This window comes from Perognathus longimembris, chromosome 8 (genome assembly GCF_023159225.1).
Source record: "Perognathus longimembris pacificus isolate PPM17 chromosome 8, ASM2315922v1, whole genome shotgun sequence".
Lineage (NCBI taxonomy): Eukaryota > Metazoa > Chordata > Mammalia > Rodentia > Heteromyidae > Perognathus > Perognathus longimembris.
The window spans coordinates 2,735,889-3,015,075 of record NC_063168.1 but is presented as its reverse complement, the minus strand read 5'-3'; the positions used below and the strand labels follow the sequence as shown (position 1 = coordinate 3,015,075).

The following is a 279,187-nucleotide window of genomic DNA, read 5'->3' as shown; positions in this document are numbered from 1 at the left end:
CGGCTAGTACTGAACACGGGGTGCTCGGTTCTTCTGAGAACCGCTGAGAGAGCCAGGGTGCGCCGGTGGCCTCCGGCGGCGTGTTTCTTGGGGCGGGGGGGGGGGGCGGGAATGGCGGGCGGCCGGCCGTCCATCGCGCGTGCGCGTGCGCGCCCCGGGCCTAGGCGCACCCTTGCTCGCTCTTGTGGAGTATAAAAAAAAAAAGATGCATCGAGGGCTGAGAATATGGCCTAGGGGTAGAGTGCTCGCCTCCTATACAGGAAGCCCTGGGTTCGAATCCACATAGAAAAAGCCAGTGGTAGAGTGCTAGCCTTGAGCAAGGAAAAAAAAAAAAAGAGCCAGGGACAGTGCCCAGGCCCTAAGTCCAAGCCCCAGGACTGGCCAAAATAACAATAATATTAATGCCTTGGAAATTAACAATTGCTCTGAATACATCTCCAAATAGAACTCAATACAATTTTATAATTTCCTGTATAAATGTCTTGCATCTCTTGTGCATGAGACCTCGTATTCTATGTGAATCAGGAACCTTTTCCCCCCGTGCATCTCATGTTGGTAAAGGAAGTGACTACGATAAATAATGCTGAACATGGTTGTGCTGGCAGCGTTAGTGTGGCCTTGTTGGTGTTCTTTTGGGTAAATGGCCAGGAGTGGGATTGCTGGGTCATAGGGAAGCTCTATGGTGAGTCTTTTGAGGAACCTCCACACTGCTTTCCAAAGTGGTTGAACAAGTTTACACTCCCACCAACAGTAAAATAGAATTCCCTTTTTGGCCACATCCATGCCAGCATTTCTTGTTAGTCTTCTTGATATTGGCTATTCCAACTGAGGTAAGGTGGAATTTCTAGAATGCACCTATAAATCTACAAGTAAGCACTCTGGATGGTTAAAGAAAAATACACTGGGGCATGATAAATTACACAGGTCTCTAGGCATTTACACACAGTGAGACCAAAGGAGGATATTCTTAGGAGAAGAACACAAAGTACAATATCTATGCGTCTGATCATTTAAAATATTTATTAAAGTGAACAGGAAATAGAAATGAGAGGTCTTTTTTCTTTGTTGCTGTTTTCTCTTTTTGTCTTGTTCATTTATCTGTCTTTGGGAGGAGAAGAGGCACAGAAATGGAAGTACAAAGGGTGAACAGTGATGCTCACTGGACACTGTTGAAAGTGAACTATACAACTTGTGAGTAGAATAGGAAGGAAAAACTGGAAGAGAGTGAGGGAAGGGGTGACATTCTTAAAAACAGATGTACTTGGGCTTAGTGGTAGAGTGCTTGCCTAGCATGCATGAAGCCCTGGGTTTGAAAAAGCTGGAAGTAGCACTGTGGCTCAAGTGGTACAGTGCTAGCCTTGAGCACAGAGAGGCTCAGAGACAAAGCCCAGGCCCTGAGTTCAAGCCCCAGGATTGGCAAAGAAAAAAAAACAAATGTACTCTTTACCTGACTTATGTAACTATAACTCTTTTTACATCCCCTTTATAATAAAAATATGAAAAAGAAATAATGAATAAAATGGCATATCACATGATTGATATGAAGGAAGTTATAGTTTTATAAAGGTAGACAAAATTTATGATTTAGAGAACTAAAATAGATATTAATGAAAATTTGAATATGTACCAAGCATCCAAGTATAATATGTTTACTAGTGCAGTTATGTTATCATACCTGTGATATTACAAAAATGAACATTATTTACTTCATCTTAGCCAAAAACTAGCACAGAAGTTGAAGGTGATTTTGAATCAAGAATGTGTATGTGGGCCAGTCCTGGGACTTAAACTCAGGGCCTAAGTGCTATCATTGAGCTTTTTCACTCAAGGCTAGCACTCTATCCCTTAAGCCACAGGGATTTGGTAGTTAGTGGGGTAAGGATCTAATAGACATTTCAGCCCTGGCTGGCTTCAGATCGTCAGATCTTGGCCTCCTGTGTGGCTAGGATTATAGTAGCTGAGCCACTGGTGCCTACATAGCTCAGATTACAGGTGTGAGCCACTGACAACTTGTTTTGAGACAGTCTTGTAAGTAACTTGGAATCGAATTTGTAATCTCCCTCTTCAACCTCCGAAGTAGCTAGAAATCCAAGGAGCTTAGAATCAAAAGCCAGGCCACTTGGCTTGTTTTGAATGAATTTCTTGCCAGACCTACTGACAGGAAATCTTATTTTGTATACACGTAGGCAAAGAGCGGGAAAATGCAGTGAATGCCAATATCTAAGTAGCCATAATTTTTTTTTTTTTTTTTTTTGCCAGTCCTTCGGCTTGAACTCAAGGCTTGAGCACTGTCCCTGGCTTCTTTTTGCTCAAAGCTAGCACTCTGTCACTTGAAACACAGCGCCACTTCTGGCTTTTTCTATATGTGTGGTGCTGGGGCATCAAACCCAGGGCTTCATGTATGCAAGGCAAGCACTTTACCAAGCCACATTCCCAGCCCACCATAATTCTTAAGACTGAAATTTCAATAAAAATGAGTAGGAAGCTCTGTGCATCTATATTCCTAGCATGTGAGTTGCCAACATATTAAAACCATCTGAGTCAAGATGTTTGAAAACAGTTTGGGCAACATAGCATAAAAACCAAAAATAAGCTAAGCAAATGAAAAAAGCAAAATAAAGTGGTACAATGGACAGCAAATAAAAAAATGCTAAAGAATCCTATTGTAACCATATTTATATGAATATTTTACAGTAAGTTGTAGATAGATACTATTCATTCTAGCTAGGTATTAATATGACCAGAAGCACTAAAAATTCTTTTAAAATATTGTGAAAATTTCATTCTCAAACAATAGCTTCATCTTCAATTTGAGGACTGTATCACCAGGAAGGTTTAAAAAATAACCCCTAATCCTAGTCACACAGCTTCATTATTAATAACATCTTTGGCTCTCTTCATATTCTGTTCCAAATCACCTATCTTCTCTTGAGAATGTCTTTCATCTCTGAGTCTTTGCCTATTTTCTCCAACCTCATTTTTATTTTTTCTTCATCCTTCCAGTTTCCATCAAACTTTTTTCTAGAATACCTGCTTACTCTTAGCCCAGTCATCCCTCCTCTCTTACTATTTCCCTGTTTACCTACTTTGAACAAGAAAATGGAAACGTGAATATTATTCTTTGAACACCACTAAATTTGAAATACTAAACTAGAAATGTTAGTATGAGGAGACTGTTACAGATGAAGTGTCTGTGTATACAGTTTTCTACCTCATCTGAATTGCTTTCTCAGTTTGTTTACAGTGGACACTGATAAGGTCTATGACTTCATTTTATAGACACATGCCCTTTAAAACTCAATATTAGAAAAGAAAGGAATTAGTGATGGCCCAGTCCTTTATCCTCATGGAGCAGATGAAGCAACAGATTTTGTGAGAGGGTAAACCATCTGGTAAATTTGCATAACTAGTAAATATCACAACCAAAATGAAACTTAAGTCTCCAGATTTCTAATTCTATACTTGCCCTCATTCAAAAGCAGTTTTGATTCTACTACTAGATGTAGGAAGTGGGGGAATCTAATGGAAAAAAAATCTTAAAAATTTCTCTCCTTACCTGACATGGTGAGAGAAGAAAGGTAACATCAGTTGGAGATAGTAGAGGATGTGTGGGTAGCTGAAGCTACAGAGCCGCATGTATCAGAGTAGAAGCACACTGGCCACTGGTCACTTGTGATGATCCAAGTTTGTTGATGGGCAACTCTATGGAAACCTAAAAATTCTACTAAACGGTGATTGGTTTGTGGAAGAATGATGTCATAATTACAGCAGTGAATGGTGTGAAGTAGCCAATCCCATGTTGAGCACATCACCTCAGCGTTGCTTACCAACATCCATTCATAGAGTTAATTGTAATTTGCCCATTATATTTCACATGCCAATAGATTTTTTGTTGTTGTTAGATTTGGGGGGAGAGGGGTCAGTTGTGGGACTTGAACTCAAAGCCTGGGTGCTGTCCCTGAGCCTTTTTTCTTTTTTTTTCTCCAGACTAGTGCTCTACCATTTTGAGCCACAGCTCCACTTCTGGTTTTCTAGTAGTTAAAGAATCTCAAAGACTTTCCTGCCCATGATCCTAAGATCTCAGCTTCCTGAGTAGCCAGGATTATAGGCATGGACCACCAGCATCTGGCCAGTAGTTAATATTTTAATTACACATTGCATGTACCGTTAATGTGCTTGATTAATGGAAGCATTCCTGCTTTGTGAACTGATAAATATCAACCAGTAGCTCTCAACTGGAGATTATCCCCCCTCCCTGGCAAAGCAGAGGACATTTGATAATGTATGGAGATATTTTTGTTTCCTTCAACCGGGAAGCAGATGCTACTGACATCTAGCCGCAGAGGTGGATGCTACTAAACATCCTAACTGCAATGCACAACTCCATTAGAAGGAATTGTCCGGCCCCAAAGGACAGTATTGCTGGAGGAGGATACTCTTATTTTAAATCAGAAGAGTCCAATGTTGAGGAGATAGAACATAAAGAATTTTATGGGCATCCTTGGGGATAACATGGAGAGAATTGACTTCCATTTGTACTCTGAATTTCCAGAGCTACAGATCCTGGCTATGGAAGAAATAGCATTGTATATTAATGATTATGTATGTGGAATTTTTGGGTCATATAATTCATGTTTAGGTCATCTAATTGTATTTTATTTAGTAGAAGAGAAGTTTTGAAGCCCATGCCTCATGCTTTCTAGGCAGGTATTCTACCTCTTGAGCCACACACCTCAGACCTCTGGTTTAGATGTGTTTTCCCAGAGACTGCTTTAGACCACATTCCTCTGTATATGCCTGTCTAATCCTCTTAATTTGTGGTGTAAACCACCATACTCAGCCTTGTGCAGCTGAAAGTCTTTCCCACTTTAATCCCTGCCTCCTGAGGAGGTAGGATTACAGGCATAAGCCCTTAAACCTGGTACTGCTTTGTAATTATGAGGAATATAATTTACCTATTGCTGTAGAGAAAATAATCCCAAAACTTTATATAAAAAAATAACTATTGACCTTGTATTCTATGTGAGTCAGGAACTGGGCAATTTCCCAGTGCATCTCATGAGGCTGGAGTCAAAATGTCTTCAGGGAAATGCTTCCCAGTTACCCCACTCACATAGCTAGCTGTCCACAGGTTTGAGAAGCATTTCTGGACACTGTCTGGCTTCTCCCCAGACACATGAGTCAGGAGAGTAAGCAGAAAGGGCAATAGTCTTTGTTCTGCACCATCACTTTAGCCACATTGTATTTGTTACATGTGAGAACTTTTGTAGGGAGAAATGTTCAAGAATTAGTAAACACACTTTATATCCCCACACTTTTTTCCATTTTTAAGTTTTATGTGTTGTGTAAATATGTGTGTGTGCATGCACACATGTACACCTGGGTGCTGTCCCTGAGCCTGTTTTAATTTTTGCTCAGGACTAACTTCACTGGATATAAGAGTCCCATTGACTTTCCTGTTAGGGCTGGCTTCAAACCATGATCCTCAGATGTCAGCCTCCTGCATAGCTAGGATTGTAGAGGTGAATCACTGGCGCCTGGCTGTATTCTTTTGTATTTCTAGGAAATCTACTTGATTTTACCCCTAGTTCTTCAGTTACGTTTTATGGCTACCTGTTTTTTTAAATCAATTACATATTGCTGCATAATAAACTAACTCTTCTCGTCTCGTGCACTTTAGGAGCTACAGGTTATGGTGCAGATGTGGCAAACCTCGAGAAGAATGCCATGACCAACTGAAGAACCTGAGCAGCCGGTGCATCTCCATATCGTAGCTTGGGCCTGACCGGGCTCTGAAGCTTCCTGGAATAACTGCAGAAAATGTCAATGTGAAGAGTGTGAGCAAAATGCAGTCTAAAATAATGAAGGTAGCCAGAGAGACTTCATTTGACCAGAGGTTAGTTAAAGTTAGAACGCTTTAGCCATTGTGACACAAAGGAAATGTATTGAAGTGTGGCCAGTGTGTTTTGTGCTCCTGAAACATGGTTAATGTGTGTGTCCCTCCTAAGTGAGAGTAGCCACTTCTGAGAAATAAGGCCCATTCCCAACAGGTGTGTGCTTAAGACCGTAAACCTGCCCCTGTGACCAAGTACACAAGTGCAGAGATTCCAGAAGGGTCAATAACTCCTTTGGGCAGTGAAACTCTCATAATGACCAAGTAATCAAGAAATTGTCAATAACTTCTTTGGGCAGTGAAACTCATAATAATCAGTAATCAAGAAATAACAGGAAATACCTGAAGTTCCAGATGTCCCCTCAAGGATGACTCGGGCAACACCCTTGCCACCCAGATCATTTACTAAACCAATCATTTTGAACCCCATAAGCTAGCCAATCACCTTCACCAGGCCCGTTCCTGCCATTGATTATGCCAATCATTCTTAAGAATTATAACTTTCCCGCGATATGAAATGATTTCTGCGAGTTGCTATGCTGTTTTATGATTTTCCCATGGAGTGATAGGATTTGCTGTGTGATGATGTGACACATGGAATGTTCCCCCCAACCCTATAAAAACCCTGTTAACTGAAGGGTCGGGGCTCTCGATTCAGACCCGCTGTGTCGGTGACGATCGTGAGCCCAAGCTCAAGCTTACAATAAAGACTCTCCTGTGATTACATCGGCTTTCGGCTCCTTGGTGGTCTTTGGGGACCCCAAAATCTGGGCATACACAACCAATCCCGGAGATGCCCCACTTCCAGTTTTTCTCTTTTTGATGCTTCTTTCCATTAACCTAGTTTCCTTTTGTGTTTATCTTTTGCTCTATTTTGGAGTTTTTTTTAATATCAAAAGTATCTATGATAATAATTGTGGTTGTATAATACTTTCCTTTAAAACAGAGAGATTTTAGTCTTCCTCTCTGAAATTTTCTCTTTAATGTTTGGTGTTATGGGGTTTGAGGGAAGAGATTCCACATCCCCACTCAGAGTCCATCACTCACAGACAGTCTCAAGTAAAAAGATGGATTTATTGGGGAAGCAAAAAGCGGACTGACCGGCCAGGGATGCAGCACAGACTCAGGAGCTGAAACCACAACAGTAAAAAGTGGGCTGACCAGCCAGGGATACAGTGCAGACTCGGGGGCTGACACTGTGACCCCGAGCGGCCTTCAAGTTGGGGTTATAAAGGCAAACACCACATGGTCAAGACTGGCCACACACAGGTGGCCAATGAGGTTACAACACTTACAGAAAAACCACAATCATGCTAGGTCACACGCAGGTGACCAGCCAATGGAGTTAGAACCTGCCACCTAGTATCTGTTTGAACCAACCTATCATTCTAGTTAGAATTGGCGCTCGGATTTGGAGGGGCTCACACAATGCATGGGGGCGGGGTACTATTGTTAACCTTGAACAGTCCACATTGCAGGTGGTGAAGCAGTTTCTTATCACAGCAAGGGGGACCTTCCCTGGATTCCGAGCAGACAGACAGGGCATGGCCCTCAACCCTGAAGCTCAAGGGCGGGGAGATCTTAGTGAAGATGGAGTCAGCTTCTGCTCTCTAACTCCCCTCAACATTTGGTAACGACTCAGGTACAAAAGAAGGTGATTGTTTATGTCATAAACACCGGGAAAAGTAGAAATTCCCTGGGAAAGACTTTGTCTGGCTTCAAATCATTTCTTTCACTTGTTAGCAAGATGTCCAGGATTCATACCAAGAACCAGAGAATCCCTCTAGTTATAAAAGCAAATCTAGTTCTCCATTATCATCCCAACAAGTAGGTTGAGCCTTTCTACTATTCCCTGCTTATTCACTCAAACAGGAAGAGCTTCCTGTCAAACGAGATCCATTATCCTGTCTTCTTAAATTCTCTACTGGGAACACCAATTTACCCTCAATTTCATCCCTCCTTAAAGAAATTATCCCAAGAAAGGTCAAATCCACCCCTTTCAAAAGTAGCCTCTGGGGCTGGGAGTAGGGCCTAGTGGCAAGAGAGCCTTCGTATACATGAAGCCCTGGGTTCAATTCCCCAGTACCACATATATGGAAAACGGCCAGAAATGGCGCTGTGGCTCAAGTGGCAGAGTGAAAGGAAGCCAAGGACAGTGCTCAGACCAAGGCCCAGGACTGGCAAAAAAAAAAAAAAAAAAAAAAAGTAGCCTCTCCAACCGGATGTGCCTCGTCCCCCTTCTGAAATGTTTTTAGTATTTAGGACCTTTCAAGTGAACTTTCCTGCCTCCCGCATATTTATGTATTCACTTTTCTGTGACATTGCTTGTCCACGCTTCAGTTTACTCCTAGGAAAAGCGTGGATGGTCGTTGTATACCAGACACCTAGGTGGGCCTCAAACCAGCTCTCAGTCAATCGGGCTAGGAGTCTTGTATTTAGCTGTGCACCACGTCTGATTGCCACTACCAGGATGGTCTGCAATAGGACTGGGTTTTTAAAGGCAAAAGTCACAATCACCGCATGCAGGCGATAGCAAGCAGACCTACAGAAGCAGAATTGGTTGTTAGTGATCACAAATAGCGTTTCCAGTAAGAAGATGCAAATGAAGCAATGTGCCACGTAAGCAAACAAAATCTCCTTTCTTTGTTTAATTCTCGGTTCTGGGAGTAACTGGTGTTTACTGAGGACATGCGAAGGGAATAGCTGCAGTGGGGCTTGATCGCTCCCCTTCCTTTCTTTTCCAGGGCGGCGCCGGAGGAAGCTGCGGGCAAGGCCGCCTCCGCGGAGGCGCCTGCGCAGTGGGCGGCGGCCGGCGCGGGCGGCGGCGCGCATGCGCGGGGCGGAGCCTGCGGCCCCGGGCGTGCGCGGCGCGGGCTCCTGTGCCGGGCTTCGGGTGGGCGGCTGCTCGGCGGACCGGCCGCGTTTCCGAGGCATGGATTTTGAAAACCTTTTCTCAAAACCCCCCAACCCGGCCCTCGGAAAAAGAACGGACTCTGACGAGAGGTGACCCCCCCACTCCTTCCATCCTCCGAAGGCGGCGTGTGGCGTGCGCGGCGCGCGGGGAGAGGTCGTGCGGCGGTGGGGGGGGGGGGCCCGGGCCGGGCAGCACCGCCGTGGGGCGGGCCGGGGCGGGGGGGGGGGAGCGGCTCCGGCCCCCCCCCCCCGGGCCCTCCTGAGGGTCTCCCGGGAGCCCGCGCGGACGGGGCCGGGGGCGGGGGGCGGGGGGCTGCGGTTTCCAGGCTTCCCCGGACACGTGCAGCTTCCCCGCACGGTGAAGGACGCGTCGGGAGAACCCGGCTCCGGGACGCGAGGGTCGGGGGACTCCGGGGAGCGGGGTCAAGCCGCGGACACCGCGTCCGCTCACTCTGCCCTTCCCCTCGGGAGGGCGTGCGAGCCAGCCTGCCTTGAGGTCCTGACCGCCAGCTTTGCCTCGTGCGCCCCTCCTGCTCCCCAGCCTGGAACCTTGACCGACATCCTGGGCCCTTTCATTTCCTTCATCCCAGATTTGCCTTCCCTTTTAGAAAACACCTTAGGAACTACGATTACCTTAACGCAGGCTGCCATCTGAGTTTTACCGTGGGCCTGATCTAGCCCTCACAGCCTTAGGGACAAATAACGTTACCCTCATCCGACAGATGAGAAAATGGAGACACAGGTCAAATGACTTTCCCGTGTGGTATGCTGTAAGGGGCAGGGATTAAGTTGTCTGCATACCATGACTTCAGGATCCATATTTTATCACAAAGCTTCTAACACTATTGCTAATGTTGAAAGGAAATATACACTGATTTCTTGTAGATAATAGGATCACTTAAGAAAAATAGGAGAAACCGGTCTATATTCTTTTCAAAAGCATAAGAAATTGAGCAAGGCGGGTCTAAACAAAAAATTGAAGAACTGTCGTCAAGACTCAGGTGTTGAACTAGCCCCTCAATTCAGTCTCCAGTACTTTCAGGAAAAGAAAGGAGCCGCCGGTTTGAAAAGACACTTGAAATTTTGCCCAAAGACAGGTGCATGGTTATTGTTTTTCTCCTAGTAATTGTGTGATGAGAATACGTCTTACTGATTCATTTAAAAATTTTTATTGAGCAGCTGCTGCACAAAGAGACATTGTAGGCCCTCAGACCAAAAAAAAAAAAAGCAATAATTCTGGTGTGCATGAAATGTGTTTTATTCCAAAGCTGATGATACCTATATAGTGATAAATGGCACTATAAGGATAAATGCCTGGAGGAAATGAAAGTAGATAAGGACTTAAGAAATAGGATAGCAGGAAGGGGATAGGTTTTTGTGTGTGTGCTAACGCTGAAGCTTGTACCCAGGGCCTCCTGTGCTTGCTTAGGTTTTTTTGCTGAAGGCTTTTGCTTTTCCGTTGAGCCTAGTGAGTGTAGACATTTTAAAGAAGATAGCAGAGGAAAAGCCTCCCTGGTGACTGGTAGGTAACATTCAGTCAGAACCTGTGGGACTTGGACATCTAGGTCTGGAGGGAGTGCTTTGCATAAAGGTCCCTGAGGGATGTAATTGTGTTGGGGAACAAAGTATCCAGTGTGACACCTGGAAAGGAGTGGAAGTAGTGGACTCTGAGGCCCGACAATCTCTGGGGAGGAGCAGTCATGGGGGAGCATGGAGCAGCCAGAAGGACCTTGGTTTGTACTCTTGAGTAAGACTGAGGGTCTTGAAGGGTGTTTGGCAGGGAGTGACATTACTTGACTTAACATTGTAGCAGCATCCCTTTTGAGGGTAGAATGTAGGGGGAAGGAGAACAAGAGCAGCTGGGATCATTTAGTAACAAGAAGCATTCGAATATGGGTATTTTTCGAAGGGTCAGTATCCGCTTGAGTATCCTTATAAGGATAGAGTTTGCTGTTTAAGATAGGATCCTGTTTCATAGAGATGGAGCTCAGTGTTGGACTTGTAATTTTGTCTAATGGATGCCCAGGTGAATATGTTGAATAGGAAATTGGCTTGATTTTATTTTAAAGGGAAGGATATGGATTAGAGACTTGGATGTTGAAGCTAAGTGCATGTAGATGATAGTAGAAGCTATGGGGTGAATCGAACCCAGGGCTTCATGTATGCGAGGCAAGCACTCTTGCCACTAGGCCATATTCCCAGCCTGAGCCTTTCACTCTTGCTTGGCTTTTTCAGTCAAGGCTGGCCTACTAATGCTTGAGTTACACATCCACTTCTGGGTTTTTGCTGGTTAATAGGAGATAAGAGCCTCATGGCCTCTTCCCTGAACTGGCTTTGAACAGAAAGCCTCAGAGCTCAGCTTTCTGGGCAGCTAGAATTATAGATGTGAGCCACCAGCACCAGCTCAAGTGTGTTTGGATTTGGAATTTCATTGAGAACACATTAAAGCCAAATCCAAGCAATGAATCTTAATGCTATGGTGTGAACCCTTTTCAGATTGGAGAAAGCTTTTTGTATTATGTAATGTTTTCTTTTTCTGCAGAACCAGCAATGGAAAAGATGACACCAAAGTTAAAGAAACACAAGGAGGAAAAGTCAAATGGAAAGTAAAACTGAAGTCTGAGAAAATTCCTAGAAAAGTAAGCTTAACTTAGCATATTGGAAAAACAGCTACAAATGGATGTGGGAAGTTTGCGAGGGTCCCATTTGTGTCAGTCAGCATTTCCAATCTTGTTACTTGTGTCAGGGATTCTTGGTCACATTTTTGAAAAGATTTATCATTGTCATTGAATGTGAACTGTTTTTAGTAATTGACTTTAGTTTGATTCTTCCCTATATCAGATGGATATTGTACCATTGTTTAAATGGGTTGATTTTCTTCTTTATTGTGTGTCTGTCCTGGGACTTGAACTCAGGACCTGGGTGCTGTCCCTGAACTTTTGTACTCAAGGCTAGCATTTTACCACTTGAGCCACAGAAATAAGAGTCACTGACTTTTCTGTCTAGACTGGCTTTGAACAGCAGTCCTCAGATCTCAGGCTCCTTAGTAGCTAGAATTACAGATGTAAACTACCAGTGCCAGGCGATTTTCCCTATTTTTTAATGTAATTTTTTTGGTAGTTATTGGTATTTGAACTTGGGGCCTTCTAGACAGGTACTTTACCACTTGACCCACACACTTTCTGCTTTATTTGGTGTTGGCTTTTTTGTTGGTTTGTTTGGGGTGGGGGGGTTGATGTCTGTCTTGGGACTTGAACTCAGAGCCTGAGTACTATCCCTGAGCCTCTTTAGCTCAGGGCTACCACTCTCCCGTTTGAACCACAGCTTCATTTCCAGATTTTTTTTGTAGTTTATAGTGGAATTAAGAGTCTCCTAGACTTTGCTGTGTGGACTGACTTTGAGGTGTGAGCCACTGATACCTGGCTTTATTATTAAGTGGTTGTGCAAAGAGGTTAAAATCATGTCAGCTTATGAAAACAATGCATCTTAATCAATGTCAACCCTTCTAGCATTGTTCACTGCCCCCCCACCTTTACCTTGAAGTTATGTAGTTGTTTTTACATAATATATGTTGAATATAATGACTATATTTACTCACTCCCCCTACCCTCTTTTTTTCTTTGCTTTACTTAGGGGTCAGATAGAATCATGAGAGTTTTTACACAGGTCTGGCTTCTGTCCTTGATCTTCAGGCTTCTGAGTCCTTTCAACCTATGCCTCCCACCTAGTTGTGATCATAGGTATGCACAACCACATATACCTTATTTGTTGAGATGAGTTGTTCATAACTTTTTGCCCAGGCTGGCTTTAAATTGCAGTCCTCCTAAGCACTACTTGCTAAGCAGCTGGACCTACATGTGTGGCCACAACCTGGACTATTGTCCCTACTTTTGAAATGGATGGGAGACTGTTTCAGAGCCTCTAGGGCTGGGGACTTGGCTCAAGTGGTAGAATGCTTGCCTAGCTCACAGGACTGAGTTCAAAACACAGTTTTTACCCGCTTCCCCCCCCAAAAAAAAACAAAACAAAAAACATATAAAATTCTTTCCCTTGATATTCTGGTAAGGGTTATTTATTTATTTATTTTGGCTAGTCCTGGAGCTTGAATGCTGGGCCTGGGCACTGTGGCTCAGCCTCTTTGTGCTCAAAGCTACTGCTCTACCACTTGAGTCACAGTGCCACTCTGGCTGCTTCTGAGTGGCTTATTGGAGATAAGAGTCTCATGGACTTTCCTTCCCCTGGCTGGCTTCAAACCATGATCCTCAGATCTCAGCCTCCTAAGCAGCTAGAATTACAGGCGTGAGCCACTGGCCCCCAGCTCCATGAAGATTTTTAAGGGCTTTTGCTTCCTAAGTTAACCAGATTTAAAGCTTAATATCTGCACTAGTTTGGGAGGAATACCATAGCCACGTATCACCAGATGGTGCTTGGCTGTGGCCAAAGGAAATAGTTATCCTGGGGTTCTGCAGGCTGGAACTAGAAGTTCAGTCTGAAAACAAGGTATTGCAGGGTTGGTTCTGAGGTCTGTGAGGAGAAATCTGTTTCAGGCCCCTGCCTGGCTTCTGGTAGATTGCTGGCAGTCTGCTCATTCCATGGCTTACGAAAGTATGACCCCGCCCTCTGCCTGGATATTCTCATTGCATTCTCCCACTGCGCCTGGATCTGTGCTTTAAAACCCTCTTTTTATAAAGACACTGGCTACAGTGGATTAGGGCCCGCCTGATCTTCCAGATCAGATCGCGGTTTGAGGTGCTGGGGGGCTAGAATCTTGGGAGGACTCAGTTTACCCTACAGAACCACTCTCTGCTTCTCTCTTGCCTCCTTTTAATAGATACTTTTTAATTTGTGAATTTTAACATGCTACAGAAGAATGGGTTCGTGTAATCAGTGAAACTTTTAAAGACATAACAGGCTTTATAGCAACATCCGGGACACATAATGTAGCAAGAGCAGCATCTTACCTCCTGGGGAAGCCTCTCAGCTACCCAGGTAAAGAACTTTTGCTTTTGGGGAGTGTGTGGCTGCCATAGTCAAGAGCTGAGGTTAACAGAGAAACTGTACCCTTGGTTTTCCACAATTTGAGGTGGGGGGCCTCATAGTGGTTTTGGAGGGTTGGGTTTTGTTGTTGTTGATGTTTTGCTTTTACTTAAGGCCTCATGCTTACTAGACTGGCAGGATACCATTGAGCTACACTTTCACATATACTCTTCATCGACCTAGGAGAGGAGCTAGTGGATCTTAAGAGTGTGTGTGAGCAGCTTTACCTCTTAGAATACCTAGCTGTATTCCAACTTCTGTGACAGTATATGCACAGAAATAAACAAAATCATAAAGTAGGGCTGGAAATGTGGCCTAGTGGTAGGGTGCTTGCCTCCTATACATGAAGCCCTGGGTTCAATTCTTCAGCACCACATATACAGAAAACAGCCAGAGGTGGCACTGTGTCTCAAGTGGCAGAGTACTAGCCTTGAGCAAAAGGAAGCCAGGGACAGTGCTCAGACCCTGAGTCCAAGACCCAGGCAAAAAAAAAATTTAAAAAAAATCATAAAGGAGTTTCTTTTCCTTTTTCTTTGTTGGTTGTGGGGTGTAGCAGTGTTTTGGTTGTTTTGTTTTTCTTTGGTTTTGGTTTTTGTGGGTTTGTTTGCGGTTCTTTACTAGGTTTGAACTTCATCCTTAGTGCTCTACCATTTCAACCTTGCACACAGCCCTGTTACCAATTTGTTTTTTCACATAAGGTCTTGTGTATTTTCCTCGGGTCCACCAGCCTCCTACCAATAACATTGGTAGCTGGTGTTTCAGGCCTGCAGCTGGCTTGTTTATTGAGATGGGCTTTAGCTGTCTTTTTGCCTGGACTGTCCTCCTTCCACGATCCTCCTTATTACTGCCTCCCGGGTAGCTGGATTTAGGTGTGAGCCATTTTTGTCTAGCCATATTTTGTAATACAGATTTACTAAAGAAAATAGGTGAGACTCTTCTCTGTGGGAGGACCATTTGTTTAATTAAAGTTCAAAGTTACCATACTGTCATCAAAAAAATGACTGTAAAGATTCATCTGTTGCCAGGCGCCAGTGGCGCATGTCTATAATCCAAAGCACTCAGAAGGTTGAGATCTGAAGATTGCGGTTCAAAGCCAGCCTGGGAAGGAAAATCTGTGAACCTCTTTATCTCCAATTAAGCACCAAAAAGCAGGAAGTGGAGCTACTGTGGATCAAGTAGTAGAGTGTTAGCTTTGAGCAAACAAAAGCTCAGGGACAGCTTCCAGGCCCCTAAGCTCAAGCTCCAGGACTGGCGGGCGTGCGCACACACACGTTCATCTGTTACACTGCTGGGTAACAAAATCTTCATTCTTTCAACTCTGAAGATGTCTTTTTCACTATGGATAGGCACTGCAAATGCTGCTATCAGTTTACCAGTGTCTGATTTTAATTAAGCATTTTCTTTGGTAGGCATTTGTGTAATTTTATTGGATTGTTGTTTTGGTATGGCAGATGTTCAGCTCTATGGACTTTGGCACTTTCCTTTGCCCTTGCCATAGTCTAAAAGAGCACTGCTGGAAGGTGGAAAACGTATCTGCTGCAAATGAGGATGGGAGCAGACATCCCACTCCGGTTTTAATTTTGATTGGCACAGTGATATTGAGCAGTTTTGCTCACCCAAGAGCCAGGGTGAACAATCAAAATAATTTGCTTTAAAAAAAAAATGTTGGCCAGGGATTTTCCCAGTTTCCTCATGTCTGACCATCTATTCTTGCCAAAAGGCTGTCTTAACTTTGTTTTCCTTGGACAAATTTCTCCAACCAAACATAGTTTGACTAACTCAACATTGATTTTCCTTGGCCATCAAATGGGCCACTGAGAAACTGAATTTAGGCCTGGGATGATGGCATATTTGTAATTCCAGCATTCTCATAGCCGAGGCAGGATTGTGAATTCAAAGCCAGCCATCCTGAGCTAAAAGCAACATCCAATGTTAAAAATAAAACAATTTGATTGTAGCCTCATCTTTGACTTTTTTAAGAAAGAAAATCTGCTATGCAGTTACATGCTTTAAATCTCATTTATCTATTACTTTATTGCATCTTGGAAATAATGAATATATATGTATATATGTGTGTGTATACATATGTGTGTTTATAAATATACATATGTGTGTTGATACTGGGACTTGAACTCAGGGCCTTGTGCTCTTGGCTTTTTTTGCTCATGGCTGTAGTTGCACTACTTGAGTCACACCTCCAGTTTGGCTAGTTAATTTTGCTAGTTAATTGGAGACAGAGTCTCTCTCCCAGACTTTCTGCCCAGGTTGGCTTTGGGCCATGATCCTCCAGGTATGAGCTGCCAGTACCAGGGGTATATTTCACTTTTTGACACTACTGCATTATTACATAACAACTGCAACACTTTGCCTTCTAACTCAGCAACAGAGTCTCCCATGCTTCACTATGGGGGACTTAGTACCCACATGAGAAGCCTTAGCAACCAGGCGTTTCCTTCAGTTCCTTTCCTTAATAGCCGCCTCTTTTTTTCCTCCAGGACAGTTTCTAGTTGATTTTGTCCTGGTATCAAGGGAGAATTTGTCATAATAAATTTGTCTGTTTTTGTAGCATTTTAATTTGTCCTTTGTAGTTCCATTTCTCAGACTCCTAATCCAGCTTCCAGAGCCTAACTTCTTTTTTTCGTCAAACACTGTGACTGATGAGTACACTTCATGCCCTATACACCACACACACACACACACACACACACACACACACACATCTATGCATACCTTTATTGCTGTGGAATGTTAGGAAGCCATACAGTACCTCAGCAAACCATCTTCAGTCAAACAAAAAAAAATTGCTTTATTTAGACTCATTCACAAAAAGCTACAAGTATGTATGACACCACTGTACCCTTCACCCAATGTCAGAAATGATTGATTCTTCTCTATAACTAGGTGATTTTAAATAATCCTTTTTGATATTGAAATTTTAATTTTGGCTTAGTTTAAGCACTTTGGAAACTCTGCGGCATCACCAAAGACTTTACAACATATAAAATCAAGAAGTAAGGACTATGATTCCTACAGTGACAATGACATATGTATTGAGGAACAGGAAGATAACTTTGCCAAAGAACTTCAGCAATATATACAAGCTAAGGAAATGGCAAATGCTGCTCCAGCTGTGCCATCTCCTGAAGAATCGATGAAGAAAGAGGGAGCAAAAGATCCGCAGCAGGGTAAGTGCCAAACTGTTGTGCAATTTAGAGTTTATCCAGAGAAACAATCACAGTGGTCCATGTTTAGGGGCCTTTTCTCCTGCACTTTGTCTAAACATAAGAACAAGGTTTCTAGGGAGCATTATACCAACATGGAGCTTCCTTGGTGATAGACCACACCCGAGACCTAATCATTTGCCGGAGAACCTGAGGGGGGAAACTTAGCAGAGGCCATAGCTAGAATACCTTAATTCCTGGCCCATGCATATATGAAGGATGAGATGTGTCTTTTTGCATTGTTGTCTAAAAATTTAAAAGAATTGATTAGAAAGATACATGTATACGAGGCAAGCATCTTGCCACTAGGCCATCTTCCCAGCCCAAGGGATTTGAAATCTTGATGCTTTTCACTCATTGTCTGGTGCTCTACCACGTGGGCCAGGCATACAGCTCCTCCAGGTTTGTCTTATATTCAAGATACATCTATTGATAAACTTAACCTATGTAAGAGATTTTCAGTGAAAAATCTAGCCAATGTCAGAGATCATTTTAGACATTTGAAATTTTTTCTCTTGTGCTATGGCAATTCCTAACTAGATCCATTATGCTGTGATCACTTTAAGAGGTTCCGGCTTATGGCTTGCAAAATTAATTTTTTAAAATTATCTTGTTTGTATCTCTCCTGACAATTCTTTTAAAAAAAGAAAAAAGGAATTAGCAATTTAGGATGTGTTATAACTGTGTTTAGTGTCCCCTACAGAACTTACAAAAAAGGAAAATTAGTATTTATACCAGTTATTCTCCACTGAACTGTAGAAACCCTTTTTCTGGGTAATTACAATGTGTATGTACTTCTTAAAATTAAACTGATACATTTGAGTGACTAAAAATTAACTTTGTTGTTTTTAGCTGCTAAACAAAAAAATAAAAATCTTAAAGCTCTTCATAAGAACAACAAACAGAAGAAAATGAAGCGCAAATGGCCAAGCACTGGAAACAAAGGATCAGATGCCTTACCGAAGAACAGGGGCCCGGCCAAGGAGGTAACCAGCGCGCGCTGTGCTTGTAGGATGCCTTAGGGATTCTGACCTCGATAATGCTAACTCCTATGATGAGGGCCAAACATCCCCCTAACCACAGGTTATGTGTCGGTGGAGCTCCTCTTGCCATTAGTAGACTCGAGGTAGCCTCTCCTCTTGCCATTAGTAGACTCGAGGTAGCCTCTCCTCTTGCCATTAGTAGACTCGAGGTAGCCTTCCTTGTTGCCTTTGCAACCTTTTCCCCTCTCACACATTAGCTGCCCCTGCCTATTTGTGGCCTTAAAGTTTTCCCTATTGTCCCTGAATGCAGCTAACAAGCCCCTTAAATTTTGAATGTTCTGCTGATGATTATGGAACAGTGGGAAACCAAAGCTAAAATAGCCCTGGAGAGCTTTCAAAAGACACAGTCTTAGAGTTTACACTATGGAAGTCCCTCTTCTGTTGATTTGACTCCTTCTGAAAATTGAAGTTGACTTTCTGAGCATTGGCCTTACCACATCTTCCAACCTCACTTCTGGTAGTTTGATTTTGCTTTGTAGAAATTCTTCTTTGGTATGCATATGTGCTCAGGATAGGACAATAAACGACTCCTGGACTCTTGCTTTTCTGGGGGCTTTTAAGTTGGGTGAAAAGCTTTTGCTTAGACTTGATCAAAGGGCACAAAAAGGAGCAGGACACTAGAAATTCCAAGTATTAGCTGGGCATGATGATATGTGCTTTATGGTCCCTGCTCCTAACGAAGCTGAAGTTCAGTATCAGACTAGATCCCATTGAGATCCTATCAGAAACAAAACAACAAAACATGAAAGGTTGAAACACATTTATGTAACATATCCCTGCGTCACTATTTTACAAATGAGAAATTTAAAGCCCTGGGGTTTAGGGGACTGCCATGGTCACCTAGAGCCAAACAGGGCTTGATTTGTCATCCTAACTGCTGCTCAGTGTTACATTGATTTAGGATTATGCAACCAAAGCTGACAGCCTTTCTACCAGAAGAACATTCTCAAGGTATATGTTGAACTTTAATACCAATCACAGCTAAAGGTTTAAACAGAGACATTTATAAGACATTTTGATGACATAACTGAACATTTTTGCAAATCTAGTTACAACAGAGGCTGCTTAGTTAGCTCTCTTAATTGCACATACCTTATCCCTAAAATCATATTTACTGATTGATACATGAAAGTTGTAAGCTTTACCATAGTTTAACACATTAAACATGGTTGTTTTTGCTGGGTACCAGTGACTCAAACCTGTAATCCTAGCTACTAAGAAGACTGAGATCCGAGGATTGCAGTTCGAAACCAGCCTGGGTTGGAAAGTCTTCGAGAATCTTATCTCCAATTAACCACCAAAAAACCAGAGTGGCGCTGTGGCTCAAGTGGTAGAATACTATCCTTGAGCAAAAGATGCTCAGGGATAGTACCTAGGCCGAGTTCAATCTCTAGGACCATCACACACACACAAAAGTAGTTGTTTCAGAAGGGCTAAATGTATTTTCAAGTTCCCTTTCTACTAAAAAGCGAATATAATATATAGTGTTATATTATTTATAATGTGTTTATACCTTTACCACCATCTCTAAGGGTATATTTCTAATATGAGCCAGCGAGGTACCTCCACCCACACCCGTGAGTATCTCATTGAAACTGTAGATTTTTCACCACTTTTTTGATCTCGTTCCCAGCATTGTCTCTAGGCTTCACTTGGGTTTTATTTTTACTTTGTCATTCATTTTTGTTTTATTTTATTTATTTATTTTATTTTTTGTGCCAGTCCGGGCGTTTGAACTTGGCCTGAGCACTGTCCCTGGCTTCTTTTTGCTCAAGGCTAGCACTCTGCCACTTGAGCCACAGCGCCACTTCTGACCGTTTTCTATATATGTGGTGCTTGGGAATCGAACCCAGGGCTTCAGGTATACAAGGCAAGCACTCTTGACACTAGGCCATATTCCCAGCCCCTCATTTTTACTAAATAAGGGCCAAGTGTAATAATACTCAAGTTTCACACCCACAAATATTGAAAAATGGAATGCTGCTGAAACTAATAAAATACTATAAAAACTGATGTACAAAAGTCTTTCACCTGAAGTCCATTTTAGAAGATTCATCTTTTTTTCCCTTTGAGATCCAGTCTGGCTATGTGGCCTAGATAGCTTCATGCTTGCAATTCTGCCTCCATCTCTGGAGTGCTGGGATTACAAGGATTACACCCCTACTAGAAGAGGTACTATTTAATGTTTTACCGTAGCTAAGATAAGTTTGTACAACAGAATAATATATCTGACTTGGTAATTTTCCTACTTGTTTCTTTGTTGAAGGATGGAGAACCTCAAGAGAAGCAGCAGCGTATAAGAATGAGTCAGGAATTCATCAACCAGCACACAGTGGAACGTCAGGGAAAACAGATTTGCAAATATTTCCTCGAAAGGAAATGTATTAAGGTATAAAACCATGAGCAAATATATGCCTAATCTTTACAACAAAAATGTATTAGAACAAACTGCTGTTTCCATTGGATACTCTCAAATCATACTGACAGGTTTTTAAGTTTTTCCTCCTGGAAAAGATTCAGCTGACCACTTGTGAAATACTATTTTTTGTTTTGCAAAGTATATAATTTTTTAAAAATTCTTTCCATAAAAAAATATGTAAGACTGGGCTGGGAATGTGCCTTAGTGGTAGAGTGCCTAGCATGCATGAAGCCCTGGGTTCGATTCCTCAGCACCACATATATAGAAAAGGCCAGAAGTGGCGCTGTGGCTCAAGTGGCAGAGTGCTAGCCTTGAGCAAAAGGAAGCGAGGGACAGTGCTCAGGCCCTGAGTCCAAGCCCCGGGACTGGCAAAAAGAAAAAAGAAAGAAAATTTTAAATAGCTTTGGGTCATGTTGCCTACAAGCTCATTGATGAAGAATTAGACCATATTGCTTCTAAGATTCTTTCTGGAATAATTTGCTTACATAGAGTTTAGTAGGAATTAAATTGTAAAGACATAACTGAGAAGTAATCATTTTCTTTGTTCTTTCTTATGGCCCAGGGAGACCAGTGTAAATTTGATCATAATGCAGAGATAGAGAAGAAAAAGGAAATGTGTAAGTTTTACGTACAAGGATATTGTACCAGAGGTGAAAACTGCCTGTATTTGCATAATATCCTTTATCACAAGATACAATGCTTTTTATAAACATTTAAGTGAACATTTTAAAGATTCAAAGTTTTTAATAAAGGCAGAATTTTAGCTGTAACAAATTATGTTGGCTAGGTCCAAACTTAAGTGATTAATTATACATAGGTTTGTTGTTTTTTTCTCACAAGAAACAAAATGCAGAGCTTTTAGAAAAATTTCAAATAAATATCCCTTCTTTGTAGTAGATTCATGAATCCTTGTGCAGTCCAGAAAGATGTCCAAGTTTTGTTGTGACATTGGTTAATTGATTCTCTGTTCATAAGCTGCTTCATAGAACAGGCAGAGATTACGTAGTTTAGAAGTACTTTTTCTGTGTGTTCCATACTATCTAGTGGTTGTTCCTTAATAGAATAGTCTTAGTTACATAGTGCAAATCTTACAGAACACTATAAAAATGTGGAACATAGTCATTTTAGGGCAGTAGCGCCTTTGGTCACCACAGAATTATTTAGTCACTGAACACAAAGAATCCCAAATGCCAGGTTGTAGCCTTTTTATAAAAAACAAAATCAAGATGTATATGCTTTAAGCAAACAAATGCATAAAGAATCCAGATTTAAGACATAGTGACACACTGATGTTGATTTACCCCACTTTAAAAGAATGCTGTAAAATAATCCCATTTCTCAATGTATTTAAAACACCTCTCTCTCTAAAGAGATAGATATCAGTGAAGCATAATTATAGTTCTCCATTGTGAGAATGGCTCTGAAGGAGATAAGTGTCATGTGATGGTAGATAAGCTTGATTTATCTTTCTAAAGTTAGACTTTTTTCCTATAACACAATTAGTAATTTATTGTCTCATGTTTTACATAGGGAATTCAGTTATTTCTATTAACAGGAAAGATCTTTATATGGGAAAAATAAAATTACTAACTTAATAGCTATTTTAGTAGAATTAAAATTGTTCTCTTCCTTAACATCTGTGCTACATGAATACCCTTGCAAGTTTTACCATACAGGTGCAAAATGTTATCAAGGAGAATATTGTAAATTTTCCCATGCTCCATTGACTGCTGAAACACAAGAGTTATTAGCTAAAGTGAGTACAATTGTAATACTCTGTTCCTCTCTTTCACATATGATTATGCTTGAACTAATGATGAGAATTGAAAAGATACTGTATACCTTAAGGAGAACATCTCAGAGGTTACTACTATATGATAACCTCAAATTTTTCTTTAGTTCGAAAATTATTTTTGAATACTTTTTATAGCCAAAAGGAAGACCTAACAGACATTGGTGGTGCAAATTGGAATGTTCTTAAAATCTTCAGTGTAGGGGCTGGGAATGTGGCCGAGTGGTAAAGTGCTTGCTTGTATACATGAAGCCCTGGGTTTGATTCCTCAGCACCACATTACATATAGAAAAAGATGGAAGTGGCACTGTGGCTCAAGTGGTAGAATGCTAGCCTTGAGCAAAGAGAAGCCAGGGACAGTGCTCAGGCCCTGAGTTCAAGCCCCAGGACTGGCCAAAAACAAAATCTTCAGTATAATTAGCAATTTTAACAGCTAAGCTGAATAGAAAGGCAAAGGAATAAAAAAACAGCAGTGTTGTAATTACTCTTGAGAGGACAAGTCATGGGTCAGTAAACATTTGAGAGTTACCTCAAAAGTAACTCAAATATTTCTTTTTTTGCCAGTCCTGGGGCTTGAACTCAGGGCTTGGGGGCTGTCCCTGAGCCTCTTTGTGATTAAGGCTAGCACTCTACCACCGGAGTCATGGCACCACTTCTAGCTTTTTCTAAGTAGTTTATTGGAGATAAGAGTCTCACATACTGTTCTGCCCAGGTTGGCTTTGAACCGTGATCCTCAGATCTCAGCCTCCTGAGTAGCTGGGATCATAGGCGTGAGCCACTGGCGCCCAACTCAAATAGTACTTTCAAAGTGTGTTCCTCAAATATTCTTTTGATCTATAAGGAAAGATTGTTGAAATATTTTATAGTCAATTATGTATTGACTATAGAAAGTATAGGCAAAATTATGTTCTTTCAGGCAGGGAATGTGGCTTAGTGGTAGAGTGCTTGCCTAGCACACATGAAGTTCTGGTTCGATTCCTTGGTGCCATGTAACCATCAAATTAATAAGCTAACAGGAAAAATAACCATTAAAAATTAGGTAAGTGAGTTGGAGGTAGTCTCTTCAAACCTAATGACTCAGAAGGCTGAGTATCACCATTCAAAGCCAGCCCAGGCAGGAAAGTCTATGGGACTTTTATCTCCAACTAACTAGCAAAAAGCCAGGGTAGAGCTTAGCTTAAGTGGTAGAGCAAAAAGAAGCCCAGGCCCAGCACTCAGGCCCTGAGTTTAAGCCCCAGGACTGTCACATGTGTGCACACACACATACACAAATTAAATAAAAATATATACAAAAATGAAATTTCATTTTTTGGTGCCAGACCTGGGGCTTAACCTCAGGGCCTGGGCACTGCCCCTGAGCTTCTTTTTGCTTAAGGCTAGCAATCTAGCACTTGAACCACAGCTCCTTCCCATTTTTTGGTAGTTTATTGGAGATAAGAGTCGCACAGACTTTCCTGCCCAGGCCATCTTGGAACTGTGGTCCGCAGATGTCTGTCCATCTCCTCAGGAGCTAGCATCACAGGTGTGAGCCACCGATGCCCAGCTAAAACCTTGTAAAGCCAGCAGTACAGTTATGTGAAAATGTAAGAACATTGTAATTTACACAATTAGTCACTTATGCATGAAAATAATTATGTGACTTTTTTCCATATCAGGTTTTGGATACTGAAAAGAAGTCAGACAAATAGACAAGAAAGGTAAAAGTAGAATATACCAAATTTCTTTTTATGTTTTCTACAACATCTAAGTTATTATAAATATGTCCCCTGGTGTAAGTTTGCTTCAGTTATTTAGAAGATCCAGGAGGAAAATTGCCATATCATTTTGGGGGGGGGGTGCGTGCGTGTGTGGGTGTGTGTGTGCGTGCGCATGCACCTGTATGCACTTGTCACTGGGGCTTGGGTGTGTGCGTGTGTGCGCATGCACCTGTATGCACTTGTCACTGTTGGGTGTGTGCGTGTGTTCGCATGCACCTGTATGCACTTGTCACTGGGGCTTGGGTGTGTGCGTGCGTGCGCATGCACCTGTATGCACTTGTCACTGGGGCTTGAGCACTGGACCTCACTCCTTGCTTAGCTTTTTTGCTCAAAGTTGATGCCTTACTACTTGAGCCACACCTCTGCTCTCAGCTTTTTACTGGTTAGTTGCAGATAGGACTGTGTTGCATTTGGCTGTCTAGGTTAGCTTCAAACCTCAATCCTCAGATCTCAGTCTCTTGAGTAGCTAAGGTTACAGCTATGAGCCACTGCTGCCTAGCTTGTCATATCATTTGAAGGTAATTTTTTTTATAAAGAATTTTAAGTTCCCACTCCTTCGAACTATATAGAATTCCTCTTCCATACTTGCAATATTCTGTTTGTAAATACTTTATTCCTTTTTAAACCAATTAGTGGATGTAAAAATGAGGTCTCATAGCTTTATTGTGTGAAGTACAGCATCTCTTCTTAGGCTTACTGACTTTTTCCACTTCATTTTTATTGAAATACTCGTTCATGTCTTTGCTCAAGTTTCAGTTGCCCTGATTTTTTCCTTTCTTTTTGTCCTGTTCTTGGAGCTTGAACTCAGGGCCTGGCACTGTCCCTTAGCTTTTTTGCTCAAGGCTGGCGCTCTGCCACTTGAGCCATATATCGGTTTCTAGCCTTTTGGTGGTTAACTGGAGATGGGAGTCTCATGGATTTTCCTGCCCTGGCTGGCTTCAAACCCAGTCCTCAGATTTTACCCTCCTGAGTAGCTAGGATTATAAGCATGAGCCACTGGCACCTTAGTCTGATTGTCTTTTACATATTACCGATAAATTTGTGAGGATTATGTGGCAGGTCTTCTATTTCCTGTGTTTTGTTGTCACTTTTTTGACTTATCACTGAACAGAATTACTAATTTTAAAGTCATTTTGGTTGGATTTGTGTCTTCGATGTGTCATGAAGACAGAGACTAGATTTTTTTTTTAAATTTGGGGGGGTGGTTGTCATACTTTATTGATTGATTGATTGTCATTCGTGGGGTTTGAATTCAGAGCCCGGACACTGTTCCTGAGGTCTTTTGCTCAAGGCTGGCACTCTACCACTTTGAGCCACAGCCCTACTTGTGGTTTTCTGATGGTTTACTAGGAATAAGAATCTCACTGCCAGGCTCTTGTAGTCTCATACCTGTAATCCGAGCTACTCGGGCTGGGATCTGAGGACCACGGTTTGAAGCCAGCCCAGGCAGAAAAGTCCCCAGGAGACTTATCTCCAGTTACTCATCCAAAACCCAGAAGTGAAGCAAAAGAGCTCCGGGATAGTTCCCGGACCCTGGGTTCAAGCCCCACAACCACCAAAGGAAAGTCTCACAGACTTTTTTTGCCCTGACTAGCTTTGAGCTGTGATCCTCAAATCTCAACCCTCCTGAGTAGGTAGTAATACAGACATGAGCCACCAGTGCCCAGATATACATATTTATTTTAACCCATTGGAAATTGTATCAGCTAATTGTTGCCACAATAATGGTGCTTAGCAAACAATATAAACTCAGTAGTAAATACTGTAAAGAATTTATGCTTATGCATGTGAGAGTTGGCCAGGCTGGGCTGGGCTGGATTGACTCTGCTTCATGTGGCAGTCCTGGAACGGCTCTGTCTCCTGTCGGTCACACTTTCTTCATGGGACCACGCGGCTAGCTGGCCAGGTCATGCTCTTCTCATGGCCCTGGTAGAAGCTCAAGAAGCCAAAGCTCTGTGGATCACATTCACTCAGAACCACTGGCCAGAATAAGTCACCGGGCAAAGCCCACAGCCAAGGAGAACCTGGGCATTCCGCCTGCCATTCTCAGTGCTTTAGAACTTACCCGGCAGCAAATCACCTTGTGGAAGGAAGGAGACAGAAAATAGATCTGCTGGACTTAGGCTCAGAGCCCAGTCCGCGCCGGCTGAAAACCACTCTAAGCATGGAGGCAGCTCCACAGACCGAGCAGTCTGCTTGCCACACAAGGCAGGGCCACAAACCTTAGGGCCCAAGCTCTCCATTTGGGCCACAGACAGTTCCTCTGGTCAGTATCCGACTCTGCACAAGTGCTTCTGTTGGCTCTCCTACCCACACGTCCTGGGAAAGGGCTCTGAGTTTCCCTGACCTAACAGTCGTTCCCTGCTTTCAGATCTCCGTGGCAGTGCAGTCTCCAACAGTAAGCCCCCCTCTGAAGATGCACCCTGTTGCTGGACACCAGTCACTCACACCTGTAATCATAGCTCTTCATTCAGGAGGCTGAGACCTGAAGATCGAGGTTCTAAGCCAGCCTGGGCAGGAATGTGCACAAGACTCTTCATCTCCAGTTGACCATCAAAAAGCTGGAAGTAGAGTTGTGGCTCAAATGGTAAACTGCTAGTCTTGAGCGAGAAAGCTAAGGTAGAGCACCGAGGACCTGAGCTTCAAGCCCCAAGATAGCACAAAAAAATACAAAATACACCCGGCGATCACTCTTCTTGCTATGGAGAGTGAACAAATGGATTTCTTCTCTGATGTGCTGGTCCAGTGTACAGAAAGAGTCACTCCCACACCCCTGGGTGTAAGCCTTGCCTCGCTGTCTGTCTGTTGTCGCCAGGACCACCAGGCTTGTCCTGTGGCTGGGGCTTCGGTTTTCCCACACCCCCCAACTCCCAGATTGCTGGGGCTAGCGCTGTGGACGGACCGGCTCCAGCTTTCCTCGGCATTGCCTTCTCTGTCTCTGTGTGACTCTGCAGCTCTACTCACCTCTTCTGTGATTACCAGTATTCTTCCTGTGTGGAATGTAGTCTCCCCTTTGTGACCCTGATGCCCTCATTCACAGTAACACTAGGAAGCTTCATTTTCCCCCCACCGTCATAAGACCAGAAGCTAGACAGGTATTTCCATACTGCACCCAGTGTTTAGTACAGATCAGATCAAATCCAATGTCCTTTATTCCCTGTGCACCCCCCCCCATACATACATAAACACACGTGCACACATATCTGTATCTACATACACACACTCTCAGCCCCAGCATACTGATAACACACACACACACACACACAGACACACAGATTCTCTTCTTAATCTCTAGTCATACAGTTCTACTTTCAGGGTGACAATCTGTTAGCTTCCACATCTGAAAGGAACATAATATTTATCTTTTTGTACCTGGTTTGTTTCCCTTGAAGGAATACATTTATTATATTTATATGTTGTCTGTAGTTTTTGTTCCTTTTTTGTTCTTGTCCAGTAATTCTGTATATTTCCAGTGAAGTATATGCTTTCTTGTTATAGTAGTCCTTTTTATATGGCTTTTGGTTTTTATTTTTCTTTATCACTTTTTTTTTTTTTTTGGCCAGTGCTGGGCCTTGGACTGAGCACTGTCCCTGGCTTCTTTTTGCTCAAGGCTAGCACTCTACCACTTGAGCCACAGCGCCACTTTTGGCCGTTTTCTATATATGTGGTGCTGGGGAATCAAACCCAGGGTTTCATGTATACGAGGCAAGCACTCTTGCCACTAGGCCATATTCCCAGCCCTCTTTATCACTTTTAAAGTGAACGCTTTTCATTTTTTGTTCCGTTCTAGTGTTAGGTTTTGAATTTCAATCTAAGCTATTCATTCATTTTCCCAAAGATTATTTTATTCATTTTGGGGTTTTTCTCTTTTTGGTGGTGCTGAGGCTTGAACTCATAGTCCTGGCTTTCTAACTAGCTGCTCAGTTGAACCGTGCCTCCGGCCTGTTTTTCCTAGATGGCATTTCTTCTGTTTACCTTCCTGTAGACCTGGGGTGGCGGTGTATACACCCAGCTAGTGATTAAAATGAGGTCTCATGGACTTTCTTGCCCAGTCTGGCCTAACTATGATCTTAGCAGTCTCCACTTCCTGAGTGGTAAGAATTATAGGCATGAGGCACTGCACTGGCTATCATTTTGAACTTTTATTATTTTTCTTCTACATTGTTTAGAGATAGGGACGGGGGATAGGAGTACATTTGTACATGTTGGTAATTTTCACAAGCTAATGTGTTTTTTCTCTATTTTCTTTTGTAGTTTTGTATGGATGAAGAGGGCCTGTGCCTGTTGGAGACTGTTTGAGACGGGTGATTTTGACTAGATGACAAGATTCAAAGCACCTTCATCTCATTGTGGTGGTGCAAAGGGCGGGTCTGGGCTCACTTGAGGAGCTTGGTCTTCACTGGGACGTCCCAGCTACAGGGACAGGAGAGGAGCAGAAATGGCAGATTGGCTGGCTAAAGGGAAATGTTGTGGTAAGAAACCACAAGTCTCTTCTGATGGAGATGTCTCAAAATAGGAAGCAAAGTTAGTCTGCATAAGGAGGGGTAAAGAGTCGAATGCGGATTGGAGATGGAAAACGTACAGGAGGATATTGGGGTAATATAAAAATAGGACTCTACGTGTCATTAAGCACTTTTTTACATGTGTTTTTAATGATGGTTCACAATTCCATTTGTGGTTAAAATATCCCAATTTTTTTGAAATCCGTTTCCCTGTGAGCATTTGTTTCCAGTTTCTTACTATTATAAATAAAGTGGAGTAAGATTTTTCACTGTATTCCTAAACTTGATTTTCTAACTGTTTTGTTAAAATAGATGAATATTTATCATCATTGGTTTATTAACTAGTCATATTGTACACTGACATGCAGGTTTCACTGCTTGATAATGTCCTTAAATACGCCAATATATGTTTACAACATTTCCCAAGTATAAATAGTGAAAATTCTAAGTGCGAGTGTGTGCACACGCGTGCGCAGATGGACTCATGGGATACATCCTTGTTGTTTTTATGTCTGGCTTGTCCAGGAGCTCGGTGGGTCACTAAGGCAGTGACTCGGCCAGCAAAGTTGACATGACTTGGCAGGAAGCTCCTGGTTCATTTGTATTTGGGCCCTTCACTCTTAGCTCTAAAATTTTAAACTACTACCAGATGCTGGTGGCTCACACTGAAATCCTAGCTACTCAGGAGGCTGCGATCTGATGATCGTGGTGTGAAGCCAGCCTGGGCAGGAAAGTCTGCGAGACTCCTATCTCCAACTAGCCACTCAGAAAAGCTGGCAGCAGAGCTGTGGCTCCAGCGGTGGCGAGCTGCTCTCGAGTAAAAGAGCTCAGGGTCAGCACCCAGGCCCCAGGAAAGATACACACAAAAAATAAATCTTAAACTACCTTCTTACAGGATTCAGTAGATGTCATCTTAACTGTTTTCACAATTCTTAAATTTAAATGCACGCTCTTCCATCTTTATCATGTGCAAAAATATTTCAAATATATTTTCCTGAATGTGCCACTTGGCAGGAGTGTTTGTTACATAATAATATAAGCTGGACTTTAAGCTTGGATTTCCTGAACTAATTTGTGATCTAGACCCCTGTCTGCTGCAACAATTTCAATCACCAAGGTAAAACTAACCAAGATGTGTCCTCACCAAAGCCACCAAGGCCTGCCTTCCCCAGAGTACTGGGAGCGAGTCCAGCCCGAAGTCCCCAAGTCCCCACTTTTGTGGCCTTCAGGGGACATCACAGCAAGTGAAGGGCTGCATGGTACCATTCCCAGGCCCACCGTGGTCAGCTTTGCCCGGAGGACCAGCATGCACGCATGATCTACATTTCCTTGCCCTCTTAGACAAACAGAAAGGGTAAATGATATATAATCTAATTAAAAATGAATCATGAGACAAATGGGCAGTTCCACAGAAATTCCTCCAAACCCCTCCATCCCCATATCTGACAGGACAGCATCGCCCACAAGAGCAGGGCTGCATTTGGTTTTGTGTAATGCTGATAGGGGACGATCATCAGGTCATTTCTAAGTGTCCCTCTCTCCATCTGTTTGCCACACTTACCTCATGACAGAAAAACTGCTCCTGAGCAGTGAGACCGATGGAAAAAAGCTAAGAATTAAAGCAGAAGCCACTTTTTAAAATGGCCAGTTCTAGGACTCACCAGGCCCCTACGCTGTGCTCATTGAGACCATGACCACCACGAACCATCTGCACATACACTCTCCTGATAGCCCCTCATCCACAGCCAAGATTCTAAGACAACCATTCCCTTCCAGAACTGTCCATCACATACTTGTCACAGGAGAATGGAGAGTGGTTTCCCTCAGCTTTCCAGTTTCCACACAAAATCAGTGGTTTGCTCTAGATCACCCCCAGATGACTCCCCCATCTTTCTCCCCCCCCCCCCCATGGGAGGTGATAGGCTTGCTCCTCCTCACGGCCCTTCATCCCCAGCACGAGGGAAGAGCCCAGCCAGGCCCTGGGACTCACTGGGGATTCTGCACCTAGGCCTCCCACCCATTCCCTCCTTTGGACACGGAAGGCGGAAGGCGTGTTTTAGTAAGACCTTAAAAAAGCAAAAAGCAAGTTTGTAGATCCTTATTTTATTGATAGGCTTCAGCTGAACTTACGGGAGCATAAAAATTTCACAAGCAGCTTTTTGACCATGTCTCCCAAAAAAGGACCGGGAGAAACCTTCCTAAGAAGCACCTGCTGATTGGGTTCATCACTAAACATGACACTTCCTCGGGCTCCATCTCACAGAAGAGAAAAGACTTGAAAGAATGTGGGGGGCAGTCTCAGCAGTAGACATACTTGAACACAAACATCCTCGGCCCTTGCCCCCCCTTCTCAGCTCCAGGAAGACATTGCCCGTTTGGGTCACGTGAAAGACATCGCCCCTTGGTTCTCCCATCAGAACACCATGGAATCGAGAACGGCCGGACCGTTTCCCTCAGGTGCCCGTGGGAAGATAGGCTTACGGATCTCTATGTGGCCGAGACAGATGGAGACCAGTGGAGCAATCTCAGTCATTGCCTCTGCATTTTCTCTTACCCCAGGATGCCCAACCCGGGTGAGAAAGCCAGCTTTGCCCAGCTAGAGGGCGCTGGGCTGTCCCATTCTTGGGGAAGCCAGTGGACAGGAAGCAGCAGCAGCTTTCATTTCTAAGGTTAACATGCCAGGTCCTGTTTGTGAAACTGGATATCTCAAAAGGAAAGTCATAGCTGGGCACTGGTGGCTCACCCCTGTAATCCTAGCTACTCAAGAGGCTGAGATCTGAGGATCACAGTTCGAAGCCGGCCCAAGCAGAAAAGTTGGTGAAACTTATCTCCAGTAAGCTACTCAGAAAAAGCTGGAAGTAGCACTGTGGTTCAAGTGGCAGGGTGCTTTGTGCCTTGAGCACAAAGAGGCTCAGGGACAGCGCCCAGGCCCTGAGTTCAAGCCCCAGGACCAGCAAAAACAAAAGGTGGGGGGAGGGGGAGTCCTTCAGGTGAAATGTATGCTTGCACAGTGGGTCTGTCTGGGGCTCAGGGGCTCCTGTGGGGCAGGGGTTTCGGCACACTGGCTGGAGCAGAGGCAAGATGGAGGCAGTCAGACTTGGAGCAACTGAAGGGGGGACTTTGATGGTGGCTAGCGTTGGAGCTCCCAAATTGTGTGTGTGTCTGCACATGCAAGCGTGTGCGTGCTATTACTATTGTTTTTATGGAGAAACGAAGGCGGAGAAGATTGTGTAACCACGGGGGTGCTGGTAGTCAATGCAGGTGCTCTTTCTTTGGGGGGTGAGCACGCTCTGTGATGGTAGCACCCCAGTAGTTAGCGGGCAACCCCTTCAATGTGGTGCCCGTCCAGATGGTTCCAACCCCATTAGGAATTAGAGTCTGGTGGAGAGGCTTTCAGAATGTCTGCCTTACCAAACAAAAGCCCAGCGTTCGCTGAGTGCTGGTGGCTCACACCCGAGGATCAAGGTTCAAAGCCAGCCTGGGCAGGAAAGCCTGAGACGCTTATCTCCGATTAACCACCAGAACTCCAGAAGTGGAGTTGTGGCTCATGTGGCAGACCACTAACTTTGAGTGAAAAGCTGAAGAACAGCACAAAGGTCCTGAGTTCAAGCCCCAATGTCAGCGCACACACACCTACACACACCACACACCGGACAAGCACAGCTTAGCAGTTGCTGATTGTGTGTCCCCAAGGTTACACAGGGCACATACATGTATGGAAATGGCCAAGTATCACATGGAGCTGTTAACCCATGGTTCCCACAGGCTGTTCTTCACTCAGTGACTCCTCGAAGAAAGATCTAGTGTTTTCACACTCATATGACTACACTCTTCAATGACATGGACATTTTTTGCTGCTTCTAAACCGCTTCAATCCAAAAGACAATTTAAGTGACTTACATAGTCAATTCTCTCCAACTGAACGCCATCACACGGGCTCCTAGGATGTCTTTTTTGGGGAGAAAATGGGTGTGTTTTGTGCAGGTTGCAGCATTCCAACCTTTGAAAAGCCAACGACTGCTGCTTGGGTGCTGTGGTCCTGGGTGCGAGGCCCCCCCCCCCCCCCGGAGTACTGGAAGAGCAGGGTGGCGCATGCAAAGTGCCTGGGGTTGACGGTGCATCTATTCTGAGAACCTGAGAAAACGGGCGCGCCCATCTCCCCCCTCGACCCTCTCCCCAGGCTGTGTGACAAAGGAATAGGACCGTCCTCGTGGAAGCGGGGCTTTCCTTCCTGCAGAGGAAGGTTCAGAGGGCGCCCGGCGCGGGCCCCGCACTCATGCTCCAGATTCCTTCACGTTGGATTTCGTGTGTGTGTGTCTGTGTGTGTGTGTGTGTGTGTGTCTGTGTGTGTCTGTGTGTGTGGCTGTGTGTCTGTGTGTCTGTGTGTGTGTGTGGCTTGAACTCAGCCCTGGCTGTTTTCACTGCAGGCTGGTGCTCTAACACTTAAACCAGAGCTCCACCTCGGACTTTTCATTAGAAATAAGAGTCTGGTGGACTTTCCTGCCTGGGCTGGCTGCGAACCGTGACCCTCAGCTCTCAGCCTCCTGAGTAGCTGGGATTACAGGTGTGCGCCCCCGGGGCCGGGCTTCCTTTGGTTCTTGCTATTCCGGGTCCTTAGGCCTCTGGCTGGGGATTCGTGAAGACCCGCATCGGATGTCCCCCGTGGGCCGGTGCGTTGCCACCTGCTGACTCTGTATGGAAACGCTGGGGGCACCGTGGAGGGAGCCGCGGCAGGCAGGACGTCCCAGGCCACAGTGCCACCCGGGGGCTGCGTGGCCTGGAGTCGGGCCTTCTGCCAGTAACTGGGGTCACCCCAAAGGAGCCAGCACTAAGCGGACGCCTTAGGGCGCCAAGGGCAGCGGAGGGGGCCCGGGAGGAAGGGCGCGTGTCCGTCCCTGCCTGGGGGGGGCCCTGGGCTCAAGTCACCCTCCAGCAGGGACAGCAAACCAGCCCAACCTGGGCCTGGTGTTCACAGCCGCCCCCCTTTGGGGGGGCTCCCCTGTCCACGTCCCTTTGGGGGGACACACCTCACTGCTGGGCCCGTGGAGCCGGAAGCTGGGGGTGCAGGGAAAATGGACTTCGTGGTCCACCCGGTACTTGCTTCCAAACTTTCTGCCGACCGATGGGGCACTGAGAGCCAGGCAGGAAACTGGGGGGACCGAAGGGGGGCTAAGGTCTCTTCTGGGGCGGGGGCGCTGCAGGGCAGGCCTGCTGCCACCAGAGGGGCCTTCGGAACACACTCATCCCGCTGTCGCGGTCTTGGGGCGGGGTGGGGGCGGCGCCTGGTTCAGGGACAGCGGCCAGGCCCTGAGTTCAAGGCCCAGGACTGGCAAACAAAAACAGCAACAGAAGGGGGAAGAGAAAGAGGAAGGCGAGGAGGCGGCTGAGCGTGGCCGTTGGGGTTTTCAGCAGGGAAGCGGCCTGGGCAGAGGGCCGGCTCCGGAAAGAAGGGGTCCCCACGCCGCCGCCCGAGAACTCCCCTCCGCACCCCCACCTTGACCCTGCCAGAGGGTGGACAGCGGGGGCCCGGGGAGGGGACCGCCCCGCCCGCTCGCTACAGGGCGGCAGCCCCGGACTCGCGGGGAGGACAGACGGTGCGATGGACCGGTGCCCAGGGCGGCGAGGCCCCGCGCGCACCGCAGTGGGGGAGCCCGCACCCCGCGCGCACCGCAGTGGGGGAGCCCGCACCCCGCGCGCGCCGCAGTGGGGGAGCCCGCACCCCGCGCGCACCGCAGTGGGGGAGCCCGCACCCCGCGCGCGCCGCAGTGGGGGGGCCCGGACCCCGAGCGCGCCGCAGTGGGGGAGCCCGCACCCCGCGCGCGCCGCAGTGGGGGAGCCCGCACCGCAAGCGCACCGCAGTGGAAGAGCCCGCACCCCGCGCGCGCCGCAGTGGGGGGGCCCAGGCTGTTGTCGGGGTCGCAGGCACACGGCTTCCGTCCTTTCTTTTGGGCGGGGGAGCCGGCTCTGGGGCGCGGCCCGTCCTTCCCCCCCCAGGTCTCGGGGTGGGTGCGGGCGGCCTTTCTGCTGCTCTGCAGCTTCCCGGGGCGTCCCGGGTCGAATCCATGGAAACCCCGGGTCTCCCTCAGCCTCATCAAGGCCCCCCCCCCGGGATCGAGCCTCCCCGCAGGGCCTCCCCGGGTCCCGCCGGCCGGCCGCTCCCGCTGCGGGGAAGCTCCAGGGCCGAGCGCGTGAGGAAGGCCCCCCCCCCCCAGCCTGCGCGGCGCCCCCGCTCCTTCCCCGCGGTCAGAGCCGCAGCCCCGGCACCGTGGACTCCCCCCGCGTTTGCTGAGCGCCTCGCTCACTCACGCCTCCTCTCAGCGACCTAACGACGGCCCTGGGACTTGTCGTAACTGGTAGAACACCCCACACGAAGGCAACGGTTCGAAAGGGTTTGGGGGCGTTCGTTCGGAGCGTGTTACCTGCACCCGGGAGCTCAGTGCGATTCTCCCACCCCTGCCCGTGATGCACTGATGGATCCCACCCCCGTGTCCTCTTCCTCATCCTGCTTGTAACTTTAATAGGTTTCATTATTCCACGTTCACGCCTACATCGTATTCACTCCCTCTTGTCTTCTCTCCTCCCACAGGTGCTCAGCTCCCACAGCCCAGCTTTTCTTTGTTGTTGTTGCCAGTCCTGGGCCTTGGACTCAGGGCCTGAGCACTGAGCCTGGCTTCTTCCCGCTCAAGGCTAGCACTCCACCACTTGAACCACAGCGCCACTTCTGGCTTTCTCTACATATGTGGTGCCGAGGAATCGAACCCAGGGCTTCATGCATGCAAGGCATGTGCTCTATTATTTGAGCAACAGCTTGACTTCTGGCTTTTGGGTAGTTAATTGGAGATGAGTTTTGGGGTTTTCCTACGCAGGCTGCCTCAAGCCACGATCCTCGGATCTCAGCCTCCAGAGTAGCTAGGATTGCAGGTGTGAGCACCGGTACCCAGCGCTCTCTCCTCTTAGTATAATTCTCGGATATACATATGTGAATGCCCAAACTTTCCTTTTCAAAAAATACAAGACAGAATCTATGGAATATTTTATTTTCAGTACTTCCAGTAGTGGTGAAACAAAACAGATACTGTTGCCATCTCCCTGGATTCCATTCTACCCGAGGAGATCTCCATAAGCAGATCAATAAGCAAGAGCCACAGTTATAATCTTCTACATAGAGACCAGAGTGTGGAGGCTGAGAGGGAAGAACAGCCGCACGCAAGGACGGTAGGAGGAAACCAGAGCGGAGTCTACCTGGTCGGCTGTGCAGAGCCCGAGCCCAGGGCCCTGGCACAAGCTAGGCACAGCTCCGCCCCCAGCCACGCCCCCAACACTTACACACTTTCAGATTTAGAATGCTTACTGTGTTGTTTGTTTTATACAGTCTTTCTTTCATATCCGAGTTTGTCTCACGACATCTGGTAAGTAAAGCGCACTGACAGCGTTTCCTAAAGGCAAGAGTGATGGGCAGTTGACATCAGAACTCTTTGGAGACGTTACATTACTTTGGCACCACCTGCTGGATGAGTTTTTGAAGTTTTCTGTACATAAACTTTCATCACAGCCTTTTATTCTCAGAAACAACTCTGAGGAAATATTATCAACACATTTGCATCTAAATTCAGCATTAGGCCAACCTATATATTACTAGGAATTCAGCTATGAACAATTACAATTACCTAAGGGCAATTTGCCTTAGACAGTTCACTGCCTTTTAACACAAACCAATGAATGGATCTTTGTGTGTACTTGAGTTGCAGAGTCGGTCTCAGCCGACCCTCTCTGAAGCCTAGCCAATACTTTCACTGTTTGTTTTCTTTTAAAACAGTGGGGCTTGAAGTTGGAGCTGGGTGCTGTCCCTGAGCTCTTTTGCTCAAGGCTGGTGCTCAGCTGCTTGGAGTCAGAGCAGCACTTCCAGCTTTTGCATGGTTAATTGGAGGTGAGAGTCTCCCAGGCTGGCTCTCCCAGGCTGGCTTGGAACCACCACCTCAGATCTCAGCCTCCTGAGTAGCCAGGATTCCATGGGAGCTTCCGGTGCCCAGCCAACTTCACTTTTTTTGGCTCCACATTTTGTTCTGGTTATGTCTCTTCTACGTCCCTTCTCCGTTGCTCAAGCTGGCCTTGCATTCCTCCGGCAGCCCAGGCTGGCTTTGAATGGAAAGGTCCTCTTGCCTTGGCAGGAGGCTAGGATAACAGACGTGCACTACCACACCCATGTGCATTTCCCAAGATGAGCTGCAAACACACTTGTTAAAATTTCCCATCCTGCCATCTGCTGGAGTCTATTTCCACGATAGATTTTATTATTAAGAATCAATCACCCCAAACTTCAGAAAGCATTTTACTAAAAGTACACCATTTTCAAACAGAAATCCTTCGAGCTGCTGTGTCCTGTATTCAACGAAACTTCCAATTTATAATTTAATCCTTTCAAATAAAAAAATACAACTTTTTAACCCCTAAGTGTCCACCTCAAATAAGTGATATTTTGCTGATTCTAAATTAGTTTCTTAATGCAGTATTTAGTTCCTGAATCGTAATCTAGTTTCTTAAAAATCTTGTTCTGTCGCATATGTACATTTCATTGTTCAGACGTGAACTTAATCTACTAAACTTCCCTCTTACACTAGGTATAAGGCCTGGTGCTTCATATTGCCTTCCTGCATGCGGATCATGAGACACAGTGCTGGAATGAGCCAAAAACTAGTACAGGGTCCCCTGTCTTGTGTCATGGATAACTAGGGCAACAGACACAAACCTCTTCCAAAAAGGATATAAAAATTAACCTTATATGTATTTTTATATTTTCAGACTCAATGGTATAACAGTGAGAACATGATGTGCTACAATACAGAGGGGAAAGTCAGAACTACCAGACAGCAAAGATGTAAAAAATTATTTCCTTTGTAGAATCAGTATAGGGACATTCTATAACCTCAGGCTATTTTGTTCTTATTTCTCACAATAAAGCAACTTGACTAGCCTCTGTTCAGGGGTGCAGAGCCTTTTTCCTCAAGGACCATTTGGCATAGGATTCCTATGGTGCTCTGCAAGAACGCCTGGACTGAGTGAACTCTGAACCTTGCCTTGTCAGGGCCACCCCCACTGGTTTTGAAGGCCTTCTGTGGCCCATGGACTGAATGTTTCCCATTCCAGCTGAAGTGTAAATCCGCATTTAAAGACTCATCAAATTCCACCACGAAAGGTTCTTCCGAAGCCCGTAGCGTGAGTAATTAACAGAAGAACTCCTGAGTGTCTTGTCCAGTGGTGTGTGGTTGCTCAGACCCTTTCATCGCTGGACAGACCCATCTGGTCGCTTCCTAGAGCCAGCTGCTCATGTCAGCCGCGGCGAGGCGCTGACTGCCGGGCCGGGGACTCCAGGCGGAGGAGCTGGGTGCCCGGCAGCGGGCCTGGGAGGACAGGGCGCGTGCGGGCCTCTGCGGGCGCCTCCCCTCCTCCTTGCGCGCAGGGGCGAGGCAGGCCCTTGTAAGGATACTCAGCTCAGGTCATCAAACAGCAGGAGCCGAGTGACAGGCCTGTCACCAGAGCCACAGACGCAGCAATCCCCTTCTAAAAGGCGTCGGAGGAGGCGTGCTCTGGATGAGAGGGCAGCCTGCACCTCAGTCCATGGCCCCCGCTGCTGCGATTCCACAGGGGCGGTAACCCCTTATCACTCCAGCCATGGGCTCCCCAGTCCCAGCCACTCACACACAGCACCCAGGGGCTGCTGGCTATGCACTCTGCATTTTAGTATTCAACTCGACTTGTGAACTGGGGCCAATCGTCTCAAACTAGGGTAAAGTATTAGATAAAAACATTCATAAGACAAGCCTGGGTTGTCCATGCCTATCACCCTAGCACTTGGGAGGCAGACAGGAGGCCTGTGAGTTCAAAGCCAGACTGGGCTACATAAGGAGACTGTCTCCAAGCTAAATCAAACAGACAAGGCTTCCTGACGCCTGACGCCTGGCTCCAAGGCAGGATGCCTGCCCTTCCCCAAAGGTCAGGTCCTGACTCGGCATCTGCAAGCCTCCTGCAAGAGACACTGCCAGTAAACAAGGCAAAGCCAAGCCAAGCCAACAAATAAAACGCCCTCTTCTTTACTAACCTATCTGAAATGAAATTATTCAGAAAGCAGGAAAGAAAAAAGAAAAACACTGTTTTGTGGCTTCAGAATAAAAATAATTAATACAGTATTAACCTTTGTTAGGATGCTCATGTTTTTACAATCAAAGTTCTCTGACGTTCTTCTCAATTCTTCACAGAAAAGCCATCCACCAGTCTGCCTTTCACTACTAGTCTACATGTCTGCCAGCCCTGTATCTTTGGTCATGGAAGCAGCAAAACATTCACATTTTCATCGTGCTACATTCACCTGCCTTTCAAGTCTATGACAGTACATTTTTAAAGAAAGAGCTTGAAACAAATCTCAAACCATACAATACAAATGGTGTAACAAAGCCAGGTGTCCAACAGCTGAAGATGAACTGATGACACGTTAACTATGAAATCCTTTGCAGTTAAATTACACTTTTATTCTGATGTAGAAACAGTTAAGGTAATGTAAACAACACAGTGCTTTCCAGGAGGCTCTGGGGGCGTGGGGGGCGGCTCTCCAGGGTGGGAAGTGCTCTGGGGGCCCGCCCCACTGCCCTCACAGACTCGGGAGGGAGCAGCGCAGGGCCTCAATCCCTGAGCTCAGGGAAGATCCGACCCCAGGACTTCATGGGCATGGTGACAGCTCCAAACAAGAGCATTGTGCAGACCAAAAAAAAATTTTTTAAAGGCAAAATGAAACACAGAAAAACCATGCCTATCGTCCAAAATCAGTTTAGCATAAAAGTCAAAATTATCATTGCGTCTAGTGACTATAAATCCACAAGATGGAGACACCGATACAGTACACCTCAAAGATACCACACTGTCTATCTCAAAAATGAGAAGAAAATAGGAGTGTTTCTATAATTTTTAAAAATCTGAAACAGTCGTATTTTCCAGAGAAAAGAGAACCCAAATCCACACAGCCGTCACTGCCGCCTCGCAGGTGTTTGTGCACATCTCAGTGTATAGTACTCTTCTCAGATTATTTCCAAATCCAGACAGTTTTTGAAGAAATTAAGCTGACACTTAAAAGTTGGCTTTATGATGACAGTCACAAAACCCTCCCACTTGAATTCTTCAGTTTAATAAACAGCCTTCCAAGATAACAAACACAGTGAGAACTTATTATGCTATATCACAACAAAGCTCTCTTTCAGTCTTGATGAAATGTGATCCTTCACCATTAATGGCGTTTCAATTACACAGGTTCTAATCACATTATCTTTTCTGAAGAGAACATTTTTTCAGCTATTTCAGACCTGGTCATAATTTCCTGGAAGGAAAGGGAAAGCATTTGTGTCAAGATGTTGATGATGTACCCAACGCTAACAAAATCATCTGCTTTCACAAAAACCACAAATTAATTTTTTCAAATAGCTACAGTTAGGAGAAAGTATCAGATGCAGAAACGAAAAACCATACAATACACCCTCTCTATTAACGCAATCCATCATCTGCTGAGGTTTGAGAACGATCCATTTCTGCTACCTGGAAAACACGGCAAGTTCTGGTTCTTCAGGGAGAGGCAGAAACTGAGCTAAAATGACCTCTCAGGCTTAACTTGTAGAGAGTTTGGTCTCATCTCACTGAATTAATGAGTTTTTAAAATTATTTATCAAATGAAGATTTTAAACAACCCTTTAGAGCTAATTTTGTAGCACATGAACCTACAGAAGCATCTATCTCGAAGCTGTGGAGCATTTTCTTTTTCTTTTTTGGCCAGTCCTGGGCCTTGGACTCAGGGCCTGAGCACTGTCCCTGGCTTCTTTTTGCTCAAGGTTAGCACTCTGCCACTGGAGCCACAGCGCCACTTCTGGCCATTTTCTATATATGTGATGCTGGGGAATTGAACCCAGGGCTTCATGTACGGGAGGCAAGCACTCTTGCCACCAGGCCATATTCCCAGCCCGAGTATTGTCTTCTTAAACCTGCTCATTCTGCTGTGTTTAAATTAGGACCAGATGCAAAACTTGTTTCCCTCATCTTTCACACCGAGCCCAGCTCTCCTAGCCCGCTACAGTCACCAAGGCCCTGCAGCACGGCTACTGCTGCCCACCTCCCTCTCTCCTCTTCATTACATGAGCTAATAATGCTCACGCTTTCATTCCTTCATTCCTACACTCCACCTTGTCTGGACGTCCAGCTGACCTACAACTAACCTTGCTTTCACAAACTAGCCGAAATCCATATCCTATAAACAGATTTCTTCAGTATATCCAGTGGATCCATTTACTAAGCTAATAAAATATCAGAGTAACAGAGACTAAGCTGCCACATTAAAATAGTCTTTTCCCAGGCTCTGGTGGCTCATGCCTGTCATCCTAGCTACTCAGGAGGTTGAGATCTGAGGATCCTGGTTTGAAGCCAGCCCAGGCAGGAAATCCATGAGCCTCTCATCTCCAGTGAACCACCAGAAAAACTGGAAGGGGCGCTGTGGCTCAAAATGAGAGGAGGAGTGCTAACTTTGAACAAAAAAGTTCAGGGACAGCACCCAGGCCCTGAGTTCAAGCCCCATGACCAACCAACCAAACAAATAAATTCTCTTATCCTATATGTGAAATCTTAGAAAAATCATATAACTAAAATCTCAGAAAAGTTCCTTTCTTTCACACCAACAAGCATTTATCTTGCTTCTGTTTGAAATAAATAGTTGATATACAAATTGATATACAAATCCTTTACCCTTTACCATAACACAGCAATTATTAGCATCCTTCTGATTATTTAAAATTTTTTCAATATTTCTTTCTGAAATGTGTACTTTTGAAAATACAAATAACAATCCTAAGTAAAGAAGTAAAAGCGTGTTACCTCATCTGAATCCACTAATACCGGAAGGGCCCTAAAAGAGAAAGAGGAGAGTGCTTTCAGAGCAACGCCATGGGTCTGCGCAGCTGCGCACTTGGCCCTCCCGCCTCCCTCCCTCCACCCGCGGGGCCGAGGGGAGGGGCCGCCCAGGTGCCGGCAGACAGACTCCTCACCCTCCTCCCGGCAGCCCTACGCTAACAACAACCCAAATGGGGTCCAGCGGTGGAATAACTACACAATTAAATGAGTGCTTGAGGGATAAGGCTTTGAAACCCGATAGGACCTACAGTTCAAAGATGTTAAGTGTCAGCAGGACTTTGGGAGGGGAGCTCCCTACCTGGGAAGGAAACAAGGAGGTGTAGGGTGTTACTATTATCCTATTCATTTTTCAATTTAGGCGTGACATATCTCTTTAGGATGTGTGCACTCTCTAGAATGTGTGTTCCTTTAGAAGATGTTAGAAATAAACCGAAATATTTAATTTTTCAAAACTGAAACAAGATCAATTCAAGATCAGCAATCATAGAGCCTAATATCTTGAGGAGTATCAGTGATTAATAACATACAATGTCCATAATAGAAAATTAAAACAACAACAAAAGGATCTTGAAAACCGTAGGGGAGAACAGGCTGAAGTTTGATCGAGATCTGAGATTAACACGGAGTGAGTTTTGAAAACCACACGACAAAAGGCATATTATCCCTTTAAACCATGGCCTGAAGTTTATACTTTAATTTTTAGTTTTTGCCAGTCCTGGGCCTTGGACTCGGGGCCTGAGCACTGTCCCTGGCTTCTTTTTGCTCAAGGCTAGCACTCTGCCACTTGAGCCACAGCGCCACTTCTGGCCACTTTCTGTATATGTGGTGCTGGGCTTCATGTATAGGAAGCAAGCGCTCTTGCCGCTAGGCCATATTCCCAGCCCAAGTTTATACTTTAAAAGAGGATATTTACACATCTGTAAATGAAGAGGGAATATTTTCTTCCACCCATTTCAAATCTTCATCCTGTAGAAATATTCGTATTTAGCATTTGCTTAATATCATCTAAATGTGCATTTCTTAACAGAATGTGAAACCTAAGTATTTAAATTCAAATGCATGATATCTTTTAGTTGCTACACATATTTTAAAAAAATTGGAACATACACCATACAGAAATTATACCAGTGTTTTGGTAACTTTACAAACCAGAAACTGATTTCAAATTTTTGTACTGCTTGGCTTTATCATTTCTTGTTTTTTGTTTTTTTTTTTTGTCCTGAGAAAACTACAGTAAAAATATAGTTAAGAAATAGTAAGATGCTGTCTTGTATTAATTGTTTTTGTTGTTTCTTTACACTACTACTGGCATGTTCAAGTTTCTTTCTTTTTTCTTCAGTCTTGGTGTTTGAATGCAGGGCCTACTTGAGCCATCATCTCTTTTAGCATTAGGCATTATTTTGCTATCCTTAGCCTCGGATCTTCCCACTTAGAATTTTTTCAAATAAAGATTATTCCCATTCAATGTTTACAAATACTAAACCTTAAGTTACCTTAGAGAGAGAACCCAAGTCTAAACAATGAAACCCACAGGCACTTTCTGCACATGGACTGGAGATAATCCTAAGAATTTTGTGAAATTTTGCACTTGAGATGTTACGCTAGTGCTTCATTCAACAGCTTGGGACGCCACGTGTCCAGACTAGGGAAACACAGGTCACCTATGGCTCTACCACCAGGTAACTGAAACCATAATCATGGTTGTTTGTTTTTTAATTTTAGTTATCATAAAACAAGGCAAAGAACACATTTTACAGAATTATTACCCCAAATAAAAATTAAGCTGGGCACCAGTGGCTCAGGCCTGTAATCCCAGCTACTCACGAGGCTGAGATCTGAGGATCACAGTTCAAAGCCAGCCCAGGAAAAAAACCAAAAAACTTTCCATGATATTCTTATCTCCAATTAACCACTGTGGCTCAAAGTGGCAGAGCGTTAGCTTTGAGCCAAATAGCTTAGGGACAGCGCCCAGGCGCTGAGTTCAAGCCTAACCACCACCACCACCACCATCAACAACAAAAATTAACATGGTTGGTGATTATCAAGTTCAACAGAAACTGCTTCAGACAACATTTATCCAATCAGAACTTGAACAAATTTCTACATAGTACTATTTATAGCATACACAACTGTAAGGCAGAAGAGTATAATAAAACTGTTCAGATATTTTATTTTGCTTTATCTTCATTATCACCACTTTTTTGCACAATAACATCCATAAAATATTTAAAAACTCATCCTTATCCTGTTATTGTATCATTTTTTCAGGCTACTTTAGTTAAATTTTAAAAAAAAAGCTCTTGATTTTGGTAACTGAATAGTTACCAATAACAAACATTAAAAATGGCTTTAAAAACCACTTTACCACACTAAGAAGTTAAACTAGTATTGTCATGTTGCAACAGGTTATTTTATACCAAGCAACATAAAACAAAACAAAACTCAATAAAGATTCTCCTGACAACTGATAACACGCCACTTCTACTACAGATTTTTGATGTATAAAGACTAAAATTATATTAGAAAACCAAGTACTCACAAAGTTTTCAGAAGTAGGCTTAGCTGTTCCATTGGAAACAGTTTTTGAGGCTCTTAATTTTATTCCTTCAGCTATAATGAGAAACATTATAGTTACAAAATGGTATGGTTCTAACCTATTATAACCCATTAAGAAACATACTTCTTTTTTCAACAGAAAAGTAAACAGTGGTGACTTTTGGCCAGGGGGCTGGCTTTAATATATCTGGAAATGCAGAAAAAGCAGAAAAAGTAAAGAGGTTTTAATAAATTTGATACATAACAAACTGTACATATGTATGGGGTAAAGTATACTGTGCAGTACATGCCTATAATGAATTGATCAAACCAGGTTATGTATCATCTAAAACTACCACTTCCTTGTGTTAGGAACATCCAAAATCCTCTATTTTGAAATTTCTAATAAATTATTAACTAAAATTATATACAAGTACAATCTTGGCGGGGAGGAAAGCAGTAACTATTTCACCATTAGGGACAGTTCTAGCTGGGGAGTTTTCTCATAGCATTCTATGGTTTGCTGAGTTGTTTTCTATATGCATCTACTGGTCATTCTTTTTGAATATGCTGAACCACACTGATAACACTGATTCTCAAACAGTTATAACAGGTTTGTGGCCTTGGGATAAATTCCTCTTGATGATGATAGTCCTTCCATATTTTGCTGTCTTATTTTCTAATATATTAAAAGGATTTCTATGCTTCCATTCATTAATGACATCAGTCTATTCTTGTAATGTCTTTATGAGATTTTGGCATCTAAGAGGTACTGCCCTTATGAATGGGAAGTATGTGTCTCCTTGTCTACTACATCCAATTGCAATTTACTAACCAACTTGTTCATGATATCACCTTACATGCCCCTTTACACTGTAGTATTGTCCCATTACTTCCAATATTAGAAATCTGTCTTTTGGTACTTGTATTGTTTTTATTTCTCGCTTAGGCTATGTAGTAGCAAATGTATTCTTACTAATCCTGTAAAGAACTGCTTTTGACTCTATATTCATTTCTCTACTTTTCTATTTTGTTTCAACATTTAACTCCATAATTTATTTCCTTTTATTTAAATACTTTAATCTCCCTTTTAAAAAAGTTAACGTGAGGGCTGGGGATGTGGCCTAGTGGCTAGAGTGCTTGCCTTGTGTACATGAGGCCCTGGGTTCGATTCCCCAGCACCACATATACAGAAAACGGCCAGAAGTGGCGCTGTGGCTCAAGTGGCAGAGTGCTAGCCTTGAGGAAAAAAGAAGCCAGGGACAGGGCTCAGGCCCTGAGTCCAAGCCCCAGGACTGGCCAAAAAAAAAAGTTAACGTGAATATATATGTGTATACAAATTTACATATTTATATGCTAATTTTATATGCTTCAAATGGTGGTTTATTTTTTTCATTTTTTCAATATCTTGTTTATACTACCAACACAAAGAAAGTCTATACAATACAATTCACCCCATTATTACTGGAAGCCAGAACTTTAATATAGTCCATTTTAATAATTATGAATAAGCTTTCCAGATTTCTTTTTTTAAATAAGGTCAGAAAAACATAATTGCAGGGGGCTGAGGATGTGGCTTAGTGGTAGAGTGCTTGCCCAGCATGCATGAAGCCCTGGGTTCGACTCCTCAGCACCATATAGATGGAAAACGGCCAGAAGTGGCGCTGTGGCTCAAGTGGCAGAGTGCTATCCTTGAGCAAAAAGAGGCCAGGGACAGTGCTCAGGACCTGAGTCCATGCTGTAGGACTACCAAAAAACAAAACAAAACAAAACAAAAAAAACAACTTGCAGGTGAGACTCAGATGAAAAAAGGTTAAAAGAAAGGATTGACTACACAACCATTTTTGCTGCATGGGTAGGCCTAAACACAAGTTCATGGTATTTTAGATAAGTGACAGTACCAAAACAAATTATGAAGGGCTGGGAATATGGCTTAGTGGCAGAGCGCTTGCCTTGTATACATGAAGCCCTGGGTTCAATTCCTCAGCACCACAGATATAGAAAAAGCCAGAAGTGGTACTGTGGCTCAAGTGGCAGAGTGCTAGCCTTGGGCAGAAAGAAGCCAGGGACAGTGCTCAGACCCTGAGTCCAAGTCCCAGGACTGGCAAAAAAAAAAAAAAAAAATTTGGGCTGGGGATATGGCCTAGTGGCAAGAGTGCTTGCCTCGTATACAAATTATGAAAAATAATATATAACAAAGAGAAGCCAAAGTAAAAGGCAAAATGTAACAGAAAAAAATACCCTCGGGCTGGGAATATGGCCTAGTGGTAGAGTGCTCGCCTCTTATACATGAAGCCCTGGGTTTGATTCCTCAGCATCACATATATAGAAATAAGCCGGAAGTGGCGCTGTGGCTCAAGTGGTAGAGTGCTAGCCTTGAGCAAAAAGAAGCCAGGGACAGTGCTCAGGCCCTGAGTCCACACCCCAGGACTGGCAACAAAAACAAAACAAATAAACAAAAATCAAATAAAAAAAAAAGAAAAAAATACCCTCAAAATCAAAGTTACATACTGATGTTGCCTTAACAATTGCTTACTTAGACTATTACAGTAACATTAACAAAAATGAGAAAATGTGAAACAGAAGTTAAAAGAATGAAAAAGAATACATCCTAGCAACTCAGAAGACTGAGATCCAAAAGGTAGAAGTTCCAAGCTGGGTCAGGAAGAAAAATCTGGGAGACTCTGTCCCTACAATCACTAGCGAAAAGTTGAGCAGGGCTCAGTGGTAAAGTGCTGGCATGAAGCCCCGAGCTCAAACACCAGTACCAGCAGCAACAACGAAGATTGAAAATAAAAACAGCAACATCACTACAATTAGAAATGCTCTGGGAATGACCAGGGAAGCATAAAAACAATTCAAAGACCAAGAAGAAACCCAGCAATCACCACTAGGAAGATGAACATTCCAGGCTCTAAACTCAGCACAACTCAGGCCAAGCTGTGGAAGAGCAGGTATCTGCATTGGTACTCCAAGAGCAAACGAGTAACCAGGGCTCAAGCTACAGTGTCATCTCAAAATGTTAACCATTAACTGGTCTTGTTATTAGTATCTACCATAATAAATGTTTCTATAGGTTAAAAAATCTTTAAGTATACATATATATATATATATATATTTTTTTTTTTTTGCCAGTTCTGGGGCTTGAACTCAGGGCCTGAGCACTGTCCCTGGCCTCTTTTTACTCAAGGCTAGCATTCTACCTCCTGAGCCACAGAGCCTCTTCCAGCCTTTTTTGTGTAGGTGGTGCTGAGGAATCAAACCCAGGGCTTCACGCATGCTAGGCAAGCACTCTATTGCTAAGCCACATTCCCAGCCCCTTTAAATATTTTTGAAAAGACTTCAAATGACATATGTGACCATGTATCATAGATAAACATGCAATTTTGCAATTACAGTATGTACAATACTTAATTAAAAAATACCACTCACTTAAATTTTCAGATGTTACCATGAATTCTTCAACTTCATCATCAGAATCATCTATTAAGGGCATGAAGGCATATCTATACAAAAACAAGGAGTAGGCTCACTTAGTGTGAGTGAACACCCCTCCCCAGCTTTCAGTCGGTATCTAAGATAGTCGTTATCTATGTTTTAAAGATCTACATTTTTAAATGTTTCTTTATAAATTAAAGTAATAAAATACATGTTACTCTCAAGTTAGCTACAATTACTATGAAGGAAACAGATGCTCTGAAACCCTGCTGCTAATAGCAAAACCAGTTAAAACCTGTCTAAGAAACAAGTCTGCGATATACAGCCTTCAGCAAGGAACTTCCTCCTGGACTTCTTCCTCCAAGACACTGCCCACCATGTTTTAGCTTTCCCTCTCACAGGTGTTAATCTGATTGGTGAAAATAAAACCCACTAATGGAGCTACTTCTGCTAGGTGATAAGATTCCCACACCTTCCTCTCTGAGTGTTAGTAGACATAACCTCTATTAAAGGTCTTTTTGAATATCTATTCATATTTTTTTGTCAGTCATTGGCTTTGAACTCAAGAGCCTGGGCACTGTCCCCGAGTTCTTCTTGCTCAAGGCTAGTGCTCTACCACTTTGAGCCACAATGCCATTTCTGGTTTTTGGTGGTTAACTGGAGATAGAAGTCTCATACAGGCCTTCCTGCCCTGGCTGGCTTTGAATTGTGATTTTTAATTATCTGTTAATTTTATGAGTGTCTTTGCTTTACAAGCCAAGACAGATGTCCATTTACAACAATAGGCACACTCCTCTTAGGTAGTGCTGTACAGCCTTTAGAAGCCCTGCAGTACACTGAGTGGCACTGGCTCACACTGTAATCCTAGCTATTCAGGAGGATGAGATCTAGAGGATCTCAGGCTAAGCCAGGCCGGTCAGAAAAGCCTGAGAGCCATCATCACAGTAACTAGCAGAAAGCTGGGCTGAGGGCAGAGCCCCCTCAGAGGCTGAATGACAGCTGAGCAAGCAAGCCACTCAAACATGAGGATCTGAGTTTAAAAAGCAGCTACCGGCAGAACAGAAAAAAAATATTGCAGTGCCAGGAAGAGTCTACTCCATTTACTTTTCTTATTTTGGAGATACTGAAGTTTGAACTCAGTGCATTGTACTTGCTCCACAACCCTTTTGTCTTAGTTTTTTAATAAGGTCTTGCATTTTGGATTTCAGATTTTTGGATTAGGGATGCTTAACCAGTAAAGTGCAAAATCTAAACAATTCCCAGCAGAAAGCATTTCTATGCCAAGCATTTTGGATAAAGGATGTTAACCAAAGTGGCCTGCGGAGTATACTGTGTTATACTTTCTCACTAACCCCAGAACATGCATTCTTTCACAGCCTGATCTTATTCTACTCCTACTCCTGTCTTAAAGACTTGACCTAGTCTTGATCCCTTTCCCACCTTCCCCAAACTGCTTTATGCACCTCTTACCTCTTGCCTTGCTTTTGTTTTGACTTTTTACTTGCCTACATACTGCTTAAAGGTAAAAATACTTCCTAGCAGTTTCTATGAAGGTGTTTTAGACACCATAGAAAGTGGTCAACAAATGCCTGCCAACTTCAATTCCCAATGTTAATTAAATACCTTTGATTATTTGCTGATGGCCTCCACAAAAACATTATTACAATAAGTATAAGTGAAAAAAGGAAGCTCCAAAATGCATCATCAACCCAGAGCTCCATCCAATCCTAAAGGATAAATTAAACATGAAAAGTTAATTTTCAGGCAGACATACTGATTTCCTATTCAAACAGTAAATAATGCCGAACACTAATGACATTTCCTAACCAAATAAAGAAGTCTGAATTACTCAAAATATTTTAAAAGATCTGTTTATATCATATACATTCTCTTCCATAAGATTTTAGGGTTACGTTCAAAGCACCTACACTTCAGGAAGAAATTTTGACAAGTGATTCCAAGCCAGAATGCTCTCCTGAAAGACTTGAATGCTCCTCCCAATTCATCCCAGGTGAAGACCATTCAGCATTCATTCAGGAAGCCTATAGAAAGCTAGCTACATCACTCTTAAAGTGTCTTTGTTTTCAGATTGCTGCACACTATCTTGAAGATATAAAGGTAAAACCTTTACAAGAAACTAATAGAAAGACTTAGGAAACTTTTAAAAGATATACTTAGAATTTCAAGTTGAGAATACAAACATAAGAAAAGGGGAGGAAAGAAATTCCAGAAGGCTCAGCCTCCTTTTTCACTCAACTGTTCTAAACACAGGCGCAGCTCAGGACTGTGATTACATGTGTAGAACCAGTGACAATCTGACTTCTCAAGGAACTCCAGGAGAGGATTTTCCTGTTCTAAGTTCCAGAATGTTTGCTCTCCCTCCTGGAGAACTGGGGTCACTTGCCATCGGAGACGTGGCAGACTTTGTAAAGGGTTAGTCCTGTTTGGTAGAGTTTTGCTTAGCATGAGCAAAGGTTCTGGTCCTATCTCTGGCAAGGAAAGAAAAAAAATATTTAAAGGAGGGAGGAAAAAGAAAAATCACCTAACCCTCTAGTGGGGGGTAGGGGAAAGCTCTTCTCCTCCTCTCCTTCAGCAGGCTGCAGACCAAATACCAGGGATGCTAGGCAGGTGCTCTGCCTCTGAGCTATTACCCCTTCCACTCCCTCTTAAACTGTGGAAGAAGAGAATTCCTTTTCAAAATGTAAGAAAACAGGTTGAGGAAAAAGGCATGGTAGGAGATGGAGATTTAGTATGACCTTTTTCAGATGCATTTAAAAGAAACAAGGTTTGATTACTCTATACAAACTAATTCAAAGAAAAGGGAGAATTTCTACTAAAATTGCATTAAATAGAAAATTCCACAAAATGAAATGGTGTAATTAAAAATGACAAGTGTTTGAATAGGAAGCTTTACTTACAGACTGGCATTTTGCAATTCTAAACGTCTTAGTTGTCCACACCATAAATACTATAGAGGCTGAAACACACATACAGAATTACCTTTAAAAGAACATGCAACACTAAAATAATTGTTAGATTAAGAAAAGGAAATATCTTACCAAGCACAGCAAATATAAGTGTATTAGTAAAGTGTCTATACAATGAAAACTTCACTGTGTTCTTTCTTAGCCTGAGAGTCTTCATAGTCTGTGCCAAACTTATGAAAATGTGAAAAAGTGTTAAGGAAAAACATTTTCAATGATAATGAACAGTTTATAAAAACAGAAAAGGTCTCCTAATATATTTCCAGAGTTATTAATCACAACTATACCTCCTTAAATTTTATTATTTTTTTTGCCAGTCCTGGGGCTTGGACTCAGGGCCTGAGCACTGTCCCTGGCTGCTTTTTTGCTCAAGGCTAGCACTCTGCCACTTGAGCCACAGCGCCACTTCTGGCCATTTTCTATATATGTGGTGCTGAGGAATCGAACCCCATGCTTCATGCATGCTAGACAAGCACTCTACCACTAGGCCACATTCCCAGCCCCTACCTCCTTAAATTTTAAGCTAATAAAAACACAAAATGTTATTCTAATACTGCATAACCATGATACTCACATGACACAGAATTTGCTTTATAATTCATTTTTTTTCCTGAAATAAATGGACAAAGTTCAAGGGAAAGCAATGTAAACAAGAAGACCTGTAGAGGGTTCCTTGGAAGGCGAGCTCCTGCAGCCCAGGGCCCAGATCGCGTCCTCAAAGCTGAGCTCCTCCACTCAGCCCCTCCTCTTGGGTCGCAGGGCCACAGGCCTCTGCCCCGCGCTTCTAGTGCTTTGCTACTTTCCTTACTTCCTTTTTTCCTTCTCTCTCCTCTCTTTTTCTTATTTCTGTCTTCCTCTCTTTCTTTTAGGCTATTCTTGTGTTATTTTATAAATGGTTATATAATTAAAAGTCACTTTATCTATTAATTCCACTTTATATAAAAAACTGAAACATGTCAAATAAAACAAACCTAAACCTAAGCTGGGGAGAGACTTTATTAGGAAGACTGTTGTAGTGGGGAGAAGATTCCTGCAATAGAGCAACACTAGAGCTGTAAGATCTTCAAGTCTCAAAAGTCAGCAGAGAGAACAACAGAGGAGGCGAGCAGCAGCAGGACCGGGGAGTGGGGGGCATGACTGGACACCATCGGGTCCTTCCTTGAGATCTGGGGCTCCCACGAGAGGCCCACAGGGAAGGCCACAGCTCAGGGCTTTGGGAAGGAGAAGGACTGAAGTTTGGTGGTCAGCTCTTGTCCAGACTGTGCAGTGGAGATGCGGAGTTCAATTACTCACTTATGAGCGAGAACGAGGGGGATTCTGCGGGCCTGAGGGTCTGGCCTTGGCAGAGGTAAGCCAGGGACTATCTTGGAGTCTGACCCACATCTTGTGAGGAAAGGCATTTCTCAAAACTCAAGTGGGGGCAGGGTGGTGAAGGGGACTAGCACTCCCATCCCTGTTTTCTGGGAGCATGGGGCTCAGGTGAAAGTCAACATGGCCACGATGAGGAAGCAGAGAGGCTTTGTGTGAAGCGTGTCCTCAGCTAAGCTGTGAAGCAGGGGTCAGGGCGATAGATGGCTGTCCTTCCATGCAACTCCTCTTCTGAAGCAGGCTAGCGGGATCTGCTTAGGAAGCAGACACTCACAACAGCAGAGCTGAGCAGAAGAATCCAAGGGGCCTATTTATGTCCACTTTAAATTCTAAATACCACATTCATCGTAAGACTATTTCTGGCTGGGCACTGGTGACTTGCAGCCGTAAGCCTTGCTACCTAGGAGGCTAGACTTGAAGATCATGGTTTGAAGCCAGCCAGGAAAATCCTCTTATTTCTCATTGACCACCAAACAGTTGGAAGTGGAACTGTGGCTCAAGTGGTAGAGCACCAGCCTTGAGAAAAAAGCTAACGGGTGGTGCCCAGGCACTGAGTTCAAAACCTACTAGTAGTACACAGTAAAGAGTGGCACATACATAATAAAAAGAAAACCCACACAAAAAACCAATCTTCATTTCCATACTAAAACTACACCAAAACTGCGTTTCAGTCTTTCTAAAGACCATTAAGTAACAAAGGAAGTCCATTTCTAAAGTAATTTAACCCAACCAATTAAGGCTACTATTGGAACTTAGCATTCAAATTTGTTTGTGTGTGTGCAAGTACTGGGGCATGAACTCAGGGCCCTGGGCACTATCCCTGAGCTTTTTTTTGCTCCACCATTTGAGCCATATCTCTATTTCCAGCTTTTTTTGGTTGCCAATTGGAGATAAGAGTCTCACGGAATTTCTTCCCTAGCTGACTTCAATCTGCCGGCCTTGGCTCTAAGTGTCCTGAGTAGCTAGGACTTAGAGGTGTGAACCACTCATGCCTGGCTCTTTCCTCGTGGTTGTTTTGTCTCGTTTCTTGTAAAGGTCTTCCTAGTAACCCAGTCCTCCTGCTTCAGCTTCCCCAAGTGCTGGAATTACAGGCATTAATCACTATGTCTGGCCAAAAAATATTTGTTTTAAGAAATAAAAACATCAAAAGCACCTTGGAAACTGCTTAAGCTTTTGCTTGTGAAACACGTACAAAGTTAGGTGGTGTTTAGGTCATTCCGCGCCCCGCCCCCCCTCGGAAAGCATGAGGAAAGCTTGGCTTTATCCCAGGGCTGAGGTGAGCAGAGTGGCGGGAACTGCTGCAGTAGGAAAGGATATCCACCAGCACAAGCCAGAGTCAAGGAGAGACAGGGGGAGGCTGGCCAGGAGAACAAGGTCAGAGTCATTCGCCTGCAGCAAAACAGCAAGACAAATTAAAAAGAAAAAAGGACAGAAACCAACAAATAAGCAGGAAGGGAGGGGCACAGGACAAACACTGTAGCTTCTGAATGTTCCAGGCGAGTTTTTTTTTTTTTCTAATGCTGTAGAGTTATTTTTACAGGAATGGCTATACTTAAATACCAAGTTCATCAAAGTCAGAGAAGGTGGGGTCATTATGAAATCATGTTCTGGAACGTCCATAACCTGCATTCTGTTCTAACCAAGTTACACTTGCTCGCTCTGTGATTTCTCCGTTTTCACTAGTGCCACCCATGAGTCAATGAGTCATTGAGGCCCCTGGAGGTCCCTGGAGGCCCTAGTTGCCCTCCCCCACTCCACCTCCTGCCAGCATGCCTGGGCCACCCCGCCTCCACAGAGCTGCTCTGCCCCTGCCTCCCCGCCCCCTCTGGCCTGAGGCAGGACCACCTTTCTGAGCACTGGCCACGGCTGGCCGCCCTCTCTCCATCTCCCCACCCCTTCTCTGCCACTTGGGCAGTTTCTGGCTCGTCCAGCTCCCTTAAGCAGCTGCTCCTCCCAGGCTGGCTTTTCTCCCCACCAGGCCCCACTCTGGCCTCGTCTACGTGTTCTCCAGTCATTTCAGTGACAACCTCCCTCCCGACCTTCATCAACCCTTCCAATCCTCTTGCAAACCAAGGCTTTCATCTCCAACGCCCCTTTTCACAAAAGTGCCCTAGGGTGTCCAAATCTGGTCCATTCTAGCCTCTCCTCCAAATCCATGGCTGAAGAATGGCAGAGCTGCTCCTCGAAATCCCAACGGAGGTGCCATTTCCAACAAGTCTAGCAATTACACGTTCCTCATTTCCCCTACACCATCTCTGACCCCTCCCTCTTTTTTAGACCAGTGCAGATGAGTCCTTACTAGACTTCTTGCCTCTAATCTCTTTTTCAAGTCATCTTCTCCTAACATGCTACTCACCTGAAGCCTCATTTCTTTTCTATGCTCTCCATTGAGCGGGGACTTGAAACCCCTAAGCGTGTTATTTTGCTTTCCCTGTGGCCCTCACATACCATGATTCTCCCACCTGCAAAGCTGTCTGGGAATTCTGTCACCACCCATCTAGAGTTTCATGCTTCCAACTCTCTTTCCCCTCAAATCTTCACAGAATGCCTTTCTCCCAATTATCTCCTTAGTAAACTCCTATTTGTCCTACCTGTCTCATTTTTTTTTTTTTTTTTTGACTCAGGGCCTGAGCACTGTCCCTGGCTTCTTTTTGCTCAAGGCTAGCACTCTGCCACTTGAGCCACAGCGCCACTTCTGGCCTTTTCTATATATGTGGTGCTGGGGAATTGAACCCAGGGTTTCATGTATACGAGGCAAGCACTCTTGCCACTAGGCCATATTCCCACCCCCTACCTATCTCAATTTAAATGTTGCTACCTCTGTGAAATCTTTCTTGATTTTTATGTCAGAATTATTGTCTCTCTTCCCTCTACTTACACATCACCATTCTATATTTCATTCTATCATTATTATAAATTTAAAAGAATCCGATTTTCATGATACAAATAACTAAATATATGTATTTTTGGCTAGTCCTGGGCCTTGGACTCAGGGCCTGAGCACTGTCCGTGGCTTCTTTTTTTTTTTGCTCAAGGCTAGCACTCTGCCACTTGAGTCACAGCACCACTTCTGGCCATTTTCTATATATGTGGTGCTGGGGAATCGAACCCAGGGCTTCATATATACGAGGCAAACACTCTTGCCACTAGGCCATATTCCCAGCCCACAAATAACTATTTTTGAAGGACAGAGTAAAGGATATGAACCATACAAAAACGGAGTCAATAACTGCTAAAATAATGTCTCCCAAAACAACAGCTAAGTGTTTAGAACCCTGAAAAATAAAATTGGGGGAAAAAATCTGAATTTGTAAGTTCAATTACAGCATAGCAATTATGATCTCACGAAGAAAAACAATTTAGCTTATTTCATTACTTTTTAAGATTTCATTTCTTAAGAGATTTGTTTAGAACACACAATTTCACTGTTTTTGCAACAGGAAATGTTTAACTTGCTCCAACTTAATGTTAAGCTAAACTACTACGTATATCACAGTGTAAAACTATTGTAGATTGTCCAATAAAAAGCATTATGCCTCTCATCTCACTTGGGCCAACCTTTCAATCTCATCCCTCTTCATACCACACCTAAAGCCAAGGCTAGTACTTAAAGGGACTCCTGGCCTCCCCTGGACTGACTGTGAAGACATACACACTAAAAACAAAGCAAAAAAGCAAAATAAGGGAAGGAGGCTCTCTGGAAGGATAGAAACTATAAATTAGGTATTTACTCTGACAGTGATATTTAAAACATTCATAATGTGTGTGCTACATTTATATGGGGGCATTTATCCTTTCCATTTTCTTTCCAACAAAGATTTCTTAGGAAATATGTGTGTGTGTGTGTGTGTGTGTGTGTGTGTGTGTGTGTGTGTGTGTTTGGTTCTTCATTTTATAAAGGTAAAAATAAATATGCTCAAAGATTAAAAGACCAGGTTCACAATACACACAATGAAGAAAGTATCAAGGACAATTGAAAGAGGTTTGATTTTCAGCATTACTAAATAAATGTCCTGCTTTAAGGGTCAGATGAAGGAATGTGAAATAAAATCATATGGTAGCACACAGATTAGCCATCTTACTTATACATCTAATCCAAAAGTTTTTTTGGTAAAATGACAAGGATCTTTGAATCAACATACAATAGGTTTGGGTTGTTTTTTTTTTTAAACTGAACTCAAGGCCTAACACTTACCAGGGAAACACTACCAAATGAGCCATGACCCCAATTGTTTTTGCTTTCTTAGTTTGTTTTTCAATAGGTTCTTGTGTTTCTTTTACCCATGCTGCCTAGGATTTTGATCCTCCTACCTCCGCCTAACACCTCCGAAGAGCTGGGATTACAGATAGATGTATACTACCATCCCCAGCTATAGAAAGCTTCTTAATCTTTCCATCCTCAGCCACTTATTAAGAAAATCTAAAGCTAGGAATCTAGGAGTCTTCATTAACAATAACTATTAGCGCGTCTCTAGAGAGTAAAACGCTGCTACTCATATGACCAGATCTTCTGCACCTGAATGCTACTTGCTGAGTCCTCTAATAGTAGTCTTCAGAACTCCCCAAATAGCAAGTACACAAGAAGCCAGAGTGGTCAAATGTAATCATTATATGCCTGAAGGATATGATTAGCTTTTAACCTTTTTAAACTTTCTGTTTATGCTTTTAAATCCAGGATTAAGAAAGGAATGCATAGACCGTAAGGACAGAGGCAACATTCTTTACAAAGAGTAATATACACATTTCTGAATGGAGCTAATCCTGGGACAATATTAGTATATCCTTAACAATCAGTCATTTCATTTTAGGAATACTCTGTCTAGCCTTTTCCTTCAGGAAGTACATAAAAAAAGAAACATCATAGAATAAGGCTCATATCAGGTTTTTTCCCCTAAATTTTTATCTTTAAAGTATCATTCTAAGAGCTATTAAAGTAAAACCACTTTCACACCAGTAACAAAAAGGGATGGTAGAGGAGTTAATATGGTTTTTACCCCAACGACTCTCATTACACCTTCGATAGCTGCAAAGATCAAGTAAAGCAGTCCCAGTCCAATCACTCGGTGCATGACGGTTCCTAAACGTGGCCTGGGGAGAATCAAAGCAAATGGACAAGATAAAGCGTGATCCACTAATAAGCAAAAAAAAAAAAAAAAAAAAAAGGCAACATCTCCCAAGCCAAAGAAGGCACTGTGGAATCAAAGCAGCGCACTCATGCCTCTGGGGTTCTCCACAGGAGTCAGCAAACAGGCCCGGGAGCACCAGGTCTTCCACTAGGACCCAAACCTATACAGACGCCTGGGAAGAAAAATATCTGAGACCACAAAGGTCTTGACTGAAGCTCAGGCCATATAATGAACACGACAAGTAGGATTTGTTTATCTTATTTTTGGCAGAACTGGAGCTTGGAGTTGGGCCTCTGTGCTTGCGAGGCAGGCACTCCTATCACTGTCACCTGAGCTACGCCCCAGCCGTTCTGGATTCAGTCCAGGCGTCATAAAACTTTTCCTCAGGCCTTGAATCTTGATACTCCTGATCTCTACCTCCTGAGTAGCTGGGATGATAGGCATGAAATACTACACCCAGCCTAAAATAACACTTTTTACTTTTTTTTTGTGTGTGTGTGCCAGTCCTGGGTCTTGAACTCAGATTCTGGGTGCTGTCCCTGAGCATTTGTGCTCAAAGATAGCCCTCTACCATTTGAGCCACAGGACCACTTCTGGCTTTTTTGGTAGTTAATTGGAGATAAGAGTCTCATGGACTTTCTTGCCTGTGCTGGTTTCAAACTGTGATCCTCAGATCTCAGCTTCCTGAGTAACTAGGATTACAGGTGTGAGCCACCGGCACCAGACCACATTTCTGGCTCTTAAAATATGCGTTTGTATATGCAAATGTACACAAATGTATTAACTAAAGTATGGTATTTGCAGAGGAGAATTCAACAAAATGCACACCAGGAAACTGAGAAGGTCAGGGGCAGGGGGTGTAGACAAATAAAGATGATAAGGCCCTGGAGTGCAAATCACAATGTGGAAGTCTGAGGCTTCAGGCAGTGGCGCTCCAAGCTTGGGGCTCAGAAGATAAAGAGGGCCTAGCAGAGACTGGGAAGGAGCAGCCAGGGGTGTGAGAGCATAATGTGAAGTGAACCGGCAACAAGCAAAGCCAGGTGCCATGACGGGAGCTGCCAACAGGGCACTCAGGGCCACACAACCAGGAGAGGGGAGGGCATGGTGACCTGCCAAAGCAGTCTCGACGGAGCTCACTGAAGTAGAGCAAGAACAGGAATGCTGCACGGGGGAAGAGAAATGAGGCAGGCATGGAGAAAGGGATGTATGAAGCTCAGGGAGGGCTCTGCTCCTATAGACAATAGAAAGAGCAGCAGGCTGGCAGAATGGCCACCAGAAAGTAAAACTCCTGTTGCAGAAGCTTCCTGCAACTGGTTCCAAACCAGCTGCTGTGTGAGTAGGAAGGGAAGTTTGGTGAGAAGTGGTAAACTAAAGCCCTCTGGAGTATGGAAGAGTGAGAAAATACACTGGCAAGGGATGCCAGGGGAGCAGCCCAAAGATCCAAGATCCACCCGAAGATCAAGGCCATGGATTTTGAGAGAGGCCAGGCAGTGTGGGGCAGGGTTCCCAGGCAAACTCTCCTTCCACAGGTAAGCCCAAGGTGGATAAAAAGCTGACTTATCAAGACTGAGTGTATATGATTAGCTTTTAACCTTTTTAAATTTTCTGTTTAAGCACTATGCCAGACTACTTGGTGGTCTTCTTGACAAACACTAGAGGCCACGCCGGGGTGATAAACAACTGAGGTTGACCTAGCAGGGAAAAGAAACAGGAAACAGAGGAGGATAGATGAAAGCAGATGATCTAACGCTGCAATTATGAAAGCACACAACTGTGCGTCAGGAGCTGAGAGGTGAAGGGTGCAGGCAGGGGAGGTGGGGAAGGGAGATGGGACCAGCCACACAGACCCACAGAGTGCTGAGGACAGAGACGGCGACAGGACGCTCCAGTGGGGAATGTGGATGATTGCAATGCCTCAGAGCCATCGTGTCTGCAGGTTTCCGGGGCTGGAAACCACAGGTTTGTTTTTGCCAGTCCTGGGCCTTGGACTCAGGGCCTGAGCACTGTCCCAGGCTTCTTTTTGCTCAAGGCTAGCACTCTGCCACTTGAGCCACAGCGCCACCTCTGGCCTTTTTTTTTTTTTTAAATATATGTGGTGCTGAGGAATCGAACCCAGGGCTTCATGTATATGAGGCAAGCACTCTAACACTAGGCCATATTCCCAGCCCAAATTACAAGTTTCTAGTGAAGAAGGAGAGTGGTCTGAAAAGAACAAAGAGGATAAGGACCACAAGTTGTCACACCTTCGTGTCCAGTGAGTCACAAGCAGGTGTTAGTGGGAAACCTTGCTGATAGGGTATTTAATCACTCACCATAACGCTCATTGCAATTAAAAATATTCAGCTGTTCTGTCTAAAAACCAAAAATGGTTTGAACTTCAAGAATCATTTTAGATTTTTCCATTGTTCTTTTTTTTTTGGCCAGTCCTGGGCCTTGGACTCCAGGCCTAAGCACTGTCCCTGGCTTCTTCCCGCTCAAGGCTAGCACTCCGCCACTTGAGCCACAGCGCCGCTTCTGGCCGTTTTCTGTATATGTGGTGCTGGGGAATCGAACCTAGGGCCTCGTGTATCCGAGGCAGGCACTCTTGCCACTAGGCTATATCCCCAGCCCTTTTCCATTGTTCTTAAAGTTGACTTTATCTAACTATAAAGTGATTAAAACTCAAATTCAAAGTATTTAAGATAATGTAAAATATTAAAACCTATTAGGCATTTGTATTATGACATTAAGAATTTTCAAATTTCATGGAAGTCATAATGCAGACCTACTGGATCACTAAACCAGAGGAGACGTGGTTATCTTTCCAACGCACCAATACTTACTTCACAATTCCATAACCCAAGCTCACAATGATCACAAGGAGACGCGCCAGTGTCCTTTTAACTGCCGATATCAACTCCGCAAATATCAGTAAACCTTGGGCTGAGGGGGAGAAAAAGAAGATCATTTACCGTGTGCACATATGGAGATCTTCCAACCCATGTGAATTACGTACGACTACATTCTGAGCCCAGAACGTTGGCTGCTATATTAGATTTAAAAGTCATCAAATCCAATTGATGTTTAAAACCTCATTAAACTCATGCTCCTTGAAGAATTTACTCCAAATTTGACCAGGTGTGCTAGGGAAAGCTTTGTCCTAACAACTTAAAACCTGCAGCCCTGAGCACCTTTGTTTTTATCCTTCGCCTTCGTGGCAAGCAGAACTGCATCCCTCTTCTTGCTCTGTTCATTTGAAAGCCCTCACGTCCTCTGCAGGTCTCCTTTCTCTGGAAGCCTCTGCTACCTATTCATTTAAAATGCACACATTCGGGCTGGGAACGTGGCCTAGCGGTAGAGTGCTTGCCTCACATGCATGAAGCCCTGGGTTTGATTCCTCAGCACCACATATATAGGAAAAACCAGAAGTGGCGCTGTGGCTCAAGTAAGTGGCAGAGTGCTAGCCTTGAGTGAAAAGACGTCAGGGATGGTGCTCGGGCCGAGTCCAAGCCTCAGGACTGGCAAAAAATAAAAAATAAAAATAAAATGCACACATCTGTGGTAAGGAGCTTACCTAGCTTGGGTGAGGCCTTAGGTATAAACAAACAAAAAAAATTTGCTATGTTCCTGTCATGTAGTTATAAAAGTAAAAGAGACACTTTGATCCCGCTCTGTGTGGGTCTTGTACTCTGGTTAGGCCAAGTAAGAATTTAGTGTGGTTAAGAGAGGGGTGTCATAAAGTAATCCCAGGACTAGGAGGAAGACTACCTGAATCCACAATGGAAAGGAAAAAGCTAGTCGTGAAAAACTTACTGAAAGTGACACAGAAGTCAGGACTGAAGGCCAAACTGAAGCTAACTATTTGGGGAAAGAAAAGGGCAAAGCAAATGCAATGGCGGCCCGTGCAAGAACACGGAGAAAGGCTTACTTCAGCACAAGTACATACATCGTAAGCCATGCGGTTTGTTATATCTGCAGTAAAGAGTGATGTCAGGTGTCAAGACAAGAGGTAGGGAATGTGGGGGCTGTTCTGATGTAATACTAAACAAAAGAATAAGAGAGGGATTAGTAAACTACTGCCCAGGAACTAATTCTGGCCCTGTATCTATTTTATAAATAAAGTTTATTGAAACCTAAACATGCCTATTTGTTTACCCATTGTCTGTGGCTGCTTTTATACCACAATGCAAAGCTGAGTAGTTAGTTACAACAGATAACACATGGCTTTCAAAGTAAAAAGTATTTATTATATGACCTTTATAGAAAAAGGTTGCTGGAATAAAACGGCTGACGTTTTCTAAGACGGTCCTACCTAAAATGGCTTAGAGAAAATAAGACTAAGAGTGGGGAAAAGGCCTTGGAAGTGATTTCAAAAACCCAGGCCAGAGATCTTCAGAGCACTAGCAGTGATGGAGAGAAACAGGAGATAGACACTGGATCAAAACCAGCTGTGGCTGAAGTGCTAGCGTCTCCACGGCATGTCTATGCTACAGGCTCGTTTTCTGTTATGTTTCCTCTTCTACTAAACTTTACTATCATCTTTACTTAAAAAAAAAAAAGCTGTGAATTTACCTACTGCTTTCATTTCATGTGCTTTTCAGGTCTTGTCTGCAAGAAACCCTAAGTCTGACAAATGACAAAGGGGACGGAAAGAAGGTAGCAAGAAAGTTTAGTGGCAGGGCTACCCCGCGACAGGAATATCTGAGAGCAGACGGTTTAGGGTAGGTCGAGCAACAGGGAAGAAAGAATACACTCCACGTGCCTCACTGAGGAAGCAGTTGGAAAATGCAGGTGATTGTAGATATATGGATCTGTTATCTCGGATAAGAGTTTAGGAGGAAATCAAAGGTGAGTTCTCCCAAGGAGTGCAGAATGTAAGATGAAGAAGGCACTATGTTCTTAAGTCCCTCCACGAGCTCCTGGGTCTTGAATGCACGTACCTCTGCTGAAGTAACACGCGTGTCATCTTTCTGGTACAGCCTAACCCCAACGACTGCTCCTTCGGTAATTTAAGATTTCAGGAGCCACTGGAGGCAAACATCCTATTATCACCTAGGTTGAGTTTTTCTGCCGTCAGCTTCTACCTTTGAATCCTTTCTCAAACTTTACCATTAGTATTCCTGCAATTTGCATTTCAACCCTAAATTCAAGATCATGATTCCCAACCCCCCCCCAAATTTCACCAATCTCTCTGTAACCCACTATGTATCTTCAGGTTAGAAAATTCTGTTTTTTAAAATGATTCTTGTCTAGGCAATTATGTATCTTTAACTCCTGACAGTTTCGCATCATCTACAACATTGAAGAGAAAGTTCTCCACACATATAGGCACATAAGAAATGAAAAAACCAGCAGGCTCACAAGAAGAAAATGGCAACAGGGTCTAAAATCTGTGAGAAAAACCCCATAATTCTTTCTAACCCAACAGTTCTCAACTTTAGATGCACATTAAAATTACTTGGGACACTTCTAATCTGGCCCAATTGCTAGGCAAGTCCTAGTCTGAATCTCTGACAATAATAATGTGTTATAAGTTTTTTTGGAGAAGGTAACAAGTTGGATAAGAAATGTACTCACTACCTTACATATGAAACTGTAACCCCTCTTTACTTTACTTTGACAATAAAGAAAAAAAGTGTTTTTGTTTTGTTTGTTTTTTGGTGCAGGTTCTGTCCCTAAGCTTTTTTGCTCAAGGCTAGTGCTATACCACTCTGAGTCACAGCTTCATTATTGGCTTTTTTTTTTTTAAGCTAACTGGAGCTAAGGAGTCTCATGGACTTTCCTGCTTGGGCTAGCTTTGAACCTCAATCCTCTGATATTGGCCTCCTGAGCAACTAGGATTTACAGGTATGACCCACCAGAACCTGGCATGTGTTAAAATTCTTCAAGGAATGCTAATATGCATGCAATCAGGGACAAAGAACCACTGCTCCAGACCAGTGAAATCCAAAAGAACTTTCTGTGATGATGGACATAACCCTACCTTGTACTAAGATCATTTGCAACTGGCCCCTTGGGTATATTCTGAAGCATATCCAACTCTTTAAATCTACCCCCTTCAGTGGTAGAAATGAGCCTCTGGTTCTCTGGCCTTTTGCAATCTACCGTCTAGTAGATGTGTGGAGCACAGCTCTGTAGTCCTCCCTGCATGACCAGTGGGGGTGCATCTTCTGGACACACCAAGTTCTTACAGGACTACAAGGAGGCTCGAGAGCACATGAAGACTAGGAATACTCCACCTGGGTGCTACTGATTTTACTTTCTGGGGCTAAATCATCTTCCTTCTCTATTTTAGCAAAGAAGGGGGAAAGGAAATAAGATTGGAAGAAGAAAGGAGACCTGTTCAAGGGACTGGCCATACCAGAAGTATCCCTATCCAGAACTTTTTGTTTCTGAACCTTAGAGAAGGCAATTTTTTTTTTTTCTGGGAAGAAAAGTGAAGGGTACATTATAAGAAGGAAAACAGAAAATGAAGAAACATTTGCTAGTCGCAATGGGTCCTATTGTGATACTTTCTTCTTAGACTATTACATCTAATTGAACATTTTGGAGACAAAACTTACTTGACAATCCAGTGCTGTTGATGTTTTGGTATTCTGTATAAAAAATTGCTTTTTCAAGCATTCCTAGGAAAATAACTGCTGCAATCCAAAACTGGATCCTTAATATATCTTTCCAGTAACAGGCAGACCACGTCAACCAGAGCACACCATATAATATATAAACAATACACATCACCATGTAAAACTGTAGGAAGAGAAACAATTCTAGTCAGTTAAATCTTCTGATCATTTGAAAAAGTTGGCATTTCTACATGTAAGTATCCAGTCCTTCATTTCCCAGTCACTCTAGAACCAGATACAGAGGGTATCAAAGCATGAGATGTGGAGGGATTAGTACTACCCAGTGAAGGACTGACTCTCCCCTCTTGGCCCAATCTTCTCATGCATCTAAAGATGGAGTATGAAGGATTGACCCCACCCTATTATCCTAGGTGCATACAAAGTCAGGCAAAACCCCAGGTATGGGCAAGTGGAAGTGCTTGACATACAGGCAGGGCAATCTGACCCAAGCCTGGCTGTCAGCATTCCACTGTGGGCCTAACTGAATGTCCCTGCCCCCCCCCCCCCCAGACCTAGCAGCTTTTTCGATAGCCAGTTTCCTTGCTCAGACCCCATAAAAACCTAACTCCAGCCCCACCTCCTTGGACAACCTCCAGTCCCATGGGAAAGTGGCCACACCTTGCTGCTGTGCCTCAATAAACAGTCCTACTCTGTTGATACTGAGTCCGGCCTTTTCCTTTCTACTCCATTTTCCTAACACCCAGCTCTTCACAATTTTTAAATTTCCTATTTAGTGCACAAAGTTCATTATTTTAAAAAAGGGGAAAGTATAAAACATACTCACAATCATTAGAGGCCAATCTGATGCAGAGATATATCCATGCGGTCCCATCATAGAAAGAGAAACTAGTGACATCAACAGTAAGGAACAGAGAAGAAACACAGCGAATTAAGAATTAATAATTAGTTCTTCCTAAGTCTTTAAGTATAAGCTTATTTTCCAAAAAGCTTCACTGATACAAACTGTGCCACTAAATACTGAATTTTTACCTGCACACAGCTTACCAAGATACCTTCACTTTTACACATGCTGCTATGAAAAACTGTGTCTAATACAAATGCAAAGTACTGCTGATTACCAGGATAGACCTCAGAATGGTCACCTTACTGACTCCCTGATCTCTCGGAGGACCTTATCTTCATAAATGACACGGGACAGGTATAAAGCACAAGCATATGGTTTGAAATTTGTATCAGAAGGCAAACACAGTGCAGGAGAAGCAAGGCTTGCTAATAACAGCTCCTTACTAACTAGTGGGAACTTAAAATTGCCTGCTGGTATTTGGGGGAAAAGTGCTCTGTAGCAGAGCACTTGTCTAGTATACGAGACGCCCTAAGTTTGATCCTTAGCACCACAAAAAAGAAGTTAGGCCTTTTGGGGAGCCCCCCATAAATGTGCTAATGCCTCACTAGAGGGTTAGACAAAATCAGATTAGGCTGTTTTGAGCTCTTTCACTTCCCACCATTAGGACCCAGCACGTGTCCCGTTTCGCTCTTCCAGCCTTCTGCAAAGTAAGCATAGAGAAACAGACATGGCACCTCTATGACGCAGTACACCCACCAGAACAGTGAGGAAACACATGTGAGTTCTTCATTACACAGCATTATGTAGTCAGGAATGGCAGCTCACAACAGTCTAAGACAGCTAGGTAACCAACAGGGTGATGGCAAGGACTCTGCTGAAGGCTTACTTCATACTCCTGAGCAGCCAGCACCAGCAACTTCCCTTTGTGAGCCCCGCAGCACACTGGCTCCAGGCCTCCTCTGTAGCAATGGCTGTTTACCCCACTAATTTCTGCCCCGGAGTCCCCTAAGAGGCCTAAGCTCGTCCTCAAAGGCAAAGCATCGTTTTTACTTCTATGGCCACAGCGGCTGAATCGGAGCAATAAGGCAAATAGCCAGAATGGTCACAGATTGTTTACAGCTTCTGTTGGCCCAGCGGACACCTACTCTGAAAAACATCAGCCAAAGCCATTCTGGAATCTATGTAAGCATTCCACTCTTTAAAAGTGCTTATGGAGCTGCTCTTGTAGACACTATGGAACTAAGGCTTAATGAGGCACAGCGACAGAGCTGCACAGACCGGAAGCCACAGCTGAGAGACATGCTACTTGACTCCGAGGCTACAAACACATACTTTCAAATAACAAACTTCTAAATCCCCTGAGGACCAAGAAGATAATCTACTTCACATACAAGTAAGACGTGGCCTACCCATTTCTACATGTTAGCAAAATGAGAATTTTTATGTTCTACCACAAGATGCCTGGCTGTCAGACTCTTATCTCCACTAAACTACCCCAAAAAAGCTGGAAGTGGAGCTGTGGCTTAAATGGTAGAACGCTGGCCTTGAGCAAAACATCCAGGCCCTGAGTTCCCGCCCCAGGTTTGGCAAAAGAAAGAAAGAAATATGAGCATTTAGGTAAGCATAAAGCTTTAAGTCCTCAAAATAAATGTACAACAGAAATCATTTTTTTAAGACGTGCTTTTAACAGATGATAAAGAATTCAGATCAATGATAAAAAACACAGAACACAGAAAATGCAGACTATAAGCAACATGCATGCAGTTTAGCCATACCATTCAGATTCCAGCTGGCAGTTGTTTGGTCCGTTTTAATAGAAACAATAAAGATATGAAAGCCATCCCTCTGTGTCTTGGCTATAACATCCTAAAACGAGGGGGAAAATCCTGTTATTTTAAATAAACTGCTATATAAGATCTAGTCACACATTCTTCTGAGGCAGTACTGAGGTGTAAACTCAGTCTTGTGCTTGATAGGCAAGCATTTTACTACTTGAGTCACACTTCCAATCCTGCTCACCATATTTTAGAGCAATTTTTAGTAATTGTTTTTTTTTTTTTTTGGCCAGTCCTGGGCTTGAACTCAGGGCCTGAGCACTGTCCCTAGCTTCTTTTTGCTCAAGGCTAGCACTCTGCCACTTGAGCCACAGCGCTCCTTCTGGCCATTTTCTGTATATGTGGTGCTGAGGAATCGAACCCAGGGCCTCATGTATATGAGGCAAGCACTCTTGCCACTAGGCCATATTCCCAGCCCTGGTTTTTTTTTTTTTTTTTTTTTTGTATATGTGTGTGTGTGTCAGTCCTGGGGTTTGATCTCCAGGTGTGGGCAGTGTCCCTACACTTCTTTTGCTCCAGGCCTCGACTCTTACCATTTGAGCTGCAGCTCCACTTCTGGCTTTTTGGTGGGTAAATAGAGATAAGAATGGCACAGACTTGCCTGCCTAGGCTGGCTTTGAACTGTGATCCTCAGACCTCAGCCTCTCGAGTAGCTAGGATTACAGGAGTGAGCCACTGGCGCCCACCTTTGGGTTACTTACAAAAAACACAAACAGTAAAAACAGACAAAAGGAAGGGTGGGCAATGGAAGGACAGACACTGCTTTCATCCTACCAAATTCAAAGGGGCAGAGGAAAAAGGTTCTCACTCTTTGTGTTCCTCACCTCTTACACACCTCCACTTCTCCCTATGTTACTATTATATGTTTTGTTTACTATATTATCACGATTCCTATATCTTATCCTAACAATATAAAACATTCCATTTTATTTAAATGTTTTCTAAAAATTGAGCTGAGGGCTGGGTGTTGATGATGCACGCCTATGATCCTAGCCACTCAGGAGGCTAAGATCACAGTTCAAAGCCAGCCCAGGCAGAAGAAAAGTCCATGAGACTCTTATTTCCAAGTAACCACAGAAAGCTGAAAGTGGAACTGTGGCTCAAGCAGTAGAATGCTAGCCTTGAGCATAAAAGAAAAACTCAGGGATAGTGCCTAATCCCTGAGTTCAAGCCCCAGTACTAGCCAAAAAAGGGGGACCAAATTGAGCTGAGGAAGGGGGAAATTTGATAAAATTGTCAGAAATGCACGAGCCTGGGAATAGCTACTTAGAGGAGGCTAGGCAGGAGGATCTTAAGTTCAAGGCTAGGCTGAGCAACATAGCAAGACCCTATCTCTAAAATAAAATAAACAAAATAAAATAAAGCCAGCCCAAGCAGGAAAGTCTGAGACCCTTATCTCCAATTAACCACCAAAAAAACTGAGAGTGGCGCTGTGGCTCAAAGTGGTAGAGCACTAGCTCACCAGGCCAAGTGCAAGCCCCATGACCAACCAAAAAAAGAAAAGAAAAAGCAAACATCAAGGTCTCCTAAATCTGATTGCAGGCTTTAAACTGGTAGACATAATGCCTAACCCTTCTGACCTCCTACCTCAATCTTCTGACTTTCAGTAATCTCTCAGAATAGCACATACTCCCTCTTCCATTGTGTTACATTCACTGGCTCTATCCTTATATCCTTAATGATAATAGCTGCCCATTGGTATGATGTCTTTTTTTTTTGGCCAGTCCTGGGCCTTGGACTCAGGGCCTGGGCACTGTCCCTGGCTTCTTTTTGCTCAAGGCTAGCACTCTGCCACTTGAGCCACAGCGCCACTTCTGGCCGATTTCTGTATATGTGGTGCTGGGGAATCGAACCCAGGGCCTCATGTATACGAGGCAAGCTCTCTTGCCACTAGGCCATATCCCCAGCCCCCTGGTATGATGTCTTGCACAGAGAACTGGAATTTTTTTTTTCAAGGAAAGAAAGGCTGCAATAATGCTATTCAGTATACCAGTATACACCATGTAGAAAATGAACTATGTAACTTATGGACAGGGATGGAAAGGGGAAACTGGGAGAAAGCAAAAGAAGGAGTGGAATTGTCCAAAAAAAGATATGTACTCATTACCCGACTTATGAAATGGTAACCCCTCTGTACCTTAACACTAATAAAACAATATTATATAGACTCTATAAGAAGGCATAATATTTTAAATAGTATGCTTAATAGCCCTATCATTATCCAAGTATCTGTTCACCATTTTTTTTTTGCCAGTCCTGGGGCTTGAACTCAGGGCCTGAGCACTGTCCCTGGCTCCTTTTTGCCCAAGGCCAGCACTCTGCCACTTGAGCTACAGTGCCACTTCCAGCCTTTTCTGTTTATGTGGTGCTGAGGAATCAAACCCAGGGCTTCATCCATGCTAAGTAAACACTCTACCACTAAGTCACATTCCCAGCCCACCAATTTATTGTTTAATCTTACTAAAACTCACATTTAATTTAAATACAAATAAAATAGCTTACCATTGATCCTTCCTGGTTTGAAACATTTCTGACACTCATTAGTTCTTTATTCTGGAAAAAAAAAGTTATATTGCTTATTTCAATGGGGGAAATAGTTTTAATAAGAATACACTTACAAACTAAAGATTTGAAAGTTATAAAAATCAGAATACAACCATCCTTGTACTCTGATCAAGAGTAAGAAAATTCTACTTTATACAAATGACTTCCTGAACAGGTGCTGGTGGCGCATGCCTGTAACCCTAGCTACTCAGAAGGCTGAGACCTGAGAATCACAGTTCAAAGCCAGCCTAGGCAGCAAAGTCCGTGAAACTCTCATCTCCGATAAACTACTCAGAAAATGCTGTGATTCAAGTGGTAGAACGCTAGCCTTGAGCATAAAGAAGCAGGGCTGGGAATATGACCTAGTGGTAAAGTGCTCGCCTCATATACATGAAGCCCTGGGTTTGATTCCTCAGCACCACATATATAGAAAAAGGCCAGAAGTGGTGCTGTGGCTCAAGTGGTAGAGTGCTAGCCTTGAGCAAAAAGAAGCTCAGGGATGGTGTCCAGGCCTGAGTTCAAGACCCAGGGCTGGCAACAACAAAAAATAAACAAATAAAACCCAATTACTTCCTAACAGTGTGATTACTATTAGACAATGTTACTGTTGAGCTGAAAGTGTTAGAAATCAAAAAGGGCTCTAGTTGTTAAAATGTTTTGTACTCGATCTGGGTCAACAGAGGTGTCCTGAGTTACTGAAAACTCACCAAGGTATATACTTATATGTAGTGTTCTTATCTCCAATTAACCACCAAAAAAAGAGAGTGGTGCTGCGGCTCAAAGTGGTAGAGCACTAGCCTTGAGGGAAAAAGCTGAGGGACAGTACTTATACTTCTATACAAATCATATTGGAAGCCAGGCAGCAGTGGTTCACATCTGTAATCCTAGATACTATGGAGGCTGAGATCTGAGGATTGTGGTTCAAAGCCAACCCAGATTTTCCCACAGGAAAGTCTGTGAGACTCTTATCTCCAATTAACCACCAAAAAGCCAGAAACAGAGCCATGGCTCAAGCAGTAGAGTGCTAGCCTTGAGTACAAAAGCTCAAGGACAGCACCCACACCCAGAGTGCAAGCCACAGGACTAGCAAATTTAAAAAAAAAAATCATTTTGGAATGTCCAGAAGAACAAGTGTAAGTTAATGACCATAACTTCCCTACAGCCAGGCGCTGATGCTCATGCCTGTAATCCTAGCTACTCAGGAGGCTGAGATCAGAGGATCACGGTTCAAAGCCAGTTCAGCAGGAGATTCTTATCTCCAATTAGCCACCAGGAAACCAGAAATGGCGCTGTGGTTCAAGTGATAAAGCACTAGCCTTGAGCTGAAGAGCACAGGGGCAGTGTGCAGACCCAGAGTTCAAGCCCCGACAAAAAAACCGACAACAAAAAAAAAAACAACCAACTTCACTACCAGGGCTGACTGCATATAACATTTCTAACCTAACATGCATTTTCAGAGAATGTTCAGGGTGTTAACTGCTGCTGAGAAGTAAGGACCTTATGTAAGAGTAACCCATCAGTGACCTTGACTAGGGCTGGTGCAACATGATGATAAGGACTAAGGTTTTAGCACAGAAAAAAAAAAAAAAAAGAGAAAAATTGGAGATAGCCGATCATAAAGATACTTGCAAGGGTATTTCAATAAAGAGGTGCAAACCAGTGGAACAGGGTGTCAATATTTTACTTACTATAATATATACTACACACAAAAACTAAAGCTAGGGGGCTGGGGATATAGCCTAGTGGCAAGAGTGCCTGCCTCGGTATACCCGAGGCCCTAGGTTCGATTCCCCAGCACCACATATACAGAAAATGGCCAGAAGCGGCGCTGTGGCTCAAGTGGCAGAGTGCTAGCCTTGAGCGGGAAGAAGCCAGGGACAGTGCTCAGGCCCTGAGTCCAAGGCCCAGGACTGGCCAAAAAAAAAAAAAAAAAAAACTAAAGCTAGGAATTAACAACCAGGCGCCTTTCTTTATCAAAGTAAGATTAAGCACTATTTAAGTTCAGATTTGTATTTACTGTGAATACTTTTTTTTTTTGGTGGCTGTGGAATTGAACCTAGGGCCTTCTACTCACCATGTGGGCACTCGACAGCTTGAGCCACACTCCTAGCTAGTCCTTTTGCTTTCATTTTGAGAAAGCATCTCACTCTATTTCCCCAAGGGCTGGCCTTTCGAGTTCAAGGTCATCCTGCCTCTGCTACCTGAGCATACGGGGTTACAGACAGGTGCTACTATGCGCAGCATGAATAAGCTCCATTTTAACATACAAAGACAGATACTCACATGTAACGAGGGAAACACTTGCAAATCACTGTTGCAATCTAAGTTTTCATTTTTTGTTGTCCAACAGTCAATGTTCTTGAAATAACTACACAAGTCTTCATCAAAATGCAGTTCATGTTTTTGGGACATCTCCTGCCCAAGGCAAAATTCTATGTTTTAATTTATTTCCACACCTCTTTTCCTAGAAGGTAAATAAAACTTAATATCTAACAAATACCAAGAGTTAATTCAGGACATACAGTGGAATAAACATGGCCTCCTTAACTATTTGTGCTGGGAGAACTGGGCAGCCACATGCAGAAAACTAAAAGAGGACCCCAACTTGTCACCTATACACTATTATCAACTAAAAACGGATTAAAGACCTTAAGGTCAGATCTGAAACTCTGAAAGTACTGCAGGACAGAGTAGGAGAGACACTAGAACTTATAGGAACAGGCAGGAACTTCCTGAACAGAGTCCCAGGGGCACAGCAGATTGGAGGGAGACTCGACAAATGGGACTACATTAAAATAAAAAGTTTCTGCACAGCTAAAGACATTGCTACTAGAAAGACAGCCAACCAATTAGGGAAAGATATTTACCAGCAGGGCAATAGACAAAGGCCTAATATCCATCATATACAGAAAGCCGAAGAGACTAATGCCTCCCAAACCTAATAAACCAATCACTTATTGGGCAAAGGAACTAAATAGACACTTCTTAGGAGAAGAAATAAAAATGGCAAAGAAACACATGAGAAAATGCTCACCCTCCCTGGCTGTAAAGGAAATGCAAATAAAAACAACCCTGAGATACCACCTTACCCTAGTTAGAATGGCCTATACTCTGAACTCAGGCAATGAAAAATGCTGGTGAGGATGTGGAGAAAGAGGAACCCTACTGCACTGCTGGTGGGAGTGTGAACTAGTACAACCACTAGGGAAAGCAGTCTGGAGGTTCCTCAAAAAACTAAACATAGACATACCATACGACCCAGCCATACCGCTCCTAGGCATCCACCCTGAGCAACAGGATCCAGGATACAACAAGGACACCTGTACTTCCATGTTCATGGCTGCACTGTTCACAATAGCCAAGATATGGAAACAACACAGGTGTCCCACCACAGAAGAATGGATCAAAAAAATGCAGTACCTATATACAATGGAATTCTCCTCAGCCATCAGAAAGGATAAAATTATGACATTTGCAGGGAAATGGATAGAACTCCAACAAATCATGCTGAGAGAGGCCAAGAACAGAGACAAATGGCATATGGTCTCTCTGATATGAGGTGTTAGAATTAAAATGCAAAGAGATAGAAAAAAGTAAACAGGTCTCAAGATGCCAAAATACAGTAAAAAGAAGACACAGAATGAGTGGAAAGTGCATTAAAATAATAACAATAATAATGACAACAGTAATATAGCAGAGGGGACCATCACTACATTGGACACAGGTGAAAGTGAACTAAGAAACTCATGGGTGGGAATGGGAAGGAAGGAATGAGTGAAGGAGGGAACAGATGTTGCTAAACAAAAAGAACATAATGTACATATCATCTGAAATGGAGGAAACGATTTTATTGTTAAAGTTCATAGACTTCATAAGCTACATAGAGTAGAATGATAATTTTCATCATTGTCAAAGTTAAAATGTGTACTGTGAAACATATGTAGTAACTTAAACCCAATAAAATATTTTTTTAAAAAGAGTTAATTCAGATTGGAATACTTGAAAATAAGTAGTAAAATAACAAAGAGAAAAAAAAATTGAATGCAATTCTAAGTACAACCGAAGCAATCATAACATTCTAGCCATTGTACTGGGTTAAAGTACAGTAATATCACACAGGCATAACCTCAGGAAAAGCCAAAGAAGTGACTGACACCCCACCACAGCCAGCCCTGGTGGAACATACCTGCAATCCCAGCACTTGGGTGGCTGAGGCTGGAGGATCTCAAGTGTAAGACCAGACTGGGCTACCGTAAAACTACACCTTAACAAACAAGTAATAACAAAGATACCACTGCAAAGGACTAGTTCCCAGAAAAATACCAACAGATCGTGTGCTACTTTATCCTATATTAGGGAGATTTTACAAAGAAAGCAAATGTACTTAATCATAAAGAATGACAAGCTTCACACTCAGGCAGCCAAGTGGCTAGTCCATGAGCACAGGAAAAATGGTTACACACCAACAACATGAGGCTCCTTACTTCCCAGAAGAGAAGCAAGCTCCTAATAGCAGCAACTTAAGTTGGCTCTCACAGACCAGAGGATAGGATGAACTCAATACACAAGTATAGCAGTCAATTGTAACATATATTGTAAAGGAAACATACCTATCCATATTGATGATTGACAGATAAGAGTTTGAAAAGTGAGAGCTCATCCATGTAGTACAATATCACTACGTGCAAAATATATATGTATACAGTTAGAAAATTGTCATTTAGTAACCACGCCAGGAACAAATGATTTATCAAGCAAGAATCATGAAAGGATGCAAAAACAAACAGATGAATGTTTTGACTAAAAAAAACACCAAAAAACAAAAAAAACCCTCATCTTTAGGGGTTCCAAAGTCTTCCACAGGCAGGTGCTGGCGGCTCACTTCTTTAATTCTAGTTACTCAGGGGGCTGAGAGCTGAGGACTGAGGTTTGAAGCCAGTCCAGGCAGTAAAGTCTGATAGATTCTTATCTCCAATTAACCACCAAAAAGCAGGAAGTGGAGCTGTGCCTCAAGTGGTAGAGTGCTAGCCTTGAGCAAAAGAGCTTCGGGGCAGCACCCAGGCCCCGAGTTCAAGCCCTAGGACCAGTACATGCAACACATTGGCAAACACAAACACACACACATACAACCCACAAGTTGTCAGTAACAAAAGAAAGCACTAGCTTGATAGTAAAACAAAACTGGCAGATATCTCCTTACTCAACTGATCAAATTAACACTGCCCAAAACGGGACAAAACACTATTCTGTGCAATTCCGCTATGTAACTTGAATCTGATTGTAAGAATACCTCAAAAATGCTCAAATTAAGAGACACTACAAAATAAGTGGTTTATATGCTCTGAAATTATCAATGTCATAAAAGAAGAATAATTACACCAGGTTATCAACAGCTAAAACCAAAAATAAGTCAATTTATGTGACTCTAGATTAAGTCCTGTATCAGAAAACAAACTCTGCTCTAAAAGATATTATTGAGAAACTGATGACATGTTAATAAGGTCTGCATTTAAGATTAAACTTCTTCAGTCGGTAACTATAGAACATAGCAGCATTGAAGTATTTAATGTGAAGGAACAAAATACCTAGGGGAAAAGTTTAAGAAAAAAAAAGAAGCAATATTCAAAGAAAACGGCACCTACTCCAAAGGAAAATAGTAATAAAATATGAGAACTCATGCATATTCAGCATGGAAGCTGAAAATCATGAAACAGTTCTGAGTATCACACGAAATCATCAGAGAACATCTCTGCTGAGCGACACATGGAACCTAGTGCCAACCAGGAGGAGAGAGGCAGGATTCCGAGCCAAGGGGGAGAGAGCTTTCATTCTTCTCTTCTCTCACGCTCCTTCTGCCCATCCCTTTTCTTCTCCCACCTCTCCTTGTCCTCACTACAGTTCTAGATTCCTTATAACTAATTTTCTGAATGAAAAAACTTAAAATTCCTTCTTAAATTGATTTATATTTCTATATAATCCACAATTACCAATGGCTCTTAAATGGCTAATTTGCACACTAATATTTTTTAAAGATTATTACAAGGAAACTACAATGATTACAAGTTTTATATTCTTTAAGTCTCCAAATTAACCTAAAGCACTTCTATTTCTTGCCTTTCTACCTGATGAGTATGACATTTTTATTTTCCTTCAAAGGTGTGCATATAATGAAGATTTGCATTTTACTTACTTCCAGCTCAGGATATTCATTGTGACAGGTATGATATTTCAAATGCCACTCTATGGTAAACTTCACAGGCCCAGAACAACTGAATGACTTTACTGTTTAGAAAAAGGAAGTTTCATTTATATTAATAATATACATAGTCTAATATAAACTGAAGGATTTAGGAACATATTTAAAATAGGCTACTTTAATGTGACAATGAGTAAAACAACCTAACTTCCCCCCCAAAATCACTACAAAATGAGACAGATAAATTCACTTAAATTATTATAGCTGACCAAAAGTTGCTATATTACTATTCATTTTTAAGTCCAATGTTGGAATCAATCAAGTAGCTTGATATGCAAATAACAGCTATGTCAATCTAACTACTGCTCTTCCTCATTCAAAATGTACTCCATGAGCCCCAAGCTGTGAGGCAGAAAGTGATAATTAGTAAACATGAACAATTCCTTCCCACCGCCTAAGAGGTATTGGGAAAGGAAGGGCTCTCCTATAAGCGCGTTCCATAGATTAAGGGGTTGAGATAGAGCATAAAGAGAGTACTGAGCAGGGCTCTTCATGTAGTCTAAGAGAATACGAAGGACCGTTAAAGGCAGGCTAGCTGGAGGAGGAAAAAGCAAGGGTCAGCCAAGGTAGAGAGAAGAGCCAGGCTACGTGTGCGCATGGCACGAGTATGGCCACCTGAAGATAATTCAATATGGTTACAACACTGACTGGGGGAAAGAGAAGAGTTAAAAATGAAGAAGAGTGCTAGAGAAATGCATGGGGGGGGGTTCTGTTTTGTTATGGAATTTGGCCTTCGTTTATCATGAAGTAGCACCAAATGTTTCATGTTCTAGGTGACTTGATTACACAGTCTGAAAGGTTGTTTGTTTTGCCAGTCCCGGGGCTTGATCTCAGGGCCTGGGCTCTGTCCCTGAGCTTCTTTTGCTCAAGGCTAGCACTCTACCACTTGAGCCACAGCGCCGCTCCTGGCTTTTTCTGTGTATGTGGTACTGAGGAATCAAACCAGGGCTTCGCGCATGCTAGGCAAGCATTCTACCATTAAGCCACATTCCCAGCCCTGAAAAGGACTTAATACTGGAGTTCAAATCTCAGTATTGGATGGAAAAAGTGTAAAAAGAAAAAGGTCAAGTCTAAAAGCTAGAAAGTTCTGTTAAAATATCCTTAAACATGGCAGCTGTCTTCCACAGAGCAAGTGACCAGGGATGGAGTAACGGAGAGATAGAACAACTTCTATAATGTATGCTCAGAAGGGATAGAACACTACCTCTGCCAGTCTACTGATTACTGAGACGAACTCCTGATAGCCATGAGTACCAGAAGGCAAGGATCATTAAGAGTTATCTTAGAGGCTAGTTACCTTACAGAGGGTACCCAAACTGTGCCCATAGAGGAAGAGGCTAAGGCTGGTAGAATTCTAGGGTTTCAATCTCTTGGGTAACTACATGGAGATGGAAGAAATGGAAGCTACACTGAGAAAGAGTATGAGAAAGCCATGTAGGAGGCCCCTCAAAAATCTGGCTGAAAATCATCTGCTTATGCATAAGAAAAAGTCCAATAATTCTCACAGCTCATAGTTTCCAATAGTTTTGAGTTTTTGAGTCAGTGGAGGTTCCATCCAATACATTAACCATTCAGGGAAGACGTAGAAAGATCACAGCGCTGTACTAAAAGCTACTCTAGATAAAAGGATTAAATTCACCCACAAGAAACTGTTCAAATGAGGTTGAAAATGAACTATAATATCATCTAGCAATATCAAGTGATCTAACATATGTGCAAATGGAGCCCCAAAAGCAAAAGATGAAAGTGGGGATAAAGTGCTTAAGTCTAAGATAGGAATTAAGAATGAGACTTCTTTCCCCCCAGTGGTTTGAGCACCCACTGTTAATAACACTTTTGAGTTTGTTTCTGCACCTAGTAGTCTGTTTCATTGTTCTACTTGTCTATTCCTAGGCCAGAACCACACTCATGATTCTACAGCTTTATTTAAGTTTTAAAATCAGATAGAAAAGCCCTTTGATCTTATTCTTTTTCAAAACTGTTTTAGGTTCTTCGTATTTTCATAAAGTATCAACATTAACGACTTGACTGAACAGCAAAAGATCACCTAAAACATAATGCCTCACCCTCCAAAACAGCACGAACGTGGACACATATCCAAGGGCAATTTTTAGCTTTGGTGACACTAAGACCTGGTCCTGCGGAGATGGGTTCTTAGTTGCACCTCCTCCCCACACTACCAATGTAGAGTTATAGACTACAATGCCCGTTTACTCCGTTATAATGAAGAGTAACTAGAGGGTGGATGTGTAATGATGCAGTAACTCTCCCTCCTGCTTGCCTTCCTGGAAGCCCAATGGTAGTGGGAAGGCTGCTCAGCGAGCAGAGCACAGCACCAGCACGGGGACACGCCTCCTCCAGGCCTTCCTTTCCAGCGACACATCATAACCAAGCATGATCCAAGAAGACCTCTCTCGAGTCCTACTGGACACAGCCAGTTGTTGCCTGACTAAACCTCAGATATGTTATGCTCCTGCTCTTAAAGCCATTCAGAGTAAAGAATACTGCCCCATTTTTGCTCTCAGGCATGATGCAATGATTTTGTAACTTCAAGTTTTGTGTTTTAGTAGCCTGCATTGCTTTTGTTTTTTCCCATATAACTGGCTGTCCATCCTAGGCAGAGGTTCTTTTGAAGCTTTTAAAACATGAATTCATCAGAGCACACATGCCAAAATAGTCCTCACCCACCCAGGACTTCAATTTCCTCTTAACACGATGACCTATGAAATCACAGAGCATCTCTAAAGTACCCCTGCTTTCTAGCTGTGGGCTGTCAACTTCCTCTAGGGAAAACCCTGCTGATGGTAGAATCACCCTCAACCAATGACCAGAGCACGATGAGCAAGGGAAAAAGAATGGCTCTGGGTCCTAGGGAGGTCAGTTTGCTTTACCTACTGAAGACTGGTCCTTGGGCTTTAATACTGGCTACCAACCTTCCTAGTCAAGATACTAGAAACAACAATTACATCCAGTAAATGTATTTTTTTTTTTTTTTTGCCAGTCCTGGGGCTTGGGACTCAGGCCCCTGGCTTCTTTTTGTTCAAGCCTTGCACTCTACCTCTTGAGCCACAGCACCACTTCTGGCTTTTTCTGTGTATGTGGTGCTAAGGAATCGAACCCAGGGCTTCATGCATGCTAGGTAAGCACTCTACCGCTAAGCCACATTCCTAGTCCAGTAAATGTAATTTTTAATGCTAATTCACTGGTAACCTGTACATCTGTATTTACAGAGAAAAGACATCACCAAACAAGTATTTTCACTTTACATTTTTTTGGTGTGTGGTACTGGGATTTGAAGTCAGGGCCTTACATTTGCTAGGGAGATAGTCTATCATTTGAGCCACACCCTTTAATAAGCTCTAAAACTATAACTAAAATGCTAACGTCTAGAAATTTTTACTTTATACTATATTATGTACACCTGGCAAGTTTTCAAAACCATAAAAGTTTTTTTTAGGGCTGGGGATATGGCCTAGTGGCAAGGGCGCTTGCCTAGTATACTTGATTCCCCAGCACCACATATACAGAAAATGGCCAGAAGTGGCGCTGTGACTCAAGTGGCAGAGTGCTAGCCTTGAGCAAAAAGAAGCCAGGGACAGTGCTCAGGCCCTGACTCCAAGGCCCAGGACTGGCAAAAAAAAAAAAAGTATTTTTTTTTAATCACAACCATGACATTATATTCCACACATTCACAAAAGAAACTTTACCTAGTTTTAAAGTCTAGGTCTTAAAGTTGAATTTCACAGAAATTTTTACTAAAGCCTACTTTACTAAACATTAATTATAATTTTTAAAGAGTGATTCATATTACATTTCCTGAATTAGATTAGAAAAATTTGTTCTTGTACATAACATCTTGACTGAAACAAGACTAAAATGTTAGCGTCACTTTAAAATAAAGCACTTAGCTTACTGTATACTACAATGTTACATCACTTTACACTAATGTATCTGTTTACAATATGTATCAATGTTGTAGCTTAGTATATTATTATACTTACCAGAAAACTTGATCTCAGTAGAGTTAAACATAGTTTTCCTAAATATCAAAGGTCCTGATTTCTGAAATGAAAAATATATAAAGGTCTTGTTAATTTTTTTTCTCTATGGCTTGAGTAGTTTCTTTCACTAAATTCAGAACTTTAACCCTTGCACTCCGATTAAATAGCTGTTGAAATGCAGAGGTGTGGCTCAAGTGCTGAAGCACCCATCTATCCCTAGAAACCCTCCCCACACCCAAGAGGGGATCCAACTGTATAGTTCAGTTGCTTAAAATCCTGCCCAACGTGTTTACTCCTTGCAGTTGATGGGTGAGGATCATAAGTGCCTCTGCCGTAAGTGGTCTCGAGCAGGGTTGGTGGCACAAGGGACGAGCTGCTACCCTCGGAGTAAGTGCTGCTCAGACACAACATGAGCTCTGTGCAATTGCAGGCTGCTCAGTTGGTACCAACAACGTACTTACGTCTGATAAAATACTACATCTCTCTCCAAACTCTTATAACCTACCTCTGTAACGAAAACGCACAAACAAGACCCTATACCATCAAGGCCTTCTTGCCTCTCCAGCAATGTTGTTTCAAGTCTAAAATGCATTATACTCCTTCCTTCTCCTAGGATCTTCCTGGTCAACCTGAAAACTTATTCAAAAATTTCTCTTACACTTTTTCTTCACCTGAATATCTTCTTATCCTACCAAGCCTGGCCCATAAGCTCCTTCCTGGGTAAGTATGTAGTTCAATAATAGAGCACCTGCTTAGTATGTACAAGGCCCTCAACTCAATCCCCAACCAATCCTACTCCACTGTTAAATGAGCAAGTAATTAAAAACAACAACAAAAACCTAACATATCAGGCTGTTCTTTGTTGGGAATCTCATCCTTTTCTCCAACACAGTTTCAACACTAACATTAAAGCCCTGAGACCAACTGCCTAAAATATGTCTGTCCACTGCTGACCTGTCAGAAACCAGATACATTCCTCTCTGATCCTCACCAATTCTTCCCAGTCTACCTAAAGCGGAAGCTATCTAGTTGTCTAGTCATGGCTCCTTCCCCTCTATTACCCAGCCCCAACCAAGCATACTTTATCTCATAAACACTTCCCAAATATAGCCTTTCCTCTCTGCCTCCATTGTCATAATTCAGCTCTTCAACATTGCTTAGACTTCTGCGATATGTTAACTGGTACATATCTAGTACTCCTGCCTTCACACTTCAGCCTGTAATTTTCCCTTAGACAGCAGCCAAAGTGATTAGCAATTATGTTTAAAACTTCTCTCTCAATGGCTGGCTCTCTCATTCTCACCTCTAAATACTACTGGTGGTCTGAGGGCCTAATACAACCAATAAATGGGGTATGTTGGCTCAAGGGGGATGTTATTGCTTGGTGCTAGTGATTGAACAGTGCTCTGTACATATTAAGCAAACACTCTTACCTGAGTGACATACAACCTTAGCCCCAGTGGCATTTCTTAAAGTTCTGAGTTGTCATAATTTTAAAACAATGGTGTTCCCACTCTGCCCTATAATATCCACAAAGTGAAGCCACGTGTCAGTTATCCACTTCAAGAGTCACGAATCTGTAGTCTGAACCCATCTTCATTCAGATCATGGTCTGCCTTGACCATGCAAATGCTGGACTTTGAGACTCCTGGTCTCAGGCTCAAGTTGGAGCTCAGGTATGGAAAACTCTATGCCTCTAGCATCTGCATTTCACTCAGCAGAAGCACCACAAATTTCTCACACTGCTGCTGATCTCACCCTCTCCGTTTTGTTGTTACTCCGTGTGGCTTGAACTCAGGGTCTGAGCCCTGTCCTCAAGCTTTTGAGCTCAAGGCTAGTGCTCTACCTCCAGGCAGGAATCTACAGAGAACAGTGTGAAGTGGCAAATTTGGTGCACCTATAATATCCCAAGTATGCTGCCATGTATAACCCTATCCACTCATGAATCTGTTGTCTTTACTACTCTAGAGTTTCTTGAGTAAAAGGGAGCTGTGTCTAACATTTATCTTTGCAAGAGCAATGACCAGTCTAGTCATTGAGCATGACGTGGTACTCAAAAGTGTTTGTGGACTTTATAGCCAGAAGAACCATTTCTTCATCCGGCTGCAGTATGAAGGAAAGCGCTACTTTCTTCCTGTTCTGATGAAGGGGGTGTGGAGGGGGAAGGAAGGAGGGGGTGTTAGCACAACATTAACCTACTCATTGCAATGAAAGTTTTCATAGACCACCGCTGCCCACAGTCACACAGGAATAAAGTTCACCTGATTACATGATGGGGGGGGCACATTTCTCTTCCTCACGCAGGGAGGAAGACTTTAAATTGTGATCATGCAAAGTACACTTGGCAAGGACCTTTCCAGGTCAGGCTCAAGTAGCAGTCTTCACGTGGCTAATTCTCCTCCGGTATCTTATCGTCCGTACTGAGTACGGACAAACAGCAAGGAAACCAGCGGTGCGGTTCCCCAGGCTTAGCTTTTCTACCGTTCCGAGGCATCCAAGAAATAAATGGCAGCCGTGGGTGTGGACGATGCACGGGGGGGGGGGGGGGGCGCCGGTGCTGCCGGAGCTTCTCGTGGGTCTTAGCGTTGTTATTATTATTATCGTTACGCTTTGGTCTGGGGAGAGAAATGCTACCTTGGGAGCTCGGGCTTCACTTCGGAAGGGCCCTGGGGGCGAGTGGTGGGGACCCCGAGGCTGCCTGCGGCCGCTTCCCGGGCCCGGACGGCCCGCCCCGCACGGGGTCCCCCGCCTCGCACGCCCGCCTCCCCGCGCCCCAACCCGGAGGGAGGCCGGGGAGACGCCCGCCCGAGGAGGAAGGGGGCCGGGGGGAGCCGCGGCCCGAGCGGTCCCGTCCGCGGCCCGGGGGCGGCGTCCCGGCGGGCCCGAGCACCCACCCCACCGCTCGCGGCGCACCCCGCGCGCCGGGGACCCCGCGACGCGTCCCGCCTCGGCCCCCCGCCCCCACTCACGTCGGTGACAGACGCGGTCCAGAGCCCGAGCTCGGGGACGGCGTCCACAGCCGCGGGGGCCCCGCACAGGAGGCCCAGGGTGACCCACCACAGCGGGGGCCCGGCGGAGAGCAGGCGGCGGCGGCGCGGCGCAGCCCAGGCCCCGGCCCCGGCGCGGCGGGCGGCGGCCATCTTGATGCGGAAGCCGCACCTGGCGCTCCGGGCGCCGACCACGCCCCTGCACCTGCGTGGCCACGCCCCCGGAGGGAGGGCCCACGGCGGGACAGCGCGCGTCCGGGAAGCGGGCCTCCGGCCGGAGCCTGCGGGGCGGCGCAGTGCGGGCCTGGGCCGCAGGCTGGGACGCGGAAGTGAGCTTCGGGACCCGGACTCGGCGAGGAGCGAGAGGGGGCGGGGCGGGGCGGGGAAGGAGGACGGCCGGGGAAAGGAGGGGAGAGCTACGGGTAGGAGGCGTGGTCTGCGTGAGGGGCGTGGCCAGGCGTGAGCCTAGTCTGGTGGTGGGCCTTATGGGTAGTGGGTGGAGCCACGCGTGGAGGCGGAGCTTAGTGGGCCGAGTGGGCGGGGTGGGAGTGTAAAGGTGGAGCCGAGCGGAGGCGGAGCCTAGCGGCCGAGGGGCGGAGCCTGTCTGACAGAGAGGCCGGGGCGTGGAGGCAGAGCCTAGTGGGGCCCAGGGGCCGGGGCGTGGAGGCGGAGCCTATCTGACAGAGGGGCGTGTTGTGGAGGCGGAGCCTAGCGGGCCCTGGGGGGCGGGGCGTAGAGGCGGAGCCTAGCGGCCGGGTCGTGGTGGTGGAGCCTATCTGACAGAGGGGCGTGGCGTGGAGGCGGAGCCTAGCGAGGGCAAGGGGGCGGGTCGTGGAGGCAGAGCCTAGCGGGCCCGTGGGGCCGCGGCGTGGCGGGGAAGTCTAGTGGGCGGGAACCCGGGACGGGGATGGGCCCACCTAGCCGGGCCGGCAGGGCTCGGGCGGGCCCGTGTGGAGGCGGAGCCTGCCCGGGGCGCCGAGCCCGAGTCCCCCGCGCTGTCGGCACCCGCCCGTCTCCACTCGGTACCGGAGGAAGCAGCCCAGCTCTCCTCGAGTCGTGGGAAGTGCCCGGGAAGTGTTTGGAGGACGGGGTCGCCTACACGCGAGCCTTGTGCTGCGAGCCTTTTTCTGATCGTTTCCAGAACAGCCCCACGGCCCGAGGGCCTCGTGGAGCTGGGCAGGGCTGAGGCCGGGCCTCTCCGTGCAGGTGGCGAGTCAGGTAGGTGGCAGAAGACGACCACCGCGGGAATGCCCAGGACGTGAGGGGTAAACGTGGAGGTGTGCCAGCTAAGAAGGCACAATCCGTGCCCAGGAGTGCAGAAAGAAAAGACCTCGCAGGCTGGGGGCGGGGGTTGATGGGAGGTGGGAGTTGCAGACGGTGGCAGAGCGACGTGAAGGAGACCATGCTTTAGTCTGATGGAATTAGAGAGGTAAACATGTTTTTGGAGCAAGAAGGATGAGATGACTAGAAGTAAGATGATCTTGGGGTCATATTGGAACTGTAGGTAAGCACTGGGATGACCAGTTAATCACACACACACACACACACACACACACACACACACACACACACACACAATAACATAAAAATGAAGTCTTAGCTGGGTGCTGGTAGCCCATGCCTCTAATCCTAGCTATTCGGGAGACTCAGATCTAAGGATCACCATTTGAATCCAGCAAGGGCAGGAAAGTCCGTCAGATTCTTGTCTCCAATTAGCCACCAAAAAGCTGGAAATGGGATTGTGGCTCAGGTGGTACAGCACCAGTATTGAGTGGGGAGCGAATGGACAGTGCCCAGCCCCTCCTCTTTTGCAGCAAAACAGAGGGGACTGAAAAAAACATTGTGTAAGAGAAGTAAGCCAGGTACAGAACTATAAATACTATGTGTTCTCCAATGTAGAAGCTTAGAAAAGGCTTTCTTATAAAAGCAGAATAGTAGGACTGGGGGCTAGGAAATATAAGGGAAATGAACAGAAAGGGAAGTTGGATAATGAGTTATAAAAAAACAAACAAACAAGGGAAAAAAAATCCTAGGAAAACCAGGTACCAGTGGCTCATGCCTATAATCCTAGCTACTCAGGAGTCTGAGATCTAACTACCAAGGTTCAAAGCCAGCTCAGGCAGGAAAGTCTGCGAGATTCTTATCTCCAACTAACTACCAGAAAACAGGAAGTGGCTCTGTGGCTCTTAAGTGGTAAAGACCACCACCTCCAAGCACTGATTTCAAGCCCCATGATGGACCCAAAACAAAAACATACAGCGAAACTAGGAGGGTGCCCACCATGTGGGAAGACATGGGTTTGATCCTTATCACTTGAAAACACAAAACAAAAGCCTTCCAACACAAAAATATAGGTATTATGTATTGAATATAATTTTTGTGGGTATGCCGGTCCTGATACTTGAACTCAGGACGTGGGCCCTCTCCCCGAGCTTTTGTGCTCAAGGTTTGCACTCTACCACTTAAGATACAGCTCCATTTGCAATTTTTTGGTTCTTAATTGGAGGCAAGAATCTCATGCACTTTCCTGCCTGGGCTGGCTCTGAACCGTGGTCCTCAGATCTCAGCCTCCTGAGTAGTTATGATTATAGGCGTGAGCCTATAATAGCATACAGCCAGCATACAGCTCAACTGTAATTTTTGAAAGATTATTACAGTAATTTTCATAGCCAGTTAACAGTAGCCTAATACTTATGACTTAAAAGAAATTAAGAGACCGAGCTTGCATCACATCCCTGTACTCTCACTTGGGAGGCAGGAAAATCCAAAGTTTGAGGACAGAGTGGACTTCATCGTAAGACATTTCCCAAAAAAAGAAAAAGGAAGAACAAGAAGAAACGAATGAGGAAGAGGAGCTGGGGAAAAAGAAGAAGAAAGAGAGACAGAGATCAACAAGAAAATTATTTAAGCAACAAAAGACTTAGAAGAGTTGGGAGAGGGGGCTGGGAATGTGGCCTAGTGGCAAGAGTGCTCACCTTGTATACATGAAGCCCTGGGTTCAATTCCCCAGCAACACATATACAGCAAACGGCCAGAAGTGGCACTGTGACTCAAGCAGCATAGTGCTAGCCTTGAGCAAAAAGAAGCCAGGGACAGTGCTCAGGCCCTGAGTCCAAGCCCCAGGACTGGCCAAAAAAAAAAAAAGGTTCAAAGGAGCTATACATTTTGACTTATTATTTATGCTGGTCCTGGTACTTGAATTCCGGACCTGGCACTGTCCCCAAACATTTGCACCCAAGGATAGTACTCTATGACTTGAACCACAGATCCACTTCTGGCTTTTATTTTCCAGTCGTTAATTGGAGCTAAGAGTCTCATGGGACTTCATGCTTGGGCTGGCTTGATCCTTGCCTCCGGAGTACCCAGGATTACAGGCAGGAGCCGCTGTTGCCCAGTTTGACTTATTATTTTTACTTTGTGTTATGTGAGAAAATTGTGAATGATTATTATATAAATCACCTTTTCCATGTACTTCTAGTGGCTTTCATTTAACTTCTTTCTTTGAAATCGTCTCTGATTTTAATCCGTTTGATCTTGAGGTTTATAAACCTGAAGATTGTACTTTTTATATTTTTCTTTATATAGAGCTTATAATTACATGTCATACAAAGATTTTTCCTGTTGTCTTACTGGTTCTAATGTTCTTTATAAAGAATCCTTGTTTAGAGAGCCCATCAGAATTCCAGAGTACTGTTTCTAGCCATGGGAGTTTTGTTACCAGCAGATGGCACTAGCAGAGTGATGATATTTTCTATGCTATACATCTTCCCTGACAGTCTTTTAAACCCCGTTTTCAGCTACTAACTTCAATTAGACTTGCTATATGTAACTCTAATTACTTTGAAGTAAAAGAGCTTATTTTTGGAAGCACTAGGTTCATAGCAAAATCGAGGGGAGATACAGAGGACTCCCGTTATTCCCCGTGTCTCCCCCACAACCTTCTGCCACTAAGTTCCCCACACTCCAGTGAGTAATTAAAACGTAAATTATTTCAGAAAACCATGCTTATCTTACTGAGCATTGGGTATTGCACAGTTATACAGATTCCCACCAGTACACTCAACAAGTCTGTCACACTTAGGGTTTTATTTTTTTTTAATTATTCTATGATAACCTCATCTCAGAGAAAGATTAGAACATCCCTCAGTGAAGCACATCAAGCCTCAGCTGCTACCTCCCTGTCCAAAACATAGCTTGGAAAAGAAGATCTGTGCCACGCGGTTCCTGCCGTGACGCTACGCGGTTCCTGCCGTGACTCTACGCGGTTCCTGCCGTGACTCTCCAGGGCCACACAGCCCAGGATGGCTCCTGAAATGTGGGGGTGGGCATGCTCCATTGGTAATTTGTTCTGATTTTCAAAACAAAGCAAAAACCCGTAGAGATTTCTTTCTCTTGGATTCTCCTTGAAGCAGTCATTAAAATCATGATTTGAGTGGAAATAGTTATTTGGGAAGGATAAAATGTGCCAGTAGGGTAGCAGTATGGAACAAATTATGTCTTCCCCACACACATATACACACACCATTTTTGGTGGTTAAGAGTCTCACAGACTTTCCAGCCCATGCTGGCTTCGAACCAAGATCCTCATATCTCAGCCTCCTGCGTAGTTAGGAATAGAGGCGTGAGCCACCAACACCTGGCTAAAATGTTTATTTTGAAGCCCTGCCTCTCAGTATTTCAAATGTGACTTCGTTGGAGGAAGAAAATTAAGGAAAGATGGCCCGCATGATTGGTAGTGTCCTTAGCAAAGATGAAGCTTACAACACAGGTGTGTGTGGATAGGAGCCAAGCCAGCCACCAGCCAGAGATGGCAAAAGAAACCAACCCTGTCAACTGCTCGATTTTGGATTTAGGGCGTATCGGCCTGAGAGAGGACACATTTCTGTTGTGGAAGCGCTCAGTCTTGTAATACGTTGTTTTGGCAGTCCCAGCAAGCGAATCCAGGCAGTGCACAAATGTGACAGGGGACCGAGATGCGCAGTTAGAGAGCCGTTGGCGTGGCGGCTCCCACTGTAGGCAAGTGACATGGAGTCCCTCCCAGAACCTTAAGAAGCATGTGGGACAGGACCCAGAGTTGCTTCTTACCAGGGATGGGGAGCGGGGAGGTTCATATGGAGATGGTTCCTGCCTCACTGTGGCTAGATCCAATGACTTTTCCCTTTATGCTGCTGCTAAGGCAATAGGGATTGAATTTGAACCACACCTGGAGTGCGCATTTTTATCTTTTCCCAGGCTAGGGATAGGTAATAGTGTACTCTGTGGTGAGGATGGGCAGCTTGAAGTCAGTAACAAGAACATGAGAGAAACAGCTGATACACCGTGCCAAGCTGTTCTCTAGGTTAAGTACATCAAAGCCATTTTTATTTGATGCCACTACTGGGGCTTGAATCCGAGGTCTGGGCACTGTCTCTTTTTGCTCAAGGCTAGTGCTCTACCTCTTGAGCTATATAGCTCCACTTCTGGCCTTCTGGTAATTCATTGGAGATAAGGATCTCATGGACTTTCTTGCCTAGGCTGGCTTTGAACTACAATCCTCAGATTTCAGCTAGGATTATGAGTGGGAACCACCAGCACCCAGCAAAAGGCATTTTAAAACCACAGTCTTGCTGTGTATTTCTGGTCGGGAATTTACTATGTAGCCCTGGCTGCCTGGAAACTTGTGATCCTGCTTCTTGCTCCCCCAGCTCCAGGATTACAAGTATGCATCACTTGGGACTTTCAATATGCATGGTTCATCGAGACAACCTCATCAAACGTCCAAGATCAGATAGCTGTGCTCACACCCATTGTTCTGTGGATGGAGGGCTATCCCTGAGGGGGGTTAGGACCAGGCTATAATCCAGGGCAAGGTGGCTCTTCTACACTGAGATTTGACATCTCTCAGGATGTGTGCAGGCCATGACAACTGACAGGGACCCCTGCTTTGAAACAATGTAAGCAGAATAGAGAAGTCGGTTGAGATAAACAAGACTGGTCAGGGTTGATTTTTTTTTCCCTCCGGTCAGGGGTCTTGAACTCAGGGCCTCGGTGCTGTCCTTGAGCTTTTTACTCAAGGTTAGCATTCTACTAGTTTGAGCCACAGACCTACTTCCAGTTTTCTGGGAGTTAATTGGAGCTAAGACTCTTACAGATTTTCCTGCCCTGGCTGGCTTCGAAAGGCAATCCTTAGATCTCAGCCTCGGGAGAAGCTAGGATTACAGGCCAAAGACGCTCTGCCAGTTGATCCATTTTTTTTTTTTTTCTTTTAAAGTCTAGAGGTAGATACCTCGGCACAACGCTTGGATACCTGGATACAACTCTTCTGCACCTTTATAAGGTTGAATTTTCCCTAATAAGGAGGCTGTAACATGCATTAGAGACTTTTACTAGATGGAGTAACAGACCAAACTTATCCTCTTCCTAAAACTACAATAATAAATCCTACCGAAAATACATGAAACAGTTATATAGGGGTTTTGGTGTTGTTTTATAGGATGCTGGACTTCAGGTAATGAAACATAGTTATCAAGATGGAATTTTATCTATCCATCCATCCATCCATCCATCTATCCATCCATCTATCCATCCATCCATCCATCCATTTATTGCCAGTTCTGGGGCTTGAACTCAGGGCCTGAGCGCTGTGTCTGAGTTCCTTTAGGCTCAAGGCTAGTGCTCTACCACTTAAACCCCAGTTCCACTTCCCAGTTTCTGGCGGTTCATTGCAGATAAGAGTCTCACACACTTTCCTGCCCGGGCTGGCTTTGAACCGCCTCAGATCCTCAGATCTCAGCCTCTGAGTAGCTAGGATCACACGTGTGAACCGGCATCCGGCTAATCTTTTTTCATACTCTTATCCATCCCTGGCTAAACAAGAAGCTTAGTGAAGGCCAGGCTTATTTAAGGACTTCTTGAACTTGGAATACATCCTGCAAGTCACGAGCATATCCATCAGCAAACTGGAAAGCTTACTGGCACAAGGTGTTTTAAGTTCAATGCCTGACCAATCACTGCCTCAGTACGCTAACCCACGGCTGCCTTGTTGAAAGCAGGCTTAAAAATAAAAACAAATAGATTTTGTTTTGGGTTTTTTTTTGCCAGTCCTAGGGCTTGAACTCAGGGCCTGAGCACTGTCCCTGGCTTCTTTTTGCTCAAGGCTAGCATTCACTTGAGCCACAGCGCCACTTCTGGCTTTTTTTCTATATATGTGGTGCTGAGGAATCGAACCCAGGGCTTCGTGTATATGAGGCGAGCACTTTACCACCAGGCCGTATTCCCAGCCCAAAATAAATAGATTTTTAAAACATAATTTAAAAAATACAACCTACAGAATTAACCCAGGCAAAGCAATTACAACCACCTCTGGAAGAAGGGAATATTAGAATCAAGAGTGTCTATAATATCTGACCATAAATATCCAGTTTCAACAAAAGTATGAAACGCATGGAAATAAGAAAATGACCCTATACACAGGAAAAATGTAGTTAACAGCAACTGCCCTGCAGAGTTTGAGATGCTAGACTTACAAAATACTTTACTATTAAAACAAAAAGTACAATAACTAAAATTTAAAAATCCACTATGGGAGCTCGATTGGCAGATGTGAACTGGCTGAAGAAAATAAATCAGCAAACTTGATGGTAGATCAGTACAGGTAATCTCTTCTGAAGTAGAGAAAGGAAAAGAATCAGAAAGCTGCACATTTTCTACAGGAGAAACTGGCTGTTAAACCTTTAGCTGGGTGTTGATAGCTCATGCTTGTAATCCTAGTGACTTAGGAGGCTGAGATCTGAGGATCACAGTTCAAAAAGCCAACTGGGCAGAAAAGTCCATGAGACTCTTATTTTCAGTTAACCACCAGAAAACGAAGTGGCACTGTGGCTCAAAGTGGTAGAGTATTAGCCTTAAGCGAAAGAACTGAGGGCCAGTACCAAGGTCCCAGTTCAAGCCCCACAACCACCATCACCACCACCATCACCAAACAAATAAGAACCAAACCTGTAGCGAATGTGAAGGCAAAGCATCAGCCTGAATTTCCTTGCACTGCTAAGACTCTTCATTGGTATAACGGAATTTGGTTTGCAAACCCAAACCCTGGCTCTTTAAGGAAGCCGATGCCTGCAAACCTGCAGGGAGTCAAAGCTGGTTTCAGGGAAGGCAACTGACGACGGCTCCAGACTTTAAGCAGCCTCTGCAGGCTCGGCTGGTCTGCCTCCCGGTGACCCTGGCAGAGACTAACAAAATGTACAAGTCGTGTACTTGAGAAGGCAGTGACTTCCTGGAAGCCATCTGTTCTCCCCTCTGGACTGTTACTCCAGACTGCAGCGTCGAGATCACGACGCTTTGCCAGACCCCAGTGCCTGGAACAGAGCTTTCCTCGCTGAGTATTTGTGAGTGGGAGAGTTCACCCTGTGCCCTCATGACTGCTACTTGAAAATATTCTATTCATCAGAATGGTGGTCGTACAGCCTCAATAATTAAAATGATCACCTTCTACAGGGATAGGAAGGGCTAATCCATATTCTCAAGTTTTTCTTTCAAATATAAAAAATGGGATAGTAGATAAAATATAATAAAAATATACTATACACGAAAATATTTGAATAACGGGTTACATTTCTAAGAATCACTACGCTTAAATTTCAATAATTAAACAATTATGCTTTTTAAGAAATTATGCTTGTTGTGGGCACTGATGGCTCACACCTGTCTTCCTAGCTACTCAGGAAGCTGAGATCTGAGGATCACGGTTCAAAGCCAGCCTGGGCAAGAAAGGCGTGAGGTTCTTATCTCCAGTTAGCCACCAGAAAACCAGAGGTGGCACTCTGGTACAAAGTGGTAGAACACTAACCTTGAGCAAAAAAAAAAGATCAGGGACAGCTCCTGGGGCCCCGAGTTCAAGCCTCACAACTGACAGAAAAGAAAAAAAAAGAAAAAAGCTTATTAAGAATGCTTGTTAAGCAGTGGTAGTTCTGCTGCTATCCTCACTTAAGAGAGGAAAATGAGATGAACACATAGGAACATTGTGTTACTAAAATGTTCATTCAAGGGCTGGGGATATGGCCTAGTGGCAAGAGTGCCTGCTTCATATACATGAAGCCCTGGGTTCGATTCCCCAGCACCACATATACAGAAAATGGCCAGAAGTGGCGCTGTGACTCAAGTGGCAGAGTGCTAGCCTTGAGCAAAAAGAAGCCAGGGACAGTGCTCAGGCCCTGAGTCCAAGGCCCAGGACTGGCAAAAAAAATAAATAAATAAATAAATAAAAATGTTCATTCAAGACAACAAAACTTCCCGTTTGCCCATGTATCACCCGAAGTAACTACCCATCTTTAGAGAAGTCGAAGTGCTGTTGCGGCTGGTTTGCCTGGGGGTTCGGGTATTTTCCCGTTGACTCAGCAGGAGTTCCAGCCACTGACCGCAGCGGTTACGGTGGGTGCTGACATTCATGCATGAAGACTAGTCTGGCCAGAATTAGCCTGGGCTGGAAGCTTAGAAATGGTGGTTTGACCTGTTTCCTGGGTAGGGAACTTCTGCTTGGTCTAATGGCCATGGAGACAGACGGAGCCTCCCCTGGGCAGGGGGCACACGGAGCCACCACCACGGATCCCAGGAGGAGCCAGCTGCTCGGGAGCTGAGATAGGAGGATCACAGCTCAGACAAGCCCTGAACTGTGCTCGCGATCTTTGTGACTCTTTATCTCCAGTTAATCAGCAAAGAGACAGAAGTGGAGGAGTGGTTCAAGTGGCAGAGTTTCCTCTGTGATCAAAAAAGCTTGGTGAGGGCTGGGAATATGGCCTAGTGGCAAGAGTGCTTGCCTCGTATACATGAAGCCCTGGGTTCGATTCCCCAGCACCACATATACAGAAAATGGCCAGAAGTGGCTCTGTGACTCAAGTGGCAGAGTGCTAGCCTTGAGCAAAAAGAAGCCAGGGACAGTGCTCAGGCCCTGACTCCAAGGCCCAGGACTGGCCAAAAACAAAACAAAAGCTTGGTGAGAGTACGGGGCCCTGAGTTCAAGCCCCAACCATGTGTGCGCATGTACATCTCAGCCTCTCTTTGGTTTTTGGAGGGAGTATTATTTTGGAGGGAGGGGAGAACACAATCAAGAGAAAATAGGTTTGCACTGTGTCAAGAACGGCAAGTCCCTCTAAGTGTGATGTTCTTTCAAAGGCCTTGCTGTAGTCCTCTGCACGGGAGGCTTCAGAAGGGGTGCTGTCTTCACTCTGTCCTTAGGAAAAGCCAAGGAACCCCAGCGATGCCTGGGGATCCAGCCCCTGCCGCGGGCTGTACCGCTTAGCTCCTGCGCGGTCCGCTTTGACTCGTTCCAAGGAGATGCTCTGGCTCCTGCGTGTCCCCTCACTCTGCCAGGAAAGCAAGAAAGCAAAAAAGAGAAGCAAATCGCCCCTCAGGCCAACCTAGCTTGGGCCGGTGGGTCACGAGTATGTCTGGTCTTTGTGTATTTCCTTGTCCTCTTGACCTCTCCAACCCTAGTCCCAGTTTAGCTGAAGACAATGCTGATTTGTTTCTTCCTGTTTGTTCTCATCCACGTTTCCCCCCACGGAAGCCACTTTTTATAAAAGTAATTTGAGTTCACACAACAGAACTCGGGAAAGGCTGTTTCTAGTATAGTGGCACAAGAGTCTGCCAAGGATTGGATGGTCTCAAAGTTAGTTCTTTCCAAACTTCGGAACATTCAAATAGGGTTAAGAGCACTGTGGGTGCGGGGCTGTCCGTGACAGTTCAAGGTGCTGGGCCAGGAACCTGCTTCCCACAGAGCTGGGACTACAGGCACAGGCTACCACATCCGGCAAGTTTGTTAAATTCTTTTTTTTTTTTTTTTTTTGGCCGTCCTGGGCCTTGGACTCAGGGCCTGAGCCCTGTCCCTGGCTTCTTTTTGCTCAAGGCTAGCACTCTGCCACTTGAGCCACAGCACCACTTCTGGCCGTTTTCTGTATATGTGGTGCTGGGGAATCGAACCCAGGGCTTCAAGTATACGAGGCAAGCGCTCTTGCCACTAGGCCATATCCCCAGCCCCAAGTTCGTTAAATTCCTCACTGTTACTACCAACAAGAAATTCTGTACAAGGAGGTGACAAAAAGATTTTGCTGATTTTTTTTAATATAACCATTCAAAAATGTTGAGCGATGTCTTTATAAGATGTATCAGTACCTTTTCTTCTTTTTGTCCTTTCACTTATAAAATGTATTTTTTTTTAAACACCAATGCCAACTCTCTCCAGACCCTCAGGGACCTTTTAAGTGAAATGTTCCCCAGCTCTTCCTCCAACATGGGCCATTTGCCACCCAAGGGCAGCCTGACCTTGGGTCAGAATCCCCCAACTGTCAGCTAAACAACCCTTTTTCTCTCGAATAAATTAATTTCCACGGGCATTTTGTTGTTGTAGTGTGGAGCTGACAAGGCCAGTTCCCATATCATAGCCTTCATCACGTTTTCAATTCAAGCCCTACCCTTCTGTACGCTGGGGCCATCGGCAAAGCCGCTCAGTGGCTGCAAGCCTGGGTTCCCGGCACCGCGGCCAGCTACGCTTGTGGGCAGATCAAGGAGGACAGCCCACACGCAGTGTGTGGCACGTGGCAATGCTCACCGAGCAGCGGCCATGTTGAGTAGGAGAGCCAGGGTAGGAACGCTAGAGCCGGAGCCCCGTCCTGGCCTCGCACACCTTCTGTGACTGGCATTTCCCAAACAGAAACGTGTGCCACCCGCCAAAACCTCCTTGGCAGCTTATGTGACATCCTTCCAACCAGATGAGGTTCTTTAGTCCTTTGTTCTTTCTGATTCTTCTATCTATGGACTCTTTCCCCTGTCTTTCAACAGCTAGCGCAGGCATGGTAGGAACACGCCCTGCGAGGACTAGCCCCTGAGGGAACCCTTTGCAAATGTCCTCGGCTGCTGGTGGCCAGTCGTTCCAAACGTGAAGGAAGGTCACCACACGCTTCCTCATTCGTGTTTTATTAGGAACGTGTAGCAAATCGTTAACCAGTCATAAAACCTGAAACATCAACAAATCATTCTTATCACACCCGTGATTCATGTGGGCACATGACATTTCTCATGAAGACCAGAGGTGAAGTCAAATATGGTATTTCATTTTACAAGTCTTTTACATTTAATAGTGGCACAGGAGAAAAGGACTTCCAAAATAAGCAACTTTGTACACAGGTTAGCACTGAAGAATAACTGAAGCTTAAACTGCAAGATCTGCAAGAAAATAGGACATAAAATAAGTAGTCTTATTAAAATAAAACATGCTTGACTCCATCATATACATATATATTTTTCTCCTTAAATAAATATATATTATATATTTCTATTTCTTGCGGTGCTAGGGATGGAACGCGGGGGCATGAAGCTTGGGTTCTACCGCCGAGCCACACCCTTAGCCCTATGAGGTGTTGCTTTTGTTTTCTGAGACAGGTTCTGGCTATGTCGCTCAAGCTGGCTTGGAACTTGCGATCCTCCGGCCAGACCCTCCTGAGTACTAGGGCTGCAGCGATCGACGGGCCACGACTCCCTGCTTCCTCTTACGCATATTTCTGAAGCAGAACGTACTTGACAGCATTCATCTGGTGGTCTGGATCACGGAGTTGACTTGGTAAAAAAAACACACAGCAAAACAAACAAACAAATACCAGGCACACGAGGCACAACTGGAGTGTCCTCCAACAAGAGAGTTCACTTGGTGGTTGGTTTTGCCATGTTGCCACTCAACTCGATGACAGGCAGACGTTTCTCACAGGGGGACTTCCACGTCTTCTGAGGAGTCATCCGCAAACGAGAACGTGTCCGCCGCCACCACCGAGCTGCCCAGGGGCAGCGTGCTGCTGTGTGACCAGGAAACCCCATTCCTGCCCAGCCTGTCCTGGGCTGGGAGCGCCGGCTCCGCCCACTCCTCAGCGCCCCCGTCCAGGATGTACCTTTCCTCCGGAGCGTGGCTCTCGTGCACCTCGGCGGTGACCACGCTGACGGCCCCCCGCGGCGCGCAGGCCGCGATGATGGAGTGAGGGTCGATGTCCATGTCCAGGGGGGCCAGCGCCGGGCCCTCGGCGGGGGCCTCCTCGCTCTCTCGAGGCTGGGTGTTGATGTAGATGATGGACGCCTGGTCCTCCGCGTCGGGCAGGCTCTCCAGGAGCTTTTCCAGCTGGAGCCTCAGCACAGAGAAGGTGGGTCTGTCCAGGGGATCGGTGCTCCAGCAAGAGTACATGATCTCGTACCTGAGGGCGAGAGATCACTGACTATGCCTTTTTTCTACAATGGCAATGTTGAGCAGGTGCTACAAAGGGCTCACAAAAGCCAAAAATACTTATGGTTTGGCATTGTAAAAAGGTTTCCAATCTCTATTCTCTATCATCAAACTGGGTTGCTACTAAGAGAGCTGAGTTAGAGGGAGCCCTAGAGATAGCTAGGGCTAAGACTACCAGGAGCAGGGGTAGTACAGGAGGGGCGTCGGATTCAGACTGGGCAGGTCTGCTAAGTTCTATACAGGACAACCTTCTCTTCTTGGTGGTAAATTAATTCCCAGTGTTCAAGGTCATTAAGAACTACAATGGAGATATATTTAAAGGCACATCATGTTAAAACAGAAAGAACAGTCAGAAACAGAGTTATACTATCTGACTCTCTGCTGTGTGGAGAAATTGGTATTAATGTCACTGGATAAGAAAATGTCATGACCTAGGTGCTGGTGACTCACATCTGTAATCCTAGATACACAGGAAGCTGAGATCTGAGGACAGTGGTTCGAAACCGGCCAGGGCAGTAAAGTCTGTGATACTCATCTCCATTTAACTACAAAAACAAAAAACCCAGAAATGGAGCTGTGATTCAAGTGGTAAAGTGCTAATCTTGAGGGAAAAAAAAATCTCAGACACAGTGCCCAGGCCAAGAGTTCAAGCCCCAGGACTGGCACACACACATAAGAAGGAAAGCAGGCAGGCAGGCAGGCAGGCAGGCAGGCAGGAAGACGGCATGAGCTGTGCACTGGTGGCTCACGCCTGTAATCCTGGCTACTCAGAAGGCTGAGATCTAAGGACTGTAGTTCAAAGAAGGAAAGTCTATGAGACTCTAATCTCCAATTAGTCACCCAAAGCAGCTGGAAGCGGCGCTGTGGCTCAAGGGGTTGAGCACCAGCCTTGAGCAAAAACAGCTAAGGGACAGTGCCCAGGCCCTGAGTTCAAACACCAGGATTGACATATACATAGAAAAAAAAAAAAAGGCCTCAATTGAAGTTGTCTCATGTCAACAGTAGGTTGCAGGTGTTGTTAGGAACCTAATTGTGCAATCCCCATCCTGACATTTAATCACACCCTCGCGATCCTAATTTTGCAAATGTATGTTACTTTGTGTACAACACACAGATTTCATGCGTGTAGAGACATAATATTTTCCATTTCTCCTGCGTTGCGTTGATCAGCACTCAGAGGTGCCTCAGCAGGACAGCGGCTCAAGGAGCGCCATGTCTGTGCGAGAAGGCACCTAGGACGCAGCTCTGCGGCTGGAGTACGATTCCCTGTGCCACAGGCCTCAGCCTCAGCCTCAGGCGCTCCTTCTACTGTCCCTGTCTTAACCCCACTGAACTGACTTGAGTAGAAAACTTGATAGGAAACATTTGTGTCTATTTTTGAGGCTTTCTCAGTATAAATTAGTTTGCATGGCATCGTGTTTTCTACAGAGCCTTGATTGTTGGCAGTCTGAAATGAGCTTTGGAAATTCAGTCTTGAAGATCATAATATCCTTCTCATCACTCCATCAAGAGCTGTCTATCCACTTGCATTTGTTTCAAGCTGTACAAGGCGTTCAATATCTTTCTTCATAATGAATAGTGAACTTCTCTTTGAAATTTATTTTCCTTTTACACTCAGTAATATAGGAAATATATAAAAATATGAGTATGACTTTTAAAGATCTGATGAGTTGCTGGCAATACAGTTCAGTAGCGGAGTACTTGCGTAGTATACATAAGTCCTGCTTGATCCCCACCTCCATCCCCCTAACCCCAACACACACACACACACACACACGCCCCATCCAAACAAGATAAGCATGCACTGTGTGTAACCTATCTGCGCAAAAGGGTTATTTTATAATAGTGGACTGAGATGATCAACAAGGGGTCCTGCACCCTGTAAGTAACAGGAAGTTGGGATGACCATTACATTTTATGGATAGAAAAAATATATAGATTCAGGAGTTGCCATTTTAATGGACAGTTTTGTTATTCTATTGAAATGTTTATGAAAGATATAGCCATACAGATTGTCAGAAGCAGAGGGATAGAAGGAGAAGGGGGAATATCAGATGGGATCGGGGGTTTAGTTACCTGCGATGGAAAGAGTTCTGGCAGTGCTGAGTGCTACCAAACTGTCTATCAGTGGTCACGGTCAGAAGTTTGATGTTACGTGTATTTTATCACAACTTTAAAAAAATGTGATCAGATCCATGTACCAAATACTTAGATTTATGGATTTACCCATAGTTTGTAGGCCCCTGGTTTGTTCTGCCTCTGAGGCTGGTGGAGTACAGCTGTTGAAGTCGACTTCCAGAACGGCTGCCCGCCCTCCATTAGCTGTGCACCTGTCTTTGCTGTGAGAAGGCAGGATTTGGTCCAAGTAGCAATGCTGCTGGGTCCACTGGGCCTGGGCTAGGCTCCTCATAGTCAGGGCCAGCCTGCCATTATTCTATAACAAGACCATAAATCTATCTATCTATCTATCTACCTGCCATCCATTTGCAGTGCTGGGGATCGAACCCAGGGCCTTGTGCATACGAAGCATGCACTCTTCCTCTGAGCTGTGCTCAGATGGCAGTTTTAGAGGCACAGGGAGGATGACGGATCCGCACTGAACCTGCTCACTCACTGGTTTGCCAGGAAGCCACTGCGATGAGGGAGTGGGAGGGGACAACCCCAGGCCCCTCCCAGCCCTGGCTTTCTGTGGTCTACCAGCATCAGAGATGGAAGCAAAAGAGGAGGGACATCTGCAGCCTGAGGGGGCCCCAGGGCCGAGAGCAGGCTAACTCTGGTGTTGCATTGGTTCACTGAGTAAGAGCCAGGACGGTGCACTGTGGTGGCCAGCTGGTGGGAAGGGTCTGAGGCTGCGGTGAACTCAGCGGGGAAACTTCCCAGGGGTTGACAGAGGCATCAGCCAATGACATCTGGTCCCTCTGAGTGGCAGGCTGGGACAGCAGGGCACAAAGGACTCTAGGATTAATATTATATTATATACCATTGCACAAAAATAACAGCAGCTAAATACAGGAGTAAATTCATTTTAGCTCTGCTGAAGCAGCAGTCCTAAATGAGAAGAAGCTCAGGGTACTGATCGTTTTTGAAATCCCTTAGCAATGGTAGCGCAGAAATCTCTGTGGGCGACCTTGCTGTCACCAGCGTCCAGATGTAAGAGCAGACCCAGGAAGAAGGCCTGGCTGCCCAGCCCGCCGGCCCCAGCTGGGTCTGCAAACCCCGGGCCCAGAGCCAGCACGACTGTGAGGGCGACGGTGGTCTGCGTGGCCGGCCACACGGCAGGGCTGACTCTGCCGCCTTTTCCTGTTCTCAGAAGTCACTGACTCAGAACCCTTTCCCCTCTAGAACCCACAATGAGACACAGCCCAGACTCTGGGGAGACCCACGTTAATCACAGCAAAGGCCGGCTGGGGTGGCACCTGGGGAAAGCTCGTGAAGCTCTGCTCCTTCCATGTGGCTGGGCGGAGAGGCTGCCTTCTCCTCAGAAGCCATCATTTCATTAGCACAGCCCTCTAGAAAATGACCGTGAAACCCCCAGAGCTAATTCAATTTAGGATTTCAAGACGTGGTGATGGGATTTACAGGGATTGTTTCTGTTTGACAGTAGACGTCTTCAGCCACAATAACAACCGCTATCAAGCAGGGGACGACTTGGATCAAAAGCAGATTTGTGTTTGGCCTTTGGAGCTGGGAGGCTGCGTAGAAACGGATCTGGGCCCTTTCCGCGAGGGGAGGTGGTGTGGATGTAGCTTGGGACCGCCCCGAGGCTCTGCCGCCAGTGCTCCTGTGTGGTGCTCCCTTGGCTGAGCCGGCACAGGCTGCAGAATCCTGCAGTGTTCTTGCTATGTGTGGCAAGAATGCCGCCCCCGCCCCCCACCCCCGGGGCTGGGAATGTGGCTAAGCGGTAGAGCGCTTGCCTGGCGTGTCTGAAGACCTGGGTTCGATTCCTCAGTACCACATAGGCAGGAAAGGCCAGAGGTGGCGCTGTGGCTCAAGTGGTAGAGTGCTAGCCTTGAGCAAAAAGGAGCTCAGGGACAGTGCTCAGGCCCTGAGTTCAAGCCCCGAGAAGACTGGGGGAAAAAGTGCCCCTCTCCAAGCCCATGATGTAGGAGGAGGCACTGTGAAGAAGGCTCACAGATTCAAGCTACAGACAGCCTCACACAGACATCGTACTGAAAAGGATGGCCCGGGGAGCTCAGCGTGAAATGATGCTCGTGTACTCAGTGCTACCGCGTGAGCGTTCCCGCGTGCCTCCTACTGAACCAGTGTGTGCCAGGCACACACGCAGTGGACCCTCACGATAGCTCGCTGAAGAACGTGGGGTCAGTGGTGTTTCTGTGGCTGGTAATACGAAGCATAGAGAGAGGCTAAGCTACGCGAGGCCGGCCAGGAGGCAGAGTCTGAGCTCTCCTTCCCTAAAGCCCAGGACACTTTGCCCCAGAGCCTGGCACCGAGGACAGAGAGGGACCGACTGAGACAGAACGTGTAGGGTGGTAGGGGCTGGGAACACTCACACCTAGCTGAGCACCGTCTCCCAAGGAGCATTTTAGGACCTGCATTTCTAGGTCTACTTTGTACCAACAGCACGTGCCCGTGGCTAAGGCTTACGGAATTGCACCGTGAGAATAGCTTGTCTCCCAAGCGGGCCAGGCACAAATGGCTCGTGTCCGTGATCCTACCTACTCACGAGGCTAAGATCTGAGGATCCTGGTTCAAAGCCAGCCTAGGCAGACAGACAAATCCAAAAGAGTATTACCTCCAATTAACCAGTTAAAAAAACCAGAAGTGGAGGTATGGCTCAAGTGGTGGAGCAGCAGCCTTGTGTGGAATTGCTAGGAGAGAACATGAGGCTCTGAGTTCAAGAGCCAGTACTGGCGCACACGCGCACGCACACACACGCGCCGCATTCTGGGGACCGGCCTGATTGCAAAGTCAGCGACGCAGACTCCTGTGTGTCCTGATGAAGGACAGCAATGTGACGGATGTGTTTGAAGTGTGACGTAGGAAGAGAAGGATACGTAGACCTGAAGAGGGCAGACGACGATTCCAGTCCCTCCTATACAATGGTATTCACCGGTAGAACATACCTCCAGAGCGGCTTATGGCGTGGGGAACGGGCCCCCCTGCCTCGCCCTGGCAGTGCCCATCGATGGGACTAGGACATTCTCAGTGGAGATGTGCGTACGCTGCCTCTGACGTCCCGAAGCGCGGCGGGCCTGAGCTAACGGGACATCCCCTCCAAGGCCGCCCCTCCCTAACTGCCCCCTGCGAAGCCCAGGGACCCGGGACCCCCACTCACAGTTCATCCAGGCAGTCCTCGGGCTGCCTCAGCCTGTGGCCGTGCAGAAGGTAGTCATACATCTCGTGGTTCTGGACTCCCGGGTAGGGGGTCATTCCCCGTGTCGCGATTTCCCACATGGTCACGCCAAATGCCCACTGCGGACAAAGCAAAGCGCATCAGGAGGCAAGCCTGCCCACGGAAACTGAATGGGCTTGTTCATCGGCAAATGTCATTTCCTTAAAGCCCTGACGGCTGTACACAAAGATGGCAATTATGTCTGAGCCCTACGACTCTCCCAACACGGCAACGATGCGGGGTTGCAGTGTCACAGCTCCCCATTTCTACGCAAGCTCTTCTGGGAAACGTAAGGGCAGTTAAGGCCTCAGCTCCCATCTGCCCTGCTCACGTTCTTTGTGGGGGGGGGGGGCAGTGGCGCTCAGGTCACGGGTCTGATGACACAGCACCTTCTGTATGGTGGATGGGTTCCAAAGGGCCCCTAGATGAACTCATTCAGCTTCACGTGAGGCTGAAAGACCCGAGCTGTGGGCAGTAAGTCCTAGGCAAACACAGCTTCTGAATGTCAGGACGCTTCGCCAGAATGAATGCATTGTTCTGTCTGAACCCAAGGAGGTTGCACGAAATGAAACAGAAGTCTGAGCCGAAGAAAATGTCTCGTGACACCAGCCTGCCTTTCCTCCTTCCGTTTTCCCTCCCTCCCTCCCTTTCCTTCCTTCCTTCCCTCTTTCCTTCCTTCCTCCCTTCCTTCTTCTTTCTTCTTTCCCGCTTCTCTCTTTTTTTTCTATCCTTCCCCTTCCCTGTCTCTCTTCCCATTCTTCCCTTCCTTCCTCTCATTCTCTCCCTCTTCCAACATTAACCCATTTTTGTGTGTGTGTGTGTGTGTGTGTGTGTGTGTGTGTGTGTGTGCGCGTGTTTTAGCATGGGGCCTTTTGCTTGCTGGCCAGGTGCTCTACAACTTGCACCAGACCCTCAGCCCTTCCTGCTTTGTTTTTCTGGGCTGAACCTCACCCTTTTTGCCCAGGGTGACCTGGACCCACGACCCTTCCACTAAAGTTTCCACTGTTAGAAGGATCCCAGGTACACACCACCAACTTACCTTTTTTTTTGTGGGGGGGGAAGGGATGAAGATCTCATTAATTCTTTTGCCTGGACTAGTTCTAAACTATAATTCTCACAATCTCAGCCTCCCTTAGTAGCTAGAATTACAAGTGTGAGCCATCACATCTGACTTCTGTTTCCCTTCTTTCCCTCCTTCTCTCTCTTTATCTCCCTTCTCTGTTTTTGTGGCATTGGGAATGGAACTCGGGGGGGCCTTGCATGCGTTACTAAGCTTTCCACCACCAAGCCACACCCCACCCAGCCCCTCAGTTATCCTCACAGGGTGTCCTCACCCTCATCTCTGCACTGGGGAACCCGAGTCAAAGCTGTGTACACACCACATCACTTTTGCTGGTGTAGACCCGGTCTGCAAGGCTCTCTAGGGCGATCCACTTCACGGGCATCTTAGCAATGCGGCCTTGGCGGTAGTAATCGCCACTGTAAATCTTCTTGGAGAGGCCAAAGTCTGCCACGCAGACAGTCATGTCGTCTCGCAACCTGTGCAGAGAGAGTGCGCGTCCTCACCCAGACCTGACGTGGCTGGAAGCATTCCTGATGACCCAGCAAAGAGGCCAGTGCCACTGGGGACGAAGTCACTGCTAGGTGTGGAGCTGGCCCAGCTCGGGCACCAGACAGGAGACACAGGAGGGGGAGGGGAGGGAGGGAGCAGGGCAGGAACACAGGGAGGAGCCGCTCCCCCTGGGCTGGGCTGCAAGTGTGGGGCCCTGTGGACTAGGGGAGTCCTCGGGGAGGCAGGCAAGAGGCCCGGGAGAGGTGAGAAGAGCCACAGTGTGTGCGAGAGAGGCTGGACTCTGCTAAGATGACGAGGTGGAAACTGGGGGAAGTAATGGAGAAACGGAGCGCACAATTGCATTTCCATCACAACTTACTAAAATAGACAAGAAGAAGGAAGGAAACACGGGGGAGGGAGAGGGGCGAGGAGGAGAAAGAGGGAGAATGGGAGACGGGCAACTTACCTCTGCCTCAGATTCCCCCCTCCCCCTCCCCCACTCCCTCCCCTCCTCCTCCTTTTATTTTTTTTTAAGCGGGACTATGCGAGATCAGACTTGGGGCCGTGCATTTGCTAGGCAGACAAGCTCCTACTTGAGCCACTCAAGTCCTTTTTGCTTGAATGTAATTTTTTTCAGGCTGGCACTGACCGCAACCTCCTAGTTCTACTTCCCACTCAGCTCAGGCGTCGGGTGTGGGCCGTCAACCCCTGCTTTGGATTGCTTGAGATGGGACTGCACTGCTAAGTTTTTGCCTGGGTTGAACTTGAGCGTGAGTCCTCCCGAGTAGCTAGGATTACAGGTGTGAGGAGCGAGGATCACCCTGACTGTGTCTGACTGTGTCTGGTTATGGTTTTTGGAAGTTGGTAGCAGATGACGGCTCTGCTAAAGCACGCTGGGTGGGGGGGGAGGGTGGGGGGTGAAGTCAAGTCCAGAGTTTTCATATAATGAGCCCTCGCGGGCCATGAAAGGAAAGGCTCCGCGCAGGCCAGACACAACACGCCATTAGGAAGATAAAGGGATAAACATCTATGACGGTCATTAAAGCGATGTGAGCCACTGCCCACCTTTGTCAGGTCGTGTGATTCCCGAGTACCAGCAGCTGACCCACAGCCTCCCTCGGTCCAAAGCTAGCTGGTGGCGCCGGGAAGGGCTCAGAGGCGGTGCAAGGTGAACTATTTCTTATGGTAAGCGCTGCCTGCCCAGGGCTTTGGAGGCCGAGCAGCACCTCGGAAGCAGAGAGCCCAGCGGAAAGCCACACTGAATGGGGACCGCGGAGATCTCCTCACGGGTCACACAAGGGAGGCCCACGCCCCGCGGACACCCGGCATCTTACATGCAGTTCCGAGCAGCTAAATCCCGGTGGAGGAAATTCCTGTTGCTCAGGTACTCCATCCCCAGGGCAATGTCCACCATGAACTTGAGTAACGTCTGCAGAGGAACGGGCTGGGGCGGAGGAGGAGACAAGAAGAGAGAGATCCTTTAGAGGGGAGACCGGCCTGCTATTCCTACCTGCGGTGAAGGCCTGGTGTGGTTCGCTAACCAGGGATGGCATTACTCACCCAACATGGCCTTTCATTTCCAAATAGAGTGTGTATGTGTGCGTGTGTGTGTGTGTGTGTGTGTGTGTGTGTGTAGCAGGGCTGGAGTACTTGTGTACTCAGAGCCTCATGCTCGTGTTTTTTTTTAGCTCACAGCTGGTGCTCTACCACTTGAACCACACTATTGGGACAGGCCAGGTTTTCTGATGATTAGGAGATGGAGTCTCTTGAACTTTTCTTCCTGGGCTGGCTTCCAACCATGATCCTTAGATCTCAGGCTCCTGGGTAGCTAGGATGACAGGCGTGAACCCCTGGTACCTGGCACTGATCTTTGACAAAGGTACAAGAGCAATCCAAAGGACTGAAGCCAGGCTCTTCACAAAAGATGAAAACTCCCTACTTCAGTAAACCTTGGAATAAACCTCGCGCTTTGTACAAAAAAATTAACTCAAATATAACATGTGAAACCATACAATTTTTAGAAGAAAGCACAGAAGAAATGCCTTTTTACTAGGGGTTAGGCAAAAAGTTCTCAGGGCGGTAAAAGCAGGATTTGTGAAGGAAAAAAATGGTAACAGGTGCTTCTTTAATTAATTCAGTGCTGGTACCGGAGTCTGAACTCAGAGCCTTGCACTCTTTCTTGGCTTTTTCGCTCAAGGCTGAAGCTCGGCTACTTGAGTCACATCTCCACTTCTAGAAATAGGTAGAAACCTTCACTTCTACAAACACCAGAGACCTGCAGTTGACATTAGCCAAGGAGACAGAAAAGTGTCTGTGGCAGACAATGTCCAGGTATACGTTGAGAAGGGTAGTTCCTTCACAGGATTTTTTCTTTTTTTCTGGTCCTAGGCTTTGAACTCTGGGCACTATCACTAAGCTCCTTTTGCTCAAGGTTAGCACTCTTCCACTTGAGCTATAGCACCATTTTGGGTGATTAACTGGAGAGAAGAGTCTCTCAGACTTTCCTTTCCTGCTTGGGCTGGCTTTGAACCACTTAGTCCACAGATCTCAGCCTTCTGAGTTGCTAGGATTACAGGTGTGAGCTACTGGAGCCTGGTGACTGGTGCTTTTCTTTGGGGGAGGGGGTCAGTCCTGTGGCTTGAACTTAGGGCCTGGGCACTGTCCCTGGCTTCCTTTTGCTCAAGGCTAGCACTCTACACAGCGCCACTTCCAGCTTTTTCTATATATGTGATGTTGAGGAATCGAACCCAGGGCTTCATGCATGCTAGGCAAGCTCTCTACCACTAGGCCATATTCCCAGTCCCATGACTGGTGCTTTTTTTTTTTTTTTTTGCCAGTCCTGGGCCTTGGACTCAGGGCCTGAGCACTGTCCCTGGCTTCTTCCCGCTCAAGGCTAGCACTCCGCCACTTGAGCCACAGCGCCGCTTCTGGCCGTTTTCTGTATATATGGTGCTGGGGAATCGAACCTAGGGCCTCGTGTATCCAAGGCAGGCACTCTTGCCACTAGGCCATATCCCCAGCCCCTGACTGGTGCTTTTTAGGAGCAGTGACCTAGGGCAGTGTTGGCCTGGATTAACTTCTATCATAAAGCAGGGTGACTACTGATAGAGGCCAGCTGCACCCCCTCTCCCCACGGCGTCCTGCAGGAGATGGGTGGCTGGGGTCAGCATTCTTTGTGGACACAGCTCACGGCACCTGCTCATGGTCCGTGCAGCTATCCACTGGAAACCAACCAGGCAGGTGCTACAGGTTTCCTTTTAGATAAAGAAGGAAGCCCCCTTGCAATGTCTCCATCTATTACGGTTGCAAACACTACACCCAGTGAAATCAGTGCTAGAATCTCACCACACAGAGAACGAGCCTTTAAACCCCCAGTCCCAAACTATCTAAATGGTCTGCAACTGCTCCAACAGCAACCTCCCAGCTTCTCGAGGCTTTGCCTGCCCCACAGGGGGACCACACAGAGGGAGATCACACGAACGTCTAGAGGAACCAAGTGTACACCCTCACGGCTCCCTGTGTTTAACTTCAACTCATCTTCACAGCGTAAAGCTATCCCAAGATATTCACCCAAAACAGACACACTTCTTCAACCGAGAGACGCACGACACGAAGGACCGTGTGGAAGTGACTTTAGGAGAGTTCCCTTCCATGTCGCCGGCCCCACGAGTGCACTCGCAGGGGTACATGGCCAGTAGTGACGGGAGACCCAGGCTGGGGGCCTGGACCCTTTGGGTCCCAACTCAGTGAGGCTTCGGCCACCAGACAGTGACCAAGCCAGCTTCTTCTCACCGTGATGTGGGAATAATAACAGCCACAGGCAGGCCCGGGGTGAGGCAGAAGCCAGAGCTCAGCCTCTGAATGCACAGTGTGCAGTAAAAGGCCATTGGCCTTTCCTCCTCCTCCTCCTACCCCCCACCCCCTCCTCCCCCTCCCCTCGGATGCCGGAGCCGGTGGATGGCTCCATAAGGCCCTGGGAAGGGTGAAGTTAAATTTTGAGGCCCAACAACGATTGTTACCTTTGGTCCTGTCTCCAATCTGGAATAGAGTAAGTAGGTGTGCAAGTCCCCGTACTTCATGAAGGGCAAAATCACCATGGGCTTCGGGATGCCCTGAGAGCCCATTTCTATACACACGCCTGAAACGAAAACCAGAAGCATTTACAAAGAGCCCTTGTTGTGTGTGACCAAATATGCCCTGGGGGCCCAGCGGCTAAATTGAAACCATGTGCTACCAGGTTAATAGTTTAAAAAAGCACACACACACACACACACACACACACACACACACACAGCGTTCTAGAATATCCAACGCACACAGCCTCTACTTCATGACCTTTTGTTTTTCTTTTCGGATTGGGACCAGACTGTACCTGCGAGATTTCTAGCCGGCTAGGAACGGAGTGTAAGTGAAGGGGAGTGACCTCATTAGAATTTGAGGTCACTGGTTCTTGGGACTGCTAAATACTTAATCATATGATGAAGTCTCTCGCAACAAGGTACTTAAAACGATTTTTAAAAAATACTTGAGCACCTACCGCGAAAGCCACGTCCTAAATTCTATGTTACACAAGGGAGAAGTGGCAGTATCATTCATCCTGGGGTTCTAGAGGTGCGGCCTGTCACCTGACCCTCAGCTTGCAAAGCACAGTCATTTTGCTAAGCAATTACAAAGTACAGTTGTCCTCACAGTCTGGCTACAGCCAATAGCTGCGAATATCTAGAGGCTGTTTTGTTTTTAGTGTAATATTGTATCCAAATATTACTTTTCAGATCTCTTTGTGGTGTTAATCATACAAAACTGGGAAAGAGCCCAACATTTTTTTTATCCAAATTTGTGCCAGGTCAGAAAATGAAAAAAAAAAAAGAGTTGGACTATTTTCAGCTCCCACTCTTGTCTGTTAAAATGGTGTTCTTTACACCACCCACTGCGACCTCTTCTTCATTTCTTTTGTGTTCTTTATCTAACATGGCGTCAAAGCCATGCCCATTAAATTGTCAGTGCACTACAATGATAAACCAGTACTTTCAAATAGGTAGCTATATTATTTCTCAAAGATTATTTGGGGGGGGGGGCGGGCTGGGAATATGGCCTAATGATAGAGAGTTCGCCTTGTATACATGAAGTCCTGGGTTCGATTCCTCAGCACCACATATACAGAAAAAGCCAGAAGTGGGTCAAGTGGTAGAGTGCTAGCCTTGAGCAAAAAGAAGCCAGGAGCAGTGCTCAGGCCCTGAGTTCAAGGCCCAGGACTAGCAAAAAAAAAAAATCACTTAAGGGTTCATTTAAATCATCTTTGAGAAATAATGTGTGAAAGATGTCAACTTTATAGATGTATCCCACTGGTGTCTGACTGATAAATGACCTTAAACCAATCAAACTTATCACATGACCAGCTCTGGCATCTTGCCTTGGAGTCACTGGTAGCTAACTTCATTTCCAGTCCTGTGGATTTCCCAGGATACTCGAACCATCCTGGAGCTCACCTCAGTCCAAAGAAACACAAACTCATTTTTATTATCAGTTTCAGAAAACAGAGCCTTAAGAGGCCAGTCAGGGTAGTCCATGCCTGTAAGTCCAGGAAGTACAGGGAGGAGGAACTTGGTCTAAGGCCAGTCTGGACAAAACAAACAAACAAAAAGCAAGCACAAAGGCCTCTCAGGAAAAAAAAAAAAAAGCAAAGAATTCAAGTAATAGAGTGTTGGCTTAACAAGTATAAGGCCCCTAAATTTAATTTTTTTTTTTCCCATCCTGTGGTTTAAACTCAGGGCCTGGACACTGTCCCTGAGCTTTGTGTTCAAAGGTAGCACTCTACCACTTGAGCCACAGCCCCACTTCTGGCTTTTTGATGGCTAATTGGAGATAGAAGTCTCACAGACTTTCCTGCCCAAGCTAGCTTTGATCCACGATCCTCAGATCTCAGCCTTCTGAGCAGCAAGGATTGCAAAATTGTGAGCCACGGGCGCCTGGCCCAGGTTCTCTTCTTAATCACACACACACACACACACACACAGACACACACACACACACAGAGAGAAAAGAAAAAGCAAACTGAACCACAAGGAAAAGTCTTCTGGATTTAAAATACAAACTAAACAAAACCCCATTGTTGTAATTCCTTTGGGGTTATGCAAAGTGTCAACTCGGCTGGCCCAGAGCTTTTCCCTCTGGCGCGTACTGGATTGGCCAAGCCCCCCCAGTGTCCCCCTCCTCACTTTTATTTCCCGGGGGTACCTAGAAGTCCGATGACGTTTGGGTGGTTGAAGTCTTTCATGCACGCCGCCTCACTGAGAAACTCCTCGATCTCCCGCTGAGAAAAGTTGTCCACTAAAGGAGCAGATGGAAGATACTCGGCGTGATTATTTCACTCCGGTAAGGGGAAGCGGGGGACCATGGCGACTGTGTTCTCTAGAAGGGAAACCGCGCTGGCCCTGCTGGTGCACACGCGTAATCCCAGCGTCTGCGAGGCTGAGGCAGCAGGGCCTCGAGTCTCAGACAAGCCTGAGCTACACAGGAAGACCATGTCTCAAAAAGCAAGCGGGCAAACAAAAGCTGGACATCAGGAAAAGGCGACACTATGGATGCTACATCAACAGGCTTGAGGGGGGTCAAGGGGGGAGAAAAGCAGGGGAAGGTTTCAGTTCCATGACGCCACTCTGAATAATAGTATAATAGTGGCCAACTGCCATTTGTACATCTGTTAAAACACATGCAACCACATAGCATCAAGAGTGAACCCCAGTGTCAACTAAAGACTTCAGTTAATAACAATGTGTCCGTATGGGTTCATCACTTGTAAGACATCTACCACACTAATGAAAGGTATTTATTATAGGAGAGTTGGGGGTTGGGGGTGGGGGGCAAATACAAAGTCTGGATTTCCTAACCAATTCTCCTGTGTACTTAAAACTGCTCTAAAAATTAAAGCATACTGCTGGACCCCTCCTCCACACTGAAATCGATTCCAACCATTCGATCACAAGTGTTTGTGTCTTAGAAAATGAAAGAAGCTGGAGCCCAGAATCCTAACCACTCGAGAGGCGGAGGGGGTGGGAAGGGAGAGTGTCACAGCTTCTAGCCAGTTCAGGCCAAAAGCCGGATGGGACCCCTCCTCTCAATCACTAAGCCGGGCGTGGTGGCACGGGGCTCCCTCCCGTGCGGTTCTCCCAGCTGAGCTGAAGCACCAACAGGAGAACTGTAGTCCAGGCCAGCCTGGGCATAAATGCAACGGATGCAAAAATACTGGGGATGTAACTCAAGAGGCAGAGCATCTGCCTGGCAAGTGCAACGCCCTGAGTTCAAACCCCAGAGTTCAAACCCCAGCTCAGGAAGAAAATGAAGGAACCCCCCCCCACCAAATCTGACTCTTTGTATGGGCATGCATCCCGCAAGGCTGGCTGTTCAGTGATCCTTCATGAACGAGGGGAAGTTTGGTAACAAGTTTTTGATATTGAAGCAGTTTGAGAGAGCTTTTTGAAACGGCGTGTTAGGCCCCGCGGAGGAAGCCAGTGAGGAGAGGACGAATACTGTGTGTGGTTCCACTAACAGCGTAACAAAGTTAGACAGGGTGGAATGGAAGGCAGGTGCTGGCTCAGCAACCCCGCGACCGGGACTCCACATTTCCTCCTGAACATTAGCACCCAAGACCTAAACCCTCCCACCAGCCTCCACGCGGGGGGGGGGGGGGGGGGGGCGGGGAACCCAGTGCCGAAGCCCCACCCCCGAGGAGTGGGGTGCTCTGCCCATCACTCACACTTCATGGTCTTCACAGCCACCTTCTGGGAGGCCCCGTCTTCCTGCTTCAGATTTCCTTCCATCACAGACCCGAACTCGCCTGCACAGGGAAGGGTGTAAGCGTGGACTCTGTGCGAGTGCTCCCTGACCGCAGCCCGGCTGCTCGCCTGCCGTCTCAGGGACTGGGCCCGTCCGCAGGAGCCAGGCACAGCCGGCCCGGGCCTCCCCGCGTGCATACCGAACGCGTGTGCCTTGGACTAGGGTCTTGCTCACCCTGGGCTCGGGTGGCTCGGACTTCCATAGATCTGTCACGTCATTAAGCATTATAAGTGACCCAAAATGCTTCTGGGGGTCGTGGGTGAGGTTCATAAAGCGCATCCTTTCATCCTCAGTGCTGGTGATGGAAGCCAGGGCTTCGTATGTGTTCAGCAAGCACTCTACCAATGAACAAACCCTAGCCCCAAGCAGGAATCCCTAATACCCTTGTCACCCATCCCAACGACAGTTGAGCAAACTGTATTCTTACTTTCACTCTTGTTTCTATGTGACTGTTTAGGAAGGTGTCATAAATAACCAACTAAAGAAGAAAGTTGAAGCTTACTGGGTAACAACTGCATGCTTTTCAAGGAAAGATAGACCCTAATATTTTCTAAGCCTACTGTGCATTGTAGGGACTGGGGGGAGGGGGGGTGGGGATGGCTCTTATTGTGAGTGCTGGTCCTAGGGCTTGAACTCAGGGACTAGGCACTGTCCCCGAGCTATTCTGCTCAAGGCTAGTGCTCTACCATTTGAGCCAAAACTCTACTTTCGGTGTTTTGGTGGTTCACTGGAGATAAGAATTGCATAGCCTTTCTTGCCAGGGCTGGCTTTGAACTGCGATCCTCAGATCTCAGCCTCCTGTGCAGCTACGTGTGTGAGTCACTGGGTCCCAGCTTGGGGAATCACACTTTTTATATCAAATCTGAGGCCCAAACTTTAAGTTATAAAACAGAATTATATGTATGATAACTTCAAATTAAAATATGTACTTAATTTAATAAATGCATGTTTAAAAAATTCTTCTCAGCTGGGTGCTGGTATATCATGCCTATAACCCTAGCTAGATCTAAGGGTCATGGTTCCAAGCCAGCCCAGGCAGGAAAGTCCTTGAGACTCCTATTTCCAGTTAACCAGCAAAAAGCTGGAAGTGTGGCTCAAGTGGTAGAATACTAGCCTTGAGCAAAAAAACTCAAGGATAGGGCTGGGAATATGGCCTAGTGGTAGAGTGCTTGCCTAGCATGCATGAAGCCCTGGGTTTGATTCCTCAGCACCACATATATAGAAAAAGCCAGAAGTGGCGCTGTGGCTCAAGTGGTAGAGTGTTAGCCTTGAGCAAAAAGAGGCCAGGGACAGTGCTCAGGACCTGAGTCCAAGGCCCAGGACTGGCCAAAAAAAAAAAAAAAAATTTACTTTAAACTGCTTACCTTCACCAAGAATTTTCCCAAGAATTAGAAGATTCCTGTCAATCACAACATCTTCCAGTTTATTTTTCAGTTCCTCGCTGACTCCCAAGCTATGTACTGCAAAAGGGTCATAGGGCACATTTAAGGTTATTTAAATATAATCAAGATTATATTTAATATCTTCTAATAGTTGCTTTTATTTTATTTTTTTACATCTTACACTCATGATTTTTTTCCTCTCAAAACACCAAGAATGAAATGCCATACTTGATTCCACTGTGATGAAGGCAAGTCACACGAGTCCCTCCGGGCAAGGCTGCCTGTGACCAGCTCTCACAACCGGCGCACGTTTCTCACCGTGCGGCGGGCCGACCGCTGGGGTGGTGTGGAAGAGCTTTGCCTCTGACTTAGAAGGAGGGAGATAAGCTGGCAAGTACTTGCGGACACCCACTAGCCCATCGCATGCCAAGGGAGATATACAGAAGAGCCATCAGGCCAGGCGCCCGCGGCTCACACCGCAATCCCAGCCTCTCCGGAGGCTGAGATCTCACCCTCCCTGGCCCGGAAAGGAGGCGCGAGAACCACACGAGCCATCCCCGACCCGGCAAGCGTCCCTCGCTATACGACACAGGCCGCGCCAAGCTGGGGAAGTGGGAAATCAGACTGTCTCCAATAAAGAATATAATACATCCAACAGCAGAGCAAAGAATAGACTTCATAGAATAATAAAGCTACAGCATAGATAGGCAGCAGTGACCATGCGTATCGGCAATTAACCAGGACAGGGAAAATAACCCAGCGATTATCTGGCAAGTACTTCAGTGTGCGCTACAGCTCAGAAACGAACAAGCTTTTGAGACAAATGAAAAATGAATTTAAAAGGGCACATTAGTTCTTAGACGTTTTCTCCCTGGAGTCCTCAACAAGGAAAGTCTTGATGAAGAATTTCTTTAAATTCTTGAAAGAAGCCAGGCAAGGAGGGGCACGTGTGTCAACCCCAGCTGCCCGGCATGTGGACTCTTAAGTTCAAGGCTAATCCAAGGAGAATGTTAGCAGTGAGGCTTAGTTTCAAAACGAACACACAAGTTCCAAAGGGCTGATGACATGGTCCAAGTAGTAGCACTCCTTGCTTAGAATACACAAGGTCCTGGGTTCAAAACTACCCTTGCTTTTGCATGTGTGGGAGTCCCAGAGCTTGAACTAAGGGCCTGGGCACTGTCTCAGGTTTTTTGCTCCAGGCTGATGCTCAAGGCTGGAGTTACAGCTCCATTTCTAACTTTTTGGTGGTTAACTGGAGGTAAGAGACTCACAAGACTTTCCTGCCCAGACTGACTTTGAACCACGATCCTCAGATCTCAGTCTCTTGAGTCGCTAGGATTACAGGTGTGAGCCATTAGCACCTGGCTCAAAAATATCCCTACGATAGGTTGAGTGTTGGTGGTTCCTGCCTGTAATCCTAGCTGCTAAGAAGGCTGAAACTCTGAAAATGGATGTTCAAAGCCAAAGCGGGCAGAAGTCCCTAAGACTCCATCTCCAAAATAGCCAGCAAAAAGCTAGGCTGGAGTTGTGGCTCAAGTAGTAGAGAATCAGTCAAGCCAGCAAGCTGAGTAGAAAGTCCTGGAAACAACAAAAACACTTAAAACAGAGACAAAGAAAGAGCTAAAAAAAAGTCAGTCAGAAAAGAAAATTTAAAACTGTTCTATAGCAGCTGCATTCCATCATTTTTATTTCCCTTTTTGTTTTGCTTTGGCAAACATGAATTTCATTACATTCGCACATTCTTTCTAGGCTCTTTTTAACATTAGTCAGTTAACACTATCAACTGTTTACCAATGCTCTTCAAACCAGACAGTGCTCCCTAATTCAGCAAAATTTAAACATAATTGCTACAAAGTATGTTGGTAAATTGTCCTGAGTTGGTTTTCTGGAAATACAGGAACTGAGTCTTGAGATTATGTCCATTGCTTTGATTTCCTTTAAATCCCTGACCCCCTTTCACCCAGAACATTCCTCCTTCCCTCTGAATTGCATGCATTGTGAGTCCTTAACTCTGGTCTCAACCCCAGCTTCAACTCCCAACTTCCAGTAACCCAACCAGCCCAGATATCCATGCAGTGTCTGGGGATCTGTTTGCTAGTTTCTGAAAACACGTTGCATAGTAAAGAGACACATTCTTCTTCACCTCTTGGATTTTGCTGGAAACCTGTCGGTCAGTTATTCTTTCTTGGCCCTCTACTAGTTTAACTTTTGCCAAAAGTAAAACAAAAGTCAACTTACAGGTGAGTTCTATGGCTCGCCGACAGAAGGATTTCTTTGCTACATAATTCACAACTAACTCAGAATCTTCTTCAGTGAACGCGCTCCTGGGTGATGGAAAGAAAGATACGCAAGTATAAAAATAAGGCCGGGTGGGGCTGGGAATGCAGCCTAGTGGTAAAGTGCTTTACTCGTGTACATGAAGCCCTGGGTTCGATTCCTCAGCACCACATACATAGAAAAGGCCAGAAGTGGCTCTGTGGCTCACGAGGTACTAGCCTTGAGCAAAAAGAAGCCAAGGACAGTGGTTAGGCCCTGAGTTCAAGCCCCAAGACTGGCAAAAAAACAAAACAAAACAAAATAAGGCTTGGCACCAGTGACTCATGCCTGTAACCCCAGCTACTCAGGAGGCTGTGATCTAAGGATCATGGTTTAAAGCCAGCCAGGGCAGAAAAGTCCTTGAGACTCTCATCTCCAACAAACCACTCAGAAAAACGCTGGAAGCAGAGCTGTGGCTCAGGTGGTAGAGCGCTAGCCTTGAGCACAAAGAAGCTCAGGGACAGCACCCAGGCCCTGAGTTCAAGCCCCAGGACCAGCATACATACATACATACATACATACATACATACATACATACATACATACGGCTAGAGAACAATGCTGGTTTCCCAAGAATGCAACGAAGTCATCACCTTTTAAAGGGGTTCTTCTATAACAAGTATATTTCCTACTTAGGAAAAATACATTTCTTTCCTTCTATCTACTCTAGGTCACCTGGCAATACCAAATACTCAGTCCAGGTATCTCCTAGAGCGGAGCAGCTGTCAGTGAGTTCCACTTACCCTAACTACTCAGGAGTCTGAGACATGGACGATCACAGTTCAAAACCAGCTAGCCAGAAAAGCCCAGGAGACTCTTATCTCCACTTAGCCAGCCAGAAGTCAACTGGACGCGTGACTCATGTGGTAGAGTGCCAGCTGGGAGCAAGAGAACCAAAAGGCCTGGAGTTTTAGCCCTAATACCAGGACACAAACACACACACACACACACACACACACACACACACACACACACAAAAGCAGAGAATAGGGCTCAAAGTGTGGCTCAGTGATAGAGAGCTTGCCGAGCATGTTCAAAGCTCTGGGTCCCATCTCCAGCACTGCTGAAAGAACAAAAGAATGAGAGAGAGGAGGGAAGGAAGGAACAAACGAAGAAAGGAAGGGAGGGAGGGAGGGAGGGAGGGAGGAAGGGAGGGAGGGAAAGAAAGGAATGAAAGAAACAAAGAAAGGAAAAAAGAAAGAGAAGACTAAATAATATAACTGATAGGTTTCCAATGGCCAAACAATCTGAGCAACAAAGTATAAAGCAGGTATTTGTGCATATAAACATAAATACAGTTTAATAAATGAAACCAGTGAAATGAATTCAGTAACGAAAAGACAAATGTCATGTGCACTTTTCCAAATAGTTTATGTAGACACTGTGGCCACCAAAGGCCAGGGGAAGCTGAATCCTTACCTTAAAGCACATGCTGCTCATAGTGACTTGTTTCCAAAGAAAAGCATGGAAAGGGAGAAAAAAACCATTTCAGGTGGAGCAACCTAGCAAACGTGAACTCGGTCAGGTGCTGAGGGCCACCAGCAGCCAGGAGAGATCATTTTGCTCGTACGCACCTTTGGGTACGAGTAATGAAAGGACACATGAACCCCAGGGTTCTTCCTCCTAACAATCCACAACCCCAGGCTTCCCAAACCCCATCAGAGGAGCGCCCTGCAAACCGCCAGACCAGCGTCCGCCAAAACCCCCACACCTGCCCAGACCACCGGACAAGGAAGCTCTGAAAAGCTGCCAGCACCAGAGGAGCCTGAGGAGACACCAGAAGCTGAAACGCAGGATTCTGCTTGAGAACGCAGAACACAGAAATGGCTCAAATGGTGGAGTGCTAGCCTGGGGCAAGAAAGCTCAAGGACAGAGTCCAGGCCCTGAATTCAGGCCCAGTTCCAGTACACACACACACACACACACACACACACACACAGAAGATAGTATAGAGTCATCCATCCATCAGCCCCCACACCTTTCCGCTCTTATCAGCATCAGACCTTAGCACAGTGCATTTGTTACAATTAACGGAATCACTACTGATACATTGTGGTCTTTTGTTCTCATTCACTTTGGTGGTTCAGCTGGCACTGTAAGACTTGAACCATGCTTTCAGCCTGGCTTTTTGCTGGTTGTTTCCGAGAGGAGATCTTGCATACGTTCCTCCCAGGGTGGCTTCAAACCATAATCTTCCAGGTCTCAAGCTCCTGAGTAGCTAGGATTACAGGTGTGGCCCGTGGTGCTAGCTCCCCTGCAAACTTTCCTGTTTTCCCAAACTGTTTGGGCTGCGGCTGAACATTTATCACTTGAGTTTTACCAACAACCCAGCACCAATTTTGGTGGTGATTATATTGAATTCATGAGAAAACTGATCTCTTGACAATATTGAGGTTTTAATATTTAATATGTCTCTCCGTGTAGTCTTCTTTAGCACCGTCAGAATGGTTTAATCTTTTTTCCCCCCCAAAAAAATGCTTTCGAGTATCTACTGGGTTTTCTTACTATCACAGATGAGATCTCATGCTATATGTTGTGTATTTGGTTGGGCTTGTTCTTTGGGTTTGTCTTCTGACACAGAGTCTAGCTCTGAAGTCCAGGATGGCCTGGGATTCTTGGTCTGCAGCCTTAGCGCTTCTCTAGTGCTGGGATTACAGGTGTATACCACTATACGTGGCTTATCGTCAAGTACTTTAAAACTAGGATCAAAATGTTTTCATGACACCAATTGTTTTAAATGAAACATTTCTTCCTAAAGGAAAGCAGGGGGGGGGGAGTCAAGGTGTGAATTTGGAAGCAGCAACAAAAACCTTAACCATCTGGGGACAATCCTGCTGCTCTTGGCAAAGGTGTCTAAAGGCCCTGGAGCCGCCTTGGCTACGGCCCTTGCCCCTCCAGGACTGCCAGAGCCGCACCTTCTGGAAGGCCTTGTTGGGCTCACTTTCTTACTCTTCACAAGCTCTGGGTTTTAGGCGGTCTCCAGCAAACATATTTGTGGGTCATTCCATAATAATGATTGTTTCCGTCATGAATTTCCACTTGACTGTACAAATTCAATTCTTGGGGAGCGTGTGTGTGTGTGTGCATGTGTGTGCGTGCGTGTTAGTATCAGAGGTTGAGTTCAGGTTCTCCAGCTCGCCCAGCAGGCATTCCACCCCTGGACCCATGACCTCAGCTCAGCTCAGCTCTACATTGCTAATGATTCTCAAGAACACTGACATCGTTAAAGTCTTAACTACTCTTAACGGCTGCAATCCTCGATATCAGAACTGGTACGATCTTGGACACCATTCAGAGACAGCTATGACAGGCACCTGGAAGAGTAAACAGGCTTGTGCAGGAAGCAGAGCTGGCCCTGGAGGCCAGCCGTCCTAACGTCAGTGACTCTGGCTGTGGACTGCCACGGCCACACTCTTCCTCCAGAGTGGCTGGGATGACAGGTGGGAGCCGCAGAGCCCGCTCATGCTCAGCATGTCGAGCAGGGAGTTTATGCGTCTTTAAAATAGTTGCTCTTCAATTTTATATAGGAAGATAGCGTAACAATCAGCCGTTTGAGGACTGAAACAGTAAGGGCGGCGTGGTCTTCATTCTGAAGCCCATTTCAGTGCTCGTGGAAAGTTGGGGCGAAGATGATCAGAACAGGGATAATATGGTATTAACTTGGAAACTTAGATTCCTGGAGTGTAATAGAAAATCAAGACAACAATGCAAACAGATGAGGACTGACTAGGTAAAAAGGCAGCATTTTACTTTACTGGATAAAAATGGATACTTAATAAATGATCCTAGGTATATTGAAAAAAAGAAAGCAAGTTGGGGTGAGCAGCTCCGTATGCACGCAAGTACACACAGCAGAAGGACACTGGACTGGAGTTGTGACACCTGGATTCCAGCACGCTCAATTCCTACTGGAGAGGTGGGGCCGTGGAAGAGCCGCTTAGTCCCCTCCATAGCTAACCACGCTCCTGTACTCTTTCTCATTCCACACTGTGAACAGCTTGCCTCATACAAAACGCTTCCTTTTGCCCTATGGCCTTCAACTGGGCTTCACGGAGCCTCAAGGTCACTGCAGAGCAGAACTGGCAAGTTGGGGAAAGAGCAGTAACAAAGCCCTTTCTCACGGGTTGCTTCTCATGCTGGTCCTTAACTTAGTACTTTGTTAGGAAAGGAAGATGTGTAGTAAAGAAGAAAAGGAGCTCTCCTCCCTCCCTTCCTCCCTCCCTCCAACTTCAATGTTAAAATATAAAGTCTTAGCCAGGCGCTGGTGGCTCACACCTGTGATCATAGCCATCCAGGAGGCCGAGAGCTGAAGATCGCGGTTCGAAGCCAACCCAGGCAGGAAAGTCTGTGAGATTCTCATCTCCAAATAACCATTCAAAACTGGAAGTAGCACTGTGGCTTAAAGTGGTAGAGCCCTAGCCTTGAGCAAAAGAGCTCAGGAACAGCACCCAGGCCCTGAGTTCAAGTCCCGCAGATGCCAAAAAAAAAGAGTCTTCTCTACTAGAGAAATAACTGATCATGGTAGGAATGTGCCAAATGTAGGAAAAAAGAAAATAAGAAATGAAAACACAGTCATCTGGAAACGAGCGCTCTGGTGAATTTCATTCCTGTACCTTTGTCTATATGTACAGATTGAAATGACTGGTAGAGAAAGTGTTAGAAATGTCAGACTTTTCCAGAGTTTGGAATGATTCCTTTTTGTTTTTGGCACAGCGGTTTGCGCTCCGTGCAACTTCTAAGGAGAACCGGACAGCGAAGGCGTGCCGACCCTCCTGTCCCGCGGAGGCCTCCCTGCAGGGCCCCGACGCCGGCCGCCTCGTTCCCGGAGTCCGGGCGGCCGGGCCACCCCAGGAGAAGCGATCCCCCGCAGCCTCACCACCCCGGCCGTTCCCGGGCCCACCCTGTTTACCTGGAAGCTTACCCGAATTTAGTCTCCTGGACTCTCTTTCTGATGGCCAGGGAAAGATACAAGACGAAGGCGACCAGCACGATTCCACAGAGGCAGCCGAGGACAATGAGCACCGGCTCCGCGTTGCCGGGCGCCGGCGTAGACGAGGGAGCGTAGTCCACCCCACCTGGCAAAACGCAGACCAGCCCAGGTCAGACACTGCGGAGGACAGGAAGTGGCTGCCACGCGGGGCGGTGACGGGCAAGGCCGGAGCCCGAGCACGTCCGTCCCTGCATGGTGTGTGATCAGCAAATGCGGTGTACAAGCTGAGACTGCGCAACGTAAACAGCAATGCCACAAATATACACAAATGTTCATTTTTCAGTTAAAAAAAACGACGAGAAGCTCTCTTCTTCATGTTGGTTATAAATGTACAAGAAAGTAAGGTAATTAGCACAACAAGTGTTTGTTGTGTGTGTGTGTGTGTGTGTGTGTGTGTGTGTTTAAGAAAGGGTCTCACTGTGTAGCACAGACTACCCTTAAACTCTTGGGCCGTCTGAATCAACCTCCCCTGTGCAGGGATTATTATAGGAGTGCGCCACTACATCCAGCCAACCGACACACTGTAATTTAAGCCATTAGAGTAAAGCTCGGTGATTTTACTGTTGGAGGCACGGCTTGAGTAGGAGAGTACCGGCCACGAGTGAAAACGCCAAGCAAGAGCAAAAGGTCCTGATTCAGGCCCCAGTATCAGTGCACACGCCTGTGCACGCGTGCACACACACACATCCTAAACCACAAAACAGAAAAGAAAACAACAACAACAACAAAAGGCCTCAAGCAGTAGAGTGCTTACCTAATAGGTACAAGGCCTGAGTTCAAATTCCAGTGTCACCAATAATTTTTTTTTAATTAAAAAGAGTAGTTTGAACAGTGTTTGTCTTGCTGTCCCGTAAGTCAGGGCACAGGAAGAGCACAACATTTTTCTATGACTTGGAGAATTGTGGCATTCCTTCTCAAGAATGGATGGAATTTCAACGTTTTTGTCTTGTTTGGTTTTTTGTTTGGTCGTGGGACTTGAACTCTGGGCCTGGGTGCTGTCCCCGAGCTCTTCGGCTCAAGGCTAACAGTTTGTCTTGTTTGTTTTTAATGTTATATGGTATCTGAGAATTTCTTTAATGTGAAGCTGTTTCCTGCTTCAAAGTTTTCCTAAAGAGTAAGGACTCATTTTCATTACCGCACATGTGTGAACCATACCCAGGACACACACAGTTTCTGACTTTCACATCAATATGAATCAAGATATTCTGTATAATACATGTTATTTCTGCAATCCAGTGTATTTGTGTGACTTGTGTTCTTATTCAGATATGAAGGGAATTGGTACTTTGGCTTCAAGGATGAATGAGAACGAACCAGAAATGCAACTTGTGAAGGAGGAAGCTGGAGTAATTACTAAGGAACTACCCAGCAATAATGGTCTCCAACATTTCAATGCAGTAAAACTGTGCCTAATTAACAAGCAGTGGATTCTAAGAACCAGGGCACCAGAAAAGGCCTTCTAAGTCTGCATGCCAAGTTGACAGCAAAGCATCCATAATAACCTCCTTCTTAGTCTTGCAATATCCATAAGTAAATAGAAGGGATAAGGGCTATATAAACAATGGCAAACACACAGTGCATACAATATCTGGGTGCCAGTGGCTCACACTTGTAATCCTAACTACTGAAGAGATCTGAGGATGACCGTTTGAGGTAAGCTCAGGCAGGAAAGTTCGTGAGACTCTTATCTCTAACTACCAAAAAGCCAGAAATGGAACTGTGCCTCAAGTGGTGGAGCGCTAGCCTTGAGCACAAAAACTCAGGGACAGTGCCCAGACCCCTAAGTTCGGAACCAAACACACACATACACACACACACACACACACACACACACACACACGAACATACGTAAGTCTAAAAATATCTCTTTCATTTAATCTGCCATTTAGGCTGTTTTTAATAGGTCTGAGACCCTGATTCAAACTCTACACGATGGCTTTTGCTCAAAGGCTAGCGCTCTACCAACTGAGCAATGTCTCCCATCCCTACTTATGCTAATTAAAAAATGCTCATAAGAAAAATAACCACTTGGGGCTGGGGATATGGCCTAGTGGCAAGAGTGCTTGCCTCGTATACATGAGGCCCTGGGTTCGATTCCCCAGCATCACATATACAGAAAATGGCCAGAAGTGGCGCTGTGGCTCAAGTGGTAGAGTGCTAGCCTTGAGCAAGAAGAAGCCAGGGACGGTGCTCAGGCCCTGAGTCCAAGGCCCAGGACTGGCCAAAAAAAAAAAAAGAAAGAAAGAAAAATAACCACTTAAGACAAACAACTCGTTTCACTGTTGCTGTTAGGAACTCCATCAAAACAAAACAATCACTATGGATCAACTTCCCTGCTCAAATCATTTGTCTGAGACAGGATATTTTGTACATTAAAAATTCGAAGCAGAAAGTAAAAGCATAGAAAACCAGAAGCATTATCAATGCATTTAGACAGATGTCTGCTTGTAGTTTGTGGCACCTTTTTTAACCCATAGATGTCCTTTTGGTAGGCATAGCCCTGGCAAGAGCGAGGATGTGGTCAGTGTACAAAACTTTCACAAATTATTCAAGTAGAGAATTGATTCTCTCCATATGGGTCCAATTTTGCTTTTTTTTTTTTTTAAAGTCAAAGCTTTATTTTCATTCAACTTTCCTCCAGCACATTCTGTGGTATACCCAGCACCGTCCTTCCAGATGGCTGGAATAACAGCAGTATCGAGTTTCTTCTTATACTTTCCAGGTCTGCTGTGGACAGGTCTCCAGCCACAGAAACAGAAGCAGCTTGAAAAACATTAACACTATCTGATTCGAAGGCTGCTTGTTTTGCAGCGCTAGGGATAGATCCCACACTTTGTGTGTAACTCAAATTTCACTTCCAACACTTTTTTTTGTGTGTGTGTGGTACTGAGGTTGAACTCAGGGCTTCCCGTTAGCTAGGCAAGCACTGTACCACTTGAACCATGCCTCCAACACTATCACTTCATTTCTTGGCTGTTCTCTGTCTGTCTGTCTCTGTTATTTCATTGTGATACTATTCCCATAAACCCATGTAGCACACTTTTTTTTTTCCAGCCAGTCCTGGAGCTTGGAGTCAGGGCCTGAGCACTGTCCCTGGCTTCTTTTTGCTCAAGGCTAGCACTCTGCCACTTGAGCTACATACAGCGCCACTTCTGGCCGTTTTCTACATATGTGGTGCTGAGGAATTGAACCCAGGGCTTCATGTATATGAGGCAAGCACTCTTGCCACTAGGTCATATTCCTAGCCCACCATGTAACACACTTTGATCAAATTACGATACAGCTTTACTGAACTTTCGTATTTGTCCACCAGTTCCCTCTCTCAATTACCCTTGTTTGTAAAAGTTATGTGGGTTCATCACTGGAAGAGGGAGGGGGACACCATATGCTTTTGCTAGCTGTAGGAGCATGAGTTTGAATGACAAGGGCACAACAGCCAATCACCAACAGACTTTGAAAGAAACACTGTGATTGGTCAGTCAGATGCTTCACATCTGTTATGTGCATGGTGATTTGTCAACTGAAGAGTAAATGGTGAGGTTCCTGCTTTATATGCAGTTACAGATCATACATGAGGGGATTTAAGTCTTACTGTTGGGGAAGTTGTGTACTTTGAACTGTGAAAATGGATATTTATACATATTAAGGCATGTGTAAAGCAAGGTCTGCCTGTGATAGTGAAGTGCTCAAATTTTTTAGAGTTTATTGTATAGTAAGATTAAAGTTCCATGCCAGGCGCTGGTGGCTCACTTCTGTAACCCTAGTTATTCAGGAGGCTGAGATCTGAGGGTCGTGATTCAAAGTCAACTGGGACAGGAAAGTCTGCGAGACTCTTATCTCCAATTATCCACCAGAAAACCAGAAGTGGCGCTGTGGCTCACGTGGTAGAGCGCTAGCCTCCAGCCCAAGCGCTTAGGGACAGCGCCCAGGCCCTGCATTCAAGCCCCACGACTGAAGGAAGGGAGTTCTAAAGTATTAAACTCTAGAGTTTTAAAGCTGTGCCTTTTAGAAGCAGAATCCCATTGCCTGAATTTCTTCTAGGTAGACACACCTTGTGGATATCCCTCTTACCAGCAACAAATGCTTCCCAAGCACTGGCTACAGTGGTGCAATTAGTGCCAATTTGGCACTAAAAGGGACAGCCCTGTGAGAGTCACTGGGAACAGACAGACAGGAACTCAGTCATCTGCTCTTGATCTCATCTGCTACTGGGTACAAAGGGCTGACACAGACACTACCTGGCCTGTGGGTTTTATGACATGGCCTCACAGCAGGGGTCAGGGGCAAATCAGCGTCAGGACAAAGGTGGCTCCCCCGGCCCACAGGAGCAGGGCACAGCGTGGGAACCACGCGTGACGCCCCTGAGGCCCCCATCACACAAAGCCAGCATGCATGGCTGGGCATTTAGCTCAGTCAGCCCGGGGCGGTCTGCGCATGGCTTTTCTAGGGAGCATTTGATGTTCTATGCAGATCAAATGGCACAACACGTTACCCAAAGGCTGGATGAGTAAAAACAAGGCAAAGAGCGCCGCTAAAAACAGAGCAGTAGGAACATTAGCAAATAAACAATGCCAGTCATCGAGAGCTGAGGATTCGCCATCGTGCCTATTCAACTCACGCCTACTTCATTCAAATTACGGTCGAAATTGTGGTTTGGTTTTGTTGGTTGTGGGGCTTGAACTCAGTGCCTGGGGCCCTGTCCCTGAGGCCCGTGACACTGTGCCCAGGCCCCCGCCCCTGAGACGGAGTCCAGGGGACTTTTCTGCTTGGGCTGGCCTGGCCCCCAACCCTCTGGGTTTATTTTTCATGTGTTAATCAGCTGCTACTCACTGCCCAGGTTGCTCTCTGACAGTCGGTGCCCTGCCTAGACCGCCACATTCGGTCATCAGCCGGGGCGGCGCTCACCTGGTGCGGGGATGAATATCCTCACCGGCTCGCTGAAAGGCCCGGTCCCCCCTTTGGTGACGGCTGCAATCCTCACTGTGCACGTGGCGTTGTAGACTTGAACAGAGAGTTGAGCCTGGATGTCGTTCTGGCCGACTTCTTGAGAGAGCTCTTTCTGGGGACAGAGAAGAATCATCGGGTGAAATAAATGGAAATATGATGCATCAGGTCCATTGCCTACTTATCACCCTCCGTTACTCCAGAGAAAAGTCACCCTCGTTGGGGGGGGGGGAGGGGAAGGAGGGAGGGAGGGGGGATGGCCTCAGGGCTCCTTCCTCACTCAGGCCTCAGATCCTGAAGCCTTGGCAACTAGGATCCTGAAGGCACAGCAGTTACAGGGGTCAGCAAAGAAGCTTCTAGAGGTAGATTCCATATGGGATGCTTCCAGACGGCAAGGCTGAAGCCTGAGCCTCCCATTGGAGCGACTTTCCCGGTGCAAGGCTCAAAGCCCCTCTGCAGTCCCAAATCAGTGCACCTGGGTTCCGGTTCTTTGTTGGGAAAGATCCTATTAGTGAAGTGAGCAAGACCCAGAGAAACGCGGCTGCTTGCTTTCCCTCGTGTGTAATAGTACAAGCCTAGCACAGTCCTAGCGGAGGATCCCACTAGCTCAACAGCTATGCACATATGACCGTATAAGATGATGCTAAGTGAAATGAACTCCACGATATGGAAATGGGAAAGGGTTTTCTTTCTTTTTTTGAGTGAACTGTTTGCAGTTATTTCTGTTGTGTTTCTTTTTTTTCCCCTCTGGTTTATTCCCCATGGTCACTGTTTTTTATTTTGGTACCCTCTGTCTTGTATATAAATTTATCTCATTTAGAGGAGGGAAGGGGAATCACAGAAACTGTGAGACAAAGCATGAACCAATGCAACAATGATATTATGTTGGAAATGAACTTTACAACTTGGAGGGAGGGGGGAAGGTGGGAGAAAAGGAGGGAGGGCTAACACTTCAAAAAGAAATATACCCATTATCTTACTTATGTAACCCTTCTGTACATCACCTTTTTTTAAAAAATCACAAGAGGGGCTGGGAGTATGGCCTACTGGTAGAGTGCTCGCCTCGTATACATGAAGCCCTGGGTTCCATTCCCCAGCACCACATATACAGAAAATGGCCAGAAGTGGCGCTGTGGCTCAAGTGGCAGAGTGCTAGCCTTGAGCAAAAAGAAGCCAGGGACAGTGCTCAGGCCCTGAGTCCAAGCTCCAGGACTGGCAAACAAACAAACAAACAAACAAAATTACAAGAATTAATCTACATAGAGGAGAAAACTTCTTCCTCCTCCCTCTTTTCTTCTTCCTCCTTCTCTTGTGTGCGAAATACACAATTTGCTTTTCACAACATTTTGGTTTACTTTTACTTATATTTGTCTATGAAAGCCACTGATACACAGCAGTGAACCATTAAGGCAGGGAAAAATAAGGAAGTTAATGTTTATCTACAGTTCTTTTTGTTTCAAAGCCTCCATGATTACCAAGTTCTTTTGTGCATGGAATGAGTTTTAGTTGGGGCTGGCTTTTGAAATGGAAATGGGATGAATGGTAAAGGCTGAAGTGAAGACCTAGGAACATGTCTTTATGTCTGAATGCTACAAGTTTGATTTCAGAGATCACGTGAGGCACAGGTACCATGGAGTGCGGACAAACAGCAGAGGCCTACTTTCGTGATAACATTACTCCTTGCTCATTCAATCCCACACCTGTGACTTCTGCTTGGCACAGGATGGAATGAACCTGCTCAGCTAGAAGGATGGGGCCTGGGTTGGCTATCCAGAGACTGTTTCAGACTCTAAAGAGAAAGTGTTCATCCATGAAATAAATGTCCTACACAAAACGTGAGAGGTGAAATATGGACTCCCAAAGGTAGCCTTTCGTACTCCGTTGGATCCTGAGACCCTGAGATTTGTCATAGATAATAACAATTATTATTAATACTTTTTTTTGTGCTAGTCCTGAAGTGTGAACTCAGGCTGTCCCTAGGTGCTGTCCCTGAACTTTTTTGCTCAAGGTTAAAGTCCTGCCACTTGGGCCACAGCTGTACTTCTGGCTTTTTGGTGGTTAACTACAGATAAGATCTCATGGACTTCCCTGTTCCACTGGCTTTGAATCTGCATCCTCGGATCTGAGACTCCTGAGTAGCTAGGATTACAGATGTTCGCCACCAGCACCTGGCCTTTGCTAGAGATTTTTTAAAGTAAAAAAATGAAATTGAAATGAAGTTAACAATTTGGGAGGCATATCCTGGTGATAACTTTTCTGGAAATAGAGCATTTTATTTATGGCTAACACTGGTGATGAGTTAGTTGTTCTGTATTTAATTTGGGGGTAAACAGAAAATCATCAGGTGGCTAAGTCAATGGTTATAACCACTGCCTGCTATGACTCACGGCTGTCACTAGAGGTGAATCACACGCCAGTTTCACAGTTTACTGCTTAACAGCTCAAGTTCGAGATCTTCTGACAGAAGGAACACTGGACGTTCTGTATTTCCGTACTATTTTTCCCTATAAAGACTCAAATATAATACACCATTTATGAGGAAAATTATCTCAAAGCAAGAGGAAATTCAACATTGGGGGAGAATCATATGCCTAGATGAGCAGAAATCCTACCAAAACAAAAGTATCCCTTTGGAAATAAAATCGACATTGTTCCCTCAGTATCTGTGTGGGAATGGTTCTAGGACTACGCCCTTGGATACCAGAATCTGTGTATAGTAAAGTCCCGTGCATAAACGACTATGGGGTTAGGGTGTAGATCAGTGGTAATGCACATGACAGCCTAGGTAAGTTCAACCCTCAGCAACCCCCTAACACACAGACATAGTCTTTAAGTCATCTTTTGATTACTTATAATACTTAGTACAATGTAAGTAGTTGTTGTACTGTTTATAAATAACATGTTTGTTTTGTCAAATTGTTTAGTAAATAAAGAAAACAAACTGTGTATATGTGTGTGGGGTGTGTGTGTGTGTTTGTGTGTGTGTGTACATAGGCATATAGTTTCCAGGTGCTAGGGGTTCAAACCAGGGCCTTCACATGCTAAGTACATACTCTACCACTGAGTAATCCTTGAGCAAACAATTCTTTTACATGATCAGTATAAACAAAATTTTCTTTAAAATTTTTCTTCTTTTTTTTTTTTTCTTATTTGTGGTACTGGGGATTGAATCTAAGACTTCACACTTGAGCAACCCATCCAGTCATTTTGTTTGTATTTCTTTTAAATTTAATTAATTAGTTAATTAATTTTACTGATATCAATTAGTTGTACAGTGGGGGTTCGTGTGTGTGTGTGTGTGTGTGTGTGTGTATGCTGGTATAGGCGCATAAACTCAGGGCCTGGGTAGCACCTCTAAGCCTTTTCACTGAGGTTGGAGCTCCACAACTTGAGCCACAGACCCACTTCTGGATTTTTGGTGGTTAATTGGAGATGAGTCTCATTGATCTTCCTGCCTGGGTTGGCTTCAAACCATGATCCTCAGATCCCAGCCTCCTGAGTAGCTAGGATTACAGGCGTGAGCCCCCAGCACCTGATTTTGAGAATACACTTTCTCACATGTTCTACATGAGTTACTTTGCATCATCTGGCACAGTGCAAACAATCAACCAGTAGTGGTTGTTAGTTTCCTTGACTGTGTTCGACAATGTGTTGGGTTTCCTCCACTTAATATGACCCTCTTTCTTCCATACCCATTTTGCAATATTTTTCAAGTCTCAGTACATAAGAAAGAAAATTCACCAGCCCAGTTAATTAGAATTAAAAAATCAAACAATCAACAAATCATTTGATTCCTTCATGGAAAAAACCTCCATCGCAGGCTTTTCTCCTCCAGGAAAATGTATCCTCTCTCATCAATCCTTAGGTTTCAGAAGAGGCTTAGATGGCTGAGTGGCCTGTCTCAAAAGAACATTACCTATCCCTCATGCCTTCGATAACATAGAATACCCTGCTCTCCTCTGAGGGAGAGGTGAGAAAAGGAAGAGACAGTGACTGTATGTCTACAGTTTGAGGAATGGTAGGTGATGATGTATTTTTTATAGGACATTTCAAGGCCAGTAACTTGCCAGGATATGCTGTTGGTCTTCAAGAAAGGAGTTCCATATGAAATATTATATAACTTTTTTTGCTCACTGAACTTTTTTTTTTTTGTAGAAAGTCCGCTGATACTTATGGGTTTGGGGTTGAGAACTCTAGTTCCATTTATCCAAGGGCCAGTGCATTCACAGTTAGAAACTGTCCAGCCGGTTTAGATGGCATAGCTGTGCCAATCCAGTAACTCCGTACAGGAACTGAGTCCACGGAATTACAAATGCCTAGAACGCACTTAGGGCTCCAACTTCAAACGGAACCAGTTTGTACATTTTCCTTCCTTCTAGATTTTTAGCTCTATTTGGAAGGCAAGGTATATCAGGCAAAACAGGGCTGGAGATGTGGCGCAAACAGGTACCGACACAGCATGGATCAGACAATTCTTAATTTACCAGTAACACAGAGTGATATAACAAAGGCACACACCCATCTTCAGGGCCCCCGCAAAAACCACCCAAAGACCACTTCCAGGAGAGTTATGAAATTGTATACTCACGCATATACACACACTTATATTACAGCTAGAAATGAAAACTGTCCAAATTATTCAATTCCCAAGCCTTGAATAAAGAAGTAGTTGTAGTAATGTTTTCTAAAAATGGAAATGACAGTTTTTTGTGTGTGTGGGGGGGGTGTGTGTGGGAGGGGTATTGGGACTTGAACTCAGGGCCCTGGAGCTGTCCCTGTGCTTTTTCCTCCCCATTTTTTCTCTGAATGCTAGCGCTCTACCACTTGAGCCACAGCTCCACTGCTGACTTTTTGGTGGCTAACTGGAGATAAGAATCTCACCAATTTGAACCAGATCCTCAGTTCTCAGCCTCCTGAGTAGCTAGGATTACAGATAGGAGCCACCAGTGCCTGGCTCAGAAGCACAAGGCAAAGAAAGCTCTGGAAATTAAAATGACAGAGGCTGAGACAATTGCTGGCTTCACTTTGGTGGGGCTTTGGGCCTCTCTCAGGCTCTCTCAGTGTTCATATTGTCTCCATGCGCAGGTCATGAGCCGGAAGCTTTGTGGCATCGGACAACATTCCCAAAGTAACAGGAGTCAAGTGTCTTTCGTTGTCCCAACGTACCGAGTCTAGAGTGAGCACAATGCGAATGTTCTCCCCCAACCTCCTCCCCCCACCCCCAACGACTGTTTCTTGCATCTGCAAGGAGGTAGGCGACCGGCCCAAAGAGGACTCTGAAGAAAACTGTCTTTGTGACTCAATGCCGACGGCTCACATCTGCAATCCCAACTACTCGGGATGCTGAGATCTAAGAATCGAGATCTGAAGCCAGCCTGGACAGGGAAGTCCTGCACTACCTTAGGTCTCTTCCTTACCCAGGTGGAAAGAGAATCTTCTGGAAGCTGCTCATCCAACTGCATTCGGACTTCAACCCTCAGCAGCCTGCCCTGTCGGTCTTGGCTTGAGTCCCTATCATAGCAGGGGTCTTTCAGCTTCATGTGTCTCACCTAACCAGGGGACTGCCAGGACACCAGCTATTATTTAAGGGAACAGCCCTTCGATCACACAGAAATCTACACTGTAGTTGCGACTGTGAGATGAATTCTTGAATTAAAGAGGCTCTTCCTCCCTTGAGCTACTTCACATCCACACGTACCCCAGTTCTACCTAGTTCTAAGCACATTACTCCTATTCAGAACAAACCCTTTGATAATGTTTAGATACATTCTGTCTTGTGTGTGCTGCTACTGGGGCTTGAACGCAAGACCTCAAGCCCTTGTTCAGCTTTTTTTCCCCCACAGTAGGCGCTCTACCACTTGAACCATACTCCTGTTTCTGGTTTTCTGATGACTAATTTGGAGGTTCAGGTTTTTCTGACACTGTCTGCTGAACAGTGCCTTCCCTAACTCATCACAATAAGATAAAAGCTTCCGAGACAGAGTGAGATCCGGAAGGAAAGGACTGAGCATGCTCTCAGGGTTCAGACTTACCAAAGTGCCTGCATTCTGCCACATATGAGATAGCTGGTAGCCCATCAGTTCCCCATCCTGACGCTTAATTAGAGGCTTCAGCCACCTGACATCCACTGTGTTACTAGATTCATTCAGAAACATCGTGACATTTAAAGGCGCAGATGATGGAGCTACAAGAAAGAAAACATGATGAGACACGCATATAGATTCGTTCTCCTCTTGGTTTTCCAGCGTTTAGTTTTCAAATGTCCTATGAAAAATGAAACCCAAACTATAGTCAACTTCCGCCTCCTTTTCAATGAAGGACCACTGAGACAGCACAGGAGGCTTTTGTTGTTGTTTGGTTGGTTTGTTTTGTGGGTGCATGTGCCAGTCCTGGAGCTTGAACTGAGGACCTGGGCACTGACCCTGTGCTTCTTTCCTTCTCTCTCTCTCTCTTCTTTTATAGCTAGTTCAGGGTCTTGAACTCAGGGCCTGGGCACTGACCCTGAGCTTCTTTCTTTCTCTCTCTCTTTCTCTTTTCTTTTATTGCCAGTTCAGGGTCTTGAACTCAGGGCCTGGGCACTGACCCTGAGCTTCTTTTGCTCAAGGCTAGCACTCTACCACTTGAGGCACAGCGCCACTTCTGGCTTTTTCTGTTTATGTGGTGCTGAGGAATCGAACCCAGGGCTTCATGCATGCTAGGTAAGCACGCTACCACTAAGCCACATTCCCAGCCCTCTTCCCTTCTTTTTGTTCAAGCCTAGTGCTCCACCACTTGAGCCACAGCTCCACTTCTAACATCTTGTTAGTTAACTGGAGATAAAATTCTCCGGAACTTTCCTACCCAGGCTGGCTTCAAACTGCAATGCTCAGATCTCCACCTCCTGCATAGCTAGAGTTACAGGCCTGAGCCACGAGGGCCTAGCAATTTTAACAAGTAAGAAGTCCCATTGGCTACGGAGGCCTTAAGACACTGTTGTTAAGGGGACATCTCCCAGGAAGTGGGCGGCGGAGGAGGAGGCAGGTGCTTCTGAAGCAGCAACGCTGACAGCTCAAACCGGGTCTTCTAATGGACACTGGCAGGTGAGAGGTCAACAGGACTGAGGGACATTGGTTCTGTGGCACTTGAGGTGCACAAGGCGGGGGGGGGGGGGGGAGGCTACTGGCGAGCTCCGAATGAGGCTGGTATTGTGAAGTTCAGAGTCAGGTTACTGATCTGAGCAGAACTAAGCAGTCATTACATGAAAAATGTTTATACAGTCATCTTTCGGTATCTGCAGAAAGACTGGTTTCGGAGACACCACAAAAATAGAACTCATGGGTGTGTAAATCCTTAAGTAAAATGGTACAATATTTGCAGAGAACCTCCCTCCCTCCTGCCACATGCTTAAATCATATTTTGATGACTTAGAATGCATGTTGCAAAAAATAGTTGTTACACTGAATGGCAAGGGAAAAAAAATCTGTGCAGATGGAATTTTTTCCCCAAATATATTTGATACTCAGTTGAATCTAGGATACTGAGCCCATAGAAATGGAGCACCGGGCTGGGGATATAGCCTAGTGGCAAGAGTGCCTGCCTGCCTCGGATACATGAGGCCCTAGGTTCGATTCCCCAGCACCACATATACAGAAAACGGCCAGAAGCGGCGCTGTGGCTCAAGTGGCAGAGTGCTAGCCTTGAGCGGGAAGAAGCCAGGGACAGTGCTCAGGCCCTGAGTCCAAGGCCCAGGACTGGCCAAAAAACAAAAACAAAAACAAAAAAAAACCAAGAAATGGAGCACTAACTATGTGGTGTGTGCATAAAATAATTTAGGACACAAGATCAGATCATTACTGCATCTTTTCGGAATGAGAATCTTGACTGTATCTACTCAAACTGAAGACATTATGTTCTTTGACCAGCTTTTTGTTGTTGTTGTTCTACTTGTATTTTCTTTCCAGTGCCAGGGGTTGAACTCAGGGCCTTGCACATTCTAGGCAAGCTCTCTACCACTAGGCTATACGTTCATCCCCCAAGAACTTTATTTCTAAGAATTTAGTCTACAGATGGAGTTACAATTAGTACAGCACAATAGTGACACAAAGGAATAAATGCAATGTTCAGGCAACAATTATAAATGTTGTTACATTTTATAATGAAATAGTTGCTACTTACCCAATGAAAAATATTAGGCCTATTATGTGTATTAATATGGGAACAAATCCAATAAGATAAGGAGAATTGCAATAGTAATCAGTTTAGAAATTAACGATAAGTGTTTATATAAAGAATAAAGATTAAATTATATATTTCTGATATGTCTGAAAACAAAAAGAATACTATAACCCACTTCATTTCTACTGACTCCAGAAACAGTATTCATGAAGTTAAAAGGCATTTCCATTTAGTAGATATCCTATAGCCCAAGGGTCACCTTTGGACTCGGGCATACGCTTCCAAAGCTATTGTAGAATTTAGGGATACACACAGCCGGCTCGGCAGGCCCCCAAACCTCTCTACGATGACGGCAAGGAAGTGAAGAGACAGAAACTCAAAAGGAAAAGGGAAAAGAGTCAACGGTCAAGGAGAAGTTTCAACGTTTGCTGAGAGCAGATGAGGGCGCTGTTAGTGCGGCAAGCTGGCTCCCCCCCCCCCCCCAAAAACAGCGCTGAGTGGCTCAGAAGCAGAAGGTCAGACACCAAAACCACGACCGAAACCGGGAGACCCGGGTGAAAGCCTGGTTGCGAGGCAGCTGCCCCTCGAGATCCCCCACCAAACCTCTACACACCGTGCAAGTTATCCCGGAAACGTCCGCAGGAGATGAGTCTTGGAGCACCACTAGAATATGAAGGCACAGAGAGGGGCCCACGCGAAGACTGGAGGCACGCAAGTCCGTACCCCAGCAAGGACTCGACCCCACCCCTCCGCTCCCGCCCGTGTGCCGGAACACCAGCACCGCACACGTTCCTATCCCGAGACACGGGAGGCAGAAGACTTCTTCACGTTCGTCCCGTGTAAGGAAGGCAGGCTTTACAGAGTGGAGCAAAACCACCGTTGACAGCTGGGAGTCCCTGACTTAATTTCCTGACACTTCACAGGCCCCACTCGTGCTCCCGGGGTTCCAATCACACCGGGGTGCTCCCTGGCTCCTCAATGGGAGGAGGCAGAAGACCAGAAAAGAGATGTGTGGGGGCAAGGACCTCGTGAATGTCAGAGGTCAAACACGTTAGAGGGATGCGAGGGGACAGAGCCAGAGTAGCAACGAGAGAGAACGAAAATCCAAACAGCAATGAAGACAAAAACGCATGCCTGAGAACTGGGGGGGGGGGGGGGGAATAGCCAAAGGAAAAGAAATGAGTGCTGGGGATCTGGCTGCAGGTGGAGCACGCAGAGTCAGCAGCAGGTCGAGTAGAATAAACTCTTTCATGGGAGAAGTGGAAAATAAACCAAGCCAGGCGTGGTGGTTCATGCCCGTAATCCTAGCTACCCAACAGGCTGAGATCTGAGGGCTGCAACTCAAAGCCAGCCCTCAGGAGAGTCCGTGAGACTCTGACCTCCAGTTAGTCACCGAAAAAGCCTAAGTGGCGCTGTAGCTCAAGTGGTGGACTGCTCGCTCTGAGCAAAAGGAGCTTAGGGACAGTGCCTAGGCGCAGAGTTCAAGGCCCAGGACGGGCGAGACAGACAGACAGAGAGAGAGAGAGAGAGAGAGAGAGAGAGAGAGAAAAAGGCTACCTATACAAGTTTTTGGTGGTGCTGAGGTTTGAACTCAGGTACTCTACCACTAGAGCCACATTCTCCATACCATTCTCAAGACAAGTTCTCTCTTCTCTGCCCGAGCCAGCCTAGACTTTGATCCTCCTATTTTGTGCTTCCTTGTGTGACAGGCTGGCAGGCTGGAAGGCAGGCGGGCGCGTCTGCATTCAGCCTCGGTGCTCCTCCCATAGTCTAGAACCATAAGCAGACACTGCCCTGCCAGCTGGTGGCTGAAGGCGCATCTTGTGAACATTTTCATTTTATTTTATTTTCAGGGCTGGCCTTGAACCGAGAGCAGCTGGTAATAGGCTTGAGCCACTGAGCCTACACATCACCACTAAATCTTCTTACATTACCAAAGGAAATACATTCCTATTTTATCGGCCACACCAATAAAAGGCACCGCCAGGTATAAAGTCCAAATCATCAGTGTAGACATCAAATCCGGCCACGGGAAAGGTCTGTCTGATCCCGTGCCATCGCAGGAAACACTGATCCCGGATCTCAGGAATTACCTCCTTCGGTCGTGCTGGCCGCAATCCAGGGGCTCACCGCAGACCAGCCTACGTCATTCATACAGGACACCCCAACGCTGTAGTTAGCCAGGGCCTGCAGCTGCGCGACGTGATACAGATGCGGCGAGGCTGAGGTGTTAAAGGTCATGACGGAGCCGTTACTCAGCGGATCCACTTCCTTCACCTGCACGATGAGGACACGCGGAGGCCGGCATTAGTAAGGCGGAGGGAATGCCGGGCGCGGGCCGCAGGGTTCCGCTGGGCTGCCGCGGGGGGGCGGCCCGGCTGTGTGTTACTCGTGGTGTTGCGGAAAAACGCCGAGACCACAGGGGGTCTTACTGCGACAGGTAAGGATCCAGAAGTTACCATCGCTGGATTCCACGTCTGTGACGTGACACCGGACAGCAAAGTAGCTTACAAATAAAGCAGCCATAAAGTAAAGCACTCAACACAAAGTAGCCTTCTCTTAGGGTCACCTCCGCTCTGAAGATGGCCTTGCTGGCTACTCTTTTAACGTGTTACTTTGTACAGTAATTAGGATTGAACCCGGAGCCTTGTGCATCCTAAGCAAGTGCTCTACAATTCAGCTACATTTCAGCTCTTTTATTTTAATCTTTGAGATAGGACTCAATGGCTAAGCTGCCCAGACTAGCCTCAGCTTTGTGGTTCTCCTTGCCTCAGCCTCCTAAGGAGTGGGGTTCACAGACATGCCGGGAACACAGGCCACCGTGCCCAGCAAAACTCTGTACCCTTTCCATTACCTAACCTGTGGGTCATGCTCCTGTTCTGTGGATAGTTTGAGGAGTATGTACTTTATCCTTATTCCTCTTTTCGCTGCCCTAGGACTTCAATGCAAAAAAGCACGCACATAGTGTAAATTTTATGGTACTTAGGTGAGATGGGAAGAAACAGGGAAGGGTCGTTCATATCTTACCTGGCCAGCCTTCCCAAATGTCCTTTCAACATGGATTTCCTCCTCTTTCCCTCCACGAGTCTCCCCACACCTCCCTCCAAATCTCTGTTTGTCCAGCATGAGAGGCAATTCTTGGCAAAACCCAGTTTTAGCCACAAGCCTTTTTTTTTTTTTTTTTTTTAAAGTAACTCCTGCTTTGGGAAGGTCCCCTTAATAATGACGGAGGATGCGTTCGGGGATGTGGCTATCCAATGTTCCCATTCTGAGAGGTGTGTGTGAGAGACTGAGAGCAAGAGGTCATAGATGAGCATCTTAGAACCCCAGTCTCCAGGTGACGCCATGATGACGGTACGGGGACTGAGCCCCACTCTCATGCCGACCCTGCGGGTGACGGGAAGGTACCGCTGGCCCCGAGGGGCCCTCTGAGGAGAAATGAGGGCCCTGTGCTTATCTTGGGGGTGGCTATTGGCGGAAGTTACTTTTTGTTTCTTTCCCACTGGAGTATGCGCCTACTTCCTGGTGACAAATGGCTACAGCGAAGGTGGCAGGTGCTGGCTCTCCGCCCCCGTCCCATTTCCGGAGCCACGCACGGGGCCCTTCCGGGGGCAGTGATGCTTTCTGACCGTCAGTGTGCCCCTGGAAGAAGGGGTTTCCGTACTGGCCCTTCTGTGGGGACCCCAGGGGAGGAGGGGGCATGCAGTGACGACAAGCACTATGTGGAAAGTTAAAAATAGGAATGGAATCTGGGGCCCAAAAATGGGTGGAAAAAAAGGAAGCAACGTCAGGACCGGAGGAAACGAGAGGGTGTGTCCCGCTAGTGCATGGGCCTGAACCTCATCCAAAACATTCATTTGTTACCCAGTCAGAGTTTAAAACTGTAACGAACGGCAAAACCATACTTGGTTCCTTCAGGAATGGAAATACACAGTTCACCAACAGAATATAAAAATGTAACTTCCAAAGCCATGGAAACGAACCCCAGCACGACGGCTGAGAAAATAAAGGATGATCAACTGCATGATGACGTTGAGGTCCATCACCTAATTGTTCAGTGTGGATAAAGCGCAAGATCGCTTGTGGAATGTAACAGGATGTCCTGTATGCATATTTGCTAAGCTCGTAATCCTACCAGAAATGGGAGGGAGGACGGGGGGGGGGGCAGGGCTAGCTGGTGGGGCGAGGACTTAATAACCCCACCCGTACCTCGGGATCCTGGGTGGCAGCAGCCGCCTGTGAGCTGGCTGGCCGGGACGCTATTTCTCAGATGCTAAGGCACAGCCAAGGCTAAGAGTGTGGCTGAAGCTTCCTTTGACTTACTTTGATGCTGGTCCTAGGTCCTAGGTTTTAAATAAATAAACAATAATATACTAAAGAGACTAAAGTCCTCTAAAGAAAAGCCCAGGACAGGATGGTTTTACTGGTGAATCCACAGCCTCCTCAAAGAAGCAGGAGGGGCGTAGTACTGAGGCCCAGCAACACACTGGCACCAAAGAAAAATCTGTAGGAAGACAACTCCGCACCAGCATACAGACAAAATTAGATGATGATGGTTGCACAGGTGTAAATATGCTACGCACCATGAAATTGTACACTTTAGATGGATGAAAGTTATAGGAGGTGATATATAGCTCGTAAAGGGTTTCTTGTTGTTGTTGCTGTTGCTTGGTTTTAAGACGGTATCCCTAGCTAAGGAATTACAGAGATAGGAAGAGTTACTAAATCTCACTTGGGAGACTGGAGTACTTGGGAGGGTTGAAAGCAATGTTAGGCAATAATTAAGCAAGGCTAGGTGGGGGAGGGAGGGGGAGGGAGGGTAAAGGCTATTTTGGGGATAATACATGTTTTTATTCTTCAGAAAAGAAACAGCTGCTAGATAAAGAGTAGGAGGCGCTAAGGGCAGAGAAACTCATTCCAGTCGGTATTAAAAACATCTTGTTGTCAACACAGAATTCTTCAGAAGTCACCTCTCTACGTCAAGTTTGACATGGCTGGCCTACCGTATGAAGTTAACATTTTAATGAATAAGACCAAGATATTTGGTACACGAAGAATTCTTATCCCTACCGAGTGCAAAGCAGAACACATGTGCATTGTCCTGGGACAGTCCCTGGTGTTTGGAAACCCATTCCCCCAGAGCATGTCTCTCCTGACTACAGAGAGCAGGCCGGCGGTTCCAAGCCCTACCGTTGGCACCCCAACTCCCTGGGCTTGAACTGCAGGCCTGTGGCTCGCGGCTGAGCGAGCTCGGAGCCTGCAGGGATGGTGCGTCCTAAGTAAGATAACGTAGTCGAGAGCCCTGGGCCTTGAAGACACTCATTCCACAGCCCTGTTAGCGCTCTGATGAAACAGGATAGCAGATCTCATGTCAATCAAGACAAGGGATCATTTTAGGCTTGACTAACCTAGTATTTCTTTCACCACTGTTTCATACCAATTTTCGGTAGTTGTTAGGAAGAGCTGAAGACTCTACAGGCTTATAATCCCCAGGTTTCTGGCGAATGTGCCACAGTTACTATCACAGGGACTTAGGTCTTGAAGGAAGAGCTGCACTAGGAAGCCCCTGGCCTCCTGAACGCCGATTAAGATGCGTTTAGGGAGATGCTTTTGTGATGACCTGTTAATTCTCCCTGGTCTCCTGATATTCCCCCGTGGAGACACGTGTCTCCTCTAGCTGAGTCCCGGACCAGACACGGGAGGAAGCAACGTCGTGGACAAAGTACCACTAGGCAGGGCAGGATGGCAGACGAGGACTGGGGAGAACAAGGGGTTCTGGGCGGGAGTGGAATTGGAGGCATGGACGCAGGGCTGTCCTGGGACGGGAAGAAAACCAGGCAGTCCTCTGGCATCAACCCACGACTTCCCTCCACAGGCTGGGGCTTACCTGAATGCTGCAGTTCCTAAAAGGAGAGTAGCCATCGAAGCCCGGGACCCAGGAGACGAGAATGCTGTGTGCTGTGCTGTTGAGGATGCGGACTTCGGTTGGCGGAGAGGGAATCGCTAGATGAAAGCAAGCACACATGCTTAGCTCTGGTATACACCAAGGGACGCCACGGCTACCAAGCAATCAGGTGACCGCAACGGACTTGGAGATCAGCAAAAGGAAGGACACGTTTCCAAGAGGACCCACCCCGGGCTGAGGGTAACGATAGGAGCCTGCGTGAAGACTTTCAGCAATGGTCCTGCTTGGACCTGAGAAGTGGAGCCGATCCAGTTCTGCTTCCTGAGGAAGCGAGGAGTCCTTTTAACTAGAAAAGAAAGTGGCAATACCCATGTCCTCCACTCAGTGAGCTCACTGCATCTGCTGGGGAAGGTGTATGTAGTATAACAGCTGTGCAATGGCTTTAGGCACATGCAGGACAAAAACTTCTACTTCAGGTAGAATACAAGAACATTCTACATGGAGAGAACCTTACCTCTCTGTGCTAAATTTAATTATTCGTAATAATTACCATAGGAAGTGATGACAAACATTTTCCGGGCTTACTGTGTACCAGACACTTCATGGACTTTCCTTCATTTGATCACTACGAGGACCTTATTAGACAGTCTTACAATCCCTCCTGACATACAAGGGAAGTGAGCAGAAAAGTTAAAAGTATGTCAAAGATCACAGAGAGATGCTCACGCCTGTAATCCTAGCTACTCAGGAGGCTGAAACCTGAGGACTGCAGTTTGAAGCCAGCCTGGGCAGGACAGCCTGGGAAGGACTCTTATCTCTAATAAAATATTTAAAAAGTCAGAAGTGGAGCTGTGGATCAAGTGGGAGAGCACTAGCCTTGGGCACAAGAAGCTTGAGGATAGTGCTCAGACCCTGAGTTCAAGCCCCAGGACCAGCACAAAAAAAGAAGAGGAAAAAAGAGGAGGAAGAAGGATGGACGGATAGATGGACGGACGAAAGGGAGGAAGGAAGGAAGGGAAAGGGAGGTAGAAAAGAAGGAAGGGAAAGAAAGGGAGGTAGGGAGAGAGGGAGGGAGGAAGGAAGGAAGGGAGGGAAGGAGGGAGGAAGGGAGGGAAGGAGGGAGGGGGAGGGAGGGAGGGAGGGAGGGAGGAAGGAAGGAAGGAAGGAAGGAAGGAAGGAAGGAAGGAAGGAAGGAAGGAAGGAAGGAAGGGGTTATAAACAGTAGAACAGGAACTTGGCCCAGGTCTACCTGTCTGCCTGGCCTCAGAGCCTGTGTCCTTCACTAGGACATTGGTGGCCCCTATGACAGACGGCAAGCCCATGGTACGGAGCACCTTTGGGGGCCTGGCAGGCTGATCTGCCATGTATCAGCTGGAGGGCCCGGGCACAGTCCCATGAGTCAGGTCCACTGTCTGATCAGTTCCCTTCTCTACAAGAGGGGGATAGGAGTAGCACTGCTTCGCGGGCCTGTGGTGGGAATAACTGAGATAATAGATGAGGCCAGGCTAGGTGTGGTGGAGAGACAGAGGTCAGGGGAGAGGGAGGCTGGGACTTCCTTCCGCACACACCGGATACCACGTCAAGGAGTTTCAGTTTTACGAGCACACCTGGAACTTGCCGAGGAGGAAATAGTCAGTGCACTGTTCCACTCAGTTTCCAAGGCAGATTATTTGTAGAGCCACCCTAAAGGATCTGCCTTTTCCAGATCAACACTGGGCTACCCAAATCACAAGGACAACAGTTTAGATGAAGGGAACCTTGGTTGCTCTGACAGAAAATTTAAAATACAACAAAAGCTGGAACCACAAGTTTCCGAAATAGGATAAAATATGTGTGTGAAATATAGAATTAAATGCTTCTCATTTTATACACTTTTAAATTTTAAGAAGTTTATTATATTCTAGGAAAAGGGACTTTACCAATTTGCACCCACTCACTAATTTCTGAAATTCCTAACATATATTTGAAAATTGTCATCATGAGATTTGTAAAAAAGGAAGGAAGTTATACACTTCCTCTAGTATTCACTTTTGGTTTTTCATTTAAAAAATTTCCAGTGAACTTTTAGAGAATACCCTGTTAGCCAGGCATTGGTGATTCATACCTGTAACCCTAGCTACTCAGCCTGCGCAGAAAAGTCTGTGAGACTCCATCTCCAATTAAATAGTACTGAGCTGGACTGGGGGCATGGCTCAAATGGTACAACACCAGTAGAGTGTGCAAGCCAAGCAAGTCCACAGCCCTGAGTTCAAACCCTAGTAGTGGGCAAAAGGGGAAGGAAAACACCCTTTCATAATCTTTCACCCACGGATTTTGCTGAAACTAAAAAGCAGCCTCTTGTTTAACTCTAATTTCCTTTGTAGTCTTGAATCTCGTTCTGCATCTCCCTGGTCTTTATTATTTTTGAATATGTTTCTTATCTTTAAGGAGTTGCACAAAGGCCTAGCCTTTAACCTATTACTTAACCTATTATTAAATATGCATTGTTTGCCTCTCCAAGGGTAAGAGAGAGGAAACATGAACCCAACATTGACTTCTAAATTAAGATCAAATAGTGACACATACAATGTGCTTGAATTTCCCTGAGAGCAAGCAAGATGACCTGAAAAGAGACGGGAAGACGGGGTTCGCTTGGAGGTTTTCCTTTTCTTCCAGCTTCTGGGTTTACATGCCTTTGCTTGCATAGTAGGAAGCACGGGAGCGCCTTCAATAGCCCGGGAGATTCTGTTACTGTAATCCAGGCGAAGCAAGCTCAGCCCTAGTGAAGTGCAAGCTCCAAGGAAGCAAGAAAGACAGGATGTAGGGGAAGGATGGTCAGAGCTCCTCCTCTCCCCCACAGAGCAAACGTGTCCGTTTCTCTGCTCCCGGCTTCCCCCGTCTCTAGGTCAGCAGTTGGCAGAGACTTGCATGAGACCCAGGTTGGTTGGTTTTTACTTTTATTACGCCTCAGCGATGAGTAACGTTTATGATAATCATCTCCATTTTTCTCAGCGGGGAACACTGAAACCCACTAGCTGGTGGGACTTGTTCAAGGTCGCGCGTGGACTCCAGCCTAGTAAGCCCTCCCCTCGGATCCCCCCATCTCCCCAGCACACCCCTGGGACCCGGCCTCGCGGCTCACCTTTGATGTTGACCTGCACGCCTTTGGACACGGTCAGTCCTTTGTCGTTGTGGGCCTCACAGCTGAAGATGGCCGTCTCCGTCAGACCTGGGCAGACAGACACCTGTGAGACGGACGCAGCAAGGACCCGAGGCGTCCTACCCGAGCCTGGGGGCTGTCCCGCTTTAAGCTCTTGGCCCATGGCTTCAGGCTCAATGTCTCAAGTGACCTTAAAAGGTGTGCAAACAGCTGGGATGAACCCCAGGCAGGGATGAACAAGGCAGCCTCCGCCGCCGCTTTCATTCCTCAGATCCCGAGTGCTGACACCTCAGGCAATGAAGCGGGATTGTTTACACTGAGGTTACTACGAGCCGGAATGGGACCCACCAACCCCAACACCAAGCAAAGTGCTTGTGAGGCTCATCTAGTCCTCTGTTGCCTAGACTCGCAAGACCACCAGGTCACTGTGCTAGGATGCTCTGATTACCGGAGATGTAAAACTGTTAGACAATCTCTTGAAATGAGACTCGGTTTTCTTTTGGCACACTAAGATTTGAATTCAGGGCCTCACGCTCACTTGATGTAAGCCACTCCTCCAGCCCTGCTTTGGGTTATTTTGGAGATGGAGTCTCATGGACTTTTCTGCCTGAGATGGCCAGTCCTGGGCTTGAACTCAGGGCCTGAGCCCTGTCCCTGAGCTTCTTTTTGCTCAAGGCTAGCACCCTGCCACTTGAGCCACAGCGCCCCTTCTGGCCGTTTTCTATATATGTGGTACTGAGGAATCGAACCCAGGGCTTCATGTATACAAAGCAAGCACTCTTGCCACTGCGCCATATCCCCAGCCCTTCACAGTGTTTTAATTTTCCAAGAAAAGGAGTATTTCCTCCTGACTGGAGAGAAATCTTAAATAGTAAAAATCCAGTAGGAGCCCTATCTTTTTATATTTGGTCACTTCCTCCCAAGGAGAAGATGAAACTGCTCCTCGATGGTGTGTTGATTTAAGAAAACAGTTATTTCAAGAGGAGACATATTCACCTTAAACCCGTCATCACATCAATAAAGATCACTTGGGAATACCCTGCCTCAGGAGTCTATATTCGCTGCTCGTATTCTTTCAGAGGAACTGTGGAAAATATATGTATCCTCTTAGACATTTTAACATTCATGTTCTAATTTTTTCATAATTTGAGAAGCTGCAGAGAATGTAATTTGAGGTATCCTGAATATCTGGACATGGACATGGTCCATAAAATCTCCCTTCTGGGCTAAGTTTCTACTATTAATTTTCTACTTCTCCCTGATAATTTTATCCTATAGCATACATGTGAATGTTGAAGAGTCTTTGGTTATTAACCTTAGAATAGGTTGTAGCTCAGTGGCAAATGGTATGCTTAGTGTTCATAGGCACTGTGTTCCATCCACAACACCAACAAACCAATAACAAAAACAAAGCTTGGTGATACCTCCTAGCCACAAATACATATATGTGTTCATTGAAATCCAAACTTTGTTTTCCTCTGGATTGATGATTATACTTATAATTATTAATTACGATGCAACTGATACTTAAGATAACACGAGTAATTATTAAATACAGTATGTTCCATTTATTGGAAGAACAACTGCTTTACTGGACAACATTTCAAATTTTCTGTCAATGTAGTGATCTACAAACATAACCTCCAGACAACAGAATAAATACATCAGCCATTCTTAAAATGTGATCTAGACCGCTTTAGAATTCCAGACACCCTCTTAGAAGCTTCAAAATGAAAACAACTTTCATAATAATAGGTTATTTCTCCTTTCTAGTCTCCATATCTTGAGACATAATGAAATGTACCAGAAATGTTTCCCAGAAGCTATATGATTAGCCAACAGTATATGTGCTTGTGAATTAGTGTGTTTAAAAAGATTTTCATTTTGGGGCATGGGTGTAGATCAGTGGTATATAGCATTTGCCTAAAGCTTTGGATTCAACTTCTGGCACTAGACAAAAACAAACAAACAAATAAACAAAAGAATCACCTTTTTCCATACATACAAACCCACATATACAAAAACTTTTAGTTCGCAGTAATGTTTAAGGCTATGAAGGGATCCTGAGACTAAAGCAAATGAGAACTGATATGCTATCATGTTTCCACGGGGGAAAGAAAAGTATTCCCTGTTTGTAAAGAGAGGGAGAGGTGAGAGGGAGAAGGCGGAAAAACCCCAGCATGGCCTCCTACTAGGGGTATTGGTTAGGTGTTGATTTTTACAAGAGAAGATACATGGACGAATACACAGAGGATGAGGATCAACACACTGACCCTCTAAGCTGGTGTGGGGTCGTGATCCGATGAGTTCCACGACACTGACCCCCTAAGCTGCAGTGTGAGATTGTGGTCTGCTGGTCTCAATGTCAAAGTCGGGCCTCTGACACTTTGCTTTTACACACGGTAGCATATCATTCAAGCTTTCAGTTTCTGAGTTCCCAGAAGACATTTGACCAGATCTCATGATCTCCTGAACTTGCAAAGCCCGACTCTCATTTGCCCGACTCTCATTTAGAATCATCAGCTTTGGTACAGGAAGACACTGGGAGTCGTTAACTACCTTCTTTTTTTGTATGCGGGGGGGGGGAGGGGGGGCGGGGAGCTGCAGGTTAAAGCCCAGCGTTTGACTCCACATACTCTGTTAGAACTCTTGGTAAACACTTGGGGACAAACTCCACCCCCACGAAGCTGGTGACAAGGGGAGCAAAGCGGGCTCCTTGGCGACGCAGGGGGCTTGTTTCACAGAGGCCCACTGAGCAGCTGTGTGTCATAAAGGAGGGGAATCCTGGCTCACGGAGGGCTTATTGATGCTCAAATGAAACTGGTCACGGGACATTACTCGAGGTCAAGAAGGAAGTCATTTTTCCTCTCTGTGTTTCTTTCCAAAGTGTACACCAGGTCAGAAAAACAATTTCCAGCCAACGTCCTGGCATGACCACCCACCCACGAGTGCCACATGACCTGTTAGGCCACTTCCCACGCGGCCACGTGCTTGAGGCTCAAAGGCCAAATGGACACCAGCTGAGCAGAATGGAAACCCAGCCAAACCAAAGTGACACCGGCACCCAGGGCCCACGGGAGTCCTTTGTCTCCACCTCCCTTCCTCTGCCCCCGGTTTTGGGGAACAAATCAAGGGCCTTGTTCATATCTGGGGAGCACTCCATCACTGAGCCATATTCCCAGCATTCATACTTTTTTTTCCCCAATTAAACACTGTTAGGCTTCATAGCACCATCTTCCTTACTACAGACTTGTGTATGAGCCTGGACTGTCCATGTGCGCACTGGGAAAGGCCAGCGGCGGCTCCTCCTTCACCTGCTCCCCTGTGGGAAGGAACAATAATCCCCAGACTGGAATAGACCCGGGTGTTTTATAGCCTGAGCCCTTGTGGCTTTCCAGGGAGAAAATCATCCGCCCTCACCTTCATTTCTGAAGTCTCCACCCTCCCTCCCACTCTAGCACGGAGGCTTCAGGTCCCGGGGCGGGCTGCACAGTCAGCCCCAGCTAGCCAGTCCTCCTCCCCCACAATCCCCCCACTGTCAGATGCTCTTCTCAGCTCAGCTCCAGGGTGATTATTCGTCCCTCTCTTGCTTACTCCTCTCCTGGTATGAAAAAAAGACATAGCTAGGGACACAGATCTGAAAGCTATTTTTAAGGGGCATTCGGCAACAGGATATTCGATGGATATACAAGTAACTGTGGCGGAAGTGACTTCCAAGGGCACCATTGGGCCAGTTCTTTGAGTTCTAGATTCAGCAAGCCTGAAAATTCACTAAACAACCTGCTCCTTCATTTTAAAATTCTAGTGTCCATCTTTCTCCCAGAGGAAGTAACAATCAGCATGCTACAGAGGTGAAGGCGTTTATCAGTTCCAAGTTTTCCACGTGGTCCGCAAGCATCCCTTCAATACCGAGGACTCCCTCCCTATGTGCCGGGCTGTGTTTCCTGGGAACTTAGGAGAGAGAGACAACCTCTGTGCAGAAACCAGAGGCCTCTTCCCTTCGACAATTCCCGTCTGCATCCGGAGAAAGGGACGATATTCTTGGCAAGTGAGACGGGCACTGTGTCTGAAGGCAGCGAGCGAGCAAGATGGGAAACCAGGGAGGGGGGGTGATGTTTCATAAGGAGAAGGGTTAGAAGTAGCTCCTGGAGAAATGGCTTCTGGGGGAAAGACACGGGGTGAAGGAATGGGCCAAGTTGCTACTGAGGTCCTGGGGAGACTGTTAGCAATGAACAAACAAACAAGCAGGTTGGAAAAGACCATTTTGTTGTTTTGTTGTTTTTTTTCCAGACTAGAGTGGCACCCTGGCACTCTGAGCAGAGCGCTGACAGGATCTGACTGGTGTGCAGGCCGTTCCAGCCGCTGAGTGGAGGGCAGACTTGGAGCAAGCGGGTTTCTTAATTATTTCCCCGTTATAAAACGAGTACTAAAAATGCCCAACTAAATCAAAGCTTGCTGTAAGGGTCAAAGCTTCCTTGGAGGAAGCACTGTGAGAATTGTGAACTGGTGTGTATAAATTCTAATGATTACTGTTATTGTTATTACAGTGGATATTCCTAATGATACACGGTACACAACTAGCTTCCCTCGACTTTGAGAAGTGGTTTCTATAGGAAATGAGTGTTGTTTTTTATTTTATTTATTTGTTTCGTCGGTGTGGGGCTTGAACTCAGGGCCTGGGCGCTGTCCCTGAGTCTCTTGGTGCTCAAGGCTAGCGCTCTACCACTTGAGCCACGGCGCCACTTCCAGTTTTTGAGTAGTGAATTGGAGATGAGAGTCTCACGGGGACTTTCCTGCCCAGGCTGGCTTCTGATGCCATCCTCGGATCTCAGCTTCCTGAGTAGCTGGTCCTATAGGCATGAGCCACTGGTGCCCAGTGATGGGTGCCTTTTTTGAGCAGTGATTTAGGGCAGTGCTGGCCTGGAGTAACTTCTGTCCTAATCCAGGGTGACTACTGATAGAGGCTCCAGTGGCTCACCCGTGTCATCTAGCTACTCAGGAGGCTGAGATCTGAAGACTGTGGTTCCAAGTAAAACCCGGCAAGAAAGTCCACGAGACCTTTATCGCCAATTGACCAGCACAAAGCTGAAAGGAGAGCTGTGGCTCAAGGAGCCACGTGCCAGCTTTGAGTGAAAAAGCTAAGGGACAGAACCCAGCTCCTCAGACCAGGACCTAGTACCAGCAGTAAAAATTTAAAACATAAATAGCAATAAAAAAAAAACCCAGAAAAATCAGCACAAGTCCATCTCTATTTTTAAAAAAAGGCAGCTCAAAATAGACCGTGAGTTAGTAACAACTACTCACAAAAATAACACAAAAAAATGTCTATCAGGTAGCATGTTGATCATCCTTGCAGACTACTCCTGCCCCCAGGGCCTTACAGGCATTATTTCACTGAAACTTCATCAATGAAACAGGCCCTGCTCTTATCTTTATTTTACATAAAGAAGTTAAGCAGCTTGCCAAGGGACACAAAAGAGCAAAGGGGCACTAGGAAGAGATTAAGCCCTAACCTATTATGTCACCAACCTTAAGCACCAGCAAAATCTTCTCACGGAAGGGACGCTGTGGCTCAAGTGGTAGAGCACTAGCCTTAAGCTGTAGAGCTCAGGGACAGTGCCCAGGCCCACAGTTCAAGCCCCACAACTGACCAAAAAAAAATCTTTTTCACAATTCTGCTCCTTAGTTTTGGATTTGGTTTTCCCCATAACAAAGTACTTCTGTCACTTACTTATTGCTATTATAAAGGTGATATACAGAGGGGTTATAGTTATATAAATCAGAATAAGAGTATGTTTCAGCCAGGCACTGGTGGCTCACACCTGTAACCCTAGCTACTCAGGAGGCTGAGATCTGAGGATCAGAGTTCAAAGCCAGCCCAGGCAGGAAAGTCTGTGAGACTCTAATGTCCAATCAACCATCCAAAAACCAGAAGTGGCACTATGGCTCAAAGTGGTAGAGTGCTAACCTTGAGCAAAAGAGCTCAGGGACAGCACCCAGGTCCAAAGTTCAAGGCTCATGACTGACAAAAAACAACAACCCAAAAAACAAAAACCAAAGTACATTTCTTTCTGGACAATGTCGTCCCTTCCCTCACTCTCTCCCAGTTGTTGATTGTGTTTGTTTTACGATACAGACGGCTGAATTTTGGGCATTCTACATGCAAGGCAAGCACGACATTGAGTTACACGCTAGCTCCCAGACAGAATGCTTCTTTAAAGGAAAAAAGGAAAGAAATTTTAATTGGAAATAACTTTCATTTCACAAGAAGTTGCAAAAATAGCACTGGGTTCCGGTATGCTCTTCCCCCCCACTTTCCCTAGCGATAAAGATCTTACATAACAATGACCCAAACCAGGAGAATGACTTAGGTGCACCCCATCTTCAGAATGCATGGCTTGTGCTTTGCTCTCTTCGGGGGAAGGGAAGGAGAGTGTGTGGCTATCACATGTGAACGGCGGGGAGGCTGGGGGGTGGAGAACTCCATCACCCAAGAGTAGTCCCTCACGCTTGCTCCCCGGACACATCCGTCTCCTAACCCAAGCCGGGGCACGCACGGCTCTGTTCACCAGGAAATTCTGACACTCGGAGAAAGTGACTTCAACTAGCTTCGGCTTTGTTCACTCAGAATAAATGACCTTTACAGCACTTTTTGCTCCCGTTTCTTAAATACAACTCTTACATCACAGTGTGTGTCTGTGTGTGGGGGTGGGTGGGGGGGCAGAGTTCTTGTATCAAAAGAGAAAAGCATGGCTCAACACCTGTCATCCTAGCAACTCGGGAGGCTGAGATCTGATGATCATGGTTTAAAGCCAACCTGAGCAGGGAAGTCTATGAGACTCCTCTCCACTTAACCACAGAAAAGCTGGAAATGCAACAGCAGCTCAAGGAGTAGAGTACTAGATGGTGAGGGGGAGAAGGGAAGGGGAGGGGGGGGAGGGAAAAGAGGGGGACAGGAGAAGAGAGAAGCAGAACATGACTTTTTAAACTCCTAAATATATTCCCACTCAAAGAGGGCCAAACCCACAGTGCTATTGAAAGTGCTTCCCTGCCCGGCATTCTCTCAGAAGAGCGAAGAGACGTTTACCTAGAGGTGCAATTTACCACACTGCTTTTCAGCCTCAGCAGGCGAGGGGCTGCTTTAGCAGAGACCAGCCTGCACAAAGGAGGCTCCTGACAGAGCGGCCTCAGGGCCCTGTACCCCAAACGTGAACCTGTTGGGCAGGGCTTAGGTAACAGCCTAAAGCTTCCAAGGATGAAGAAGAGACTTAGCTACATTTTTATGTGATTCTGACAGTGTTAGTAGGAACGGTCAACACGCAGCTGACTGGACAGAAATGCCCACGTGGGTGGCACCAGCCCTGTCGGCAGCTACACTGTAGGCCCATGCCCTGCTCTTCCACGACCTCCTTCAGCCCTCTGAGACTGAATCATTTATCATGGTCACCGAACTGGCTACAGGTACCAACGAGAAAAGCGACAAGCATTTGAATACAAAAATACCTCTACAAGTACACTTCACCGTCACCATGTCCTTGTGTCCCAGTGAAAGGACCTAAAGCCCAGAGGTTGTTAGTAATTCATCCATTTGTTCATTAGTTCCTTCATTGCACAAAGCTTGGTGATGAGTCTCAGCTAATGAATAATTCACACTTAATAACCACATGTGTTAATAACCCTTCTTGGAAGCCTGGCAAGTAGATGGCTGTGGTTTGAATGACAGGAGGTACAGGGGTTAGGGAAGAGGCGCAGGGAGCATACCAAGAGGGGGTGACTAGGAATGTTTTTACAGAAGAGCTATGAGCCCAGTGTCTCAAGAAGAGCAGATAACTTCGCCAGATAAAAGACACAAGGAGAGCAGCTTGGGCAGAAGAGGCAGCATGCGGAAACACCTGGCTAAGAAAAGACAGGGTGCCGGCCGCAGTGGTGCATGCCGGTAATCAAGGAGAAGGATGAGGCAGGAGGATCATGAGTTCGAGACCAGCCTGGGCTATACCTTTTTTAAAAAAAAAAGCAAAGAAAGAAAGGATGGGGCTGCTGGAGCAGGTACCTCTGCTGGTGAGGCAAGATAGGCAGCCGTTAAAGGGTGTGGTGCATCAGGTTAAAATGGCAGGCTGTAACCTGTGTGTGTGGTGTTGGGGAGTCTTGCTGGAATGACCGGCTCTCTCCTTTAGCGCAGTCCCTCTGCTGATGAAGCGGACACAGACTTCCCCTGGGGGGGCAGGTTGCTGGGAAAGCAAGGACCACAGTTAGGTCGCCACAGCGACGGTCTTGGCACTGAGCCGGAAAAGTCTGCATGAAGGCCACACAGTGAAGCGGCGCAGGGAGAGAGGAGCTGAGCTTATCTCATGGTGGCTGACCGCGGGGTGGGGAAAGAGAAGGATCTAGACAGATTCCAGGCTTCTGGCTTGAGTCCATTATTACCTCCACAGGGCTTCGCGGCTCTTAACCATGCAGGGAGGAGAGCCCGTGCCCCCTTCCCACTGCTAGGAAGAGCCAACGCAACAGGCGGACAGCTGCATTTTCAGGTGACTTTGTGTTGTGACAGTAGAAATCAAAAGGAAATCGACCCAAGTGGTAAATTTGGCGTGCCATTTTGTTATTTTGAATGCTACTAAGATAGTAGGTTTAGGTACACAGAGCATAAACAGAGCCCTAGGGCTGAGCACTCAGAACCACAAATGAACACCAGGGTCAGCAGCCCCTGTTTCAGATGTTAGAGAAGCAGGACAGAGGCTTGAGCAAGGCGGACACGCGCAGTCATTTAGAAAGGAGAGCCTGAATGGCAACTCAGCAGTTCCCGTAAGATTTCTTCACTTGCAGACACACTGGCCTCCGCTCTGGAAGTTCCTGGAAAGCTGGCGAGTCTCACGTGATACCTAGGAAACGTGAGTGAGAATTCCCACTGCCATTTCCCTTCTGGTCCATGGTGGTCCCTAGGCCAGGGGCGTACCCACACTTTGGGATACTAGATGTTGCACTCAGCACTCTCTTATGGGTCATGTCTACACCTTCCATGTACCAGCACTGAGCTCAACCCTAAAGACCTGACCAGACAATCTGCAGTTTCTACCCTGGGATCTGGTGGAGAGGAGGACAGGCAAATCAGACACAGCAATCCTCCCTTAACCACAGGCGATACATTCCCATGTCTTCTCTGGATACCTGAAACTGCAGAGAGCACCGATCCCTGCCCACACTGGCTTTTCCCTGTACACATATACCAATGATAAAACTGAATTTATAAACGAGGTACAATAACAGACTAACAATAATGAGAACTAACAACAAAACTGAGCAACTCTAACAATATATAGTCACACAAGTTGTAAATGTTCTCTCTCTTATTCCTAGAACATTCATCCATTCTGAATTTGTGGGCCCAGGGAACAGAAAACACAGAAAGCAAAACTTCTGATAAGGGGAACCATGGCTTTTGTGGAGGGGAGGGGGCCTGAGGGAGGGTCAGTCATGGGGCTTGAACTCAGGGCCTGGGCACTGTTCCTGAGCTTTTTTGCTTGAGGCTAGCATTCTACCACTTTGAGCCACAGCGCCACTTCCAGTATTCTAGTGGTTAATTGGAGGTAAGGGTATCATAACACTTTCTTGTTTGGGCTGGCTTTGAACCACCATCTTCAGATCTCAGCCTCCTGAGTAGGTAGGCTTACAGGCATGAACCACCAGTGCCCAGCTAACTACTGCATTTTTACAGAGGGGGTATTTGTTAGCAGTCTGGCAAAACAGTCAGCCCTTTAATTCTTTGTGTACATGACACAAGGAACACACTGTCCTTGCCTACTAGGGAAACTGCAAAATGTCTTTTAGTTTTTTTGGAACAGGATTAGAAAGGACTGCAATGTTAAATAAGGCAACTTTTCCCTTTCAGGAGGAAAAGTTTTCCAACTACCCTTTTAGACATTCCTTCTAAATACGGCTATCTTACCTTAAGAAACAGTAAGTGTATCACATGTTCTTAGCTCAATTTAGTTATTCTGCAATGTGTACATAAAAAGAAATCATCATAACATATGTATAATATACATATGTATGTATGCAATAGATACATACCCCACATTCCATTTGTCAATTTGAACTTTTTGTGTGTGCCAACACTGGGACTTGAACTCAGGGCCTCATGCTCAAGGCTGGTGCTCTACTTCTGCCATAGCTCCACTTCCAGCTTTTTGTTGTTGTTGCCAGTCCTGGGCCTTGGACTCAGGCCTGAGCACTGTCCCTGGCTTCTTTTTGCTCAAGGCTAGCACTCTGCCACTTGAGCCACAGCGCCACTTCTGGCCTTTTCTGCTTATGTGGTGCTGAGGAATTGAACCCAGGGCTTCATGTACACCAGGCAAGCGCTCTACCACTAGGTCGTATTCCCAACCCAAATTCCAGCTTTTTGCTAGTTAATTGGAGAGAAGAGTCTCTTGGATTTGTCTGCAGGGGCTGGCCTCATGCCTCATGCCTGTGTCCTCCTATCTCAGCCTGTTCCGCAGCAAGGATTACACACGAGCCATCAGAACCTGGCTAAACTGGAGTATTTTTAAAGAAGAATCAAAAAGCAGATGAGTATAAAAATGGGTGTGTACAAATACCACTTAGAACGACAATTCACTGCCGCCTAACTGGTCATCAACAGGAGAGCAGTACGGCTGCTTAACAGTCCCTCCCCTGGGTCAGGCATTGGGTGATGTCACGGTGAGGCAGGCCTGGGGCGGGAGAGGGGGCGGGCAGATCCTCTGAGTGCGAGCACAAGCCGGCGAGCTGGGAGGACAAGAGGGGCCAGAGTCCTGGAGAAAAGCTGGGAGCACCAAAGGACTCTCTCCCATTTTCCTTTGGCCTGTCACTGTGGCTTGAAAGGTTTTACAACGGACGTGGATTTATACACAGGTTATCATGAAATAAAAAGGCTGGGATTGACTGGCTTGGGTGCTGTCATTGTAACTGAAGGGAAATCACATACATACACAAGTAAATAGTGACAGGAGAGTGTAGAAGTTACAGCGGTGCTCTCCTTATCACTACAAACCACTCAAGGTGCCAAATACTTTCCTGAATGTTTCACATTTTAAAAATCAAAAGTGAAAGGGGTGACGATCAAGATATACTGTCTTTATAAACTTTTGTATAGTGTCAACTTCTTTTTCACAACTAGGTAAAGATTTTTTTTAAAAAAACCAACAATATGGAGGAGGTAACAAGTTTGGCAAGAAATGTACTCACTACCTTATATCTGTAACTGTAATCCCTCTGTACATCATCTTGACAATAAAATTTTTTTAATCCCAACAATATCAAAAGCATTCACTAGCTGCATAAAATTTAAAAAAAATTAACTTTTGATTCACCTTTAAGAGTTTTTTCATTTGGAATCTCGGGTAACCAGCAGATGACTAGAGCGCTAATCTGCAATTCTATTTAGCTAAATAATTAGGGGTGAGCAGGGCAAGAACGTTCTTAATTTTTATTTTGAAATAAGTATAGGTTAAAGTTTCTTTAACCTTCCCTGTACTTCCCCCCTGAACCCCCATTGTTATGGGACGATTATCTGAAAGGATATGTCACCAAAAATGCTGTCAAAATAATCTGTAAGCACAAGACACGATGCTAACGTATTTTCTACGTATAACGTAAAACTGGCATCCCCTAATGTAAATTCCAGCAAATGTAAGCCACACTCCACTTCCACTTCATGAGTTCAAGCCTCACCAACAACAAAACAAGAGCAAGCAAGCTGAGTGAGCACAAGGTCTTGAGTTCAAACCTCAGTACCTGCACACACAAAAAGAGTTTCTACACAGGACATGGGGGGGGGGTGCTGAAGGGAATAAAAATGTTTATGAATAGGTGTATATATTTTGCTGTCTTTGTATGAATTCTTCATATACATATATATAGGACAGCATAATGAGACCCAAAAACAATTTGAAAAGGAAGAAAAATAAACAGAGAATACAGAGTAAAGGGGTGGACTTATTCAAAGTATACTGTACACGTACACATCTCTGAAATCATCACAGCGAACCCTGCCCCTATTATTAATGTATGGTGATAAAAAAGCAATAACATATGTGAAGGCTAAGAGGAAAAAAACAACAACCACCTCATCTTTTCCCTAGAGGATTGTACACAGTCATCCAAAGGCTGCGAGTTATGAAATGGATTTTGACCGCAAGAGTTCCTTAACCATCAACTCCTTGGAGAAACGCGGAGCAAAGTCGGGTGAAAGTAGAGAAAAAGTAGAGAAAAGCATACGGTGCCTCCCGCAGCCAGGGCTAACCTTCGCTGGCCGCGCCACCCCCGATGCCCACAGCGCTGCTAGCGGCCGGACACCGCGCAGGCGCGAGGGCGTGGCCGTGAACGAGGGGGAAGCTAGCCTTCCACCTGGAGCCACAGCGACCGTGCGGCAACAGGTGCACACTGACTCACACCCAATAGGTGACTGGCGGTCACTAACGGGCTGCGGAGGGCAGAGAAGGAAGAGTAAGGAGCCAGCAGGGAGGGCCTCCGTCCACGAGTTGTATCCTGGGACAAAGGGCAGATGGAGGCACAGGGCAGGTTGATAGGAAAGGCAGGGCCAAGGTCCTGGGAAGGGAAGAAACGAAGACGAATCCTGGGACTGGTGTTGAATGGACACAGAGGTGGTGGGAGAACACACAGGGACCGTGGCTAAGGGCAGGAAGGAGCCTGGGTGACACCTGAGGTCCGTGGCAAGCTGCTGGGGGCCCTGGGAGCTCCGAGCTCTGGGGGCGGGGGTGGGCAGGAGCAGGGGCAGTGCTGACAAGAGCGGGGTGGAGTGGAGCTGACAGCCAGCGGCGGAGACAGCTGCGCTGCAGAAGCAGAACCCCGGAGTGCTGACGCTGGCAACGCGGCAGAGGGAAGTAGGGGCAAACAGCAGCGTGATTTCCTAAGAAGGGGCATTCTGGGCGGGCACACGGCTGGGGGGGGAATCGGAGTTACACGGGAAGCTGCCTACAGCCCCCGCAAGCAGACACGCCAGGCAGGCAGCAGGGCACTGGACGGGAGCCTCAGATGACTGGCAGGGAAGCTGGGGGGGAGCGGTGCCAGGAGGGAGGATCTCAGCACCAAGAGGAGCACAGCAGCTCCGGCCAAAGCGAAGAAGGCGGCGTTTCCCGAGGTCCGCGGCGGGGTCCTCCCGGCTCGGAATCCTCCCCAGCACTGGCCGAATGCAGGAGGGGAGGAGGGAGGACGGCCCGAGGGAGCACGGAGACAAGCCACCAGCCTCGAGGGGACGCGAGCGAGCGGCCACGGCATTGTCGACAGCGTCCTTGTGGGAGGAGCGTGGGAACGGAGCCCCGGCACTCCCACTCCAACGCCAGTCAGGACGGCCACGAGATGCCAGTGCAGCCGCGATCCCACGGTGACTCACAACTTCCTGCCACAGCAGTGCCCCGCCGCAAACCACCTGCCCGCTCCCCCCTCCGCCCCCCGAGGTCCTCGCCCCAGCAGGTCTCCAAGGGCAGCCCTGACAGGCGGGCACGACCCCCGCCGCCTTGAGAGAGGGGAGCCGGGCCGCACCCACCTGCGCGCAGGGACTCGGGTCCATGGCCAACTCAGCCCTCCACACAGCTGGAGGGCCCTCAGCCCACTTGACCCGGAATCCTCCCGCCGGTGACCCCACCTGCCTTCCCATCTGCCTGCCTCCTGCCCTCAACTGCCATGTCATGTGTTCCCATCCTACACCTGCCCTCAACCACCACACCGTGTGTTCCCATCCTACACCTGCCCTCAACCACCACATCGTGTGTTCCCATCCTACACCTGCCCTCAACCACCACGCCGTGTGTTCCCATGTTCCTACACCTGCCCTCAACCGCCACGCCGTGTGTTCCCATCCTACACCTGCCCTCAACCACCACATCGTGTGTTCCCATCCTACACCTGCCCTCAACCACCACGCCGTGTGTTCCCATCCTCCTACACCTGCCCTCAACCACCACATCGTGTGTTCCCATCCTCCTACACCTGCTGGCGGTCCACAGCAACGTTCACTACGCGGGTTCCTTCCCCAGCTAGAGACGAAGCAACGCGATGAATGAGCACAGTGCTGGCACTTACCCGGAACCGTTAGGATGGAGGGAGATTTCTCGGGCAGTTCATTAACACGGCTGCTGTTTTGAATCCAGAAAATGTTGACGGGCTCAGGCGGGCCCACAGCCTGGCAGGTGAGGTTGAAGGCTGTGTTTCTGGTGACGTTCATGCTCTCAGGCTGCTTAGTAAAGTGAGGAAGTCCTGCAGAGAGAGGATTCCATTATAGTAAGCCTCAGGTCCTTAACCAGAAACAGATCCCTTGGGAGAATGGAAAGGGGCTGGTACATGGTAGCGGAAAAAAAAAATTTTGGCTGTACTTGGATTTGAACCCAGGGCTTTACATTTGTTAAGCAGATGATTTATGACTTGAGCCATGCCTCCAGCCCTTTTCACTCTGGTTATTTTTGATATATGATCTGTGATTTTGCCCACTCTATGACAGCTGGACTAATAGGCATATGCCACCAACTCAGTTTTTCCCTGTTGAGATGGATGGAGTCTTGAGTACTTTCCTGACCAGGCTAGCCTTGAACTATGATCCTCCAGACCTCAACCTCCTGAGTAGCTAGGGTGACAGGCATAAGCCACTGAGAGTTTTGTTTGTTTTAATATCACCTTGGTTCTAAAGAGGCCAATTTTCCATATCCACGAAATCAGGTAAAAAAGCATAAGGACTCATTCTTACCAGTCCCCCCGAGACAGCTTTCTAGGGCACTTTCCCAAAGGAGAAAAGATGATTCAAAACTGGTTTTGCCAGAAGGGAGCCTTAAAGACCTGAGACTGGTTGGCAAGCGTTCAACCTTTCAGCAAAACAAACACAAATTGGAAACAAAGACATGTAACAGTTCTGCCAGGGTTTTCAGGACAATCTATGGTGTGTGATTTTAGATGAGGAACAATGCAGTTTCAAAAATCTATATACTTGGAGCTTGGGAGTAGCGTGGTTGTAGAGCAAGTGCTTGGCATGTGCAAGGCCCTGGGTTCAAACCTTCATGCACACATAGGTGCTCACGCACGCATAAACTCACGTGCACGCACACACACACATCTGCATGTGTGCCCTTGTGTGGGGATGAAGGCGTCTCAAAGTGGAAGGCATCAAGTTGCACAGTTATAATCCTAGGAACTCCTACTGTGGTTACAAAACTAGGCCAAAAGGAAGCTTGGGAACATCTCAGAGAAAATCAGTGAGCACTTACGTCTCTGGGGCATGTGCACAGACTTTTAACAAATCAAGCTGACTGGCCTCGGGCATTTCAAATGTGTTCTTTTGAGGTTGGGAACCCACAGATCTGGTTCCAGGAGGAATGATGTGGGAAGTATGTGAATGAGGATTCTTTTTGTTTATTTCCTGTTTCAGAGCTTTTCTAAACTCTCTTTGGACTTAACATGTTCCTGTCCTGGCTATTTTTTCTGGGATCCTGACAACTGAAAGGTCCAGATTAGCAGCAAGCCTTTTCCCAGATTAACAGCAAAGGGAGGAGGCTCTCTCTCTCTCTCTCTCTCTCTCTCTAGTTAATGCTGACATAAGTGGGGCACAAGCCGTCCAGCCTGGGATGGGGCCGGAACAAAGGTCTTACAGTCGGGGGTCCCCGGGGGGCCTTCCTTCCTGTATCTCCCGTGTCCTGCTCTCCCACTCCTGCCTCCTTCTGCCAGACGTCCTCCCCCAGTTCTCTTGCAGCACCGGTGGGTATCCAGGCTAGGTTGACGCAAGGATGGGTGGCACAGGAGCCTTTTAGTGGGAGCTGGATGAGGAGGGCCGGGAGAAAAGGGAGGAAACCGGCTGGCTGGGCTGGCAGGAACACGGCGGAGAAGGCTGCAGAGGCAATGGAGGTCAGCGCCCCGGGTGTGACCCTTCCCCCTTGCAGTCTTTTTATTGACAGGCCCTGCATGGCAAAACCAGGCGTGCAAAACCCCCAGACTCGGGCCCAGACTCGGGGAGCTAAGTGGAGACTCAATGAGCCCGGTTCCTGGGCCCTTCCGCTCCCGTTTCTCACTGTCAGGGTCTTCAGTGGCGAAAACAACACTGCTGCTCATCTGCGGTTTCTCTCCGAGATGCCACAGCGGGTGGGGTGGGGTTTCCTCTCAGTCACGCGTGGGGGGGAAACCACCGGGGAGCCCACGCCACCAAAGCAGTCGCAGGCTGGGCTGTGGGCCAGCCCAGGACCCGCACGGAGCCTCCCGTGTTCTGCAGGACGGCAAAAGAGGGTGAAGAGCGGCTCACACCACCCGACCGGAGCGGGGGAATGCTACACTTGGCTTCACAAGAAGGCTTCCGCTTTCCCTTTTCAAATTGTACGTAACTGTAGACAAGGAAGTCAATGGTGTGTGTGCGTGTGTGTGTGCATGTGTGTGTGTGTGTGGATGCACACGCACCAGCCCCAGGGATTGAACTCGTTTTTTGCTTAAAGCTAGCACTCTACCACCTGAGCCACAGCGCCACTTCCAGTGTATAGCTGGAGATAGATAAGAGTCTCACGGAGTTTCCTGCCCAAGTTGGCTTTGAACTGTGATCCTCAGAGCTCGGCCTCCTGGGTAGCTAGGATGACAGGTGTGGGGCTGCTGGCGCCCAGCCACGATCCCTTTTCATCTCGCCTGTGGTGCTGGTACAGAGCTCAAACGGGAAGAGCTGGAGTAAGCTCATTGTTATCTAAAAGGAGGATCGTCCTGCAAAATTTCAGTGATCATGCATTCACAAGGTGCATGGACAGTTATGAACAGGCCGAACCTTGGGTATCACGCACACAAAACACCAGACACGGGCTCCAAAACAAACAGCTCTCGGGCCACAGGGCCTCTGCACTTACCTTGAACTTCCACGTAGATGGGGTCGGACACGATCTCTTCATTGTTTACTCTGGTCTTACAGATGTATGACCCATTGTCCGAGCGCTGCACACTGGTTATGCTTCAAGGAAAAAAACACATGAACATATTGACAGTGGCCATCCTGTGAGCTGATGATGTTACAGGAACAGAAGCCTCATCGACTTCTTGCTGATGGGCTACCATCGTACATTTTATGTGCCACGTTGGCCAGACGCGAAACCTGAGTGGCTGTTCAAACACCACCTACAAATTCAAGCTCCATGATAATAATAATAATAATATTTAATTTTAATTTTAATATTTTTGCCAGTTGTGGGGCTTGGACTCAGGGCCTGAGCACTGTCCCTGGCTTCATTTTGCTCAAGGCTAGCACTCTGCCACTTGAGCCACAGCGCCACTTCTGGCTTTTTCTATATATGTGGTGCTGAGGAATCGAACCCAGGGCTTCATGTATGCGAGGCAAGCACTCCTCCACTAGGCCATATCCCCCAGCCCCATCCTCAATGCTGTTTGAAAAAGGAGAAGAGAAGAGTGGAAAGGAGGCAGAGTGTGGAAATATAACGGAGGTGGTGAACTGGTTCAGAGCACACTGCATGTGTCTGTGGAATTATCAAAATGAAACGCATGTTAACTCAAATTAAATTTAAAAATATAATGTAGGGGGTAGGAATGTGGTTAGGGGTAGAGCGGTTCCCAGGATACAGCAAGCCCTGGGTTCTATCCCCAGCACTGCCAAGGTAACAACAACCAAAAAAAAAAAAAAAAAGGTACAAAAATCTCATCCGATTTTGGTGCAATACAAACATCTGGAACAAGGAGGTTGAATAAAATTACATAACCAGCCAGTGTCTAGACAGGAACCACCTGGTTCCTGCAAAGCTGGTACTGCAGAAGCCCATCTCCTCGATGGGCATGGCTGGCCTAACCCAGGGCATCTGCAAACCTATGACAGCCGTGGCTGTCTGCAAGCCCATAGCCCGTCTGTGCCCCTCTGCCAGGCCTCACTGGGCTGGCCTGTTCTGCTGGGAGGGGATGGTAAATTGCAGTTCAGCTCAAGAGTATGAACAGAAAGCCAGACACTTTACTTACTATTCTACTTACACGAGGGACTGAGATCAGCCCACCTCCCAGTGATGGTTAATGGCCAAGCTAGAAGAGGCCAAGTTCTAGATGTGGCAATGACAGCTGAGCATGTGTGAATGTTCACAATACCACTGTCCTGTACAATCGAAAAGGGCTAAGTTGGCTGGCTTCTGGTGGCTCAAACTTGTAATCCTAGCTTTTCAGGAGGCTGAGGTCTGAAGATGGCAGTTCGAAGCCTATGCAGAAAAATCCAAGAGACTCTTATCTCTAGCCAGCAAAAAGCTGGACATGGAGGTGTGGCTCAAGTGGTAGAGTGCCAGCCTTGAGTGAAAAACTCGAGTCATAGTCAGAGGCCTTGAGTTTAAGACCCAGTACCAACACACACACACACACACACACACACACACACACACACGTATATATTCACCATTTTAACCCATATATATTTTATATTTTATACAAAGTATATTTAACCCAGATTTACATGTATATTAAAGTGGTGAATTTCATGTTACAAGTAGTTTACCACATGTAAACTTCTTTTTAATAAATAAATACAAATACTCCCTGATAAGCTTCCTGTTTTCACGAGCCACAGTTCAAACAATGCTGGTATTTAGAAGATAATAAAGTAAAGGGAACTTTGGGCTAAGAGCAAGGTTTGGAAAATGAAGCAAGTCAGTATAGCATCAGGCATCTGTGGTTAAGTACTTAGCCCACAGATGGTCTGGCAAAACAAGAAACAAAAAAAACAACCCTCATATTCTTTTCTAGAGTTTTTCCGGTTGCTCATGTATGATTCCAGTTCCTTTCATCGCCACCAAAAGAAGTGAAATAACTAACAACAGGCCTCGTATTGGTGGCTCACATCTGTAATAGCTACCCTTGAGGTAGAGATTCAGAGGATCACAGTTCAAAACCAGCCCGGGCAGAAGAGTTCTGAGACTCCATCTTCAGTTAACTAGCAAAGCACAGGGCCAAGGCCAGGGAGCTGTCCCATGCCTGTAATCTCAGCTTCTCAGGAGGCTGAGATCTGAGGGCTGTCTCTCAAAGCCAGCCCAAGCAGGAAAGGCCTGAACTTCTAACCTCCAATTATCCACCAAAAAGCTGAAAGTGGAGCTCTGGCTCCAGTAGCGAAGTGCCAGCCTTGAACCACCAAACTCAGGGACAGCCTGCAGACCCAGAGAGCTTGCGGGGACCCTAAAAATGTGGCCTTTCATGGTGGCAGCGGCCTGTTCAGAAAGCAAGCCAGACAAGCCGGAAGCCTTGAGTTCAAGCTTTATGCCCAGTTGCCGGAGAAAAAGTAGAAAATATAAAGATGGATTTGATATTTTTCCGAGTGCTACCAAACTCAGGCGACTACCTCTCATTTGTAACACTTCTGACTACTAAATTTGCTGTAAGGCTTCATTTGGAGGTCAAATAAGACACTTCTCCTTTAGACTGAATTCACGTATAAGATGAATACAAACAAAAGAGTAAACTGTATTCTAAGGTTCTCAAAATATCACCCAGCTCACTTGCTGAACTCTAAAGACAAAAGTCCAAAGTAAGAACCTAATTAGGCTAAGTGTACAAAGTCTCCAGCTTTTAAAATGGTTCCTTCCATGTGTCAAGGGCTCAAACCTGCAATCCTAGCTATACAGGAGGCTGGGATTTGAAGATCCAAGTTCAAGGCCAGCCCAGGCAGGAAAGTCTGTGAGACCCTTGTCTCCAATTAGCCAGCAAAAAGCCAGGAATGGAGGTGTGACTCAACTGGTAGCGCATCAGCCTTGAGCGAAAAAGCTAAGGGACAGCATGTGGGCCTTGAGCTCAAGCCTCACTATTGACACACACACACACACACACACACACACACACACTCTGCCGGCACACCCACCTCCAACTCTTGCCACATACACACAAATTCCTTGGAGCAGACCTGGACGTCCGCTCTGTTCACCACAAGTCATTCATGAGACCACGTGTTCTTTTGTCTTTAAATGACTCCTGATTGACTTGTTATGAAATGATTGTTTCACTTCCCTCCTTAGAAGTTGTGCCGACAGGGTGGTACAGCATCCAATTCTGTATTAGATGCAGGAAAAAAAAAAAAAAAAGAGTCAAACTCCCGAGGGGCCTCAGCCATCTTGAGAGACCCAGTATAGTTAAATCTACTCGGGGAAATCATGCAGGTTTGATCCTTGCCCTCTGAGAGGTTACCCGGTGACCAGATAATAGAGATAAATAGATAGATAGATAGTACCAAGGAAAGAGTGACAGAGCAAACTATGGCAGAGGTTGTTAGGTCTGTGCTGAATGCAAAGCAGTTTTCTAAAAAGGAAACACAAAGTGCTTCACTAAAGGCTTGTCAGAGGATGGGATTATGCCAAGTGTCAGGCCAGAGAAAGTGAAAACAGACCAGATCAAAGAGGGCTCCGCTCCGGGAGCGGCACTGCAGAGAAGGTTTTTGTTTCTACTCCCAGTGGCTCTGACCTCATTTTGCGGTGTGGATTACAGGCCAACCCAACTGTACAACTGTGTACGCAAAGATCTGGCACGAAACACAAACACAACAAACCTTGAGGCTAAAAAAGTCCATCTGGATGGAGACGAGTGATCCATCACCAGAGGCCAGGAAGAGGGTGGGGAGATAGAAAGCTCAGGTGGGCGTCTCCATGGCAACCCGGAGGGCCTCGGCTCCCAGTAACCTATCATCTATTGTGAAGATCCAGATAACAGGAGCTCAAGGGCTCCAAACAGAAAGGAATGATAAGGGCAGGCGGGATACTCGGATTCGATCAGTACACACTGTGTGCATGTCTACAAACATCACACTGTACCCCATTCATACACACAAGCTAATAAAGATAAATAGCCCAGGGGCTGGCGGCTCGTGCTTATAATCCTATTCAGGGGGATGAGCTCCGAGGGTCATGGTTCAAGGTGAGCCCAAGCAGAAAAGTCCAAGATGTTCTATTTCCAACTAACCAGTGAAATGCTGGACGGGAGCTGTGGCTCAAGTGGTAGAGTACCTATTGTGAGCAGAAAAGGCCGAATGAGAGTTTAGGGCCCTGAATCCAAGTTCCTGTACTAGCACTAAATAAATAAATATGCCAAGAAACAACAAAAAAAAAGGGGAAGGGGAATAAGCAAACAAACCCCCCTTTGGGTGAGAGAAGAGAGGCATGAAGAGAAGAAAGCAGCTCTCTAAGGCACCTGAAACAAGATGACTCAACTGTTGGGGCAATGAAGTATTCTAGAAACATTCCCTGCCTTGGCCCCTCCCTATCACCCCTTAACTCAGCAACCTGACTTTTGGAAAACAAAGCAAAATACTGCAATGGTTCCCCAGGTGTCTGAAAGCCCGTGTCATCCTCTTAGACCATAGATAACTGCTCCCCCTTTCTTGCCCCTGCGATGCATAGGGCTACGTCAGTACCATAACTGGAAGAAGCAGGAAGGGCTAGAGATGGGGAAGTAGAGGCCATAAGGCAAATAAAAAGCTGGGCGGGGAAGTAGAACGGTAGTTTAGGTGGTAGAGCACCAGCCTTGAGCAAAAGAGCTGCGCAAGAGCACAAGGCCCTTCTGCTTTGGGACAGCATTAGCAGAATAACATGTAGAAAAGAAAGGAAGCGAGAGCACATACCTGAAGGATGAAATGATTGACGTGCCTTCATCATCAGGATAAAACTGTGTGATTGAATGATGCGCCCCAAGCAGTTCCTTCCCGTCTTTCCACCAGAAGATACCCGTGGGTTCCAGGTACATACTAGGTATATTGATGGAGCAATTAAACTTGACACCTTTATGCTCAGAAAGTATTATGTGTCCAACCGTGTGGTTAAATGCAAGAGGCGGGAGAAGCTTCGAGGCGGCAGAGGTCACCAGGGGAAGAGGCTCGGGTCCTGGATAGGGTCTTGGTGTCGGGATGGGTGACATCAAGCCAGGCCGGTCCCCACTGGAGAGAGGGGAGGGGCGTAGCCTCTGGTTGGCCAGCAGGCTCCCTGGGAACGGTCCTGGGGGTGGTTGGTCCAACTTGCTTTCTCCTTCCACTTCAACAATAACTGCAAAACAGAACATCTGACTTTAGCCCTACATATCATGAAGAAGAGTCTCTACTTCGTGGGCCAGGCTGGGCCAGAACCGGAAAAGCCGAGTCGAATCTGCTTAACACACACATTTGTCTCATTCCCAAACTCTGAGTTCACCGGCCTCCTTCTGAAGAGTCCCCAGGAAATAAGCCGGCCACACGGTTCATGTCTGTCCCCCAGCCTTCGGGAGGGGGAAGCAAGAAGACCTCAGGTTTATGGATAGGCTGGACTCCAAATTGAGACCATCATCTCACAAAAAAGGGGGGGAGGGGGTTCTGGGCGTCAAATGGAATCTCCTTTGGACAATTGATTGAAACTCATTAAAAAAAAACAACACTATAAAAATTCAAAATCTACACCGTGAGACCAAAGGAGCGTATTCACAGGGGAGGAACACAAAGGCTCCGTGCCTATGGGCCTCTGAGCAGATAAAATAATAATCACTGAAATGAACCCCAGGAAATGGAAGCAAGAGGTTTTATTCTTTGTTCTTGTTTTCTTTTCTTTTCGTCTGGTTTGTTTATCTGTCTTTGGGGGGGGCAAAGGGGGGCACAGAAATGAAGGGACAAAGAGTGAACAAATGTAGCAGTGGTCCTCACTGAACGCTATGTTGAAAATGAACTGTAAAAGGTGCTGACTTTGGGGATCATCAGCCAATGTCGGCAGGCTTGTTCGAAGTCCTCTGAGCTGTACAACTGCAGTGGGCTTTTTGATAGTCCCTTAGCTGAGACACCTTTCTGAGTTGCCCTGTCAAGGATTGCTAGGAAAATCCGTTTGGGCTGTGATATAAGGAAGGCAGCTTTTATGAGAAGTCACTGGGCCTGGTGGGACTACCATCAAGATCGTGGACTATGGCAGTGGACGAGTTAGGGTTTGCATGAGCACTGAATAATTCTATCACACGAAGGCAAGTTAAAATTACTTAACCTTCTCCCCTCCTTCCTCTCTCTTTCTTCTTTTTCTCTCTCCCTCCTTCCCTGACCTTCCTTCCTTCCTTCCTTCCTTCCTTCCTTCCTTCCTCTCTCTTGCTCCCTCCCTCCCTTCCTTCCTTTTTCCCTTTTTTCTTGTTTTGATTATTGAATCCAAGGCCTTGTACAGGCTAGAAAAGTGCTCCGTCCCTGAGCTACAATTCCAGCCTATCTTATTTACCTCTTTTGTGCCTGATGGTCCATCAATTAAATGAAAGAATTTTTTTTTAAATGAACTATAAAACTTGTAGATGGGGGGCTGGGAAGGTGGCTTAGTGGTAGAGTGTTTGTCTAGCATGCATGAGGCCCTAGGTTCGATTCCTCAGTACCACATACACACACACAAAAAAAATTAAATTAAAAATAGAAATTATTTTTTAAAGTTTGTGGATGGGGAAAGGAGGGAAAAACTAGGGCAGAGCAAGGGAAGGGGTGACGCGGTCCCAAAAGAAATGTACTCCTTGCCTGACATCTGTCACTGTCACCTCTCTGTACAGCACCTATATCATAACAATAAAAATTAAGAATTTAAAAGTCAAAAATCTTAAACATTTAATTATGAGAGAAAAAGAATTTTAAAAGAAATCAAAGTTCTCCTACAGAGTAAAAAAATATATATATATTTTTCTTGAAGGGTGACTCATTCCAGGTCCTTCATCCCCCTCCTCTACAGGAAGGTGACGGTGCGGGAGAGCTCACTTACCACACACACCGCGGCATGCGTGTAGTCCACAGTGTGTAAAGAGCTGCTACTGCTCAAAACAAGAAACGAGTGTCGCTTACGGTACCGGGTTGGAGGCACTCAGTGAACGCCTGCCTTCTGGAACGAACTGGGGAATACTTCTTATTTCATCCGGCCCACAAGTACTTCTAAAAATAGAGGCTCACGTCGGTTGTACTTTCAGCCTTTTTTGGAACATACATCCATTCCATGCTGGCCGTTATTTATCCAAACAGGTTGGCAGTAAGGGGGGGGGGGGGCAAAACAGGCGAGGGGAGAAGGACACGTAGGCGTGGCACTGTTGCTGGGATTGGTAACTTGGGGTACATAGCATAGCGGGACCCCATCCCTGCTGAGTATGTCACACCTGCTAGGCGTGTGTGCGCGCGCGTGTGCGTGTGCACATGCAAGCACGCATGCATGCAGGAGATAGCGTAGCTTCTTCTTAGGGCTAAGCAAGGTTTAGTAAATAAGAACCCAGGATGTCCAATTTCAGATACATAACAGGTTTTTTTTTTTTTTTTTTTTTGGCCAGTCCTGGGCCTTGGACTCAGGGCCTGAGCACTGTCCCTGGCTTCTTCCCGCTCAAGGCTAGCACTCTGCCACTTGAGCCACAGCGCCGCTTCTGGCCGTTTTCTGCATATGTGGTGCTGGGGAATCGAACCTAGGGCCTCGCGTATCCGAGGCGGGCACTCTTGCCACTAGGCTATATCCCCAGCCCACATAACAGGTTTTTGATGTACTAAAGGACTTAAGTGGCTATGGAGACAGAGAGATCCACAAACACAAGGAGGAAGATCTGGGAAACTTGTCCCTAACGTATCGCTAACCGTGTCGTTGTAGAGAGCGTATTTCTATCCCTCCACGCTGGCTGTTGCTGCCGACCACGAGGACCCTCACAGCACGGCTACCACCATCCAGAGCCGTTCCCTCCCGGGCCTCCCTCCAGGTTCTGCCTCCTCCGGGAGGATGAATGCCTGGCGGATGTAAGGGAGTCGCTGTGGGAACCCAGGAGAGGCTTGCTTCGCGGCCCGCTCTTGCTCGTCCCGAGGCCGCGGTGGCTGGGACTGCAGAGCCCACTGAGAGCTTTGCCAGAGGTTTGGGGCACGTGTGTTAGTCAGGAAAATGATGTTAGAGAACTCATCTGAAGACACAGCGATTTGGGCCACATAGTGCCTTCTCTAACCACCTCTTCTACAGATGGGGAAATACTAGAATTATTGCTTGGGAGACCAGACAAAAAGATTCAGTGACATAGTAAGCCTCATTTGTCTATTTATTTATTTATGCGCTGGTTCTGGGCCTTGAACTTAAGGTCTAGGCACCATCCCTTAGCTTCTTCACTCCAGGCTAGTGGCTCACTTGAGCCACAGCTCCTGTTGGCCTTTTCTTTTCTTTTGTCAGTCATTGGCTTCCTGCCCAGGCTGGCTTTGAACTGCAATCCACAGATCTCAGCCTCCTGAGTAGCTAGGATGACAGGCGTGAGCCACCGGTGCCCGGCTACAAGCCCTCTCATCGTCATACACACGTTCCCATCAACTTTTTGACCGTCAAGGTGAATGGCTCTAGGCTTAGTAGATGATGGCCGCTCAGGAGACGATTTTCAAAGACTGTTTGGTTGGTTTGAAAGACGTCGTAAGAGCCCACATCTGAGACTTCACCTGAACGCTGTCCTCTTTAGGCGTGGAGGAGAAGTTGGCTGCCTCTGGCTGCACTTTGGGCGGAACGCGTAAGGAATCATTCCTCCCACTTCTCCCAAGCGTGTTCCCTTGTGAGGACTGGACACGTAGTTTAAGGGGGATGAGTAATGCGTTATAGCAAGTGCATCTCAAGCAGGGTTTGTAGCCTCTGGCTTGCCCAGTTAAAGGTAGCTGCTAGGCCGGGGGCAAAGGCTCATGCTCGTAATCCTAGCTACTCAGGAGGCAAAGGTCAGGAGGAATGCAGTTCCCTCCAGTGCAGGCAAATAGTAAGACTCTCGTCTCAGTAACAATAAAAGCCAGGTGCGGTGGCACGCACCTGCCATCCCAGATAGATACAAGGCCTAAATAGAAGGACCGTGGCCCAGAGAAAAGCAAGAGACCCTGCCTGAAAAACAAAAAGCAAAGATGGACATAGTTCAAATGGGAGAGCACCGGTCCCACTCAGTCCCAAAGTTGGTAGACTCCGCCCTGAGTCTATATGTTTCCATCACCAATCAGCCCTGAATCAATTCCACATACTGACTTCCTGAAATCCGGGGTTTTGCCAGCACCGTCTTCTCCTGGAGCTCAGCACAGGGACAGGCCAGGGGCCGTGATTAGCAATAGCGAGTGAATGAATCAGCTAGGCATCATGTGCCTTGCTCTTCTGAACACATTCACGGCTTGCTCGGCAGCCGGAGGGGGCATTTCCGAACCCAGCACGCTGCAGAGTGCACAGATGCACACAGGTTGAGGTGCGTGCCTTCTGCAGGGTACACTGGGAAGAGAGGCAGTCCGGGCAAGGGCGCTGCGTGGTTGGGAGGGGAGGGACCGCGGCAGGACCGCCGGCATGTATGTGACACGGGCATCTCTGCACGGCATACAGCTCCAGGTCAGATGCTCAGATTCAAAATGAGTCAATTAGAGAGATGCCAGTAAACGACTTTTTTTCTAGCCAGGTGCTAGCGGCTCATGCCTGTAATCCTAGCTACTCAGAAAGCTGAGATTTGAACATCTTGGTTCAAAGTGAGCCCAGGCAGAAAAGTCCATGAGATTCTTATTTCTAATTGCCACCAAAAAAAACCTGCACGTACACTTGTGGCTCAAGTAGTAGAGCGCCAGCCTTGAGCAAAAAAGCCAAGGAAGAAAGCAAGGTTCTGAGTTCAATCCCTAGTACCAATACAAACATTTAAAAATAAATTATATAGAATGCCTATATCTCTCTATGTCTACATTATTTGCAGGACTAACCAGTGTGTCCCATCCTTAAGCCCGTGAGCGCACTGAGGCCCGCAGGAAGTGGGAGAACCGCTCAGGCGTGAGCCTGCAGCTCTGCATTCAGACAGTCAAGGGATGCCCAGTCCCTTGTTGCCTTCAGACACAACCCCAAGAATCTCTGTAGCTTGTCTGGACCTGCAGGGGGAAGAGGGCCTTGGACTCAGGGGCTGACATGAACAAGGCCCGCTAGCACACAACACAGCACTGGCCAAGATGACTGCAATCTTTTTTTTTTTTTTTTTTTGCCAGTCCTGGGCCTTGGACTCAGGGCCTGAGCACTGTCCCTGGCTTCTTTTTGCTCAAGGCTAGCACTCTGCCACTTGAGCCACAGCGCCCCTTCTGGCCATTTTCTGTAATGTGGTGCTGGGGAATCGAACCCAGGGCTTCACGTATACGAGGCATGATTCCCAGCCCTGCAATTTCTTTTCCCTGACCCCCGGCCTGGTGGCCATGTAAACTAGCAATTTCTGACACAAGGTCTGGGCCTTGTGGGAGTAAAGGCTGAGACTAGTGATGTCCACCAGAGACCAGGCATGCGGAATGGTGATGTGGAAGCAGGCTTTGGGGTTGTCGTGTCCAAGGCTCTCGGCTATGAGGAATTGGTCTCTCCAGGGATGGCTTCAGCCAGCCTTTCTTAACATGGACTTTTTATCTTTTTTCTTTTTTTTCTTTTTTTCTGATACAGCCCGAATCCAGGGCCCAGGGCACTGTTTCTTGGCTTTTCTGCTGATGGCTGGGGGCTCTGCCACTTGAGTCACAGCTCACCTTTCAGCTTTTGGGTGCTTAGCGGGAGGTAAGAGCCTCACAAACTCTCCTGCCTGGTCTGGCTTCAAACGGCGATCCTCGGCTCTCGGCCTCCTGAGCCGCTAGGATGACAGGCGCGAGCCGCCATCACCTTAGCTCCCTTGCCATTTTCTGGAAGCCTGGTGGCCACAGGTCAAGGTGGGGAAGTGAAGCTGAGATCGCGTGTCCCAGAGCAGTGACAAAGGTGGCAGCAAACAGCCTTCCTGGGCCTGGAATCCATCTAAACTGTGGCAGAGGGCCGAGCACGACCGCAGCCCTGAAGGAGAGAAGGTGCCACTAAGCGAACCTGTCCAAGGTGCCCTCACTCTTGGATGCTAGGCGCCACCAGCCTGAAGACCCAGGAAGGGCAGGAGAGTCTCTGAGCCAGGCGGTAAGAGCAAGTCTGAGGTCCAGGCTCAGCAGTGGAAACCGCTGGGCTCTTTCTACTTTTCCTTAGCCAAGCTTTCTAAAGTGTAGCCTCACTATCAAGAGACCCAAAGGAGACTCCAAGAGGAAGGGCTCATCCCAGACCATGTTATGCCTGCAAGGGCTGACCTGAAAACTGGAGCAACTAAATATACGTTTTAGGGTTAAAATTATAACAGCTTCTAAACCCTGGTGATGACTCCATGCTAGAGGGCTGCACCCCCACCCGTGAGACTAGTTTCTTATGGTTTGACATTTAAAAATGTAGGGAGCACTTGTTCCCCTCTGTACCTGGGTAACAACCATGGTAACGGACAGTAAAAAATGATCATAGTCCTAGACTATAGAAATAACCATAATAGTAGTAGAAATGCCATGGTACTGTCGGGTTGGTTTACTTATGATTGAGTACTGGGTTGTTTTAGCCCGCTCAAGCTTGCTTAGTGGTAATGAGGAAACATGGTCGCAATTGTTCAAATAAAGTTGGTACTAGGTCAGCCTGACTGCAATATTCTGCTTCTGTAACACAGCTTGCTTAACCCATTTGTGACTTGCTCTACCCCCTGCACTAACCCCCTGCAGCAGTGCTACATGACCACCTGTTGTTAATTCCTGATATCAAGGCCAGTTCCCAATATCAAAGCCAAAATTGATAATTGAAAGGGTAGATAGCCAATAGAAATAGGACAAGACTTGCTTGCTAAATGCCATCCAATCAAGTATCTGCCAAGTTGGAAATACCCTGCCCCTGTTGTAATCACAATAAAAACCCTGCCTATCTGAGGGTCGGGGCTCTCAATCCAGATCCGCTGTGTCGGTGACGAGTCCAGGCTAGAGCTTGCAATAAAGACTCTCAAGCGTTTGCATCGTTATCGGCTCCTTGGTGGTCTTTGGGGACTGGAAATCTAGGCATAACATGCCCTGACATGCCGGGGCTTTGTCTCTGGGTCTCCTGGCCCCCCTGTGGGTGGGGTTCGCTATTGAGCACCCCTCTGTGGTTGGGAGAAGTTTGCTTGTGCACTTGTGGTTTGCAGAAAGGCCTGAACTCCCATCCTCCCACCAGGAGACCAAGGTGAACCCTGAATCAGCATCTCACCGTTCTATATGCACCCCACGCTGATATGTCAATTGTGTCCCAAGGTGTCTTCTTTGTTATCTAGTCTAAGGGCAAGAACATTATTTTCCTGCCTAGGGAAGCTTTTTCTTTATGCACACACAAAAAGGTTCTGGATGATAGACAATGAGAGAAAAGTATAATATTCCAGCAATAATCATTAAACGTATTCAAGCAGTCCTAAACTGTGCATGGTAATTGTTAACTTAAGGCAATACCTTTAGACCACTTGGAAAAAGCTAAAGGAAGAAAAGGCCATTATGGGGTGAAAGAGCCCTGCCTTTGTGCACACGTGTAGCTAGCAACACCTGACAAGAAGACCTTGACCTTGGGTCAGCAACGGAGAGAACTGAGCAGAAAGCAGGGGCTTAGAGCAACGGCAGGGGAGTTGCGTTCTCAGGAGCCATTCATGCCCCCAGCGCTCCCAGATGCCATACAAGAAGGCCCCATACCAGGGAAAGCCCAGAGATGCACACCGTGGGAAAGCAAAGCAGCAGCCTTTCTAGAAAGTGGTGTGCAGGCGGGAGGAAGATTTTTCACCAGGGCCACGGTCAGCAGAGGGTCGCCTGATGAAAACCAGAACACCACTTTACATTTAAACCTCAGATCTCGTGGCAGACGAAGCCAGCTGAAACCAGAGCTCCAAGCATTTATTGACTATTGGGGCCACAGGTCAGCTTTGTGGACCTAGAGCAAGAGATGGAAACTGAAGAGGCAAGTGAAAGTTCTCCTGTCTTGTATGTTGATTTTTTTTTGTATTGATATTTCCTGGGATTATTTACTTTTTGACTGTTATCTGTGCTGCTTGTGATCAGCTAGCCACGTTAGGGAGATAAGTCTTGTGTTGAAGGAGTTAAAATAATAAGCTGCGATTACCAAGTGTGTTGCTTATTAAAAAGAGGAGCCTTTATCAACGGAGTTAAAAGCAGTGTTTACGGGAGCTTTCCACCGACTACATCAACCTCCTCCCGCCATCCACTCCCAGCCAGCCAGTGAGGAGGAAAAAAAAGAAAAGCTTTTGATAGGAATTAGAAAATGGCCCCCTTTCTAGCCCCGGTGACCCACTGTGCTTAGCATGCGAGCCTAACTCCTCTGGATTGGGATAGAATCGTAGCAAGCCGCCCTCCACGGCGAGCCTGCCTGGCCCTGGAGAGCTCCGGTACGGAACCCCTCTGTGCCAGAGTAAACCGCCTCGAGGGACTCTCCTAATCCCGTGTGTGTGTGTGTTCACCTCGGATACCAGAGGGCTGCGCATTTTCCAACACCAGCCCACCAAGCAAGCCACTGACCTCCCCGACAGCAGCTTACCAGAGACTCCCCCGCCGTTCCCGCTGCCACGCCTCCCTGTCGGCTGAAGAAGGAGCAACGCGCCCCTTCCCTTGGCGCCCATCCATCTCCTCAGCAAGAGCCCCCCGCGGTTTAATCTGTCTCCTACTTTTTTTGTAGGGGGGCGGTGAACAGTACTAAGGTTTGACCTCAGGACCTCACACTACCTAGGCACCCCCCCCCCGTTTTCGTTCTTTTGGGGCTAGGTCTTGGATTTGTATTCTGGCTAGCCAGGACCACGACCTCTCTCCAACAGTTCCCAAGTGGCCAGCATGACAGGCCGGTCCTCCATACCCAGCTACCCGCTGTAACTACATCTTGCTCACATTTTGCTCGGGCTGCCACCGAATCGCAATGGGCGCCTTGCTGCCAAGCTCCCACGGGGCTGGGATGACCAGCTTGAGCTGCCACATCTGGTGACACGCTGCTCCCATCTCTGACCCGGGTTCACTGGAGAAGGCCCACACGCCCGGGCGACTTGGGAGGTGCGGGCGGGCCTGAAGAAAGAGCGTGATGAGAGACAGCGACTACGGGAGAGCCACGGGAACAGGGCCTGACCCCAGCTCAGCCACGCAGCGGCAAGGTGCTCTCACTTGCCACCAAGACTCGGTTTCCTCCTCTGTAAAGGAAGCTATCTTAGAGACTGGAGCTGAGGGCTACGGGTCGTACACGGGAGAGTTTGGCGTGTACAGACATGCAAAAAAAAAATGGCAGTTATTATTTCCAAAACATGAAGCATCTGATCTGGCTTGTTTCAGAAGTGCAACTAGTGATGCCTGGATCAGCAATACTAGACATGTGGAACCAATTATGCTGACTTAGCCATTCAACCCCTGGCAGAGAACTATGAACACCGAGTATTTACTTAAGCAAGAGTTTTCCTTCTCTTTCCCTTTAGGCAGCCTGCCAAGTGTTACAAAGAGACTCGGGGCAATGCTTTCTGGCCAAGGCCACGACACCCCCCATCCCCCCACTAGGAATGAATGGACCTGGAGAACATCATGTTAAAAGAAGTAAGTCAGCTCTACAGAGACAAACGATGCATGTTTTCTCTTACAGGTGGAAACTAGAACTAATACATAAATGCACAAGTAAACACAGAGAGGGTTGCCTCCAAGTGTACACAAATGTATTAACCAAATTATGGAGAATTCAAATGGTGTAATTCCTTAGAAAAATGAACTCACATTCCAACAAAAAGAAAACCAGGAACTGGCACTTGAATGGTGTTGGGAGGGAGATGGGGGGGGAGGGTAGACCAAGGAAGACAGGAAGCTGAGGAGAACCTTCAGACACCCACGGCCTGTGGAGTAGAATTACAGATGTGGTGCAGAATGGCTCAGACAGGGCAAGGCTATGCTCCCAAGTCCACAGGCTCCAGGCGGAGTCTGGCTTGTTTGGATTATTAAAAAAATCTCCATAGATGGGCTTAAAGCACACTTACTAAGAGCCCTGCGGGATGGAGTACGGCTCAGGGATACAACGTTTGCCAGCATGCCCAAGGACCTGGTCCAATCCCCAGTGCTACAAACAAAACAAAAAGCAGCTGGGCTCGGGTGGCTCACATCTGTAATCCTAGCTACACAGGAGGCTGGTATCTGAGGATCACGGGTCGAAGCCAGCCTCGGCGGGGAAGTCCTGAGACTCGCATCTCCAATAAACTACTCGAAAAAGCCAGAAGTGGCGCTGTAGCTCAAGTGGTAGAGCGCTAGCCTTCAGCACAAAGAGGCCCAAGGACAGCACCCAGGCCCAGATTTCAAGCCCCCAAAATGGCAAAAACAAAACAAACAAACGAATAAAATAACAGCCAACATATTCAACAAGTTTGTATTCTACAGTTGATATCACAAAAAATTTTTAATTATTTGGCAGGACTGGAGTTTGAACTCACAACTCTGCACTTGCTAGGCAGGTGTTCTATCACTTGAGTCCCACGCTCAGACCTTTTTGCTTTAGGTAGTTTTTCAGACAGGGTCTTGTGATTTTGCCTGGGACTGCCTCAGACCACAATCCTATTTATGCCTCTGGCTTAGTTGGAATTACAGGTGTGATCCACTTTACCTGGCACAAAACCGCCATTTAAAATTCCCACAGATAAAATTCCATCATAGTATGGATAAACAGACTTTCAAAAATAGCATCGTGGGGGGCTGGGGATATAGCCTAGTGGCAAGAGTGCCTGCCTCGGATACAAGAGGCCCTAGGTTCGATTCCCCAGCACCACATATACAGAAAACGGCCAGAAGGGGCGCTGTGGCTCAGGTGGCAGAGTGCTAGCCTTGAGCGGGAAGAAGTCAGGGACAGTGCTCAGGCCCTGAGTCCAAGGCCCAGGACTGGCCAAAAAAAAAAAAAAAAAATAGCATCGTGGGCTGGAAAGTGGCTCAGTGCTAATGTGCTTGCCTAGCATGCCTGAAGCCCCGGCTTCGACTCCTCTAGTCCCTCATAAATAGAAAAAGCTAGAAGTGGTACTGTGGCTCAAGTAAGTGGTACAGTGCTAGCCTTGAGTTAAAGAAGCTCAAGGACAGTGCCCAGACCTGAGTTCAAGCCCCATGACTGGCAAAAACAGCTAAATAAATAGCATCCTCCTCCCTAGACCCTGAGGACTGCTTTTGCTGAAAAACATTTCTTCTCAGTGAGACCTGCAAATATCACCAGGGTGACTAAAATAAGCATAAAGGCTTGGGGGATGGGAATATAGCCAAGTGGTAGAGTGCTCGCCTCGTACACATGAAGCCCTGGGTTCAATTCCTCAGCACCACATATATATAGAAAAAGCCGAAAGTGGTGTTGTGACTCAAGTGGCAGAGTGCTAGCCTTGAGCAAAAAGAAGCCAGGGACAGTGCTCAGGCCCTGAGTTCAGGCCCCAGGACTGGCGCAAAAATAAATAAATAAATAAATAAATAAATAAATAAATAAATAAAGGCTTGGTGTCTCTGCCTCCATTTGTATCTGTCTCCTTTACTCGAAGTCATCTCTTCTGCAATCATCTTGGGCTCCAGGGAGTACAGGACTGATGGATAGTATCTTTACGATTAGAGACAGAAACGACCCTGAAGGAAAGGAACAGCAGAGCCTTGACAGGGCAGACCACCATAAATCAACAACGACTTATCACAACCAGATTGCTCCCCTCGAATGACAACAGGAATGACAGTGGTATCAATAAGAACTTCTTCTAAATATCAACCAGAACTAGGGTCATTGCAGAGCTAGAATTTGAACCCCAGGGCCTTGGCCAAGCCAGGCACTAACGATAATGATCAACTCTTTGCCCAAGACGATTTCATAAGAATGCATACTTTTCTACTCCACCCCAATTCTTTCTCTACTTAAACCTAAAACTTACGTTTGTACCCTGAAGATGGATTGGAATGCCTATGACTCTACTTTTTCTGTTCTTTACAACTCTCTCTCTCTCTCTCTCTCTCTTGCCAGTCTTAGGGCTTGAACTCAGGGCCTGGACACTGTCCCTGAGCCTCTCTGGGCTCAAGTCTAGTGCTCTACCATTTGAGCCACAGCATCACTTCCTGCCTTTTCTGTTTTCGTGGTGCTGAGGAATGGAACCCAGGGCTTCCTGCATGCTAGGCAAGCACTCTACCGCTAGGCCACATTCCCAGCCCCTCATCTATTTTATGTATCGGGCGAGTGGCGGGACTGGTATGTGGAACCCTTGCAGTTGGGCCTATGGGCGAGAACACTGGCCACATTCTCAGAAGGACACCTCTGTACTTCAGACAACTCCACACGGAGCTGGAAGGGATGCTTTCCTGGGAGAACAGACTGCCGAGGCAGCAGGGGGAAATGGCAGTTGCCAATAGCAAAGAAACAATTGGCACAAGTCATTTTTCAAGACACACTCTGAGCTGGGCACTGGTGGCTCCCACCTAAAATCCTAGCGACTCAGGAGGCTGAGATCTGAAAATCAAAGTTCAAAGCCAGCTTGAGTCTAAAAGTCCATGAGCTATTTATCTCTGATCAAACACACACACACACACACACACACACACACACACACACACACACACACACACACACACGCACCCTGTACTCAGCCTCTGTCCTCAGCTCTAGGCTAATGCCTAAGGTTGTCAGGGCCCTGTGTACAGAACCTCACTGTGAAAAAGTGTCCTACCACTTCTTGCCCCTTTGGGTAGCATAATGTTCTCCCTGGACTCGGTTATCTGCTCTCCTACTTGACAAATGGAGATTCCGAATTTTGGAAAGATTGCTACAGGTTTCAGGCCCTAGCCCCAAACTCCTGGCCTCCATAGGCCAGGTGCAGCCACTCTCCCCAATGCACCAAATACAAGGTGAGTATTCGTGAAGGGTGGAAAAAGGAAGCTCACTGTCCCGAAGAAAGCACTCGGGCCCATCTTCCTCCCTCTTTCCTGAGCCCATGGAACTGAGGAACTGAGAAGAGGTATGAGGCCAGTTACTGGTGGTGTGGAGATGAGCCAGGGCCAGCCGGCTGGCCGTGCTGGAGGTTGGTTAAGTCTCAGGCTTGGTCTTTCCTGATGCCTGGCAGGTGATCTAGTTCTTCCAGGGTTCCAAGAAGGCTGCCAAGCGATGGCAGGAGAGAATGGCTCCAGGCAAAGGACATGGACGTGAAGTGGAGGTTAAGGTGCCTGACGTGCATCCTGCTTTAGCCCCGAGCAAGGAGTCAGCGCTTCCCAACAGAAGCAGGAGTCAAGCAGCTCTTACAGAATGAGCAAGGCATCCCAGGTGTCTACGTGAAGCTCAAAACGCAGGTGAAAACTTCTCTCTCAACTCCCAAAGTGGTCACTTTTCTTAAACTAAAGCTAGAGCTAATGAGCTTTCTTTCTTCTTGTTTCAAAATTTCAAATGACATTGTTTTCGTCCCTGTGTTCTCAAATCATGTGGCAGGACTGCAGAAAAGGCGTAGAGGCTAGCTTCACTTCCTATGTGGCAGGCACCAGCCTGCCATTCACTGTACCAATTCACTACAGGAATGGAAAACCAGACTCCAGAAACCCACAGGAACAGGGAGAGGCCATGAATATTTATCACCTCCCAGAGGGTTCACTAAGCAGCACTGGAAGAAAAACTTCTAGCCAATGTGAATCTCATCCTAATTTCCCTCTGAAGACAGTCCGTTCTTCTTGTGAAAAGGATCGTTTTCAAAACCATAATCACGCCTATCTGCCATTTGTAGCTTTAACATGATGTCCCCATGCTTAAGACAGCAAAACAACCCCTTCTCCAAAATAAACAAGGCTTCCTTTGTATATTTAATGTGAGGAGAGACCACAGCTCAGGGACATTCTAAGATGTTTACTATCCCCCAATGCTGAGGTAACTAAAGCCCCAACGAAAAAGGCATCTAGCCAAACATCTGCCTCATTAAGGACCAACCCGGAACCTAAATGCTGAGCCCCGGCCCCTCCTGGGACTGGCTGGGCAGGGTACCAGCCCTGTGTTGGCCAGATCTTGCTGTTCAGGGCTCATTCCACAGATGCTCGACAGCACCTTTGAAGGGAGCGACTGAGAAAAATCTGGAATACATTGACTAAGTACAACGAGAAACACAATGTGCAATGGGTTTCACAAAAACCCAATATCCAACCAGGAATGGTGGCTCTTGCCTGCAGTCCTAGTTACTCAGAGGGCTGGGATACCTTGCAGATTCTGATCTCAGGCCAACCTGAGAAGAAACAGCTGTGAGGCTCCATCTCCAATTAACCAACAAAAAAGCAGGGCTGGAACTGTGGATCAAGTGGCAGAGCACCAGCCATGAGCCAGCAAGCCAAGCACGCCTTCAGTTCGGTCTCCCTACTTAACTAAAAACAAAACAAAACAAAAAGTAACCACAACATCAAGCTTATGCAACTAAATGTTCTACAGGCGGAATTCTCCCAAGTGTTTTTAGCTTTTGGTGTAAAACTCCCCATACATGACGTTGTTTAAAGCCAAGATCTGCTCGTTCTTCTCCTTTCTCTGACAGTGTCCCCTTCACCCAAGACCACCTTCCGGACTTCAGGGGAAATTCATTTTATCATGGAGTTGAAAGAGGCACTGGGGGGCTGGGAATATGGCCTAGTGGTAGAGTGCCTGCCTCCTATACATGAAGCCCCAGCACCACATATATAGAAAACAGCCAGAAGGGACGCTGTGGCTCAAGTGGCAGAGTGCTAGCCTTGAGCAAAAAGAAGCCAGGGACTGTGCTCAGGGCCTGAGTTCAAGCTCTAGGACTGGCAAAACAAAAAACAAGCCAGAGGAGGTGACCAGGGCTTTGCAACCTCACACAAGGCCACAGCACTGGATCTGCTGCCAAAGCTGTGGGGGTGTTATACCACCCAGGGTGAAGAACCTACCACTCCTTAAAATAGCAGTGGGCACCATCTGTAATCCTAGCTACTTAGGAGTCTGAGATCGGAGAATCTTGATATTCAAAACCAGTCCTCGGGAGGAAAGGTAGGCTTGAGCTGCGGCTCAAGTGGTAGAGCTCAACCTAGCCTTGAGCAAAAAGGCTCAGAGGCAGTGCCCAGGCCCTGAACTCAGCCGTAGGCTCAGCATGTACATGTGTGTGTGCACACGCGTCCCCCCACCCCCACCCCAGAAAAAGACTTCATTTGGAAAGCCAATTTGAGCTGATAAAAAGGAGAATAACATAGGGGCTATCACTCACAAGCCCAAACCAAAACAGACACACAAAACAAAATGCAGGCCCACTTGGCAGTAGAGTTAGGGAAAACGGAATAGGAACTGGATCTCATTTTTATACCTTCCTGAGAGGCACGTGAGCGGAAGCTACCCCTGTACGGGGTCAACCTGCACTCCACAGGGGGAGGGGTAAGTGCCACTCTCACCCGGGAGCTGCCTGGTTCTGGGCAGGTTTTGCTGACAGGCTACTGGGCAACAAAATCCTAAGGAGCAAAGGATTTTGGCCCTTGAGGGTGGGCGTCCCAGAGCCCCTTCGCAAAGGTATTATGAAGGTTTTTAATTAGGGTACACTTACTGAGAGAAGAACCCTGCACCTTACACCCGGTCTAAGAAAAACAACGATCCATTACCCCCACACCGGAACTGGTGATCACGGCTAACAATCATGGGGGAATCAGGTACCACTGGCTTGATCCATTTTTCTTAACAGTTGTATAAAACTTTTGGACCTGTTTTATGAAACAGCTCCAAAAATCAAGTTCATCACCTCCCCAACTCCAGCCCTGTCATCCTTTTCATTCGGGTCCCAAGAAGGCACACTAAGGGAATGCTCATTTTCACTTGTTATAATAATTAACCTCTCTCCTGAAGATGTGCAGCAATCCGAAGCCAGGTGCTTTGGGTTAAGATTAAGCTAGTAGCCATGGGTCAAAGTCAACCTGCTCCTGGGGAAACTGTTAAGACTTGCAGCTTTGCAGTTTGTATATTTTTTGGATGTGTTTGCAAGAAGTTATTTTAGTATAGCAGAATAAAACAGGGAAAGATAAAGGAAGAAAAAGGAAGGAAGGAAGGAAGGAAGGAAGGGAGGGAGGGAGGGAGGGAGGGAGGGAGGGAGGGGTAGTGGGAGGGAGGGAAGCATTTCCTTTTCCCTAAGAACAAAATGAGAGTTAGACTCTAAAACTATTTTTAATTATTTAAATAAAATAAGACTTCCATTTTTCCCCCATATTAGAAGAGCTAGGAGAATATAAAATACAGAGGGGGTTAATACTGTAGCTACTCAGGAGGCTGACATCTGAGGATCAAAGTTCAAAGCCAGCCGGAAACAGGATAGTTTGCAAGGCTCCAGCACAAAGCAGAACACGGATCTGTGGCTCCAGTGGTAGAGCACTAGTCTTGAGAAAAAAATAAAAGGAGGCTTGCATTTGGTACCATCTCCCCCTCTCTCTCCCTCCCCCCCTCCCCCACCCCCATATCTTTCTTTCTCTCCTGCCCCCCCCCCTCCACCTCCCAGCTTTTAAAAATGTCCTAACTTCTCCAGGAGTGGAATCATTCTGTGCTGTGTGGTGGAGGGGCACGGGATGAGAGGTGCGGTGATCCTGCTTCTGGAAAAGCCGGAAGGAAGATGCAGGAGACAAGCACCAGATGACACGTGTGCAGGGGCTTCATTCTTTGGGGGGAGAGCGGGGTGGTGGAGATTAAGCCAGGGCTGGCTGTGTACATGCAGGCAAGGCTATGCTGGTGGGCCACATTCCCAGACAGCATGATTCTCTGACCCCGTTCTCACATCCTGAGCCTCTGAACAACTTGTAAAGGCCAATAGCAGTATGGGGGACAATACCCGTGACATCCTGAGTTCACCTCTTATTTGGGGAGAGTGAGAAACAACAACAACAACAATAAAAGAGTAAGTAGTAGGCGACTGGGTGCTGGTGGCTTCTGCCTGAAATCCTAGTTACTTGGTGGCTGAGAACAGAAGTATCACAGCTTGAGGTCAGCTCGGGCAGAAAAGTCCCTGAGACATCGTCTCCAAAACAACCATCAGAAAGCGGGGCTGAAGCTGGGAGCTAGGTGGCGCACGCCTGTCATCGTAACTAAAGAGACTGAGATCTAAGGAAGTCAGTTCGAAGCCAGCCTGCACAAGAAAGTCCAAGAAACTCATATCTAATTATCTACCAAAAATATCAGAAGCGGAGGTGTGGCTCAAGTGGTAGAGCATCCGTTGAGTAAGCAGTGAGGCCCTGAATTTGAACTCCAGAACTGAAGCAAAGCAAGTAGAAATTAAAGGCAGGTGTGTGTGTGTGTGTAGGTTTCTGCCATGGTAGGCGTGTTCTCAGGTGAGCATTGGAGCTGAAGCCCAAAGGAAGAAAAGGAGCTTAGCAGGCTGGGATTTGGGGGAGAGGATCTACCCGGAGCAATGGGGGCTGCCCAGGCTGTCCCAGTAGGAGAGAGAAAGCTTGCAGGTGGCAGGAAACCAGGGGAAATGACTAAAAATGAATCAAGAGGGAGGGGGAGGCCTGTGAGTCTTTGATAAATCTGGTAGGGAAAGGTAAGCTACTAGAGGATGTTTTTAGAATGTAGACACATTCATTCTCAAAAACTTTATTCTGGCCCATGTGTTCAAAGCTCTGGCTCAGCTTTTTTTTTTTTTTTTTATTAATTTTACTCATAGTCTATTCCCAAGTCACTGGCTCTTCTCCCAGTTTTATCTAGAAATTATTTTTAAAAATATGATTTAAAACATAGTTTTGTTCATTTTTTAAAAAAATGTCCCAAGCAGCATCTTTAAATCTTTTAAGTTGTTGTTTTTTCTGGTTAGTCATGGGGCTTCAACTCAGGGCCTGGGCGCTGTACCCCACTCTTTTGCTCACCACTGTGAGCTACAGCACCACTATTGCTTTTCTAGTGGTTAATTGGAGATAAGAATCTCATGGACTCTCTAGCTCTGGCTGGCTTCAAACTGAGATCCTCAGATCTCAGCCTCCTGAGTAGCTAGAATTACAGGCGTGAGCCTAAAATTCATTAATTCATCAAATATAACCTGCTTACTCCCCAAAATTATTTAAGACCCCAGTACAGATTGAAAAAAACAACAACAAAACAAGGTAAAAGTTCTCCCTGGAAGAATGTCTACAATGTACTAGAATATGTTACAGTATCAATTATGAAGATACAGTTAAAATTAATTGGACAATGTTAGAAGCTCAATTTGTTAGCATGACTTCACTTTTATCCACAGGGCTGTTTTTCCTCCTCCCCGGCTCTCCCTAGAGCCAGCCCCTGCCTCCTTTCGCCGCTCACTGGCGCCCCCATCAGAGGGTGAGCAGAAAGGCAGGGTGGGAAAGCTTTGAAATGACTGGCTGAACAGTAATCCTGAGTCCCCCTCTTTGTTAAATTATGTGTGCGTGTGTGTGCATGTGTGTAATTCTGTTAAAACGATTGCTTGAACTTTAACAGTTTATTTCTCTACAAGGTAGGCTCTGTATGTGGTCATACCTTCACTTTTTTCTCTCTGGTCAGAAAATCACAGAGAACCATGATAAGCAACATGGAAATCTTAAAATTGGATGGTCTAAGTTCCATTGCACTCTTTCTAAGTTCTACAGCACTCTCAGCACTTCTAATCCTGCCATCTGACCGTTCTGGGGTCACAGCACAGTGATAGAGCACTTAACATAGCATGCCCAGACCTTGGGTTTAATCCTCAGACGCAAACAACAACAATCCCATCCTTACAGCTTTTCACAGAGTAAGCTAGAACACTGAAGATATCTCTCAGGTAAGCTCTAAGGTTAAAAGCAAAGAAACCATGGAGAAACTTCATTCTTCCCATTGGGTAGATTTCAAAAGACGTATACTTATCAGGCTAATGATGCTGACCAGCTAGTTCCTTATTACAGCTTTTTAAATTTTAGAAAATAAAAACATGCAATTTAGCTAGGAGCCGGTGGCTCATACCTGTAATCTTACCTACTCAGGAGGCTAAAATCCGAGGATTGCGGTTCAAAGCCAGCCTGGGCAGGAAAGTTTGTGAGACTGTCATCTCCAATAAACTACCAAACAAAAGCCAGAAGTGGAGCTGTGGCTCAAGTGATAGAGTGCTGGCCTTCGTAGAAATCTAGCTCAGGGACAGCCATCAGGCCCTGAGTTCAAGCCCTAGGATCAGCACACACACACACACACACACACACACACAGTTTAAAAATATTGTAGACAAAAGCTATTGTTCCTATTACTTTCCCCCCCCCCCCAAATTCAATGCCTCCAAGACTATTTATAGCCAGCCAACACCCATGGCAAACTATACCAGATTTACAGATTATGAAGATTGGATCTGGCAGAAATGCTGAGAAATTCTTGAGGATTTTGGGGAGGGAGGTTGTGAAGAACAGGAGACCATGACTGTCTGAGCTCTTTTCTGTTTTTTGTTTTTTGTTTTTAGATCTTTGCTGTTTTTCCTCATGATGTTTGTTTGCAACTGCGATGTTGTCTCCGTTTGTAAATTGGTCATGAAATTTAATGTGCAAGAAACAAGCTGGACTATAGGAATTTTTTTCATTTTTTTCCAATTTGGATTTCAAAAGACAAAAATAAAATAAGCTTAAGGGTTGTAAGCATACCTCGAAGTTGTGGGACTATCCCTTACTATCTATAAATTTACTGTACCAACCCATCAAAAATAAAAAGAAATGAGAAGCATGAAAAAAAAAAAAAAGAAGAAGAAGAGAAGCAAGCCAGGGGTGACTCACTACTTGTAATTCTACCTACACCAGGCTGAGATCTGAGGATCTGAGTTCCTGGCAGGAAAGTCTGTGAAGATCTTATCTGGAGCGAATTACCCAAATGCCAAGGCAGAGCAGCGGCTCAAGGGGTAGAGTACTGAGATCAAGCCCCGGTACAGACACACACAACACATACATACATACATACATGCACACACACATGGTGAAGGTGACTGACTGAAAACCGAACCTTCAGGGGGTTTCGTTGTTGTTTCCGCCAGTCCTGGGCCTTGAACTCGGGGCCTGAGCACCGTCCCTGGCTTCTTCTTGCTCAAGGCTAGCACTCTGCCACCTGAGCCACAGCGCCGCTTCCCGCCTTTTCCGTTTCTGAGGCATGGAACCCAGGGCTTCCCGCATGCTGGGCAAGCGCCCACCGCGAGGCCACCTTCCCGGGCGTGGGGCATTCTTGAATCAAGAGATCTTAGATTCTAGCAGGTGAGCCGCCAGCCCGCCAAGCCTGGGAGCCGAAGTCCCGTGCCCGCCGGTGGCTGCGGCTTTCCCCCTCGTCCTCGGGGGTCGCGGCCGGGCCGGGCGCCCTCACCGTCCAGGCGGCCGGGCGCAGCGCGCAGCCCCGCGGCCCCGTCCTCCGCGCGGGGCGGACCCGGGCGCGCCCCGGCACGGGGGGCTCGGTGCCACCGCCAGTGCGGGGCAGAGTGTCCCCCCCACCCCACCCCACCCCCCCCACCAGGCGTCCCCCTCCCTCCCTCCCACCCACGGGGCTCCTTGGAGGAAGAGGGCCGAACCGGCCCTCCAGAGCCCCGCGGGGGCGGCTCGCCCAGCCCGGGCGATCCCGGGGAGCGGAGGGGGCCCGGCCGGACGGACCCGGAGCGCGCGCGCCGCGGTGGGGGCCGGACGGCGCGGGGCCCGCCCCGGGGAGGCTCGAGGGCAGGGGCGCGCGCGGGGCCCCGGCCCCCCCCATACCCGCCCCGGCGCGGCGCACTCACCCCCTCCGCACAGCGCGGGCAGGAGCAGGAGCCCCAGCAGCGGCGGCGCGGGCCCCATGGCGGGCGGCGGGCCGGGGCGTCCTCGGCGCCCCCGACGAGCCCCGCGCCCCGCGGGCGGCCCGGGCAGCAGGCGGGCGCCGGAGTGGCCGCGCCGACGCCGAGCCGGGCGCCCCGCGCAGGTGGGGGTGGGCGGGAGCGGGAAGGAGGCGGGGCGGGGAGGGGAGGGGAGGGGAGGGAGGGAGGGGAGCGCGGGGAGGGGGCGGGCCGGGGCGGAGCCGAGCCCCGCGGGCGCGGCGAGGGGGGCGGGCAGGACTCGGAGGGGAGGGGAGGGGAGGGGGCCGGAGGGGCGGCCCCGGGGGTCCCGGCTGCGCCCGCGCGGGGGGCGGGGGGGGCTGCAGGACCCGAGGGGGGGGGGCTGGAAAGAGGGGCGGGGCGGGCTGGAGCTGGGGAGCGGGGTCGGGCTGTGGGGGGGGGGCGTCGGGCGCCCCGCCGGGGTGGGCGGGGAGAGGAGATCGCGGGGCGCGGCCCGCAGCCCCCCCACCCCCCCCCCGGGCCGAGCGCGGCCTCCCCGTCCCGGGCCCGCGGAGCGCTCAGCCTCCGGCCCTGGGCGGCTTTCCCGGGAAGACCTCTGCTGTCCCCGCGCGGAGGCGGAGGGAAGTGACCGCGGGGAGGACGCGGGGTGGGGGGGGGGGGGGGGCGCGGGGACCGCGGGAGCCCACGGACGCGGGAGCCCACGGACGCGGGAGCACGGCACGCCCAGCCGCCCAGGAGGCCCAGATGTGAGCCCTGCGGTTCCGACCCAGCCCAGGCAGGAAAGTCTGGGGGACTCCGACCTTCGGTGACCCGCAGAAGGCCAGAAGTGGCGCCCGGGGCAGAGCCCTGAGCACCCAACGCTCAGGGACGGCGCCCAGGTCCAGGGTTCAAGCCCGGGAGTGACAGAAGGCAGAGTGGGGCATTCACCTCCGTAATCCCAGCTGCCTGAGAGGCTGGGACAGGGAGATGCTAGCCCAAGTGCGGGGGTGCGGGGCTAGTGCGCGCCACCAATAGCTAGACACAGGGACATTTGCACCTGTCATCTTAGCTTCCTAAACACTGCCCTCCCCCGGCAAGACCTAAGATCATCTATAATATATATGCACAATGGGATCATAGATGTGTGATCTTAGTGTGTGCGCGTGTGTGTAAAACCAGTGTGTAAAGAGGCCTGGCTCATGACAGAGCATCTACCTAGCAAATGCAAGGCCCTGAGTTCAAGCCCCAGTACTGCCAAAATAAACAAACACTAAACAATAACGGATTTCCCAAATTCTCAGTGGCTTCTGCTGCTCCCTCTCTGCTCAAGAGCCAGGGTCCTGGGGCTGGGGATATGGCCTAGTGGCAGGTGTGCTTGCCTCCTCTACATGAAGCCCTGGGTTCGACTCCTCAGTACCACATATACAGAAAATGGCCAGACATGGCACTGTGGCTCAGGTGGCAGAGTGCTAGCCTTGAGCAAAAAGAAGCCAGGGACAGTGCTCAGGTCCTGAGTCCAAGGCCCAGGACTGGCAAAAACAGAAGAAAAAAAGGGGGGGCAGGGTCCTGCCAGGCACTTGTAGATCTCTCTGGTTATCTCCCAATTCCACTTCCATTTACAATAGTCCCTTGACCCCCTAGACTGCCAGCATACTGTACATTTGGGCCTAAGGAGACAACCAGACCAGATGGACTTAGACAAGTTAGGATGTAAATGGACCGCAGAAGTGTGGCATTGACTCCTCGCTTGCAAAAGTAGAGGACTCAGGTAAACAGACCACATGAGCAGTGGTCCTCTGCTGCCAAGCCCCTGGCTATGCGTTAGCCTTACAGGTTTACAGACTTTTTGGGAGACTGAAGCTGTATCCATGACAGGGGGAGAGGGATGGAAGGAAATGGAAGGAGCAGTCCAATTGCATCAGCCTCCTCGCAATCTTTCACAAATAGGGAAGGATACCTTGCTGGTGTTCATGCGTATGAGGCACTTCCCTAGGTAAACATGCTATTTGTTTCGTTTGTATTGGAAAAGTCATGGCTTTTGCGCATAGCTCCAGCCACTTTTGCTTTGGTTATTCCTTTCTCTTTTTTTGGCCAGTCCTGGGCCTTGGACTCAGGGCCTGAGCACCGTCCCTGGCTTCTTTTTGCTCAAGGCTAGCACTCTGCCACTTGAGCCACAGCGCCACCTCTGGCCATTTTCTGTATATATGGTGCTGGGGAATAGAACCCAGGGCTTCATGTATAATAGGAGGCGAGCACTCTTGCCACTAGGCCATATCCCCAGCCCTGCTTTGGTTATTCTTGAGTCCGGGTCTTGATTCCCTGCTGGCATTTCTCTCTGTAGCTAGGATGACAGGCACTAACTACTGTCCCCAGCCTTTTCTGTTAAGATGAGGTCTTAACAAACATTTTATATTGGCTGGCCTGGAACTGTGATCCCCCTGACCTCAGACTCCCAAGTAACTAGACTTAGGAGAGTGGCTGTATTTTTATTTTTTAGGGAGAATATTGCTATGTGGCTCAGCCCTGGGTTCAAAAGCGCCCCTATTTCAGCCTCCAGAGTTGCTGAGTCTACAGGCACGTGTCATCAAACTTCTTTTTTTTACTTTTCTGTGTCAGTACTGGGACTAGAACTTAGGACCTAGCCACTGTCCTTTAGCATTTTTGCTCAAGGCTGGGGAACTGCCACTTGAGCCACAGCTCCATTTCTGGGTTTTTTGGTGGTTAATTGGAGATAAGACTCATAGACATGGACTGGGGATACGGCCTAGTGGCAAGAGCACTTGCCTCGTATACTTGAGGCCCTGGGTTCAATTCCCCAGCACCACATATATAGAAAAGGCCAGAGGTGGCGCTGTGGCTCCAGTGGCAGAGTGCTAGCCTTGAGCAAAAAAAAGCCAGGGACAGCGCTCAGACCCTGAGTCCAAGCCCCAGGACTGGACAAAAAAAAAAAAAAAAAAAAAAGACTCATAGACTTTCCTGTGAGGGCTATCTTTGAGCTGCGATCATTAAATCTCAGCTCCTGGGATCAGCTAGGATTACCGATATGAGACATCAGCTCCCTGCTAACTCTCATTTTCTTAATGAGGTCTGCCTTGTACAAAACTGTTCTAGTTCTCTATTGCCGTAGTCATGCCAGGAAACTGAGAGCCAGAGATTGGAATGGAGCATAGGGGAGAAGGATTGTCATTGCTCCTCATCTCTGCCTGGCACCTTCAAATGGCTGGCACCTCAAGTCAGCAAACTTCAGCTTGCTGTGTTTTGTGCCTGTTTTTTGCAAATCTGTGTTATTCTCACACAGCCATATGTTTCAACATCATACCTGGCTGCATTTGTGCTGCAACAGCACAGCGGATGTGACAAAGTCTGTATGGCTCATAAAACCCTTTGATATGGCCTTTCCAATGTCAACCTAGACTTGTTCTATGTAGCTGCCCCCTGCACTGGGGTGATTTGGAGAGCTAACGGAGGCCAAGGTTGAAGCCTAGGACCCTGAGATCAGAAATCCCTGTATACAAGGCGGGAGCTGTGTGGCCTTGTTTGTGGCTCTGCTTCACCGTATTCCCTTGGCGGACACCCACACAGCCTACACTCGTGGGGAAGAATCACCCAAGTGCTTCCTAGAAGAAGTGTCAAAGAACTGGCAGCTTTGTGTTTGCTTTTGTCAGTACTGAGATTGGAACCCGGGACCAGTATTTGTTCACCTGACTTGCTTACAGTTGGCACTCTACCACTTGTCACTTGTCAGGACTACAGCCTAGGCTTTTTGCTAGTTGCTGTGGAGATGGTGTCTCGGGGACTTTTGTGCCAGGATGGGGTACGAAACCCTGGGACATTGATCCTCTGGTTCTTGCCGAGCAGCTAGGAATACAGATACGAGCCATGGGTGCCTAGCTTGTAACTACGATTTCAAGCCTTGACAAAGACCAGTGACTCAAATATGGGAAATCGGCTCTATTGTTTTAATTTCACACTTGCTGTATGTCCAAATGGAATGACAATTTCTATGCCAAAACATCTGAAGGGAACTGTGAAGACAAAGAAACGAACTAAACCACACTGTACAATCACTCCCATGTTTACAGCCTCTGTCCTACAGGCTACATTTGTGAAACTTCAGCAGTGTGCCCATTGTGTTCCCTGGCTCAGGAACCTGTAGTTACAGGAAAGACCTCCTGGTTTTCATCTAAGAAAAAGAGGGCGTGTCCAGGCCAGTCACTGCCTTATGTGTGTAACTGTAACCCCTCTGTACATCACTTTGACAATAAAAAAATAGAAAAAAATTAAAAAGAACAACAAAAAAGAATGAGTCTGGGGGCTGGGAATGTGGCTTAGTGGTAGAGTGCTTTCCTAGCGTACATGAAGCCCTGGTTCAATTCTTCATACCACATAAACAGAAAAGGCTGGACGTGGCAGTGTGTCTCAAGTGGTACAGTGCTAGCCTTGAGCAAAAGAAGCTGAAGGACAGTATCTAGGCCCCAGGATTGGCAAAAAAGAAAAAAAAAAAAGAATGAGTCTGCCTTATGTCTTGGCTAAGGGTCAGTGTCACACAGGAACTTTGGCATAACAGCTCAGGCTAATTCTAGGCCTGCTGGACTTAATCCTCTCAGTAAAATGAAGCTTTTGTAGTTGTTGCAAAATGAAATGGTACACAAGTAAAAGAACTCACTCATGTGATAGTGAAATAACGTTGTTTCCTTTTTCTTTCCATTCTCTTGAAAGATGCTGAAAATAGACTGAAGTAAAATTTAGTAACACACCATTAGACACAAGACGGTACCACTAAAGACGTCTATAAGATCAATGCTGAAATTCCGTACTCGCATAGGGGCAGTAGTGGGAAGTGAGGCAGTGGTTGTAAGTGAATCTTTTCACGTGTGATAACTGCAGGATCTAACTAAGCATCCTAGCAGTTTGCTAGGAAATGGGCGTGGTGTATGTGGACCTCACACTTTCAATCACCTTTCTAGCTCATGGCTAGCATTCCACCACTTGAGCTGTGCCTCTAGGCCAACCTCTTGCTGGCGAAAGGGAGATAGAGTCTCAAGGACCCTTCAGCACTCTCCATCTTCTCTCCCCCCATAAAATAATGTGTGTGTGTGTGTGTGTGTGTGAGTGTGCGCGCGCGTGCACCCACACAGTCCTGGGGCTCGGGCTCAGGGCCTGAGCTCTGTCCCTGGCCTCTAGCACTCCACACTTGGGCTTGGACATGGGTCCATGCATTGCAGCTAACGTCCAGGGACCACGAACTGAGGGACCGGCCCCCGCGACACGGCTTCCGCGCCGCATCGTCTCGGGGATGCGGGCCACACCCCGACGCCTTCCGTCCACGCAGCCTCTGCCGCCACGGCGCAGGCGCGCCGGTTCCGCGGGGGGGGGGGGGGGGGGAACGCCGCGCGCCTGCGCAGCCCGGCCCGCGCGCGGGGCACCACGGGAAAGCCAAGATGGCCGCCCTCACTTGAGCCTCTCGCGCGTGTTCCTGCCTCGCGCCGTCGGCTGCGGTGGCGGCCCGCTTCTCCTCCAGGCTCCGGGAGGGAGAGGGGGATGCGAAGGCGCCGCGGCCCGGGAGTCGGCGTGACCGAGCTGCCGCTGCTCGTGGGCCTCCGCGGCCCCCGCGCCTCCGGGGAGCAGCCCGGGCTCGCAGCGCCCGGCGCGTTCCGAGTCCTCCAGGTGCGCCGCGGGGCCCGGGGCCGTGGGGGCGGGCGGCCCGGGGGGGCGGGGCCTGGCCCGGGCGGGGCCTGGCGCGAGGGGCTGGGGGCCCCCGGGAGGCCCCGCGTGCGCGCGGGGCCGAGTGGGGCGGAGCGGGCGTGGCGGCCCCGGGCGGGCGGCGCGGACCAGGGGGCCCCTGGCGGCAGACGGCCTGGGGCGGGAGACGGCCTCGGGCGGGAGACGGCCTCGGGCGTGCGGCGCGGACGAGCGGGCCTCGGGCCTGTGGCGGGGGTGAGGGGGTCTCGGGGGTGCGGCCGCCTTGGGGATGAGGGGGTCTTGGGGGTGCGGCGGCCTCGGGGGTGAGGGGGTGAGGGGGTGCGGCGGCCTCGGGGGTGAGGGGGTGAGGGGGTGCGGCGGCCTCGGGGATGAGGGGGTCTTGGGGTGCGGCGGCCTCGGGGGTGAGGGGGTGAGGGGGTGCGGCGGCCTCGGGGATGAGGGGTTCTCGGGGGTGCGGCGGCCTCGGGGATGAGGGGGTCTCAGGGGTGCGGCGGCCTCGGGGGTGAGGGGGTCTTGGGGGTCCGGCGGGGGTGCGGCGGCCTCGGGGATGAGGGGGCTCGGGGGTGAGCGGGTCTCGGGGGTGCGGCGGCCTCAGGGGTGAGGGGTCTCGGGGGTGAGGAGTTTTCGGGGGTGCGGCGGCCTCGGGGGTGGGGTCTCGGGGGTGCGGCGGCCTCGGGGGTGAGGGGGCCTCGGAAGTGCGGGGGCCTCGGGGTACGGCGGCCTCGGGGGTGAGGGGGTCTTGGGGTGCGGCGCGGGTAAGGGGGCCCCAAGAGTGGGGCGGACTCGGGGGTGACGGGGCCTCCTGGGGTGCGGCGCAGGCGAGGGAGCCTCACGGTAAAGGGGCGTCCGGGGGTGCGGCGCTGGCGACGGGGCCTCACGGTAAAGGGGCGTCCGGGGGTGCGGCGCTGGCGAGGGGGCCTCACGGTAAAGGGGCCTCCGGGGGTGCGGCGCGGGCGGGGGGACTTTCGGGGGTGCGGCGCAGCCTGGGCCAGGGGGCCTCCGGGGGCGCGGGGGCCTCACGGTAAAGGGGCCTTCGGGGGTGCGGCGCGGCGCAGCCTGAGCCAGGGGGCCTCCGGGGGCTCGGGGGCCTCACGGTAAAGAGGCCTCCGGGGGTGCGGCGCGGGCGGGGGGGACTTTCGGGGGTGCGGCGCAGCCTGGGCCATGGGGCCTCCGGGGGCGCGGGGGCCTCACGGTAAAGGGGCCTTCGGGGGTGCGGCGCGGCGCAGCCTGGGCCAGGGGGCCTCCGGGGGCGCGGGGGCCTCACGGTAAAGGGGCCTTCGGGGGTGCGGCGCGGCGCAGCGCGGGCGAGGGGGCCTCAGGGTAAAGGGGCCTCTGGGGGTGGGGCGCAGCTCGGGCCAGGGGGCCTGGTGGGGGGTGTGATGCGGGTGAGGGGGCCTGGTGCCTGCGTGCGTGCCGGGCCTTGGGCCTCTCAGTTCCACTGACCGGAAAGTGGCTGGGAAAGGAAGGTCCCAATCCAGGGCTCTCCTTGTCTGCCTTGTTTCCTCTTTTTGGCCTGGTCTATTTTAGTTCCAGGTGTCAATACTGACATTTTTATTTACACCGTAATCCATTGAGTGTTTTTAAAATACGAACACTAATACATTCATGTTACTTGTAACACATTTATTAAAGTTTGGGGAATTTCACAGTTAAATATGTTGCCTTCGCATAAAATAATAGACTGTGAAAATGATTCTGCAGTTTTGTCTCAGGTTAAAAGAATATTTCAAGGGGACTGGGGATATGGCCTAGTGGCAAGAGCACTTGCCTCGTATACATGAAGCCCTGGGTTCGATTCCCCAGCACCACATATATAGAAAATGGCCAGAGGTGGCGCTGTGGCTCAAGTGGCAGAGTGCTAGCCTTGAGCAAAAAGAAGCCAGGGACAGTGCCTCAGGCCCTGAGTCCAAGGCCCAGGACTGGGAAAAACAAACAAAAAGAGTATTTCAATTCTCACAACTTGGGTAAAGTAGCAAGTTTAACAAGTATTGGTTACCTTGAACAGGTGAATTTTGCATTTTTTACAAATTTTATAAAGCATCTTCTTTTTTCTACATATGTGGTGCTGGGGAATCTAACCCAGGGCTTCATGTATACCAGGCGAGTACTCTTGCCACTAGGCCATATTCCCAGCCATAAAGCATTTTTTTCAGCATTGATTTCAGATGGCAGTAATGATTTAGTTCTGGTAAAAAATGCCATATTTTATGAGACATGTCAGAAAAAATAATTTACAGCAAAGTAACTTTGCAACTCTATAGTACATGTATAGCAATTTCAATGGCTTTGAGGTGTTGGTGAAGCAGAAAAAAGACTGCACAAAAGACAGATGAGAAATCTAAGAAAATTCAGTCTGTTAATCCTGATATTTCATGCAGATGATCGTCTATAGTGCTTTTATCAAATGTATTTTTTCAGATATGAAAAATTAAAATTATTGTAATTACAGGATTGGTACACAGAGGAGTTATGTAAGTGAACAGTATCACCCCCTCCTTCATTCTCTCCCATTTTTCCCCCCTCTGGACTTCCTTCTCCCCCAAGTTGTATAGTTCGGTTTCCAGCATAGTGTCTAGTGGGTTTCACTGCTGAATTGGTTCACCCTTTGTCCTCCCATGTCTGTGATTCCTTTTCCCCTCCCCAAATCAGATAAACTCATATACAAGACAAAGTGTACAGAAATAAAAAATAGTGACAGAAGGGAATAAACCAATGGAAAAAGGAATGAAGGGAAAACAAACCAAAAAAGAACTACAACAGTACAACCAAAAAAACCCCTCTTGTTTCTATTTCTTGTAGTGCATTTCGATAAGCATCATTTTATATGATCATACATACACAGTGGTTGAGTCCTTGTGTTCCTCACTTAAGAATATCCTTTTTTGGGGCTGGGAATATGGCCCAGTGGTAAAGTCCTTGTCTCGTACACATGAAGCCCTCATATACAGAAAAAGCCAGAAGTGGTGCTGTGGCTCAAGTCGCTGAGTGCTAGCCTTGAGCAAAAAGAAGCCAGGGACAGTTCTCAGGTCCTGAGTTCAAGCCCCAAGACTGGCAACAAAAAACAAAAAAACAAAAAAAGAATATCCTCTTTTGTTCTCACTGAATGTTTAGAGTACTGTTTAATCATGTCTGGGTATAATAGTCTTTTACTCTCCATTGAGGTTCCTTGTAGATTTATAGACACATTGTAATTATTACAAATGAGGGAAACCATACAGCCTATGTTTCTTTGGGTCTGACTGACTTCACTTCGAAGTAACTGTTTATCAAGTCTTTCCATTTCCTTACAAATGAGGCAATGTCATTCTTATGGAAGCATAGAATTTTATTATATATATGTATGTATATGTAATTGCATTTTGTTGATCAGTTTGTTCACTGAGGGGCATCTAGGTTGATTCCGTATCTTGACTATGGTAAACAATGCGGCAGCGAACATGGCCTAGCTGGTGGCTTTAGTGTGGCCTTGTTTATGGTTAGTTGGATAGATGCCCAGCATTGGGATTGTTGGATCATAGGGAAACTATGTTTAGTCTTTTGAGGGACCTCCATCCTGCTTTCTAGAGTGGTTGAATAAGTTTATGTTCCTACCAACTGTTTTCTTTTGGCAACATCCCCTCCAGCATCTGTTACTGTTACTTTTCTTGATAATGGCCATTCTAACTGGGGTGAGGTGGAATCTCAGTGTTGTTTTGATTTTTATGGCCAGAGATGTTGAACATCTCTTCATGTGTCTCTTGGCCATTCTTTTTTTTTTTTGGCCAGTCCTGGGCCTTGGACTCAGGGCCTGAGCACTGTCCCTGGCTTCTTCCCGCTCAAGGCTAGCACTCTGCCACTTGAGCCACAGCGCCGCTTCTGGCCGTTTTCTGTATATGTGGTGCTGGGGAATCGAACCTAGGGCCTCGTGTATCCGAGGCAGGCACTCTTGCCACTAGGCTATATCCCCAGCCCCTCTTGGCCATTCTTATTTCTTCAGAGAAGTCTCTCTTTAAGTCTTTTTTTTTTTTTTTTTTTTTTGCCAGTCCTGGAGCTTAGACTCTGGGCCTGAGCACTGTCCCTGGCTTCTTTTTGCTCAAGGCTAGTGCTCTGCCACTTGAGCCACAGCACCACTTCTGGCCATTTTCTACATACGTGGTGCTGGGGAATCGAACCCAGGGCTTCATGTATACGAGGCAAGCGCTCTTGCCAGTAGGCCATATTCCCAGCCCCTAATCAAGTTTTTTACTTAGAAATTTCTACCGAGCCTTGGTGTTTTCCTTATTCGTTCCTGTAATCTTTTCAGGGTATCTGATCTTACATTGAGGTCTTTGATCCATTTGGAGTTGATTCTGGTGCCGGGTGTTATATGAGGTCTAGTTTCAGTTTTCTGCATGTGGATAGCTAATTGTGCTACTATCCTTTGTTGAAGAGTTTTTTTTTTTTTTTCCCCTCATTCTCTGCTTTTGGCTACCTTCTCAAATATTAGGTGGCTATAGATCTGTGGGTTAATTTCTGAGTCTTATATTTCATTGGTCCTGAGCCCCATTCTTGTGCCAGTACCAAGCTGTTTTTATTACTACACCACAGTTTGAAGCTTGGTATTGATATTCCTCCAGCACTGTTCTTCCTACTAAGGATTGATTTTGCTATTTGGGGTCTTCTATATCATGAATTTTTGGATTGCTTCTTCTATATCATTCAAAAATGTTGTTGGGATTTTGATGGGTACTGTATTGAATTTGTGCATAGCTTTGTTCATTGCCATTTTCACATGTTAATCCTTCCAATCCAGAAGGATGGGAGATTTTTCCATTTTCTTAACTCTGCTTTAATTTCCTTTTTTAGGTTTTTAAAGTTTTCATCATAGAGGTCCTTCACATCTTTGGTTAAGTTAATTCCTAGGTATTTTATTTTGTTTTGCGGCTATTACAAAAGGAGTTGCTTTCCTGATTTAAGCTTTGCTCTTCTCATTGTTGGCATACAGAAAAGCTACTGACTTTTGTGGGTTCATTTTATATCCTGCTACTTTGCCAAGGTTTCCCATCAGCTCAAATAACTTGGGAGAGGAATCTATGGGTTCTTTAGTTCTTTAAATACAGAATCATGTCATCTGCAAAGAAGGAGAGGAGAGTTTTTCTTCTTTCCCTGTTTGAATCCCTTTTATGTTGTCCCTCACCTTATTGATCCAGCTAGGATTCCAGGACTATAATGAAGAGGAGTGGGTAAAGTGGACATCCTTGTCTGGTTACTAACTTTAGAGGAAATGTTCTTAACTTTTCACCATGAAGAGTAGTGCTGGCTGTAGGTTTGTCATATACCACCTTTATTATATTGTGGAGTGTTCCATGGATTCCTGGCTTCTCCAGAGCTTTTATCATAAAGGAGTGTTGGATCTTGTGAAATGCCTTTTCTGCATATGCTGAGATGATGATTTGGTTCTAGTGCTTGCTCCTGTTGATGTGTTGAATTCAAATGTCGTATTTCTGTGTTTGAGGATTGCAACTTAATGTAATGCCATTAAAGCTTTATATTGTAGATGTGTCCTCAGAACACTCATTTTACATACTATATAGTAAGTCATGTACGTAGCTGTATGTTGAAATGGTTGGGAGATAGAGTGGTGTGTTTTCACCACAACCACTCACATCTTTGCAGTAATAATTGCTTTGGACTCTAAAGTTTGACCAGAATTTGTTTGAATTTATGCAGAAATAATGTTGATATTTGGAACCCATGTCGAACTTCTATGAAGAAAGGGCAACAATGATTGCAGCCGGGGATTTGCAGGAATTTGTTCCTTTTGGTCGAGATCACTGCAAGAACCACCCTAATGCTTTGAACCTCCAGCTTCGTCAGCTACAGCCAGCCTCTGAATTATGGTCTTCTGATGGTGCTGCTGGTTTGGTTGGATCTCTTCAAGAGGTTACCATCCACGAAAAACAGAAGGTTCTATTAATATCTCATATTTTTGAATTGTAGTGATAAAATCTTCTTGTAAGTTGAGACTCCCCAATTACAAATAAGGAATAAGCATAATGCTACTTCTAGGGTAAAGTTAATGTTTACTAATTTGAATCAATACTAAAATAATGATTATTGTAAAACATTTGGGCTGCTTATTTTGACATACTCTGTAACTCAAGGTTTATAAAGAGAGTCAAGTTCTGGTTATGATTAGTTTTAAACCTGTTTCTCTTCATTTCCTATGTAGGAACCAGATTTCATGTTATTTGATGTTTGGTGGTTAAATGGTAGAGAATAGAATTTCTCTGTTCTGCAGAATAGGTGCATATTTCTAGAGGAGGGCAGAAATGTCACTTCAGAAGGTAGAGCAGTAGTAGTTCCTTTCTTTTGAGATAGGGTCTTTTTAAGCAGGCACCCTACCACTGTGCCATACTCTCAGTCTGAGATCAGGTCTTGCCAGGTAGGTCAGGCTGGCCTCATACTTCAGATCCTTTTGGGATTAGAGGTGTGTGCCACTGTACTATGGCAGAATAATTTTTTTCCTTTGTTTTTTTAAGGCAGGATCTTGCTGTGTACTATATCCCAGAACTCAAACTCGTGATCTGCCCAAGCCTCTGTAGTACTGGAATTATAGGCAGGCATTACTTACTGTAACAGGTATATGGTAGTAGTTATTTATTTTGGCATGATAGGTTTAACTCAGGACCTTGTGCTTTAGTACGTAGACCTCTACCACTTGAACCAGTCTTCCAGACCCTTTTTGGACTGGTTGTACTTGAGATAGGATCTTGTTTTATGTATGGGTTGGCCTAGACTGTAATTCTCTTATTGTGCTTTCCTGTGTCACTATGATGATGATTATTTGCCACTATGCTGAGTCATTGGTTGAGATGGAATCTCATGAACTATTTATAACGGGGCTAGCCTTGAATAACAGTCCTCCCATCTTTATAATTAGACATCATAGCCTGGTGTAGATAGCTCATACCTGGAAATCTTAACTACTTAGGAGGGTGAGTGTGGAAGGAACTTGATTTGAAGCTATAGCCTAAGTAGAAAAGTTTCTGAGACCTCTAGAAAATAACCAATGAAAAACAGGGCTGGACGTACAGCTCTTGTGTTGAGCAATAGCAAACTTGAGGTCCTGAGTCCAAGCCCTAAGTATCACAAAATAAGGAAGAAAAATGCATGCAATTAGGAATGGAGACTTTCTCTCTTCCATTAATTTCTGGATTGGATAAGGGAAAGAAAGCCAGCATATATGCAACAGTGTAGTGGGGAAGTCTGTACTGTGCATAATTCCCCCATTGATTCCCTTGTTCATGTCTCTGTTTTCTAGACTTAATGTCTTTTTAGTCACAGCATGTGATTTTATTTTTTAATCTGTAGAAAAGATGATTTAAGAAATACTTTTGGCAGAGTAATATGGAAATTTGATATGCAACCTTCATTATACTCGGTGCTTGAGTACGTTCTTGTTTTTTAAGATAATATGCCCACATAGTCTCATTTTGTTAATCAGTGCACTGGACCACCTTAGAGTTGGGCTTGGATTGAGACTTATTCTTCAGCTGAATAAATCTTGCTCCATAGTATTGAGAAAGAGAAATGGAAGTGCTTGGACATATCTTACACTTGTATTAATTTTTAAGGAAAGCTGGCATTTGAGGAAAGGCGTAAGTGAAATTGGAGAAGAAGCGGACTATGATGAGGAGCTGTATGTGGCTGGAAATATGGTTATCTGGAGCAGGGGAAGTAAAAGCCAGGCAATGGCAGTTTATAAAGCCTTTACAGTGGATAGTCCTGTTCAACAGGTAAGTTACCTTGAATTTTAACATTTGATTGTCTTTATTCATTTAAAAAGATTTTGTTTTAAAGTTTAACAAAAATATAGAAGCAGTGTAAGGATCCAGTAGCTGAGAGTATACTTGTGGCACGTAGTGAAGATAATGATAGGAAATTGTGATTTTAATTTATGTGTTGTCCATTATCCTTTGCTAGTGGTTATCTTTTTTTTTTTTTTAATGCTGGTCCTGTGGCTTGAACTCAGGGCTTGGGCACAGTGCCTTAGTGTTTGTGTTCAAAGAACCCTACCACTTGAGCCATAGTTCCCTTTCTGGCTTTTTGGTGATTAATTGTAGGTAAGAGTCTCAGACTTTTTCCTGCCTGAGTTGGCTTGGAACCATGATCTTCAGATTGCCAGTGGTCATCTTTAAATGTTCCCTTTGCCTACTTCAGTTTGTTATTATCAACAAAAATTAATAAAAATTAAGGATAAAAAAAGAAACCTTTTTATGTCTGGGTTATTATAATTGAGTGTTAGATGAATAAATTATTGGGTGTATAATGATAGGAAAATTCCCTGATTCGCTACATGACTGTCTTACCTAACTTTGCTCTAAAATCCAACAGTTAACAGGAAGGAAATTAAGCACTGTGGCTTTAATTTAATTAAGTACTGTGGCTGTGGCTTTTCAGGAATACATGGGGCTTATCTCCATTTGGTAAAAGAAAATTCTCATAGAAGAATGACAGTTAATAAGTTTAGAAAGAATGGCGGAATTAGAAAAATGATCATTTTATGAGCTGCTGTGTATTAATTGGTGCAGACAAGATGATCAGTAGTTATTAATGCTGTTGTGAAGGCAAAACAGGCATATGTAGAATTGAGGTGTGTCTGCATTTTGGTCTCTTTTAAAATGTTAGTCATGGGGGCTGGGAATATGGCCTAGTGGCAAGAGTGCTTGCCTCATATACATGAAGCCCTGGGTTGGATTCCTCAGTACCACCACATATATAGAAAAGGCCAGAAGTGGTGCCGTGGCTTTCAGAGGCAGAGTGCTAGCTAGCCTTGAGCAAAAAGAAGCCAGGGACAGTGCTCAGGTCGTGAGTCCAAGCTCCACGACTGGCCAAAAAAAAAGTTAGTCATGGAGGAAGAAAAAAGGGTAAGGACTGTTGTAGATGAAAATAGACTTAAGTGGCATCATTAAGCATGATTTTTCCTTGGGTTGGAGCTTGGATCCTTATGCATTAGCTTCCCAAGTACTGTATTGGAGACACGTGTCACCATGATAACCAGTATTTTTAAAACTTGTGAAATGAACTTTGCTTGAATCCTGGTTCTAGAAAGCTGCTTAAGAAAGACTTTTTCCTAAAGTTGGAAAAGCAAAAAAGGCCTGGGTATTAGGTAATATTAGAGATTCTTTTTTCCTTAGAAGCTTGATATTTATATGGCTCTGTAGTAATCATAATTTTATTTATTTTTTTGCCAGTCATGCGGCTTGAGACTCAGGGCATGAGCACTGTTGCTGGCTTCTTTTTGCTCAGGGATAGCACTCTACCACTTGATCCACAGCACCACTTCTGCCTTTTTCTGTTTATGTGGTGCTAGTGCTCTACCATTTGGATCCACAGTGCCACTTCTGGTTTTCTGGTGGTTAATTGGAGATAAGAGTTGCACGGACTTTGTTGCCCGGCCTTGCTTTGAACTGCAATCCTCAGATCTTAGCCTCCTGGCATGAGCCACTGGCACCTGGCTATTTTAATATTCTTTTAAGTAAGCTCTTTTGGGGCTTTAGAGAAGGATAAGAAACAAAAGGGTAGTCTGTATGAAAATAACATATATATCTTGGGCAAAAAGAAGCCAGGGACAGTGTTCAGGCCCTGAGTCCCAAGCCCCAGGACTGGCATGCATGCATAAATAAATAAAGAAATAAATAACAGGGTTGAGGAAGCAAGTCTAGAAAGGATCTAAGGTCAATGGGAAGGTAATTCTTCAGACTCTAAAGTAACTTAATTTTAAACTCCTATATACAGTTTTTAGCTTTGTATGGGATGATAGGGTTTAGTGCAAGTTGACCCACTGTTGAATTTTTGCTGTAAGGCTATAGGTTTTTTGATTTTTATCTGTTTTCATAAAATCTTATCTGTAAAAATTGGTTATTTTTCCTTATAACAGTTTAATTAGTTTTGCTTTTTCTTGTTTGTTCCCGTGGTATATGTGCTGAGGAGGAAGGAAAGGTTTACATAGATATCATTTATTTAGATGCCATAATTTCTCAAATAGCTTATTAATTAGATTCAGTTATTGTAAGTATTTTGTTTTGGTTTTAGGCATTATGGTGTGACTTCATTATATCACAGGATAAGTCTGAAAAGATCTACCGTAAGTTCCTTTTTGAAATTTTATTTCTCATGAGACTCAAAATGCTTTATGTCTTGGTGTTTACAATAGTAGTAATTTAATCCAAGCACTTTTGTATTGTGCATTAAAGCATTTGTACTGTAAGGATTGAATTCTTTAGTGAAAAACCCTCATAAATATTGTGTCTATCTTTTCAGGTAGCCATGAGCTAGAAAAATGCATCTGTATATTGCAAAGCTCATGTATTAATATGCATACCATCGAAGGAAAGGATTATATAGCTTCTTTACCATTTCAGGTAAGCGTGACTGCTTTCATATGTGTATGTGTGTGATTTTAAATTACTTTTTTGTTGAGGGCAGTATTGGAGTTTGAATTTAGCCTCACAGTTTCTAGGTAGGCCATCTACTGACCACCTTTCTTAGTATATTCCAGCGCTTTTGCCTATGTATTGCAACCAATAATTATATATATTTTTGGTTTTTTTTTTTAAACTGTATTTTTTTGTATTTTCTTTTGTGATACTGGGGATGGAACCCAGGACGTTGCATTTGCTAGGCAAGCCCTTTGCCACTGAGCTATACATCCCAGCACATCTAACCAAGAATACTGACTCAAATACAACTCATATACAATAACTAAATTTTAGTAGCTATTGTGGCTTACTGTTTTTCTAACCTTTACACAAATAAAAAGTTATTTAATGAAGTGAATTACAAAGTATGAGAGCATTTTGTCAGCTTAAATGATATGTAAGAAATCATTTTGGTTCTAATACATAAGGCTTATGGGCTGAGAATATGGCCTAGTGGTAAAGTGCTTGCCTCGTATACAGGAAGCCCTAGGTTCGATTCCTCAGTACCACATGTATAGAAAAAGTCAGAAGTGGCGCTGTGGCTCAAGTGGCAGAGTGCTAGCCTTGGGCAAAAAGAAGCCAGGGACAGTGCTCAGGCCCTGAGTCCAAGGCCCAGGATTGGCAAAAAAAAAAAAACCACAAAAATAAGACTTGTGAATAGTGCTGCTCTTTTTTTAGCTGCTCATAATTGTCAATGTTTAGTGCTATAGAAATATTTATTTTTTTATTTTAATAGATTTTTTTGAGATGGGGTACATATGTAGCCCAGGCTACCCTTAAACTCTTGACCTCCTCCCCCCTTCCTCAAGTTTCTGAGGGCTGGGATTATAGCTATGCACTTCCATACCAGTTACTGTTAAAATTTTGTCACATTGTCATTTTGATGTCATTTTGATATTGATATTAGCTATAGGCAAGAATTTTTTTTTCCTTATTTATTGTCAAAGTGATGTACAGAGAGGTTACAGTTTCATACGTTAGGCCTTGGGTACTTTTATTGTATTGTTTGTTACCTCCTCCCTCATTCCTCCTCCCTCCTCCCCTTTTCCCTCTCCCCCCATGAGTTGTTCAGTTGGTTTACACCAAATGGTTTTGCAAGTATGGGCAAGAATTTCACATCAAACTCCTCTTTCGTAGATTTGATTGTATTTTAGAATAGCTTGTCAGAATAGTTTTAAATATTATAGTTCATGGTAATATTACTTTGTAAAGCTCTCATTAGTGTTGTCATGTTTTCTAAAACTGTTTCCTAAAGAAAGACTAGATTCTCTTACAGATTGTCTTTTCCCACCCTTTTACTTGATAGGTTGCAAATGTTTGGGCCACTAAATATGGATTGTTGTTTGAACGAAGCAGTTCTTCACATGAGGTACCTCCAGTTCTACCCAGGTATTCATTTTATTTTTATTCATTGTAGTATTATTTTTGGACCTCTTTAGTGTTGGTTCTGAGGTAAAAATTTCAAACCAAAAGTTTGAGGTGATGATAATTTCTATACTCATAACAGATAAATGCTATTGGGGGAGAGGTCAGTCGTGGGGTTGTTGCTGAGCTCTTTAGGTCTACTACTTGAGCGACAGTGCCACTTCTGGTTTTCTCGTGGTTATTTTTTAATATACCCCTTTATAAGCACACATAGGAGGCTAATTTTCTTTTTTAGCTACCATAGATGCGCTGTTGGTATGATAGGCACATAAAGACTGCCTTTGCTTACATTACTCTGTGGGTTCTGTAATGTGCTGGCTGCTATTTGCAAATGTGCCCTGGGCTATGTTGTTCTCCTTCTGTGTATGTATGTATAGAGTCCTACATGGAGATTTCTAGGAATAAAATAGTCTTAAAAAACTTGAGGGCTGGGCTGGGAATATGGCCTAGTGGCAAGAGTACTTGCCTCATATACATGAAGCCCTAGGTTCGATTCCTCAGCACCACATATAAACGGCCAGAAGTGGACCTGTGGCTTAAGTAGCAGAGTACTAGCTTTGAGCAAAAAGAAGCCATGGACAGTGCTCAGGCACTGACTTCAAGGCCCAGGACTAGCCAAAAAAAAAAACAAAAACCACCACCGACAACAAAAACCTGAGGGCTGGGGATATGGCCTAGCCTAGTGGTAAAGTGCTTGCCTCATATACATGAAGCCCTGGGTTCGATTCCTCAGCACCACATATATAGAAAACACCAGAAGTGGTGCTGTGGCTTAAGTGGTAGAGTGCTATCCTTGAGCAAAAAGAAGCCAGGGACAGTGCTCAGGTCCTGAGTCCAAGGCCCAGGACTTACCAAAAAACAAAACAAAACAAACAAAAGAAATGTACTACCTTATGTATGTAACTGTAACCCCCCTGTACATGACCTTGACAATAAAAACAAATAACAAATAACAAATTTCAAAGGTTGGCTGCTTTTTTTTTTTGTACTGGGGCTTGAACTCAGGGCCTAGGCACTGTCCCTTAGTTGTTTTTTTTTTTTTTTTTTTTGGCCAGTCCTGGGCCTTGGACTCAGGGCCTGAGCACTGTCCCTGGCTTCTTTTTGCTCAAGGCTAGCACTCTGCCACTTGAGCCGCAGCACCACTTCTGGCCGTTTTCTGTATATGTGGTGCTGGGGAATCGAACCCAGGGCCTCATGTATATGAGGCAAGCACTCTTGCCACTAGGCCATATCCCCAGCCCCTCCTTAGTTGTTTTGCTCAAGGCGCTGGCATTCTACCATTTGAGCCATACCTCCACTCTGACTTTTGGTGGTTGGTTGGAGATAGGAGTCTTAAAGTCTTGCCTGAGCTGGCTTCGAATAGTAATCCTCAGATCTCAGCTTCCAGAGTGGTTGGTATTATAGGCTTGATTCCAGCCAGAAGGCTGCTTTTTGAGGCCATGCTTGTTTATCTAGAGAAGATTCCTTTGCAAGGAGAGTGTACAGTTCACATATGCCCAGTCATTTTGTATTGGTGATTAATTATGTATTTGTTTATTGCTAGAGAACCTTTGCCAACGATGTTCAGCATGTTGCACCCACTAGATGAAATAACCCCCGTTGTTTGTAAATCTGGAAGTAAGTACATTTTTATATTCTTTTGTTTAGTTAAGGAGCTTGAACTTCGGGCCTGGGCACTGTCCTTGAGCTCTTCAACTCAAGGCTAGTTAGTACTCTACCACTTGGAGCCACAGTGCCACTTCTGGTTTTCTGGTGGTTAATTAGAGTCTCACAGCCTTTGCTGCCTGGGCTGGCTTTGAACTGTGATCCTCAGATCTTAGCCTCCTAAGTAGCAAGGATTACACGCGTGAGCCACTGGTACCTGGATATTTTTATATTCTTTTCAGTAAGCTCTTCATGGGCTTTGGAGAAGGATAAGAAACAAAAAGGTAGTCTATATGAAAATAACGTGTATATCTTATACAATATAACAAAAAAACTGAAAAACAGGTCAAAGGAAACCATCAAATATTTTTGAGGTTCATATTCATCCAACTGCTAGCATATAGTGATAGAAACAAAGTAGTGTAATAGAATAGTGTCTAAATATGAATCACTGAAGAAAACTAACACAGCCGACTTAGAAGTCTTAGTAAAACTAGCACAAATACTCAAGGATTTCAACAGCATTGGTGTCAATAGCAACTGTAAATCTTTCAGAACATAACAGCAAGCTTGCTTAGTAGTGTGTAAGATATATATGTAACGAGTAAGTACAAATAGTAGTATGTATTTCAGTAGTATTTGATTAGTTTTATACAAACTTATACTGAAGAATTTTGGAAATCCATGGTAGAGTTGATTAGAATTTATGAGAGATGGTCGTTAGAGGACTCTTGAACTTCTTACTTGTAGCTGATGAATTTAATGGAGAATCAGCCCAAGTATTCAATGTTCAATTGCATGTATATAAAATTAAAACTTGAAATACTTTCTTCTTTAATGCATTTTAAGAAAGTTGATTCCCAAAGTAAACTTAAAATTCAGGGAAAATTACATAATATTTAATGGAGTTCATGCTTTTAGTTGGCTTGGTTTTTCTTTACCTTTAGGAATGTTAAGAACTTAGTTCAGGGGGCTGGGAATATGGCCTAGTGGCAAGAGTGTTTGCCTCGTATACAGGAAGCCCTGGGTTTGATTCCTCAGCACCATATATATAGAAAAGGACAGAAGTGGTGCTGTGGCTCAAGTGGCAGAGTCTAGCCTTGAGCAAAAAGAAGCCAGGGACAGTGTCAGGCCCTGAGTCCAAGGCCCAGGACTGGCAAAACAACAACAACAAACTTCAGAAAGATTAGTCTTAAATCCCACCATTCAGCACCTGATGGTTTGTTTTATTTCTAAGGTCTTTTTGGGTCACCACGGGTGCAGTATGTTGTAGATCCTGCAATGAAAATTGTTTTTCTCAACATGAACCCTTCCATTGTAATGACCTATGACAATGTTCAAAATGTGCATTCTGTGTGGACTCTCAGGAGAGTCAAATCAGAGGTAAGAATGAGGTTCCTTCACAATCTGAAAGGTAATGAATCATAAATAATGTCATGTTTGTGGATGCATCACATGTGTCTTTAAAACTAGTGTCTGCCTTGCATTCTCATGAAGCTGGAACTTTTAATTCTAATTACTAATTTTCTTACAAAACTGAAACTTTTAATTCTAATTACTAATTTTGTTTTTCTCCATTTTGGCTGAAGGAAGAGAATGCTGTTTTAAAGTTTTCTGAGCCAGGGGGGACTCCACAGAATGTGGCCACCAGCAGCTCCCTCACGGCACATCTCAGAAGCCTCTCCAAAGGTGATTCCCCTGTGGCTTCACCGTTCCAGAACTACTCTTCTATTCACAGCCAGAGTCGCTCAGCCTCATCACCCAGTCTGCACTCGCGTTCACCTTCCATTTCCAACATGGCAGCTCTAAGGTAGTAGTTTAAACAAGCAAGCTTGCTGTTATTGTTCTGAAAGATTTACAGTTGCTATTGACACAAATGCTGTTGACATCCTTGAGTATTTGTGCTAGTTTTACTAAGACTTCTAAGTCGGCTGTGTTAGTTTTCTTCAGTGATTCTGTTTATTCTACTACACTACTTTGTTTCTATCACTATACGGTAGCAGTTGGATGAATATGAACCTCGAAAATATTTGATAGTTTCCTTTGGCCTTAGTTTTTCAGTTTGTTTTTTATAATTGATATCTTTCTGTTGCTTGGTGTGTGTGTGTGTGTGTGTGTGTGTGTGTGTGTGTGTGCGATAATTTTTCTGATGAAGAATATGAAGTAATTTGTTTTAAAAGGTACATTACTTTAACAAAAATTCTGAATCTTTAGAATATAGTAAAGCAAACAGACACTCCTGGGATTATGCTGGGAAACACAGTCCTGTGTGAAGAACTTTGGCATATGTTACAGGACTGTGTATTCCATGAGTCTGAATTGCTAATTGTGAAACCTTTCTTCCTCTGGTTGTTTTGCAGTCGTGCCCATTCTCCTGCCTTGGGTGTGCACTCCTTTTCAGGGGTGCAAAGGTTCAACCTTTCAAGCCATAATCAATCTCCAAAGAGACACAGTATTTCTCATTCTCCCAATAGTAATTGTAATGGCTCCTTTCTTGCACCAGAAACAGAGCCAATTGTTCCTGAACTGTGCATTGATCATTTGTGGACTGAGGCAGTTACTAATACAAGGTTTGGAGTATTTAATTTTATATTCAAAGAAAAATATTGCTAAAAGTCTTTGAAAATGCTTGATATTAAGTCTAGGGGTATAACTATGTAATATTTGTCTAGTATGCTTGAGACCACTTAGTAGTAATTTTGGAGTTAAGTGGTATTTGATGTTTTATGGAAAATGAACTGCTTTCTCTACATACATAATTTGGAGTTTATGACCTCCCCCTCCTTCCCCCCAGTCCTGGGCCTTGAACAGAGCCTGGGCACTGTCCCTAAGCTGGTTTGCTCAAGGCTAGCATTCTACCACTTGAGTCATTGCTCTACTTCTGGCTTTTTCTGTGTATGTGGTACTGAGGAATCGAACCCAGGGCTTCATGCATGCTAGGCAAGCACTCTACCACTGAGCCACATTCCCTAGCCTCTATGACTTTTTAAAAAGTTTTATCTTCATGGCAGTTAACTGTCAACTCTTTTAGATGCAGCTTAGACCTGATGTGTTTACCTTTTCTCCTTTTATATGTTGTTTAATAACCTGTATTAATTGAGCCACATGCTAATATATATTCCAGTTAACAAGCTAATAAGTTACTGTCCATAACTGCAAAAGAAAAGGGTGGTGTTATAGCAGAATCCAGTAATAATTATGGTAGGTCTCTGGCAAATGAATAGTTATTTGCTGGAAAAATGGGGAAGGTCATAGTAAGCAGCTGGAGTTAGTAGAAAAATTCAGAACTGTGGGTGGGTAGCATATGCAGGGAAATGTAAGCTGTCCTACTTGGGTTTGTATGGTGAAGGAAAATAGCTAAGGAAGAGGAGCTTGAGAGAGGGATTGCCTGGAAAGTCTGTTCTGTTTGATGAGAGTAGCAAGAAGGCTATGTATGTGTGTTGTAAGTGCAAGGGAAAGAGCAGAGTAACACCCAAGGGTATTGTAGTATAGGTTTATAAAATAATGGTCTAGGCAAGAGGTGTGGATTAGAAATGTGTAGAAGTGGGCTCTGGGGCTCCTGGAGTCAGTCTATTATGTATTAAAAGTAGGAACATCTCATACTTAGAATCCTAGCTTCTCAGGTTGCTGAGATCTGAGGATTGTAGTTTGAAGGCAGCCTGGGCAGGAAAGTCTGTGAGAGTCTTATGTCCATTTTACCACCAAAAAGCCAGCAATATAGCTCAAGAATAGTGCCTAGCCCTTGAGTTCAATCAAGTCCTAGGGTCAGCATAAACAGACACATGAAAAAAAAGTAACATTTTCTTAACCAGACCATTTTTATTTAGTCGACCAAATGGAGTCCATTTTTAAGATCCACACTATTTTACTTTTTATTTCAAGCTACTTTTAGACATTCTACTGCTGAGCATTTTTTTTTAATGCTGGTTATTTTTCCGCTAGGATCGGTCTTCCTGCCTAGGAGTGCTTCTGGACCACAGTTTGGCTATTTCAGGCTTCCTATAGTAGCTGAGATGTTAAGCATGTGCTTCTGTACCTAGCCACTGAGATGGAGTCTGTTCAAGCTAGTCTGAAACTGCAGTCCTCCTGGACTCAGCTTTGCGTAGCTAGGATGACAGATCTGTGCAACTGTGTCCAGGTTATTTGTTGGAAAGTGGTGTTGTGAACAATTTTCTGCTTCAACTGGCTTCAAACCATGTTTTCTCAGTCTTGTCTTCTCAGGGAGCTGGGATTAAAGGTGTGAGCCTCCAGTGCCTTGCTTGTTTTAATATTTTTAATATGAGACAGACTATTCAGTCTGAAAGCATGGAAAGCACTGAAAATACAGGGACAGAAAATGACTTATGTATGTGGAACCTGAAAGAAGCCTGAATGGATAGATTAGATTTAGGAAGAAAGATTGGTGGAACGCTGCACAGTCATGAAATTCATTCATAGAGATGATTTTGTGTCTTCAAAGTTCTTGCTTGTGTCAGATAGCCTTAAAATTTTGTATAAAGGGCTGGAAATGTGGCTTAGGGGTAGAGTGCTTGCCTAGTATACATGAAGCCCTGGGTTCAGGTCCTCAGCACCACATAAGCAGAAAAAGCTGAAAGTGGCTCTGTGGCTTAAGTGGCTTGAGCAAAAAGAAGCCAGGGACAGTGCTCAGGCCCTGGGTTCAAGCCCCAGGACTGGCCAAAAACAAACAAAAAACATGAGGTGGAGTTTTGGAACAGGGCTGACAGTTTTTTTTTTTTTTTATATTAATCTATTCCAGGGAGAAAAATTCACAAGCCTCAAAGGTATTTATTACAACTGACCTATGTGGACAAAAATTCTTATGCTTTCTGGTGGAGTCCCAATTCCAATTACGGTAAGTGCTTATATTCCCCATTATTTTTGTGTAAATTATTTAGGGCTGATTTCTTTTAAGAAAAAAATTTTTAAGTATCTTTGTTTAGAAGTAATTTATATGTCACAAATTCATATGCTTTATATATTAATTAATTATTTTTAGTAAATTGACAGTTATATCAACATTACTACAATACAGTTTTTGATAGTTCTTGTGGGTTTTTGTTTTTGTTTTTTTTTGTCGGTTGTGGGGATTGAACTCTGGCTGTACCACTTGAGCCACAGTGCCAATTCGGGTTTTCTGGTGGTTAATGGAGAGAAGAGTCTCATGGGCTTTCCTGCCTGGACTGGCTTTGACCTGGGAATCTCAGATCTCAGCCTCCTGAGTAGCTAGGATTATAGGTGTGAGCCATTGACACTCAGTAGTTTTTGGCATTTTTATACCATAAAAATACTCTTTTGTGCCTATTTGCGATTTTGTCGTCTTGTTTCTAAACTAGGTGCCTATTCTGTAGGCTCTCAGTCTGAACAGATTCTTCTTTTCTGGACTTTATTTTATGTGTGTGTATATGTGATGCTTATGCTTGAACTTAGGACCTGGGCACTGTCTTTTTTTTTTTTTTTTTTTTTTAACCAGTCCTGGGTTTTGGACTCAGGGCCTGGGCACTGTCCCTGGCTTCCTTTTGCTCAAGGCTAGCGCTCTTCCACTTGAGCCACAGCACCACTTCCAGCCTTTTCTGTGTATGTGGTACTGAGGAATCGAACCCAGAACCTTATGCATACTAGGCAAGCACTCTACCACTAAGCCACATTCCCAGCCCCCTAATGATTTTTTATGTTCATTTTTCTCTTTTGAATACGTTACTCATTTATCTTACTGAAATATTCAAATGATTTTCCCTTTTATTTACCTTTTTATTTGGAAATAATTGCACATCATAGGAGTTTAAAATTAGTAGAGAAGTCTTTGATACTGAGCAGTCTGTTTTTCCCCAGTGGTATCATCTGTATAATTGTAGTACCTTACCAAACTCAAGAAGTGGATAATCAGGATGATATCACATACCTTTTAGATATCACCAGTTTTACATGTGCTCGCGCGTGTTTGTATGTGTCTCAGTGTAGTTTTCTCAAATGTGTATATTTGTTTTTTTTGTTTTTCTTGCCAGTCCTGGGCCTTGGACTCAGTGCCTGAGCACTGTCCCTGGCTTCTTTTTGCTCAAGGCTAGCACTCTGCCACTTGAGCCACAGTGCCACTTCTGGCCATTTTCTGTATATGTGGTGCTGGGGAATTGAACTCAGGGCTTCATGTATGGGAGGTGAGCACTTTTGCCACTAGGCCATATTCCCAGCCCATATGTGTAGATTTGTAAATACTCTCTAAATGAAGATATAAAATACCTTTATCATTATATAGTTTGCCCTTTCCTTTTATGGTCATCTTATGGTCCTCCTACCCTCGATCCCTATGGCCACAGCTTTTCTCCATCCTTACTTTTCCCTTTGAGACTGCTATATAAATGGAAGCATACAGTAAGTATGTAACTTGTAAGACTCATTTTCTATTCAGCAATGTCTTAAATATAAGAAAGATAAAGATTGTATATATCAGGAGCTTATTTATTTTATTTTATTAATGTTTAGGTGTGTGAAGTTTCAAGAGAGTAATGACAAAACCCAGCTCATCTTTGGCTCTCTCACCAACATACATGCAAAGGATGCAGCACCAGTGGAGGTAAATACAGGCACATTTCTTCAGAAGTTGCAAATTATTATGCTTCATTTGATTTTTAATTCAAAATCATGTTAGTTTGAGCAGATTGGAAAAGAAACATTTTGTCTTTTTTTAGAAGATAGACGCCATGGTAGTCCTAGAAGGCAATGGAAACCTTGTACTATACACAGGAGTGGTTAGGGTAAGTAAAAGTAGCATGCCATCCTCTCTGTAGGACTGCCTTTGCTATTTATATAAGGGTTTTTGTGCCTGCTTGCACAATTTGGCAGATTTGAAGATGATGTTTACAGTGTAGATTGGCTCTAATTTATTTTTGCATCACTAAATAGGTTTTCCCTCCTTCCCTCTCACTTTCCCTCTCTTCCTTTCTCTTTTCCTTCCTTCCCTTTCTTCTTTCTTTTGCCTTTTTTGTTTTTGAATCAGTATCTCACTGTATGTACTAGACCAGTTTTACTGGGTTTATAGGTTGGAATAATTTGTTTAAAATTTCTCATTTTGGAATTTTTATGTAAGAGAAAGTCATAGTCTATACTCCTCTGACTGTAACTGTTGATGTAGCTATTTTATATTCATCATTCTATTGTATTGTTATGCCAAATCTTTACTATATTGCTAGTCACTAGAGTGGTTTTGCTGTTTCCTATGATAAATAATACTTAAACTTTTAAGCTGTTGTATCTCATGCCCGATATCCCAGTTGTTTGGGACGAGGATATTGGAGGATTGTTGTTTGAGGTGAGCATGGGCAAAAAAAGTTAAACAAGATTCTATCGTAGGGCTGGGAATATGGCCCAGTGGCAAGAGTGCTTGTCTTGTATACATGAAGCCCTAGGTTCAATTCCGCAGCACCACATATATACAAAAAAAAAAAAAGCCAGAAGTGGTGCTGTGGCTCAAGTTGGCAGAGTGCTAGCCTTTAATAAAAAGAAGCCAGGAACAGTGCTCAGGCCCTGAGTTCAAGCCCCAGGAATGGCAAAAAAAAAAAAAAAATTCTATCATAAAGAACAAGGCAGACATAGTGCAGCATACCTGTAATCCCACCTACCCAGGTTGAATAGATGGGAGGATTGCTGACTAAGACTAGCCTGGGCAAAAATGTGTGAGACCCTCTCTTTAAAGTAAGGCAGCTGGTGGTTTGGGCCAAGTAGTAGAGCACCTGCCTTTCTAGAAAGCACAAGGCCCTAAGTTCAAACATAGTACTGTCCTCCACGAAGCTTTTATATATACTTCTGGTCTTTAGAGTATATTTGAATTTCATGTAAAAATTATTATTTTTTTTGTCAGTCGTGGGACTTAAACTTGGCCTGTGTGCTGTCCCTCAGCTAGTGCTCTACCACTTTGAGCCATACTGCCACTTCTGGTTTTCTGGTGGTTAATTGGAGATCAGAGTCTCACAGACTTTCCTGCCCTGGTTGGCTTTGACCAGCAATCCTCAGATTTCAGCCTCCTGAGTAGCTTGGATTACAAGTGTGAGCCTCCAGTGCCAGGCGTAAAATTTATTCTTATGTCCAAGATTTCTATGATCATTTCTGTTATTTTGAATATCACTCTTGTCATTTTTAGTACAGATCTGCCTCCTCCACTTCTTATAGTATTTTATTTTTTTCATCTGAGAATATGTCTATTTCACTTTTAGTTCTGAAGAATAGTTTACTGAGGCATAGAGTTTTGGGTCTTTCCATTGAGCACTTGTAAAATGTGGTCTGGCTGGGGATATAGCTCAGAGGTTATAGCATTGCATGATCTTGAGTTCAGTTTCCTTCAAGATCCCTGAGTTTAATGCCCTTGAGTTTGATTCCCTACCAAAAGAAATGCCCCTTTTTCCTGGCCTCCTTTGTTTCTATCCTTTTTGGTTTGTTGTCCTCTCTTATAATACTTCTCCCTTTTTTTTCTGGATACTTTCAGTATTTGTTTTTGTTTTTTGTTTTTCCCAGTCTTGGGGCTTGAACTCAGGGCCTGAGCACTGTCCCTGGCTTCTTTTTGCTCAAAGCTAGCACTCTACCACTTAAACCACAGCACCTCTTCTGGCTTTTTCTGTCTATCTGGTGCTGAGGAATCAAACCCAAGGCTTCATGTATGCTAGGCAAGCACTCTGCCACTAGGCTGCATTCCCAGCCCTCTTTTTTTTTTTTTTAAACTATTGTGTTCAGTATGAGTTTCTTTGTTTTTAATCCTGTTAGGGGCTCTTAAACTTAGTAGTTTTTAAAAGATTATTGGATTTGCAACTGGCTATTAGAATTTGAAAGATTGTAAGTATTCATTTTATCTAAAGTATTAATTGTTAAGTATTGTTAAAGTAATAATTTTGTTTATTGAGCATATCTGACATCTGAACATATTTTACATGCCTTAACATTTTACTAAAGGGTATAATACATTTATTACAGCTAGTTTTCTCTGTATATCCTTTCATTGTCCCAAGGTGGGAAAGGTTTTTATTCCTGGACTTCCAGCTCCTTCTCTGACAATGTCCAACACAATGCCTCGGCCCAGTACACCCCTTGATGGAGTTAGCTCTCCTAAGCCCCTTAGTAAATTGCTTGGATCATTGGATGAGGTAAGAAATGAATTAGATCTTGTAAAAAATATTTTTTCTAAGAACTGTGATGAAATTAGTTCTTTTCTATGTCTAACTTCATTTAGATAATACTTAAATAATTAGTATAATTTTTTAGATAAACAGATTTATAAATGTATAGTATAGATTGTAGATATAAACAGATAAATGTAGTATAATTCTTTAGTGACTTTTAGCTCTTGTGAAGTGTGTGGTATACTTAAGTCTCATGAACGAGGAACACAATATACCATGAGAAGGCACATCTTGATGAGATGACATGGCAAAATTGTAGCCTCATCTCTGAGAGCTATGTCAATCTTGGCTTGGACCTTGATGATATGTATGTCATTGGAAAATATGAAAGGGCATTTGGTTCAAGACAGGAGGTTGTAAAAGACTCCATGCTTATTTGTACCATCTCCTAACATACAAGGTAAGGATTCAGTAGATCTATGGAATGAATACTTTAAAAACTGAAAGTTGTTTGTTGGGTCAAATGTGGTAGAAAGTGGATGATAGTGTTTTTTGAGCATTTCTGGTGTGATCTAAGTGATTTTTCAGTATACATGCAGTTAAGACCATATAACTGATTGGTAAAATACTGCTGTGATCCTAGTAGTATAGAGGTACTACATTGAGGTTACTTGTCTGAAGTCAGAAAATTAATAGGTGGTAAAATTGGGATTTATTCTCTTACTGGTATGCTCTTAAAGGAAGAAGGATGGAAAGGATTTTTCTGAGTGTTATTGTCAGACATTAGTCTTATGAAGAAGGAGTTAAGAATGTCATGATTAGTTTAAGATAGGTTTATCTTGGGATTGAAGGAAGCTGGGGGGGACCGATTAGATTCTGAGTGAAGATGCTTGTGTCATTGTAAGAGATACAGAGAGAGTATGAGCTAGGGCCATATATGTCGAAGGAGAAATGTGACACAAGAAGCACAGAGAAGTATAAATGACTGTTATCAGTTGATTGCTTTTTGGTGTCCTGGTTAGAACGGTACTCTAGAAACAGGGCTCAGGGTTTTCTAAGTGGCAGGGATAGGTATTTATGTTTACCGGATACCTACCCTTTCTAGTATGAAGTGTTCTGTATTTGATGAATATTTAAGTACAGATCTTTAAGAGCAATTCAAGAGAAGGTTAATACTGATAGTTTTGGGTGCTGTCCAACCTAGGTTTTTTTTGTTGTTGTTTCAGTAGCAGGGTTTGAATTCATGGCTATGTGCTTGGCTTTTTTGCTTATGTCTGGCATTCTGTTACTTGAGTCATACCTTCAATTTAGCTTTCTTGCTGGCTTTAGACTACAATTCTTACATCTTAGCCTTCTGAGTAGCTAGGATTATAGATATGGGCCACTGGCCTTGACTGATTTCATTTTTGAACATATACAACGAAATAGACCCTTTCCCTTTCATGTCAGTACATTTACAGAACTTCTAGAATGAAAATTTGCGAAAGTCTCAGAATCTTGTCATTTGGAAGAAGTTCTTTTGTGATTAAAAATGACCATCACTATTTTAGAGTTCGTGTCTTTGCTAGTTATGAGGTCACAGGAAACCACAGTCTTAATGCACTGGCTGATGGTGTTTTCACTTCTGTGACAAGATTGTATCATGAGCCATAGAACCAGGATGAGTGGGCTGAGTTTTTCCTGCTAGATTATGTAATAAATGAATTGTAAGTTTGATTGGCTCTTAGTGTTGATGAGCTGTTCCTTTAGGGATGTCCTATAGATTGAATTACAAGAATATATAAAGGGTCAGTGGTCATAACTAGAAAACTAAAATTAGAAGTGCCTGTAGTTAGTAACAAGTTGATTTAAATTTTCTCTATACCTGTCTGTCTTAACCACATATCTGTGGTTAAGAAAATAATTGCTGTTTATATTTTTTCTGCTGTATTTTTTTTTTATAGTACTGAGGATTGAACCCAGGACGTTGCACTGTGTGCCCTTTGTCACTAAGCTAAATCCCAGCCCTGTTTTGTGTATCTATAAATCAATACTTGTCTATAGGGGAAATGTCAGTGGTCCTACATTTCTGCTTTTCATTGCTTTTCCTTCTATCTGGATTTCTAGTTCCTGAAGTTGTCTGTCTTGGATGATTCATATTAGTCTTTGAATATTTCTAAAAATGCTGCTACTTTCTGTCTCTTTAGCCGTGGCATTTCTTGCATTGTCAACCTGCCCATATGTACTCCACATCCAGGAAAAAAGTTCAGATTTCCAGAGAATAAAAAGCATGAATGTTTGTCCCTCTCCCTGTGGTTCCTTTCTTGCTCAAATCTTAAACCAAAGCCTCTTTAGCTTTCTAGGTGCTTTGCTGCTTTGGTCACCATTTGTAGTTACTTTCCAGGAAGACCTTAATCCTCTGCAAAGTTCTTCATCATAACTAGGGTAGGCTTATTTAAACCACCCTGTGAAGTCCTTTGTTAGACTAGAGGCAAAAAAGAAATAGTCAAGTTTCTTCATCCTTAATTTCTCAAAGATAGTTTATTTGTCCTATGTTTATAACTTTTTATAGGTTGTTCTGCTGTCCCCAGTTCCAGAATTGAGGGATTCCTCAAAACTTCATGATTCTCTCTATAATGAGGATTGTACTTTCCAACAGCTTGGAACTTACATTCATTCTGTCAGAGATCCTGTCCATAACAGAGTAACTCTGGTAAGTATCTATAAAACAGTAGGTAGTTTTCCAAGAATTGTGGCTAATACTTCAAACTTGCTAGGATCCAAAGTTTTGTATGAAAAATACAAGTTTTACACTGGCTATCATTCTTACTAAGTACCGTTTAAAAATGTTCAGAGACTTTTAGACTGCACAAATTCACTTCATTTTTTTTTCTTTGTGTTTCCATTCTTTTCACTAGGAACTGAGTAATGGCTCCATGGTTAGGATCACTATTCCTGAAATTGCCACCTCAGAATTAGGTATGATTGAGAGTGACTTCTCATTTCTGTGTGTCCTCAATTTGTACGTTTTGGAATAATTGGTGATTTATGCCAATAATTGAGGTTTAAGAAGTTATTTTATTCCTTGGAAACTATTGGTTAGGTTTCTCCTTTGGTAGAGAAGCTAAATAGCTGGAATATGCTTTCTTAGTACACTGTGTAGTTAAGGACATGCTAATTCTGTTTCCCTGATGTGCCTTTACTATTCAGTGGTACTGGGGTTTGAACTCAGGGTCATGGGCTTGCTAAACAAATGCTCTGCCACATGAGTCATGCCCTCAGTCTTTTTCTTTTTTTTTTTTTTGGTATGCATGTGCTTTGGTTGTTTTTGGGATAGGGTCTTGAATTTTTGCTGGGGGCTGGTCTGGAACCACAACTTTCCTGCCTATGCCTCTGTGTGGCTGGGACCACAAGTGCATATCAACATGCCCAACCTATTTGTTGAGATGAAGTCTCAGGAGCTTTTTGCTCAGGCTGGCTTCAAACCCTAATCTTCCCCATTTCTGCCTGTCAAGAAGCTGGGAACATATGCCCCAAAGTCCATTGATGCTCCTTTTAAGGGTGGGGAGGAAGGGCTTATGGAGTCTCACTATGGTGATGAGGCTGACATACAGGTATGTCCATTCATTTAGAACATCTAACATTGATACTTAAGCATTGCTGTTGGTGGATGCCTGTGTTGAATTAATAAGTTGCCTAAAATAATCAGAAGCAGAATTTTGTATGAATTTTTTGGTATAAAATTGCCTTTTTCATAACATGACATTTTCAAGAGTGTAAACAGAAACAGTTATTAAATATTGGGGCAGTAGATGGAAATCAGGACTGTTTCAGATGAACCTGAGGCAAAATGATCAGATATCTGTTCTTAGTCCTTTTTTGAGCCCTGTCAGATTCAATCGTTGGTTTAATTTTCAAATGGTTGTCAGAGAATGTTTGCATCTACTGACTCTTTACAGCAATTAGCCTTTTCATAGTAGTAACTCAAAACTTTCATTTGAAAGTGGGAAAGAAATTCATGAACAGGAATCATACTAAACTTAATCCCTTACTTTTAATAGTACAAACATGTCTACACGCAATTAAGTTTATCCTGCCAAAAGAAGTAGCAGTTCAGATGCTTGTCAAATGGTACAATGTCCACAGTGCTCCAGGAGGACCTGGTCACCACTCAGAGTGGAATTTATTTGTGATTTGTCTCATGAACATGATGGGCTATAACACAGACCGCTTAGCATGGACCCGAAGTGTAAGTAAATACAATTTTTTTCTTTATAAATTACTCAGAAAATAATTTTTACATGATTAATATTCAGATTCTAACATAACAAACACAATAACAAGTATCCTTCTAGGTATTAGAATAATACCAAAGTATACCATATTTATATGTTGTAAATAAAGCATTCAATACAGATAACATTTTACTAGTAATTACAAGTAATGTTCTCTCCCCCGCCCCCACAAGTCCATAGTAATAGGGTTTGAACTCAGGGCCTCCAGTGGTTTGCTCAGCTGTTTGTTGCTCTGTTACTTGAGCCACTCTCCCAGTCATGTTTTTGTTTTTTGTTTTTCTTTTGAGATAGTATCTTAAAAAGTTTTCTGCCTGGGCTGACCTTGAACTGTCATCTTCTTTTCTCAGCCTCTTGAGCAGCAAGGATTACAGGTCTAAGTCACTGGTGCTTGGCTATAATCATTGACTCTTTATGTGTTAGAGCACATGTGACTCTTTGATTTCATCTTCATGAAATGACTGGGAGTTAGGTTGGTATCAGTAGTGATTTGCTCATGAGTCTTCTGACTCACATGACTTAATGTTCTTTTTCTGCAGACAGGGTTCTTTATAAGACAAGTCTGAAGACAAGACTTACTGCTTGGCACGTGAGGAAGCAAGGCTTGTTTTGAGGGAATTTAACACACTTTAGCTGAGTGTCTACTCTGATAGTAGTATAAAACTACACCCTTTACCATCTTCCCCCAGCATCTCTTTTGTCTTTCATAGCTGATGAAAGCCTGCAGTTTATTGCCTATAGTGTTGGTGTTTTCTTTTTACTTTGGAGATTAGTAGGCACCTTACCTTTGTCTTGGTAGTCCACCTGTCCAATGTATACCTTTTAGCCTTGTGATAATAAATCCATTAAAAAAGTTTTTTAAATCTTCATTATGAAAGTAAATGTGCTTGCTGAGAAATATTTGGGAAATGGAGGACTAAGATGAAAATTATCGTAGCACTCCTTTGTATTTGCAGATGTGTGGTTTCAAGGAACCTACCATTCTGGAAAACCACAGTACTCAAGATACATAGAATTTGGGCTGGGGATATGGCCTAGTGGCAAGAGTGCCTGCCTCGGATACATGAGGCCCTAGGTTCGATTCCCCAGCACCACATATACAGAAAACTGCCAGAAGCGGTGCTGTGGCTCAAGCGGCAGAGTGCTAGCCTTGAGCGAGAAGAAGCCAGGGACAGTGCTCAGGCCCTGAGTCCAAGGCCCAGGACTGGCAAAAAAAAAAAAAAAAAATCTAAAAAAAAAAAAAAAAGATACATAGAATTTAGTACTCTAAAACTACTAGAATTTACCTATACTCTATGTACACTAGGTTTGAGCATCCATAATTTGAAACCACATGGAGTAGGCTTTGTTATTGTCATAGAAGTTATTGTTGTAGGCTGGGGACATAGCTCAGGTAGTACAGTGCCTATTGAGCACTTGTGAGGCCCTGAGTCCAAATCCTCATACTAAAGTTGTAAGTTACTTTGGTAAACATGAATACCATTCACCAAAGACTAGATCTTACTTCATGCTCTTATTACAAGTACTGTGAATACGTATGTGAGTCATTTTTTCTTGAATAGCATCCAGCTTTTGCTAAAGGTACATATCATCTTTCAATAGGTATGAAAATTTCACTATCACTTAAATTAAACACATTAACTTTCACTTTGATTTTGGGACACTATTTGCTTTTGGGAGGTGTCTAAAAATTAAGGGCAGGGAAAAAGCAGGTCACACGAAGGTTTAAATAGAATTGATACTGATTTGGGATGACCGAGGGCTGCTCTGTATCACCTGAGCTGTGGTACTATGTGTCTAGGATATTAACATTTTTGTTCTTAGATTCTTTTTTTGGCTTTTGTTGTAATTATTTTTGACTGTGCTTAGTATTAAAACTGCCTGTATTTTCTGAATGTGTTCAAATATAGTTACTTTATGAGGTTCTGGGGAATCAAACCTATAGCTTTTGTACATGTTAGTTAAGGATTATGTCCTTAGTCCTAAGCATTGATGATACTACCTTTTAATTGAAAATGACTAATCAAAATTTCTCATAGTGTTAAAAATTCATTACAAAACACTTTATACTTTACTATAATTACAACCAATAGGCAATCATTAGGCTGTGTTGAATTTTTTTTTCTTTTGTAGTCATACTGGGGTTTGAACTGAGGACTTTGAGCTTGCTAGACAAGCACTCTGCCACTTTTCCTGTCTTATGTTTCCTTCCATAATTTCATCTTCATAATGACCTAGAAGAATACTTGTATTACAGTTTTCTAGGTGAAAAATGAGATCGTTTTCCTCAGTTTCTTCAGCAGAACTGATATCTTAATGCTTTGGTTAGTTAAGAATAATAAATATATGATTTGTCTTTCCGGTTTATTTTCTAGATTGACTTTGAAGGATCACTTTCTCCAGTCATTGCACCCAAAAAAGCAAGGCCTTCTGAGACCGGATCTGATGATGTAGGTATTCCTGATAATATAAATTAATTTAGGGTCATTTTAATACCAAGTTTTTTTTGAAGAGTAAGTTCTGTTTTGTTGTGTGGTCATTCATTCACTTTTGTCTTAGTCATCTAAAAATTACTATAAATGTATGTGTTGCTGCAGGGTTTCAGTGTGAACGTATAGGTATTATATTGCTAATTTGTCACCTAAAGTGACAGTCTTTATTTTTTTCTACAGTGATGATTCTCCAGGCTCCAATATATCAGATTCTGCAGATCGTTGTTAAGTGGTCCAAATATTTTTTAATAATATCTTAAATTTATAGTTTGGTCGGTTTTGACATAAGCATATTTATGTAATTCATACTCCTATCAAAGCACAATGTAGCTGGGTGCTGGTGGCACACACCTATAATTCTGTCTACTCTGGAGGCTGAGATCTGAGGATCTTGATTCAAACCTAGTCCAGGTAGTAAGATCCTTGAAACTCTATCTCTAGTTAGCTACTAGAAAACTGGAAGTGACACTGTTGTAGACTACCATCCTTGAGTAAAAGAGCTCAGGGTCAGTACCCAGGTCCCATGTTCAAGCCCCATGACCAACACAAAACAAAACAACACAGAATGTTTCCATAATTCCCTAAAGTTCCCCTGTGCCATGTTTCTTTATTCCCCTGTATCTTTTTTAACTTCCTTAAGCAACCAGTGACTTGCATTCTATCACCATATGTCAGCTGTGCCTTTTCTAGAACTTTATATAAATGAAGTAATGTAGTATGTAACCTCTAATTTATATATGTAACATCTTTTATTTATAGCTTATGTAAAGAAACTAATTTCCCTTGGGTGTAATGTTTTGAAATTCATACTGTATAACGTTTGTTTGCCGGGACCCACTGCTGAGTAGTATGAGTACACCATAGTTTGGTTCTGTATTCTGATGAGTATCTAGAACTTCTTTTTTCTTTTTCTTTGTGTGTGTGTGTGTGTGTGTGTGTGTGTGTGTGTGTGTGTGTGAACTAGATTTGAACTGAGGGCCTTGTGCTTGCCAAGCAGATACTCTACCATTTGATGCATGCTTTCAGCTTATTTCCTTTTTTGGGGGGGTGGGGAGTAGGGTACCAGTCCTGGGGTTTGAACTCGGGACCTTGATGGTATCCCTGAGTTTCTTTCACTCAAATCTAGCACTCTATCACTTGAGCCAGCTTTTTTTTTTTTTTTCTTTTTTCGTTTTTTCTGGTGGTTTATTGGAGATAAGAATTTCACAGACTTTTCCTGCCTGGGCTGGCTTTGAACTGTGATCCTCAGATCTCAGCCTCCTGAATAGCTAGGATTATAGGCATGAACCACCAGCACCTAGCCTATTTCCTTTTTTTTTTGTGTGTGCTAGTCCTGGTAATTGAACTCAGGGATTGGACCTTAACCCCAAGCTCTTTTTTTCACTGAAGGCTAATAGTTACCACTTGCACTACAACCCTACTTTTGGTTTGCTGGTGGTTAGTTGGAAATGAGAGTTTCACTGACTTTCCTACTTGGGCTGACTTTGAACTGTGATCCTTAGGTCTTGCCATCTTGAGTAGCTAGGAGTTGATTTTAACAATTTAAGTGTGTACAAAGTAATTTGCCTCATGGGCTGGGAATATGGCCTAGTGGTAAGAGTGCCTGCTTCATATACATGAAGCCCTGGGTTTGATTCCTCAGCACTACATATACAGAAAATGGCCAGAAGTGGCACTCAAGTGGCAGAGTGCTAGCCTTGAGCAAAAAGAAGCCAGGGACAGTGCTCAGGCCCTGAGTCCAAGGCCCAGGACTGGCCAAAAAAAAAAAAACAAAAAAACCCAAATAACAAACAAAAAAGTAATTTGCCTCAGTGATTTTAATTGTCTTTGACTGCTAATGATTTTTTTTCTTGCCTATTAGCTATTTCTTTCCTTTTCAAAAGAAAAGTTTTTGTTCAGATATTTCAGCTGTTTTTTAGTTGAATTTAAAAAGTACTTACTGAGCTATGGAAGCTCCTTACATATTCTAGATAAGAGTTTCTTGATTTCATGCTTTAGTTGTATATTTTATTAATATGTTGTTTAGCTGTTCTTTTTGGTGAGCGAGTACCATTTTTTTCAATTTTGGCTATCTGACTGCTGGAAACTAGTGGCTCACCTCAAGTCTTAGCTACTCAGGAGGCTAAGATCTGAGGATTGCAGTTGAAAACCAGCCTGGGAAGGAAAGTACATGAGATTCTTATCTCCAATTAACTATCAAAAAGCTATAAGTAGAGTTGTGGATCAATTGGTAGAGTCCTATCCTTGAGCAAAAAAATACACAGGGCCAGTGCCCCAGGCCCTGAGTTCTAGCCTCAGGACTGCTACAAAAAAACTTTTTGTGGGTTTTGTTTTGTACTTGTTTATCTCCCCCCCCCCCCACAGGTTCTTTCTATGTAGACTCGCCTCCAAATCATGATCCTTCTATGTTAGACTCGCAAGTGCTGCAATTACAGGCATACAGTTTTTTCTTACATGGTTCTTTCTATATGTGGTCCTAATGTTAATATAGTTAGTGGAATATATGAAGCCTTAGAAAAACACTAGTAAATTCCAAGATCTTGAAATAGCATATCACATTCTTTCAACAGAGTATAAATCACAAATACAAATCAAAGCAGACCCAAAACACATAATCTCAATGTGTTAAAAATGACTTACAAAGTAGAAGCTAAAGTAGACATAAGACTTGGAAAATATCCAGTCTGAATATGAAAGATTTAGTTGATTATTGGATTATGTTATGGGCTCTAGTATTTTATAAACCTGAAAAGATAAGTTTTCCAGGTGGATGCAGGTAGACCTTTCCTCTTAGCAAAATGTAAACCAGTGAGTGTGATGGTTGTTAGACCTGCCAATCTGTATTTCTCATCTTCCTTTTTTTTTTTTTTTTTTGCCAGTCCTGGGGCTTGAACTCAGGGCCTGAGCACTGTCCCTGGCTTCCTTTTTGCTCAAGGCTGGCACTCTGCCACTTGAGCCACAGCGCCACTTCTGGCCATTTTTTAAATAGTAGGATTCTTCTCTAACGTCTCTTTATGAAAAAATATTTTTAAAAAATAACTTGTTTGCCAGGCTCCCCTGGCTCACACTTGTAATCCTAGCTACTCAGGAGGCTGAGATCTGAGAATTGCAGTTCAAAACTAGCCTGGGCAGAAAAGTCCACAAGATTCTTACCTCCTTTTAACCACCAAAAAGCCAGAAAAGCTAAAATGCTCAGGGACAGCACCTAGGCTCTGAGTTCAAGCACCAAAAAAAAAAAAGGAGAAAAAATTTGTCATAATGTTCATTACTGGCATCTGGAAATTGCTTGGATGTTCATAGTTTCTTCTTTTTTCAGCGTTGTATTTTTTCCCTATTAATAGATCAACTTAAAATGGAATTTGGGTTAAGTGAATCTGCTTTTCTTTATTAATAATGACATTTCAAGGAGACATTATATAAGCAATATCCTGTTTATTCTTCTTAGGACTGGGAATATTTAATAAGTTCAGACTACCACAAGAATGCTGAGTCTCATCTTTTGACCAGAACCTTAGGTTTGAGTTTGTTGAAAACTTCAAGGGTGAAGGATGAAGAATTGTCTCAAAACCTCATCCTGGATTCATCTACTCTTCTCTTTACTCATATACCTGCAATATTTTTTGTACTTCACCTTGTCTATGAGGAGCTTAAGTTAAATACTCTAATGGGAGAGGGAATTAGCTCACTTATAGACCTTCTTGTTCAGCTGGCAAGGTAAATACTGTTTATATATTAAAAACTGCCAATAGGCCCTAGACATAATATATAGTAACTTTATCAACATGTTTCTGAAATATACCTTCTCAGACAAAGAGCATTTCTTTTTGTGAACCACAGCACTGTGTAAAGATAGCACTAGGTAAGGGAATACTATTTATGTTAGAATTTTTAGTCTCTGTAGAGTAGCTGAGCATAGTAGTGCATGCCTATAATCTAATAATTTGGGTAACTGAGGTGAGGAAGGATGATTGAATTTGAGGCCAGCCTGGATTACAGCTGGGAACCTTGTCTCTTACTCCTCTAATAACCAAACCAAAATGAGTCAAACAAACAAAATCCTTAGCTAGCATCCCCAATTTCTAGAAGACAGTGAAGTTCATAGTGATTACTTCCTAGAGATCACAGAACTAATAGAAGAGGAACACTACTACAGTGCTTGTTCTGTAATTAGAGCCTCATGGCAAAATTGGTTATATTTGTCACAGTGGGCACTTTTTAAGAAACTAGATTATCTTTTTCATAATATTTTAAAAAATTAAGTACACAACTGGTTAATCTTTCTAACTCTCACAGAAAATGCTGTAATGCCTTCTTTATATGCTTTTCATATTTTTAGGGACTTGCAATTGGGGTCTTACGTAGATCATTACTATCGAGACTATCCAATGCTTGTCAAAACTACTGGACAAGTTTGCACCATTGAACAGGGTAAGTGTTTGAGTTATTACAGATTTTCTGAACAGTGTAGAGACATTGACGTGTGTCTGTTTCAGTGAAAAACAAGACACGATTCTCATTAAGCAAAGTGTCTTCACCAGGCTCATTTTAGTTTCTGATATTTGGTCCCTGACTTTTAGTAAGTCATTACTTCTTAAGTGTACATAGGAAAAACTGTACCCATGCTTAAGTTTAGAGGGAGCTTTTGATGTTAAGGAATACTTTACATGTGTACTGTCTAGTTAGTAGCCATTAGTCACATTACTTGAATTTAATTAAAATTAAGTGTTTAATTTCTCAATGCACTAGCCATTTTTCTAATGCTCTGTAACCACATGAACTGTTTAAACAGCACAGATGTAGGACTTTTCTATCACTATTTTACTGTCCTAGACCTTGAGCTAAAGGGACTAAGTTTTAACCTAGTTCTTAAAGCTGAATTCTTATTTCTCCTTTGTTTTCTGACCTTTAAGATAAGGCCAGGAAATCTTGATTAGATTATTTTAAGCTTTGGGAACCAGTTTGCTAAAGTACTATTGAGGATGGGAAGAAATAGAAGTTGTTTAAGTTTACATTTGATAACATATTCAGCTATTTATTCTTGTGGGAAATGGGAAGTATTTCGAAGAATGTGGGGAAATGTTAACCTGTTTTGAAATGACTGGTACAGTTAATCATTTTCCCTGAACACTGTCCCTGGCTTCTTTTTGCTCAAGGCTAGCACTCTGCCTCTTGAGCTCACAGCACCCACTTCCAGCTGTTTTCTGTATATGTGGTGCTGGGGAATTGTACCCAGGGCTTCATATATATGAGTTAAGCACTCTTGCCACTAAGCCATATCCCCAGCCCCTTGTCTTATAATAATATTCTTGTCTCTTTATAAATACTTATCTAATTTTTAAAGGGCAAACAGGATTTATGCATCACCCATCATTTTTGACTTCTGAGCCACCAAGTATTTATCAGTGGGTGAGTTCTTGTCTTCAAGGTGAAGGAATGCCACCCTATCCTTACCTCCCTGGCATCTGTGAAAGAAGCAGGCTAATAGTCTTGGTATGTATTCAGTGTGGTGACTGTCTTGTTTAATGTTGTTGTTTTATTAGTATGCATTAATTGTACAAGGAGGAATGCATTGTTACGTTTTCATACCTACCTACCTACCTATATACATATATACAATGCATTTTTTTGGTTGTTTGTGGGGCTTGAACCTCAGGGCCTGGATGTTGTCCCTGACCTTTTTTGCTGAAGACTAGTGCTCTACCACTTTGAGCTGCAGTTCCACCTCTGGTTTTTGAGTGCTTTTGGTTGTTTTTTTTTTTTTGCCAGTCCTGGGCCTTGGACTCAGGGCCTGAGCACTGTCCCTGGCTTCTTCCCGCTCAAGGCTAGCACTCTGCCGCTTGAGCCACAGCACCGCTTCTGGCCGTTTTCTGTATATGTGGTGCTGGGGAATCGAACCTAGGGCCTCGTGTATCCGAGGCAGGCACTCTTGCCACTAGGCCATATCCCCAGCCCTTGAGTGCTTTTGGTTTTGGAGATATGATTCTCATGGGGCATTTTCTGCCGGAGCTGGCTTCTAACTCTGATCCTTAGATCTCAGCCTTCTGAGTTGCTGGGATTACAAGTGTGAGCTGTGCTCTCAATATTCCTTTATCACTTGTGTGTTCATAGACCTGTTTATAAAAAGATGTAAAGTTAAATCAACAGAAGCTTTTAGTCTTGTCATGTGTTTTATTACTAGAGTTATTGGATGTTTTGCTAATGAGATATTTGCAACAATCATACCAGACTCCGCTAGCATCTTGCTCTGCTATTAAGAATATCTTCAGGTGCTCGTGGAGATAGATGGTATTGGCTGGTTAAATGTAGATGAAACGAAGAAAGGGAAAATAAGGAAGAGATCTAAGTTTTATTGTGGGCCTGTTGTCTTTAAGGAACTTGATTTTCTTATTTAATAGATTTGGTTTTTTTTCTATATATTATTGTGCTATTTTTATTAGTGTGATTTGCATATTTTTATATTTGCTATATGGCATATATTTAAACTTTGGATAGGATGTGTGTATATGTGTTATGAACAAAAGGATGAGATAATTTTCTTTGTGAAAGCAAATACTATTACAGCTCTTTTGAATTTAGAGTGTGAAGATACTTGGTAAATAAAAGATTATTTAGCCTAGTAGTTAATCCTGCCTCCACTTCCAAAATAAATTGGAAGCAGTTAACATTTTAAAATAGGTGTGTGGTCATATGATTTGGCACTGTAGTAGAAACTTTCTCTACCTTTTTTTTTTTTTTGATACCTGTTTACCAGAAAAAGTTTCTTGGTATTGTTTGTAAATAAGCATAATGTTTTAAAATGAATGAAAGCCAAACTGAGATCTTTCTAAATAGCTGTTAGATTCTACTAGGATAGGATTAGGTACCCTTTAAAATGAGAAAAATTGAGTTTTGGTGAGACTGTGAAGCAATTGAAACTCATTTTGCTGGTGAGGCTACAAAAATAGTGCAGAATTTGGAAAAACTGAGTTTCCTGTGAAGCAATTCTAATTTAGGGTATTTAAGAGAATCAAAAACATAGAAAAACTTGGGTGTGAATGCTTAAAGCAGATTTTCTTATAATTAACACATTGTAAACAACCCAAAAGCTCACCAGTTTTTTAGTAAAATTAATACATCTGCATACTAGAGTAATAGAGCAGTAAATAGGAACAAACTTCTAATATAAGCAATAAAGCAAATGAATCTCAAAGGCACTATGCTACATTAAAGAAGGAAAAATGAAGGCTATATATTGTATAATCTCTTACATAATGTACAACAGACAAAACTATGGGTCAAGGACAGGTTTCCAGTGTTGGTGTAGAAGGAGGCAGTTGATGGCAGAGGTCACAGGGAGCCTTTTGCTGTAGTGTAGATACTGTGTTTTGAGTGTGTTTGTGGTCTATTGATTATATTATGGTGTCCAAAGTCATGGAGTTTCAATACCTTAAATGGATAAGTCTTCTAACATTATGATTTTTCTCCCTAATTATACCTCAGAAGTGTTAATAGTATTCATATATCCTCAACACTTGATGGAATAAGGCAGGAGGATTGCAAATCCATCCCAGCCTGAGCTGTGTAGTAAGATCCTGTCTCCAAAACATAAAAAGTAAATAATGACTCTTCTGTTTCTGCAGAGTATTGCCCTCTACATCCTTGGTGATGAGAGCTGTGTTTCTGATGATGCCTCACAGTATTTATCAAAACTAACTATAAGTAAGTTGGTGTAATGTGTAATGTTCAGCCTCTCAAAAGAATTATTTGGGGGCTGGGAATATGGTCTAGTGGCAAGAGCGCTTGCCTAGTATACATGAAGTCCTGGGTTCAATTCCTCAGCACCACATAGATAGAAAAGGCCAGAAGTGGCGCTGTGGCTCATGCAGCAGAGTGCAAGCCTTGAGCAAAAAGAAGCCAGGGACAGTGCTCAGGCCCTGAGTCCAAGCCCCAGGACTGGCAAATAATAATAATAATAATAATAATAATAATAATAAATAAAATAAAGAGTTATTTGCAGCACTGAGCTTTTGAACTCAGGGCTTGTACTTGTAGTCAGGTGCTTTACTAGCCCCTAGTTCCTTTTGCTTTCATTATTCTTCATATATAATCTCGCTCTTTACTTGGGCCAACCTGGACCACATGCTCCCATTTGTACTGACTCTCGTAGGTGGGCTGACTTGTACAAGCCATCATGTCCAGTTTTTGTTTGGTTGAGATGGGATCCTGTGAACATCTTAGTCCTGGTTGTTTTGAACCAGGATCCTCCTGATTCCCACATAGCTAAAGCCACTGCACTGGGCCTAAAACACATGTTTACAGATGTCAACATCATAACAAATAAGAAAATTAAAATGTTTTTCTGTGTTTGCTTTAGAGGCAGTATGTTGCCTCTTCTATAGAGACTTCACTCCAGACTTCTTTTTCCTGGCAATTTCCTAAGTTCTTGTAACAGGAGTTAGGATATTAGCTTTTTACTTCTTAGTGCAAAGATGTCTTTATTTTTTTTTATTCCTCTTGGTATGGTTGAGGCTCTGCCTATATAAACTGGAGAATTTTAGTCACTGTACATTTGACCTCGAAGCCATAATGACACACAGGTATCAGAAATGGTTATTTCTGGCAAAGTCTAAAATTGTGTAAAAATATGCTTTGCTGTTTTAGTCTAAAATCCAGAACTTATTTTCTTATGCCAGGATTACCCAAAATTTGACAAATCTTACTTTACTATGGCTTTAGAGAACCATAGCATCTTCCAGGAAATTATTTTTTTTCTCCAGGTTTTCAAAGTACTGCTTACTATATTATTTTTTCTGAGTTGTTAATGAGTTTTATTTCCAAGTGTCTTCTACATATTTTTACATATTTTTCTCTCAGTGAAGCTATTAACAGAAGGTTTTATTTTATTGCCTTTTAGCTCCTCAAAAGTCACAACTGGAGCAAGAAGAAAAGAGGTAACTTTAATTAATACTGTGCTTTCACATTTAGAATTTAAAATGATACTGTTTTGCTGTTGTGTTTAATAATTGTGTTCTTTTCTATTTAGGTTTAGTTTCCGGCATTGTACATCTGTTTCTAGCCTAGCTGAAAAATTAGTTGTTTGGATGACCAGTGTGGGTAAGAGCATCTACCTTCTAACTAGGACTTGCTTATTGCATGCTTCCTGCAGGCTACCTAGAACTGTCAGGTACAGCAGGAGAGGAGCTCTGTCTATGCAAAAAGACCTAAGATTGAAATTACGGTTCATCACTCTAGACTTCTTTTTCCTGGCAATTTCATGAGTTCTTGAAACAGTATTAGCCTTTTACTTCTTAGTGTAAAGATGTCTTTATTTTTTATTCCTCTTGGTGTGGTTGAGGCTCTGCCTATATAACCTTTATTTGGGAAGTTCTCTTTTTTTCCTTTGGGATAGTTTCTCTTTTTATTCAGGTTTTTAGGCGTTCTCTTTGAGATCATTTATACTAATTCCTGATAGCAAGCATTTGGTGTGCTAGTAAGATGAATAAAATGAATTTCTTCCTTATTAGGACAGACATTCAGTAGCCAGTTAGAGGATGATTGGGGGGAGTTGCAATTCTAAAGTAACTGTCTCTTTCTTTTCATTGCAAGGATTCACTTTGAGAGATTTGGAAACTCTTCCTTATGGAATTGCTCTACCTATCAGAGATGCAATTTATCACTGTCGAGAGCAACCTGATTCAGACTGGCCAGAAGATGTCTGTGTCTTGATTGGACGTCAGGATCTTTCCAAGCAGGCTTGTGAAGGAAACTTACCCAGAGGGAAATCCGTGAGTATCAGCCAAAGAAATTTTAAAGTTCAGTTTTGTCCTCAGATACAGTAAAAAATAGGAATGCTTTTAACTTTCCTGTATATTTTTTGCCTATCAGGTTGTCTTTCATAGGCTAGATGTGGTTTAAAATCAAACATAGCATCATCATCATTGTCATCATCATCATCATCATCATCATTTGAATAGCCTGTGTTCTCTAGGTTCTCTCCTCTTGAACCATGCTTTCAGTTCTTTTTAGCACTGTTGTTTGTTAATTTAGATAGGGTCTTACTTTTATTCCTGGCTTCCATGTAGAATGTGATCCTTCTACTTTACACTTCTGATGCAGTGAGGATGACAGGTGTGTACCACCCTACCGAGCTCCTTCTGTTAAGACCTCAAAGTATTTTGCCTGGGCTGGCCTGGAACTGTGATCCTTTCTATCAGCCTCCCAAGTAGCAAGGATTACATGCCTGAGCCACCATGCCAGCTCTGAACACAGAGTTAATAGTTACAAGTAGAACACAGAGCAGGGGTTTTGTGACTGTCTCTCATGAACTTTTGTTTGTCTTGAATCAGAAGTACTAAGTCAGCAGAACAACTATCCCTGTTTCCTTTGTACCTTAGTAGTAATTAAGCAGTTTATTGACTTTGTGTAGGAAAAGTTAGAGGACATGTATCCTGAATTTAGATAGTTAAAATTTAACTGTTCTCTTAAGTGCTTCTTAAGTGTTGCATTTCTTTCTTTCTTTCATTGATTTATTTATTTTTTTTGGCCAGTCCTGGGCCTTGAACTCAGGGCCTGAGCACTGTCCCTGGCTTCTTTTTGCTCAAGGCTAGCACTCTGCCACTTGAGCCACAGTGCCACTTCTGGCCGTTTTCTGTATATGTGGTGCTGGGGAATCGAACCCAGGGCCTCATGTACACAAGGCAAGCACTCTTGTCACTAGGCCATATTCCCAGCCCCGAGTGTTGCCTTTCTTGATGTAAGCTTTTTAAGTTAGTATAAATGTATTTGTCTAATCATATGACAGTAAAGCCCTTGACAAAAAGCACTTTTTTTCCCCTGGAGTTGCTTAAAAGATGTCATGAAATACTGTCCTCCATTTTATCTTTCTAAGAATGAGTTCCAAGAAGCCTAGAAATGAAAAGTAAGGTAAAATATTTTGTTACTTTCTAGTTATCTCCCTTCAAATTTTCTTAAAATCTTAAAAATGAAACTTGTGAGGACCCGGTTGACAAGTTAGTGGAATGTATCAAAATTGTTAGCAGAGGGAATTTCGAATGTTTCCAACACAAAACAGTGATGATATTTCAGGTAACAAACATGCCAGTTACCCTGATCTGAGCATTCTGTAATGTAAATTACCATGCTGTACTCTCAAAATGTGAATAATTATGTACCAAGTATTGCCTACTGTGTATGAGACTGGTTCTGAATTACAGCATGGTAAAAATTAATTTAAAAAGGGAAACTTCAAATCTCAGAACTCTGGTTCTAAAAATATGTAGTAAACCAGGTGTGGTAATGTGTACTTGCAATCAATCCCATCTACTCAGGAATCTGAGGCAGGAACAAGAAAGATCTTTGGCATTTAGGTGTTTTTTTTTTTTTTTTTAACTTAGAGAAGCTCCTCCCCTCCCCTCCCCTCCCCCCTTTTTTGCCAGTCCTGGGGCTTGGACTCAGGGCCTGGGCACTGTCCCTGGCTTCCTTTTGCTCAAGGCTAGCACTCTGCCACTTGAGCCACGGTGCCACTTCTGGCCGTTTTTCCATATATGTGGTACTGGGGAAATGTATACGAGGCAAGCTCTCTTGCCACTAGGCCATATTCCCAGCTCCCCTCCCCCATTTAAAAAAATCTTTATTTAAATTAATTTTAAAGCATTCTATCTAAATCAGTTTGTTTAGTTTTGGACGATACATTTTATAACCAATTCCCTCTAAATTCAACTTGTCAGCTATTTGGGTTTATAATGGATGAGGCTAAGTAGTCCAATAGAACAATATACTTCACCTAATGATGTGATGTGATGCAGTTTGGGAACTATGTCATTAGAAGTTTTTGTTGTGTGAATACTATAGTACTTCCTGCTGCAATGTCAGTAAGCATAAACATTACTTCTGGGACCATCATCAGGTATGCTCAGCATGACGTTGATGGAAACATAGTAATGTGGTGTATGACTATAGTTGCTTTTTAAATGATAGATTCTATGGAAACAAGTGTATTTTTAAGAAAAAAGAATGTTGATCTGAGCATACCCAGCCTAATGTTTCCACATCAAATGTTGGAAATCTTTCATTAATAAAGGAATATAAAGCTCTTCTTGAGAGAATACGAAGAGATTCTATTCAGTGCATGTCAGAATTATTTGGGCTGGAAAGCCCCATATTAAATAAAAAAGATAAATTATAAGGACAGGGTGACAGTCATGGAATTACTCTCCTCAATCTCTTTCTAAGAAATGTTTAATTTTCAATCATTTTCTAAGAAACTTTTTACTTAGGAAAAGAAAAAGACCAATAGCAAAATATAATCAAGACCAATAGCAAAATATAATCAAGAACTAAAGTAAGAATGCATTTCCTGCCTACATTCAACCTTCATGTTTTTTTCCTTCCTGCTTCCATTAATCAACAGTCAGTATTGTTCTTTCCTAATAGTGATTGGGGCTCTTATTCTACTTAGAATAGTTATTTGCTTTTAGAAATGACTAGGCTGCAGATTTTGTACAGTTTATTTACAGTGTTTGTCTAGTGGGTTTACCCCCTGACTATTGGTCTACATTTAACCTTTTCCCTTCCATTCACTAACAGATTTATCCAAATAGGGACTAAAATACTGTCACTAAAGATTTGTAGGAGCTTAGTACATAGTCCCGCTTAGGAGGCCATGGCAGGAGGGTCACTTGAAACTAGGGGTTCCTGGGTAGCACACCAATACCCCAGCTCTGTAGGGTACCTTCAGCTCCAGTAAGTCCTGCTTTGGAGTTTGTATTTGTTGTGTAATGGTAGAGTTGTGGTGTTAGGTCCTCATGTTCAGTAAGTTTGTGATGAAAGTTTTAAAGTCAGTATTATAATAATGATATCTGTTACGTAGGTGCTCTCCTCAGATGTTTCCTCAGGAACAGAGGCTGAGGAGGAAGATGATGGCATGAATGACTTGAATCATGAGGTTATGTCTTTAATCTGGAGTGAAGACTTAAGGGTGCAGGATGTGCGAAGGCTGCTTCAAAGTGCACACCCTGTCCGTGTCAATGTGGTGCAGTACCCAGAACTCAGTGACCATGAGTTTATTGAAGAGAAAGAAAACAGGTGAACATTTGCTGTCCATTCCTCTCAGGTTTTTCTTACATTGGAGACTGATTTAGGTTTTTTAAACCCTATGAAAATAGTTTTGAAGTTAAAATCAATCATGCATTAATTTTTTTTTTGGTCAGTCCTGGGGCTTGAACTCAGGATCTGAGCACTGTCCCTGGATTCTTTTTTTTTTCTGCCAGCCCTGTGCCTTGGACTCAGGGCCTGAGCACTGTCCCTGGCTTCTTCCCACTCAAGGCTAGCACTCTGCCACTTGAGCCACAGCGCCACTTCTGGCTGTTTTCTGTATATGTGGTGCTGGGGAATCGAACCCAGGGCCTCATGTATATGAGGCAAGCACACTACTGCTAGGCCATATTCCCAGTCCTTGGAATTTTTTTTAAGTTTTATTTTTCTTTGTTTATTGAGCCTAGGGCCTCATGCTTGCTTGGCAAGCACTCTACCACTAAGCCACATTCCTAGCCCACATTTAAAATTTTTATGCATTGTCAATTACCCATGCATGGTTTCTAAGTGTATTTGCTTTTAGTGATTATAATTACACCCTCCTTAAAATGCAACATTGAACTACAGAAAAAACTAAAACCATTTTGCTAGTAATCAGCTTATGAACTTACCAAAAGAAAAAAGCTACCAAAAGAAAACCCTGACCCAAAAGAAAACTCTGCCTTAATTAAGAATAGATTTAGATTTGGGGTTAGGCATTTAAACTCATGATAGTTCCTTTTACTTTATCCTAAATGTTACAGGAAATTCTATGTCTTTCTCCAGCCACTTGATAATTTGTAATCATTATCATATACCTGTGACACTTCAGGGCTATTGGCTTAGGAACTTGAACTTACATTTTTAAATCCTCTTATCCTGGGGCACTCTGGGCACTGTCCCTGGCTTCTTTTACTCAAGGCTAGCACTCTTACCACTTGAGCCACAGTGCCACTCTAGCCTTTTCAGTTTATCTGGTACTGAGGAATCGAACCCAAGGCTTCATGCTTACTTATTAGGCAAGCACTCTACCACTAAGCCATTCCCAGCCCTGCAGGGTTTTTTCTGTATTTTAAAGTGAAACTTTTAAAAGTGTTTTTTAGTTATGCCTACTTCCACAGTGTTTGTTCATTTTCATCTGCTTTAAGAGCCTCTAGAAATTCAAAGAAAGAAATTCAAGTCACAAACAAGCCAGAGTGGTACCATTTTAACCTTGAGCATAGCCTGGTATACAGTGGTATTAGTTCAGTAAATAAATCCTAGCCACCATGAAAGTGAAATGAATTCTTTGTTTCTTCTAGAGACACACCAGAAATCCACTCACCTTCTTTCTGTGCATGCATCCATAGAGTTGGTGGCCTTCCTGAGGGAGTATTGACATAAAGTATGGAGGAAAGCTCCTACATGAGTTGAGGACAGTCTGATAATTATATAAGAAGGAAACTTAAAAAGCACTATATTTTTCTTTGAGAAGGCTATCACCAATTGGAGTGGAATTGTATATTTTCCTTGAATACTTATGAAGAATTTGTTTGGTTTATAGGCCAGCTGGGTTTAATTCAAAGCAACACAAAACAAAGGAAATGTGTTTCTCCTCTTACTTCCCATTCAAAGTTCCTAACGGGAGCAAGCATATTAAAATGAGAACAGTCAAGTTTGGGCAGTTCACCCCTATCTGTATGGACTTTGAGGTGATTTCATCCCCACACATTTTGCCTATTTTGAAATGCTTATGGATTACATGCCAATCTTGCTCTGCTTTAACATGTTTTATATGTATTTTATTTGCAGATTGCTTCAGTTATGTCAGCGAACTATGGCCCTTCCAGTAGGACGAGGAATGTTTACCTTGTTTGCATATCATCCTGTTCCAACAGAACCATTGCCGATTCCTAAATTGAATCTAACTGGTATGTTAAATTCCGGGCTCAGTGAGAAAGGACAATGTACATGCATATGTTCTTTTGAGTTCTTTTAAGTAAAAAGCAAAGAATTGCTTTAAACCTGGCAAGGTAGTGTTTTTCTGTAATTCCAGCTACTTGGAAGAATGAGATGCTATCTGCGGTTTTATGGAACCTGTACAACAGATGGATATAATATATTCAGTAGTATATACTATAATTTATAATATGTAGAAATATAGTTGCCGAATGTTTTAAATTGCAAAAGTTAAGAAATGCCGTGTCCCACTCAGATTTGTAAATAGCATGCAGGAAATGAGCCGAAAGGAGAACACATACTCAACTTCCATTTCATGCCTGTTCCAAATCCAAATCTCATTAAGAAAGCCAGTAGAGTTGCTTTTAGTTAAGTTTCTCCGAGGTAAAGCAACTTTGCAAAATTGAAATAGTTACTGAATCCGGGTGGAGCACATGGGTATAGATGTTCATTTTACTTATCTTTTCAACTGTTTGCATGAAAGTTTTTGTATAAAAAGTTTGGGAAGAAAGTAATCCTGTGGGCTGGAGGCATGAGTCAGTGGTAGAATGCCTGCGTAGCTAGCACAAGGCCCTGAGTTCAAATCCTTGTTAAACCAAAGAAGAAGAAGAAATCTTGTGTAAAATTGACAGATGATAAAATGTGTGCTTAATATGGATGATGTAATATCCTGGTAATTCTTAGGTGCCACTAAAAAAATGAATGTGCAGTCACTGCATTCTTGTGTATTGCTGAATCTTCTTAGTTAAATTTGTATGATTTAGTGGGCTGGGAAAATGGCCTAGTGGCAAGACTGGTTGCCTCATATACATGATGCCCTGGGTTTGATTCCTTAGCACCACATATATAGAAAATGGCCAAAAGTGGCGCTGTGGCTCAAGTGGCAGAGTGCTAGCCTTGAGCCAAAAAGAAGCCAGGGACAGTGCTCAGGCCCTCAGTTCAAGTCCCAGGACTGGCCAAAAGAAAAAGAAAATTTGCATGATTTAAATGTGTCCATGATATGAATTTGTCTTGTTTGAAACATTCTAGCAGGCAAAAAGACAACAGACAAACAAAACCAAATCAACGAAAAACTAAAGGGTTATCGTGTGTGTGTGTGTGTGTGTGTGTGTATGTGTGTTGTCTTTTTTTTTTTTTTTTTGGCCAGTCCTGGGCCTTGGACTCAGGGCCTGAGCACTGTCCCTGGCTTCTTCCCGCTCAAGGCTAGCACTCTGCCACTTGAGCCACAGCGCCGCTTCTGGCCGTTTTCTGTATATGTGGTGCTGGGGAATCGAACCTAGGGCCTCATGTATCCAAGGCAGGCACTCTTGCCACTAGGCCATATCCCCAGTCCTGTGTTGTCTTTTTTTGAGGCAGGGTTTCAATATATAGTACGGGCTGGCCTTGAACTTGGGATTTTTGCTCTCCATCTCTCTTTTTTTTTTGGTCCTGGGGCTTGGAATCAAGGCTTGTGCACTGTCCTTGGCTTCTTTTTGCTCAAGGCTAGCACTCTGCCACTTGAGCCACAGCGTGGCACCTCTGTCCTTTTCTATGTATGTGGTACTGGGGAATTGAACCCAGGGCTTCATGTATATGAGGCAAGCACTCTTGCCACTAGGCCATATTCCCAGTCCCTCTCTTCATCTCTTGAGTGGTAGAATTGAAGATGTCTACCACCATGCCTGGCCTGGCTTCCTTTAATTTTAAATTAATTTTGGAAAAATTACTTTATTACAGTAGTTCCTTTCCCAAGCTGATGTGACTGGATTATACTTTTGTAACTTACTTCACCTCTTACGTACATGCTGAATGACTGTTTCACTCCTTTTTCTCAACAGTGGTCTCTCTCCCTTTTTTGAGAAACTACTGATAAGACCTATAAGACCCATTGTATTATCTAATTCTTCAGTTGATTTAGCTTTAGTATAAAAAGCAAATAGTAAAGATAGATATGTTTTACTTTGTGCTTATACTTTGTGGTCTTTGTGTATGATGTATATATTCACACTATAAATAAGACATTATGCAGTTAAAATATGTTCATTGTATGTTTTTAGGATTCTTCATATTTTAAGGCTCTAATAAACTTGATAACTTTATGCAATATTATGTTTATTTTAAGCATTACTTGAGCTAATATAGAACATTTAAAATATAAAGAGTTCATTTTTTGCCTGTACTCAATAATAGATCAAAATCCAAAGAAATGAAGAAAAAAAATCAAGCTGAACATATAGCATTGCAGTTAATTTATGTTGTAATTAAATGTAGTGAATGCTCCTTTGTAGTTCATTGTGTAATTCAGGTGTATAAATAGATGCTTTTATACAGTTATCTCTAAATACAAATTGGTGTTTTTAACAATAGCATGTAATTAGATATCTATGTTTATAGAGAGGGCTAAACATATAGCAGTAGGGCAATTTTACAAAGGCCTTTTCTTAAAATGTTATTTTTTCTTGAATTTCTGGAGAAAAGAATAGGATAGTATATCTCAGTATCAGTATTTATGTAGTTAACATGTGGTGTGAACTGTATGTTACATGTTAACTACATTTAGTTTCTAATTAAATAAGCCTCTACTGTTCAGCAGTGAGTATCCTAACTATACTGGTATAGAGTTAAATTGATATCAGTTATCTTATTACTACCCTATGCATTTTAGCAAAACATACAGTGAACTATTTTAAAGAATTAGGCTTCATATATTGAATTAGATTTGATTCATATGAGAAAAGTTTAAGTCCTCATAGACATCTGGCATTTATTCCATAATTATAGTGCTAGGGGTTTTTATTGTAATAAAAGCAATCCCATTTTCAATAAGCTCAGTTTATTGCTTTTGTGGATTCTTAATCTCTCAATGTAAACTTTCTTTTGGTTGGATAGGTCGAGCTCCCCCTCGAAACACAACGGTAGATCTGAATAGTGGGAACATCGATGTGCCTCCCAACATGACAAGCTGGGCCAGCTTCCATAATGGTGTGGCTGCTGGCCTGAAGATAGCCCCTGCCTCCCAGATTGACTCAGCTTGGATTGTTTACAACAAGCCCAAGCATGCTGAGTTAGCCAATGAGTATGCTGGCTTTCTCATGGCCCTGGGTCTGAATGGACACCTTACCAAGCTGGCTACTCTTAATATCCATGACTACTTAACCAAGGTGAGAACTTGTGATTCTAGTGCCTGGAACTATGCTGCAGCTGCCTGTTTCATTAGCTCCTACTTACTCTTGTTCTTTCGTCATTCTGTGCCTCTAAATCCATTCATCTCATAGCAGGCAGAGTAATCTTCCTAAAGGGTAAATCAGTGTATATCACTCTGGTCAGAACTACTTAACTCTTTTCTAGTGCTATTAATGGACTTTTGGGAGGCTATGTGATCTTACTTTCTCTCCAGCCTTGCTGTGTATCACTCTGCTATTGCTTGTCATCTTCTCGGCTTGAGTGCGTTCTTCCTGCCTGCCATTCTTGGCTGGTGTGTACTCATCCTTCAGAGTGTTAGAAATTCCTTCATGGAATCTGTTGTTGTTGTTGTTTTTTTTGGTCAGTCATAGGGCCTGAACTCAGGACCTGAGCTCTTGGTCAAGGCTAGCACTCTACCACTTAGAGCTACAGTGCCATTTCTGGCAACTTTTCTGCCTAGGCTGGCTTTGTTTGAACTGTGATCCTCATATCTTAGCCTCCTGAGTAGGTAGGATTACAGGTTTGAGCCAGTGCCAATGGCACCCGGTTTATCTAATCTTTAGAGATTATTTTTCCTAATAATTCAACCACTTCTAATTTAAATTTTTTTAAAAAACTCTAGGAAGGAGGCTGGGAATATGGCCTAGTGGCAAGAGTGCTTGCCTCGTATACATAAGGCCCTGGGTTTGATTCCTCAGCACCACATATACAGAAAATGGCCAGAAGTGGCGCCGTGGCTCAAGTGGCAGAGTGCTAGCCTTGAGCAAAAAGAAGCCAGGGACAGTGCTCAGGCCCTGAGTTCACGGCCTAGGACTGCCCCCCCCCCAAAAAAAAAAATAAACAAAACTCTAGGAAGTAGTTCTGTAGCTCACGTGGAAGCCCTATGACCTACCAAAAAGCGATAAAATACTCAAACTTTGTACTAAATTTTTATCATACTACTTTTTTTGGGGGGGGGGGTGGGAGGGAGGTGGTCCTTGGGCTTGAACTTTGTGCCTGGCCTAGTTCCTGAGCTCCTTTTTCTCAAGGCTAGCATGCTACCATTTGAACCACAGAGCCACTTCCAGCTTTTTTTTTTTCTTTCTGTGATTAAAGAGTCTCACGGGCTTTCCAACGAGGGCTGGCTTTGAGTGTTGGCCTTGAACCGTGATCCTCAGATCTCAGCCTCCTAAGTAGCTAGGATTATAGGTGTGAGCCATTGGTACCCAGCTTTCATACTATTTTTTTAATAATAGATTTGTTTGTTTTAAAACTGTTTCCTATTAGAACACTAATCGAGACCAAAGACCATCCTTTCAGTGCCTGTCTTATAAAAATACTTAGCTGAAAGTAGTAGGCAGTATTTTATTTAAATCTATGCATTTGTTTTGAGAGTGTTTCTGAAGTTTGATCTTATTTTCCATTGTAGGGCCATGAAATGACAAGCATTGGACTCCTACTTGGTGTGTCTGCTGCAAAACTAGGCACAATGGATATGTCAATTACTCGTCTTCTTAGCATCCATATTCCTGCTCTCTTACCCCCAACGTCCACAGAGCTTGATGTGCCTCACAATGTTCAGGTGGCTGCCGTTGTTGGCATTGGCCTTGTGTATCAGGGGACAGCTCATAGACATACTGCAGAAGTCCTGTTGGCCGAAATAGGTAAGGGTTTTGTAGTGCTCAATCCTATAGGCATACATTTTCCATTCCACGTGAACACAAATTAAAATGATATGAATTATAAAGATGAAGTAAAATGCTATAAAGTTATATAACTGTTAAGGAATTGATAGCAGTTGGTTATATGAGCACACAATGATCTTTTATTTAATAAAAATGATGACACCCTTTCCCCCCAAATACTTCAAGTGTGGGGCTGGGAATATGGCTTAGTGCTAGAGTGTTTGCCTCATACACAGGAAGCTCTGGGTTTGATTCCTCAGCCCCAAATATATAGAAAAAGCCAGAAGTGGCACTGTGGCTTAAGTGGTAGAGTGCTTGCCTCATACACAGGAAGCTCTGGGTTTGATTCCTCAGCCCCAAATATATAGAAAAAGCCAGAAGTGGCACTGTGGCTTAAGTGGTAGAGTGCTTGCCTCATACACAGGAAGCTCTGGGTTTGATTCCTCAGCCCCAAATATATAGAAAAAGCCAGAAGTGGCACTGTGGCTTAAGTGGCAGAGTGCTAGCCTTGAGCAAAAAGAAGCCAGGGACAGTGCGCAGGCCCTGAGTTCAAGGGCTGTACTGGCAAAGAAACAAGCTTCAAGTGATACTTTGTATCACTTAAGCTTATAAATACTTCTGATACTTGTATCATTATAGTAGCACTTAAGGTTGCAAGCTTGGATATTTAGTTGGTAAGCCTATTATTGAGCCTGAGAGGTCATATATGAATATACATTTTATCCTACTGCACTTTTACCCTGTCATGTCTAGCAATAGCCTGAACTTAAAATTGTTTTGGTCTGTAATATAATGTTTATTCTGTTGGACAGTAGCCTTCGAAAGTGATTGATTTCTACAATTTATATTTTTCCCTCCTGGATATGTATTTTAAATTATCTCTTGATTAGTGATAGAAACAGATGCAATATAAATAAATAGTTGATATACTGTGTTGTTTAGGGAATGACAAGAAAAAAAGTTTGTGTATGTGTAGTACAGGTTGCAGTGTTTCACCCACAGGTGATTGAATCCTGGAGGCCGAATTTGCAGATATGGAGGACCAACTGTATTGAGTTCGGAACAGTAACATTAACAATAACAATAAGATAGAACAGTTCTAATAATATTTCACAACCAAAGTTTCTTAAAAGTTAGGAGTTTCTGTTTCTGGCTTTCGTTTAATATTGATTGTGCCTGATTGCCAGGAAGTGAAGCTGTGAAAAGCAAAACTTTGGTGGGAATTACTGTATTTCACAATGGATTGTTGAAGAAGCATTGTTCTTTGATACATTGCTCTTTAATATAATTTTTATCAGTTAGCTCTTGAAACAACAATATGAAATAACCAACTACAAAATTACCTAGTTGCCTCTGATTCAAGGTTGTAGATCTGCAGGTCACCTGCTGTGCTGTTCTGCCTTACAGGCCAGGTTCCAGCACCCAGAATCTTCTATAATGATAAAACAAATTGACAAAATTGAACCATTCCTGTTAGCAAATTGTACCATAAGTAATTGAGCTGGAAAATATTCAAAAAGTATCCAGCTTTTTGTATCCAATATACAAGATTTCATGGCTTAGATACCATTTGGGATACTGATATAATGAGTGTAGTCATATTGAGTGCATATCTCTTATGCATCCTGAAAAAATGTTTACAAGTTAGGATCGTAAGAGACTTCCTTGACCTGAGTTCCTCTCTTGTTACAGGGCGGCCTCCTGGTCCTGAAATGGAGTACTGCACTGACAGAGAGTCATACTCTTTAGCTGCTGGCCTGGCCCTGGGCATGGTTTGCTTGGGGGTAAGCAGAGTCTGTGTCTTCTTAAGCTTCAGTTAGGATATTTGTATGTTGATATGAATAACTTTGACACTAAACTCAAAATCTTATTCCATTCTGCTATCACTAAACTTGTTGCCCAGACCTTCTTTCAAAGTACTGAGTACTGGAGAAAAGATGTGAAAGTAACAGCCCTTCCCAACAGAAAACAGAAAGTAGTGAAAGCATTTATGATGGGGAACCTTAAAAACCTGAACTGGTTGCTAGAAATAAACCCAAACCTTTGTTCACTGTTTACCCTCCAGTAGAGTATGATGGTCAAGCCAAGTTTATAAAGAAGGTTCTGATAGAATGTGTTTTTCTTTTTTGTGCATTCTGAAAATCTACCATTGTTTGGCCACCTATTGAGGTTCTGACTTTACATGTGGTATATGAGCTAAAGAGGCACATGGTATAATGAAAAACATCATACTGAGGACTGGGACCTGAATCTGGTCCTGATTACATTATTGTCTCTATAGAGTTAAAGAGACCTATGGCCTGTTCAACAAAACTGCCTTATTTTATATCTGTCTATCATTTAATAGCTTGAACTTAGTCTTTTGCACCTCACATTACTAATCTTTTATTTTTTATTTTTTTGGCTAGTTCTGTGCCTTGGACTCAGGGCCTGAGCACTATCCCTGGCTTCCTTTTTTTTTGCTCAAGGCTAGCACTCTGCCACTTGAGCCACAGCGCCACTTCTGGCCATTTTCTATATATGTGGTGCTGGGGAATCCAACCCAGGGCTTCATGTATACAAGGCAGCTAAGCTCTCTTGCCACTAGGCCATATTCCCAGCCTCATTACTAATCTTTAAAATACGATTCTTGCTAGTAGCTATTGGGTAGGGCTGTTGAATTAAGTAATTATTGTTAAATATACCAGGTAAGTGCCTGGCATGAAGCAAGGAATCTGTTATCATTGTATTTATTGTACATGGAAAAATTCACAGGCATGAAGCAGTCATGAAAAGTATTCAAATGTTCATAGATCAGGTTACAGTTACTGAAACTGAAAGCTTTACTGTAAGTTTGTATGTCTCAATGCTTTCATATATTTTATGAAGTGAAACATAAATATAATTTTATGAAATTGTCACTGATAATGTGAATATTAACTTGTGAATAAATGTTTATTTGGAATGTAAACAAAACAAATGAAAATCCAAAACTGAAATTAAAAAAAGTAAAATGTCCTGCTTTGAAGTTAGTTCATTTCTTTGTCACAAGTATGTGCTACAGATTTCTTCTACAAGATTTCTTTTGACCCTGTTTCTTTGTTTTCCAGCATGGTAGCAATTTGATAGGCATGTCTGATCTCAATGTGCCTGAGCAGCTGTATCAGTACATGGTTGGAGGTCATAGGCGCTTTCAAACTGGAATGCACAGGGAGAAACATAAGTCTCCAAGTTATCAAATCAAAGTAAGTTCTAATCAGAGTAACACGTGGAAATGCCAGAAGCTAAAAAGTTATTTCAACATTTGTAAACATGCTCATTGTAAGCATAGGTTGCTATTCAAAAATGTTTATAATAGGGGCTGGGGATATAGCCTAGTGGCAAGAGTGCCTACCTCGGATACACGAGGCCCTAGGTTCGATTCCCCAGCACCACATATACAGAAAACGGCCAGAAGCGGTGCTGTGGCTCAAGTGGCAGAGTGCTATCCTTGAGCGGGAAGAAGCCAGGGACGGTGCTCGGGCCCTGAGTCCAAGGCCCAGGACTGGCAAAAAAAAAAAAAAAAAAAAATGTTTATAATAATCCAGAACTCTTATGTAAATACCTTTTCTTTGAATAGGAGGGAGATACCATAAATGTGGATGTGACTTGTCCAGGTGCTACTCTAGCTCTGGCTATGATCTACTTGAAAACCAATAACAGGTATTTGCGCCCTAAGCCTGCCCCTTGCCAAGACTCTGTGACATGCTTTCTGACCTGAAATTATTTGTTTATCTCTCCTTTGCTGGAACAGCCTGATGCCCATTCTCCTAAATCAGTTCTGCTGGTCTTACCTTGTAAGGAAACATCTATCTAAAATTTATATATTTGGCTATATTAATGCTATTTGACAATATACAGTTGTCCCACCAAACTCCAGGAATTCTTCTCTTATATAACATGGCACCGTATTTGTATAAAATCTATGCCTATCCTGCCTGTGCTATCATTCCTGGATTACCTGCAATATGTAATAGCCTGTAAATGTCTATCATACTTGACAGAAAAAAAGACTATGTAGCTGAGTGTCAGTGGCTCATACCTGTAATCCTTGTTACTCAGGAGGCTGGTCTGAAGATTGTGATTCAGAGCCAGTCTAGCCAGGAAGTTCTGTGAGACTCTTACCTCCAATTAACCACCAAAAAGCTGGAAGCAGAACTGTGGCTCAAGTGGTAGACTTGAGAAAAAAAAAGTGCAGGGCCAGCACCTAAGCCCTGAGTTCAAGCCCCAGCACTGGCAAGGAAAAAAAAAAACACTATATGTTTAATATACATACAGGTTTTTTTTCCTTCTAAATATTGTCAAAAGAATGTAGCACTCAAGGATATAATTGCTGATTTCTTTTCATGTGGTTTGTAATTTATGATACTGCCATGCCAACATTGCCTATTTCTTTTCATTTTGCATTGCTTGTAAGGATTTGGCAAAACCAAGAGTAATTTCCACTTATAAAAATGGTCCCTGCTTAGTTCAAAAGCTTTCTAATGACTGAACTTACATTCCCAGTCTCCTGTAATCTTAACATTTGGAAGTAGGTTTTTGGCATTTGTTACCATCTTTACAAAGAGGAGTAAGTTGTGTAAAAGATGTTATACCATATTTTGATACGTTTTAATTAAAAATATTCTCGAAGTTTGTCAAACTTTAATATTCCAAATTGATCCTTTTAGAAAAAGTAATCGTGTACAAAAGTATCAAAGTAATAGGAATATGTGTTATTTCTGTGAAAGTGTATGCTAGAGCTATTTCATTGAGTAAAACAGAACTTTGATCCATCTGCCTTCAATGGGACTTAGGTAAGACATAAAATATACAACATATTAGTGAGTGGAATAAAACAGGTTGATTGGTAGTGTGGGAAGAATGGATTAGATATGTCTTGAGACTTGTTAACATTGCCCTGTCCTTAAGCACTAATCCTTCCTGCTGGTCCCAACCAACAGATCTATTGCAGATTGGCTCCGTGCCCCCGATACCATGTACTTGCTGGACTTCGTGAAACCAGAATTTCTTTTGCTTAGGGTATGGTGCTTTGTCATTTTTTCATTTTTGATAACTTGTCAAACTTGTATATATAAGGCTTTTACTTTTCCATGTGATTGGGTAATGTTCTTTTGAAACTGCAAATTTAATTTTAGGAAAGGTGATTGTGTGTGTATATATAATACTTAGAATGACATCTCAACTTCTAAACAATAATAATTTATTCAAAATTTCCTAAAAAGCAGAACTAGGAACTGCTTTACTTTACATTTTAAAAATTATGATTAATGCTGATAAGGATAATAAGGACAATAACAATTTGACAGTTACCTGAAGCTTTTTCTTTGTCCTTTTTTTTTTTTTTTTTTGCCAGTCCTGGGCTTGAACTCAGGGCCTGAGCACTGTCCCTGGCTTCATTTTGCTCAAGGCTAGCACTCTACCACTTGAGCCACAGCACCACTTCTGGCTTTTTCTGTATGTGGTGCCGAGGAATCGAACCCAGGGCTTCATGTATGCGAAGAAAGCATTCTACCAGTAGGCCATATTCCCAGCCCCTCTTTATTCTTCTTTTAATACTTAAACTTACCATGTTGAAACTTGTAAATTGTCATGTGCAGACAGATAGGATTCATGCCTTTGCGATTTTTTTTTTAAATACATGGGGAGGGGAATTTTTCTTTTATGAACAAATGAAAAATCTCCAGTCTTGTAGTGATGATTCAGTTTTAGATGTTAAAAATTTTTTTTTTTAGTTTTAGACTTTAAAAAATATGGAATCTGGTATTTTAATGAGTAGCTTAAGTAGATATTATGTACTTAGTTTTTTTTCTAAATTGTCATCAGCTGTGACCTGATTAATCTTAACAATAAGGAACGTTGTAAAATCTGTGCCTTCTCTAATTAATTTCATTTGTAATTCATTTTTAAGACACTTGCTCGATGCTTGATTCTGTGGGATGATATTTTACCGAATTCCAAATGGGTTGACAGCAATGTTCCTCAAGTAAGTACTATTACGCACGCACACGTGTACCCATATGTGCACATACATTGTACTGGAGTTTTGAAGTCAGTACCTCATACTTGATCAGCTTGCTTCTTGGCTGTCACGCTGCCATTTAAACTACATCTCCAGTCCTTGTCTTATTTAGAGATGGAATGCCCTAAATTTTTCTGCCTGGGCTGGTCTTAGATCACCATCTTCCTAATCTCAGCTGCCTGAGTAGCTAGGATTATAGGCATGAGGCATTGATGCCTAGAAACCTTACATTTTTTTTTTTTTTTTGGCCAGTCCTGGGGCTTGGACTCAGGGCCTGAGCACTGTCCCTGGCTTCTTTTTGCTCAAGGCTAGCACTCTGCCACTTGAGCCACAGCGCCGCTTCTGGCCGTTTTCTGTATATGTGGTGCTGGGGAATCGAACCTAGGGCCTCGTGTATCCGAGGCAGGCACGCTTGCCACTAGGCTATATCCCCAGCCCCAAGAAACCTTACATTTTTAGTAGCATAAAATTTTGACTTTTTGGTAGGATTTTCTAAGATTTTATAGAATTTTTTTTTCCTCTGATGATGGAAATTTGATCATTAAGCTATCTCTTAAAGAGAAGGAAGTTTCATTTTAATATTATATCCTGAATACTTCATTTCATTTTGGCCCTGTTTTCTCTAAAAGTTTTTAAATATTAACCACACTAAAGTCTTTTTGGTGGTAGTGGGAATTGAACTTGGGACCTTGAGCCCTCCTCCTCTCTTTTGTATTGGTGGGTTTACAAGTGGGATTTTGCTTTATACCTGAGTCACCTTAGGCTACAATCCTTTTACTTGTACTTCCCTTCATTACTGGAGATAATAGGCTTGCCATTTTACTCCTTGAGGTGTAGAGTCTCTTGAACTTTTTATGCCTGGGCTGACTTTGAACCCTGACCTTTTGATCTCTACTTAAACAAGTAGCTAAGATCACAGGTTCAAGCTCCATACGTAGCTAAAAAAGTTTTATGTGGTTTTTTGTTGTTGTTTTACTGGGCCTGGGATGTGAACTAGGGCCTGGCACTGAGCTTTTTTGCTCAAGACTAGCGCTCTACCACTTGAGCCACACAGCTTTCCTTCTGGGCCTTTTGGTGATTAATTGGAGATACGCATCTCTTGTCTGGGCTGGCTTAGAACCACGATCCTCAGATCTCAGCCTACTGAGTAGCTAGGATTCTAGGTATGAGCCACTGGTACCTGGCTAGTTTTAGTATTTTTATCCTAATTAAATAAGCATTTACTAAGGTATTACTTTAATCTGTGATGATTTTATTTATATCATCTATGCTGTAGTTTGTTTTAAGTAGATAAAAGCATATTAATTAAGTAAGTGAAATGTAGTAGTTAAATATAAGCAGATTTTTTGGTGCCCGGTGTGGTGGTACCTGCATATAACACTACTGTATATGCATGTTATCATCAGGTTACACATGCATATATGGACTCTTCAGAATGTCACTCAGTTTCTGAGTAGATAACGTTTGAAATTCAGAATAAGGTCTGGAAAGGAAGGAAGGCAGGAAAGAAGGCAAAAGGTAGTTAGCCTTATTATAAAATCAACACAATTGTTTATTTTGTTGATGTATCAAAGAGAAAAGGTATTGTAAGTTTAACATTTATCTATATTCCGTACATAAAGTGCTAGATATTTATTGGTTTCTTAGAGAAATGTTACTCTTAGTAATCTTAAAGGTATCAAAAATCTTTAATGTTTAACTTGTGTATATCTGCTTTCATGTATTTAAAAATAGCCTTTTGTTTTTTTATTTTTTAAGAGAAAAGGACTAAGTCTTTTTTTGTTGTTATTGCTAGGTTTTCTGCACACAAATTTGATAAACTATTGTCCACTATCTATAATGAAAGAGATGCCTTTCTAAACTTGAATTACAGATTAACTTATTCACAGTTTAGTTTAGCTAGAGTAATTAGCCTTGGGACTAACCCTATCTTTGTAGGTCAGTTTTAATGCTACACATGTGCCACCAAGAAGTATTTGTCTCAGACCTTCTAGCTACTCAGGAAGGTGTGACCTGGAGGATCATAGTTCAAGTCCATTATTCAATTGATTCCATTTCCAATTAGCCAAAAAAAAGTTGGACAAGTCTTTTCTTGTGATTACAATTTTCTCCATTTGTTTTTGTTTTCTTTTTCTATTTCTTTCTCTCACCTGCTCCAAGTCTATAGGTGTCATCTTTGTATTTCACTTGATAAGTGTGAAATGTTACTCCTCTTTTGAGTCAGGTCTTCATAAGTCCTCTTGTTTGTATTTATTCAGTCTTATTTTGTACTCTTCCCTCCCCCACCAGTTTCAAGGGTTAAACTCAAGGTTTTGTGAATTCAAGGCAAGTGATATACCATTGTCTATAACCCCAGCCTTGCTCATTTCTTCCTATTTAACTCATTTTATACTTGAAACTTGATCATCCTTAATATTAAAATATAAGCCTTTGAATGGAAATGGTTTGATAAAGCTTTTATGTAAATATAGGACTAACAAGAAGTTATTTTTCAAATTATGTATTTATAAATTAGCACATTGGCGATCGAGTGTTCTTGATTTTTGTCTTGGCAGATTATAAGGGAAAATAGTATTTCTTTGAGTGAAATTGAATTGCCTTGTTCAGAGGATTTGAATTTGGAAACATTGTCGTAAGTATTATCAATATATAATAAAAATTACCTATCCTAACATTTGTCATGCAAATGAAAAATCCAGGAGTGCTGTTGTCCTTGACTTGCATAACTCCAAATCCCCCATGTTTCTGACTGGTGTTTTTCAGATGGCCACGTGGTTGGCTTATTTTAAAACAGTGTTAATCTCTTGTTCTCAAAAACAGAATTGAATATTTAACTTGTGCATTCTCTTTCATACGTTATGTAAAATTGTCCTTTCTTAACAGTATAAAGCAAGAAGTGGACTTTATCGGTAATAGTCATGTGCTAAAAAAATACACAGAAAATGTATGTAGTGGCTGAAGACACACTTGAGGCACTCCCAGAAAGATAGGAGCTAATTAGCTTGAATATTTGTTATTTTTATTCCAAGGTAATAGATAATAATGAAATTTTTTTGTTGTTGTTAGAGACAGGGACTCGAACTCAGTATCTGGAGCTTTCACTCATTGGCTGACACACTACCACTTGAGCCACACTTTTTAACCTTGATGATAATGAATATTAAAGAAAAAAAATGACAGTATTAACTTTCTCATACTCTTGTTTTCCAGCCAAGCTCATGTCTACATAATTGCAGGAGCCTGTTTATCTCTGGGTTTTCGATTTGCTGGCTCAGAAAATTTGTCAGCATTTAACTGTTTGGTAAGAACTATTTTGGTTTACTCTGTTCTCTTTTTTATCATCACCTTAAGATGCTTCTTATAATTTTCAATTTTTTTTCCAGCATAAATTTGCAAAAGATTTTATGACCTACTTGTCTGCACCAAATGCTTCTGTAGTAAGTCTTTTTCATATTTTTCTTTGGGAATAAATTTAAAATGTGAAGAAAAGTTACTGATTATCCTGTTAGGTGTTTGATCAAATATTCTATTACTTGAGTTTAAAATGAGACATTTGAAGCATTGGCTCATTCGTGTATTTTTGTTCTGGGGTATTCTTTGGTGAAGTAATAGTTACATGTATTCTTGTGAAAAGAACAAATGAGAAAGTTTATACCATTCAATGATTTTATGTTCTGTCTCAGTCCTGAATGTTGGGAACTTTTCCTTAGGAATTAGTATTTAATGTAGGTTCAGTTGCTCTTGAGTCATTACTGCTCTGATGACAGCAAGACGGTACCATTCTTGCACATTGGCACTAGCAAAATGCCTGCATTTTTTTTCTGGTGCATGAAGACTGCCTATAATATGATGTAATGTACTCTTAAAAAGTTAAGATTATTTTGTATAGTTATATCTGAATTTCATTTGTAAAAAAAATACATTCAAAGGGAAAAGCATCAGGAAAAAAGATACCCAAATGTTAAATGCTAATTCTTCTTGTGTGGCACAATTCTAGAATATTATTTTATTTTTTGATACTAGTTTGAATTTTGTAAATTGAACTCATATTTTTTAATCAGGGAAAAGACTTGGTTTTATGATTTCTTTTAAAAGAATCAAGTGTTTATAGGCTTCTACAAATAGCCATTTCAGTTGTCGTAATGAGGAAATGTGATGGTGGTCACAATAATGTCATCTTTTTATGTTACTAGACAGGTCCTTACAACCTGGAAACATGCCTGAGTGTAGTGCTGTTGGCTCTCTCCATGGTAATGGCTGGCTCTGGGAACCTAAAAGTTTTGCAGCTTTGCCGTTTCTTACACATGAAAACAGGTGGTGAAATGAACTATGGTTTTCACTTAGCCCACCACATGGCCCTTGGACTTCTGTTTTTGGGAGGAGGAAGGTAAAGGAATATATATTTATTTCTTAATAAAAAGGTCTCATAAGTGAGATCTATAAAAGTAATGTTCTCTCGCCAAGTATGTTTTTCTGTTCTTTTATTTTTGTATTGTCATATAACTGTTGGAATTTATCATTTTCCATTGTAAATAATCTGTTAAAAATTAATTGTGAAAGGCTTGTAGTATGGCTCAAATGCAGAGTGCTTGCTAAGCAACAAGGTCAAAGCCCTGAGTTTAAGCACTAGTACTGCCAATAAGAGGAGGAATAAAAGTTATCTTGGGGCTGGAATATGGCACAAGGATAGACAGTCTGCCTAACAGGCTCAAGGCCCTGAATTTAGTACTGCCAAAAGTAAAGATTGTAGTTTCATTGATTCTATGTGTCAGTTTGAGGGAGTTAAAGTCTTTTGAGACTTTATAATCTGTGATGGTTTGATTAGCTCTAGTGTATGGGAACTGTATAGACTTTAAGACTGAGCTAATAATTGGAACTTACTTTTTCAGAATTGCAAAAATAAAGAGTTTAAGGAAAGTGTTCATTTTTTTAGTTCTTTTTATTTAGAAATTAAAAGTAGTTGAAGAAATAGTATTATAAAAATTCTTCTGCACTTTGTGAATGTTTTGAATATTTTTCCTTCCAAAACAAGACTGTATTTTTATTTTGCTTTAATCCCTCATCTTTTATTCCACATGGTATGAATCTACTTTTCCATTTTTCATATGGACTAGATTTCTTCCCTTTCTGCTCCAGTCTTTTCAGTGACTTGGTTTTTCAATAGTTACATGTGCTCTGAAACATTTTAAATGATCATATAGCTTACTCATTGTGTTTGACCCCCTTTTTTAACATTAACATCTTAAATTCAATTTTGAATTTTCATTTATCAAAATATTACAGAGAAAAATGGCCTATTCTGTGCACATGCTAGAGTAGATATTTATCTTTGCTTGTGCTGGGACTGGGGCCTGAACTTGGTCCGGGCACTGTCCTTGAGCTTTTATAGTTCAAGGCTACCTCTCTACCACTTGAGCCATTGCTTTACTTTTGGCTTTTTTGGTGGTCTAATTGGAGATAAGAGTCTTACAACTTTTCTGCCCAGGCTGGCTTTGAACACCAATCCTCAGATCTTAACTTCCTGAGTAAGTAGGATTACAACATGATCTATCAGCATCAGGCTCTTTTCTTAAATTTTGAAATTTCTTTCTAACTTATTAACTATTTCAGTAGGTGTGTTGAATGCTAAGCTCTTATTTTATGATTTTAATTATTTGAAAAAATACAAGAGAGACTTGAGAGTATAAATATGTTTATGCAGAGTAGTATAAAAGTGGTTTAATGTGTTCTTTTGCAACATATTTATTTCAAAATATTTGTAAGAAAACCTGTTGACTACTTAATTAAAATCAGAAAAATATCAATAGATCCTTAGAGAATGTAACATTCACAGAAAAACCTTATCATACTTATAAGAAAAAATGATTTGTGTTTGAAAGAGTATTTGTAAATTGTTAGTGATAACTGTGGTCTTAATGCCATCATTTTAAAGGAATATTCATGTTTACAAAACAAAAAATGTTTATGGTATTGAATTAAGAGCTCTATATTTTAAAAGGTGGTAGATTTTGTACAAAATTTTCAGTACTTTTAATTTCTAAGATGACTTACACTTCTTACTACTATGCTATTTGAGGTTAATATCTTGCTTATTAATTCAGGAATTAAAATTTTAACATTTGTAGGATGTTGCTACTGCCTTAAAAAGGACATGATCTTGATAGAGCTTAAAGCCTAAGTGAAAAGTAAAACATTAACACCATTGACACTCCTGTGTTAATAAACAAGGCATCTATTACCCCAGTATACCTCCACACAAAACTCCATTTTTCTAACTCTCAGTAATGTTTTGAGGCTGGGCATGGTGACATGAACCTGTCTTCCTGGTCAAGGCTATCTCAGGCAGAAAAAAATTGTGAGACACTGTTCACAAATAGAAAGCCTGGGCTTGGTAGTATGCACCTATTTTTGCAGTTACAAAAAGAAGTGTGAAAATGGAGGATTGTCATCCAGATTGTCCTGGGCAAAAATTGAGACCTTATCTCAAAAATAATTAAAGCAAAATAGGCTCAAGCAGTAAAATTCCTGCCTAACCAACTCTGTTCAAACCCCAGTGCCACCAAAAAATAATGCCTTGAAGATATGCACAGAAGGAAATTAATCGTCTGTTTCCACCTAATTTGCTTTGCAGGTATTCTTTGAGCACATCAAACTCTTCTATTGCTGCTCTTCTCTGTGCCCTTTACCCACATTTTCCAGCTCACAGCACTGACAACCGGTGAGTCTAATGATTCTGTCTTCAACCTGGCATTTTCTCAGTTCTTTAAGGAGATTTTTTTGTATTTTTGTTTCATGGATCAAGATTAGCATTGTTTTGTTCTTGAACTTATTTCCCCAGTTAAATAATTTAAGAAGTGTTTCTTATAAAGTTGTAGACTAGAAGAGAACTTTAAACATTTGATATTTACCAGTTTCCACCAACTCAGGTCTCAGGTCTGTAGAATTGCAGTAAAATGAGAAATAGGGCAAATTATCTCTAGGGATAAATTTATCAGCAAATTAGCTAAGCAAAAAGCCAGAAAATACCTCTTCTGCTATAATTATTTAATTCAAGAGTAAATGAGAATGATGAGTTTCCTCTTTGATGAGATATCTTGTATAAATAACATGGAAGAGACAAATACAATAGCAGAAAAAAAATTCTTAAGAGTTTAGAAGTGGCAGTCAGCATGATCTCAAATTATATAGTGGCCGTCAAGTTACATTATGTTTGAGAGCACAGTGACTTGCTTCTCCCCAGAGGTGACCAGCCAGAGGGGAAGAGCAGTTTCTCATAAGCAACATCTCTGGTAACCACTGTGTTAATGATGGCATTCCTGTTGTCTGCTCAGAGAGGGGCCAGAGTACTTGTATAGCAGTGAAAGAAGAAACATGACTGCTTTACAAAATAGCCCCATCTTAAATCCAAATTGCTGGCAGATAGAATATGAGAACATTGTTGCTAATTTATACAGCAGTGACATTCAGCTTAGCTTCTGTTATTTAGAAAAATGTTGTCAGTTTTGGGTAGCTGCCATCCTGAGCTGGTCATGTTATTTGTCAGTTTAGCTATCTTGAAGAAATTTGGTGATAAGCATTAATAATCTTTAAACATTAAGGTTTTTTTCCTATTGATTTTATTTTTAGTAGAATTTTAAAAAAATTGAAGTCATAGCCAGGTGTTAGTGGCTTATACCTTTAATCCTAGCTATTCAGGAGGCTGAGATATTAGGATCACAGTTCAAAGCCAGCCTGGGAAGGAAAGTTTGTAAGATAAGAATATTTTCAGTTAATCAGCAAAAAGCCAGAAGTGGCGCTGTGACTCAGAGTAGTGGAGTGTTAGCCTTGAGCAAGAATGTTCAGGGGCAGCTCCCAGAGCCTAGAGTTCAAGCCCCAGGACCAGTGCGCATGTGCATGTGCACACGTGCATGCACACACACACTTTTTTGTCTTTTATAGGATCTTAAATGTAAAAATCTTGTGCATTTTCATTCTAAAATATAATTTTTTTTTTTTTTTTTTTTGGCCAGTCCTAGGCCGTGAACTCAGGGCCTGAGCACCGTCCCTGGCTTCTTTTTGCTCAAGGCTAGCACTCTGCCACTTGAGCCACAGCGCCCCTTCTGGCCATTTTGTGTATATGTGGTGCTGAGGAATCGAACCCAGGGCCTCATGTAATCGAGGCAAGCACTCTTGCCACTAGGCCATATTCCCAGCCCCCTAAAATATAAATTTTAAACCATAAGTGATTTTCAAAAATGTAAAAGTATGCACTTATACATTCCTATGTTATGCTCCCATCAACTTTTGTTATGCTGTGTATTTCAAAGGACAAGTATTTCTTTGTGTGCTGATGAGGAGATAGAGATGAGTTTTACTATCTTAGGAAAACTGGCATCTTCCCTTACAGTCTCTTGAGGAGGGAGAAAAAAGAGAACAAGAAGCAAATCGCTGAGACAGTGAAAAGAAATGCCAATATTGAGCAGAACGATATTTGAGAGGGACTGATTTTATCAGTGCTTTATTTTTTAGTGAATATTTTCATGTTAAGACTATATACTTTATTGTACAACTTTTTTTTTTTTTGCCAGTCCTGGGCCTTGGACTCAGGGCCTGGGCACTGTCCCTGTCTTCGTTTTGCTCAAGGCTAGCACTCTGCCACTTGAGCCACAGCGCCACTTCTGGCCATTTTCTGTATATGTGGTGCTGAGGAATCGAACCTAGGGTTTCATGTATATGAGGCAAGCCCTCTTGCCACTAGGCCATATTCCCAGCCCCATATTGTACAACTTTTTAACTGAATATTTGGGTGACAATATTCTTGGGTCAGTGATCACTTAGATACTTTTTAAAGGATCATTTCTTCATGCTTCTTATTGAACTTGACACCTGATTTTAAGATTACCCTTCATCAGTATTAAGTCCTTCTCCAACTTTTGCCCTCTGGAACATGTAGGCAGGAGATTATCTCCAATGGCTGTCAATTCCTCTGTATTTTGTGTCCAGGTATCATCTGCAGGCCCTCCGGCACCTGTATGTGCTGGCTGCAGAACCAAGGCTTCTAGTACCTGTGGATGTGGATACAAACACGCCCTGCTATGCCCTCTTAGAAGTTACCTATAAGGTAACTCTTTCTCGCTTTTCTTTGTTATTTTATTACCACTCACTCATCTTTGCAGGTGAAAACATTTCAGAAGTGTTGTCTAGTAAGAGGGGACAGTAATGAGTGGAGCTTCCCAAGTTATTGTATATTTGCCAGGACAGTATACATACATTTATAGTCTCTGACTTTGTGTTGTAGGCCTTCACAGCTGTTCTTTTGTCTCTAAAGCTTATAAATGATCTTGGTAACTTTACATGGATAGTACTGCTGTTCCAAAAAGTAGTTGAGTTAGAAATATTCCTAAATCCTTTTTGGCTGAACACTTGACTATTTAGATGCACAAGTAGATCTTAGATCATGTCACCTTCCTTCAGTAAGCTGTTCAGCACCTCCTCTGTATCAAAGCTGTTCTGGCCTCTGTATAGAAATGTGGTGACATTGTTATAGTTCTTAGGGGATTTCTATCCACTGGGGAACCAGGTTGGGATGTACTGAGAATAGAGTTGTGAAAATGAGAGGGACACGTGAGTGTAAAAGTGTTTGTGTCTAGCTGTGGGACTTGGGGCATCTGTCACAGTGGACAATGTGTGGGTTGAGATTTGTCGCTACTTGGGACTTGTTTTCAACATGTGTGTGGTAAGCCATGGCAGTGTAGCCTGTTAGTAGTGCTGATTGGTGAAGGACCAAGGCTCCAAGTGGTGGGAGAAGCATGCCCTATAATAGAATTCAGAAATAAGATTTGAGTATCAGAGAGGATTTTTATATCCTTTAATATCTTTGAGAAAGGGGGAGATGAATAGTGGATGTTTCTTCTTTGTAGTTCCTTACCAAGTAAACTGTGGCTCTACTTTAACTTTTATAAAGGGCACTCAGTGGTATGAACAAACCAAAGAAGAACTGATGGCTCCTACCCTTCTTCCAGAACTCCACCTTCTAAAGCAGGTAAGTTGGGCATGACTTGGGCGAGTCAATCAGAGTGATAAATGCAAAGAATGGTGTAACATTAAAGGTGACTGCATGCCTTCTCAATGCTTTCTATAAAACAGGAGCGCAGCAGCAGGAGGGACAGTCACGAAGAGCAGAGAAGGGCTTGTCAGGAGGAATCTTGTGCCCTCAAAACATGATTCATAGGCTTTTTTTCTCAGGAAATGGAATTTAACAACCTTTTCATGACTATTTCTGAGGTGTTACTTTTGAAAGACAGTTTCATTTTTTTGTTGACTCTTTATATTTATCTTGGCAGATTAAAATTAAAGGCCCAAGATACTGGGAACTGCTCATAGATTTAAGCAAGGGAATAGAACACCTGAAGTAAGTATATATATATATATTTTTTTTTTCAGAGTAACTTCTAGGAAGTAAATAGGGTAGTACATGAGGAAGTAAAATTATAGATTACCTACAATGTTGTTTATCATTCTTTGATCTCTTCCAAGATAGTATATAGGACATATTGAATAATAAAATGGTCTATGTCTTTGAAATTGGGTTTTTATTAGAACGTGAAACTTCATTTGGAAATCATGCTCTGTGCTGGGTAGGAAATAACCTAGCCTGAGGGAAAAATAAGGTCTACAAGTCATTTGGTACATGAGAGACAGACACATTTGCTTTTTTAAAAATCAGCTGCTTGTGATGTCTGCCTGTAGAGATACTTTTGAATTGCTGGTGAGTGATGTTAAAGTACTTAAATGATTCTTGGCAGAAAAAAGATAGCCCATTCTTGCTTTGAAATGTTTATACTTTTCAGTGAGAAATTTAGCTTGAGAAACTAAGGGAATTGTCAGTGCAGTAATGTAAGATTTTAAGAAAATAGGGCTGAGCCAAATATTAGTGGCTCATATCTAAAATCGTAGCCACTGAGAACTGAGAGAGATCTGAGAACTGAGGTTTGAAATCAGCCTAAGCAGACAGATGCAAGAAACGCTTATCTCCAATTAATCAGCAAAAAGCTGGAGATGGTCACATACCTCCAATAGTAGAATATAAACCTTGAGTGGACATTCCAGGTGAGGGTGTGAGGCCCGAGTTCATCCTCCAGTACCAGCACAAAATGAGACAGTAAGACATACGTGTCTGTTCACTAAGGGAACTCGATTGCAATCCCAGCGTTTGTCAGATAGATTACTATTGCTTTATCAGATACATACTTTACTATGATCATGTTTTAATTAGATTCTGGTAGTGTTCTTGAATGGAAATAGTCATTCATATAGTAACTTCGGCATGTTCATAATTTTATACCTCATGTCATATATAAACTAAGTTTTTAAATTTCTAGAAAGTTTAACAAGCATGTAAAAGTTTGTATAACTTGGTCCTAATTTGTATTTTACCATCATTTAGTGGCAAATTTCTATATTATTGTCTTTTTATTTTTTTTCTGGCACAAACCAATTAATAGCCCTTTACTGCCTCCATTTTCCCATGCATACTAGGGGATATAGGGAATTCCAGCAAGTATTAGATAGTAACAGTACATAATTAATATTACCTTTGAAACATACACTTGAACAGATAGTAAGAATTCTTTCTAGTTACTTAGCAAGTCCTATGGATGTGGATTCAAAGGAGAAGTGGAACTTTATTTTTGGTTTTCTTACTTATTTCAGGCTTTCTTGTATAGACATAGTGAATAATGGTGGAGAATAATGGAGACTTTATTTCCCTTTAACAGGGTATTGGAAAACACTGTATTTCCAGCTGAGAACTGTCAATAATACCTCATGTTAAATTCATTATTGTCAATTAATTTTCTTTCAGGTCTATTCTTTCCAAGGATGGGGTTTTATATGTCAAGCTAAGGGCAGGCCAGCTCTCCTACAAAGAAGATCCAATGGGATGGCAGAGTTTGTTGGCTCAGACTGTTTCAAACAGGAATTCTGAAGCCCGGATTTTCAAGGTAGTACTGATTAGTATAAACTGAAAGATGAGAGGTAATAGGCCTATGTAGCTTTTCCTCTTATTGCTACATTTTGTAGCCTGATTGACTTTGGGTTTCTTTGGTGTTTTATGTGACAGGCATGATAAAATAGGTACAGTCTGTTTGTACTCTAGGATTTACATTTACAAAGTCCAACCCACAGTCATTACACTATAGAAATTATTTGGCTTAATAATTTTACTTGTTACTCTTTAAGTTAGTCATGCTTAAGTTACCAGTTAGCATCTTTTTTTTTTTTTTTTTTTTGAGTACCTCCCCTTAATGTTTTTGTTCAAGGCTAGTCTTTACCACTTGGGCCACAGTTCTGCTTCTGTCTTTTTGCTGGTTAATTAGCAACAAGAGTCTCATGGACTTTGAATCTCAGGTCTCAGATCTCTGCCTCCTGAGTAGCTAGGATGACAGGCATGAGCCAGTGGAGCCTGGCAGCACTAGTGTTTTTTGTTTGTTTAATTTACTACTAATTCTTATTAGTTACTTTTTGTTGTTGTTTTAGAATATCAGTCTGTTGTAATAACTCCTTTTTCATCTCTACCGTCTGTCTTGGGTCTTCTTCCTTACTTACCGTCTGTCTTGGGTCTTCTTCCTTTCTTTAGTATGGCTAAGTGATTGTCTTCTCAAGGAACCCATTCTTTGTTAATTGGTCCTTTGTATTATTCTACTCCCCCCTTGGTACTCGGAAGGCCTCTAGTTTTCCTGACTTGCTCACTCAGCTGGCACTCATCACACATCCAGCCCAGCTTTTTTGCTGATTATTTTGGAAATGGAGTCTTGCAGACTTTCTCTTTGAGCTGGCTTTGAACGTAGGCTTCCTGAGTAGCTAGGATTATAGGTGCCTAGCTTTTGTATTGTTATTTTAGTCTCTTAATTTCTGCCTAGATCTTCATTATTTCTTTCTGTCTACTAATTTGAGTTTTCATTTGTTCTTAATTTTCTATGAGCTTGAAATGCACCAAAGGTTATTTATTGGCAATATCTCTGATTTTCAGTGTTAGTACTCATAGCTATAAATTTTCGTCTTAGAAATGTGTTTTCTCTATCCCAAAAGTTCTGGTAACTTGTATTTTTTATTTTAATTTCACTGTATGACTATAAAAATTGTTTGTCTCATTTCTCACTGATCATTCTAAACTATATTCTTTAGTCTCCATGTGCTCCTGTAGTGTCTGTATTTTCTCTGGTTGATTTCTAGTTTCATTTGGTAAACATTCTCCCTTTTAAATTTTTTTTTTTTAGGATTCTGGTACTAGGTCTTGAACTCCACAGCCTGGGTGTTAGCCCTTATCTATTTTGCTCAAGGCTGGCCCTCTACCACTTGAAACATGCTTCCATTTCTGAATTTTGGTAGTTAATTGAAGATAAGAGTATTACAGACTTTACTGTCTGCTCTGGCTTCAAACCACAATCTGTACATCTCAGTCTTCTGAGTGGCTAGAATTATAGGCATGAGCCCCTGGTGCCTGGCAACGTTTTCCTTCTTAGCCTGAGAAGTTTTCTGGGTTACTGAGTTAATAATGTTTGAGCGGTTTCTATTTCTTACTTATTTATTTTTTTCCTGAGCGCTTATGCCTGCATAGCACTTCCTTTCTCTTCTGTGTGTAGTCTTCAAGTATCTTCCACAGTGCTGGCTTATTTGGCATGGATTGCTTCAGATTATGCTCAGCATGGAAAGTCTTATTTCTCTTTCAATTTTAAAGAAAGTTTTTTCTGGGCATGATAGTATTGGGTTGGAAGTTATATTGTTCAGGGCTTGAAATTCTTTGGTCATTGCTCTCTTCTGTCCTTTAGAGTTTCTGCTGATGCATATTCCATTTTCAGTCTTGAACCCTGAGTGATAGCCTGTTATTCCCATTTTTTTGTTACAAAATACATATAACATAAAATGTATTGTCTTAGCTATTTTTAAGTGTGACATTCAGTGTTATAAAGTATATTGGTATTGGTGGTGTGTTGTGTGTGCGTGCGTGCGTGCGTGCGTGCTGGTACTAGGGCTTGAACTCAGGGCTTGGACAATGTCCCTTAGGTTATTTTTGCTCTAGGCTGGTGTACTACCGCTTGAGTCATACCTCTACTTCCTGTGTTTTGCTGGTTAATTGGAGATAAGAGTGTCATGGACTTTGCTGCATGAACTGGCTTAAACCAGAATCTATAGATCTTAGCCTTCTGAGTAGCTAAGATTATAGGCAGGAACCACTGGCCACTGATACTGTTAACTCTGCATTTCTCTTGCCTACCCTCTGCTTTCTGCTTCCTGCCTCTGTGTAGCTCCCATATACATGGAATCATATATTTGTCCTTTTTGTGACTGGATTGAGGGGTACTCTTATCTCCTTTCTCGATCAGTAACAATTGTAGCTACTGTAGCAGGCTTTTTAATTAGATAGTGAGTGAGGGAGAAAAGAAAGCCTTTTGGGGCGGGTTAGTAAGAAAGGTCTGTTTATTATTGGCCTTTTGGTACATAAATAGCTTATATTTGTTTGTAAAAAGAAACTTCTTAGCAGAACAGATTGATGAAGTTCTAGCCATTTAGAACCATTTTGGGTTTTGTGGGCATATTGTGTGAAAGGGGGAAGTAGAGTTTGCATGCATTACAGTTTGAGCAGAAAGGAAATAATCTGTGATTATCTCACTTACATTATTGTTGATGTTTGACTTTCTTTTTTAGCCAGAAACAGTTTCATCATTCACTTCTGATCCAGCACTTCTGTCATTTGCTGAATATTTCTGCAAACCAAGTGTGAACATGGGTCAGGTATGTATTATGTGCTTTGCTGAGTTCCAGAACTATAATCTGTTATTATTTCTGTCTGTAAGCCACCAAAACTCTGTAATATCCATATCTGTCTTTTTTTTTTTTTTTTTTTGGCCAGTCCTGGGCCTTGGACTCAGGGCCTGAGCACTGTCCCTGGCTTCTTTTTGCTCAAGGCTAGCACTCTGCCACTTGAGCCACAGCGCCACTTCTGGCCGTTTTCTGTATATGTGGTGCTGGGGAATTGAACCCAGGGCCTCATGTATACGAGGCAAGCACTCTTGCCACTAGGCCATATCCTCAGCCCCCATATCTGTCTTTTTGATTGGTGATGTCTCAAATGCATTACATGTTTTTTGCTTGGCAAATACATATTGCCACAGTTCAAAATAATTAAATTCAGTAACTTCTTCTTTTTTTTTTTTTTTTGCCAGTCCTGGGCCTTGGACTCAGGGCCTGAGCACTGTCCCTGGCTTCTTCCCGCTCAAGGCTAGCACTCTGCCACTTGAGCCACAGCGCCGCTTCTGGCCATTTTCTGTATATGTGGTGCTGGGGAATCGAACCTAGGGCCTCGTGTATCCGAGGCAGGCACTCTTGCCACTAGGCTATATCCCCAGCCCCAGTAACTTCTTACCTTAATAGGAGACATTAATTTTTATGAGCAAGAGTTTGTTTCTTGAACTGATTTATGTATTTTATACACACATTTGTTTCCTCCCTATATTACATAATTTCTGTTAATAATAGAATTCTTGTCAGGACTCCAATGTTTACTGGATCTTTTCTTTAATCTACTATACAGATGGAGAATGAGCTTATGTAGAAATTAAATGATTCAAGATTTAAAGCCTGGCTTGTACAAGTGTATGTGGCCTGGAAAAAACTTTCAGCCTCTCCAAGATATAGTTTCCTTATTTCTAAAATTGAGGTTAGAGCAGAACTACCTTATTGCATTTTTGAGGGGTTTGAGGGAAATAATCTTCCCCTCTTGTTGTCTATATGTACTCTGCTGAGTACTTGGCATAATTTTCTCATTTAATTCTAGGGAATAGGTAGGTTACTAGATTCTGAGTTTGCAGGTGAGGAAACTGGTCCTCAGAGAAGTCACATGATGATCATATAGCTAGTGAGAAGGTCAGAGGTTTTATGCTTTCAAGGCAAATGATTTACCAGTTCAGGCACAACCCCACTTATAATTGGTTTTTTAAAAAAAGTACATTGATTGTATAATCTGCATATGCATGTATTGTACTTCATCACAATTACCTCCTCTATTGCTTTCTTTTTCTTGTCTTTCCTGTTTGTAACAGTTTTTTAATGACTTATTATGCCATCTGCATACATAGAAGAGACAAGATGTATTTCAGTTTTATTCACCTTCTGCCATTCTGGACATTGTATTGTTTTTTTAAGGAACTTCCATACTCATTTTCTTAGTGGCGTACTAGTTTACATTTTCTGGTACTAGTTTCAAAGTTTTAGGTCTGACATGAAGAGTTTTGATCCATATTGAATTGAGTACAGGACAGGAGTCAGATACGTTGTTTCAGTTGTCTGTCTGGATATCTAGTTTCACAACATTTGTTCGAGACTTTCTTTTCTCCCATGCTTTTTTTTTGTTGCCTTGGCCACAAATAAACTAGCTGTGTTGGTGCTAGTGGCTCACACCTATCATCCTAGCTCCTTGGGAGTATTGCAGTTTAATGCTAGCCTAGCAAACAAATCCTCAAGACTCTTACCTCCAGTAAGCCACTTGGAAGTATGGCTCATGTGGTAGAGTGCCAGCTATGAGCAAAAGAAGTTGAGCAAGAGCCAGCTACACCTACTTTTGTCACAGCTTTGTCATGAAATGAAACATTTTGAATTTTATCAAAGGTTTTTTATGCATCTAACAAAATGATGTGATTTGTAAAAAAAACCACTGATTGAATATATTCTGTATTACATTTATTGATTTGCGTATGTTAAACAATCTTTGCATTCCTGCAGTGAAACCAGCTTGATTATAGTCTATAATCCCTTTTGTGTGTCATTGGAATCATGTTGTAAATATTTTACTGAGAATTCCTGCTTCTGTGTTCATTAAGGAAATTAGTCTAATTTTTTGTGGTTGTATCTTTATCTGGTTTGGGTATTTAGGTAATACTGGCTTTTTAGAATGACTTTGATAGCATTTCTTCCTTTTGTAATTTTGGAATCGTTTGAGGAGCACTGATGTTGGTTCTTCCAAGTCTGGCAGTGAATCCATCTGGTCTTGGGCTTTTATTTATTATTGGGCTTTTATTATTAGTCATTACTTACTATAGATATGTTTAATTGTGCTTATCCTCTTGATTCACTTTTTTTCTGCCAGTCTTGGGCCTGAACACTGCCCCTGGCTTCGTTTTGCTCAAGGCTAGCTCTCTTCCTCTTGGAGATACAGCACCATTTCTGGCTTTTTCTGTTTGTGTGGTGCTGAGGAATCGAACCCAGGAATTCATGCATCCTAGGCAAGCACTCTACTGCTAAGCCACATTCCCAGCCCCTTGATTCACTTTATTAATTTGAATATCCTTTTGTTTAATTTGGCTAGAAGTTTGTCAATCTTACCTTTTAGAAAACTCTGTGTTTCATTGTTTGTAGTATTGTTCATTACTGTGTGATCTAATTATTATTTCTTTCTATCCACTGACTTTGTGATTGGTTTGTTCTTCTTTATCTAAGAACTTAAGGCAGTTTAATGTATGATGTCCCTGATTGTGTTGTGTGGGCAATTATGGCTATAATATACTTTTCCCTTAGTGCACTCCCTTTGCTCTGTCCCTCAGGTTCAGGTAGGTCATCTGAATTTAGGAATTTAAAAATTTTTGTTTTGTCAGGTATCTACTACTGATCATTGAAAAGTGTATTTGAGTAGTTTTTGTAGTAGTTTTCCTTGCTTCTGATTTCTAATTTTATTCCGTTGTCTATTAAGATACAAGAATTTATTTTTAAGCACTTGTTAGGACTTGTTTATGGCCTAAGATGTAATCTATTTGGAAGAAGTTCCATGATCTGCTGAGATTGGTGTGTATAATCTGCTATAGGATGGTATACTCTAGATACCTATCTGTAAATGGTATTATCTTTGAATTGATTTTGGAATATACTTTCATGTATTAAAGAATACTTACAACTTTCCACAGAAACAGGAAATTCTGGATCTCTTTTCTTCAGTACTTTATGAATGTGTTACCCAGGAGACCCCGGAGATGTTGCCTGCATACATAGCAATGGATCAGGTATGGTTCCAAAACCCTCTTTTTGGGGGGAGGATGGGTGGTCGTGGGGCTTTATCTCAGTGTTTGGGTACTGTCCTTGAGCTCTGTAGCTCAAGGTTAGCACTCTACCACTTCCGATTTTTGAATAGTTAACTGACAATAAGAGTCTCATGGGGACTTTTCTGTCTGAGCTGGCTTCAAACCATGATCCTTAGAGCTCAGCCTCCTGAGTGGCTAGGATTACAGGTGTGAGCCACTGGTGCCCATCATAACCAATTACAGTTCTGGTGTTTATTCTGTATTTCAAGTGACCTGTTGAACCATGTAGCAAGGATCATAAATGTCTTTCATTTTATTTGCTTTTAGAATATTTAAAAAGGAAATCCACCACAGATATATCCAAAAAGCCGGGACTTGGTGGTGCCATGAGTGCTATTTTGGGTGCTGCCTTTTTCTTAGGCTTCCTCTTGACCCTTTTACCCTTCTCCCCTACTAGAGGAGAAAGAAAACATTCCCTCCCTTGGCCCCTAGCATCCTTGTGTGGTCTCTTCCCTTCTGGCAAAGCCTCTTTGTGGAAAAGACTGCAGATGAATAGTCAACGGGCAAATTGTGTTCTGATGATGGTAGGGATTTGAAATCCAAGTTCTAGAATTCATGATTTAGGGATTTGGAGTTCATTTTAAAATTTCTTTTGAGATCTTCATTTTAAAAGAGCCTACCTAACAGAGGTACTATAGAAATGAATACTTAACGGCTTTCCTAAGGCTCTTTATTCACTTCAGATTGTTAGAACACCTACAGTTTCTTGATATGCGGTTAAGCTAAGCCGTTAGTCTGAACCATGATAGTTAGATCTCAGGGTGGATTTGAATAGCTGCAAGATCAGTAATGTTGTGTTTGCCTTCTGCCCCCTGGGATTCTGGGTCTGCCCCTGCTGTGTTATTGTATCCTACCTGTGCTTTCTTTCTCCCCTAGTAGGGGAGACAGGCAGAAGGGTCAACAGGCCTCCCTTCTTTTTGGTAGAGAATGTTTCACACTCACTCAGCTTAGGTCACCTGTCCTAATGTGATCACTATGTCAGGGGACAGGATTGTTGCCATTGCCCTGGACCAGTGGTTCTCAAAACATCACTACTGAAATAGCAGCACCTCCTTGAACTTGTTAAAAATAGGGTTTTTTTTTATTTCCAGGAAACTGGCTGGATTGTCATTTCTCTTCCTTCTTACAGGCTATACGAGGACTTAAAAAAAGAGAAATACCTGATACATCTGACCTTTGGCAGATAAAGCTGGTGTTAGAGTTTTTTAGCTCGCGAAGCCATCAGGAGCGGCTGCAGAACCAACCTAAGCGAGGGCTTTTTATGAACTCTGAATTCCTGCCAGTGGTGAAGTGCACTGTCGATAACATTCTGGACCAGTGGCTGCAAGGTAATGTTAGTACTGTGCCCTAGGGCTTTAAGATACAGTGGACTTGCCAGCCAAGAGTGGTGGTGTATCCTGTAGTACCAGCTAACTTGGAAGGAGGAAGTAGGAAAATTGTGATTCATTGGCTGTCCGGAGGTTCCATTGGTTGCACTGTGCATTGCCTTATTTATGCTGTTTTTTGCTTTTATGATAGTAAAATGGCTACAATATTCCTTACCTTCAACTAATCTGGAGGAAGGAGAAAGCTGCTTCTAGAGGCAGAAGCATGGCATTGAGGGCCACACCCGTCGGGGGGGGGGCACTGTGCTGTCTCATGCACATTCCTTAGGCCTCCCTTCTTTGTGGCAGAGAATATCTCACTCTCCCTGGGCTGAGAATTGTTGTGCTTGCCCTAGACCAGTGGTTCTCAAAACGTGGCTGCTGAAATAGCAGCGGCACCTGGAACGTGTTAGAAGTAGTGTTTTCCTGACACAACCCCAGACCTACCAAACCATATACTCTGGTGGGTCTGCCCCACACCTGCCCCTGCCATGTTTTAACAAACACCCAGGGGTTCTGATAAGCTCTGAAGTCTGCAAACCTCTGGCTAAGATTCACCAACATCTGGTCCTGGAGTAGCTGAGGACATTGCTTGTGTGTGTTACCTGGTGGAGAGAAGGTGAGGTAAGAGGTGTTTGGAGAGATGCACCTTAGAGACCTTAACAGGCATGTCAGTTTGTGTCATATTTCTGTAAGACCACTGTCCTCATAGTGCTTTTAGACTTGGCAGTCACAGGCTTGGTTGGCCACAGTAGCTTCAGTGCTTAGGATAGTACTGTTTAACGCTTTTATGTCAAGTGCTTTAGCAAGTTCATTTTTTGTTTGGGGGAGAATTTTTTCAAACAAGGTTTTGCTCTGTAGCCAGGTTGGCCTCAAACTTGCAGTCTTCTTGCTTCAGCTTCCCAAGTGCTACTATTAGAAAATGTGCCTCTATTTTGGTTTTCGTTTGTTGACTGGGAATTGAATTTAGGGCCTCATGCTTGCACTGTACCACTTGAGCGATGCACTTGATCTTTAGTTTTCGATTTTTGAGGTTGGGCCTTGATATGTAACCTAAGCTTGCCACTAGCCTTCCATTCCTCATGCGTAGCCACCTTCTTCCATCTAGCTTGGAATACAGGCATGAACCTGGCTCACACATTTGAAGGCATACATGCGAGTGCTGCCTTTTGGCTGCTTCTCAGCTTTTTCGGTCCTTTTGTGACTGTTGTGGGATGCTTTGCTATCTTTAGACAAGCTACTTGGTAAAATTCCTAAAACGAGGGGGCAATCATACATATTTAGTGAAATATATAATGTTCTACTTGCAGGAAACACTTGAGGGATAGGGTCAGCATGTTCTTGATTAAAAAAATGAAAACCAGGCATTCCTCTACCTCCCAGTTCTGTCCTCAGTTGGTTCAGCTTTTGTGTTATTTGCCCAGGTGGAGGCGATGTGTGTGTTCAGGCCTATCTCAGTGGGCAGCCTGTGGAGGAATCGCAGCTGAACATGCTGGCCTGCTTCCTTGTCTACCACGCCGTGCCAGCTCCCAGGCACCTGCCACCCATGGGACTAGAAGGTAATTGCACACACAGTCCTGTTCAGCATCTCTCTTACACGCTTAGATTTTTAGTTTCTTTGGACAAAGATTTTTAGTGAGTTTCTTTCTCTAATGACTTTCATCTTCACGATTTATTGTCATTGAACACTTTTTCTGTGAACAAAACCGAACTGTCTTTACACCATGTGGAAACATTTGTCATGGCTGTGATGGAATGATTTGCTTTGGATGGACTGTCCCACAAGAGCAAGTATAAAAGCCAGACAGAACACGTGCAGTAGCTGTAGAAAGGAACTGGTGGAAGTGTGCAGATGGGACTTGCTAGAGTGCAGCCCTCCTCAGAGAAAGGAGAAAGGGTGATGGGGAGGATTTACTCTGTGTTTGTCCTGGCTTCCCACAGAGCAGTGGTGCTAAGGAGCCACAGGTTGAGTGTGTGATTGCTCAGGAGCCCAGAACTTCAGGAGCAAAATTAACAGTTGAATCATCATTCCAAATCCTGGGTGTGCTGTTCTCTTGAGGCACTTACCACATCTTAGCCTGCATATGCATGCAAACATGCTTCAGGATATTTTCTGGCAGAAGTGAAAGGCCAAACATGGGAGCACAAATGTCAGCAGCAGGGCGTGGCAAGGAGTCAAGAGGGTGGAGTTCAAGGTCAGCCAAAGTGGCTATGCTAAGCATTCAGCCTTTGGAATAATGGCAGACCCTTTGAGCAAAAATACAGCAGGCCCAAGCAGAAGGAAGGACTGTGCTACATTCTGCTTGCATTCTGTTTGAGGAAGATCCTCTAATTGTAACCAAGTGGGGTTTAAATTTGAATAAAAAACTGGACTCTTTAGAAGCTGTGCCTGGTGGCTCACACCTATAATTCTAGTTATTGAAGAGGCTGAGATCTGAGGGTCAGAGTTCAAAGCTAGCCCAGACAGGGAAGCCTGTGAGCCTCTTATCTCCAATAAGCCACCAGAAAACTGGAAGTGGAGCAGTGGCTCAAAGTGGAGAGCACTAGCCTTGAACAAAAGAGCTTAGGGACAGTGCCCAGGTCTTGAGTTCATCTTCCACGACAGACAGACAGACACACACACACACACACACGTCCTCCCCCTCCCCCCCGTGGAGTAGAAAAACCCACAGATAATAGGGATAAGCATGTTGTTTTTCCAAATACTGGAATTAACAAAACTGGGACTTAAAATGGCTGTTACCAATATTTCCATGAAAAAAGATTGAGGAGAGATAGAGAAAGAATATTACCAGAAACTCATAATTGGAAGGAAAAAAAAGTTGCCAGGTGCTGGTGGCTCATACCTGTAGTTAAAGCTACTCCAGAAGCTGAGATCTGAGGATCGTGGTTTGAGGACAGCCAGGCAGGAATGATTGTGAAATTTGTATCTCCAATTAACCATCAAAAAGCTGGAAGTGGAGCTGTGATTTAAGTGGTAGGACAGAGCACTAGCCTTGAGCAAAAGTGCTAAGGAACAGCTCTTGGGCCCTGAGTTCAAGCCCCAGGACTGGCATAAAATTAAGTGGAAATTAGAGAGCTGAAAAAATGTAATTAAAATTACAAATTCAGTACACTTATTTAGCATAGCAGATAGTAGGTAAATGAATTGGGCGGATAGTGAGTAGAAAGTACACAGATTGCTCAGGAAGAAGAGGGGGTAGAAAAGCAGAAAGGAATGTAAATGACATTTAGAATCCTGAAAAAAACACAAATATGTAGTTGCCATCACAGAATAAGAGGAGACAGAATGATGAATAGAAGCAATAGTTGAAGAGACAGAAGCTAGAAATTCTGTAAAATGGGCAGTGGCTATCGAAGAGCCCTAAGCAAAATGAATACAGACAATCATACCCAGTCATGAAGTAGGTAGAGTACTAAAAGTAAAAGGAAATGATTTGAAGGCAGAATAGCCATGCTATTATCAGAAATATTGGGTAATACTTAGGAACTTGTGGGTTTGAAATGCTGTGTCTCAGGCAGTGCAGAGGAGTGACCTGAGAGCTGGGAAACGGGCAAGACGAGCCTGTGAGCAAGGCCCCAGCTTACTTTGAGTTTCCAGCTTGGGAGGGGGAGGGGAACCCAGGCAGGGCCTAGAAGATTCCTGAGTTGACAAGAAGCTGGGAACACAGACCTGCAGAGTTAGAGTTTGCAAAATGAGTTCCAGAGACGGGAGAGTGACAGAGAATGCCAGACTTCTGTGGAGGATCCTCGAGTACCAGAAGAGAACTTGCTGGTCAGCACCTGTACGGGGAGTACCTGTCTATAAGAGCTGCCAAATGGTTTAGAGGGCACCTGTTCAGTGCTTATCCAAGGCTGGGAATAGTGCCTAGTCCATAGCTTCACGGTCTTGCCTCAGTTGTAAGAAATATAGCCTAAGACAGAATTCTGGTCCCACCTTAGAAATCTTAAAAAGCACAACATGAGGGTCAGATTGCTTTTCGTGTAATTTTTTTTTTTGGCAAGTCCTGGGCCTTGGACTCAGGGCCTGAGCACTGTCCCTGGCTTCTTCCCGCTCAAGGCTAGCACTCTGCCACTTGAGCCACAGCGCCGCTTCTGGCCGTTTTCTGTATATGTGGTGCTGGGGAATCGAACCTAGGGCCTCGTGTATCTGAGGCAGGCACTCTTGCCACTAGGCTATATCCCCAGCCCTTTTCGTGTAATTTTTAACTGTCTCTCAGAACAAAGTTTAGTAATGCTAACATACAAAAATATTTAGCACTGGAGAAAAGTGAAATTTGGTTAACTCTGGTGATATATACTTGTAACCCCAGCATTTGAGAGGCGGAGGCTGGAGAATGGTTCTCAAAGCCTGTGTGGGCTATCTACAAGACCCTAGCTCATAAAAAGGAAGGAGGGCGAAACGACATTTGGTGTACAGTGAAAAATTATGAGATATACAACAAAAAAGGAGTATCAACTTTGATGCTGGGGCTGGTGGCTTGGAGATGAGAAGGATGATGATATTTAAGTTCAGATAATTCACCATGTTTCCCTTGGGTGCACAGCAGAATCATTTGGGCAGTTTCCAAAACCCTAGATGCATGCCCAGGCTGCACTCCCATGAACTACATATAATTGCTGTTGGACCAAGGTTTGAGAATCATTGCTATTTAGGGGAATTTGCATTAGATCAACTTCTGTTACTTAATTTCAGCCTGCTTTCTATTGTCAGGTAAAAGATTGTGTTTATAGATTAGGAATTAAGTGGTAGAAACAGTTTTAAAAATCACTTAAGATTGAGGCTAGAGGCAAATTTACTAGAGTTCAATAGTGTTAATAACTTCACACATAGCTATAGGCCATTTTCTGAACTACAGACTAGGTTGAAGTTTTTAGAATGCGTTTGGAACTTCATGTTTGGATCTGGTCTTTGTGTTCAAAGAAGAATGCTAGCTTTAAACATGTTGCGTCTGCGGCTTCTTGGCAGGTATATGGCAGGGGCTGTTAAGAGACATGTTTCTCCCTCTCTCATTTTCCAGGAAGCACAAGCTTTGCGGAACTCCTCTTCAGATTTAAACAGCTGAAGATGCCTGTGCGAGCTCTGCTCAGATTGGCGCCTTTGCTCCTTGGAAATCCGCAGCCAATGGTGATGTGACCCTGTCCGGTGTGACTTGTGCATAAAATCATGACCAAACATCAGAGCTAAGGAAATGTTTCTAAGTTTCATGTTATACTTAGGGGAGTTAAGCTGCACATACCTTGCCATATTTTTCAACTCTGTCAGCGTTAACATCGTAGGAGTCAACATCAGTCAACATTTACTTTTGTTAATAAACTTGTTTTGTTTGTAAGATTTGATAGCTTTAGTTTTAGACCTGAGAGTGATGCGGGTTGATTTTGAAACCTTTGAACTAGAGTGGTGTAGGTAAGCTGTCTGCTCAAAACTGCAAAGTTTTAAAAGAAGCAATGTTACTTTCTGCTGCCACAAAGAGCTTTCATCATGTCCAAGATATTACTTGTTTTGTTTAGTCTGTGCTGCCTGTGCTGCCTGTGAGCGTGCCTGACTTTCTCTTGGTGTGACCCTGTCAGTCAAAAGTGTTAAACCTTATTGGAGGACTTCTCAGCATGAAGTGTTACCGACTTCATCCTCCTAAAACAACTGTTGAAGCCCTCGCAGTGTGCCTGGATCTGGAGATAGGGCTTTTAAAAGATAACTGAAGTTAAGTGAGGTCGTAAGAATGAGACCCCTCCCGACTTGGTAGAATTAGTGGCCTCGTGAGAAGAGCACGATTCTCTCTTTGCCATGTGAGAACACGGCGAGAAGGCGACTTTCTGCTGTCTGGGAAGAGGCCCCCACCAGAACTGACTGTATCCGCTGGCGCCTTGACTTGGACTTCAGCTTTCAGAACTGTAAGAATAAATTTTTCGTGTTTAAGCCACTTAGTCTTGAGTATTTTGTTTCGGCGTCCTGAATATATTAATACACGAAGCCTGCTCTACATAGCTAAGAACTGTTACTTAAAAATCAAACAGTCCATTTCTTGGAAAGACTTGGAAAAAATTATATACTAAGTGAAGTGAGCCAGACCCAAAGAAATATAATAGACTCTGTGGTTTCCCTCATTGGTAATAATTAAGATGTGTCTAGGATAGTCGTAGCAGATGATCACAATAGCTCAAGAGCTATGTATATATGATCACATAAGATGATGCTAAGGGAAATGAACTGCAAGCTATGGCAACAAGTGATTTATCATTGTTGTTACTTTAATGTACTATGTGAAATTATTTTTTTCTTTTGTTTATCTTCCCTGTGGTTTAGCCCCTGTTGCCACTGTATTTGATTTTGGCACTCTGGGTATTGTATATATATATGTTTCTCTGAATTAAGGAAGGGAAGAACATCAAAATGGTGAGACAAAGGATAAAAAGCAGTCAGTGCAACAGCGATACTCACAAGACAATATGTTGGAAATTAACTGTGTACAACTCAGGTGGGGGGAATTGGGGAGAAGGGAAGGTAGGAGAAAAATGACGGAGGTGGTAACAAGTTTGACAAATGAACTCACTACCTTACGTATGTAACTGTAACCCCTCTATACATCACCTTTATAACAAAAATAAGATCCAACAGTCCATTTCTAGTTGAGATTTTAGAGAATGTATACCCAGGTGGTGATGCAAAATATTCCTGTAATGGCACCTCCAGCCTCAGGTTGTAACAGGGAAAAACCTTTTTTGCCCAGATGCTGGCCTGTTTTAGTTTCCTTAGGGACAGGAGTACTAATTAAAGAGAAAAAAAGGCAAACTAACACATGATGAAAACTCCATCTGAATGAAGATTCAGAGAACCCAATATCCAAACAACAGTTGTAGTCTTCACTTCCAGTTAGATCAATTTTGTATTTGCCATAAATACAGGATGGCTTCAGAGACAGATTTTAGACATCTGCTAACTCAAAGTCAGGAGAACAATCCTTAGAATAGTGTCAGTAAAGGAGAACATTAGGCTTTAGAAGAGGGGAGAGAATTCTCTGAGCAGCATTGTTGGGCCTGTGGATTAGCTGACAAGGAAAGGTTCTGGTCAGTCTGAAGGGGCACTTTTTTTTTTTTTTTTTTTATCTTTTCATGGTCTTACTGTTCCTTTTTTTTTTATTAATTGGACATAAATTTTTTTACAAGGTGTTGTGCAAAGAGGGTGCAGTTACATAGTAGGGCAGTGTGTACATTTCTTATGATATCTTACGACCTGTTTTTCTATCCCTTGTCTAGGTCAGGTTGACATATATGCAATATACAATGTATCAAGAACATATACAGTATTCACAGACTTGGTCTCTACTGTCTCTCCGTCTCCCTTTGTTAACAGTCATATATCAGGGAGATCATGCCCCTTTGTTTTCTGTGTTCTAGGCTGTCTCTCTCAACATTATTTGTTCGAGTTCTGACCATTTCCCTGCGAATAACAGTATTTCACCATTCCTAATCGCTATGTAGTATTCCATTGTGTATAAGTACCATATTTTTTGGATCCATTCGTCTGTGGAGGGGCATCTGGGTTGTTTCCATATTTTAGCTATTGTGAATTGTGCCGCGATAAACATGGAAGTACAAATGCCTTTTTGATATCTTGGATTTTGCTGTTTAGGATAGATGCCTAGGAGTGGTATGGCTGGGTCATAGGGTAGGTCTATATTGAGCTTTTTGAGAAACCTCCATACTGTTCTCCAAAGTGGTTGTACTAATTTGCACTCCCACCAACAATGGAGAAGGGTTCCTCTTTCCCCACAGCCCCTCCAGCATTTGTTGTTTCCTGAGTTCAGAGTATAGGCCATTCTAACTGGGGTGAGGTGGTATCTCAGGGTTGTTTTTATTTGCATTTCCTTTACTAGCAGGGATGTTGAGCATTTCCTCATATGTTTCTTTGCCATTTTTATATCTTCTCTTGTGAAGTCTCTCTTTAGCGCTTTTGCCCATTTCCTAATAGGTTTATTGGGCTTGGAGGGGCTTAGTTTTTTGAGTTCTCTGTAGATGACCGATATCAGGCCTTTGTCTGTTGCTGTGCTGGTAAATATCCTTTCCCATATCGTTGGCTGTCTTTCTATTTTGGTGGCTATGTCCTTAGCTGTGCAGAAACTTTTTAATTTGTAGTAGTCCCATTTGTCGAGTCTCTCCCCTATCTGTTGTGCCCCTGGGACTCTATTCAGGAAGTTCCTTCCTGTGCCTATAAGTTCTAGTGTCTTTCCTACTCTGTCCTTCAGTAGTTTCAAGGATTCAGGTCTGATGTTGAGGTCCTTGATCCATTTTGAGTTGATCTTGGTGCATGGTGATAGGCTTGGGTCTACTTTGAGTTTTTTGCATATGGCTGCCCAGTTCTCCCAGCACCAGTAGTTGAAGAGGCTATGTTTATTCCATTGTATGTCTTTAGCTCCTTTGTCGAATATCAGTTGGCTGTAAGAGTGCGGTTTTATTTCTGGGTCTTCAGTTCTAATCCATTGGTCTTCCGATCTGTTTTTATACCAATACCATGCTGTTTTTGTTATGATGGCCTTGTAGTAGAGCTTGAAGTCAGGTATTGTGATACCTCCTGCACTGCTTTTTTTGCCTAGAATTGCTTTGGCTATTCTAGGTTTTTTGCTGTTCCATATGAATTTATGGATTGGTTTCTCTATTTCAGTGAAGAATGTGGCTGGGATTTTGATAGGCATTGCATTGAATTTGTATAACAATTTGGGCAATATGGCCATTTTCACTATATTGATTCTGCCTACCCATGAGCATGGGAGGTCTTTCCATCTCCTTGTGTCTTCTTTGATTTCCCTTATTAAATTTTTGTAGTTTTCATTGAATAGTTCCGTCACGTCCTTGGTTAAGTTGATCCCTAGGTACTTTATTCTTTTTTTTGCTACTGTAAATGGAATTGTTTCCATAATTTCCTTTTCTGTTTGTCTATTGCTGGTGTACAGAAAAGCTGCTGACTTTTGTGGGTTGATTTTGTATCCTGCTACTTTGCCAAATTGGTTTATTAGGTGTAGGAGTTTGGGTACTGAGTTTTTTGGGTCCGTCAGATATAAGATCATGTCGTCTGCGAATAGGGATAACTTGATTTCTTCCTTGCCGATGTGGATCCCTTTGATGTCCTCCTCTTGCCTTATTGCTATGGCTAGGGATTCCAGCACTATGTTGAACAGAAGTGGGGAAGAGTGGGCATCCTTGTCTTGTTCCTGAGTTTAGAGGGAATGATTTAAGTTTCTCTCCATTTAATATGATATTAGCAGTTGGTCTGTTGTATATGGCTTTTATTGTTTTGAGGAATGTTCCATCTATTCCTGTTCTCTCCAAAGCTTTTAATAGGTATGGATGTTGTATTTTGTCAAAGGCTTTTTGGGCATCGACTGAGATAACAATGTGATTCTTGATTTTAGTTCTGTTTATGTGGTGAATTACGTTGATTGATTTACGGATGTTGAACCATCCTTGTGACTGAGGGATGAAGCCTACTTGGTCATGATGTATGATATTCTTAATCAGTTTCTGGATCCTATTAGCTAATATTTTATTGAGGAGCTTTGCATCTGTGTTCATTAGTGATATTGGTCTGTAGTTCTCTTTTTTTGTTGGATCTTTGCCTGGTTTGGGAATGAGTATGATATTAGCTTCGTAGAATGAGTTTGGGATTTCTCCCTCCGTTTCTATTTCGCGGAAGAGTTTGAGGAGTATTGGAATTAACTCCTCACTAAAGGTTTTGTAGAATTCGTTGGTGAATCCATCTGGGCCTGGGCTTTTCTTAGTAGGGAGGTTCTTGATTACCTCCTGTATCTCATCGTAAGTTATTGGTTTATTTAGTTGATTTATTTCTTCTTGGTTCAGTTTGGGCAGTTTGTACTTCTCTAAGAATTGATCCATTTCTGTAAAATTATTGTTTTTTGCTGAGTAGAGGTTTTGGAAATAGCTCCTTATGATTGTTTGAATATTGTGTGTACTTGTTGTAATTTTTCCTGTGGAGTCCCTGATTTTACGAATGTGAGTCTCTTCTCTTCTCTTTTTTGTAAGTCTTGCAAGGGGTCTGTCAATTTTGTTTATTTTCTCAAAGAACCAGCTTTTAGTCTTATTTATTTGTTGAATGGTCTTTCTATTTTCAATCAGATTTATCTCTTCTTTAATCTTTGTGATCTCTCCCCTCCTAGTCGTTTTAGATTCTGTCATTTCTTGTTTCTCCAGTTGTTTTAGTTTCATCGTGAGGGTATTCACCTGCTCTGCTTCCATTCTTTTAATGTGGGTGCTGAGTGCAATGATCTTGCCCCTCAGCACTGCCTTAGCTGTGTCCCATAGGTTTCTTTGTCATTGTGGCTTATGAATTCGTTGATTTCATCTTTAATTTGATCTGTGGCCCAAGTGTTGGATAGCAGCGTGGGGTTTAGCCTCCAAGAGTGTGTATAGGCTCTATGGTATCCTTTGTTGTTGAGGGTTACCTTTAATCCACTGTGATCAGATATAATACATGGGATGACGTCAATACTTTTGTATTTTTGTATCTTTGTGTGGGCTATGACGTGGTCTATTTTGGAATATGATCCATGGGCTGCTGAAAAGAAGATGTATAGGGTCTCTGTAGGGTGAAAGGTTCTATATAGGTCTGTTAGATCCATTTGGGAAATGGTGTTATTTAGGTCCTCAGCTCCCTTACTAATCTTCTGGGTGTTGGATCTGTCTCTTGGAGAGAGAGGAGTATTAAAGTCACCCACTATGATTGTGTTTGCGTCTATCTTGCTCTGTAATTCTTTGAGAATTTGCTTGACATATGTTGGGCCTCTTTTGTTTGGTGAGTATACATTTATCACCGTGATTTCTTGATTCTGGATTTTTCCTTGTATTAATATGTAGTGTCCTTCTTTGTCTTTTTGAGTGGACTTTAAAGAGAAGTCCAGCTTGTCTGAGATCAGGATGGCTACACCTGCCGTTTTGGTGGATGCATTTGCTTGGTAGATCTTGCTCCATCCTTTCACTCGAAGCCTGTTTTTGTCCCTTGCTGTAAGGTGGGTCTCTTGTAGACAGCAGATGTCAACTTTTTGTTTGCAAATCCATTCTGCCAGTCTGCTCCTCTTTATCAGGGAGTTTAAACCATTTATATTTAAAGAGATCAAGGATAAGGGTGTTTTTTCTCCTTCCATTTTCTTGGTGGGCTGTTTCTTCTTCTTTTTTTTTTTCTTGTCTTTAGTGAGCTTGTATTTCTGCTGGACTTTGGCTATTGAAGTTTCTTTCTGATTCTGTCTGTGTGTCTTTTACGATCTCTGTTGGCTGGGGTTCCCCTCTTAATATTCGCTGTAGGGCTGGTTTTTTATTCACATACTCCTTTAGCTCCTCTTTGGTGTGGAAAGATCTGGTTCTCCCTTCGAATGTGAACTCCAATTTCGCTGGATATTTGATCCGAGGTTGTAAATTGTTATTCTGGAGTACTTGGATGGTGTTCTTCCACTCACTTCGAGCTTGGTAAGTTTGTGTGGATAAGTCGGATGTTATTCGAATCCTCTTCCCATTGAAAAAAGTTTCCTTCTTCGCTTTGGCTGAATTCAGAATTTGCTCTTTAATCTTGAGGTCTGTAGTCTTGAATATTATGTGCCTTGGGGTGGCTTTCCTGGGGTCTGGCCTGCCAGGTGTCCTATAGGCTTCGGTTACCTGGATGGGGTCCCCTGTGAGATTGGGGAAGTTTTCTGCAATAACTTTATTGAGAACACGATTAAGCCCTCTGCTCTGGTATTCGGCTCCTTCTTCTATTCCAATTATGCGCAGATTATATCTCTTGTCTTTGTCCATTAGTTCCTGGATTAGTCTTCCCTGAAGCTTCACCTTTTCTTGGAGTGTGGTCATTTTCTGGTTGTTGTCAGCTGCTTCATCGTCCAGGCGAGAGATTCTGGATTCTATATGGTCTACTCTTTGTGTTATGGTTTCAATTGCGGAGTTTATGGATGTCAGAGAGCTATTTATGGTTGTCATATCAGCTCTGATCGTGGAGAGTTCTTCCTTTAAAGAGTTGTATTTTAAATCTATTTTTTCATGCATTTCAATTCTCAGGATGTGGAGATTTTCTTTAAAGGCAGCTTGCATTGTATCCATTTTTGCTTCCATTTCTTTAAAGCAGGCTTGCATTGTATCCAGTTTTGCTTCCATTTCTTTCTTGGCTTCCTGGGTGTCCTTCCAGATTTCCGCTCTAAATTCCTGGAATTGTTTTCTGATTTCATTTCTGACGCTTTCGATCATTCCTGTTAACATGGCCTCATTTGCTTTTTTAGTCTCCATCTCCTCTTCAGTCGTGCTGCTTTTTGGAGCTGGCGAGTTGGCTTGCCCTTTGATGAACTGAGTTATGTTTCTTTGTGATTTGCACATCTGGAGATCTGGATGGCTTCTCAGGTTTGGTTTCTAGCTCCTCCCTCCCTCCTGTGTAGACGTGTCTACGGCAGCAGGTGCTGCTGCTGTGGCCCCGCCCACCAGTGCAGGGTACGCCTACCAGAGCGGGCGCTGTCGCCGGGGTGGGGGGGGGGCCCACCCTCCTGTGTGCTGTGCGTCCACTGCAACAGGCACTTCGGCGGGATATGCCTCCCAGAGCAAGTCCTGGGTTGTTGGGCTGTGCTTGCGCCCTCCCACGAGTCCGTTGGGGGGGGCGGTATGTGTGGGGTCCAGTGGGATCGACTGTCCGGGTATGGCTTGGCACCTTCAGACCTCACCTCTGCTGTGAGTGGGGGACGTGATCAGGCTCAGGTGACCCTGCTGGGCTGGTATTGCCCACCAGCGCCTGTGATTTTAGTTGTAAGAGTCTGCGAGGTCCAGGCGCCTTGGGTGGGGTTTGCACAACCGGCCGTCTCCCGGCCCCTCTGAAGGGGCACTTTTGAGGATCCTTGAATCAGTTCACCTCTCTAGGGCCCCTTAAAAATCTTAGTGGTGTAGCTGTCACCATCCAGAATGTTCAAGCTTCTCAGAGCTGTGGCAGGGAAGAGCTAGAGAAATGCACCTGGCAGCGAAGTATTTTGATTCAGAATGGGTACACTGCTTCCAGTTTAGACCTCATTAGCCAGCTAGAAGTTGCTTCATTTTACATGCCCATTAAGTGAGAGAGACAAGACTCTGAGCATGGTTCCTGCTTACCAAAAGTTTACTTCAAAGGTAGAAATACACTGTTTCATCCATAGGCAGACAGAATTAAATGGTGTGAGAACATGCACTGTGCTGTTTATTATGTCTGCCTATGCTGTGGACGCTCTAATTACTTTTTCCCCAGTGACCACTGACTGAATCTGTATTTCTCCTCCTGACAAGGGATTGAAAGCAGTCTATTACACCGGAGCTTCGTTAGCTCATCACAGCCTCACAGGTTGTGGCCCTAGCCTTCACTGCTATGTCCTCTAAAGCAAAGTACCGTTCTTTCCTGTGTAGTCCTAGAGAAGGAACCAAGGTCCTTGCATATGCTAGGCAAGTACTGTACCACTGAGCCACATCTCCCAACCCCTCTGTACAATTTGCAAATACAAGTGCCTTTGTGTAATTTCTTGGAATTAGGTTCACTGGATTAGGTGGCGTATTGTCAAGGGAAGGAACACTTAGGTTCCTAGCCACTCAGGAGACTGAAAGCTAGAGAATTAGGATTTGAAACCAGTCTGGGCAGAAAAAGTCAATGAGTCTCCATCTCCAAAATAACCAGCAAAAAGCCAGGCTGGAGGTGTGTGGTAGAATAAGTGGTAGGGAATTAGCCATGCAAGTCAGCTACTGCAAGCTGAAACCCTCGTACCAGGGGGGAATATTTTTCTTTTAGCAAAAAGTATTTCTTACTTTGATAAATCATAATGTGACATTAACATCTGTAGCAACTGTGGCTCTTATCCCACTGTTTTGACTCTAGTATTTGGGTGAGAAGTATGTTCTCTTGTCTCTGTGGCTCCTGGTCTGCACTCCCCCCTCTCTAGTAGACCAAAATGCTAAACGCAGGCATGCTAGGTCATGATGCGATGGTCCTGTCATTAGTGGGACAGAAGGTAGTGCTGCTAGTGTGTGTTTCACTTCTCTTTTGCTCATTCTTGTATCTCTCACCACGTGCATTTGAGTGGTAGGGATGCACCTTGCTGGCAGAGCACTTGTCTAGCACGTGGAAGGCCTTGAGTTCAATCCTCAACAGCATAAAGGAATTGTAAGGATTGCTTATTGTACCATTTCAGAAGTTAAGACATAGCTGTATCATCCAAGAACGTTGTAGGTAAATTGTGAAGTTGATTAGCAAATCCATCATAAGTTTCCTGCTGAGCTGTTCGTCTCTCCATCCCTCCAGATGTAGGTGCACTCAAACCTGACACGTCCCATACACATTTTGCACCCCCCCCCCCCCCCAGAACAGGGCATGAGTGCTGACACGGGTGACCTCACTCCAGAGTTTGCCTCTGTGGTACTCATTCATCTGTAGGTCATTTGTAGGTCTGCCTAGGCTGAATGCCAGTGTGGCATCTTTGCTGCATCCTGTTCTTAGCCTTGAGCTGTCTCCCCTCTGGTGCCAGATCAGTGTCTGGCAGAGGAAGATGCCACTTGAAGTCCCAGAGGTTCCACTGACAGGGACATACTCTCCTGGCATAGGAAGCCTGAGTCAGCTACCACAGCGTCTTCGCTTGTGAATCTCGCAGCTTTGCGAGGGCTCCTCTGTCTGCTGCTCCCTCTGTCAGCATCTGTATCAACACCCTCTGTGCTCAAAGTTTTGAACAAATCCTGGAATGCCTTATGGGATGTAATGGTCAATACATGTAAAAGGTTCCGGAGCGAGAACGGACATGTTTCCCATCAGGAATGATCCTTTTGGAACCAATACTGGGGCTTACCATCATTTCTGGGGTCTTTAAGGTAAATTTATATAAAAGTTTCAGTGAGTGTGTTTAACTGTGACATGGCATGAAATCAGTTGTGGAATTTTCATTAATGATGCTATAGATGACCTCAAAAGTTTTACATTTTGGAGCATTGCAGCTTTTAGAGGGCGAATAATAATGTATTGCAACTATGAAGATGGCATAAAGAATCTCTAAGAGGATGGGGAAAGAACACAGTAAGTAGAGTTTTAGACTAGGGATGCTTCTCCTGTTACTCGACCCAGAGGTCCCTAGGAACCTTGCTGGTGGCAGAAATTCCTTGGTAAAACCAAAGGGAAAAATCAGAACTAGACAGTTTGGCATCAGCATTTTTTCTAGTAGGAAATGCTATAATAAAGTCACCTTAAAATGTCACACAAAAAAAATCAATATTTGAAACAAAACAATGGAAGTCACCTTAAAGTCACACACACACACACGCACACATACACACACACACGAATATCTGAAACAAAACGAATCTGACACAGACACTGTTAAGTGAAGAAATATGATAAAAGCATATTATGTCTTTTGCATGATTAGAAAAACCCAACATGGAATCTCATTTTTTTTTGAGACCAGAGAGCCTTGGGACTTCTTTTTTTGCTCCAGGCTTGCACTCTGCCACTTGAGCCATAGCACCACTT

At 44.3% G+C, this 279,187-nt stretch overlaps 4 protein-coding genes across 6 annotated transcripts; 2 read left to right on the top strand and 2 right to left on the bottom strand.

Moving 5' to 3' along the window:
• Nucleotides 1-8,790: 8,790 nt before the first annotated feature.
• Nucleotides 8,791-26,554, top strand: Zc3h8 (zinc finger CCCH-type containing 8). The gene is made up of 9 exons (XM_048352357.1): nt 8,791-8,896; nt 11,349-11,445; nt 16,794-17,028; nt 17,917-18,050; nt 20,374-20,496; nt 21,089-21,200; nt 22,173-22,282; nt 23,974-24,015; nt 26,447-26,554. The coding sequence occupies exons 1-8, from the start codon at nt 8,826-8,828 to the stop codon at nt 24,004-24,006; spliced, it is 915 nt and encodes a 304-aa protein (XP_048208314.1). The 5' UTR covers nt 8,791-8,825; the 3' UTR covers nt 24,007-24,015; nt 26,447-26,554.
• A 10,579-nt stretch (nt 26,555-37,133) lies between these two features.
• Nucleotides 37,134-82,280, bottom strand: Tmem87b (transmembrane protein 87B). Of its 3 annotated transcripts, none has more exons than XM_048352349.1 (19): nt 81,977-82,280; nt 79,008-79,068; nt 74,941-75,032; nt 71,034-71,165; nt 68,709-68,759; nt 66,147-66,237; nt 64,351-64,412; nt 63,507-63,690; nt 59,787-59,886; nt 56,833-56,926; nt 53,156-53,227; nt 50,546-50,654; nt 50,405-50,463; nt 49,110-49,213; nt 47,481-47,554; nt 44,053-44,123; nt 42,427-42,479; nt 41,478-41,508; nt 37,134-39,939 (listed from the first exon to the last, which is right to left on the bottom strand). In XM_048352349.1, the coding sequence occupies exons 1-19, from the start codon at nt 82,145-82,147 to the stop codon at nt 39,880-39,882; spliced, it is 1,671 nt and encodes a 556-aa protein (XP_048208306.1). In that variant the 5' UTR covers nt 82,148-82,280; the 3' UTR covers nt 37,134-39,879. The 3 variants fall into 3 exon arrangements, with proteins under 3 accessions (XP_048208306.1, XP_048208305.1, XP_048208307.1); XM_048352348.1 differs by lacking the exon at nt 53,156-53,227 and adding an exon at nt 55,042-55,113 and having other exon boundaries at nt 81,977-82,270; XM_048352350.1 differs by lacking the exons at nt 37,134-39,939; nt 41,478-41,508; nt 53,156-53,227 and adding exons at nt 41,724-42,204; nt 55,042-55,113 and having other exon boundaries at nt 42,408-42,479; nt 81,977-82,275.
• An 11,650-nt stretch (nt 82,281-93,930) lies between these two features.
• Mertk (MER proto-oncogene, tyrosine kinase) lies at nt 93,931-183,319 on the bottom strand. Its single transcript, XM_048353511.1, has 20 exons — nt 183,262-183,319; nt 162,675-162,812; nt 162,395-162,632; nt 157,662-157,762; nt 154,882-155,055; nt 140,788-140,874; nt 137,649-137,764; nt 133,855-134,038; nt 129,640-129,791; nt 123,569-123,722; nt 118,595-118,748; nt 113,596-113,681; nt 111,340-111,435; nt 109,896-109,976; nt 108,377-108,469; nt 106,162-106,280; nt 103,477-103,586; nt 101,970-102,129; nt 100,534-100,670; nt 93,931-95,208 (listed from the first exon to the last, which is right to left on the bottom strand). The coding sequence occupies exons 1-20, from the start codon at nt 183,317-183,319 to the stop codon at nt 94,728-94,730; spliced, it is 2,919 nt and encodes a 972-aa protein (XP_048209468.1). The 3' UTR covers nt 93,931-94,727.
• Nucleotides 183,320-188,700: 5,381 nt separating this feature from the next.
• On the top strand, nt 188,701-269,597 carry Anapc1 (anaphase promoting complex subunit 1). The gene is made up of 48 exons (XM_048352346.1): nt 188,701-188,940; nt 194,665-194,901; nt 196,572-196,733; nt 199,033-199,084; nt 199,261-199,361; nt 200,725-200,807; nt 202,387-202,460; nt 203,725-203,870; nt 204,077-204,297; nt 204,848-205,057; nt 207,244-207,339; nt 208,965-209,055; nt 209,171-209,236; nt 211,478-211,612; nt 214,140-214,280; nt 214,486-214,546; nt 215,629-215,816; nt 218,235-218,309; nt 221,797-222,065; nt 222,688-222,779; nt 223,693-223,841; nt 225,971-226,049; nt 227,245-227,281; nt 227,374-227,444; nt 227,937-228,115; nt 231,199-231,413; nt 233,193-233,311; nt 236,208-236,479; nt 237,910-238,144; nt 239,858-239,949; nt 241,255-241,389; nt 241,764-241,846; nt 243,127-243,205; nt 244,095-244,169; nt 246,761-246,837; nt 247,416-247,506; nt 247,589-247,642; nt 248,399-248,592; nt 250,837-250,923; nt 253,188-253,305; nt 254,149-254,226; nt 254,528-254,595; nt 256,048-256,186; nt 258,891-258,977; nt 262,139-262,234; nt 263,442-263,640; nt 265,101-265,235; nt 268,698-269,597. The coding sequence occupies exons 2-48, from the start codon at nt 194,689-194,691 to the stop codon at nt 268,811-268,813; spliced, it is 5,835 nt and encodes a 1,944-aa protein (XP_048208303.1). The 5' UTR covers nt 188,701-188,940; nt 194,665-194,688; the 3' UTR covers nt 268,814-269,597.
• Nucleotides 269,598-279,187: the final 9,590 nt, after the last annotated feature.

Bases quoted from the DNA above. Each gene is read 5' to 3' on its own strand.
- Mertk (XM_048353511.1), bottom strand. From the start codon at position 183,319: ATGGGGCCCGCGCCGCCGCTGCTGGGGCTCCTGCTCCTGCCCGCGCTG. The intron at 155,056-157,661 runs GTAAGTGCAGAG...CTCTCTCTGCAG, and splicing joins CATCTACGTGGAAGTTCAAG to GACTTCCTCACTTTACTAAG. The intron at 134,039-137,648 runs GTAAGCCCCAGC...CTCATCGTGCAG, and splicing joins TTAGGAACTGCAGCATTCAG to GTGAAGGAAGTGGATCCGCT.
- Tmem87b (XM_048352349.1), bottom strand. From the start codon at position 82,147: ATGGCCGCCGCCCGCCGCGCCGGGGCCGGGGCCTGGGCTGCGCCGCGC. The intron at 56,927-59,786 runs GTAAGTATTGGT...GATTCTCCCCAG, and splicing joins TTGGGTTATGGAATTGTGAA to GCCACGTTTAGGAACCGTCA. The intron at 50,655-53,155 runs ATATCCTTTCCT...ACACTTTTTCAC, and splicing joins ACTCTGGCTTGTGCTGGTGG to ATTTTCATAAGTTTGGCACA.
- Anapc1 (XM_048352346.1), top strand. From the start codon at position 194,689: ATGTCGAACTTCTATGAAGAAAGGGCAACAATGATTGCAGCCGGGGAT. The intron at 247,507-247,588 runs GTAAGAACTATT...TTTTTTTTCCAG, and splicing joins TGTCAGCATTTAACTGTTTG to CATAAATTTGCAAAAGATTT. The intron at 256,187-258,890 runs GTAGTACTGATT...TTTCTTTTTTAG, and splicing joins CTGAAGCCCGGATTTTCAAG to CCAGAAACAGTTTCATCATT.
- Zc3h8 (XM_048352357.1), top strand. From the start codon at position 8,826: ATGGATTTTGAAAACCTTTTCTCAAAACCCCCCAACCCGGCCCTCGGA. The intron at 17,029-17,916 runs GTAAGTGCCAAA...TGTTGTTTTTAG, and splicing joins AGCAAAAGATCCGCAGCAGG to CTGCTAAACAAAAAAATAAA. The intron at 18,051-20,373 runs GTAACCAGCGCG...TCTTTGTTGAAG, and splicing joins ACAGGGGCCCGGCCAAGGAG to GATGGAGAACCTCAAGAGAA.